The sequence below is a fragment of the Nycticebus coucang genome, chromosome 4 (genome assembly GCF_027406575.1).
Source record: "Nycticebus coucang isolate mNycCou1 chromosome 4, mNycCou1.pri, whole genome shotgun sequence".
Classification (NCBI taxonomy): Eukaryota; Metazoa; Chordata; class Mammalia; order Primates; family Lorisidae; genus Nycticebus; species Nycticebus coucang.
In genome coordinates, this window is record NC_069783.1 from 117,906,672 (window position 1) to 118,195,029 (window position 288,358).

A 288,358-nucleotide genomic window follows, 5' to 3' on the forward strand; every position below is an offset into this window, starting at 1 on the left:
GCTCTAGAGCTCACAATAGCATAACATTTTATTTTTAAGCTCATCCCTTCCTTGAAGCTTTTGAAGGCCCCTTCTCCTTCCGTGTGCCACTGTCCCCTCCTTTCTCAGCCTAAGGGTAGCCATCTACCTGGCTTAGGCCGACCACGACCACATAGAGACCAATACTCATCTCTCTTGCTTTCAGGTCAAATAAACCCACGTGGATACTCACTGGAATCATAGCATCCCTCTGTGTAGGCTGAGTCCAAAGAAACATCACTTGCCTAAGATTTTTGATTGTAAACTAGCTCAACAGCAGTTAATGCAATGACCAACCATTCCTCCCAGGCCTGCTCTGTGGCAAGTACTGGAGACAAAGGGGTGAGCAGAAAGTGACACGTCCCTGCCCTCTGGAACTCACATTCTGCTTGGGGAGAATGGACATTAACAACATATTCATGCCTAGAATGACACATTGAATCTGTGATGAAACAGCTCCAGAGGGTAGGACAATTTCATGGAGTAGCTGGTTTTGGCTAATGAGGTTAGAGGATGTAGCCCTGACAAAAGGACCTTTGAGCTGAGAATTTGAAAGATGAATAGATTGATAAGTCAGCAAAAATGGAAAGGAAGGGCATTCTGTGTGGAAGGAACAGCATATGCAAAGGATTAAGGTACATTTTCCTATGACATCTGCATGGTTAGCGGGTTATTAATAGCCACATTCTATAGATGAGACAACCAAGGCTTTGAGAGATGAAAGTCCTTGCCCAAGGGCCTTAGATAGGTAGGGCGAAGCAGGTCCACAATCCTAGCCAAGGGCAGTCTGATGCCACATTTGATGTCTCTCTGCTCTCCCACACTGGTGCTTAAAAACGGCATCACATCGTAATGGAAGGAAAGCTTCCTGTGGGAAAAAAGTAATTCAAATGGATCTAATGTTTGTGCCACACACAGCTTTTTAGGTTGCTGTGGTAGAAACCCAACTCACACTGACAAGCAAAAAAGGAAATGTATTGTCTCATGTAACAAAAATCCAGGAATGGATGGCTTCAGGCTCACTGCAACCAGAGGCTCAAACAATATCATCAGGACTTTGTGTCTTCCTTCCCTCCCCTGATCCTGCTTCCTGGGTGTTGGCTTTATTCTCAGGTTCCACATGATAGTCCCCGAAAGTTCCCTGTTCACCTCTATTAGAAGTTACAGAATAATGAGAGACTCCTCTTCCCAGTCACTCTAGAAAAACATTCCTGGGTTAGCTGCAATTGGATCAACTTGGTCATCTACCCATCCTGAAACCAGTCAGTGTAGTCAGTGTTCTGATTGGCCATCTCTAGGTCACATGCCTATCCTAGAACCAATCAATGGAGCCAGGGGATGAACTACTTTGGCTGCTCCTGGTCATGTGATCACTCATGTCTAAAAGTGGATCAGCCTCATCCAGGTGATATGGACTGAGAGTGGGGAGAAAAGATGATAAATTTATAGAAGAATGCTGGAAAGGCAAAAAGCCTATGGCTTGACCCCCCAAAAGCTCAAAATGACAAAGTTACTCTTCATTCTTTAAAAGCAAGCTGGGGCTTGGCACCCATAGCTCAGTGAGTAGTGCATCAGCCACATACAGTAAGGTTGGGGGATTTGAGCCCAGCCTGGGCCTGCTAAACAACAATGACAACTGTAACCAAAAAGTAGTGCCTGTAGTCCCAGCTACTTGGGAGGCTGAGGAAAGAGAATCACTTAAGCCCAAGAGTTTTAGGTTGCTGTGAGCTGTGACACCACGGCACTCTACCAAGAACAACATAGTGAGACTCTGTCTTAAAAAAAAAAAAAGCAAGCTGGGCTTTGCAGACCACAGAGGATGCCCGTGGAGATAATTTAATTTGCCCCTCATGACAGTTCTGCCAGGCAAGCATCACAGTCCCTCATAGCATCATTTCATTCCCAGGCTTTTATAGTCAAATCTTTCATTCTTTTTCTGCACCCCAGATTTAACCCTAGTTAAACCCCCAGTTTCAGCTTAGATTTAAGCTGCCTCCCTCTGGGTGGTTTCTGTACCTCCTCTGGAAACTGGAGCTCATTTAATACCAATTACAGACTTTGGGGGTCATTAATAACCTAATTTATTCCAGAGTAGAGGCACACTAATTCTACAACAGTGTTAGTGTTAGGACCCTTTATCATGCCCATTTTGCAGACACATACATGAGGCTGGGAAAGAAAACCAGTTTTTTTTGGGCTGCATATCAAGTGATGGAATCAGACATGGCCAGATGTGCTCTGTCATCACACCTCTGGAGGCGTAATTCTATGTCATTTGTTGTGGTCTTTTTAGTTGCTTGGGCCAATTTATGGAAAGAGATGCATTTATGCACATCTAATTTTATTATCGCAATTCTGATCAAAAGATCCTTTAGATGTAGGTTCATCCACCTGTGGGTAAGTAGAAGGTATGTAACCATCATAAGAAATTAACCATGTATTCTACTGTGCCTTACTGAGAATCGGGACCTTCAGGTCTTGCAGATAACACCAAGCAGACATGAGAGGGTGACATCTCACCTCTGGTACCTTCTAATTATTAGAATAAAATTATTCTAATTGCTTTCAAAGACGATCACAACGGCTACTCTTTCTTGAGTACCTGCTCTGTGTACATAAGTACAATTTCATCAAATCTTCCAACAGCCCTATGAGGGAGATACTGTTATGCACATTTTAGAGATGAGGAAATGAGGCTCAGAGAAGTGAGATGACTTGCCCAAAGTCTCAGTTATGTGGCAGAGCTAGGATTGGAACTCAGGTCTGTCTCCAACTGACTCAGGGATCTCAAGGTCTTAGCCACAGCCTCCACCCTCTCTCAGGACCTCCCGTGATTTACATGGCCTGATCTTGATTGCTTAGTGCTTAAATTGGTTTCCGATCGTTCAGCAGGGCCAGGCATTTGTGTAACTCTGCAAGTGAATGCTTCTTTAAACTTTGTACCTTAGACACCTCACTTGGCTTACCTGGTCCCTGTCCTGTTTTTCTTTTTGGAATAACAGATATATGTTGACCCAACAAGTATTTAGTGAACACTTATGATCTTACATCAGACCCCCTTCCTAGGCAGAGCCTCAGAGCCTTAGGATTCACACGAAGTCTTTTATTGAAGTGCCTTGTCGGAAGGACCTGTGAGAAGCCAGAGAAGCCAGGCAAAGCAGAAGGGTTTGGACAAATGTGATTGCAACTAGACTGTAGCCTCAGCTCTGCGTAGGAAGCTCTGGAGAGTTGCCCCCGACCCTGAGGCCAGGTGCTGGCCTGTTTCTACCAGGCATTGGCTGTAGGCTGCCTCGGAGTTGGCTGGCAAAACCTCCTACTTAGAGCAGCTCCCATTAGCAGAGCTCTGCTTCCTTCTCTGGAGATAGAGGATGCTGAGATCCAGCAGCATGTGGGGGATGGGGGATGAGCACATGGGTAAAAGCGTTGCGTGATCCCCAGCAGCATGGATTACACCTGTTACATGCTGGGCGCTATTTGTCCTTGTGGTGTTTACCTACTTTGTAGGGAAGAGCTTTTATGTGACTACTTTCTAGATATGTGACCAAATGGAATTCTCACTATAACCCTATGAGGTGGATACAACCCATTTAACAGATGAGAAAGATGAGTCTCAAAGAGATATTGCTTGGTACCAGAGCTGCAGAACAGGAAGCTCATCTTCTGTCCCCAAGTCAGGTCTCCAGGCCTGGGCAGCTCCCTGCTGTGCTGTCTTCGGCCTTCGAAAAGGTCAGCAGGGAGGCGGAGACCCAGCAAAGAGCAGGCAGGAGCTGTCACCAAGGCCAGCTTTAATGATCCTGGCATTGTCTGACATTTGGGTTTTACTCTCTGTGGGAAGTGCACTAATTACTCCTGTTCACTCAGAAGTCCAACTTAACTACCACTTGGGTTTAATGGAGTGCTTTGGGGTTGCCATTTCTTGAGACCATGGTGGCAGCAGGTAGATTCACCTCTTTGCGCACCTCCAGGGGCAGCTCCCACAGACTCAGGCCTGCTCACCAGCCACATCCTGGGGAAGCCTCCTCTGTCTCCTGTCTCTGCTCCAGGCACATCAGACACAGCTCTACCATCCTCCGAACCACCCCGGGGAGTAGATACCATGAATCATCCCCATTTGGCAGATGAGAAAACTGAGGTTCTGATAGGGTGAATCATTGACCTGCTTCCTGGGCTAAGTCTGATTCAGAGCCCAGGGGTCTTTTACCACTTTGTGTCATACATAGCTTAACCCACCCATCAACCCTCGGTACCCAGAAGAAGGGCTTCTCTCAGTATCCTTGCCATGTCTGCAAGGAAGGTTCTGAGAGCTCTACTTGGTAGATAGGGAAACTGAGGCAAGAAGCCATAGAGCAAAGAGGTTAAAAGCACAGGACACTGTGAAGTTGGGCTCTGTGAGTAATTGCCCAGCTGCCCATGCGCCAGCTGTGATGTTGTGTACCTCTCTGGACCCATTTCCTCAGCTGTTGGGAGGATGACCTTAAATTCTAAGTGCTTAGGCCAGCTGTTGGTAGTGGAACGCTCAGGGTGGCAATCATTACTGATGACTCCAGGGTCAGTTTAGGACACAATTGTATATCCTCACCTCCTGCTGCTCCATTTTCTATCCCACCCCCGCCCCAGCTCCTGGAGCTTTGCCCTAAACGGCAACTGCTCTTCAGAAACTCTCCTCCTTAAATCAGAAAAAACTAGCCAGACTACATAGGAGGCTGAGGTGAGAGGATTGCTTGAGTCCAGGAGTTTGAGGTTGCTGTGAGCTAGGCTGACGCCACAGCACTCTAGCCTGGGTGACAGAGTGAGACTCTGTCTCAAAAAAAAATAAAACAATAAAAAAAAGAAATAAAAGAAACTCTCTTACGTGGAGAACTGTCCTGAGTCCTCCTGACTGGGGACGGCCAAGATCTCTGCCCTAGTGCGAAGGAAGTAGCTGGCAGGAAACAGATCAAGGGGTTGCTTCTGGGCACAAGGGGAAGGGGCTTCAGTCAACACGTACATCTTAGAGCAAGAGGTTGTCTTTTCTGACAGTCCCCTCCCTGTGCCCCATTTTACAGACAGGAAACCGAAATGGCGTCAACAAACATTCCGTGAGAAATGAATGACTAAATCACGTGTGAAAGCCTGAGGCAACCCGTGCTAAGCCCCCACCGGGATTGGACAGTGAGCAGCTCAGCCTGCAGAGGTCGCTTAGCCTGTGCTCTGCACAGCTTGGGGGTGCTAGTCACAGGCCACATGGTGCTAGGTGCCCCCAGAGTGGCCTTATGTCTAGGACACATGCCTAGGATGGGTGGTGGGGGAGACAAGAGACAGTTGTTCCACGGGGAAGGAGAACACAGTTGGCCTTCATAGCCACAGTTCTGCAGCCTTGGAGTTAACCAACCATGATAGAGAATATATGGGGAAGAAAAACAATAAAAAGTAACAATATGACAATAAAAAATAATACGATAATAAAAAATAACACAAAAATATAGTATAATGACTATTTGCATAGCATTTCTATTGTATTAGGTGTTATAAGTAACATAGAGGTGATTTAAAGTAGATGGGAGAAATTTGTAGGTTATGTACAAATAACGTATCATTTTACGTCAAGGCCTTGAGCATCCCTGGATTTTGGCTCTGGATGAGGGAGGCCCTGGAACCAACCCTTGGAAGATACTGAGGGACGACTGTAATAACAGTACAGGCAGGGTGCAGCTTTCTGTATTTCATTGCATCTTGTCAGTAACTGGAAGATGGCCTGACTGCTCCTTTTGTGCAGATGAAGAGATGGAGGCTCAGAGAGGTTAGGTAAGGTGCCCGAAGTCACCCAGGAAGTGGTTGTTACAGAATCTGAGACTGAACTTGTGTGGAAGCACATGCCTAGACTAGGGAGTGTCCCCCTCTTCCTTCTGTCCTTGTGGCACAGTGAGTCTCCGAAGTGGGGGTCCTGTGAGCCGGCTGGAGGCTTCTCCTCTGGAATGTGGGGTCCCAGATAGGCAGCAGCCCAGGCAAAGTCCATCCTAGCCAGAAATTGCTTAGCAACTCCCTCCTCCTGTCTCCTCCTGGGATGGGACTGAAATTGAGCTAAGCCCCTTTGTGTTCAGTCTGGAAAGCGGATGTCCTGCCCCAACAGGGGATCTGGCTTCCGTTCCACCTCCTGCCTCTCCCCAAATTCCAGGGGCTTTCAGTGGCCCACCAGGCCCTCCAGAAAGCTGACATTTTACACCCGCCCCTGTGCTTTCCCCTGTGGTCAGCTCTGGGCAGTGATAACAGGATTAACCTTGTGGAGGCAGATCACTTAATTAAACTTTGGGAGGAAGAAGGCTCTCTTCTCTCCACCACTCCAGGGAAAGTGGAGGGGGCTCCTATGGGGCCAGGCTGAGGGGTTGTGCCCCGCCTCCTGCAGCTCAACCACCAGCTGAGGCCATCCACCCCTCATGCCTCCACCTCTCTGTCCCTCCAACAAGGTCATGGACAGCCTAAACTCTACCTGGCATATGTTATTCTGGGACAGATCAGTGATGGAGCAAACTGGCTTCTCTTTTTCCATTCTACCCACCCGCCGCCTACATAGCATTACCTATCCATTACCTACATAGCAGCTGGAGAGATCTTTATGAACTGTAGTGAGATGGTGTGACAGCCCTGCTTAAACCACCCATGGCTTCTGTAGCTCCAACTCTTACCCTCCCTGTGTCTTTCCTTTGGCATGTGAAACTCCTCCCGGTCAGAAGGTGGAGCCTTCCTCCAGCCTCCTCAACATGGATTGGTCTCATGACTTGGTTTGGCTAATAAAGTGTTGCAAAAATGACACTGTGTCAGGACCAAGACCTTGAAACTTCCATGTGTCCTCTCTCTAGCAGCCTGCTTCCACCTTGAGAATGAGCTTGCTGGAGGATGAGTGACCACATGGAGGATAGCCACATCCTCCCTGCACAGGCCGTTCCAGACCCACATGTAAGTGGGTAAGGCCAGCCTGGATCGGCTCTGCTGACTCACAGATAACCACAGAAATGTGAGACAGCCCAGAGAAAGCCAGAAGAACTATAGTGTCTAGCCTCCTGAAGAAATACTTAATGCTTATTGTTTGAAACCATTGAGTTTTGGGGTAATTTGTTTTGCGGGATTATTGTAGCACTAGCTGACTGGTATAGCCTTGCCTATCATATTAAATCTATCCACCCACTGGATCTCATCTCTTCCCATTCTTCCCCTCTCTCACTCTTGCCCCTCAGTCACAGTTGCCTTCTTGCACTTATTTCCTTATAAGAATCTCCATTTTTTTTGGCTTGGCACCTGTAGCTCAATGGCTAGGGCGCCAGCCATGTACACGGGAGCTGGCCGGTTCAAATCCAGCCCAGGCTTGCCAAAGAACAATGACAAGTATAACCAAAAAAAAAAATAGACTGGACATTGTGGCAGGTGCCTGTAATCCCAGCTACTTGGGAGGCTGAGGCAAGAGAATTGCTTAAGCCCAAGGGTTTAAGGTTGCTGTGAACTGTGACGCCACTGGACTCTACCCAGGGTGACAGCTTGAGACTCTGTCTCAAAAAAAAAAAAAAAAAATCTCCATTTTTCTTGCTTCCTGGTCTTCCTTGCCATCCAACAGTCTGGCACATGCTAGGTCCTTAAGAAATATTTATTGAGTGAATGAATGAATGCATTTATCAGTTGTCAAACACAATATCCCCTTGTTCTTGTGGGGTTTACCACCCCATGGAGGAGACCATGTTACCAGATCACAAACTGAACTTGGCATGAAGGAGAGTGTCTGAGGAGGGAACAAGCAGGGGTGGGAGACGCAGGCTGTCCAGAAGGGCTTCCCTGGGGAAGGAATGTCTGAGCTGAGAACGAAGGGTGAGTTGACAAGGGCAAGGATGAGCATTTCAGGCAAAGGGAACAGCCAGTGTAGAGGCCCTGAGATGGGAGGGAGCATCACAAGCTCAAAGAAATGAAGAGAAGCTGGAGAAAGGGATTTTTATTTTTACTTTTTTTGAGGCAGAGTCTCACTTTGTCACCTTTGGTAGGGTGCTGTGCTGTCATAGCTCACAGCAACCTCAAACTTTGGGGCTCAAGTGATCCTCTTGCCTCAGTTTCCCGAGTACCTGGGATTATAGGTGCCCGCCACAACACCTGGCTATTTTTAAGATGGGGTCTTGCTCTGGCTCAGGCTGGTCTCCACTCCTAAGCACAGGCAATCCATCCACCTCAGCCTCCCAGACTACTAGGATTGCAGGCATGAGCCACTGCGCCTGTCCTGATTTTGACTTTTTTAAAGCAGCAAGAGACCTTTAAAGCCCTGTGGGATGGTCACACGTGGAGACAGGCAAGAGAATTTGTTTTCTTGCATATACCCACCCTGAGAAGTTGGGGGGCTATATCATTAGCATTTCCCCACTCTTTCTCCTTGGACAAATAGGGGACCTGAATTTCTAGAAAGCAGAAGATCCTATGTTTTAGTTAACCATCCCTGAAGCTTCTTCCTTCCATCTGGGCTCAAATCTTCCAGAGGAGCCCACCAGAAGCCCAAGCTGGAGCTAGTACTCATGGGAGCTTGCACGTACAGGCCTCTTAGCAGGTGTGTGACATTGTGCTGAGGATTTTACAAACACTTTCATCTCAGACCTTAAGATTTCCCTGTCTACAGAAGAACCAAGCAGGAAAGAAGCTATTCTCTCCCTTCTTAGAGAGCCTGAGTGGCAATTAGCTTTTATTGAAAAAGCACCTCTGTTTGATTTAATGGCTGCCTAAGGCAAGAAAGATTGTCTTCATTGATTAGTAATGTCTGCCTTGATATGGGAAAGGAACTTGTATAACATGTGCTCTGTATCTGCCAGTTTGCTTTGAGGTAGTGCCATGGCAGTTCTTCAAAATTCTCAATGCAGTATTTGTGCCGACTCTTGAAGGTCAACTCCAAACTGACCAGCCAGGGGAAGAGTAAAAGCGTCCCAACCAGGGAAAACATCAAAGAAAAAAGCTTTGTAGGGCCACAGGGCCCAGCAAAGAGGCGGGGGTAGCAGGTAGTGACAGAGGCATGTTTTGGGAGAGCAGGTCCAGGACAGGGCATGGGGGACACCTAGTGCTGGCTTACGGAGACGGGTCAGGAAACAGATTCAGCTGTTGGTGTTGCTGAATCCTAATGCTCTAAACGTAACTGGGGGGATTTTAGCTTAACACAGTTCTGCTTGGGGTGGCCCATGCTCCATTAGAGCAGGGGTCAACAAACTGTGACCCAAGGTCAAACCTGGCCTGCAGCTTGTTTTCGTAGATAACTGTGATTGAAATACAGTCCCACCATTTGTTTACATATTGTTTATAGCAAAGTTGAGTAGTGGCAGCAAAGACCATCTGGCCTGTGAAATTGAAAATATTCACTCTCTAGCTCTTCACTGGAAGAGTTTGGAGAACCTGCGGTCATTGGTCTACCAGGCAGGTCGCATGCAGTATTTCTAATGCCCCCAGCAACCCTGTGAGGTATCACAGCCCACCCCTTCTCGATGGGGAAACTGAGGCCTGTGGGAGTAAAGTGATTTGCCTGGGGTCACACCGTACATGGCGAGAGCTAGGTCTCAGATCAGATTCGTTTGTTATAAATTCTGTGTTTTTCTACAATCGCTCACTTTAAAAGCTTAGGAGCCCCCCCCCCTTTTTTTACACATGAAAGAAACAGATTCTGAGGCCTTACCTCTTGTCAACTCGGGGTGGTAAGAGTATAGGTGACTGTCAGTAGTCCCTTTATCATCTCCTGTTATTTCTATTATTATTGCTACTGAGTGATTCCAGTATGCCAGACACTGCAGGCGTCATTCTCACTTGGTTCTCAGAGTAACTCTATATGATGGGTCATGTTAGGATCCCCTGTTTACAAATGGGGAAATTGAGGCCCAGATGGGTATTGGAATTTGTCCAAGCCCTCCAAAGACAGCGTTGGGATTTGCACTGTAGCTTTTTCTGACTCAATGCCTGCAGACTTCATCTGCCTTTGCTAAACATCAATCCTATACCGTCCCCTACCTTTGTTTTCATGGTCTAGATTCTCTAAAATGTTCCCATCTGTTATCTCCTGGGGTGGGGGCTGCAGGTGGTGAGTGGAGGAGGGAGTTATTATCCTTGTTTTCTCAGTCGGGAAACTGAGGCCCAAAGTGGGGACATGGGCCTGTCCAGCTGGGGCAGGGGGCCAGGCTCCATAAGCGGCTCCATCCCCCTTCTCCCCTTGGATCACAGCCAAACACCCTCCTCTCCCCACCCTCCTGCAGCCCCCTCCCCTGGACTCCTCCCCCCCAGGGAGAGCCGAGGAGGACAGTGATGGATTTGGGCCAGCCTTCATTTTCATTCTCCATCCCCACATCTTGGGCTCGCTCTCCCTCCCTCTCCACTTCTCCTCCTGCAGACGGATGACAAGTGAGAATGTCTGTGACCCAGAGAAATTATCTTCCCTTCTCTTTCACCGCATAATTTTCTGCCCTCTCGTCTGGACAAGCCTGGGTGATTTTTAGCTACAAAAAAAAGGGGGGGAAATTATCATTCAGAAAAAAAAAAATAGAAGGAGGCTCCCAGCCCATCCAACAGACAGGCTGTCTCCCAGGTGAAAATGAGACTCTCCTGTCTTGTGAATTTGAGGAGGGGGGAGACTCCACAGTGGGTGTACACACCCATGGGGTGATTGTGAGCACCCTGGAGGACCAGGCCCATAGCAGATTCCAGTGGCTTGAGGCACCCATAGATTTTGCTGAAGGCACCCTAATGTCCACCACATGTGGGTGCACACCTGTAGGACTTCAGGGGGAGTTGGCATGGTGGTGAGGCACCTGTGATTCTTCAGGCTCACCTAGCCCCCTAGCCTGTTGTGCCCAGGACTGGCAACCTTTCTCCCAGGCTGTGGCTTTCTGAAAGTTTCTTTCCCCCTCTGCACCACACATATACGCACGCTGCACACCCACACACTAGGTGACATGCTCGGGACCTGCTCCCCAGGTCAGCAAGCACACTATTATTGACTTACTGTTTTAAATTTCTACTTTATTTCATTGTTTTAAAATGTTTAACATAGGCCATCTGCAGTGACTCAAGTCTGTTATCCTAGCACTCTGGGAGGCTGAGGCAGGTGGATCACCTGAGGTCAGGAGTTCGAGACCAGCCTGAGCAAGTGTGAGACTCTATCTACTAAAAATAGAAAAACTAGCCAGACGTAGTGTAAGCTACCTGTTAGTCCCAGCTGCTAGGAAGGAGGAGGCAAGAGGATTGCTTAAGCCCAAGAGTTTAGGTTGCTGTGAGCAATGATGCCACAGCCCTTTCTTTACCCACAGTGACTGAGATTCTGTCTCAAATAAATAAATACATAATTAAACATAAAAAAATTTCAAACATTACAAGCAAAGGTTTAGCGAGTAAAGGTCTGTTTTCTCAACCCTGTGAGTAAACACTACTAATTGATTAGTGTCCATTTAGTCAGATTTTTCCACAGAAACACTGTGATTGCAAACATACATACACACTGTGCCTCCTGAGTTTCTTGTCTAGCACTGCCAATTACTGTGTGGCTTCAAGCAAGTTACTTAACCTCTCTGAAGCTGTTTCCCCATGTGGAAAACAGGCACTATTAAGGACAGTGGGTTTTAGGGAAAATTGAATGAATTAAAAAATGTAACGTACTTAGAACAGTGCTGTGTATTTAGAAAGTGTTCAATAAACATTAGCGATTAATTTAGAGTTTTCAAGTTATGTACTGTGGAGCCCCAAGACTCTATTGGGGCATCTCAGGTGGAGGAGGGAACACATTAGAATACACAGTCCCCACTGCAGCATGCTTGCACGCGCACGCGCGCGCGCACACACACACACACACACACACACACACAACTTCCCAATTGTAAAGCTGCTAGCTCTGGGGACTGAGCAATGTTCTTGGCAGCAGACTAAGCTGATCTAATCCTGCTATGGTAGGTTGTATGACTTACTTTCCCCTCTCTGGGTCCCAATTTCGTCATCTGTAAAATGGGAATAAAATCAGCATGGAGGGCTCTCATGAGGAGTAACTTAGAAAAAGTGTGTGTAATAAAGTATCCAATATGCCATAAACACTGCCCCCCAGGTAGTAGCTGTTGGTGTTATTAATTAGCTTTGGATGTGAGTTTGCATTGAGTGATTAGAGGAGCCATATTCTTGTTCAGGATGCAGAAGCAAGTGTGGGATGTTTCAGGCAAAGCAACTCTTCTGTACCCCCTCCCCCCCAAACCTCTCTCTTCTATCCACGGCTGTCACTTTGGGGTCAGAGATGGGCATCACAGGGTCGGTGAAACCCCTGAAGTTATGCATGTGCACACCTGTTTTGCATCCACTAAAGATGGCTTTCTTTCCAGGCAAAGATCTTAAGAGTTCATCAGATACTCAAGGTGGATATTAACCCCAGATAAGTAAGAACCTCCGGGGCTTAACACAAGCTCTCTGCTTCTTGCAAAGACCTGCTTTTGAAGCTAGGGTTTGAAACCTCTGCGGCAGTATTCTGAGGCTTCCTGATGTTCCAGAGACTCTTTAGGGGATCTGGACGGCTCTCCCTTTTCTACGTTATATTTTTGTGCAACCAGATTCTCTTCATATTCCTCAACTAAAACAACAAATTGCAGCACTGACTTGAGTACAGAAGCAGGTTTAAGAATCCAGGCATTTTCTATTACGTTGGCAAAAATGTAAAACAAAGCCATTCTTATCACTAAATGTGTATTTTCATGTTTAGAAAATATTAGTTGCTTTCCATGAAATGTTATGATAATACATGATGCATTTATTATTATTATTAAATCAATTAAGTGTTTTTAAATGTCTTAGTTTAAATTTCTAAAACTGAAAATATGGATAGATGTAACCTACATAAATCAGAGCTCTTTGAGATCCTGACTGTTTTTAGAGTGTAAAGGTGTCCTGAGACCCAGAAAGTCTGAGAACTTTTGTTCTTTGGAGACCTTCCTGGCTATGACAGAGAAGGCTGTCACGTCACATGATTTTGGCTATGGAGCATCCTGGGATAGATGTAGGCAAGTCAGGCTTGTTGCAGGAAAAAGAGGTGGATTGAGGCTTAGGCTGGCTGGCTGGTAGCTGCCCCTAAGGGTCATGTACTAATGTGGAGAAATCAATAATGGACATGTAAGAATATAGTGTTTTGCAGAACTCCTTTCTGGAGAGTCTTATATGAGACTGATCACTGGGATAGAGAGTGAAACCTTCCAAGGTGTTTTCTCAAGTAACAATGATAATTACTGAACTGCCTTGTAAGGACTGTATCCCTAGTAATTAACCACAAGTCCATTCTTTTGGCCGGGTGAGATGGCTCACGCCTGTAATCCTAGCACTGTGGGGGGCTGAGGCAGGTGGATTGCCTGAGCTCACAGGTTCAAGACCAGCCTGAGCAAGTGCAAGACACCGTCTCTAAAAGCAGCCAGGCATTGTGGCAGGCACTTGTAGTCCCAGCTATTCGGGAGGCTGAGACAAGAGAATCTCTTGAGCCCAAGAGTTGGAGATTGCTGTGAGCTGTGACACCACAGCACTCTACCAAGGGTAACAAAGTGAGACTCTGTCTCAAAAAAGAAAAGAAAAGAAGAAAACAAGTCCATTCTTTGCTGAAGATGATATGCAAGTTTGGGGCCAGAGTGGAATTGAGCAGTTCATAGTGGAGAGGCTGAGTTTTGACAGCAGGGGGGCATTCTTTCTTGTCATCTCTCCAAAAAGCTCCCTGCTGCTCCTTAAAACAATGCCAAGCATATATCTTTAGTGCCTTTTTTTATTGTTGTTGTTTGAAGCAGCACCGAATTATTAGCTATACTAGCTAGAAAATTTGGGCTGATTGCAAAGAGAGAACAAATAGAGAAGCAAGTGAGATCAGAAAAGAGGCAAATAAGGGCTCCCCAGCAGGAAAGAGCTCCCTTGTCCTCTGGAGTGAATCTGTGGCTCACTTTGCAAGAAAAGGAAAACACTAACTCTCCCTTTAGGAAAAAATGCCTGCTGAGAAATATCCTCCAGGCCACAAGGAAGCTGGTGATAGGACAGTAGTTTTCTTGGCCAACCAGCACAGATCATTTAATATATGAACCTGTTTCCTCCAAGGAATAGATGCAAAGCATTCAAACCCAAAGTTGAATGCAGCTGTCTCTGCAGGTTGGAGGCTGATAATCATCTGTCCTGTTACAAAGGTTAAAATTCTTCCTCTTCCCATCTGTCCTAGTTTTCTGTTAGAAAGGAGTACATTTTCTACCCAGCTGAGAAAATTCGAAATGCTCTTGAGAAACAACAAGTTTCTAAAATGCAGCTGTGAAGCCTTCACAGATAAGCTCCTGGGCTCCAGGGTAGTTGGCTGTGAGAAAGGCCAAGCCATGCCAGACTGCCAGTGGGAAAGGCAGAGGTTTGGGGATTAGGGGGACCTATGAATGACCCCCAGCTCACAAATCTTACTTCCAGAACATTCCTCTGGTGTGGTCTGGGCTCATTCACTGAATCTCCCTCAGGATGGGGGCAGGAAAGGAATGGTAACTTAGGTGGTCTTAATAAAGAAACGAACATGAGAGTGAAGTGGAAACATCAGAAAGGGGAGTGAAGCGCCTTTGAATTAGCAACTGTGAGGAGTTCATGCAACTTCTGTGGGAAGTAGGCAATGGGAGGGTACTGGGACCCAGAGAGCGCCTTCTTAAGAGGGGTTGATTTTACCCACAAAATGGTCAATTTGTGTTCTTGAGAGGTGAAACGAATCTTACTTTTTATGTATGAAGCACAAATACACACACAGCACAAACAGTTATGCAGTATATATGCAGTATTTTATTATTAGTATTGTTCTTTGGGACAGTCTCACTATGTTGCCCTTGGTAGCATGTTGTGGCGTCACAGCTCACAGCAACCTCAGACTCTTGGGCTTAAGCGATTCTCTTGCCTCAGCCTCCCAAGTAGCTGGGACTACAAGCACCCACCACAACATCTGCCCTATTTTTTGTAGTTGTCATCGTTGTTTGGCAGGCCCAGGCTGGGCTCGAACCCTCCAGCTCTGGTGTATGTGCCTGGCGCTCTAGCCACGGAGCTACAGGCTCTGAGCCTATCTGCAGTATTATAATTTCATGGGGGAAGGGAGTGATTTGGAAAAAAAAGGTCTAAAAAGTCTCCTTAGGCTCAGCGCCAGTAGCTAAGTGGTTAGGGAGCTGGCCACATGCACCGGGGTTGGTGGGTTCAAACCAGCCGGAGCCTGCTAAACAAACAAACAACAACAAAAACAAAAAATAGCTGGGCATTAGGGGGGCATCTGTAGTCCCAGCTATAAGGGAGGCTATATCAAGAGAATCCTTGAGCCCAAGAGTTTGAGATTGCTGTGAGCTGTGATGGTATAGCACTCTACTGAGGGCGACAGATAAAATAAATAAAAAATAAAATAAAAATAAATAAAAAGTCTCCTTAGGGGGATGATTACAAAAATAGAAAGACTGGGGCTGCTGGAGGGAATTGCTGGTCTGGAGCCATGGCTTCTGGTAAAGGAAATAATTCAAGGTGACTCCACAGCAGGGGTGGCAGGTGAATTAATACCCAACCTCTTTCTCCTCCTGCCCTCCCATCTTCTGTCAGCACCTCCTACTGGCCAAACACAACTGGCTGACTAAAAGGCAGTCTGAGATTCAGTCCACTGTGTCAGCCTCCTGGGCACAGAGCAAAGTGGAGAACAGTGGAGACTGGATTGAAACAGGTATAGATGACACCCAGCTCTGATCTTGAGTTAATCTCCAACACTTATGAGCTGAACAACTTTGGGCAAGATCTGTCTGACTCCATCCATGATCAGCCTGACTTCCCAGCTGCCCATTAGAAACTCTATCCAAGAAACTGGGTGGTTTGAAAGTAAATATGTTGATCCGGATATGCAGGAAGCTTATGGTTAAACAGGGAGATAGACTTGCAGAAGGGCAATTACCCTGCAAAGAGATAAGTTGAGAGATGTACAAAGGTCATGTGAGGTGAGCAGGAAGCAGTGAAGAATCCAGGGAGGGGAAGCCAGTGGCTACGCCCTAGACATGGGCAGTTCCCTTCATACTGCTGAGGATGATGCCTCTGTGCCTCCGTTCATGCTATTCCACCCTGGAATGCTTATTCTTCTTTCCACCTGCTTAGATTTGATCCATCCAACTTAAGATCCAGCATCTCAACAAAGTCTTTTCTTCCCTGACATAAGGTATATTTCACCTTCTTTTTGGAGATTTCTTAGCGCTAGAGACAATCTCAATGTTTACTTATTTCTATATCTTGCTTCCTCTAACAGACAACAGGGCCCAGAGCTAGATTAGAAGATGAAGGCTCCATGAATCATCATGAATTTGTACATTAGAACAGAAGTTCTTAATCTCGGTTGCCCATCAAAATTACCCAAGGAGCTTTAAAACATCAGCAATGTCCCAGAAAAGTTATTCTAAAATTTCTGAGCATTTTTTTTTTTTTTTTTTGTAGAGACAGAGTCTCACTTTACCGCCTTCAGTAGAGTGCCATGATGTCACAGGACTCACAGCAACCTCTAGCTCTTGGGCTTCCGCGATTCTCCTGCCTCAGCCTCCTGAGCAGCTGGGACTACAGGCGCCCACCACAACGCCTGGCTATTTTTTGGTTGCAGTTCAGCCGGGGTTGGGTTTGAACCCGCCACCCTCAGTACATGGAGCCGGCGCCCTACTCACTGAGCCACAGGCACCACCATTTCTGAGTATTTTTAAAAATCTCCCCAGGTGATCGTGTTGTGCAGCCAGGTACAATATTCATCACATGACATGCTTTATAGCTGGATCTCACACACACACACTTGTGTGTATATCTCTAGCCCTCCTGTGTGTGATTGAGATTTAAATTAGATAATGTGCACATTTTGATGAATTTTTACCAGTGTATGCATGGCGTAACCATCTCCCAGATTAAAATATAGACATCTCCCTTCCCCAAGGATCATCACTATTCTATATCATCTTCATTTTTGCCTGTTCTTGAACTTCACACCAATGCTGTTGTAGGTATCAGTAGCTCCTTTTTCATTGCTGAGCAGTAATCCATTGTGTGAAGATGCCGTTTATTCATTCTCTGCTGAGAGACTCTTCTGTTCTTAGCTGTTGCAAATATGCTGCTATGAACATTTGCATTCAGTTCTTTTGTTGTCTATATTCTTTTAATTTTTAATAATATCTTATTCCTTTCTCCTTGGAACTGTCACCCCAAATCCAATTTTCAATGGTACATGTGTCAATGCCAACACTTCCTTTGGTTAGGAAAAAGCTGTCAGAATACTATTGTTGAGAAGTAGCCAGAAGCCTATTCTCCAGAGGTCAATGTGGAAGTTAGTATATTCTAGATTATTCCTGGGGCAGCTACCCTGACATCCATCTTTGATGATAACAATCCTTTGGTCTTAGATGATTCCAGCACCCAGGGCAGGATGTACACAGTAGGTATTTATTCAACAAATGTTTGTTGATTGAATGTTAACATGTCACATGCTCAGGCAGAGAGTTGTGTGTTCAGCATTTACACTGCAGCCTCGGCACCTTCTTCATGGCCATGATGGTTTCTCTTGGCCCAAATGGACCTTGACCCCAGCTGGCATTGGATTAAGTGAGCGGGATTGGGGCTTGCCTGATGCCAGATTGTTGGAGTTTGGGCTCACATGCTCACCCCATCCTGTGTGATTTGGGCTTTGTCAACATCCACAATTCTGAGGCCTCAACTCTAGGACATCCGGAGTTTGGATGATTTATAGCACAGTGCAGGCCTTCACTGAACAAAAATTTATGTGTGCCTCTTAAGAGAACACAAAACTAACATATTGATCTTTTGGTGGGGGGCGGGGGGTTCCAACACTGTGGAATGAATTTGCACCTCTCTAACTTTTCTTTCCTGTTCCACAAAACGTTTATTGTCACAATATGCCTCAAACCCTGGAAATCTAGGGGGTAACAGGAAGGCTTCTTAGGAGCTCATGAAGGAAGGGTCCCTACTCTTGTGTCTCATTTTCTTTCCATCATGTTTGGACTTTCCCAGTCCAGGCTCAATGGATACAGAAATTAACCCCCAGAAAGCAGACCTCACATGCTAATGTCTGCACACCCAACTTCCTTTTGGGCAAAATAAGGATCAGATGTAAAATAAGGATCTGTGTCTATCTTAGCCCCTCCTCAAAAATATGGAACTTGGATAGAGATACTTAAGTATTTAACAGTAACTTCATTTTGCTATCAAAGATGATTTTCTAAGCACCGTGCTTTATTTTAGAATCTTAAGGCTGTTGCTTTTGAACTGAGACTCACCCACATTGTTACTCACCCATCCCAAGACCCAAATCATTACTCCATTTATCAGCCCAGGGATGCTCTTGAGAGCAATTGACAGAGAAGCCATCTAACTGTATCTTAAACAGATGGGATCCATTCTTCTGATGTGATGAAGAGTCTGGAGGGAGATGGCTGGTGTGGATTCAATACCTTGCTTGTCTTTGTGATTCTCTTGACCTTTTCCTTAAGGTTGCAAAATAGCTGCAGCAGTTCCAGTCATCACATCTGTTAAGGGAAGAAAGAAGGAAGGAAGGGAGAAGGCCTACGGTTCCACTATGTTTTTCTTTTTCTTTTTTTTTTTTTATGAGGATAACAAAAACTTTCCTGGAAAACTTCTAGTAGATATGTTTATGTCTGTTTGGCTAAAATTCTGTCTCAGACACCCTTAGCTGCCAGGGGAGCTGCAGAAGCAAGTGGAAGGCAGCAAAGGCAAAAGGATTGGAAACAACCAGTTGTCCCACAGTGTAGACGGGGCCCATGGCTCTGATAAGCACAGAGTTTGTTTTTTTAATTTTGGACTAATATGAGAGTACACATGTTGAGGTTACATTATTTTCATTTCTAAGGTGAAGATCAAGTTATGGTTGAGCCTTTCACCCAGGGGGCGTGCTGAACACCCTCACACTGTGCACATTAGATGAGATCCCACCAATCGCCTCCCTCCTCCCCCACCCCTCCCCCTCATCTCCCCTCCCCAAGCTGGACTATGCTTGTGTTTTTCTTTCATGTGGGCATGTCGTTTATATATTGGTTTCATATTAGTATTGAGTCCATTGGATACTTTTTTTTTCCATTCTTGCAATATGGTGCAGGATTTTAAATGGTCATAACGGCACACAAAACCCACGTGCATGCAAACACACACACTCACACACACATATTCCAAAATGAAACAATAAAAGAAGAAGAAGAAAGCAGAGGAATATTGAGGCATGAAAAAGAAGACACTCTTTACATCTTGCTGCCAGCCTTTTGCTTCACTCTTCTGTCTTGGGGAATACGGGGCTGAAGACAGGCAGCACCATCAGACAGATAACAGAATTAACCATTTGCTGTGGCCATGTTATTCTAGGGGCTAGATGCATTTCTTTCAACACGGGCCCAGCGTGGCTAGCTCCTTCTAATCTCAGGCCACATCGTGGAGGGACCAGGCTCTATTTTACACATAACGTACATGCACACCTTTGAAACAGGCAAACTGTCCAGTCCTGCCACCAGATGGAGTGTCTCAATGCACGGGTGAAGGCCACAGTGGCTGTTTTTCACCCTGGCAACATCACACTCTGATGCCCCCTTTCTAAGAGGTCATCTGTATGCAAAGGTCATTCCCACTGAACTTTAGCCTTTCAAGATCAGGAAATGTCTCTCATCTCTGCCACCCCAGTGCCTGGCACTTAGTAGGTGCTTAGTAGGTGCTTATTAAATACTTGTTGCATTCATATTGGAACCTCACCTTGTTCCGATCTTTCAGAAACCTCTGCATCTCTCACAGCCTCAAGTGCATTTAATTCATTCTCATCTTCTTAACCTCACATCTTATTTTAAGCTCTTTTAAGCACAGGATCTGCGGCTCTGCCCCTCAGTGTCAAGGCTAATGCCTGGTCCATCACAAACCTCTATAAATGTCGATTCTAGAGCCAATGTCCAGCTTTCAGAACACAAAGTCCCTGCTTCTAGGAATGCTGAGCAAAACCAGATGTTGCTTTTTGATAAAGGAAGTTATAAAAGTGTTTGGGGAACGATGTCTCTCTACCCTCAAGAACCTCCCTCTGCCCCATCTTCTGTTTCTGGAATATTCTGGATTTGGGGAACACCATTATGCAGGAAGGGAGACATGAAAGAACCAAGAGGTAAGGAGAGAAGCAGGAATCCTCCGAGTCACCTGAGCCTCTGGGTGAAACTCTCAGATCTCTCTTTATCTTGACCCTTCATGGACATCCTTACCTCCATGCACAATATCTGCCCCTTTTTCCCCAACTGCTGGGTTCCATCCAGCCAGCCATGCTTGCTTTTGTGGGAATCTCTCCCACCCCAATTTTGCTGTTGAGGGCATCCAGGCAGGGGGAACCCAGACAGACCTTGCCTAATTAGCAAGAGGGGTAGAACCCACCTCTTCTTTACGGACCTGGGTAGCCCCAGGTGAATTACATGAGAGGTGGCCATTGCCAGAAAGCAAATGTCCCAGATTGTGGTGGCATCCTCCCTCCCTCTCAAGGACAGGAGAGTGATCACCTGGGCCTTGGCCAGAGCCCACGGAGGAAGCGTGAGTCTTTCTCTCCAGCAATGAGATCTATGAGGCCATTATCAAAACCAGAAGAAGTAATTTGAATAAAGAGGAGCAGGGGAGACAGAGTCACTCCCCCACCCCACCATGTTTTCCAGGTGACACTTCCTCTGTTGTGGTCGCTGTCATACAAACCCTGTTTCTGCAAGACGGCAGGTCCCACGGGGGAGAAGGGGTGAAGAGGAATATTTTATCAGTGGTGTACACATGTAACCAGAAATGGGACTGAAGGGCAAAACCTCGTTTCCTTGAATAGGGGGAAAGACGGAGGGGGTGGAGACGGCTGGCAGAGGGGGTGGAAGGGACTTATCTCTGCGAGGTCAACAGCTAGAACACACAGAAACTGATCTGCACCTTCCATCTTGTCACTGAGGGAGGTGTCCACACAGGGGGCGGCTCAGGGTACAAAGTTTAAAAGGCATCTTGTTTTGCCTTTAGAAACAAGAATCCAATAAACATGTCATAGAGGAAAAATAAAGAATCAGAAATATTCAAAAACCACTCGGGAATGGGGATGGGGTTGATTCTTCAGAGAACGGGACCTGCATTTCATGTTCACAGACCACTTCTCATTTGTTGTTTGACAATAATTTTGCTAACTTGGGAAAGAAACCCTAAGTGCTGGCAGGCCTGGCTTCCTCTGTGTCAAAGATTCAAGTTCATTCTACAACACTGGGCAGGTGGCCCTTGGCCAGAGAAAGTTCAGCTTCCCCTGCTGGGTCTGAGGAGGCGTCTCAGAGTTAAACGTCCCCAGCACAGGGTGGAAGACACAATCTCATCTCTGCTCCACAAAAGGCAGCCATCTCTCCTCTGCCCCAGTGAACATCATCTTCTGAGGACCTAAAGAATGAGGTTAAAAGAAATTGTGATGAAACAGTTGTTTTGCCCAAGAGTTTAACGTGACTCTAACCAACTTTGCAGCGAGTCACCAACCCACTTGCTTAGGGAAAGGGACCACTCACAAGGTGCCTCAGTCATGAAGGAGGTTTGTCTATTTATGCTGCTTTGTTTCTTATGCTGGTGGGGGAAGAACAGAGGGAGGAGGCAGAGCCACACGTTATCTGGGAGGCAGGAGTGAGGTGCCCTGCTGGAGACCAATCCGTAAGCACATTTCCAAAGAATACTGTGTGGAAATGACCAGATGTGAAGACAGCTCCACCCAAACTCTCAAGGTCCAGCTCTGGCTGAAAGCTCATTCAAAACTCTGTGAGTTTTTTTTTTTTTTTTTTTTTTAAGTTAAGCAAAGAGGGATGGACATAGAATGAGAAAGAGAGAGAGAAGAGGAGAAAGAGAGAGAGGGGTGAGAAACACGAGAACCCATCTGGACCACGCATCACATTGAAATTGCCCCGCATTAAAAATTCACCAGCCAGTGAATTTTCAAGGGATTTGTAGTAATTAGATGACAAAATGCTGGCAAATCTCAGGCTTGCCAAAGATGTTACTCAGGGGTCAAAGACTCGACACTTTCGGCTGGGTAATTTGTAAGTGTCAATCACTCGCAGCCATCAGAGAGAAGGCAGTGATCTAACGGCTGCATTCTAACTAAGTCCAGGCCAGCCAGCCGGCTGCCAGCAAACCCCTAGACCCCATAGCCCGCCGCTCTCCCCGTTCCCAGCTCCCGCACAGACAGCGGCTGCAGCCTTGCTGGGGACTTGGAGCCAGGCAGATGAACCCAAGTTTCCAACTTCTTGTTTGATTTTATTTCCCTTTTTATTTTTAATTTATGTATTTCTTTTGAAAGCATCGGCTTGTCAAGCATCAAACTTGTCTTCTGTGTGGAGGACAAAGTTCCCTGTCATGCTGATGCCCCTGAAGGGTGACATGGGGGTTCTCTGCATGTGTGTGGAATGGCCACTTTGGTGTCAAGGAGACTTACTTGGTTTTCTGCCTTTGAACTGTGAGACACTCAGCCCCCAGAGCCTCAGTTTTCTGGTCTGTAAAGTGGGGATAAGAAGGGTTGTTGGTGACCAAGGAGGGAGGACGAGGTGCTCTCTGCCTACAGCACAGACTCCTTGCCTCCATAGCTGCATGCCTTTGCCCCATCACTGACATCATTCCAGGCACTGGGGACTCAGTAGTGACCAGATAACACGTCCTGCCCTCACGGAACATTCTAATTAGGGGAGACAGGAGAGATAGACAATGCGCAAATAAAATATGTCAGAGGGTGATAAGTGCTAGGAAGACAATGCAGTAAGTCAGGGGGTAGAGTGTGTTAGGGGACATGACTTTACGCAGGATGGAAGGGACGGCCTCCCCCATAAGGCCACAGATGAGCAGAGGCCTGGAGAAAACAAGGGGCCAGAGAGCATGGGAAGGACAGCAAGGTGGCTCTGGTGGCTGGACAAAGCCAGCAGGGTATGGTGGCTATTTGGCCCCCGGGAGCCTTTGACACTTTGACACGCTCCAAGAAGCTGGTATAGCCCAGCTCAGATGGCCCCTGGTCAACCTGGTTCCACAGCCCCAAGAGGGAAGAGGAAGCACCCATTGATGGCCACTCGTGGCACCTGCCCCTGCCTGTGAGCCTGGGCCCGCACTGGCCGGAGGATTTCATTACAGCTGCTGATGCTGATTGAAAGTGGGCTGCAGCGGGACCAGTAAGCCCAAAGGTAAATCCGTGCTGTTGCGGCTGTTGTGGCCAGGACTGCCTGGACCTTGGACCAGAAATCGTTTGCAAGATAATGAGCTCATTCTCCACACCCCCCACACCCACCTCCCACAGCTTCTGCCCATTATGGTATCTTCTGGAAAAAGCACTGACTTTAGGGTAAAACAGACCCAGGGGCCTTCTGAAGCCCAACTCTGCCAATTCTGGGCAAATTGCTATACCTGTCTGAGTCTCAGTTCCTGCTTCTGGTAAATGGGCATTGTAGCCTTGCACAATTAGTTATAGACAGGGTTTTTAATAAGCATCTGGTGCAGGAGAGGTTCCGAGGGTGTCACTTTCGGCTTTCATGCAACCCCTGCTATGGAAGATGGTCCTGCTCCGGCTGGTGGCCCAAGAGTATCCCAATCAACAAGAACATTTCTGCAGCTGAACCACTCTGCAGGGAAAGGAACTAGGGGGCAAATATCTGCTTTAAAAGATAAGGAGCAGGAACAGGGTGTTTTTGTGCAATCTGCCTCTCAGTTTGCAAAATAAATGCCCAGAGTAGGATCTACATGCTGTGTGTATTTGTGTATTTAGTGAATACTCATCTTGACTCCAGGGGAAGAGCCAAGGCTAGTAGTGTTTGTAAATCACTTTCTCCCTTGAACTCTTCCTGGTTAATGGTTTTTGTGGGGTGGGGGTATTATTTGATTCCCCCCTCGCAGCACCCCTCTCCAGGCTTGGGTCTCCATCCCAGACAGCCTTTGCTGCAGGTTTAACTAGTTTGTGAAACTACTCAAGGGGAAAATGAGAAACCACCCAGTGTTTCATGGGAGGCAGGAGCGGCTGGGCCTCCAGAGCTCTGATGGCAAACCCTCACCAGCCGCCAGCACCAGACACCCTCAGACCAGGGGCAGGTTCCTGCCCCACCCACAGGGTCTGCATTGCACTGTCTCCCATCTTGGAGGTGATGAGGCCCAGTTGAGATGCAAAGAAAAGTCAGCAGAGGTGGTGGCAAGCTGGCCCGTCTAGTCCCCATGGCCCCCCATGAATATCGCCCATCTTTGCAGTTAAGGCTGGGAAATTTCAAGCTGACCTGGCATCTGCTTAAGAATCGATAGGACTGAGAATAGGAATGCCAATAGCAACAATGATCAGCATTGCCATGGCAGCTGCTGTTTGCTGAGCACGTACTATGTGCAGGCCCTGGGCAGGAGGCTCTGTGGACACTCTTTTTTTTCTGGCTCATCCTCACAGACCCCCACGGAGGCCATCCCTGGTCCTGTGTGAAGAAGGGGCTTCCCTACCACCTTGGGAAGGTGTCTCTCTCTGACATCACATTGCATTTTTAGAATGTCTGTCTGCCCTGGTGGGATGTGTTTCAGGAGGGTGGGCCTTTGTGTCTGTTCTCTTCCCTGCTGTATCCCCAGTGCCTAGAACACAGATTGGCACTTGTATGGCTCTCAGTACACTTTTACCATATGAACAGATCCCCTCTTTGCAGAGACAGACTGGGGGAACGAGCACCCCAGAGGCAGGTGGTGGGGCTGCATCTCTGCCATGGAGCAGAGGGTGGGGAGTGCCCCTGGGTACACTGAATCTGGGCCCTGGCTGCCATCTGGACTAACATAGGTGTGGCTTGTGCTTTCTGAAGACCAAGGCTAAGCTTGGGATGACCACAGAACTGTGTGTCCGTGGGTTCCTGTCCCTTTCCACACATGTGTGCACGCACAGACACATTCGTGCCCATCAGAGCCCTGGCGGGACCCTGACCTCAGCATTCTCAGTCTCCACAATCGCTAGATCCACCTGCTCCCCCAGCTGTCTGTGGGCTCCATGAGCCAGGGGCTGTGTCCACTCTCTTCCCCATGGACTGCAAGGCCAGGCATTGCCCATGAAAAGTACGTGTCCAGCCTGCTGAAAGAACAAACGCACCAGCTCTCTCTCGCAGGAATTCAGCTGGGGGCCAATGTTGGGGTTAGAAGTCAGACGGACTTGATAGGAACACCACCCACACCCACCTCTTCTGAGCTGTGGAAAGTCCCCGGCACAGCCCTGAGCCTCAGTTTTCTTAATGGTAAAATGGGGAGAAAATAGCACTCCTTAGGACCTTGAACTCAGCTCTCAAAGAAACAGGGCTGCCGTCCTCAGGACTCAGACTCCAGCCTCAAGCTGCAGGGTCTTCTAAAGGGGGTCCCGAAAATCTCAAGTCCCTATTCTGGGTTAGCCATTGACCTTGAGGGAAGTGGCTCTGTGGCTGGAGGCAGAACACTGGGAGTTGAGCTGCTCCCACCCCGATGTGGGGACGAGATGAGTGGGAGGGTGAGTGCGTGTCTGATAACCCAGCAGTTAGGAACCATGGCACCAAGACAGTGCTGCACCAGGAAGGCAAAGGATTTGGCACAATTTATTCTGTGCAAATCCTCCTCCTAAGCGCTTGTTAAAAATCTAAATGCTCCTCTCAGTGTGTAAGCAGCCTGCATCTGGGGGCTGGAGGCAAATCTCCAGTTTCCAGAGTCTTGTTATCACTTTGTCCGGCAGGCAGGACAGGATGTGTGTGTGAAGATGACAGGCAGAGGGGACCCAGCAGGCTGAGGGCTACAGCAGCAGGCAGGAACACAGATCTGCCCCACCGCAGGCTGTGAGGTCTTGGGTGAGTCACCTGCCCCTGTGGGGTCCTGCTTCCTCACTGGAGGTAAGGATGGTAAGAATGGTGCCTGCCCATCACATTGGGCAGTGAGGGCCACAGGCATCAACCCCCATTGAGGGCAAGGATGCCGATCACACAGGTTCATGGATGAACCAAGTCTACAGTGGGGGAGGCAGCGGAAAGGGGGAAGTGACCCTCACCAAATGCCCACAACGTGCAGGGGGCTTTATAATGTTCATTTCATTGTTTCAGCCTCCTGGTCCTGCCCTGCCGACGAGGATGTGGCTCAGAGAGTTGCCGGGTCATGCCTGAGTCACACAGCTGGGTGGTCTCACACCCAGGCTTGCTCAGTTGTGAGATGAGTGAAAGCTCACATCCTCAGGAGAGGGTGTTCCTGCCATTTGCATTTTCCAGAAGAGGAAACTGAGGCATGTAATACCTAGGTAATTTTCCTACGGTCACAGAGCTGGTAAAACGGTAGAGCTGGGATTTTAATTGAACTGTCCACAATTTAGAATGCTGGCCCTACGTGCTCAAAACAGGGCTGGATGTCACCTTCCACTCTCAGGGCCCACGGTGGGGAGGGAGGGTCACGCCCTCCCGGAACACAGTGCCTACCCAGGCAACTCATCTCTCCCGGGATCATGGACCGGACCACACAACTAGAGAGCAGTGCCCAGCTCTCGGCTGGGATGGAGAGGAAATGGCAGGGCCCCCGCATGCCTGATCCCAGCCAGATGCCAGGCTGGGCATCAGATACTCCTTTTCCCCAGCCTTGCCTGGGGGGAGCAGCTGCCTCTTCCTGCTCTGGGGAGACCTGCAGCCCTCCCCTGGGCCTCACATGCGCTGTGGCAGGACATGTGAGCGACTGAGGGCCACCTTGCTGTCTGCAGTTCTGCTATATGGTTTTTTCAATTCTGGTCACATTGTGCCCACACCTGCCCGCCGCACGCCGCTGTCACTCTCCTTCCCCAGACCCAGTTTGGGGTGAAAGCCTTGCTTATTAGTCAATCTGGATCCCACTTACTGTGAATTACCAGGCCTGATTGATATTCATGAATGGACATGTCTGAAACCTCAGTCAGCTGCCATGTGACTCCCTGCCTGGGGAAGAGGCCAGCCCTGTGCTGTGACATTGGCCCCCCTCTGGGGATAGCACAGTATACTGGGAGGGGCCTCTGGCTGACAGCCTTCCATTCTGGGCTGTGGAGGTACTGGCCGAGTGAGCCCGAGGAGGAGCTGGGGGCTATGGGGTGGTGGTTGGGGGTGGCAGCCATAGATTCAGAACCTCACCTCCGCCTAGGCCATTCCTCGCTCCTAAACCTCCTCTGCCCTTTGCACAGCGGCATCCTGCTTGGCCCCCTCTGCACAAGCACCATCATGCTCTCATGCACATGGCACCACACACATTTCACAGGCACCACTGTTTGCCATTTTGGTTCTGAGTGTTTGGGGGGTGACTCCCATGGCGCCTGGACCTGCTCAGCATCCGCTGCCAGGCAAAACTCAGTGAAACAAATGGTGCAATTATCTCCCACAAACCAAGAACCCGGCTGGGGCCCAATACACATCTTCTGGCCCCTGGCACCCCTCCTGAAGGGAGAATAACCAGGCTTATTCTCCTGGTTTTCAGATGGTGGGAGCAAATGCCCAGGTTCAGGAACATGAAAAGAGAATCTTGAGCCTGCACTTCCAGGTTAAAGGAAGGAGCTTGACCCCACCCAAGGGCTGTTGGGCTTCTTGGAGGCCCTCTAATCTCATATTGAGGGGCCAGCAACTTTCTCTCCAGAAGCTGAGACTCTCAAACAAGATGCAATAAAAGTAAATACAGTCAACTCAGAAGACAGAAAAAGCCCACTGCACCTGCTTCCCATTCCCTGTCCCTTTTCATTTTGCAAATGGCTTCACTGAGCACAGCAGCTGGAGGGCGGAGGACAGATTTGCATACACTGAACTTCTAAGTAGATCACCTGCCTAACTGCACAGGAGAGAGAATGGGGGATTGGAGCTGCTTTTCACATGTGAGGGACTTGAAATCTGGGCTTCTCTGAGCGGGAACAAGGAGGAAGTGGCTTTCCATCTCCCCCAAGAAACAGGCCACACCAGCTGAGTGGTGGGGAAAGGTAGTACCACTCATTCCTGATTTAGGGCTCCAAGGCCAAGGCCAGGGGTAGGGGCATCCAGGGAATTGGAGAGGAGCCAATGTAGAGAAATGCAGCTAAATCCAAAACTCAGATTTCTGAATTCCAAGGTTGCCCAGGGACCAAGTCTGGGGAACCAGATTGAATTGGTTAGTGCTGTTAAAGGACTTTGGGGGCACCCATGAGCCTGGGATGAGCACCATTTGCAATCTGAGGGCATCCAAGTAGGAGGCAGAGGCTGCAGGGATTGGCTGAGCCTGAAAGGGCTGCAGGCTGTCCAGCCACAGGGAACCTGCCAGTGACCTCTGGGTGGTTCTGGGACCCACCTGGCTATGACGATCCAGCAGGATGGACTATAGTGAAGAGGAAAGTCAGAGCATAGACCCTTCCAGAAGGAGGGAATTAAATTTTGGGGCCACTCTCACCTGGGGCTCGAGGAGTGCCATCTGGGTCCCTTGGCATTGTGAAGGCTCCTGAGGTCAGATGACAACTGTGGGGGAGGGTGAGCACGTCTTCTGACCAGAACTTTCTTGGGTTGGGCAATGAAAAGTCTCTGAATGTTTCGTTTCTCACGGGCCAGCCTAGGGGCTATATGGACACTAGCAAATACACAGTGGGTGCCTCCTGCTGTGGATGCTGTTATGAGCAAGACACAGCCCCTCTCCTCCAAGAGCCAGCACCTGGGCGGCTCTACAGCGCAGTGTGGGAAGTGCCCTAGATACAAGATACATTTCAGAGGTGGGTGAGAGACTGACTGTGTTCACAGCCCCCATATTTCCCCAGTTGCTATTCCCATATTCATGCCTTCTGACAGACCCCTCTTTGCTGACTTTGGGCTCTACCACTTGCTTTGGCCAATGGGTAATAGAAAACTTGGCACTAGAGGCTTTGAACAGCTCTTCCTCACTTGCTCCTCTGCTTTCCCCATGAGAAGATGCCTGGGCTGGCTGGGTGGAGGATGACAGTACTAAGTCAGTCTAGCTAAGGCCAGGCCAGACAAGGAGACAGCTTTGAGATAAGGGAAAGCCCAGCTAAGATCTGCAAATCCACCTACTTAACTTGCAGCTGAAGGCAGAGACATAAATGACCAAGCTGAGACAAGGACTGCTCAACCCACCTCAGACTCCTGAGATAAATAAGCTTAAATGTTTTAAGCCACCAAGTCTTGTTATTGTTCATTAAACTGCATTATTGTGGCAAGGGATAACTACTACAAGAAGGAACTGGCAGAGCTTACTGCTTATGTATGTACACATAGTAGGTGTTTAAAGCTATGACTTTTCCTCTAGGCATAGCTTTAGCTGTTATCAGAACCCTGAGTATTTTTATTACTTTTTAAAAAATGATATTCTGCAATTTTAGTGTTTATTTTAATTATTTTTTTTTACAGATGTGGTCTTACTCTGTCATCCAGTCTGTAGTACAGTGGGGTGATCATAGTTTACTGTAGCCTTGAACTCTTGGGCTCAAGCAATCCTCCAATCTCAGCTTCCCAAGTAGTTAGTACACAGGTATGAACCACCATACTTAGCTAATTTTTTCCATTTTTAAAGATATGGAGTCTTGCTATGTTGCTAAGGTTGGTCTAGAATTCCTGGCCTCAGATGATTCTCTTGCCTCAGCCCCCAAGTACTGGGATTATAGATACCATGGCTTCAGTGTTCTTTTTTTTTTTTTTTTTGTAGAGACAGAGTCTTACTTTATCATCCTTGGTAGAGTGCTGTGGCGTCACAGCTCACAGCAACCTCTAACTCCTGGGCTTAGGCGATTCTCTTGTCTCAGCCTCCTGAGTAGCTGGGACTACAGGTGCCCACCACAACACCTGGCTATTTTTTTGTTGCAGTTTGGCCGGGGCTGGGTTCGAACCTCGGTATGTGGGGCCAGTGCCCTACTCACTGAGCCACAGGCACTGCCCTCAGTATTGTTTTTTGTGACAAAATATTTTAATTTATAAGAGCTTTTCTTTCTCCTACTTTTTGGGTACAAATTCCTACTTTTATTGCATGTGGTCACAAAATGTGATCAATATTATTTCCTCTTTTTGGAACTCATTGAAGTCTTCTTGGCAGCCTTATATATAGTACTCTTTTATAAATGTGTCCTTGATTATCTGATAAGATGTATATCCTATGTTTATAGCAAAGAATCTGATACACTAAGGCAGAAAATATACATGCATATTTCATAGCAAAGGATCCCAAACCAGGATACAGACAAATTGCAGGGGTTGGGGCAGGGAATAAGGTACTTGGTTTAGTGCAGAGTTTTAAACCTAAATCCCATTAATACCTGTGCACCAGCTACAAGAGGTATGGGAGGGGCTGGTAATCTGAATTTTAACAAGCTCCCCATCCCTCATAGCCAGATTCCTATGGAGATAGTCACTAACTATTCTTTGAATAATAATGTTCTTTTTTAATTTTTTTTTTTTTTTTGTGAGTGCTAAGGCGTCACAGCTTACAGCAACCTCAAATTCTTGGGCTTAAGTGATTCTCTTGCTTTAGCCTCCCAAGTAGCTAGGACTACAGGCACCTGCCACCAACACCTGGCTATTTATTTTTGGTAGTAGTTGTCATCCTTGTTTGGCAGGTCCGGGCTGGGTTTGAACCCACCAGCTCTGGTATATGTGGCTGGTGCCCTAGCCACTGAGATACAGGTGCTGAACCAATCAATGTTCTTTTTAAAATTTTTTTAAAATGTCAGATTAATAGAAAGATTAATATGATTGGGTTATATTGTTTACATTTGTTAGGCAGCATCTGAGTTGTGTTTTTCTCCCATGTGGGCCTACAGTTGTTCATCTACTAGTTTCAAATTTGTATTGAGTACATAGGGTGCTGGCTTTTCCATTCTTGAGATAATTAACTAAGGAGAATGTTCCTTAACTCAATCCAGAGAAATACAAAAAACGTAAAGTTTCCATCTTTTTTATGGCTGAATCATATTCCATGGTATATATATATATATATATATATATACCACAGCAAACAACTCCATTAATCACTGGCCAAGAGATATCAATAGAACCTTCTTCTAAGAAGACAGACCAATGGCCAACAAACATATAAAAAAATGCTCATTGTTGGCCCCATATACCAAGGGTGGCAAGTTGGAACACAGCCCCAGCCAAACCGCAACAAAAAATAGTCGGGCATTGTGGCAGGAGCCTATAGTCCCAGCTACTCGGGAGGTTGAGGCAAGAGAATCGCCTAAGCCCAGGAGTTGGAGGTTGCTGTGAGCTATAACGCCACGGCACTCTACCGAGGACAATAAAGTGAAAATCTGTCTCTAAAAAAAAAAAAATGCTCATTGTCCCTAATCATCAGAGACATGCAAATCAAAACCACTTTGAGATAGCACCATAGCACCTAATCCCAGTGAGAATAGCCTACATCACAAAGTCCCAAAGCTATAGATGCTGGCGGGGCTGCAGAGAGAAGGGAACATTACTGTGGGTGGGACTGCAAACTAATACCATTGTTCTTTATTTCTTTGCTTCACTGTGGGCAGAGTAAAGGACATTAAAAGTCTCCCAACTCCTACTAATATCCCTGCAACCTTCGGCAAGGCTTGTCTCCTCTCGAGCCTCAGTTTCATTTGTTAAATGGGGACAACAGTTTGTGTCTTCTGGTTGTTGTGGAGACTATCTGGTTTATGGTGTCTGGCCCAGAAAAAGGCTCAAGGATGGTGCCACTTTTGCTATGATGGCCTTAGGCTCCCACATTTGTTCTTTAGGTTAGATGCTGGGATGAGCTTTTAGGCCTTTGCTTGAAAGGCAGAGAAATAATGACCTCTGTCTCTTGCCATCTAACTAGCATTTATAGTTGCAGTGGGGCTCCGTGCTCACTGCAGTCCTCAGCAAGCCAGATGTATTTCCAATTGTGTAAGCTCACTCATCAAGCAAATATTCTAAGTGCCCTGTGCTGTGCTGCTGAAAAGTCCTGCCTGGAGGTGGTCTCACCCTGACTCTGGGCCTGCCTCTCTATCCTCCCACCCCCCACTCCCTCCGGGTCCCTGGAATAGCACGTGTCCTATGCTCAGCGACATACAGCAGCATGCTGCAACCACAGCTTCAGTCTTGTGGGGAGAGAACAGGTGGGGCTTCCTACGGTGAGTATGTTCTTTCTGCCAAGATGGTGAGTAACCACAGAGGGACAGAGCTGTGGGGGTGCATCCCTGAGTGTCAAGGTGTGGAGGGAGAGGAGGTGGCTTCACAGGCAGCTGGACATTGCTGCTGTCCTCCTCAGAGACCTTCAGGGGTTCCCCACTGTCCTCAGGGCAAGTCTGCACTGCAGGGTGGCCACCACTCACCCATTAGACACAGTTCAAAAGCCTCTTCTTCCAGGCAGCCCTCCTTGGTCTTCCTCTGGATTCCTTGCTTCCCCTGGCACCACAGCACCCCCTTGCTTGGCCACCTCCCCAGATGGACCATGAACCCTGTGAGGGGAGAAGCCACTTAAATGCTGTGCTGACTACTGGACTGCCAGCCACCAGTTCAGGGCTGGCAAGTAGAAGGCGCTTGCTAACTTCTTACTGAATAGGGGAAAGGAGCTCAGACTGCCTGTGGTGGGCTGAATGGCGATTTCCCCCCTGAAAATATTATGCCCACTTGGAACCTGTAAATATGACCTTATTGGGGGAAAAAGTGTCTTTGTAGATATAATTAAGAATCTTGAGATGAGATCAACATGGATTATTTGGTGATCCTTAAATCCGAGGACAACGGGAGAATTGAGACAGAGAAGCCATGTGAAGATGGAGGCAGAGGTTGGAGCGATGCAGCCATAAGCCAGGGGACACAGGTGCCACCAGACCTTGGGAGAGGCAGGGAAGGACCCTCCTCTAAAGCCTTTGGAAGGAGCACGGCCCTGTTGACACCTTGATTTCAGATGTGTGGGTCCCAGAGCTGGGAAAGCATAACTTTTTGTGATTTTAAACCACCCAGGTTGTGGTATTTTATTACAGCAGTAGTGGGACGTTGACATACTACTCTGTCAGTGAAGGTCCCTCTGTAGATCTGAGGAGAAAGGGCTTTAGGGAAAAGGTCGCCTCTGTGCAGCTAATACCCCAAGGGTAAACTTGTCCAGACACATGGGGAGAACTTGATGCTTTTATTCCCCAGCCCCCCACCCTGAAAACTGGCATTTTGTCTTTGTGTGTAAGCAACAAGATCCACACGTTACTTTGGGGCTTATCACGGACGTAAGTTAATGGGGCAGGAAAAGTGGGTTAACTTTTCTTGGGCTAAGAATCTGATGAACACATCAGATTTATGAATCTTTAAATGGTGCTAATGTGGGGTTAGGTTCTAAGATCAGCTCAAAAGGTGGAAATCAAGAACAGTCAATCAAGAACAGATGCTCAACTGCATCTGTGGTTGAGGCTGCTGGCCACCCTCAAGCATTTGTTTTCCTGCCTCCCGTGGAGGGGGCTGCATGTTTCAGTGGGGCCTACAGCTGCCCAGGAGCAAGACCATTTCCCACATCTCTTGCAGCTAGACTGGATCTTGCAAACATGCTCTGGACCAGGGGTCCTCAAACTACAGCCCGCGGGCCACATGAGGCAGTGTGATTGTATTTGTTCCCATTTTGTTTTTTTACTTCAAAATAAGATATGTGCAGTGTGCACAGGAATTTGTTCATAGTTTTTTTTTTTTTTAAACTATAGTCCGGCCCTCCAACGGTCTGAGGGACAGTGAACTGGCCCCCTGTTTAAAAAGTTTGAGGACCCCTGTGAGTCTGGACAAAGGGGTCTGAGCCAAGTCCAGGCTGTGTCCTTGAGGGGCAGGACAAGCCCTCCCTTTTCCTGTTCCTCCTCCTGCTGGTTGGGTGGCGGCACAGCGGGGCACCATCTGGACCGTGGAGACACCCCACTGTGATACCACCCAGCCAGAGGAGGGGGCGGTGTCCCTCCTGCAGTCAGACCAGCCTGCTTACCCCTTCTGACTGTCACGTGATAGAATCATCCTCTGTTTTATTTAGGCACACTGATATTTGGGTTTGTCACAGCAGTTGAAACATACCCTAACCACTACCCTGTTGCTCTGCAAGGTCAACACAGCCAGCTGTCCCCTAGCTTTGACACGGGCTGCTGTTCTTTGAGCACCAGGTGAAGAAGCGTCCACAAAGTATCCCACAGCCCACACCTATTGCTGCGAGATGCTTATACTACAAGAGTTGGGGTACTGAGACCTAGAATATGAATATGAGGTGGGGGAGGGGTTAAGGGGTCTGGACCCCTCCTCCTTCAGCCACACATCCCAGCACTTTTGGGGACTGCAGTCTGAGAACCACTAATGGGAAGCAGTTATTTCTGGCTATGCCTCAAATGGACCACCACCTACCCACCTCCTGCCCTTCTTCCTCGAAGCCAAAGAGGAAACAGAGGATGGTCTTTGACCATGGGAGAGAAGGGGGGCTGCCTTCTTCTGGCACCTTCCTGGAACACTAGCCATGAATGTGGCCTCCTCAAAGAGTGGTTCACTTCATTTCCTGGACCCTTGGTCTCGTCCCCTGTGCAATGGGAGTGATGGTCCCTGCCTGTGACTCAGCTGAGACTTAGCTGAACGCCCGACTGCAGAAGTGCTCTGTAAGCTGCAGGTGGACAAGGGAGCAAGAATAGCATTGCCTGGAATCTTTTTGTGGACTGGGACAAGGGAGGGCTCCTGACAGTTTCAGGGAAGGCAGGAGCAGCTGCTATCCGGAAATCTGTGTGACAACAAAATGTTTGCTGTTGGCCTCAGTCCAAGGATGGGGCACTGTGGCCCCAGTGGATCATTTTCATGAAAGCTGCAATTAAGGGGAAGTGGGGTTTATTAAGGAAGCTGGAGGGGAATGTGCCCTGGCTCCTGGCAATGCTATAATTAGATTGTAGGGCCCTGTTCACTTCCCTGCTGGTCCCTGGCCCAGGGCTTGCACTGGAATACTTCAGCCTCTTGGGTGGCAGGGGATGGGGAGAGCCTTCTGGGATGTGGGGAGACAAGTTGGGGGGATAGGTAACAACAGGAGGTTTGGGTGGCACTTACATGAGGCAGGCACCATTCTCAGCCCTCACTTAATCCTCCCATCCCTAACGAGTCCGTCCAGCAGCTGATCTTGGTTCACAGGTGAGAACACCAAGGCACAGAGAGGTCAAGGGGCTTGCTCAAGGCCACGCTGTGGGTAAATGGCAGGGCTGAGATTCAAATCCAGGGAGTCTGGTTCCAGTTCTTGCCGGTAACCAGGAAAAAGTGGCCCCACATGGCAGAGTAGGAAGAGCCTGAACAGGGAATTCTGCTGCAGTGTGACCTCAAAGAAGCTACGTGCCCCCTTCAGGGGTCTGGCTTTCTGATCTGTAAAATTAGAGGGGTCTGGTTTAGATCAGGGGTTGGTGCACTTGATGCAAAGAGGCAGATGGTAAATATATTAGGCTTTGCAGCCTACAAGATAAGATCCCTGTTCCAACTACTCAGCTCTGCCACATACAGCAACCGTAGACAGTATGTAAACCAAATGGGTATGGCTATGTTCTGATAAAATTAATTTACAAAACCAAGCCACAGTACCAGCAAACAAACAAACAAACAAAAAGGCTTAATATGCTGAACCCTGATTTCAATCATTTGTATCCCATCTTCACTATTTTGTTTCATTAAAATAATTATTTATTTTAGATATAGGGTTTTGCTCCATCACCTTCATCACTGAGGTACAGTGTCCCAATCATAGCTCACTGTAACCTTGAATTCCTCAGCTTAAGAGATTCTCTTGCCTCAGCCTCCCAAATAGCTGGGACTACAGGTGCCTGCCACCATGCCCAGCTAATTTTTCATTGTACAGACAAGGTCTCACTATGTTGCTCAGGCTTGTTTGAAGTCCTGGCCTCAAGTGATCTTCCTGCCTTGGCCTCCCCAAATGCTGGGATTACAGGTGTGAGCCATCATACCTGTATTTATGTTCTTAACAGTTTTCTTTATACCAATTCACTAGTATTCCTTAGAGCAGTGTTTCTCAACCCTTCTAATGCCGCGGCCCTTTAATATAGTTCCTGTGGGTTGCAACCCATAGGTTGAGAACTGCTACCTTACAGCCTGGCAAAACCATAGGTTTGATGAGCTAGTTATAGGTCTGTATTTCTGGTGTGCACATGAAAAACTCATAAATTAAAAACTAAAAAAGAAGTTTGTGGACTACCAAAATCATCTCCTGAATCAGAGGTCCATGCTCTGTGCTTTGGGAGACTAAGGTGCTGAGGGGAGGATGAGTCTGTGGGGTCCAGGCCCCGGACACTGACTTGGAACAAAGCAGTTCTTGCTTTAACTGCTTTCTAGGTTGGGGTTCCAAACTTTCGTTCTGAAAAGAGGTTTGCACAGCCAAAAGTTTGGGACCATCTAAAATTGGCTTTGAAATGAACTTGAAACTTCTGAGCTGTGAGCAGGATTTCCTAGGTCTGCCTACTCTGGGCGGTGAGTTCCCTGTTGTCTTAAGTTCCTTAACAAAAAACGGTCGATTTCCTATTATGCTTCTGTCCAACCCTCTCTGCTCAACCTGAGACATATATCCGGTATCTGGGGTGAGTTCTCAACCTCTGTCTGCCACCACCAGTCATTTCCAGCTTACTGCGTTGAAAACCCAGTTCCTGGTTCCGCACTGCCCCTGCCCTGGCTCCTGTGATGGCCTGGATGGACTCAGCACACGCTAGTGTCCTTTTGTCCGCTGCTTAGGCCTAGGCCAGGATGCACAGCCCACAGGCAAATCTTTAGTACATCCCACTGGCCGCACCTTCAACCTGTGTATAGGTCTGGGCTGCCTCTCACTCCTTCACTGCCACCTCTCCTGTCTGAGTCACTGTTGCCTCTCCCAGGTCCTGCAGTGACCTCTGCATGCCTGTCCTGGCTTTCTCTGGTCCCTGTCCAACCTACTGTCATTAACACAATACCAGATTAGGTCCACTCTGCTCCGCTCCGTGGGCCCAGGCTTAGTGCCCAAGCCTGAGGCAGTTTGGTGGCCTCCCTGTGCCGCCCCCACCCCCCCAGCTGACCTCCTTACTGTCCCTTGAGCACACAGAGCATGTCCTCTTTCGCCCAGGTCTGATTACAGGCCACCCCCTCATGGAGCCCTTCCTCAGCCCCCCAGATTCTCCTCAGAGAGAAAGGAGCCTGCTGGGGCTAGATAAACAGTCTGCCCGTCTGTGTCTGGGTCCCTCTACATTCCCTGTCAATTCCTCGAGGCTGGGAATGTATGTGGTATACAGTGGTCACTCTTTTGAGGGCAGCAGGCATAGCCACAGCCGCCGGGGGCTTCAGGTTGAAACTTCTCCCCTGAGGGATGAGACTGAGGGTTCAGTCTTCAGAAGCCAACTGTCCCCGAGTGAGTCTCAGGGCTGCCCCCCAACCCCTTGCTCTCTCCCCTGGAACCCCATTGGGCCTGGGCAGGGCAGTGCCTGGTGCCGTCCACAGCCATAGTGAGCAGATACGCTCACTCAGTTGGCCTGGGACTGACGATATTTAGAAACAAAACACTGGAAGTTCTGTGGCAGGCAGGAACCTTATTGGGGGTGAGAAAGGGGTCCCTCACCCATGACGCCCTGAGCTGGGAGCCTGAGAGGGGCACATGTGGGCCTTAGCTTCTGTGCCTGACTCCTCAGCTATAAAGTGGGGACAGAAGCATAGTCTACAGCACAGGGGAGAATACAGGGTGCACATCCACAGCCCTGCACAGGGCCCAGCCCCTACACCCAGGAGCTGCCCTCGCCTGCTCTGGAAAGGCAGGAGAGCACCAGGAGGCGGCCTGGGCTCCCACCAGATGCAGCTGGGTGTGAGGCCTGCTGCCAGCCCTCAGCACAGGGCTATCCTGGAGTGCCACCCACCTCTCTGAGCTCCATTTCTGTGTGTGCCATAAACTTAACAGTTGCTGGAAGAAGGGGAGGGGACTCGCTCCTTCGTCAAGTGTTTCCTAAGCACCTACTACATGATGAGGGGTGCTCCTAACAGGCAGGCACGGGACCTGCCCTGCGGGGGCCAGACATGACACAACGCAGACAACTGTTCCCAGCAGTGAAAGGAGTTAGGGCGGTGTTGGGTGTGATGAGTGCATCTAGTGGGGTGCCCGGGCTGGGGAGTCACCTACGGATGGTGCCTGTTTCAACAGCCCAAACAGTAGGGACGATCATGCTATTATTAAGCGAGTGTTCTATTAATCTTTTATTATTAATACTGCTGGAAGAAAATGATTACATACTATTAGTGAGGCTCAGCAAGAGAAGTGAGTGGAAGATGTAACCCAAGAGGCTTTTGTCCCAGGATGGGAGAATGTGTTCCATTTCTGTGAGGTGTACCAAAGGGTTAAAGTCATTTTCATTAAAATTTAAATTTCAGCAGGCGCTCACTCTCCCTTCCCCGTCCTTTGAACGTATGACTGGCAACCATTTCATATTTCAATCTCGGCAGAACAAATTGAATTAGATGTTGAAACCAAGCTCGGCTCTGTTCACCAAAGCCTGCATGCTCCGCTCACGATAATCCCTTCCCAGACGCTGCGAAGCACAGACGGCCGCTGTGAGAGACCAGTCCTGCCACAAAAGACAAAAAAGACCAAGGAAGCGGTAAAGGGAGAGGAAAAACATGTGGATAAAGGCCCCTGGAATTGTCTTCCACCTGACTCGTGGGTCTTAAACCCTGGGAGACAGAGCCTGTGTCCACTTAGGAGGAAATGTCCACAAGGAGTGCCCCGTTTCTGTTGATGTACCCAGAGCACCCAGCAGTGCCTGGCACTCACAAGCTGCTGGGCTGGTGTCTGATAAATTAGTAAGCACCTGTTCTGCAGCCTCTGCTTCCAGCCCTCCCTTTTCTCCTCTCTGCAGAGTGGCAGGGACTGTTCTTCTCACCCACGCACCTTTCTGAGAAGGAACATGCCTGGTGCCCTCCCAGAGCCAAGGAGCTTATGTTGGAGCCTGAGCTCACTAGTCTTATGGCCCTCCAGCCCTGTCCCAGCTCAAGTTTCCAGAGAGAAGGTACAGATGGCCAGGCCTTGCCTGGGATCCCACTGGCACCCTGGGGTTACCTTGTGCCCTCTGGCCCTGTCTTTAAACTGTGAACATCTGTGCACTGGCCTAGAGGCACTGAGCCATGGGCCCCTGCATCTAATTTCTGAAGAGACAGTTTTGCTCCTGTGGCCATGGAGTCCCCACCCACAGAGCTCCCAGTTGAAAAGGGTTAGGAACAGACACGGGAATGCCAGGAAAGCCACTCCCAGGAGAGGGCTTGCCAGCTTCCCAACCACCACTGGCCCATCTGGGGTTGGGCTTCGGCTCCATGCAGAAAATGGCCAGGTGTGCAGTGTGCCTGGTCTGCTGCTCTGGGGCTAGTGGGCAGAGGAACACCTGCACTCCATGCCCATTCCTGCATCCATGGGTCTCCAATGTGACACATCCCAAACGTCTGGCCTGGGTGTGGCCCCACAAACTTGTGTGGAGCAGTAATGTTCATTACAAAAATCACCAGTTCCTTAGCATTCACTAGGCATGACACAGCCTGCTACCTGCTTTCTATCCATGATTTTGTATTTATTCCTTAACAAATCCACTGTACCCACTCGAGGGATATGGAACACAAGGCTCAGAGATGCTGAGACCCTAGAGATTCCCACCCTGGCCTTCAGAATCCAGGCCTGTGCCCTTGCACCCCCCCCCCCACCCGCCACTGTCAAGTTACCTCTGTCTCCTTTTATGGCCCTGAGCACCTGTCTCTGTCCTGCAGGCTGTGAGCATCCTGCAGCAGAGAAGCCAGGACCCTCCTCACCCACCCAGGGTGGACCATGGAGATTCCACCTGGGACACAGGTGGGGAGGTGTGCCCTTGCTTTACTCTTCTGCCAGCCCCCTAGATGCTTTTTGGTGTCCATCACTGGCCACACCTGAATACAGGCGTGTTGGCAAGGGAGGGTGAACTAAGAATGCAGCCCACAGGGGGCGGGCCCCTGTGACCTGCAGCAGGAAGGAGTCCAGCCCCCAATGATGGAAACAGCCTGTCCCGGTTCTCCCCCTGCTAACCAAGCCCCACTTCTGAGCATCCCAACATGTCCCTGGCCTTCCAAGGCACGTGTCCCTGTTGGCCTCCTGCCATTGCTGTGGTCCCTTGGGCCTCTCCTCTCTCAGCACTTGTTCAAGTCCAGCCTCCATCACCTTTCTCCTCTTGGCTCTCTTCCAACCACGTGGGGGTCACAAGCCCCTCTAAGAAATGGATGAGCCTGTCTCCTGCTCCCACACCAGCCCCTGCACAGGTCAGGTAGGCTCCTGGCGGGACCCTGGGGACTCCTTCATTAGCTGCGATCCCCAGTTTGTCCGGAGCTTCTCTCCTTGATCATCTGGTGTCTGGGGCTATTGATGCCCCACTGCCCCTTCAAACTCTGCCAAAGCCCCCTTCCAGGAAGCACCTCTGTGCCCTACTTCCAGTGATAACACTGACTCGGCTCCCCTGGTGCAAAGGCACATGCCCAATTCACTCGGCACGTACTGGAAGGAGGTGTTCCTCAATGCTGCCACTGTCCCTCTCCTCCAAAGGAGGAAAAGAGGAAGCCCAGGGCCAGGCTAGCTACTCTCTACTTACCTAGCTGCCTTCGACTGCCTTCCAGAATAACCGTGGTAATTATGATAAAAATTCTAACAGCTTTTGTAGTTTCTGTTTAAAGTGATTATTTTCAAGGACTCTGGGTCACTGGGACCCTTGTTCAAACTCTGGGCTGTCCCCTGTATTGAGTGCCATGACTGGCAGACATAGTGCTAGGTGTGGGCATGGAACTGAGCCTGGCTACTGCAGGTGAACTGGTCATGGGACTGTCTCTTCTCAGTGAGGAAGTGAAATTTAAACTAAGGGGAAAAGGGGAGCCTAACAAAAGAAATGTACGGGAAAGACATCCTAGGCAGAGAAGCAGCAAATGGATGTGGCCTTGGATGTGGCCTGCTGGGGGTGTGGCCAGGGTGCAGCACAGGAGGGCAAGTGCAGGGGTGGGTAGGCAAGGCCCCGTGCACTGACACATCCAGCCCCTGGGTCTAGCCAGGTCACACTGTGCACATGGAAAGGGGATGCTTCAGGGGTGAGCAGGCAAGAGAGGGACAAGAGGGGACTCTATAGTGAGCAGGGCATGAAAGCAGATGACCAAGCACACCAAGATCTCTAAAGGAGTCAGAATGCTTGTCTTCCCCTTCCAGACAGTGAGCTAACGCCCAGGGCAGAGCAGGGAGGGAGGGAAGAGGGGACATGGCCGATTCAGGGTGGGCCTGGCGAGTGGCTGGAAGCCCACCCCCCCTCCCCGCCCCCAACCTCCCGCATGCCCCTGGTTCACCTGCTTTTCTTTTGGACACACAGAAGACAGTGAAGCACAAGGATAAAGACTAGGTCTCCGGAGTCAGACGGACATGACTCACATCACTCCCACTGTGACCTTGAGCAGGTGCCAGAAGCTCTCTGGGCCTCACTATACTTCTGCTATCTGTGTCACCCCATTTTAAAATGGGGAGACTGAACACTCAGCAGGCAAGTCACCTGCCCCTGCTCAGGAGGCTGCATGTGGTGGACCACTGTGGAGCCCAGGCTGGTCTGAGAGCAGAGCCTGAGCTCGGTGCTTTGGCACCAAGCTACGGATGCTGCCAAATCTTGCTCTGGGGGAAGCTCTAGTGGCATCATCCTGGTCAGTGAGGTTGGGGCCAGATGACACCTGCCATCTGTACTAGACCCACGATTTATTTTTGGTGATCGCCAGGCATGCCTTCGGCTCTGGTGGTGTTGAGATGGGAGCACTCGCTATCTAGACCAAAGGCTCAACCAGAGAAGCCACATGCCTCTAAACAGGATGAGCAGTGGGAAGGACCAGAGTGGGTCCTGGGCCCTGACATTCCCAGAGACACATGGCAACTTGGGAGCCTGGTCACTGGAGGGTCTGGCCCGGGTATGGTTTAACACTGACCTCAGCATACAGCCCCCACCCCTAGAAGGTTGTGGTCAATGTGACATCTCTAAGACATCCCATTATAAAAGTTGGGGCATGAGCCATTCTGTTTTTTTTTCTTTTATTTCCATTAATCCTCAGGGATGAGCCAGAGTTGTTAAGGGGGTGCCAGCCTTACAGGACACTGGGAGTCATGCTGAGCCCCAAGGGGCTGCCAGTACCTTGAAGCCCTCCTTGGGTTCCAGGCCACTGCAAAAACCAGATGAAGATTGGAACCTCATGCCTAGAAAAATGCACAGACCGGGGTTTGGTACAAAGTTAAGAGATTCTTGGACTCTGGCTCAGGGTCCCACCCTGCGATCCCAAATGAAGTAAACAGTGCTGGTGAGGATCTTCTAAGCTTTACTTGGATGGACTCACTTAATTCCAGCACCATCTATCTGAGGTAGGAACAATGAATAGCCCCATTTCACAGAAAGAAAAACTGAGGCCACAGAGCTGGGAACAGTTCACACCTGAACTCAGATTGAGGTCACATGTACTTTGGTTCTGCTCTTTCCTCCACATCTTGCCCCCTGGCTGGTCCTGGTGCAGCCCCTTCCACGGGAGGCTGCACCTCGGGGGCACTGCTTGCCAGAGCCCATTTCACCAGTGAGCTTGGTGCTTGATTTTTCTTCATGAGCTGTCGGATCGTTCCCTGGGAGGCTAAACCAGGGTTGGTAGTTCCGAGGGGCGAGGCCAACTCCAGGCTCTGAACAGTCCCTCGGACAGATGCAGATGGGAATTCTGGTGCAGCAGCCCTGGGGGAAGAGCAGGAACAGAGGCTTTATGCTCAACACCGTGCCTGGTGCTTGTCATGGATTATTGTGTTTATTTCTCACTAAAACCTTATGAGGTGGGAACCAGTTATCTAGGAGGAGGCTGGGCCCAGGGAGATTAGGTAACCTTAAGCGTGAGCTAAGTGGAACAGGGTTTCAAGCCTGGAAGCCAACTCCAGCGAGCTGACCCTCACCCCTGATGCTGCACTGCTCCCAGACAGGCAGGGGGTGCCAGGTTCCTCGAGTCTCTCTGGCCCCCAACCTTCTTATAAAGAGATGGAGGTCCTTGTGCAGCTCTCAGGGTCATTGGGAGGAGGAGCATATTAGGGACCTCGTGTAGGAGGAAACTGTCCTGATTCAAGCACCTCTCACCTGTTGTGAGAGGGACACACAGATGGGCTTGAGGTCAGCCAGTCGTCACTGCCCCCAGGGAATTTCCCACTGTGGCTGGACCCTGACCTACCTCCTGGGCCCTTCTGTGCCTGGCACAGAGCAAGAGGCCAGTCAGTGCCTATCAGGATGGTCCCTGGGAATCACTGCCTCTCTGACCTTGGACCATGGAGGGTATGACACCCGCTGCCCCCTCCCCCCATGGTGGGGAGTGCAGAAGCCAGAGCGGCTGCCCCAGTCCCCAGGGCCCTGGAGCCACGTACCCTGGCCGTGCCAGCTCACAGCTGAAGGGTTTGCTCCTCGCTGTCATTTTCACTGTCTTCCAGCTGCTCCAGGATCTCGTCCAACACCACAGACCGCTTTTTCTTCGGGGGCTCTGTGGGAGCCCAGATGGCAAAAGAGGAGAAAAGAACAGCCGAGAGGGTTGGGAGGCAGGAGAGAGGAGTGGCAGGGAGGGAGACAGGGTGGGGTGAGCAAAAGGGGGGACAGGGGCAGACAGAGGCAAGTGAAAATGGCAGAGAGGGACGTGCGGGAGGGGACAGAGAAGGGACAAGCGTGAGGAAAGAGAAGAAGGCAAGAGAGAGAAGAGGAGGAGAAGAGAGGAGCACTGGGATTAGGCTCCAGCCTCACCAGGGGCAGGTGCCTCTCTTGCAGCCTCAGAAACCTCCCTCCTTGCCCACACTCTTCCCCACACTCCCTTTAGAGGGAGGGACAGAGGCCTTGTGTTTGAGCTGCTTCCTCCCAGCAGGTCAGAGGTTGGCTTGTGTGTATGTGGGGAGAGCGAGACAGAGCTGAAAACCTTCTGCGAAGCTGAGCCATGCACTGGGGAACAGTGAGGGAAACAACTGGGAACAGGCCTTATTGGCTCAGAGGTCACAGACTCTCATGCTGTAGCAAGTGGCTGGCATACAGTAGGTGCTCAATAAACGGTGGCTCAAGGATCTAGAGGAGGCAAGGAAGGAATAGCACTTAAGAGTTGGCTTTGCAGAAGAGAGGCGATTTTGACTTGGGCTTTGAAGAATGCAGAAGAGTTTTCTGTGAAGAACGGGGATTCAGTGGTACAGCATGCAGAAAGTGTGGGAGTATGAAAGCCTACTATGTACTACAGCTCTGCTCTTCTCAATAACCTCACAGGGAAGTACTGCACTGTCCTTACAGGTGAGGAAACTGGGTCACACATAGGTAGGTCTAAGGACACTCAGCTAGAAAGTGGTAGAGCCCGGATTCAAACCCATGTCACATCTAAGCCTACGGTCTTTCTGCTTTTCGTGAAAGTCACCTGTGCTGGCCAGAGAATGCCAAGGAGACCAGTGCTGGCAAGAATATGTGCTGGTCTCCCTGGCCCTTCAGGAAGAGAATGGGGCTCTGGGGATAGGGAGTTGGGTTTTGGGCTGGTCTGCCCCAGCAGTCCCTCTCCTAGTCTAACTACTCATCAATATACAGTCCACTTACAGGTTAGACCTGATTTGTACAGAGATGATATAAAGAAAGCTGTCCTTTCCCCTTCTAGGGCTGAAACACCTTCTGGGTGGAATAGTCATCCCGTGGTCCTTGGCTTCCCTCTCTCCACAGGCCCGGGAGCTCCCTGTAGTTCATAGCAGCTGCTGTGTCTCTTCCCCGGGCCCTGCATAGTGCTTGCCCTAAAGATGAAAACCTTCAGTTTCCTTCTGGGTGGTCTTGGGCAAGTGATTTAACACCCTGGGCCTATCTCTTTATCTCATCCATCCCAAACCAATCTGGACACTGACCCTTTCTCATCTCCATGACCATGTCCTGATCCAAGCACCTCTCACCTCACTGGAGTCCCTGCTCCCTGAGGGCCTCCTTTAAAACATGTATCAGGTCCCATCACCCCCAAGTCCTCTGAGGCATCCCTGGAGTGGACCAATGCTCCCCTGTAAGACCCTCACACCTGCAACACCCAGATGCCTCTTCACATCCCAGCTCTGGTGCCCCCACCCCTGTTCCACCCCACAGTGCTTCTCACCGCCAACGACACAGATGGCATTTCTTTGTTTGGGACGTTGTCCTGCTCACTGCTGTGTCCCTGGCCTTAGCACACTGCCTGGCACCTAGAGGGTGGCTTGGGAAATGCGCCAGAATGGGGAATGAGCGAAGAGAGGTGACGGAACAGGGAGGGAGGTGTGGAGGCACCTGGGTGCCCGTGTGGGAGACTCAAGGCCTGGCAGCTGTGCCCATCATTGTTAATCATGAAAGAGAGATAGGGACGGGGCAGGCTGGGTCGGGGGCTGGCAGCCTGGGGCGCAGATGCTGCTTCCTTTCCCTCCACACTCCCTCCTTGAGGCTCTCGGTTTCCTTATAATCGCCAGGCTCCAGAGGTGCACAATGGCCTCCGGAAATTGAATTTGTGGGCAGGTAATAGGAGCTGGGAAATAGAAGTGCAGCAAAATAGGGCCTGTGGCCTGTCACTGATGCCCCCTCCCATCTATTCCCAGGGGGAAGCGTCCCTGTTTTCCCAGGCAGGGCTGGCCTGGTGTCCAAGGGGTGGCTGGCAGTGGCAGCAGCGTGAACGCAACTTTGAGATGCTGACAAGGGGGGAGTTTTATCCCCATCCATCATGTCGGCTCAACCTTTAAAGCAGACCCTGACTCAAAGCGCTTCTTTCCCCAGATGCTGCTCCCTGGCTGCCCCGCCATTCTCTCTGGCTTCCTCTGTCCCCACTCCCAAAGGCTGGTCTTGAGCAGCAGCCAGAGGTATCTTTGTGAAAACCTCCAGCAGAACAAGTGGCTCCTTTGCCCAAACCCTCCACTAGTGGGTGCCCTCTTACCTGGGGAAAAGCTAAATAAAGCCTGTTGCTTCTCCAAGTTTCCTTCCTCACCTCTGTTCCTGGCTGCCCACTCCCACCTCAGGTCCTTTGCTCAGGCTGGTCTTGAACTCCTGGTCTCAAGCCATCCTCCCTCCTTGGCCTCCCAAAATGCTAGGATTACAGGTAAGAGCCACTGTGCATAGCTCTGCGCAGGTATTCACTTTCTTATGTACCCTCTCACTGGAATGCCAGCTCTGGGACGGTAGGGGTTTTGGCCTGTTTTGTCCACTGCTCTATTCCCCATGCCCAGATTAGCACCTGGCACACAGCAGTTGCTCCGTAAACATGTGGACTGACAGAATGAATAATGGGGAAACAGGGTCAAGGAGAACAAACAGCTAAAGGACAAACAACAGAGGGGCCAAAGCAGCCCTTACAGCCTTCCTCGCATCCTCATTCTTGCACACGACAACAATGGGTGGAGTTCTGAGCTGGACACCGTGGGAATAAGACTGGCTCTGCCCCCTCCAAGGGCTTCTGGGCCAGCAAGTGGGAAACAGAAGGAAAAAGATAGCTGTGCCTCAGTTCACTTATCTGTAAAATGTGGATACAAGGGCTTAGGGTGAGGCTTTGTAAGTGAAGAGAGCAATGCCTGACCCCCGGTTATGGCTTAGCGGATGGTGCTGAGACTGACACTTGTATCAATATTACTGATATGAAAGGCAGTGATTTCATGTCTTTTTGCCACTAGGACAGTGAAGGCCAACAAGGTGGCACCTCTCATATATATGAAGGTTGATATATAACAGCTGACTAGTAAGTAGTTGTTAGGTAGGTAAATGAATGAAACAACTTGGTTCCTCAAGGCTACAGGGGGCATGATCTGCCTGCTTCCCTGGTAGATTGGAAAATGGAGGCACAGGGACACCCACTGACTCGCTGTGGGCAAGGGACCTGAAAGGCACGCTGGTAACAACTAACTGTGTGGTAGTAGGAAGTCACACGATCTGAGGTTCCAGCTTGGCCAAGGATGGCTGAGTGACCGTGGGCAAGTCACTTCAGCTCCCTGGGACAGTTTCCCGGTTGGTATAGTGAGGCTTAAAAACAGGACCCATCCCAGTGGGGCAGCTGTGAACATTAATTAGTTCATGGGTGGGGCCTGGCACCCGAAGGGCCCACGACCCAGGACCTAAAGCGTCTGGCTCAGGTCCACTGCCAGGGTTCAGGCTGGGCCCCCCACTGCTTCCCCTAAGGACACATAAGGCCCTGACTTCCCACCAAACGACACGTGGCACCCCCCGCAGGCCCGGTTTCCACACGGAGCACCCTGCTCGCAGGGAACAGCTGCTGAAATCCCACTTCCCCGACATCAAAAGCCTCAGTGGGTTTTCACCAAACAAACATAATGCAGAACCGGAGAAAGGTGTAAAATAAATAAACGAAACAAGCTGTGCATTTTCTTTCAGTATTACAGCTGCACCCGAAGATAAACAACAAGTGAATGTCACCAAACATCAATACCCGAGAAATTAACTTGACAAAAAGCTCAGCCGTCCCCCAACAACCCCCCAGTCCTGCCCCCTCCCCACCACCTCCAACCACCATTTTTGCATTTCTGGAGTTCCCACCTAATGATTTTATTTTTCAATTAATTCCTTGACAGAATGCCAGCCTGCGTCTCTCCCTTCCCTGGCTGGCGCTGTCGCCCTGCGTAAAAGGCACAGGCAGGCGGAGAGAAAGGTGCAGGCGGGGGCAGGGGGGCTGACATGAGGACAAGAGAAAGCTCTTCATGGGGTTTTGTTCCGGAGGCAGAACGTTGAGGAAAGGCAAGCTGGGGAGAAGAACGTGGCTGATCAGGGGAGAAGGGAGCTCTAAAAAGAGTCCTGAGAAGAGGCAGGCATGAGCAGGGAGGGGGGGTGGCAGGGAGAAGAGCGCTGGGCCAGGAAGCCCCAGGCTGGGCTCCAGGGACAGAGGTGCGAGGTGAGAGGCACAGAGTATTGGGTGCAGGGTGCAGCCCAGCTGCCAGGACCAATCCCTGCTGTTCCTGGCCAGGCAACCTCAGGTAAGTTGCGTCACCTCTCTGGGTCTGCTCCAGCAGTTGCTGAAATTTACATGCCCACTACCCAGGGTGCTTGGAAGAATGACTGTAGGCGAGGCCTTTACAACAGTGGCTGGCAGGCAGCAAGCACTTGGGGTAGGTCAGCTATTTTTACCACTATCACGGAACCTGTCCCTAAGAGCCCCAGGCAGGCTGCTTCCCTCGTCTACAACACAGGGACAGCAATACCAGCCCCAGAAGAACACAGTAGCTGCTGCTGGCACCCCCACCTCGAGCAGACAGGATTTCTCATGGCCCTGGCGTGAGGCAGGCCTGAAATGTAAGTGATGTAAGTACCTAGGAGCAGCCCTCCTCCAGCAAGGTGGGTGGGTGGGAAGCTGGTGGGTGCATGTCTCAGGTCCTAGCCCCGCCATGCCGGTAGCAGGATCTGCCCAGTCTGGCCCTTTGGACCGGCTCCCCTTCCTCCGTTGCCGCTTCCTGGATCACTGCCCAGGTAATCTGCTGGGTGCCGAAATCCACGACTCAGGGGCTGTGTCCTAGAGAACTAAGACACTGGAGACAAGAGCTGACCGAAGATCAAGACCTCCCACTGTGGACTTGCTGTAGAGCCTCTGAATTTGCCAACATGATTTACCATGAAGAAAATCCTCAGCTACTAATGTTTAAAAACAGGGAGATACCACAGGAGAATCTGCGTCTTAGTTTCCCTTGAAGTCTGTACCGAGTGTGGCAGACCTGGCTCAGTAAGGCCTGGTCCCTCCCCACCTGAAGGTAACTGACAAGGCTGTGTACCTGTTGCCCTGGGGATGGAGGCCTAGTGAGTGGGCTGCTTTCTGCCACTCTCCAAGGCCCCTGAGTTTGCTACTGCCTTTGAGGGTTTCCTCTGCTAACCCAGAGTAGACAGAAGTACCTACTACCTTCAGGCTCAGTGGCCTGCTGTCCTGGGCTGTTAAGGGACACCAATGCCACATGGACTGAGTATTGCAGGGAGTGGGCACCCTGAGCTGCTGGAGGCTCTGCCTAAATCTCTCCTTACCCGCTGTGCCCCCCAGCTTCAGATCTTGTAGCCCCCATGGGTAGAGCCTCAGATACTCCATGGGCCTGCATCCCAGGGCTGCCTGTTTATAGCACACGCATACTAGATGCCCACAGAATGAAGGGTATTCTGCAGAGAGGATCAACCTGGTCCATAAAACTGAGTGAGTGGCTCTTTATTGACACAGGAGCATGTTTTATGGATGCGCCTTTATAAAACACGGCCCGTCCTCCTAAGAATCAGGTATGAGCTGAGTCCTTGCTCAGATCTGGCAGGCAGGGACACCAGGTCCTATGCCTGCCTCTACTACACTGGGGACTCCTAGGGATTGCTAAACTCCACACATTAGTGCTCCTGTCTGTAAATTGCAGGGGGCCACAGGTTCCTGCTCTCAGTCCTTCATAGCAAGTACTGCTAAGCATACACCACATGCTAGGCATGGCAGTGGAAGACAGCAGTGAACAAAACCACAAAGGATAAACTAAACCACCAGCTGTGGGGGCCACGCCAGGGCTTGGGGAGGGACAGAGTGGGGCCTGAGTGCTGCCACTCAGTAGTCCTGGCCTTCTTGGAGTTACCCCAGTTACTCTTCTATAGACAGGACACAGGAGTAGTGCCCACCACAGAGGATGGATCAGATAGAGCATGAAAGCACTCAGCCTAGGGCCCAGCACGCAGAATGTCAAAAGCAACAATCAAAGTGTCCTGAGGGGCCACCCCAGAGGACGAGCAGTGCCCAGCAAATGGAGAATCCAGGTTAAGGCTGAGGGGTGAGTAGCAGGGAGCAAGCAGCGGGTTGGGTGTGGACTTTCTTACAAAAATCCCACCAGTGAGGTGACATCATTGTCCCATTTTTCAGATGAGGAATCAGCAGCTCTAGGGTTGTGGGAAGCCATGTGACCACAGACTCTCTGAGTGCGGCTGTGGGCTTGAAACGGGCTGGTCCCAGGGCCTTCCCTGCCACACAACGGCCAAGCCTCAGGTCACAGGGCTCAGCCGCTGGCCCTGTAATTGGAGACAATAGCCCAGCCCTCCTTAGGAAGGAGGGATTCAGAGGGAAAGATAGGCATAGTTGCACCCAGGTACCTGCATCAGCCAGTGGTTCTCAATCCAGTTGCCCAATAGAATCAGCTAGAAAATCACTGATGGCTGATCCCACCTCCAGAGCTTCTGATGCAAATGGCCTTGGGTGGGCACTAGACATTATGACTGCTATGATTATTGTCGCTATTAATCACAGCGTTAAGGATGCCGTCTCCCTGAGTGGCTGGAGATGGTGGGGTGGCCGGCGGGCTGACCTCACTCCGTGCTCTAGAAGCCCCGGCTGTTATGTATGTACAGCAGTTCCATAACTGGCCATGCACACACCACAGACAGGGGATGGTGAAGGCACTCCGACCTGGATTACCACTCATTTATCCTGAGGTGGGGCCATGGGTATAGGCCGAGTCAGGGGGGTTTCAGGCTTGGTCCTGCACATGTTTGTGTTAGTTACAGATGCTGGGAGTGTGGGTGAAGGTGACTCATTGCAGAAGAAAAAAGGCAAAAGAACCAGGAAAGGTGGGAAGGTGTCCCACCTTTGGTGGTGTCCCCCCACTCCCCTTCCTCAGGCCTGGAGCCATCTCTCAATTTTTAGGGCCTTGGTCAACATTAGCTACCTATCTCTTTTTTTCTTGACACAGGCCCTGGATTGGAAACAGGCTGGATGGGAGGAGTTGGTAGCATTTCCTCATGTGGCCAAGCAGGAATATAATGGAGTTGAACATTCCGGGGAGTTGGGGGTGACTGTAGGGAGGGCTGTGGACTGTGGCAATCAGGAAGCCCTCCCTCCATGTAGACAGGGAGCCACTCCTTGGATCCCACTGCTCTATAGGAATGTGGGACCAGGATATTCAGACCTGATTGCTCAAGAGAGGTCAGAATCTTGATTTCAGGTGGAATCTTCTCATAGCAAAATAGTGGCAATTAATTCAAAATCTGTTTTTCTCATTACCCTACAGGGAAAGTGAAGATCTGTGGCTGATCTCAGCTTTTCAGTATGGCCTCTGATCCATTCTCTCTCTCTTCTCTCTCTACAGAACCCTGCTAGTTTCATTTGTGGTTAGGAAACTAATAAAAATCTTGTCTATGTGTTTTCATTGGGTTTCTCTGGGCTGGGCCAGCCTACAATTCAGAAACAAACTGGCCACCCACTACGACCAGCCACAACCCTGGAGCAAAGCCCATCTTCCTCCTGTCCCTATTTCCAGCACTCTAGTCCCCAGATCCCCAAACCCCCATCTGATCCGGGCCTGGCCCCTGCCCCTCCCAAGTTGCTCTGAAATTCTCCTTCTGTCAGTTTAATTCCGTGATCGATGAGGAAGAGCAGGAGAAATGGCCTGGCACAGCTGGCTTCCCCGTTAGCCCTAGCAGGGATTCCTGGCCTCGTTGGCAACGGCTCAGTGAAATGTTTGCGAAACGCAGAGAACACAAGTCAATAACAATTTAGCTGGATTGGGAGCAAGTACCTTCCCCACACGGACAGCCACTCCCAGGGGAAGGGGAAGAGAATGTGCAGGATATTGCCGAAGTGCTTAGAAATATTTCCAAAACACCACCCAGTGAGGCTTGGGGCTGGGAACTGGAGGGGGGGCGGACCGGGTGGCACCTGCTCCAGCTTCCTTCCAGGCCCCCCAGTCTCTTCAGGCATCTCTGTTGGGAGAAACATCCAGCTCCCTCAATGTGGCCTCCACACAGCCAGCCACTGTCACCCTGGCTAGTAGCTGCCCTTGAGGAGCTGCCTAGACCAAAACAATTCCTGATCCCTGATTTTCCTTCTCTGAATTCTGCCTCCCCCAGCTGGGAGGGTATGAGAAAAAGGTGTCTCTCAGTCAATCTCAACCTCTCACCTGGTACCACTCACCAATGTGACTAAGAGCTGGCGAAAGAACAAAACACACCATCCTGAACAGAGAAAGTCATTGGTCTTCAAGAGGGCAGGGATAATATGCCTCCCGCACTTCCCCGTATCCACCCATGCTCTCAGCCAGGACCTTCTGTGGCAATGTGGGACAGTCTCCCTCTGGCTGCCTCTTGCCTTGGCCACCACAGCCAAGTCTCAAGGAGGGCAGGAGAGGGACCAGATAAAAGGAATAAAAATTGAAGCTTACAGAAAACCTCTCTCTTTGGGTCCATGCAAGGAACTATGACAAAGGGATATTCTGAATAATAAATTCTGTGACTTCACATACTTGCTTGAACTCTCCTGACTGTGATTTTTAAAGCCCAATGATTACGTTTTTATGGGCAAGATCAAGGAGGCATATTTGCAAGGGCTGACGTGAGGATAACGGTTGCTCTCGGTCTCCAGTCTTTTGAAATGTGCTGTCTTATGAATGATTAAGTTATGGAACGGGGTTGGGGGGGTGTTGCAGGCTTTAAATATCATGTGTCTACTGATGACTTCCAAATTTATATCTCAGCCCAGACTTTGCCCCTGAGCTCCAAACTCATAGATCTATCTGCCTGACATGGAGGGGAGTCCTTAACAGGTGTCTCACATCCAAAACGTCCAGATACCTCCGCACATCCACCTGTTCTGCCCAGCTTCTGGGTTGTTCCACCATCCTAAGCCACTCAGAGCAAAACCCTATATACTAGCTTTGATTTCTTCCTGCCCTCCAAAAGCAAGTATGGCTGGCTCTAACTTTTATTAAAAGTGTTCAATACACTGCTTCTCTCTGCCCCATGGTCCTTTTTGCCTGGACCACTACCATGGGACCCCTACCTCCACCCTTGCCCCTCTGTAATACGAGGATGAGGTCTGACAAGGTAAGTCCCAGCAGCATCAAAGCCAGGCTCCCTGCCAATTAAGACAAGGCCCCAGCTTCTCTGCCTACTTTGAACATACTCTGCCCCAGAGCCTTGTACCTGTAGCTCTTGCTACCTGGAATGTCCTCACCCCCTCCATTTTTGGCTGGCTTATCCCTTCCAATCACACAGAAATGCTGACGCCTCAGAATAAGTTTTTTCAAATACCATTATTTGAAATGTCTCCTTTCCTCGGTATGGAAGAGCTCATTATATTATCTTTTCTTTCTCCACAGGACTTGCTACCATCAGAACTTTGTTGATATTTACATTCTTTTGGCAATCACTTGTCTTTTCCACTCAAATATGAGCTCCAAGAGGAGGGACCTTTTGTTCATTGTTTTGCCCTCTCTGTGTCTAGAGCGTGGCTTGACGATTAGGCATCAGTGAAGAAAACTGTTGAATGAATGAATGAATGGATGGATGGACGAATGAGTAGACCAAGGAGAAGCGAAGCAATGGGGACTCCTTTCTGGGGAGCTATAGAGGTACAGGGGTAGTTATGATGCCTTTACAATTATCCGTTCTCTGAGAAAACGGGGTCATAATGGGAGAAATTAGCCACACCTGGCTTCTAGATAAAATAAGGGCAGCCTCTTCATGAACTTTTTCCATAAAGGACTGGACAGTAAATATTTCTGATTTCAAGGGCCAGAGGGGCCCTGTTACAACCATTCAAAACTTTGCCCCTGTGGAGCAAGAAAGTAGCTATAGATAATAATTGTTCCAATTGTTAGGTCCTAATATAAGCAAATGGGCATGGCTGTGTTTCAATAAAACTTTACTCATAAATGCAGACTACAGGCTGTAGTTTGTAATTACTGCCTTACCGGGATGAGGAGCATGGACAGAGAGCAACTGGCGTTTTAGAAAGTGCTGGAGAGATGGGTATGATGGAACAGGGTTATCTGTTCTGTAGTATCCAGGGATATGTGTCTTCCTGTCAGTAACTGAACCGCTCTGGGTCTCAGTTTACATATTGGTAAAATGAGAATAATACTTCTCTCCAGGGGGTTGTGAGGCTGAAATGAGACTATGTAAAATCACTTGACTTTACTCTCTGAACAGAGTAGGTCCTGAACAAAGCTCTCTTCTCCTTTCTTTCCTTTTTAACTGACTTGATCTTTAGTAAGTAAGAAGCCACATGACTGCCTCTTTTCAGACCAGTGGTACTTTGAGGCACACAGGAAGGAATATCTGACTTTAGGCCACACAGTGTCCAGTCATAGGCCCGGAGCCAGGAGCACATTCTCCATCCTCTCTGGGCTAGGCCTCCTTCCTGGGGGGTGGGAGGCACCTGAGAAGGTGAACAGAGCTGACACTTGCACAGTACTCAGCACGTATTAGATGCTCAAGCCACACCCTAATCACTGCTCTGATCGTTAGGGCCTTATTCATGTTCATGTTCTTATCCCACAAATAGGCACTGAGTACCCCTTGGTGCTAGATGGGCGCCCCGTAGGGAAGGCCTTGACCCCAGGGAGGTGAAGCTTCACAGGGAGAAGGATCCTATTGCACCTTTGTGCTCTGGATGTACTCTGTGGCACTGGAGGAGGATGAGGAAAGAAGGGATAACAAGGGAAATACAGAATAGGGGCGTGGGAGTAAAGTCACATTTCTGACACTCTGGCAGGCAATGGGGAGCCAGGGTCGGGCTGCTGGGACCAGAGCACCAGTAGCAGGCTCTTCACCTGCACCCCCCTCTCCTCCCCATCCCCCACCCCGTGTGGCTGGGTGACTTTGTTCTAGAGGCCAAGACTGATGGGGACTGATACGTGTCTGTGCCCAAAGAAAGTGTCTCTGGGTGCTCTGAGAGGCTCTCCCACCCCGGCCTGGCTCGGCGCAGGCAGGGGAAGGCACTGCTGCCAGCCACTTGCCATGCTGGTCATGTCTGCACTCCCAGCTCTGGAGGTGAAAGGTACAGACGCTAACCACAGCCCATCAGTCCTCCCCAGCTGGAATAAGACAACATGGAGAAGCAGAGCCACGCTCCCAGCCAAATAAAAGCTTGTTTGCCGGGCCTCCCTGGCTGTGAGTGCTCTGAAACAGAGGGTCCTGCAGGCGGATTTCTTCCATCCCATTATATTCTCTCGGCTGCGCTTGCAGGTACCGTGGCCTGCCAAGGCCCTGAAAGCTTCTCGATGCCATGACCCTGCTGGTTTGTAACACGCTCAGGAAGAAAAGGACACAGCCAGTGGCGGACTTTCCTCTTTCTCCCCTCCTTTCTCTCTCTTTTCAAACTCCTACATGCAAGGCACTGGAGAACAGCACTTCCTCTACCACGGGGCTGTTGAGTTAGAGATGAGAAATCTGAATCTTGGCTGGCAAGGAAGAGAGCGAACGAGGGGGGTGGTAGACGGGCAGAAAGAGGACGGGGAGAAGGGGAGGGCGGGTCTGTGGAAATTGTCTGTTTCCATATTCCCCTTTGAAAGCACCTCTGTCTGGTGTCGAGGTCTTTGTCTACTCAGGCCAACTTTTTAAAACGACTTTCAAAGACCTGCCCTTTGCTGTTCAATTTGACAGGTGTTCTGCAAGCATCAACTTGCAAGGGGAAATATAATGCCCTGCCATTATACGGTGGCAGTGGATGAAGTGAAGGGTTCCACTTGAAGGGAGGTGCTGGGGGGTTTAAAACATGCTTCTTTTGCCCACCAGTGATGAAGCTGGACAAGCAGAGAGCTCTAGACCCGGTGTGGGGCACCCCAGTTCCCATGACAGCCTCGGAAGGGAAGACATCATGGCTGCTGTTTTACCAGCAAGAAATCCCTCATCTCCTAGCCCTTGTGTCTTAACCTCCTACTATGTGCCAGGCTCTGAGTTATGCTCTAGAGCAGCGGTTCTCACCTGTGGGTTGTGACCCCTTTGGGGGTTGAACGACCCTTTCACAGGGGTTGTCTAAATACATCCTGTATATCAGATATTTATTTACATTACGATTCATAACAGTAGCAAAATTACAGTTATGAGGTAGCAATGAAAATAATTTTATGGTTGGGGGTCACCACTACATGAGGAACTGTATTAAAGGGTCACGGCATTAGGAAGGTTGAGAACCACTGCTCTAGAGGGACATGAGACCAAGTGGCATCTGCAGCCAGATGTAAAGACCTGTCCTGAGCAGTGCTATATGTCAGACATACATACATATACACATACATACGTCCTTCTCATTCCCCTTCCCTCTCTCTCACACACATACACACTTGCAGCTTTATAAACACCAGGGCTCTTCTCTGTCTTGTTCCTTTACCTGGAGAGCATCCTCCCTTAGCCAGTCTTGAACGCAAGGTAGGCGGGAAGTGTTAGTGGCAGGTCAAAAAAGGAAGGATTAGGGGCTTGAAGACGGTGTGAAAAAGAACAATGCTGATCTGTAATCACACTTCCTGACTGCACACCGTGTGCCAGGAGCACCACCTCTTTACGAGTCACCTGACAAGGTGTGCACCTTAGTCCCACTGTACCAACAACAAGGTGAGGCTGAGCAACCTGGCCAAAGTCACAGAATGGGTATGAGGACACACACTAGGGTACTGTAACGTAGGGACTTAGTACAGCAGGATGGCAAAAGTATAGGCTGGGATCCTGGCTCTGCCCCTGGTGGCTGGGTGCCCTCGGGCAAGTGTCTTGCTCTCTCTGTGCCTCAGTTTCCTCATCTCTAAAACAGAAGATAACAATAGCACAGTAAGGCCTAAATTGATGGCTGTGCAGGTTCTTGGAAACTGATTTGAAGAGAAACAAGGTATAATGAGACCAATTTTACCTGATGCTAATGAGTATAAATATGAGTTAAAATTCCTACGACATATTTCTAGTCACACAAACACTGCCAGACTTTTAAAGACCTAAACACTTGTAGTATTTAACACTAAAATAAATGTGAACTATATATACATTTAAGACAAATTAGTAAAAACAAGATAATTATTTACTCAATAATTGCAGTTCAGGGGATGAATGGCTGGAGTTTATTCTGGCAGCTCAGAGTACAAGGTGGGAACAGCCCTGGCGCACCCCACCCCTCCCCCCATGTACTGGGACAACACGGACACACCAGTTCACCTAACACACACTTCCCTGGGATGTGGGAAGAAACTCAGCCACCTGAAGAAAACCCGCACAGGTAGGAGGAGAACACGCCACACCCACGCCCCAGCCGGGAATCAGTTTCGTTTTCCTCATTAATGTTACAATGAAATGACATTATTTGAGGACCTGCTGTCCGTACGTTTCAGGATTCTGTGGGATTAATACCTAAAAAGCCCACATGGAGATAGTACCTGGCTTCCAAGTAAGGCTAGCAGATGAAGACTGTTACAGCAATAATAATAATTAGTATTAATTAGCTTGAACTACAAATTGAGCTCTCTACCCTGACTCGTGCCCTTCAGAGACTCGAGGGGCACAAGGCTGGCCCTGAAGGCTGGGAAGCCCTGACCTACACACATTCTGTTCCCCTGTCCCTCCCAGGTTAGTGGCTAGGATGTCTGAGAAGCTGAGGCCTCCAGGAGCAGGCAGGGGGACACCCAGGACAACTCATGCTGGCTGCACTGGCCACGATAACAGCTTTGGCTAGTTTCAAATCTCTACCCTCCCTGCTCTGGCTGCTGCCCACTGTCCCTGAGTGCTCCTAGGCCACAGCAGTGTCACCAGAGAGCTTCCCACCAGGCCGTGCCAAATGGTTAAGATGCCTGTCTTTCACCCGTGCCCCACATTCCACAGGGAGACCTTTGTTACAGCCTTGGTGCTCAGCGGCCTCCAACTGAGACCTGAGTGCCTTCCTGGCAGAGGTCAGAGCCAAGGCCTGAACTGGGGGAGGGAACTGAGCTTGGACAGCACCTGCCCTCAGAGTCTGCCAGTGCCCTGGAAGCTCCTAACAATGCTTTTGACACAAACGAGCTGGGCATTTTTCACCACAGGGGAAGGGCATGGGGTTGGGGAGGGGGCTGGGCAGGAGGCCAGGAGGCCAGGAGGCCAGCAGCCTGATTCTGAACAGTCAGGGCTGCTGTGGGCACCTCCCATTTCCCCGAAGAGATCAAATTGACAATGGGTGTGTCAGTGGGAAGAGGAGATGACATCTCCAACCTAGCATCGTACTTAGTAGGCAAGGATGGATGCCACCACCACCCCAAGTATGTGCACTATGGCCAGACTAAGTGTAAACCTTGGCTCTATCATTCACTGCCTGTGTGACCTTGGCAAATTACTTCATCTCTGAGTGCCTCAGTTCCTCACCTCAGCATGGGGAGGTGGATGGCTTCTGGCTCATCTGGGTTTGTGGCTGACAAGTGGCAGCGAGGATGGCCTCTCTTGCAGAAATGCCTCTGGCCTGGTCTCTTGACTAAGGCAGCAACAATGCTGTCACAGGAGCTCAATTTATTGAAGGGGGCTTCTCTCCAGTGCAGGGCAGAACTGCTGAGCCTGCATCCTCGGCGGGCCCTGGGGGTGGTGGGTGGTGGGGATGACTGGGAGGCGGCCCCCACCTGCGCACTGGGGAGAGTCCCTTACACAAACATTTGCCGATGGGTGCATTTGGGCCTGTCAATGGTTGTCAATAAGGACAGGTTCTCTTTCTGCATGTTAGATTTGGGGACGTATTGAGTTGTGAGATTGCCATTGTGTATTCAGCTTTCACTTCTCTGATTTCACATTTGCCTTGGCTCGAATGTTCTCCAGGCTAAGACTGAGGGTCCAGCAGGTGCCAGACGCTGGGCCAGGCACAGAGCACCTAGACAAGAACTGATCACTAACAAAGTGGAGGATGACACAGCCTCTATGTGGGGAGGCACAAGTCCAGTCAGGGTAAGGGAACTGGAAAGAAATTAGTTACAACGTGGCAAGAAAGTATAGAAACTGCAGAGGTGGAGAGCAGAGGAGGGAACAATTACTACTAGCTGGGGAGGGTATGGTAAGAGGGAAGGATTCCTGGAGGAGGTGTCATTTGAGCCAATCTTGAAGGCATCTACTAGGTTAAAAAAAAAATCCAGGGTAAGGCATTCTAAGCAGAGGGAACAGCATATGCAAAGACAGAGTCCTGCCTGCAGCTGGGGGAAGAATGAACTTTGTGTGTGGGGCTGTATGGTGGGTCTGGGAGACCACAGGCATGGGCAGTGGGATGTGACCCAAAGGTGTGGCAGGCTGGACTAGGTCAAAGGGTATCCATGCTGTCTGTGGCATTCTAAGTCCACTTGTGGCCTTGTACTGCTGAGATTCTTCTTGGAAGCTCTGTCTTTTAGCCCTAAGCAAGGCCAATGGGCCAGCTAGAAAACTCATATCTCCATAAAGGAAAACACTCTCACGAGTTCTTCTAAATCCTGAGAATGGTTTGGCAGCTGGGCCTCCCTGGCCAGGACAGTGAACAATCACTCCTGGTTCCAGTTCCATCTCTACACAGATTGAGTAGGGTGGGAGTGGGGTTTGCAGCAAACACCCCAGGTGACACCCTGGGCCCTGAGCCACCACCCCATAGGAATGGGGACAGACGGAAGGAACAGTGGCAGGTCCATCTAGGAAAGCACCTGATGTGGAGAACTCTGAGCACGGTGTGTGATGCCAGAGACAAGACTGTCGCCTGCCACAGAGGCCTGTTTTCCTGGGCAGGAGGGAAGAAGGGCAACGGCAGACTGACCCATTACCCAGCCAGTGGGATTCAAGGAGGGTAGGAAACCAACAGCCTTCCTTTTGCTGTTGGGCCCAGACCCCAATGGGGGCACTTTTGAGGTGCAGGGGGAAGGCGTGGAGAAGGGATTCAAGTTCAAGTACCCTATGACATCCCGAGTGTGGGGGGGTGCATGCTGGATGGCAAGAGGCACCTGCCATGCCTTCGTCTAGCACATGGTAAGTTCTCAACCAACTCTGGTTGTCATCAGTCAACTAGTCGTGAGCATCGTGTCTGGGGTGGGGTAGTTCTGGGGCTCTCCCCTCACCCTTACCTTCTGGAGAAGATCAGGCCCTGTGGCCCACTGTGGCCCTGTCCCACCCACCTCTCACCTCTCATGGTCCTCTGCTCCCTCCTCCTCACTCATGCCAGTCTCTCCATTTTCCAGACATGCCAAGCATGCTCTAATTTCAAGGTCTTCTCTGCCCTGACCCTCTGCTTGGGTAGCCCTCTCATGGGTATAAATGTCACCTATGCAGAGGAACCTCTCTAGATTGCCTGACAAAGCAATGTGTCCCAGCCTTGTTCACCTGAGCCCACAGCCCTGCATGGTCACTAGTGCCCCTAGTGACCACACCCTCCCCAGCTAGTAGTGCCCCTAGAACGAGGACACAGCTGTTGTTCTGTGTTCTAGTCATCAACTGAATGGCTGTCAAGGCCATGTGAAGCTAAGCGAGGCCTGGGAGCAAGGACTTGGCAGAGAGTGGACAACCCTCCAGCAGGGTCATGGAGGAAATGTCTATTAAGGGGTGTGTGTGTGTGTGGGAAATCAGTAAGATTGTGGTCCCTGGGAGGGACCTGCAGGGCAGAGTCTGGGGCCTGCACAGGGAGTGAGTGAAGGCTGGTAGTAGCAGACTGTGGCAGGAAGGGAGCAAGAGATAAGCATCCGAACCTCTCTCTTTTCCTGCCAGGACCTTCAGCGACCCAACCCAACTGTAAGCTGAAAGGGCATGGAGCTCCTGATGTATCCACACTGGTCAGCACTAGGCACAGAGTATGTAAGAAGGGGTGGGGGGTAGACCTGGTGGGGCTGGTGGAGGATGCCCAGCACAGGCCAGCAGGGTAGCCCTTCATGTCCCACTGGCCCGCCAAGTCCTAGGCAGTTCTTGTGGAAGTCCCCCTCACCTCTTGCTTTCCCAGGGGGCCGGCAATTCACCCGCAAGACAGCCCCCAGCCCTGCACCTACCGTGGAAGTGCTCCGCTGTCTTCCGCCGCAGGGTTTGCAGGGTCACCTCGGAGTCAGCCCACTCCAGCACCAACCTCCGGCCATACAAGTGGGTGCTGTGACACAGGGCATTGAAGGCTCTCTGCAAGGAACAAAACAGTGTATCATCTAAAACAGAACTGAAGCCCCTCCGTCCCAACCTTCCTCTGCCCTCATCTCAGATCTGTCAGACCCCAGGTCCTGGCCTTGTGACATCTGCTCTCCAGCGAGGGTTTGGGGAGCTGCTGGGTACATCTACTTAATTAGAGGGTTATGTTCCCAGGGAGAGAGCGGCAAGTGACTGAGCAGTCAATATATCTGCCTTCTGGGCTGTAATTGGTGCCTGGGCTGAGGCAGCCGTCTTATTTGCCATGTTACATCCTATCTGTGGAAGGTGACCCCATTAGTGGGGCTGGCCTCCCACTCGGCTGTCAGCAGCGGCAGCCACGTGAGAAAGCCAAGCCCTGTCTGCTGCTGGATGACAACTACGCAGGCCCCTGTCACTTGGTGCCACTGCCCTCTGTTGCCTGGTGATTCCATCCCCCATATTGCTCCAGAATCACCCCTTTTCCTGACCCTCTGACCCTGGTATCGGGTTCCATGCCCAGCTTGGCAGCCCTGGGGCTGGCAGATGCTGTTCCCTCTCATGCTCTGCTGTTCCTGACTTCTTTATGCTGCCCAGTTCTCTCTTTTTTATTTTTAACAGCTTTATTGAGATATAATTCATATGCTACACATGCCACAATTCAACAGTTTTTAGTATATTCTAAACTATACTAAAGTGTTGTGCAACTATCACCATATCAATTTTAGGACACTTTTTATCGCTCCCAAAGAAAACCCCACACCCTTTGGCTACCACTCCCTAAAGTCCCTACACCCCAACCCCCGTCAACCACCAGTTTGCTTTCTGCTTCTATGGATTTGCCTATTTGGGACATTTCATATGGATGGAATCGCATGATACTGACCAATAGCCTCTTAAACCTTTCTAGGTATAAAGTTCAATGGCACTGCACGGGGACACTCTCCGACCTGATCAGCTTGTCCCAAAACACTCCCATGGGACATAAAGACTGTGGAGCTCAGTACGCAAGAGCGTGGACTCTGGACCTGCTTCAAGATCTTGGGCAAGCTAAAGAAATCCTTCCAGCCTCAGTTTTCTCATCTATAAAATGGGAATGCTCACATATGCCCATCTATGGGCTCTAGGGACAGAAACAGTTACCACAGTGTCCAGAGCAGTGTGGAGCTCACAGTAGTCATTCAATAGATGCTAGTTCTTGGTGCAATTGTGTTTTTACTGCACACATGTCTCAGCAGAGACAGTGCCTGAGTAGGTGCTGGGTCTAGAGTCCCACGGCCAGGAGCTCACCTGTCAGCACTAGAGAGACCATGTAGGAAGAGCCTTTCTCCTGTGTCTGGGCCGTAGGCAGCACCAGTGGGTCCAAGGAATGGAGAGATCTGCCCCTTGTTTCTCTGATGCCTGAAGATGTCGCACTGCCACTCTGCCCCTCACCCACAGCGTGACTGTCACCATTGGATTGTGCCCCCCATAAGATGTGTGGAGTTCTAACCTCTGGACCTCCAAATGTGACCTTATTCGGAAACGGGCAGTTGCAGATGTGTTATAATTAGCTGAGATGAGGTCACACTGGAGAATGGCAGGCCCTACTCCAATGACTGGTGTCTCATTAGATAGCCATGTAAAGACAGAGATGTGGAGTGAGCACCTTGGGAAGATGGAGGTGGAGACTGGAGTGACACGTCTACAAATGGGCGACTGCCAAGGATCGCCAGCCATCACCAGGAGCCAGAAGAGAGGCATAGAACACATCGTCCCCCAGAAGCAACCAACCTTGCTGACACCTCGACTTTGGATGCCCACCTCCAGAGACCCAACGTTTTGTTGGTTTAGGCCGCTCCGTCTGTGATGCCTTATTGCAGCAGCCCAAGGGAGCTAATGCAGTGACCTTGGGTAAACTACCTGCCCCATGGCAAGCCTTGATTTCCTCAACTGTGACGGGGAACTATGGGTAAGTCTCACAACTTCTGTAAGCTGTGAGACTTATGCAAGGGCAGCAATGAAGTAGCATACAGTAAATATTCAATGAACAAATTAATCTGAAAGGACAGGAGGGAGGGGGGTGGGACAAGCATCTTTTAAAAACTAGACACATGGCCAAATTAAAGGAATGCTTTTTTCTCCTCCATACTGTTGTGAGAAGGGCCAGGTGCAGGAAAGTTTTTCTCCCCCCTGCTGTACCCCCCTTTTTAACTTTAATTTAAAAAACTCTCTGACTGCCAGCAGAGCCTCTGCATTTTTTCCATGCGGACATAAAAATACATCTGGACTCCAATCCAAAATGGCCCATCTAGAGCTTTAAAACACACACGTTCTCAGCTGGCGAGGCACAGAGAAATGGATTGATAGGGGGAGCTGGAGTTTTAAGATGGGGGAGAGGAACTGGCAGGGTGTCTGACATGGTGGGTATTCCATTCTGGTGCCAGGGTCCCCCAGGAGTTGTAGTCCCGGGGACACGGTGGGTGGGGTGGCTAGAGGCTGTATCTGGTGGATACTAGGCTGAAACTCAGAAGAGAATGACAGATCCCTGTTGAGAGGCCACAGGCCCTGCCTTTATGACTCCCACAGTCAGATTCGTTTCTTTCTTTTGGGGGAAGACCAGTTCTCCATTCTTATGCCACAGAAAGCCTGGGAGGTCTCCATTCCTCGGAGGAATTGCTAAGAATTCCCTCTCCAGGCCCTCCTCTGACATCACCTCTCACAAATTCTCATCTCCGTCTGCACTCTCCTGGCATTTGGAATGGCTCTTCATACTAAGAGGTGAGGTGGCATGGCAGAACACAGGGGGCTCTACGGCTGGGCTACTGTGGTTCAAATCCCTGTCCCACCACTTAGAGCTGTGTGATCTTGGGCAAGCTGGATAATCTCTGAGCCTCAGCTTCCTTGTGTGTAAAAGGAGCTGCAGCTAAGAATGGGCAGGATCCAGCCAACTGTGAAGTTTGACCCTCACAGCACTGTCTGGCACCAAGGAAGCCTCCCTTTAAGCTGGTTGTTATTATTATTGTGACATATGCCTCTATCTTTCATCACTGAACTAAAGAGCAGGGACAATATGAAGCAGGACACAAAGCTCTTTTGTATTTGAAGTTACAGCACAATCCAGTGGTTCTCCAAAAATTGGAGAAGTGCCCTGTCTAGCTCTAGTCCCTGCAGGTTAATACAAAATCAGTTTGCGTTCCCAAGTACCCACTGCCTTGGGGGCTGGAATGTGGTGGCCTCAAACTGTCGCAGGCAGTGTGAGGACAGTGATTTCAGGCTAAAATTGGCTTTGGATAATCCAGAGTAATTGTGTCTCATGAAGAGAGTATAAGGAGAGCGTGCTACATGTGAGGCATCCTAGGAGGCAGAGGGAGTGGAGGAAGAGAGGCAGCCCTTGCCTCTGGGGGCTGACCCTGAGGTGCTCAGAAGGTTCCAGCTACAGCAGAGGGAACAGTGCAGGCCTCTCTGGCCTGAGGTCCAACTGCAGTTTCTTCCCCGGTCTCTCCATCTATGTCTGACCCCACTGACACCCACTCCCACCTCCCTGGGGAGAAAGTGGGGTGGGTTTCAGTATGGTCAGCTCCAGGCACAGTGCTTCTCTGCTACAGCAGCCCGGGGCCTAGCACATTGCACGAGAGTTACAAAGTCCTGGACCTTTGCCCTTCTCCAAATGCTGCTACTGCTGTTTGTCCTTCCTTGGAGTCAAAGGCCTTCTCAGTGCAGATTATGGATCTCATAGTCCCACAGAACTCCAAGCACATGGCTTCAATCCACTCCCAAGAACAGACACTATTCTCCCATTTCAACGAACAGAATACGGAGGCACTGGCCAAGGTGTAAATGCAGGTCAATGCCCTCCTTCCTTTTCCCTTCAGCTCAGGGCCACCCAGGGAGGGCTCTGCCCCTCTTGAATAAGAGCAGCCATGTGTAATCCCTGTGCCCTGAGCATCTGGTCCCTGCCCCACATTGCCTACTGAGTTCCATCTCCCAGACTGACCTTGACCCACTGAGGCAAGGTGCCCCCTCCTTCTGAGCCTTGGCCTTGAGCTGGGACAGAGCACACTCAGTAAATATTCATGGGGCACACTGTGGGCATGGCTCCAGACTGGAGTGAAGGGCTAGATGTCGTGTCTCAGTTCCCTCCAAAGCCCTGCAATCTCGGTGGGGGCAGGAGTGTATCCCATTCCAAGCGTGTAGCCTCTGACCATGCACACGAGCAGAATACTTGGCCTTTTGGTCAGGACGAGACCACACTTATTTGTGGGGCTGGCATTGCTCCCAACATGCATGGCTTGGGGACCTTGTGGGATAGCAATAGTCACCCGTGCTACTAAGACTCAAGAGAACACACATCAGATCCCTGAGCTGGCTTGCTGGAGAGGCCTGAAGATTCAGAACAGAAGCCCAAGGATGCCTGAGTCTGGCAAAGGGAATGGCACAGAAGCACAGCCCCTTTGCTCTTAGAAGCATTTCCACCATCACCTGATGGCTGGCGCTGGAAACCCTTGGTCCCCCATCCTCAGCCTCTACACTTCAGGAACCCACTCTATGTGCCGTCTGACCAGGGCTCTTTTGGCCTGTTTTCTCCTGAGGGGAGGCTGCAGAGAGAAGGGAGGAGGGGGTAGGTGGGGTGCTCCTTGCCTGCTCCCCTCTAGGACCACTTGCTGCTCAGGGCCCTCCTCCATAGCCCCTCCAGCCCTCACTCCGCTGGTCCCTGGAGGCTTTGCCACTGTGGGCGAGTCCCTCAGCCCTACTTACCCCTCTGTAAACACCCCTTCACTGAGCGCTCTTCCTCTGAAGCACGTGCGAGTAAATTGTTTCCTGCTGGAACCTCAACGCTAATGGCTACCTGAAGTCTCTCCGCCTTGACTGGGGTCAGGTGGGCTTCCTATTTCAGACAGCATGTCTCGGTGCCTTGGCCCTGCTCAGAGAATTGCAGGCCCACCCAGGAGAGCTCTGAGCAGGTCTAGCTGGACCCCAGCCTGCCCCACAGTCCAATCCTATGGCTGTTTGACTTCCTCTGGCTCAAGCTGTGGACTACAGGCATGGAGAACCTGGGCCTCCTGCTGCCTTCTCCAATTCCCCTTGAAGGCAATCTGAAGGTGGCCTGGGGTTGATGGCTGCACACTAGACTGGCTGGGCCTGGCAGCCTCTTTCAAGAACTAGGAAGGCACTGGAAGGCTGCCAGTGCTGCGCTGGGCCTGACCTTTCTGCAGCATCCCTGGAGACAGACCTCTTCCTCATAGCAACAAAAGCCCACTCTGTGCCCTTGGCGGGACTCTTGTCCCATGGGACTGCAGAGGACAGCCCAGGGCCATGGCTTCTAGGCAGAGCTCTGGATGGGATTCCTGTCTTTGGAAGTCCAGGGCACTCATCTGCCCCACTGCTCCTTAGGGAACTGTCTCTGGCAGAGCCAAAGGGCTGCGTCTCTCAGCAGATGCTAAATCCAACTCAACAAAGACTTTGTCAACTCGTCCCAAACCCTCTGCCCTGAATATGCACAGTAAGTGGCTGATACTATTGGGGGCCTGTATCACTCTCTCTGCCAAGGTGGTCAAAAAACAGAGGTCAAGGACTTCCAGGAGGAGGATCTGGCTTCTCAGTATGTTTGAATGCCATCACCCTGAGTGACAGGCCCTGCTCCTCCCTGTCTTGGGAGCAAGCACACAGCAAATCTTGCCAGCTATTTCTGGCCTCCACAGAGGGGCCGCCTGGTAGGCAGGAGCTTGCCCTGGGATAAGTCCAGCTGCTTGTGTGTGATACTGGGTGACTCCTACCGTGGGCCTTTGATAAGCACTTCAGACCTGTCGAGATTATACCATGGGGTTGAACCCTGGGAGATGCACCCAGATGCCCATTTCCAGGCGGGGGTATCTGAACTCTTACAGACAAATGGATGCCTCTCCCTCTCCTTCATTCAGCTCAGTCTGACATGACTCAGCTTCCTTGGAGGACCCACTGGGGAGGCAAATATGAAATTAGGAGATTTGAAGGCAGGACGCTGCCTCTGACCATTGCAAGTTTATAGCATCCTGGGGTAGTTAAATGAGCCACTAGGGAAAGCGGGCCAATGACAGGCAGCCAAGGGCACAATGCCGCCAGGTAATCGGCCACGCTGGCTGGGGAGGCTCTGAGCTCTTGTTGGGCTCAAGGCCTGGCTCTGCCGTGTCCAGCCGCGCTGCTTTCTGGCTTGTGACTAGATCTGAAATTTCTCTTGAGTTTTTACTTTCTCAACTGCAGAACAGGGGTACTCCAGCCTCCCAGGGCTGCGGGGAAGACTAACTAAGACAGTGGCTATTTCTTTAAGCCAGTGCCTGCCACCTGATTCCTGGCACCTGTTGTCATTGCTGCCAGGGGTACTGCATTTTTGTTTAAGAATTATTTTAATGCTGTTAAGAGAGAAAAGTTATCCAAATTGGCTGGGATTTTTGTCTCCTTGGTAACTTTTACTGACGGCCTGATTAATGTGGAGAGAGGACGTCTGAACCTGAGCCCTTCTCATGCTGACCTCAGAGGCAGGCCTCACCCTACACAGGGGCTCAGAGGTACCCAGTTGGCAAAGGGCCAACTGCTTCTACCTTGGTGACAAGAGCCACTCACTTGCTCGTCTGAGGAGGGGGCTTGTCCTGATCCTGGGTTTTCGCCCAGAAATGTGTTGACCGAGCCTGCCTTAAAATGCAGGATTCAAACGAATTCTCTTTCACCCTTGGGCCCTGACAGTAAGAACAGGGCCAAACCCCTAGTTACAACACGGGCATGAATAACACGCATAACATGCATACCTGAGTAGGAAAACGGGGTCAAAATTCAATTCCTGAATTTGCTTCCACTTAGCATTTGGGGAAACACAGGACACTGACCAAGTTTTAGCACGCAGCACCTGTGACTTGTGGGGCCCTGACTCAGCTGCCCCACTTCTCTGGTGCCACGTGTCTGTCACACCTGTGTTAAGGGCTTTACACACATCATTTGTTCCATCTCCATGACACCTCGAGGGCAGCATTATTATTTCCCATGGTGGGGATGAGTCAGCAGGGGGTCAAGGATCTGAGGATACTTGTCCACATTCACACAGCTGGGAGAAGGCAGCTATGATGTCACAGGCCATGCTACCCACTGTGCGGCTCTGCCTGCCAGAAATATGGGTGGCTGGGGAAGATGCCCATAGTTTCCTCCTCATGGAGGGGCAACTCCCTTTCAGACACTGGCTGCATTCCCATGAGGACCCTGTGGAGACCGTATTCTGCTCCTCCTTGCACTTGATTAAGCAAACGTGTGCTGAGTGCACGCCACTGACAATCTGAGTGTGATCGTTTACGGCACATGCAACACGGCTTGGTACTGTGCCACATGAGGACGAAGCCTGTCCTTGTCTTAAGAAGCTCTGTCCGACTCACTCATTGCCAGCTGTTCCCACCACAGGCCTTGTTCGAAATCTGCAAGGAGCAGACCGCAGGTTCAGAGAACACTCCTTGAGAAGGCCCAATGTAAGCCCCTCTGCAACACTCAGCATCGCCCGAGCTGGGCAGGAAGGGGCCTGGGTCTTGCAGCCACGATTCCCTCTGCCCACACCTTTGGCAGAGCAGAAAAGTGAAGAGATGAGGAAGGTGACATTAACTGGTGAGACCCTACAATTAAAGCTGCGGCTGTTTACCACGGCGAGAACAGCTCTGCCTGCCAATGCCAACTACCATCGCATCTCCCTACTGCCGGCTCCCCCCGAGTGTTTATTTAAGCCAACACATTGCTCTGCTAATTGGATAACATTCCATGTGAAAATAGACCTTTTAAAACAACAGCAGCGGCGGCAAATAAAAACAGCTGCAACTGCAAAAGTACAAAGGCACGGCGGGCTTAGGGAAGGAAAAAATTAAAGGTTCATGGCATGAGAAAAAAATTAATATTCTGGTTTTTGGGATGTAAGTCTCTTCTTATGTATTCTGATCCTTCCAAGCTGCCCTTCCTTTCTTTCTCCACGACAGGCCTGGTCTTGGGGGTTAGAGTGGGAAGAGAGAGGGATAGGGAGAAGGAGAAGTAGGGGTTGGCTGGCAGCTTCTAACTGGGATCCCAGTGGCTACTGGTGGCCACTCAGCCAAGGGGGATGGGGACCCCTGGTTGGAAGTCCTCAGCACACCTGTCCAGGTAGAAGGCTGCTGCTTCTTTGGCAAGATTTCTCCATGGGGAGGATTGGAAGGTGGAACAGCAGCGTGAGCCTCAGTTTCCCCAACTGTCAAACAGCCCCCCTACCAGCCATATTTGAGAGTCCTGTGAGGATTAAAACATCTATATGCAAATACCCATCACCATCCTTGTCAAAGATGGGCTTTCAGAGGTTGAGAGCTTTGATGACCAAAGACACTGCCCTTTCAGAGACATCCCTGCAGCCCAGAGAACCTGCAGCACTGGTGACAGGACAGGCAGCTGTGCACACAGTGCAGACTCAGACTGCCTGGGGGGCCTCTGCATGCAGGCTGTGCTCCAGTGCCTGCCTTCCCAAGTCACCCCCATGCTCCTTTCCTTGTCGCTCTCTGTCCCCTGCTCCCCCCCACGATGTGGGGGAAGGTTCTTTGAGAAATGCCAGATCATCACACCTGAAGGTTTAGATAACACCAGCACTTTCTGAGGGACTGACATTTACCACCAGGACATCAAGGGCTGATAAAATGTCCTAGGTTGGGAGAATATGCCAGCTCATCGATCCTGCTTCCCTTGAGTGGGGCTCCGGTCACCACAGCCTGTGACGAAGGTAGATGGCCAGGACCAAGGTCTGGGCTACCCCTCAATCTGTGGCCCCAGAGCGGGGCTTGACACATGCGCAGAGAAATCTGGGAGGGAGACCTGGTGTGCGTCTCCCGCACATTCTGGGCTGCTGCGGTGTGGGATGAGGTGCTGCGCATGCGGTGAACTGTCACATATGAAGCCGGCACGCTCACAGGAGCCTCTTGCTATTATCATCAGTTGCCTGGTTACTCAGCTCTGCCCGCAACAGCCTTCGAGGAGCCTCTCCTTAGCATTCTCTCTCCATCTGGGGGTGTGTGCTTGACCCAGAAGGGGCCTGATGGACCTCAGAGTTCCCAAGGATGTGCAAGGCGGGATGTGAGGATCGTGGAGAGAAGACAGACCCAGGGTCTTCTGACCCAGGATCCCCTGGCTCAGGGGCAGTGGAGATGGACCCACACTGAGGGCCAACTCAGGGACTGTAGTGTGGAGGGGAGACCTCGGGGAATCCACGGGGCCGTCCCTCTCCTGTCCTCTGCTGGCAAGAGCAAAGACTAGAGGATGCCAGGAAAAAAGCACACTGTCTTGGAGGTTGAGATTCCTGGGTTCAAGTCCCAGCACAGGCTCCCCTCAGAAACCATGAGTTTCTCCATTGCTCTCTAGCCCTGAGCTCTACTATGACCTTTTCCTCTCTCCCTGGCTATCTGCCCAGACCCTGTCAGCCCTCTCTTCCCTTCTCCTTTTTGTCCCATTGGAGGATTGCTTGGGACAGATCTGGATCTAGAGGTTGCTGATGCCAAAGTGGGACTAATTGTTTGTCTTCATTGAGGGCATGATGATGGCATATGAGATCAAAGCCCTCGGTGAGGGATTGGAGGGGTCAGTGCTAAACTGAGCCCTGGGAGGGGTTTATAAAGGAGTCTCTATTCCCCAAGAGCTTGCAGGGGGAGGAGTGTGCACTTGATCTTGTTCTTACTAATTCCTTGCTTTGGGGTTTTTACTCAATGTTCCCAAAAGTATCACTCTCCCTCTTCAGACTCATGCCTGCCTTCCAGCTAACCAGATATTTACCATATTCAGAATTCTGTCTGCTAATACGCAGCCTGGGAGAGTCCACAGGTCAACAGAGAGTGCTAGCTGTTCCATTCAGAAGACAATCAAGTTCTCCAGACAGAGAAGGGGGAGGAGGGAGAAAGCAATGAAAGCTTCACCAGGAAGGAAAAAGAGCAAAGGCATCTTTGCAGGAGAGATACGCTTGGGGTGGGCATGGGCCTTCTGGGGGACCAGCGAGCTTGCTGCCTGGTGGTGGGCACAGAGGGCTGACAGGGAATGTGGTGAAACCAGTGTGGTGAGAGGGAAGAGCTGATCCCAGAGGGGCTGTGTGGAGCTGGACTGTCCTTGGCTGCCCTTTCTCCTCTTGGAGGGCAGAATGGAAGGCAGGGAAGGGATGGGAGGCAGGGGAGAGCTATCGCTCTGTAGGGCTGTGCTGGGCCAACTAGGCATCAGGTGAACTCTGTCAATGACAGGTGCTGCCCTCTCACCTGGGGATCCACCTTCTGTTTTAAACACCGAAGAGCAAATGAAGTGCTAAAGGGGCTTATGGAATGTCAGGCTGGTGCCCACCTCTAGTTTGACCTCCAGGCTCTGAGGGCTGTGCGGACTCTGACGTCAACCTCTCTGCGAGGGACAAACGATGCTGTGAGGAAGGAGGGCTTCTAGCTGCAGGGGCTCCAACACCTTTGCTCTCTGCTTCTACCTGGATCTTCCTATTTTCAGATCATCCCCATGGTTACCACCTATACCATCCTCTTCCTCTTCAGAGCCAACAACAGCCAGACCACATAGGGGCCAGGCCCTGTTCTGAGACTACCACCCCATCCAGGCCTCACAATAACTCTAGCAAAATCCCATGATTATTTCACAAGGGGGGAAACTGAGGCACGCAGGAGAAGAGTGGCAGCCCTGGGAACCCCAGTTAGGCAGTCTGGCTTCATAGTTTGTGCTCTCATGCCTGCCCTTAATAAGAGACCTTAGGGGCAGCGGGGGAGTCTCCCATCTCTCCATTTCTCCCTCGGACAGGAAAGTGGCTCCATAGGGACCTGGGCTGGTGACAAGGAGGAGGACACAGCTAACTTATGTGCTAGGACAGGATCAGTGTTTCTGTGGCAGCCTCTGCCTTATCCCTGTGAGGGTGGGCACTGTGTTGCTCCTGTTTCACAGAGAAGGAAACTGAGGCACAGGGACGGCTTAGTCAGGGCTGAGCTGCCACTGGTAAGAGAAGCTGCTCTGAACGCCTGCTCACCCCTGCTGCCCTGAGCCAGCATGGGGCCCCACGTGCCTGCCCCATGGTGAGGACAAAGGCCATGGGCCTGTTGCACGCTGTCCCTGGCGGGAAGCAAGTGAAAGACGGCTGAGTGAGAGGGGAGAAGAGCAGATGTCTGGACAAACACGGCCACGAGTCAACAAAACAGGCACTTGAGCTCAAGACGTGGAGACAAAGGTGTCTGGCAAAGCCCTCCGAGGGTCCCGGTGTGCCCTCGCTGCCTGCACTTGTTCCCAGGGCCCACAAAGGCTGCAGCTGTGTCCTGAGCTGCCACCTTCAGCTCTGCCCAGCTGACCCACCCGCTGGGCCTCCTGAAGCACCACTTGCCACAGGCTAATGGGTGCAATTCCCAGAAATGCTCGCTGCTTTCCCAAAGGGTTCCCCAGCCGAGAGGAGAGGGTCCTAGCTTGCCATAGTGGGTACCCCATACTTTATCTCATCCTTGAGGAAAGACCAGGCTGAGGGAGGGGAAATGCCGCCCGTGCAGCCCATGTGACAGCTCCCTGGCCACCTTCCTTCTGGGTTCTGAGCTGGATGTGGATGACAGAGCCTGCAGCATTAGCCTTAATAAGATCCTATTTTAATAAGAGGCACACAGCCTCTGCCCGCACTTCGGCTACTGTGTCAGCTGAGGACCCAGCATCTACTGCAGCAGTGAAACCCCTCATGGTGCCCTGAACCTATTTGGAGAAGCTGCCTCATCTCAAAAGTACAAGGTGATCTAGGTTTCAGAGGAGCCGGGAGGGGTCTGTACACCTGGGGTGCACGGCAGCGCCTGCCTGGGCTGCCTCACAGGTAAGCAGCACAAAATGCAAGTCCTGGTCCCTGGCCCCAGCAGCTCCTGGGTGCCCCATCACCCCTCTTCTGGGGGCTCTACCTTGGGTCCCCTCCCTACACACCTCCACATGGCTTTTCCTATGCTGCCCATCCGCGGGGGGCTGCCTGGACCAAGGAATTTTCTCACAGTCTTGGACAGGCCTGGGAAACCCACCTGCTTCCCCATTTGTCCCAGGCTCCTGCATACACGAAATGGGGCAGGGAAGGGGACACAGAAACTGTCCCTTCCTCTGAACACAAAACTCAGGGTCATCTCCCCTAGGGACATTGTGCAAATTAGCAGGGTTGAGGGGGAAAGGAAACTACGTGGGCTGGCAACGCTGGCGTTTGTGAAGAGGCCTTGCTGCTTCTCACGCGGGGCCAGGCAGGCCAGGGCCTCACCTTTGCGTCCTGCTTGGTGAGGAAGTCCACGAAGCCGAATCCTCTGTGTGTGCCTGTCCCGGTCATCTTCTTTGGCAAGCGAACCGTCTTCAGCTCCCCAAAGGTGCTACAAACAAAAGGCGTAACATGGGGGTTTAAAGACGGAGGCCTGCAAAGGCAGCAGGGGTGAGAAGTGCTTGCAGGCACGTGCACGCTTGCATCAGCTCTGGGGCATGGGTGGCCTTCTCCTCCCCGGCCCCGGCCATCAAACAAGGTAGGAACGAATAATCAGGCTGGAAATGCTGACAGAGAGTTTTGATTCCTCCCCAACAAGCTTGTGACTCTAGCACACCTATCCTCCCCTTCCTTGTGGGGTACCTATGTGCCAGCCTTGTCCATGGGAGGCTGGTTAGGAGGCCCTGGCAAGGGAAAGGGGCTGCCAGTGTCTGCAAAACAGGACTTGGGGCAGTGGAGTCTCCTAACCTTTCCATTCCCTCTCTATGTCTGAGCTGAGGACACAGAAACTCCATGTTGAGCAGGATGATGACCCTTCTCCAGACCTGGGACCCAGGGTGTTTCTGCAGTGGTTAGCCCTCAGAGGACACACAGATACCCCTCTAAACGCACATCCCGCCCTCCGAGCTTTCTGCTGAGCCCAAGTCAGCCAAAGCTCTGGAGAAGAAAATGACTTGGCCTCCCCTAACAGGGATCAAACCAGTACACACAGCCTTGGGCCACCTCCCAGGTTCTCTCCTCTCCTCCCCTTTGGTTAAATCTAAAAAAAATTCTAAAACAAAAGGATCAGGCTTTCTGAGGCCTCCCTTGCTTCCCTGTCTCACTACTTGCCCCCCAACCCCTTCCTAATGTCCATTTATCAAATACACAGGCACAAATTGCTGCCGATAAATATTTAATGTGCACGGAATCTGAAAAGAGGTATTATTTTATTTGAAAATCTACACATACTTGTGCCCGCCTGGGCACACACCCTCACTCATGACAGTCTAGGACGCTTCAGGGCCAAAGACCGATTAGGTAAAAAACACAGTAAAGGCCGTAAGCGCTCACGAAATGATATAAGCTAAATCCGAGGCGTTAACCTGCAGCCCTGCCAGCATGACCAGGCATCTGCCAGCCCAATTTCTGAAGGCAGGACGGTGTGTAAATGCAGCATTATGAATCCTCAAAATGAATCTGCACGTCTCCTCAGAGCTCCCCCAGCAGCTCCGCTCCCCCCCTCCTGGTGCCTTCTCTGTACAGGCTACGAGAAGCACTGCTGGTGACAAAGCCAGCTTCCCGGGGAGGAGGAGGAGCCCGGGAACATGGAGAGTAGAGCACGGTCAGGTTTCCCTGCTGGAGGGGGGCCAGGGCTGGGCACCAGAGGCTGGGCAGGTGGGGACTAGAGGTAAGGTTGGAGAGCCCAGAGGAGTCAGCTGCAAACCCTGCTTCATTCTGCCACCTAAAGGCCACTGCATCCCACGACACACACGCTGCCTCACTTCCCTCCACTGAAGCCTCCTTGCCTCTGCTGGGTTGGCTTTGGACCGTGAGGGCAGGGGAGGGCCAAGTTTTCTTGTGGACTTGTTCTGATAAATGGTTCTTTGGCTCCATGTTTTTCTAAGAGCCACTGGGATCTCAAGGATGGCATGGTTGGTGGCCACAAAGACTGGATCTGAGAAAATTCAGAGCTGGTTTGAGGAAGCTGAAGTGTACACGGGGAGCAGGCTGGGGGCTTTCTCCACGTGGTCGTAACACAGACAGCCTGGTTGGGGGACGGTGTTGCTGGTGCCTTCACCCCTGCCTGGGCCTCCAGGCATGCTCAGGCCTTAGCCTAAATGCCACTAGCCTTCAGAAGCCTTTCCTGGTCTCTCAGAAGATCCCTGTGCTCCCAGTTTGGGATGCTTAGGAGGGGGGATACCTGTCCTCTCTGCCCTCCCTGCCGGGGTTGGGGCTCAGCTCTGCAGGATTAAGGGCTGTATCTACTTCGTTTATCACTGGGTCTGCAGCAGCAAGCTCTGCACCTGGCTCAGTGTGGACGTCTGAAGATATTTTAGGAATGAATGAATATATAAGCAAACAGCAGCCCTGGAGGGTAGACACTGGTAAGTTATACCTACCCCTAGAGTGTGATGAGGAGGAAGAAATGAAATAGGCTGTGGGGTTTATTGTTAGTCTTATCATTCCTATGTTATGGATGAAGAAAACTGAGGCTCAGGGCGGCACGGTTGCTCATGACAGGCAGGATTATGGACCCTGGGCATGTGTGATGTTAAGCCTGAGCTGTCTCTTGCTGCCGCATAATGTCTCAAGCCGCCTCCATCATCCAGGTAGGGACTGATGGCTTTTAGGAGCTGGGGCCTCTTTCTTCCCAGGGCTTGGATAGGTCTGGGGTGAAGCAGGAAAGCCCTATGGAGACTTCCAGAGTTCCAGTGACCTCCCCAAGACCACAGAACAAGTTAGACTGAGTCCCAGTTCCTTCTGCCCACACGGAGTGCAAACCCCTTATTACTTCCGCCCTCAGAAGCTATAATCTCCTATCCCTTGATAGTCTCAACCAACTCTGCCCAGATTTCTTAGCTTTGCCTGATTTTTGGTGAGCCAGAGTATGTGCATGTATGAGAGAGAGAGAGAGGAAGAGAAAGAGAGAGAAAGCGAGAGAGAGACACAGAGACACTACTGGGTCCTCCCTCTCTGCAGCACATTGCTAGCTGTGGATGCTCTGTGCATGGTAAGCAGCTAAGGGTCCAGAGAAAGGCGAGCGAAATAATTAAAAGGCAGAGAAAAAAGCTGGTGAGGAGAGGCTTTAGGAGCTGTGCTTATAGCGGCCTTACAGACGTAGCATTTGAGAGCTCAGAAGGGGCAGTCAGGACAGAAGGGTACCCTGAATCTACCTGGGATTGTGGGCAGGAATTGGGGAGCTGGGTATCCTGCCCCAGGCAGCTGGAGGGCCATGGGGAGGTCACAGCCACAGTCTGGGGTTCCAGAAAGACATCTGCATGGCAAATGAAATGATGTCTCCGAAGACCCTAGTAGCTTTGAAAATCCCATTATTCTTCATGGAGTCAAGAGAAATGGTTATGATGAGATGATTTCTTCCTTTCTTCTAAGAATAGGAAAAGAGAGAGCTGAGGCTTGAGGACCAGGGTTAGAACTTCTGGTCGCCTGTGGACACTTCCCGAAATGTTCGGCACCATCATTGCTGCCATCATCAACCCAGCTACCAGTGAGTGCTGGCAGTGTGCTAGGTCTTTAAAACATATAATTTCCAGTTGTGACTACAACTGTGGGACCATAGTGTGACTGCCTTTATTTTATAGATGAGAAAATCAAGGGACAGAAAGAAAAAGTGATGTGGCTACATCTCATGGCCCCAGGACTCAAAATCTAGGTGCACCCTTTCTCATCTGGGCTGCTTCTCCCAGTCCAAGAACAAAGCTGGGCGGTGGATGGCTTCAGCTGCTCACATAACTGTGTGAGATGATCATATGAGGCCAATACTAATGATCCCAGAGAGATACTGAAAGAGAATTAAAAAGGAAAAAAAAAAAAAAAAGGTTGGGGGAGAAGAAATCGATGAAGTACCTCTAGTTTCTTGGAGATAAGCGATATATAAATACCAGCCATTATTAAGGCCCTTATCTGACAGCAAGGTCTATGGAGCCATTTTTAAGAGTGGCTTTTGAAGGAAGTTCTGCATGAACCCTCGTCTCCTGGGAGCAGAGGCCACTGTCTGGGTGAGGCTGGGCAGGGCCACCAGGAACCCGAGAGGGAGGAAAACCCTCAGGGCACCCAGGAACTTCTTCCTGAACCCAGACTCTGGCACTCAGGGAAGGAGATGCATACACTCCCCACTGTGTAGATAATAGAAACCACAAAGTAGCAATTACTGTATCAGAAGCTGTGAATAAAGAGGACAGACTGGGCTTTTAAACACAGCCCTCCTTCCCTCCCCCACCACGCTCACACTTCGGTAACAAACTCACACCTCACTTTTCCAATTATTTCATTCACCTTGGGTTCACCAATTATTCCCCCCCCACCGCAGTTCCACCCCCTCCGCCACGCCGGGAGCCCATGATTGGTGGTGGGGACGTGGGTTTATGACAACTGGAGTTTGTTGTCACGTTTCTAATTTCTTTCGAGGTGTGCGGGGGTGGGTGGGGGTCAGGGGGAGGCGGAGGTGGGAGGGGGTCACGGAGGTGTTGAGAGAGGCGAGCCAATTATGCCCAACCCTCATAAACAACTCGGGCTATGCAAATCATGTTTGCACACAGGCCTGATGGCAGACGGGATACACGCCTGTGTGGGCGCGCCCTTCATGAGGGTGGGTGGGGATCTCCTCCCTGGACAGCACCTACTACTGAGAAGGAATGAATCATCTTGTATCTCTCCTTCCCTCCCTGACTGAAGTGTTGGGCTCGGGGAAGGAAGTGAGAGGAAAGGTAAGAACCCTCTAGAGATGATGCCAAGCTTGACCGTTTTGCAGCTATTCTGGTGCCTGGGTTTTGGGGCTTAGTGGGTTGGCTGGGAGGCCAGCCCACATGCTGGCACCGAAGAGGTGGCCAGAAATGACCTGAACAGCTGGGCTCCTCTACTCCCAGGACTTGAGTCCTCATTATCACTCTCCACTAGGATCTGCTGGAAAAACCAACATCCCAGCACAAGTGCTGAGTCACATGGGTTAAGTTTGTTGGCCTGGCTTCTCCCCACCTGCACGCTCAAGGCATTGATGAGAAAAAAAAGTTTGCTGCTACCCAAGGGACCTAGAGTCGGAACAACGGTGTGGATTCCTTCCTCCGAACAAGAGGAAGGAATGGTTTTATAAGAATAGACTGCTTCTTTGGTTCCTTCCAGAGGTAAGAAAAAAACAGCTAAATCTCATGGCATTAAGGAGCCTTTTGAATGTACCACCCCCACCAGTTTCTAAGGCACATGAAGTGCACACACGCTTATCCGTTCATCCAGTACTTCAGTGCTTACATGCCCTGCAGCGTATACAGCACCTCGTGAGCGTGGGACTCACCAAATGAGCTTAGGCAATGTCATTCCCATTTCCTAGATGGAGAACACCGAGACTCAAAGAAGTGACATGATTTCTCCAAGGTCATGTAGCGAGTCCCTGCCTACCACAAGGTGTGAAGAGACTTGCTAAGGTCCTGCTCAAGGTAATAGGCTTAGTGAGGCTCAAAGTGAGTGGTTTGCCCCCTAAGCCTGTGATTTTGCTAAGAATTCACAGGAGTGGCTTATCTATGAAGAATCAGCCAGAGGCTTCCTCTGTGCAAGGTACAAAGAGAAAAATCAATGATGGGTCAAGCATTTACCTTATTCTCAGGGACCCTCCCCCTTGGTGGCGGAGGTGCTCCAGGGGAAGTCCCTTTGCTGGCAGGCAAGCAGTGAGCCCTCCTCTTCCTCAGATACACAAGAGGACTTTGAGATAAAACCACTTATCTCATCTGATTGGGGTCTAGGGCTGAGAGTGTCTGATCTTTGCTCACTGCTCCCCTGCCAACATCCTACAGAAGGACCCACCAGTGAACTTACAGACCCACAGAATAGTTCCCACTGGGCAGTGAATGTGGAAAGCTGGCTGCTGCCTTGCCCAGAGTCCTGTCCCCCTTACCTTACTGAGTCCTCATGAGGCTAAGGGTCCTAGCTGAGGTAAGGTGGAGAGACAGGGCCACTGGACAGGTAGGAGAAACCCATCCTTTTTGTCTATAATAGCTGATTTCTGCAGCAGAGGCAGGAACCATCATTCAAACCTCTACCTTTTCTTGGATATGTGTGACATCCAAGAAAGCCCAGGTGACAGCTAGTCCAGGCTGCTTCATCTAATCCTCTAACAGAGGCTAAACCAATCAACCCCATGGATTTCAGTGGGTGCTGCTGCCCTAGTGTCATGAGTACGTGCTAGTCATCACCACTCCCACAGCGGGTTTTAATGGCTACTACTGTCCTGAGTTTTTTGTGTATGTTCCAGGCATCATCACTCCCAAATTACTTAACTCTCTAATGGCATTTGCATCCTTAGAATAATTCCCACATTTTTTGGGACCCAAGCCTGTGCCCGATCAGGCTCTTGCCTTTCTTGCTCTCCAATCTTATCTCATGCCTTGCTCCCCGGCCCATTTACTATGGAGAATTCACATTGTTCTCCCCTGTTCCCTAAACCCATCAAATGTACGCCCACCAGGGCCTTTGCTCTTGCCATTCCCATTATCTGGAACTTGACTTACTTTGATATTACTGCAACTGACTCTTTCTTGTCATTCAATTCTCAGCTCACGCCTTCTACGGCTACCCTATTTAATGTTGCCTCCTCTATCACATCATCTGCCTCTGTCGTAGCTGAGCACTGTCTCAAATGGCTTGTTTACTTGCTCATCTTTCTTCACCATTTGCTAGAAGCAGAAAGCACACTCCAACATGGCATGGCCATATACTCTGCTGTGTCTACAGAACCCGGCACTGTGCCTAGTGCTGGGAAAACACTGTCTATTCATTCAATCATGGGTTCAGAATATACTGAGTTCTCCCTAAGTGTCAAGTCCTTACCCTTTACATGACTTACCTCATACAATCCATACGCTAATGTGGAGACACTATCACATTTGAGGGCAAAACATTAAGTTTGTCCCTTACAACAAATGCTCTTATGACCACAGTTTATTGCAAGGAAAGGCTGGCCCTTGAGGATCAATACTTTTCCCAAAGCACCCACTTTTATTCCTTCAAGTGCAATGAATAAATCACAGCAAGGAAAAGGGGTCTATCTGATTATCTACCAAGAGGGTGGTGCCTGGATAATGACTAGGATTGTGTCTAGTGTGGTGGGAAAGAAAACATGTGACTGGCCCACAGACAACCCTGGCCACAGTGCAGACAAGAGCCAGGAGTCCCGGAGTGGCCTGGCCTGCAGCGGGAGGCTGTCCCTCCCCCTGAGGGCTATGCTGATGAGTGTGCACAAGTTGCAGAATCAAGCCTACTCTGCTCAAGGGGCAACAGCTTTGGAAGCTAGTTAATGGAGGTATATTTAGGTTGGGAGTCTCTTCCTCTTTTGTTCTCCCTCTCTTTTTAGAGAGTGCCTTTTACACTGAACTTTTCCAATTACTCACCACTCATCATGGTGAGAGCCGGATGTAGAAAGGTTACCTTATCACCATCGACCCAATACTCCCTTTCATTTTTGCCTCCTGGAGGCTGAAAAATGGTCTGGTTTCCAAGAAGATGAAAAAAAAAAAAAAGAGGCACAGAGGACAGCATTTAGCTTTTCTCAATAGCCTTTCATGGGATCCTTTCCAGGCAAGCGCGACCCTCTCGTTTTCTGGATGAGAAATCCCAGGATGAGCAGTTAAATGCTATCTCTGAATCAGAGCTGGGGCTGTGTTCCAGGCAGTGGCCAAGGACTCTCCTGAGAGGCTCTGGGTAAGGGAAGTGGCTGGCACTGGAAGATGGAGACTCCTGGCCTGGTTCTGCACCTCACTAGCTCGGAGACCCTGGGTCACCAAGACTAAGTCCTCTGGGAGCATTTTAGACACATCCTATCTTTCTGAATCAGAAGCTCTTGGGCTGCACCGAGCCCTCCAGGTGAGTGTGAGCATGCTTGTGGTTGAGTCCATTCTAAGAAATGAGATTTTAAAAGATCAGTAATAAAGCTAGAACATTTTAAACATTGTTGTGAAGTATGACAAAGGCAGCCTGTGGGCTTCCATTCTGATTGGCTTTAAGACATCAATCAGAAGGGCTGATCTACTTTCAAAACGAAAATCCCCTCTCCTCTTTACTAGCTGAGACCATGTCTTGGGGCAGATGATGGGCCTTTCTCACCTCTCCCTCTTGGACCTTGCAGCCCACTGGCACTCTCAGTTTTGTTCACACAAAATGTCACCTCTGTGGGATATTAAGCTTCATGCAGACAGAGAGGGCCTTGGCACCGTGATCTGCTGCATAGAGGTCTCCATCAGGTGTGGCTGATCTTGCACTGAATAAATCCTTGCTCACCAATCCCCAGTACTCAGACCTCAATTGGAAAGTTGGTAGGAACTTTAACGTGACTTGTCACTCAGGTAGTCTGGATCTTGCATTCACCTGGCAAATACTTCCTGGCCACATCCTGGGTGCAAAGCACCAAGCTCTGGGCTGGGAAACAAAAGTGGACCAGCCAGGCTCTGGCTCCATGGGGCACTGATTTTAAGCTAGCAGTTTTCAGTGTCTCCCCATTTTGGTTGGTGCTTACCCTCCGTAAAATAGTTTTGAGCATAAACCCCCAAATATGTACACTTTTCAACTGCTGTTTCACTATGTATGTCTTTAAATATCTAAGAATTAGAAAATTTAAAAGGACTAAAAAAGCCTACAGAGAGGGAAATTCTAATATTTTCCTCTTTCTCTGCCAATTGACTGTCTCTGGCACTTTTTGGAGCCACACACTTTATAGGAGCGCACACATCAGACCAGGTGCTGTACTAAGTCTATTCCATGTATCCTGCATCCTCAGCAATCCTGGAAGGCAGGGATTATACACCCATTTCACATATGGAGAAACTGAGGCTCAGGTTGGTTAAGAAATTTGCCAAAATGTACAAAGTTATTCAGTGGTGAGCCAGGACTTAATCCTAGGCTTGGGGAAGCTGTAAAGTCCACGTTCCTACCTGTTGCCTTGCACTAAAAGGGACAGATCTGTGCATGGCTAATAGATTTAAGAAGCAACTGAAGGTTGAACACCATCTGCTGAACCTGCGTGCAGTTCTTAGAGAATACCGTAAAAATAGAGTTTTTAATATCTGAGGTAACTTTTTACAAAATTTTCTTAAACTTGTCCTGAAAGATTAGGTATTCTGTGTAAAAAAGCTTCTGGGATTAACTACGTCTGGAAGACATCTGGTTGAACAGAAGTTAGCAAGCTTCTCTGCTGTAGACCTTGTCAGTGCCTTTAAGATGTTAGGTGCATGGAGGATTTATCTGGGAAAGTGACAGAGAAGACATGGCATTTTTCAAATTCCCAAACAAGAACACCTATTAACATCTCTCAGGACACTGGTATTACCTGGGGCCCACCTGGGAAGAGCAATTTGGGCGATGAGAAAGAAAACAAGGCAGTCATTTCAAAAGGCCTGAGCACACACATTAAGGCAAAAGAATTCTGTCTTTGACTAGCATTCAGGTAACACCTCTAACTAGCCAGGGACTACATAAAGTGGGGAGTTTTGCAGAAGGACTCTAGTTCTGACAATAAGAGGCTGCTGTGTCAGAGCATCATTGAAAGAACCTAAGTGTGTAGTCAGACCTGGGTTTAGATCCCAGCCTTGCACCACCAGCCACCGCCTTTCTGAGGCTTAGTTTTGTTACCTGTAAAATGGAAATAATCATCTACCTCAGTGTTGCTGAAACCAGGGCTCTTGGCAAAAATTAGCAACAGAATAAATGGAAGCTAGTGCTAGTAATGCCTGTGTCCATTAAAAGTATCTGTATTGGTGCCATTAAGAGACACCTCCCAAGCTCTTGTGGTCCTTTGGGTCAAAGCTGAGAAGGAGCAGGCCAGGCCAGTCTGATGCTTCTGGTGAACCCCAGGGGGTTCTAACAAAGAGCTGAGGTAAGAAAGGGGCCTTAAGCAAAAGAGGGCCAGGTGTGATTATGTGATTCTTGGAGACCTGAGAAAAGTAGTTCTTGGCCAGGCATGGTAGCTTATGCCTGTCATCCTAGCACTCTGGGAGGTTGAGGTGGGAAGATCACTTGAGCTTAAGAGTTCAAGACCAGCCTGAGCAAGAGCGAGACCCCATCTTGACTAAAAATAGAAAAATTAGCCAGGTGTTGTGGCATGTGCCTGTAGACTCAGTTACTTGGGAGGTTGAGGCAGGAGGATCACTTGAGCCCAGGAATTTGAGGCTGCAGTGAGCTAGGTTGATACCACAGTACTCCAGCCTGAGCAACACAGGGACATTCTTTCCTCCCACACCCCAAAATAAATAACTAAAAAGCAGTTCTCGCTCATATCCCCAGGTCTTACTAGTTTTACAAGATAATTAGAAGAAACTGTCCCGAAGGAGGCATCCTTCAGCCAGACCAAGATACTTCTGCCTTCCCTTGGGCTGAATAAGCCCACTGAAACAGCTTGTGCTCCCTCTTCCTTTCAGGAGAGGATGGAGACAGGACTTCTGGCCTGGGGCACACGTTCTGGTCAGTCCCACTCCTCTGCCAGGGTGGGTTAATGAAACACACAGTGGACGCTTCCCTACTCTCGCCCCCTCTGGTCTTCGGCTGCCTCAAGTATAGCTAATCCCATTACCAGAAAATAAAGTGGATAATTCAGGCTAATGAAATCGTTACAAGAAAGTGGCCCGCCAGAGGTGGACATTCAGAGCCAGTTTAACACCCTTTGGTGTTGCTATCCTCAGGACAAGAAATGTTTAAAAAGAGCAAGGACAAAAATTAAAGAGAGAAAACAAAAACAACCAGCCCTTTCCTAGTTAGCTTAAACTGGGTAAAGATTGGGCATAGATTTTGCTATTTCCCTTGTGCCTGCTATCGTCACAGTGACTCCAGAAACTCCAAAAGGGGATGGAAAAAACCCAGGAAATCGCCAGCTGTGGCTGTCACTGTGTCTAACTGGTAGCCTTTGTTTTGCCTGTCTCTGCAGCTGCTCTAAGAAAGACCACTAAGGGGAACTCTTGGGCCCCTGACACTATATTTCTCTGTCGCCGGGGTGGGTCTCTAGGCAGCAGGAACCATGTCAGTGGACAGGCAGGACCTGCTGTCTCGGTGAGCGCAGGCTGCCATGCAGAGAGATACCCCACGTCCTTGGCTGTTACTGTCATGCCACCTGCTTCCTGGTCACGGCCAGGCCTCCTGAGCAGGCTGGACTCAGAGTGTCCACTCACCTCCTCAGCCCCCGCACACACTGAGAGGGTCCTATCAATTTCATTTCATTTGGATACATTTCAATGCTCAGAACAGAGGACTGCACAGCACAAATCCAGATTACCTCAAGTTGATCTGCATGAGCTCCACACAGCTCTCCTGAACTAGTCATGGTCTGTTTTAATTCCTTAAGTGAAAGGCACGAATCTTCCAATGACCTAGTTACTCCTAATTAGAGAATGTGGAGGGCAGGTGAACAGGAATGAGGAGGAGACGAAGGGAAAGTGGAGCAGTAAGATCTTGGAAATGTGGGGAGAACTTCTGCTGACCTCGCAGAAACTTGTAAGGATCTTAAGGGGCACATGTGGACAGGTAGAAAGTTCCAGTCACTGGCAGCTAAAACTCCCTATGGATGGTCTCTCCGTAGCGAGCGGCATCCCATAATCAGCAACGCCAGCTTTCACTTTCACTGATCAAGAGGACGGCATCCCAGAGAGACTTGAGATCTACGACAGACCTCTCTGAGAAGCACAAGGTGACCTCTCAACATCCAGACGCACCTCTGTGGTCTCCTGAGAGCATCTCTAGGAAAGGGCCCTCCGAGAGTGACAGGAGACCCCTGCATGGTTCAGGGAACCAGAGTCCACTTGAGGGGCACCGATGCAGTGTGAGTCAATGCCACCACGTAGAGGCTAGGACAGAGACTCAGGACTAAGGGGCTGAGTGCAACACAAGTCACATGCCGTCAAAGCCAGGTGCCTGCTATAGTCACCACAAGGAGAAGTTGTCATTGTTTACTCATCTAGAATCCAGAGGATGCGCATGAAGAAAAGAGGTCCCCTTGCAGACGAAATGATGCCTAAAGCCCCTGTACCAAGCTCTGCCTGTCTTCTACAGGAAGGCCCTTGCCCTGTCCCCTTGCCCACAAAATGTCTATTTACAAACCTGTTTATTTAATTTCTCATCCCAGAGCAGCTAAGAACAACATAGTGATTAACAGTGGCAGTTGCTCAAAACGCTTCAAGCAGTGACAGCCATGGATTAGACGAGAGATACTTTTCCTACAAAGGGTCAGATCATCAACAATTCTGGTTTTGCAACCCTGCTCTGCTGCTGTAGCAACAGCATGGTTAGGTGCCAATAAAACTTTATTTATAATAACAGATGGCTGGCACGTGAGCCTTACTTTGCTGACCTCTGGATTACACACACACAGACACCCCCCCCCCCAAAACATGATATTGAAATAGGTGGATAAGCAGCCTGAGGCTATCTGGTACAGAGGAAAACAGCAGACGCATCTCAATGGCTCTGACTAGCGCCCCATGTCTGTAGCCTGGGCTCAGGGGCCCTGTGCTGGCTGGAAAAGGCATCGCAAATTTTAGAAAGGCTCCCCTTGAATGGTCAACATTTCCTTGGGTGTGGGCCATTCCAAGGAGCCCAAGGTAGAAGGAGGAGAGTTACTTAAAGTTTTAAGGAGGGAAAGTCACTGACTGGGGAAACCCCTCACTTTTCAGTAGTGGGAGAAATGAGACACGTGAAGTGGGTGACAAGCTGCGTTCTGCAAGCTGAGGGGTGCTGGGTCCCAAAGAGCCAACAGCCGGACACCTTGCCATCAGCCTGGTGACCTACTAAGCACAGAGGTAAATAGACTGACTTATACACCCAGTCATTGTCCTGCTGAACAGTGAGAGAGGAACAAAGCACTGGCTGGAGGGTGTCACCTCAAAGGCTGCCCCATGCAGCCTGCCTATCTGCGCAAGACTTGTGTTTGCTGTCGCCCTGCTTCACTGCCCACCTGGATGCTGTCCGCCCTCACTGTCTACTGAACATCCCCATCTGTCTGTGATCTGTCTCTCTTGCTGGATGACTGAACAGACAGCACCCAGGAGGTCCCAATGGCACTGGCACAAGGTACGTGCCCGGTGAAAAACATCTGACTGCCGAGGGACTGAGTTATTCACAGATGTTTGTCTTTTCTTGGCTTTCTTGTTTTCTGGCCTCTTTCATGACCAGGTTCTCAATCCTGGAAATAGGACGCAGGGAGGGGAAGTACCCGCCATGTGGCACACGATGCCCTGAATGTTCGGCATTCAATGCCTTCCTTCATCCAGCACAGCCAAAACAGGCAGCAGCACTCCTGTGGGGTGTGTGTGTGTGACACTTAGACGTCTTGTCTGAAGTCACAGGACTCACATCCACGTCTGTGTTACTGCAGATGTCACTTCTGACTTGGCCACATTATTCTGGGCAGAGTAACCAACTTCTGCCCTTGAACTCAAGTCATTAGGTTCTAGCTGGAGCCTGGTGACCACTGGGCAACTACCAAACAAAGTAGGGAGGACGTGGAAAAAGAGATCGAGGAGATGATGACAGATTGGGAAGAGAGGTCCTGATGCCTGACATTAGAACACTCCAGAAAGCCCACCACAGACGCTCCGCACACCCTTGGCAAGAGTCCCAAGCATCCATCGGGCCCTACTCATGATTGGGAAGAGGGAGAGGACAGGGTCACTGTCTCCCTGGGATGTCCCAGACTGACAGGTCACAGCTGGGAAGTGACCACTTTTCCAGACCAGTGGGGTAGGAGCATATCTCAGATAACTGAGTAGCTTCAACATCTGAGCTTCTGAAGAGAGCCAGGCCTATTACCGGCCAGGAGATGACAGCCAATTGCCACTGCACGAGACGCGAGAAGCAAGTCCACAGTCAGCCTTAGAGGCCCTCCCAGGAGCATCCAGGGGACAGGGCACAGCACAGCTGGTGATTCACGCTGCCGGACCTGCCAGCTTGCAGAGGGAGGAGAACCACTTGCCCCGCTGGGACAAATGTTATTTTTGAAAGTCTGGAAAAGAAAACAACCATAAAACAACTTGAGCTCTGGATGGCTGGTGAGTTTTAAGATGCAGGGAAAGGCATGAATGGATTTTTGAGATGGGCCGTTTGTTTGGGGCCAAATAAACCAACACAGAACTCAATTTGATACAAAAGGAGACGAGGAAGTTTGAAATTGGATGGTCCATCAGAAGCTGAGAGCCAAAGGGGCCTAACTCAGGCTGGAGTCTGGGAAGGGGAAGAAAGCACTCGGGAGGACTGGTTTGTGGTGGCTATAGGAAAGGCAGAGAGGGCTTGAGTCAGCAAGGGCAGATGCAAAAGCCAGGGTGTGACTGCCCTTGCTATCGTGGTATGTGTAGGTGGGAGGCTATTTTCTTCATAAAAAGCCCATTTAGGACCAGATAGAATTTGGGATGTGGGCCATTCCAAGGAGCCCAAGGTAGAAGTAAAGAGAAAGAAGAGGAAAACCAGCAGTCAGGAGGCCCTTTCTGCAACCACCACTATTTATCTCGCAAGTGAGTTAAAGAGATTCATTTGCAAAATTCACGAGGAGGGAAAAGTAAATTATCGTGTCTCTGGCGACCCACAAAGCCCTAGATGTGCACTGCTTCCCACGCCCTCTCTGGGCACAGGGGAGGGATGTTTGTGTGAATCTCGGCCTCCCCATCCTTACCTCCCCTCTCCATTCCGTGTGGAGGATGGGCAAGTGTGGCTGCAGCTTTTGTGGAGGCGCAGCCACTATTCCAGCAGGCCTGCAGTGACGTGTGCCTGGGCGTGGGTGTAGGGAATTGTTAGAGAAGAATAATCAAAAGGTTTTCATGCCCTTGTGGGGGCAGGGTGGGAGATAATTAAAACCAGACTGGGTTTTTCTGGCTGGATTCAAGCCCCCATGAAACAAAAATTCCATCTGGATCAGATGTGATGTTTCTGACCCCCCAGTGGGGGAGCTGCTCCACCAACAGCCAGGAGGGTTTGCAACTCATGCAGGGAGTGGTGCCCACTCACCCTGGGGAGGAGGGAAGTCTGGGGGCCCAGGTGGATGTGGGAGTCATGAATGTGAACCTGGGAGTCCGGCTCCCTCGGATGCTCATATAGCTCTCTGTTCTACTGGGCCTCAGCTTGCCCATCTGGAACATGGGGCAAAACAGTCCCTGTGCTCAGCAGAGTTGTGCTAAGGCTTAAGACAGATGATAGGTCTGAGGCACTGAACACAGAGCTGGGCCCACAACAAGCACCTAGTAAGTTAAATGGACAAATAAATGGATGAATCCCACAATGAACATCAGGACTGCATGTGGGGCAGGTTAAGAATTACTCCTTGATGATGTATTCTGATGTCTGTGTTCCCTCCTGGTCCTCGGAGCCAGTGATGGGTCAGGACTGGATTCCCACTTTGCAGACGAGGAGAGGGAAGGTGCTTGCCCCTGCCTGCTTGTGAAATGTCAGGCCCCCGTGATGGGATTTAGAACCCACAGACCAATCAATGTTTCACTCACCCTATGGGCTGCCCCTGTGGCTGGGGGGATGCTTTGCTCCTCTCACCCTTCCCAATTCACTGCAGGGAAGCAAAGCTCCTCTTGGGTATAGTTTGTATGCTGGAGTTCTGGGAGCAATTTCACTTGAAACCAGGTTTTCGCTGGGGAGAGACAATTCTGGCTATCCTAGTGACCACTGGCGATCATGTGCCACCAAAGCCCACATGTGGGAACTGTGGTGTCCTGAGCACCTGCATCCACAGTATACTGGGGGTGGGAGCTGGTTACTGTGGAAGAGCCATTACTCAATCAACAAATATCCATGGTGCCGACACTCCAGCCCCATGCAGGTGGGTAGAGTTAGGAGGAGCCAAGTGACCAGATCTGGCCTATGAGGTGTGAGCAGAGGCCTGAGTGTGGCTCTGCAGGTCTCTCCTCTCCTGCCATGGTGGCACCTGGAGGCCCTGAGTGATCTGCAGTGGAGCCCACCATGAAGCCCAGGATGCAACAAGCACTGCAGCCCTGGGAAGCTGCTATGTCTGGGGCAGCATGTCTCATCTGCCCTGGACCCCACTACTGCAGAAAGGAAGCCTTCAGGGGAGGGATGGGGTTGCCGCTGAGCAGCAGGGACAGCAGCTGGAATGCAAAAGGACAGAAGCTCCAAGAACGGCGGTCTCTGTGATGGGAGCTCACAGAGGTCGGTCTTTGGAACCCAAGTCTGGTTTGGCTCTCCGGGCAGTTGTGAGGCACTTACTGTGTGCAGGCACTCTGGGAGGCCTGGCTGAGAGGCCCCTCCCCCCTGCTCTGTAATGTGCTACACAGGACAGTAATTCCCATTTTAAATGACCAAGAGGAAAAAGAAGGAAAAAGAGACTGCTTCTTTAGACCAGGAGCCAACTTTGGCCTACTAAGTATTTTGGGGAAATAAAATTTTTTGAGAGCCCAGCTACGCCCTTTCCCTTCTGGCTAGTTGAGGGCTGCTCCTAAGCCACAAGGGCAGAGTTGAGCATCTGACAGAGACTGTGGGGCCCAGAACACTGAACAGTTTCCTCTCTGGCCCTTGTTCTAGACCCATCTCATGCCCGCCCAAACCCACACCACCTCTGTCCTCCAGGCTCAGGGCCTCCTTCCTGCCACCAGGTCCTGACCACTTTGCTGAGAACCAGTTGTCTCTACCTCCCCGCTCCCTGAGTTATTTGTTTTCCTTAATCAGGTACTTATGGGGGCACTTACTAGAGGCCGTGAGAAGATCCAAGTCAAGTGGTAATTAGGGAGGTTTGCAGAAAGCCTCATTAGGCCTCTCCACCTCTGCTTCCCAATGTGTCATTTACCTGAGGGGGCCTTAATGAGGGACTTTTCCAGGGAGCTTATAGGTAGCTGAACCTGGTGTCAGCCACAGCGGCCCCCAAGCCAGCTTTTCTCTGCAGTGATCAGGAGAGGGAACACCGTATCTTCCCACCCTGCCCTGAAGAGTGAGTGACAAGACATGGTGCCCAGAAAGAACAGGATGCCCCCTTCTTCTGGCCACAGCAGCCAGACAGCACAGGGCCTGGGGGAAGCAGTCAAGGTCACCATATAGCAGCACTGTGTTAGGAGACTCCTCCCACCCCACTGGACCATCACCAAGATATGCCACTAAAAGAAAAAAAAGCTTGGTGCCAGAGTTTTTTTTTTTTTAAGGTGGGGGAGGAGGTGTAGGTGTGTGCACACCTCCTGTGTCCACTCCCTGCCATCACTGACTGTGGTGCAGCTAGGGTGGGAGGTTCTGTGAAAGACTGGCTTCCCTGTCCTGACTGCACTCCAGCCCTGTGCTCCAGGAGCCCCCTCAACCCCTAGGGCAGGGAAGTGACAGCCCAGGGGCTCAATCTTCAGCAGAGACCACCACTCTGTATGCTCACAGAGTGGCCATGACGACACACCTCCCCTGGACAGCTCTCCCTGCTCCTGGGGTCAGCGGCTAACACATTTGCTTGTACCTAATTTGCTTGTCTTCCTCTCAGACTGTGGTTTGGACAACTGAATTAAGACAGGTATTTAGCTTTTATTTTATACCCTCTTACTGCTTTCATCCTATGTGCATTTTTAAAATAAAAATCATATTTTTAAAAGGGGGAGAAAAGACCCATTGTCTCAAACCCTGGCCCCCCCAACCATGATTGGATGGCTAGTTTATTTCTTCCCCCTAAGAATTTAGTGCTAAGAAAATGTTCTGCCTTGATCCCTGTATCCATGGCAGCCTACAGAACCACTTGGTTCCCTTATTCCCTAGGCTGTCAGGGAGTTCAGGCTATATCCAGTATTCCATTGCAAAGTTCCTCCTTAGACTAAGTCTTCTGGCACAAATACCACCCTTTCCCAGCCTAACTTGCACAAGGCTCCATTTGTCCCTTTCTTTCTTTTTTTTCTTTTTTTTTGAGACAGAGCCTCAAGCTGTCACCCTGGGTAGAGTGCTATGACATCATAGCTCACAGCAACCTCCAACTCCTGGGCTCAAGTGATTCTCCTGCCTCTGCCTCCCAAGTAACTGGGACTATCGGGGCCCGCCACAACGCCTGGCTATTTTTTTGGTTGCAGCCGTCATTGATGTTTGGTGGGCCCAGGCTGGATTCGAAGCCGCCAACTCAGGTGTATGTGGCCTTAGCCACTTGAGCCACAGGTGCTGAGCCCATTTGTCACTTTCTTGGATGCCCTATAGGGGACACCACCACAACTCCCTCAGGGCCAGGGTGGAGGAGGGGGTGGGGTATTTCTCCCCAGTGGGCTCTTGCTTTGGAACTCCTTTTATGGCAGCAGCTCTGTCCTCTACAATGTCAGCTCAGTGGTGGGTCTGACTCACAGCCCCTCACTCTGGTCCCAGGAGTAGTAGCTGCCAGAGAAAATGCTGGAAGCTCAGTTAAGTTTGAATGTCAGATAAAGAATGAGAAAATATTGCATGTATGTCCAAATATTGCATGGGACATACTTATACTAAAGGAACTCATTTAATTAAAGTTTCTTTTAATCTGAAATTCAAATTAAACTTGGCATCCTATATTATTTGCTACCTCTGAAACCTCTGCTGATAACAGACTTCTGCCGTTACTGGTCTCTGGACACTGAGAACACGTCCCCTACAGTTTCCTGCCCCTGTTTGTAAGAGGTCCCTTCACTAAGTATTTAAAGCAGTGGGACGAATCATGTTTCTAGCTGAGATAGATACAACCTCTCTGGTTCTGTGAGCCTTGTCATAAACATTCTGCTGCATGAGGGTCAAGTGGCTTCAGATTCTCTGGGGGAGCAGGACAATGCCACAGCTGCAATGATTAGACTGTGGGCTAAAGCCACCAGGGCACCTGATGTTCCCCCACCCCCACCTTGGCCTTTGTAAGTCTCCTGGGAAGTCTTCTCCACCTACTGAGCCACTCTCCCAGGCACCATTAACCCAGCTGCCCACACTAAGTCTGTGACCACGCTCTGATGTCACCTGATTTATCGTCCACGTCCCCATCTGATGTCAGCTCTGTGACTGCAGAGGCCTTGTTGGTCTTGGCCAATAGTGCGTCCCTCACGGCCCTACCATGTATTCAAGAAATGAGTACATGAGGGTAAAAATCAGGAAGGCAGAAAGAAAGGGGCCCTCTGCCTTGCCCCCTCGCGAAACCACTGCTGCCATCACATGTTCCTCAGCCTGCAGATGCCGGGGGCTGCTGTCTGTCACTGTAAGCACCTACATCATATCCCCAAAGCCCCCATCCTCCCTCATTTGCTTCCTTACACGAGTGAGGTTTGCCCCCAAGTAGGGTGCTGCTCTAATAGGTTTGTGGCACCGAGAGGGAGTTCTGGAACACTTTCTGTCTGGATTCCCCACCCGGCCCCGATTATGACTTTTCTCAAGCAAGTTTCTCGGTGGCTGCAGCTACAGAAGAAAGTGATACAACCAGAGACTGGTATAGTTGCCATAATATGGCCGTCGTGGTAATGTAGCCTCGGAGCTCTGGCTCCCTTGCAATAATTTAATGATTTGTCATGGGAAGGGAAGAAGGAGGACAAGTGTCATGTGACATCCCCACCCCCCAAAATAATCTAAGTTCCAACAGCCAGAGGAGGCCCGTGGTTGGAGAGATGCAAGAGTGAGAACATGTTTTACCGGGACACAGGTGGGAATGCCTTCCTTATCTACTTCTAGGGCAGGGAAACAAGTGAGTGGGAAAAACTGCAGGGACATCTACTGCCAACTGTGTCTCCCTCTGGCCACCAGTCACATCTCTTTTGCATCCAGCTTCAAGTGTCTTTCTTTAAAGTGACGGCTTGTAGAAACCTTTGACTGGCTGCCTCTCTCCCTCCTTCAGGGGCCTCTTATGTGGAATAAGAAACCGGGACCATGACAGGAGGGCAAAACTCTATACTCTCTTTTAAATAACAGTTTGGAGGACAGGCCTGGACAATTAAGAAAGCCACTGTCCTGGCTCCATGACCCCTGATTTGAGAGGCAGTTTCTTCAACGGGCTCGAGAAAACCCTTCATTCTAAAAACCATATGTTGCTTCCTCATGCCCCCAACTCTTGGAAATAACTAGAGACTGGTAATGTCTTTTTCAGAGGCCAGTTACCCTGCTGAGTAGAAGCAAAGCCTGCAGGCACAGATGAGCACAGCCCCCACCAGCTGGGGCCAGCATGCAGCCTGCATGTCACTCAAGGTGCTGCCACAGCTGTGCGCGCCTGGGTCCTCTTACACCAAAGCTTTGCCGTCCCCTCACCAACTGAGCCCTCCTGAACCCCGCTGCCAGTCAGTGTCCTGGTAGCCTCCGTCCTTGGATCTGTTGGCAGCCGTGCTCCCCCGTGAAAGGCAGACGGTGCTCTGGAAGCTGGGGCTATGAGACAGCAGGTGGCTGTGCAGGAGGCGATCAGTGCTGGGGCCTCATGGCTTGAGGGGAAAAGAAAGAGACCCCTTTCCTCTTGTAGGGGACAAGCTGTCTTAAGTAATGCATGGTTCTCTCAGTGTCCAGTGGTCATCTGGAGCTGTCCAAAACTTTGCCTGTGGGGCTCTGTGAGCCTGGGCAAGTCAGTGACCCCGTGTGTAAAGAGAATGGTCCTGGCCACCTCTGCAGGGGATCATGGGCAGGCAGTTTGCCATAATTCTGTGTTCTAGCAACTAATCCCCCTTTAACAACTGGTATGTTTATTTAAAGGAGCTTTAGGCTCACACTAAACAGTCTCAAGACAAAGGATTGGCACAGCCTTTTAGCACTGAAAGCCAGGTGGATTCTAAGTAAGAACTGGAGATAGAGGGGAGGAGAGGTCTGAGTTATGGGCAGGGGAGCCTGGGCTGAGCTCCGGGGTGACCCTCAGGAGCACCTTGGTGTACCTTAACCCCACTGCATTTCCATCAGCCCCTCCCCCAAGGCACTCATAATCTAAATAAAAGCAGGTACTTACTGGGCAAGCACCCTCAGGGGCTCCTACCTCCACCCCACACCACTGCAGAAATTCTAGAACCTTCACTAAGAGTCCAGAGATGTAGGTTCAAGACCCAGCTCTTCCTCTGGGGTCTGTGAGCCCTGGATGGTCACACGTCAGTACTGAAGCTGCCCTCTCTTTCCCTGGAGAGGCAGTTGGGTGGCAATGAGAATCCCTGAGATGCTTTGAAAAAAATGCTAAAATTTAAACATTTTTGGAAATGGTGAAAGGAGGGAGAGGGAAGAGATGATTTTGAGTAACAGAAAATACAAAAATGGCCCCTAAAGACAACTCTTGCTCCGAGATTTCAAGGAGGCACTTGTAGCTGCCAAAGCAGCTGTGACAGTGGCAAATGGTGACAAGACTGAGGGCAGGTGGTGTTCTGGACAATGCAGCCCTAGGTTGGGATGGCCAGTTGGGGCGGGAAAGCTGGACAGAGGCTGCTGTCCAGCCCAGACTGTGCCCCCTTTGATAGCAAGCTGCACGTGGGCTGGGATTTGTGGGGACTAACTGGCTTGACAGTCACGCAGAGGGAAGGCAAGGGGCTCATGAAATATTGAGAAGAAACCATCTCTCTTGTAGTCCATCTGGTCTTTGTTTCTGCAAAGTTCCAGTGGAACACCACACACTAACAGGCTAGGCTGTCTGACTGGGCCATATAGCCAAAGATAGAGGGAGGCAGGCCTGGGGCCCAGGGAAGGAAAAATGAGTTCCCTGCCTTGGTGGCTGAAGGTTTCCCAAGGAAGCTTTGGGTCAAGGGGTCTATATTTCCATAAGTCTGCATCACCATTTATGAGCTGCCTGAGAAGTGAGGAGGCAACCAGGACCCCCTGGGAGGCACCTTGAAAACAGTCAGTCAGAGGGCAGGGCAAGTGCTTTGCTGGGCCTAGCCACTGTGTGGCTCCATGGTCACCTCTTGCTGAGAACTTGTGTGTGCTCAGCACTGTTTACTTAACTTTCACGGCAACTGCATGAGGTGGGCGACTGATCATTATCCCTATTCTGCAAATGAGGAAACTGAGGTGCAAAGAGGTTAAGTAATTTGCCCGTGGTCAAAACTCTGGACAGTGGCAGAGGCAGTGCTCGAATACCTGGTTGATCCTGCCCCTAAATCCTCAATCACAAACACATCCAATATGTGATTCCTTAGTGGTGCCTGCAGTTTATTATTTTCCCCATTAGATGGATGAGGAAATGAAGCCAGGTTAGGTAACTCGGCTATGGCCATGACTGATAAGCATCAAGCTGGGACTGAGCGCAGGTCTGTCTGGTTTCTGAGTCTTTGCTCTTCCTGTGATGCCATCCTGGTATATGTTCCTCTGTCACAGGGAACACGACCGCTTGTCTCCCAGCCCTGGGCAGCCTGAATCCTGAGCACGCTCGGCCAATACTCACAAAAATAGCTAATTTTATGGAACCTGTCTCTCTTCTTCCTTCCAGCAGAGAAATAAAATCAAGTCTATTTCTAAAACTGCATTCTAATGAGCTTGCCATTTTTATAAGCTACAATGATATGCAGCTATTAAAAATGAGTTTTATGAAGTTTTTCAGGACATGCATGAGTGTCTCTGATACAATGGGAAGTGAGTGAAAGTGGGTTTTGAATTGTAAATGTAGTGTGAACACACCACAATTTGAAAAGGACTTACAAAAATGACCAAGGAGCTAATGTTACAATAACTAAGAGTATCTCTGGGGTGTAGTGTTTTCTCTGGTTGTATCACTTAGTCACTGATTCATTTTTATTGAGCACCTACTATGTGTCAGACATGGTGCTGGGGAAATGGTGATGGAGGAGACAGACCCACTGCTTCCAGGGGAACTCACGGCTTAGTTTCTTGATATGTTTTAATGCTTTAGAGATACATGTATTTTTACAAGGAATACAGGTAGTGAGAAAAGAAGTTTAAAAATGAAAGGGAAAGTAGATATTAGTGAACTTTAAAAGTTTACCACCAATAGGTTAGCAACTCTGAAACTATAACATATGCATACTGGGATTGAACAAAGAAACGAAAAAAGGATAGAAAATGGAAAGTTTCTCCCTGCCCGAGCAGGATGTTCTAAGTATGAAAAGGGGGAAGGAGAGAATAAGCCCTATAACATAACCCTGGATAGAAATTGGAGGTGTTAGAGCAAACTCAGGGTTTTAATATAGATACAGAAATAGCATGTGTATGCTGTGACCCTGTGTTTACAAGTGTATATGCTCATAAACCTGCACGTGTGTATTTACGTTTCCTAGTATTGTCTGATAAGGGGGCCTAGTTCTTAATTAGGGGCAGTTATACCCCTGTCCCCTTCACCACACACCAGGACAGGCATTTTTGGTTATCCCAACTGGGTGATGGGTGCTACAGGCATGCGGTGCATAGAGGTCAGGGATGCCATTAAACATCCTATAATGCTCAGAACAGGCTCCAACCACTAAGAATTATTCAGCTCCCCCAAGATGTGCTGAGGTTGAGTAACTCTGACCTAGAGGCAATGAGACCCTGTCGCAACAAGCACGTTGGGCCCAGGATGTTGGCTTCTAAATACCATCACCTACTGAATGGAGCCAGGGCTCCTTGGAGAAATGGCTCACTCCAGGGATGGAAGTGGGAAAGTATAAGGTGAGCCTGGAATATCTTAGAAAAAGCTCAAGGAAGAATAACAGTGATCAAAAACCAAACAACCTTCCTCCCACCCCGCAACAAAATAAACACAAAACCCCAAGATGGGGGCATGTATCAAAAGACACAAGCCACCATGAAGGGGTTGTCACTGGCCAAATTGAGGACAATTCTAGAAACAAAATAAATGATGACAAAATAACCAACCTCTTAGCCCACACTGATGAAAATTAAAAAATAAATAATTATGGGGGCAGTGGAAAATGGAGAATACCAAGGAATAGACACAGGAGGAATGGAATTACAAAATCACTAGTTGCCTACCAGTTCAGTAACAAGTGATTCAGGCAAGAATAATCAGTGGGAGCTGAAGCTATTAAAGTGAGCCCAGATATTTCTAAGATATTTTCAGAGTCTCAAAGTATCCTCCACAGTATTAATTACAAAGAGAAAAACTTAACAACTGAGTAGAAAAACCTGGCGGAAACTACTTTAACCAAGTCCTCAGAGATACTAACCCTGGCAATGGGATGATTCGGTGGTATCTCTCAAAGAGTACCAGCCCAGTCACGATGAAACACCTGACAAACCCAACTGGGAACAACCTCACAGCACACAGCGGAGACTTTTCAAAGGTGCTGTGGTCACAGAAAACACAGACATCCTACATGACATCCCCCCAAATCGAAGGAAACTAAAGAGACAGGAAAACTAAAGGTCATGTGATTCTGGATTGGCTCTTGTATCAGACTGTTTTCTCTTCTATACAGGACATCATGAGGACAACTGTCAAAGCTCTGAATAAGGGCTAAAGATTAGATGATAATTCTGTATCTAGCTTAATTTCCTTGTTTTGATAACTGTATTTTAGTTATAAAAAGAATCTTGTTTTTTAAAAATATACTCTTAAATATTTAGGGATAAAGCATCATCATCTATCTATATTACTTTGAAAATGGTTCAGAAAAAACTGATGTGTGTGTGTGTGTGTATGTGAAGGAGGGAATATAAAGAATGATAAATGTTAATTTTGGGGAATGTGTGTAAAGGTCTGTGAAACTCTTGAAAAAATTCTTGTAACTTTTCGGTATGTTAGAATTCTTTTTAGAGTTAAAAAAAAGGTTACCACAACATGCTCTTATAACAGCTTTGCCATTTTAACCAGTGACAGATCCACAGGCATATTAAGTAAGATAGACAAAGGCTCCTAAAAGACTTTTTTGAATAAAGAATCAAATGAAGGCCGAGTGAGGTGGCTCATGCCTGTAATTCTAGCACTTTGAAAGGCTGAGGCAGGTGGATTGCTTGAGCTCAGGAGTTCGAGACCAGCCTGAGCAAGAGTGAGATACTGTCTCTACCAAAAATAGAAACATTAGCCAGGCATTGTGGTGGGCACCTACAGTCCCAGCTACTCATGAGGCGGAGGCAAACAGATCGCTTGAGCCTAGGAGTTTGAGGCTGCTGTGAGCTATGACACCACAGCACCCTACCCAGAGCAACAGAGTAAGACTTTGTCTCCAAAAAAAAAAAAAATTCAAATAAGTGACCTATGTTGAGCTGCGCTGGCTAAACACTGACAGGCAATGCATAGGCACCAGGGCCTCTCAGCGGTGGCCTTTCTTAGTAGTTTCCACGTAACAGGCACTTTTCATAATTTTTTTTTTTTTGCAAAGGTCTGTCCTTGTCTTACGTGAGAAACAAGCACCCACCTTCTTCTGATGGACATCCTTTGGGGTCCACCTCCGCCAGTTCCAACTTCCTCCAACAGCACATACAGAAAGCCGAGCAGTCAGGGCTCCTCTGTTTCTTCCTTCATGTACCCTTCACTGACTCAGCATTACTGACTGAGCGCCCACTGATGCCAGCAAACAGTGCCCACTGCTCTAGGCTCCGAGGAAACAGCGGTGGGAAGCAAGGTCTCTTGCTTCATGGAGCCCACATTCCACCAGGAAAGGCAGATTTAGGGTAAACAGCTTGACAAGTAGACATTTCATGCAAAACTGGCTGGAGACAAGAGTAGTAAGGAAAATCCAAATCTGAATGAGGAGCATGACAGTGAGAAGGTGACCATGCTGAGAGGGTGGCCACAGGGAAGCTCAAAGCCAGAGGCACTGAGTGGCCAGGAGGCTGGGGGTGACATTAATGATATGGGGAGAGGCCAGGCGTGGTGGCTTAAGCTTGTAATTCTAGCATTCTGGGAGGCCAAGGCGGACACCATCTGGGGTCAAACTGCTAGTTCCAACTTCCTCAAACAGCACATATATAAAGATGAGATAATAGGGTTCATTATTTGAGATGAAAAGTTTGAGAACAGCTTGAGCAAGAGTGACACACAATCTGTACTAATAACAGCAAAATTAGCTGGGCTTGGTGATGGTGGGCACCTGTAGTCCCAGCTACTTAGGAGGCTGAGGCAGGAGGATCACTTCAGCACAGCAGTCTGGGGTTGCTGTGATCTAGGCTGATACCATAGCACTGTAGCCTGGGTGACAGAGTCTTGAAAAAAAAAAAAAAGATACAAGGAGAAAACTGTAACTATGCAGGGCCAGGCAGCTCCAGAACAAAGAGGCTGCCGAGAAAACACACAGGATTTGCTCAGGGAAGCCTGGAAAGTCTACACTGAGAGAGAATTTCATCTTCCTCTAGACCAGGAGTTGGCAAACTACAGCCCAAACTGGCCCACCACCAACTTGTTATTGTACAGCCCTCGGAATAAGGATGCTTTTTACATTTTTAAATGTTTGAGGTGAGAATGATCACAAGGACAGTACTTTATCACAGAAGAAAATGATAGGAAATGCCTATTGCATTGTCCACAATACAAATTCATTGAAACAGTCACAACCTCTTGCTTACTCTTCATCCTCGCTCTACTGAGCCATAGGTGCAGAGTTGGGTAATCCTGAGTGACCCTTGGGCTGATGGAGCTGAAAAATGCTTACCATCTGACCCTTTTATGAGAAGTTTGCCAACTTCTCATCTATATTAGCCTGTCTCATCCCTGGCTATATATCTGAATCACCAGAGTGGGGAAGTGCTTAAAAATGTCCAACAACCAGTGGATCTGATTTAATTATTTAATTGGTCTGGGGTGGGGATGGTTTTCCTAACTTTAAAATTCTCTGAGGCCATATGGATGGAGAGCCAGACCTGTGGTCAGCTCCCTGGACTTGCTCCCAAATCCTTGGCCGTCATCACTAAGCTGGGGAGAGAGGGATAGGTATTACTTTTTCTAGGACAAGTTCTAGAACTAAATTGTCAGGCTCTTTGTAGGATAAAAGCTCTGATGGCTGCTCCAAAATTGCTTTGAAGGGTGGACTAGGCCCTGGTATTTGTGCACAGCTTCCCAAGGGGAGTACCTCGAAGGTGATTGCAGTGATAGTCAACAATGAGGTGTGTAGCACTTTTTCTAGGATGAGTTTGGGAACTTAATTGTCTGACCTTGTATATTCTTTCTTAAGGTTCTCAAGAAAAATACATGAGGTGAGAGGACAGGCATCAGTTCTCCCCATTCAACAGGTGAGGAAACTGAGGCTCCCAGGAATAGTGCTCAGCAGAGTGGTTATAAGCAGGGAATGACCTCTGCCAGGTCTGAGTTTTAACCTGTTTTCCCTGTAGGCAAGGACCATCCAGGACCTCTGTGAGCTTCTCTTTCCTTCCCTATCTCTAAAAGGGAGGCCAAAACTTTAACCTCATGGGACTGTTGTGAGACCCAAACATAAAAAGGGACAGAAGGAATTTTAGCGTATGGTTATCACTAAAAAGTAAATAGATAAAAATAAAAAAGAGGCAGGGCTTCTTCATAGACAGTACTGCCCCCCAGAGGGCTTTTGGGGATCTGGGGCGGGGGGGGGGTGTTGTGTGGGTTTTAGCAATGCTGGCTTCACTGGGTGGCAGCTGCACAGGTGAAATGCCCCACAGGTGTGGGACAGCCTTGCCCATGCCAACAGCACCCCACGCTCACAGACCTTCTGTTGCTTCCTCTACCAATTTTCTTCTGGTCCTTTCCGTATAGACTAAAGTGTCTCAACGCTGTCTGTCCTGCTCATTGTAGGATGTTGAGAAGCAACCCTGGCTTCTTCTACCTGCTAGATGCCCATATTATCTCCCAGTTGTACCAGCCCATAATGCCCCTAGACATTGCCAAATGTCCCCGGACAAACAAAAGTGCCCCCAGTGGGTCACTAGTGATACAGATGAACACATGCATCCTGACACTGCAGTACTTTTTGGCCCTCCAGTACCAACAGGACAGGAAAATGCACAGTAGAGTGGGGGGGGTGCCCACCCAAATCATCTCAGCCCTGAATCTGACCACAGTGACTGAAACCAGAGGTCAGGGGAATCCAGAGCCCATCGTGGGAGTCTCAATAGATTTGGGGAAATGTAGGTAGGAAACAAGAATGACACCTGGTCTCTCTTGTCGGGTACACAAAGAGTCCACCCTCTTGCAGCCGCTCTGCATTTCAGATCACCCCCATGGGTTCTCCGTGTAAGGCAGAGGTGTGCCTCCTTCCTGATCGCCACACACCTGCTTTCTGGTGTAGCTGACTTTTTTTTCTTTTTACCTAAAACACACACATACACCTCCAAACAAACAACGAATTTTAAGCTGCTTAGGTATAAGGCAGAGAATACAAAGCATTATTCATTCCCTTGCCTGGATGCACCACACTTGCTAAGAAACACACGTGGACAATTTATATTACGGCAAGAGAAGAGTCTTAAAGGAAGAGGGAAAAACACACACATCCCACTGCATTTCAATCAAGCAGAAGACGAAAAAGGAAAAGACAGGCTGTAACTGATCAGAGTGCCCCAGCTCTTCAACCTACTCCCCCTTCTCCAGCTTCCTGGTCTATGGCTACCCCTGGCTCTGTGGGTGGGAGCCCCGGCAGCTGGGAGCCCGGGAGAGGTAACCTCGCTAATTCAGCAAATGAACTCTGACAAGCCTAAATGGTTGTTTGGATGGATCCTCTCTCGTTCCCCCTCCTCTCACTGCCCAAAACCTCAAATAAAATAAATTAAATAAAACACGAGACACAATCTGAGTCTTTTACGGCTGTCTTCTCTAGCGGGAGTCAGAAAAATGCTAATGATAGTGCGGCTGCCGGAGCTGAGCCAGGCTGGCTTGGGGCCTCGAGTGGCTAGGGTGTTTTCTCTTCCCCTGCTCTGCTGTTTTCTTTTCCTCCCTCGGAACCCCTCCTCCCTGCCTTGCTCTCTGGTGGGGGCTAGGGTGGGCTGGAATATTATTCAGCACACTGCCATAGGTGTCTCCAGCCAATCGCAGGCGATGGCAGCCGCTTGCACCTTGCTGACAGCTGCTGTCAAAATACTCTCACAACTGGCGGCTCGATAATAACTCGAAAATGAGATCCAAATGAGTGACTCTTCACGAGTGGGACGTGCCACCATTCTCCCCAACCCCATCGGCTTTTGAGTGTGGTAGAAGCACTCAGGGGATGCTGTGGTCACCATGGAGACTGATCGAAAACCCAACCCCAACTCGTTCCATGTAGTAGATTCTTCCGTTCCATGTGCCTTAAAAGGAGGTCCCACAGGACTTTAGAACAGGTCCTAGATCCCTTCCCTAGGAATGCCTCACACTTGGCTGAACCTGAAGATGGAATCTCTGAGTGGAAACAACCCATGGGGGTATCTGCTGACCACCAGTCTGAGGAGGCCCCATCAGGACCCCCAGAAAGAGAGAGAACCACAGCCTCCTTCACAGGCACATCACATCTCACCATTGCTTGTCCCACCCCACAGACCACAGCCAGGCTGTAGGCTGTTTTTATTCACCCAGCCAACTTATTCCCTAAAACTCAGGCTGCTCCTCCCATGGGGATACCAACATTTGCACAACTTATTTGGAAAAGCACAAACAAGCCCTGGGGAGCACAAAGTGTGTGCTCAGCAATTCTCCAGCATGGCTTAGAGTTGGAGAATGCAAGGACTCAGGCTGATCCTGAACTTCCTTCTCCTGTGCCCGGGTTGGGCCCTGCCTGGGATCACTCTCTGCTTGTCAAGGCAGGGATAGGGTCGTCCAGGGAGGAAAGTGGGGCGGGGGGTGGGGGGGCTGTCACCTTCCTTTGCTTGAGGACACAACACACCTCTGTAAACTGCAGAGCACACACCATACCCATCCGGGAGATGTGCAGGCCCTTAAAAGTATCCACTTATTATTTTCAAAAATAAACCATTCTAAACTGAAGCTGCTGCTGCTCGGCTATGCTAAGAGAAGCCAAGGTGACAGAAAGCAGAGTATAATTGTCCCAGGAAGGGCAATCATGCTGATGGATTAAAACCTCTTCCACACGACTCCCTCTTTCTTCCCACTCGTTTCCCTACATTAAACCTTTATTCCTCCATCATGTGTCGGGTAAACACTTAGCTTGTTCTGCGTGTATGCGACAACGTGCATCCTGAAAACCCTGCCTTGTGTCACCCATGTCTACTTTCAATAGTAAACTCCTGTAAAGAAAGGATCAGCCCGGTGTAACTTACTCTTCGAGCTGAGCCATTATGGAAGGCTTTTAAGCACTGCACTTGGAAAGACAAGAGGCTCTCAGCATCCCATGAATAGGTGAGATGCCTATTTAGGGCTTATGTCAAACCTCACCTACAAAGCCGGAGAAAGAACACAGACTAGAACTCAGGCTCAGACCTCAGTTCTGCCACTTAACCAGCTATGGGACCTTGGGGGAGTCACTTAACCTTTCTGACCTGCTGTCTCCTCATCTGTGAAATAGTGATATTAATACCATCCGTGCTTACAGAGGCATATGAAAAAAAGATGGGGCGACGCAGATGGAAAAGGGATTGTTGTTGTTGCTGGTGAGATAATAGGTAGTTTTCTATTGCTTGTGCTCAATTTCCCATACTCTCTGGAATGAGATTAGCTTTAAAGTCAGGAGAGAGAATTTTAAAACAGTAAAACTTTGACTTGCTAATAGATTCATAAGAGTTTTGAAATTATACAAAGTACTGGGGCAAAACAAACAAACAAACAAACAAACTACCAGAGCAATATTGTCCTGGCTCCATTTAATGTGGTTAGATTTTTAAAAGGGCAGGCTTTGGAATTTAAAGAGCAATTTTTAACAGAGGTAGAGTAAAGAATGCAAAAGGCCACTCACAGGGTTTATTAAAAGTGAAACAGGGCTGGCTTGGGGGCTCACACCTGTAATCCTAGCACTCTGGGAGGCTTAAAGGTGGGAGAATTGCTTGAGCTCAGGAGTTAGAGACCATCCTGAGTGAAAGTGAGACCCACTTCTCTTAAAAAAAAAAAAATAGAAAAATTAGTACTGATAGTCTCAGTTAATTGGGAGGCAGAGGAAGGATGATTGCTTAAGCCCATGATTTTGAGGCTGTAGTGAACTATGATGACACCACAGCACTCTAGTCGGGGTGACAGAGTAAGACCTTGTCTCGAAAACAAACAAAACATGTAAAATGGATCTTGAGTTTGAACCAGAAGATTTCATGAGACACCCTTTACAACTTCCCCTGGCAACTCTGTCAGCTGCCTTATTCTAAAGAAATGTTTTTTTCTTCTGATTCTGAAGTGGTATCCATGCTCAGCGTAGGCAATTTGCCAAATGCACACTAATACAGAGGAGAAAATGAAAAGCGCCTAAAAATGTACCAGTAATGCTTATTATTTTGGGTGCATTTCCTTCTAGACTTTTTTTTCTCTGTGCACATGTCTACTCAGTGATCACACTGTATGTACTATTTTGATTCTTGTTCTTTTACTCGCTTGCTGGATGGAAAAGTGTTTCCTCTTTTCTTCTTTCATTAACACTATGGATGTCTATCTGGTATAATATCTAGAATTTATTTAGCCTACCCCTTCTCCTTGTGTGATTTTATTTATTTTTTTTTTAAGAGACAGGGTCTCCTTCTGTCACCTGGGCTGGAATGTAGTGGCATGATCCAAGCTTACTGGAATCTCAAACTCCTGGGCTCAAGTGATCCTCCTGCCTCAGCCTTCTGAATAGCTGGGACTATAGGACTACAGGTGTGCACTGCCATGCTCAGGTACGTTTTTAAATTTTATTATATAGAGATGTGGTCTTGGTATATTGCCCAGGCTGGTTATGGGCCCCTCTCACTGTTGAATATTTATACTGTTTCCAGTATTCTACTACCCTAAAAAGCCTTTTATTGAAGATCCATACATATATAAAAAAAATTGACCAAATTTCCAATTATTTCTTTAGGATAAAATCTAGAAGCAGAATTACCACATCAAAAAGGCTAGATCTGTGCTGTTCAACATAGTAGCCCTTGCCATATGTGACTATTTAAAATGAGAAAGGAATATGTTTTTGATTCTTTAAATTTAAAATAAAACGAAAATTCTCGGGTGGCGCCTGTGGCTCAATGAGTAGGGTGCCGGCCCCATATACCAGAGGTGGTGGGTTCAAACCTAGCCCCGGCCAAAAAAAAAAATGAAAATTCCGTTCCTTAGTCGTATCAACCAGATTTCAAGTGCTCAAGAGCCACATGGAGCTAGTGGCCACTGTACTGGACAGACTAGACAGTGACTATCCTTATCACTGCAGAAAGTTCTACAGGACAGTGTTGTTGTGGTGGACATGACAAGCTCAGAGGGTGGGATAGTACAGCGAGACAAGGTTGGCATTGATGATCAGCACTGGGCATTCCACCCAAGCCATGTTCCCTTTTTCATCCTCACTCTTTTTTGCTTTCTCTTCACTTAACAGTTTCAGCTGAGAAGTCTTGAAACTTCCCATTTATCCTGAATGGCAGGTGAAAGTAAACACACACTCCCAACGGGTTGGGGAGTGTAATTCAAAGTCATCTTAGGCTTATTTTAACACTGTAAGACGACTTTACATTCTACTCCACAATAGGACTGTATTTTTGTAGTAACATAAAAGAATACAGTTTTTTTTTTTTTTTTTGCTATATTACTAAGTAACACTGATGCTGAGGGATGATGGGCCTTGTAAATCTTGAAGATTTAGGTACCAACATGCAGACAGAGCCCACACTCTCCAGTGTAAGAAATATAGACTTAACCCGGCCTGCTAGATCCCCAGAGCACCCTCTGAAGGAGGGGCATCACTTTAGAGGGCAGGATGACAAATTAAGAATTGGCAGGTGCTGGTCTCTTCCCTTTCTTGCTTTGGTTACTAGGGAACTCAGATTTAAATTTTTGTTTCCTTTTACTAATGTACTTCTTAGTCTGGGCGTTATGATACAATTTTCTTCTAGCTGACATTCTTCTCAAATTCTGCATTCTTTATTTTGTATATATATATATATTTTTGAGAGGGTTTTGCTCTGTTGTTTAGGCTAGAGGGCAGTGGTGTAATTATAGCTCACTGTAACCTTGATCTCCAGGTCTTACGTCATCCACCTGCCTCAGCCTCCCGAGTAGCTGGAACCACAGACACATGTCACTGTGCCCCACTGATTTTTTGAACTTTTTGCAGAGACAGTATCTCACTATGTTGCCTGATGGGTTTTGAACTCCTGGGCTCAAGCATTCCTCCAGTCTTGGCCTCCCAGTGTGCTTGGATTACCAGGGTGAGCTGCTGCACCCAGCCTTAAAAAGTCTTAATCATTCTGTAAGTAGGTGAGGAATCTACCTACTTAAGGAGCTCCATCTTCCTGGAAAAGGAATAACTGTACATTTACTCCTCCAGATGAAAGAAGATCAAGGTCAGCGCTTAAAGCCAGTGCTGTCTATTGCAGAGCCCCAGGTCTGGCTGAAGAGCTTCTCAGGTGGTTAAGTGGGATATACCTTCGTGGAAAACACTAAAGCCATACTTGGGATGGTCATACATCCTGCCAGTGTCCTTGAACTTTCTGATGCTGGACAAAGGCTATCCCTTGCCCGAGCAAAGCTCTTCCCCAAGTCTGCTCTTCTGGCCAGGGGACAAGCCCCATCACAGGGGATGTGGCCCACAACGGCCTAAGTAGGCCAGCAGCCAGGAGGCTCCATTAACTGAGGCTTCTGCCCAGTGATAACTGATATTCATAATGATGAACTGGGGCTCAGCAGGTCCTGAATCGCCTTCTGGATTATCAAAGATTCAATTATACTCCATCGAGTTCCAATGTTAAGTATATTTTATTATATTCTAATTTCTTGGCAAGTGGCCATCCGTGTACGCTGGTAACTCTCCATTAACCTGAGTGAGTGGTGGGCCTGCCAGGAAGCCCCAGACCTCCCCTTGGCTGCGTTGGAGGGAGCACACGTCAGTCTGTGAGGGAGGAGGGGGCAGGGGCAGCTGGGCGGGAAATACAGTTGGAACCAGCTCTGCTGCCTCTCAGGCAAGGGAACTTCCCTGTTTAAACCTCACTTTCCTCATCTGTGAAATGGACTGGGCTGTATGCTCCCTGCAGAGTGCAAAGACACAGGGGCATTAACAAGAATGAGGTAGAGTTGTACGCATGAAGTCAGAGATTGCTGAGACTTAATTCGAAGAAAAAGCCTAACATGCAAGACTCAACACTATTTTTGTCTAAATGGACCCAACACTATCACATATATTGTCTACAGATTTGCATGTGTATGAAATACATAAAGAAAGATCTAGAGGGAAAGTCACCAAATGAATAACATCGATTTCCCTGGGGAGAAGGGAATTTTTCTTTCAAGAAGGAAAATAAATTCATATTTTGGTTGTGAAAACTAAATTTATTTTTAAATACAGAAAAAAATCCTATATATGTGGTATGTATATAAAAATTCGAGATGTAAAATTATTTCTCTCTCTCTCATATATACATAGGTATGCTTCTTTGTATACATGTCTATAGACATATATGTAGAAAGAGAAAAAGGAGAAAGTTTCAGATAGAGCTGTGTGTGTGCTAGGTGCATGGTAGGGTTCAGTAAAGGGTGAAGATTTATAATCAGGTTGAACTAAAAGTGCTGTCTTTACATGTCACAGATAAACACAGATGGACATTTCTATATATTTTAACTTACTATCTGTAGGCTAGAGTACCCTAAACCACAAGGATGAAGGAGGGAATGAAAACAAAACAAGGCAAACCAAACAGAAAAATCCAGGGTCTTGAGTTTACCTCTTTTCTCTGTAATATTCTTTGTGCACTTGCCTCAGCACAGGAAAAACCAAGAGAATCTTCCAGAATACAGCAGCCCCATCATTTACAACAGTTTCATTATTGCAATGCTTAGAGCTCCCAGGGATTCCTCCGCTGGGTGTGTGGGAGTCAGCCAGAAAGGAAGTAGCTAAGCCCACCCCATAGGCTCCACCTCCCATGGGAGGAGTCACACCCAGCCCCTCCCACAGAGTCCACCCCATGGGAGGAAGTGAGCTTCAGACCTTGAGGCCGGCACTGGGCCTTGCCAGAAACATCAGTAAACATGGAAACATTTTACTGATGAGAATTAATCTTCTGAAACTTTCAATGTTTTGGATGCTCTCATGACACCCCTTTGTGATGACTGCAGGAAGCATGGCATTTTCCCCAAATCCAAGCTGTGAAATCAATGTTCTGAATTGCATTTTACAAGAGAATAGAGGTGAAGAGAGGGGAGGAGGAAGGAACAGTGAATAACTCTTGATACCAATCCCAGCCCCACATAAATGAGGGTGAAATGTATGAAAAGCAGAAACAAAATGGAATCTCGAGGCCAGCACAGCCTGTCTGGCTATCTTATAACAAAGTAACCTCTACTATTTATTGAGCACTGATCTTGCACAATACCCCTGGCTGCAGATTCCCAAACCTTCTCAGATCATAGTACCCCTGCTGTCTCAGTAATTTTTTCACAGAACCCCAGGCCAAAAGAAACACCTAACAGTTTACGAAGTAGCTAGGGGTAATAAACTTGGAGGAGTAGTTCACATCACCTCTGACAAATGTGACCATTTCTCTCAACAATTTTGAAATATCCCATAGTACAGCTGTTAATTCACTGGGGCCCACCAAGGTGGGTGCCTCTGTACAGTTTGGGAACCATGGCCTTGTGCTGGCTGCTTTCCTTTCCTTACCTTATTGAATCCTCCCCATAGTCCTGGCAAGTGTTTACTATGGTCCCCATTTTACAGATGCAGACACTGAGTGTTAAAATGACTTGTCTAAGTGTGACAGCTAGAGGAAGCAAAGTTTAAACCTCAATCTGATGGACTTGGGGCTGCCATATTTGGTCTTATAGGTTTGATTCTAGAGGCTGCCACTCCCACCGATTATAATAGTGACGATCTGAGCCACTGTGCCAACATTTGGGGTCTGATTTGGCACAAAGTCTCCAGGTGCAATAGTCCCTCTCCTGTTGCTGAGCCACCTCTTGCTTTGATGTCTATGATCATCTTTTTGGAGCCTCTGGCCACATCCTACTCTCAGACAAATAGGCTGACAGGACATGCTAAAGAGCATCAGAAACTGCACTTCACCTTGGGGACCAAGTAGCAAAATGACTGACTCCAGTGGGTAAATTGCTTCACAATTGCCAGCATTTCAAGCACAGGCGGGGGCGGGCTTGACAGGGAAAAAGATCTACAGGTTTAAGTGAACCTGACATATATCCTGGACCTGAAACTTGGACTAAGGTAAGAATTAACTTACTGGAACAGTTTTTCTAACTAGGGTCTGCTGCCTCTCAGATGCATTCAGGCACATGTATGTGTGTGTATAGGTGGGGCGGGGAAGGGGCAGAGAACTTGCTATTTTTGTCATTAAAAGTTTTCTATTTTTATTTAGATAGTCTTTTTTTGTTTTGAGACAGAGTCTCGTTCTGTTGCCCAGGCTAGAGTGCTGTGGCATCAGCCTAGCTCACAGCAACCTCAAACTCCTGGGTTCAAGTGATGCTCTAAAGCAGTGGTTCTCAACCTTCCTAATGCTGCGGCCCTTTAATACGTTCCTGTGGATCACGACCCACAGGTTGAGAACTGCTGCTCTAAAGCTAATTTTTGTTTTTTTAAGAGATGGGATCTCGCTGTTGCTCAGGCTGGTCTTGAACTCTTGACCTAAAGCAATCCTCCTGCCTTGGCCTCCGAGAGTGCTAGGATTATAGGCATGAGCCACCACTCCCAGTGTAGACAGCTGAATTTTTAATATGTGCATATATATGTATATTATAAGAGTACTGTAAAGAGGTTTCAGTGTTTGTCTGAAGTGTTATCACGGTCTCCAGTGATAGGGTGAGATAAGCAACGTCTTACCACATGGGATTTTCACAGAGTTCTTAATATTCTGAATACAGACAAGTCCTAGGGCCATCAGAGGTACAGGTACGCTGACCTCAAAAGACCTGAGCTTTACTCACAGTGGGTGGGTGCAGTCACCATGGTGTCGGGAACCTGTCTCTACATATACCAACTGGTAATAAGAGATCAATTAGCTGGGATGAACAATGAAACATTTTTCTGTTCCCAGATCCAAGAGTAATTGGCTATCCATTCATCAATAATTTCGGTAACACTACAATGCTAACTTCTATTGCTCAGGGATCAAGATGGCCTTATAGAACTTCTATGCAACATTGCATTAAGTGGGACATTTGATGTCAGGTCAAGATTCAGATAAGCAAAGAAGTCTGATTATACTGAACTGGCAAATAAAGCCTCCCATTCGTTATTCCCATCCTGCACAAGCACTTACTTATGCAAACAGGCCTTCTTTGCATTAGTATTACTGATGTAAAAAGTACTGAAACATTATAGATCTGGACCTGAGGCTACATCTTTCTAATATTAAAACTCGCGTTCTGATTTTAGTTTCTGCAAAACAACATCATCCATCACACTAAAATAATGTTAATTTGAATTTTATTGATTTTAAATTTTGTTTGTATTTAACTTGAAAATGTGTTATGCTTTTATGGTCCTAAAAGAACCATAAGCATGAGTTGTCAGTTGCTTCTGAGTTTTACATTTGTACACGGTTAAGTAACATAATAATAAAAATATTCACGTTGTCACCGTGGGGAAGGACCAGGAGATTTTTGTTTTTCTTTAAAAGGGGCTCTTTAGACATTGTTCAAGTTTGAGCAACATTGCGAAGGGCCCCTGATTTCATGAAATGTTCCTTTAGAATATGAAACTCTTTGAGACAGGATCATGTAGTGAGCTTCCTCACGTCTGTGTTCCCTCAGGGAGGGTCAGAAAGGTAAGGTGACTTTCCTAAGAGCATGACAGCAAGTTAGTAGCAGGGCTGGGAGTAAAAGCTGTTTCCCCTGCTTCTCAGACAGTTCTAGTGAATTCTAGAAACCTGAGACAGAAGCCATAGTAGATATGGTAGCTACCCTGGCTGGGACTAATACCAAGTGCTTTACCAATCTCCTAACCTCGTACTTTGCAGCAAACCAGACATAGCTGTTAATCCTGCTATTAATCTATAATTTTACTGAGACAGACACCGAATCCCAGGGAAGTCTTCAGAATGAGAGCACTAAGTCAGGACAAAACGGCATTATCTGACCTGGTCTCTATCTACCCTGAGGGTTTTCATGCATTGAGCCTTGTATTCACCTGCCCCTAAACCCCTAAACCAAGATGGTTCCCTCTCTTTGTGGAGTTCACTGTTTTTGTAACCCAGCACCTGGCACAGTCTCTGCCTCATTAGAGAGCTTAGTAAATATTTGCTAAACCAACGAGTTATTTCTTAACTAAAAAGCAGTGTGTTGAGACCTCCCTTTTCTACGTAAAGCCCTGAGGCACGTGAGTAGACAGAGCTATTCCCCCAGAGAAGTCTCCAGAGGTGTCCTGGGGCTTCTGCCTCTTAGCACCCAGCATGCTGGGGAACCTGGAGCACAATGACCGCTCCAACAATGAGCTGAGGACAGCCCTCTGAGCAGCCGGGACAAAGCACAGAGACCTTGTAGCTGAAAAGGCAATGAATAGAGAGAGAAGGTGTGAAAGCACAGGTCAGAGCAGGCTGCGGGGCTGTCCGGGCAGCAGGAATCAGGGTGCACAAGGCCACCCTGCCCTTAGGGACCTACTCTCCCCAGGAGCCCTGTTCCACTGTCTAAGCTTTTGTCACCTCCTCTGGAGTGAGGGGAAAGGCCAGCTGTAGCTGAAGACTGAGTATGCGAATTCTCAGAGAAAAGAAGGAAACAACAGCAAAAACCCCTTCCCAACTCTCAGGATTAATTATTATTATGATGATGATTTTTTTCTTTTTAAGGAGGGACGTTAAGGAGGCTTCCACATCTGCTGTGGTGTGGGTTTGCTCCACCAGTTAGTCTGGCACTTGCAAACAGCTTCGTGGCAGACATATTGCAGATTCTTAGGCACATACCTGAAGCTGCTTACTTATCAAGGATGCTGCTCCTGCTGCTGTGACAGACATAACTAACCAATTACAATGCCATGTTCTGCAGGGACTGAACAGTCTCACAATCCTCCAATACAGGATTCTAGGTGGCCATGACCAAAGGCTTTGTGTTGGCTTGAAAATGGCTGGCCTAGCCAATCTTCTCATAGAGTCACTCAACAAACAGAGGCCAGAGAGGTCATCCAACTGCCTGAGGTCACACAGTGGGGGCCAGGCTGAGCTGGGCCACCATTCAAGTCTCCTGACACCCTGGGCTGGTGTTCTTTTCACTTGGAAAATCACAGTGGCTCCCTTCCAAGCTGACAGCCAACTCCTGATGACAGAGGGACAAGGGTAGCATGAAAAACGAGAACTCAGATAACCCGAGTATCTCCTCTGAGCTCATTCTGGCTTGAGCAGCAGTAACTTTTACAGCTTCTGCCTATCCCTGGTGGACATATTTGTAGGGAGAGAACAGGATAATTAAAAAGGAAAAGAGCCTAAAGTAGATTTTCTGAAAAGGAGGCCTCTCCAGTGAGAAAAGTATCACATAGTTCATGTCCCCATCAAACTCCTTGAGGCTGTGTTACCAGAGATCTCAAACTGGGAAAGGCATGCTCTTAAAAACATGGCTTTGTGCCTACCTGGAGGGGCAAAATCACACAGGAGGCTAAGGAAGTTACACCTGACTTCCTAGCTCTCTGGAAAGAGTCTAGAAAGAAACACTTTACCAAGCAGCTTCATGTTTCTACATTCTGTACAGTACTAGGTGTGTGCAAGAACCGACTAAATAAAAATAGATTCTAGGTAATATATACTTACTAGGCCAGCCTATCTATTTCCCTGGGTACAATTAGCCTAGATTTAAGTGACAAAGTGTATAAACCCTCTATTCAGAGTAAAAACGTTGGCATCATTTCTCTTCCCCTCTGGTGGCAGCCTGTGTGGCGGCTGGATATTGGTACCCTTCTGAGCAAAGAACCAGACTACCTGCAGTGAGCCCTAAGCCCAGCTTCTCTGACCCCACAGATTCCACTGCTGACGTACCTTGAGGTGGCAATTTCATCTGGGGAGTAATACTGGTCTCTCCATCAAGAATTCCTTCTTGAGCATCCTTAATAGACAATCGCCTGAGATTTCACTTATTTACTCCTGATGATGAACAACTCATTACTGCAGAAAATGGCCTTTTCTAATCTTTTATGGTTATTGGCATATTCATTTCTAAAATCTTTTTAATTTTGAGATAATTATGGATCTAATTACAGTTGAGAAAAAGAATCAGAGAGATTCCATATACCCTTCACTCAGTTTTTCCTGACGGTGACTACAGCACAGTATTATGATCAGAAAATCAACGTCAGTATACTCACTGACTTCAACCAGACTTCACCAGTCTCATGTGCATTCGTTCGTGTGTGTAATTATATCACTAGCAGATGTGCACGACTGCCACAAAGAGACGCAGAATGGCTTCATCGCAGTCCCTTGTGCTGCTGTTTGGTAGACAGAGCCCCCCTCCCTTCCGTCTCTTGAACCCCTGGTAACCACTCATCTGTTTGTCCCCTCTCTAATTTTGTCATTTTGGAAACACTACGTAAGTGGAATCACATGATACATAACCTCTTGAAATTAGCTTTTTCCATTCATCTCCCTGGAGAGTCATTCAGGCTGATTCACGAACCACGAGTTTGTTCCTTTTCGGTGCTGAGTAGCATTCCACGCTTTGGATGTACCACAAATTGTATAGCCATTTTCTCACTGACACACATGTGGGTTGTGTCCAATTTGGGACTATTATGAACAAAGCTGTTAGGAACATCCATGTATAGGTTTCTTTTTTGAGAATTCTTTCTTTGATAATAGCTTAACTGAGATATCCTTCATATCTTACATAATCTGCCCATTTAAAGCGAGTTGTGCAACCATCACCACAGTCAATTCAGACCATTTTCATCACCTCAAGAAGAAACCCGGCACCTTAGTTTTTCACTCCCCATCCCTGAGCACACACAGATCTACTTCCTGTCTCTGAGGATTTGCCTACAGCCAGTTGTCCCTCAGTATTTGTGGGGAATTGGTTCTAGGACACCTGTAGATACTAAAATCCAGAGACGCTCAAGTCCCTTCTGAATATTTCTGATCTATGTTTGGCTGACTCTATGGAAGTGGAATCTGTGGATATGGAACCCACGGATGTGAACTGTACTCAGAACATTTCCTGTAAATGGAGCCACACAATACACGGTCTTTTGCGGCTGACTTCTTTCACCTGGCATACTGTTGCAGCACGTCTTGGTGCTTTTTATCTACTTCTGCCCAAATAACATCCCATGTAGGACCCATCTTGTCCATCCAACTCATTGGCTGATGGACGTGTGAATTGCTTTTTGTGTGAACATAACTTCACATTTCTCTGGTATTGGTGCCCAAGAGTGCAGTTGCAGGGTTGTATGGTAGGTACACATTTTGTTTTATAAAACTGCCCAAATTCTGGAATTTTCCTGGGTGGCTGTACCACTTTACAGTCCCACCAGCAATGTGTGAACAATCCAGCTTCTCCACATCCTTGTCAGCATTGTGTGTCACCACTACTTTCAATTTTAGTCATTCTGCCAGGTACGTGTATATTCATTTGTTTTTACCCTCAGCAGAAATCTGATTCTTCTGGGGACTCCTTTTGTAGGCTGGCCAGCCCTGGACTTTCTAACTTGATGTAATATAATCCGGGAAGCTCATGTCCCTCCCCCCCTAAAACAAGGGCCAAGCATTAAAAGCTGGATTCAAGACTTGGTGCCCATAGCTCAGTGAGTAGGGCGCCAGCCACATACATGGAAGCTGGCAGGTTCGAGCTCGTCCTAGGCCTGCTAAACAACAATGACAACTGCAACCAAAAAATAGATGGGCGTTGTGTTGTGGTGGGTGCCTGTAGTCCCAGCTACTTGGGAGGCTGAGGCAAGAGAATTGCTTAAGCCCAAAGAGTTTTTAGATTGCTGTGAACTGTAATGCCATGGCACTCTACCAAGGGCGACACCGTGAGTCTCAAAAAAAAAAAAGCTAGATTCGAGATGTGGTCATGCTGTGGGGAGGTGAGACCTCTGGGGTCCCAACCACATGGTTCTGTTGAACTGCCATCCAAGAAGAACTCCAGATCACTTTTCCCTAACAGAAAGATACTAGGCACAAACACTCATATTCTGCCATTGGGCCATTCCCTCATTGGACTCGACTTGGCATCTTGTAGCAAATGTGGCATTTTTTAGTTTCTGCCTTGTAACTGTGTTCATCTTCCAGGTGGGCTGTCATGTCCCTGGACTGTGGTCATCCTGAGGGTAGGAGGCGGCTTTTGAAACTGGCACAGTGCTGCACTTCCAGCAAGCACATGGGTAAGTCCATGTGGGCTGGCATCATGAACCCGTAAAACCTCTGGGGTGATGGCTGCTGAAAACAGGCACATTGTGAGGACTGAACAGAAGGTACTAAATGAATGGGCACAGGAAAGGGCTAAAAAGCTCTTTCCCTTGAATTTGTACTGGAAAAGGTAGCACGGGAAACCCATCTGGGAGTGAGAATATGACTTTGCAACTTGCTTGGGGTTTTACAGCTGGGAAGCCATGTGATCTGTGAGCTCGGGTTCCCCAGGCTTCTCAGGGGAGGAACTAATGAAATCCTCAGCACACAAGCACTGCAGGCCCCAGTGGGGCCCTTAGATAAGGTGCTGAGCAAACGTCAGGGGCCATCATCAACAGCGCCCCGCTCACACAGGGACAGAACTCTGCAGTAAGAACTGTCAACATGGCAGATGCTGACGCCACTGCTGACATGCCCAGAGCCTGAGAGAACGCCCCAGAAGCCCCCGAGCATGCCCAGACACACAGGCACAACGATGGCACCACAACTGTGGCCAACGGTCAGCCGTGATGCGTTACATGTGGAGCAGAATTGTGAGGGACTCTTATGCCAGGCTGCTCAGGACCTAAATGAATCAGAGGTCATCTGAGATTCCTTTTTTTGCCACAGCCTTCACCAAGCCACACCAGCAAATATATCCCCAAGCTGACCTGGCACCCCATTTCCACAGCTGACACTTGGCCCAAGCCACAGTCATCTCTGGCCTGGGTGACTCATAAACCTCCTCACGGGTCCTCTCATAACATCATTCACACATGCAGGTCGATAAAGCCTGGAGACCTGAAGTGCAAAGGGCCAAACATAGCCAAGGCAATCCTGAGGAGGAACAAAGACTCCGCATCTCCATTACAAAGGCTCTGTAATTAAGACTGTGGTATTGGCACAGGGGCAGACAAATAGACCTGGGAACAGATTAGAGAGTCAGAAGCAGACCGTCACATACAGTCTCCTGATTTAAGACAAAATCAATGCAGTAGAGTGGAGGGGAAAGAATGGTCTTTGCAATAAATGATGTTGGGCCCAATGAACATCCACGTGGGAAGAAAACTCTCCTTGGTCTCTACCTCACGCCATACACAAAAATCAATCCCAGATGGATTACATAACTACAAGTGATGAGTCGAAGCTCTAGAGGAAAACACGGGAGACCACCTTCATGAACTCAGAGGAGGCAAAGATTTCTTAAACAGGACACGAGTTCTAACCATGATGAAGAAAATAATTTGACAATATCAAAATGAAGAGCTTCTGTTTATCAAAGGCAACAGTTGCCCAGAGAAGGGGAGAAAGAGAGTTGGCAATCACATATCCACCAAATCACATATTACCATCCCATTGGGCCCAGAATGTAAAAGTTAAATAAGAAAAATGAGTTTACTCTTATTTGACAATGTGAATGTTACTTCTTTGCATTATTATTATTATTGCCTAATATTTCGATGTAGCAATTGTCTGATTCCTTTTCTGAATGTATTTATGTTCGTTCGTCCTTTACAAGGTTTTTGTTTCTAATAAAAAAAATGAGTTTAAAAATGAGACAACTCGGGCGGCGCCTGTGGCTCAGTGAGTAGGGCGCCGGCCCCATATGCCGAGGGTGGCGGGTTCAAACCCGGCCCCGGCCAAACTGCAACAACAACAACAAAAAAAATAGCCGGGCGTTGTGGCGGGCGCCTGTAGTCCCAGCTACTCGGGAGGCTGAGGCAAGAGAATCGCCTAAGCCCAAGAGTTAGAGGTTGCTGTGAGCCGTGTGACGCCACGGCACTCTACCCGAGGGCGGTACAGTGAGACTCTGTCTCTAAAAAAAAAAAAATGAGACAACTCAATTTCTTTAAAATGGGCAAAAGACTTGAATGGGCATTCCATAAAAGAAGATATCCAAGTGGCTCATTAACATATGAAGAAAAGTTACTTCCCTTAGCTACCAGGAAAGCAGTTAGAACCACGATGTATAGTCAGTGTACGCCCACTGAGTATCATCACTGTAGTGTCTGTAAACACACTGTTCTCTTAGCCTGGCTAAGAGAATGACAGACAAAAACACCATGTGTAGGTGAAGATGAGAACACTTACACATACACTGATGGCGAAAGTGCAAACTGGTGCAACTTCTCTGGAAACCTGAGTGGTGAGGTTTACTAAAGCTGAAACATGCATACCCTGTGACTCAGCAATTCTGCTCTTGCATACGTAAGGATGCCAATCATTGCATTTCAGAACAGTATTTGAGATGGCCCAGAGACTGCAAATTCCCCAAATGCTCATCGGTGAAATGGGTACCTATGTTGTGATATATATCTACACAGTGGAATACTCAATGGCTAAAAGAATGAACAAGAAGCAGCTGCAACGTAACATGAGTGAATCTCAGAAATAAAATGTTGAGCAAAGTTCAGCACTGAAGGACATATGCGTCTTGTTCACATTTATACGAAGTATAATACAAAAACAGGCAACATTAATACAACACATGTTTTTGGAAGTCAGGAGAGTGGCTGCTCTCAGTGGGGGCAAGTAGTGACTTGGAAGGTGGCCTTGGGCAGGGGCCAGAGGGAATGTCCTGTTTCTCAAGCTGGGTATCAGGTTTACACGCTGTACACATACGATGTGTGCACTTTCTGCATCCTCCTTATCAGGCATCAATCAAAAGGAGCCAGCCAGCTTGGTGCCAGCCACATACACTGAGAGTGGTGGGTTTGAACATGGCGCAGGCCAACTAAACAACTGCAACAAAAAAATAGTCAGGCATTGTGGTGGGCACCTGTAGACCCAGCTACTTGGGAGGCTGAGGCAAGACGATCGCTTAAGCCCAAGAGTTGGAGGTTGCTGTGAGCTGTGACGCCACAGCACTCTACCCAGGGCGACATAGTGAGATGCTGTCTCAAACAAAACAAACAAAACAAAAACAAACAAACCAAAACAAAAGGAGCCAGCCATTTCTGCCTAGGGCCTTGTCTCTTGCCAAGAGATCCCCCAGATCCACACATAGTTCACCCTGCATACCTGTAGGTCTCCACTGGAATGTCTCTTACTTGGAGAAGCCTTTCCTGACCACCCAAACTAAGACGCCCTGCTCTGGGTGGATCATGTCCCCCACATTCACGTTCACCTGGAACCTATAAATGTGACCTTGGTCAGAAAAAGGGCCTTTGTAGATGTAATCAAGGTAAGATAAAGCCACACTGGCTTGGTGTGGGCCCAAAATGCAATGACTGGCGTCCTTAGAAGGAGAAGGCCCACAGAGGGAAGAACGCTATGAGATGACAGGGGCAGAGACTGGAGGGCTGCAGCTGCAAGCCAGGCAACACCACCAGGGGCTTGGAGAGGTGAGGAAGGCTCCCGCTCTGGAGCCTTCAAAACAGGCATGGCCCTGCAGACAGCTCGAGCTTGCACTCTGGCTTCTAACCTATAGAATAAACCCCGAGTTTGTGGCACACTGTCATGGGAACTGCAGGGAGATGCACATGCTCTCATTCCCACCACGCCTGGCTCTCACTTTATCCTTAGAGCCCTCTGCCTCCATATCATAGGGATTATCTGTCCTTTTTTTCACTGTCCCTCCCTTGGCTAGAATATAAATGCCACAAGGGCAGGGTCTTTGCATTATTCCCAGCTGCCTCTCCCATGCCCAGCAACATGCCTGGCACAGAGAGGCTCCATAAATACTGAGGAGGGGAGCGGCATCCACCCGTGTCTCCCTCGATGCCAGAAGCCACGCTGGTGGATGTACACTCAGTATATGTGGGGTTCTAATTGTGCTTTCCTGGTAGGATGGAAAGCAAATTTTTTTGTATGTTGATGAGCCACTTGGATATCTTCTTTTGTGGCTGGCTCTTGAGAACTATCCAGGCTTGTGTAGCGCTTCATATGAGAGAGCCTAGCAAAGGGGAAATCCGCCCCTGTCTTCACTGAGAGCAGATTAAAGGGCTCAAAGGGCTGGCAGCTTTTGGAAGGGGACCACTGACAACCAGGAGTTAATTGGCCAGTGACCCCATGCCTGGGCGAGGGGGATGAGGGCGGAATTCATGCAAGCCCTTTCCCCACAGTCACAGCCCCTGTAAGAGGAAATCAGGAGGCCAGGAGGCCAGGAGGCCAGGGATGGATGGGTGCTGTCCAGAAAGCAGGCAGAACAGGTGACTCCATGTAATTAAGGCCTCCAGACACCTGTTGTGAACTCCCCCATTCACACCCTAGCAGGTGGTTCACACCTCTGAGAAAGGAAATCCAAGGGAGGTGAAAAGATGCTGGGATGAAAGAAGAAAAGCAGCTCTCCATCTGTGGCCTGTAGCCACTGCCTGCCCTCACCAGACACCCCTGACCGCTGGGGATGGTTCCAGGGGCACAGGGTGGAGGTCTAGAGACAAAACTGGCTGTGCTGATGCTAAGCTGTGTGACCCTGGGGCAACTCCAGGACATCTCTGTGCCTCAGAAGCCTCATCTTTACCAGGACTCCATAGAGTAAGGCTGAGCTGAAGCAGCCTCATTTTAAACAGCAATCACTACAGTATACACTGAGTATGCTGACCTGGTGCCAGGCGCACTTCCCGAAGCTGATCCTTGCAACTACTCTGAGATTGTCACAAGGATGTCTATGCCCATTTCCACATGAGGAAATGAGACACAGAAAGGGTAAGTAGACTGCACAAGGTCACAGGTGGAGACCTGGGACAGCAGTGGTGGAGGTGGGACAGCAGGCTGGCCCCACGCAGTGTGCCCGTAATCTTACTGCAATGCAGATGTTGGCGCCACCACCAACACCACCACTGTGGTCATCTCTGTGACACAGTACATATGACATTCTCATTATACAGAGATGCCTGTACGTCTGTGAACCTTTCCTAATGCAGGCCAGCCTGTAAGGTGCAGCGTCCCTGACTGCTGCCATGTCATATTGGGGTACTTGTAAGTGAAGTTGCAAGGAAGGGAGCGAGAAGCCAGAGTGGGGCTGGTGGGTGAGGGGAGAGAGGGAAGTGGGACAGCGGGGAACGCAGAGCAAGTACTCTGTCGCAAAGGAGTAACAGCCAAGGCCATGCTGGCACAGACCTGAGAGAGTCACATCTTCTGCACAGCAAACTCCGTGCTCTGCAAATATGGGGCACCAATTTACTCCCACTTACCCCACCCCTAGCACTTCATGGTCTCAAACACACCATATTCAGGGGCACATCTGGCCTGCTAATTTGTAACTTCTGCTCTAGATGGGGGGCAAGCAGGGAGACAGTGAGGCAGGGAGGCACGATTCAGCTTCTCTGGAGTGATCAAAGGCCTCCAAGGCAGCAAGTCTGGGGTGGGGAAGATATGGCCCAGCAGAGCGACGCAGGGCCCCAGTCTCTGTGGAGCAGCCATTCATATCCTGAAAGCCTTGCTTCTTCTGGTACTTTGTGGGTTCTTCCCAGGAACTGGCCCATTTTATAGAAGAGGAAATTTACTAGTTTTGGGCCCACTGGGAGTCAATAAAGGGCTTTTTCCCACTCCTGGGAGGCCCCTAAAGAGCAGACCAGGGAGGTGGTCTCCCTGCTCTAGTTTGGCTATGACTAGCTGGTGACTGGGCTTCCACATCTGTAAAATGATATAGCCATCAAAGACTGAGTCTGAGGATTCTGTGGCTTGGGAGGTATTTAGCAGGGCAGCCCCTCTGAACAAAGGGGAATAAAGAGCTGATCACCCAGTCTTTCCAAGAAGAGCGAAGCAGCCTCATAGCATGTGCTATCCTGGTGGTGGCCTTGCAGGCAATTTTCTCTCAGGGGGATGCACTCAAGGATGAGGTAATCGCCTGAGACCCCAACTAAGAAGGACACCCTCTCGCAGATGTCCCCCCGACTCCTATGGCTCGGAAGGCAAAATAAACCTACTGTTAAAAAGCAAGGAAGAGAAGGAGGAAGGAAGAAAAATAAGGCCTTGGCTGTGGACCTGGCAGACTCCAGCTTTTCTGCTGTGGGGATGACAATGGGGTCTTCTCAGTGGAAAGTGACGAGAGGACTGCAGATCACCCCGTGGGTGCACACACTGAGTCCCTGCTCTGCCAGTCAAGGCTTCCTCTCTCCTGCAGACCCACCAGACTCCGTTTGCCTAAACCAAAGACCAGTGTCCCCAAAGTGATTGACTCCTGAGGGAAACACAGCAATAACAGCCACATCGGAGGGTATGTCTCGTGAGCTGGGCACTGTGCCAGGCATCTCACATGACATGATACTTTCATTATCACCTGGCAATAAAACAAGTTCTTCTTATTCCTATTTTACAGATGAGGAAAACTAAGGCCCTGAGAGCTGAAGGGACAGTGCATAGGAAAAGAGGGAACTATGCCAAACCCACAAGATCTACTGCCAGAACTGACTTGTCACCATGACTACCGGCCCTGACTTGAGAGCCACCTGGATGGTCCTCACCCCCTCAGAGCAGCAGGGCTGACACGTGCTCCTCAGTGATAACCCACAGGAGGCATCAGTGATGAACACGATCAGTGAGCATGAGAAACTTGTATCCTCCTGCGCAAGGATGACACGCAAATTTGTGAAGCGTTCCATATTTAAAAAAAAAAAAAAAAGAAACTTGTATCCTCCCATCAGCCTGCCCACCCATCCTGTCCCTGAGGTTTTCACTGCCTGGACTGAGGGGCAAGAGAAGCAGACACATTTCATTCCCATTCTGCAGATGAAGAAACTTGAGGCTGGCCAATGGGCAAACTACACTCTGGCTCCAAACTTCCCAATCTTTCTGTTGGTTTACAGGCAGAATTGGATACATAACTTGCAGGATGAGATGGAAAGTGAAAACTCAGGCTAGGTGAGACAGCTCACACCTGTAATCCTAGCACATCGGGAGGCTGCAGCAGGAGGATCATTTGAGGCCAAGAGTTCAAGCCCAGCCAGGGCACCATAGCTGGATGTGTTAACATAACGGTTGTTTCCTGATTCGTTTCTCCCAGTCTAAATTCCCAGTTGTCCAAAATCCAGTCTATTTTATTCTTTTTCCCCTCCTCATCTCTCAGCTGCCTATCATATCGAATCACTTAGCGCCTCTAACATCTTAACACATTGTTGACCGGCAATTTTTATGCATAAACCAGCCAGCAATGTGTTAAGGGGCTCACTGGAATGTGGTGTGGTAAGGCCAAGTGAAAGGCTGGTGGCTTCTGGGTAAGGTCCCAGGCACTGCTGCTGTCCCCCATCTCCTGTCCACGCTCTCCACAGCTGGGCACACCTGTCTCACTCGCTGCCACTGTCAGTTTCCTACCAGTCCTCTCCAGAGAGAAGGGCCTGCGTCTCTCCCGAAACAAGTGCAAGCCCAGTGCCTAGTATAAACAACACACTCACTGTGGGGCAGAGTTCCCACTGAAAGGATCTGGGGGACAATGGCCCCTTCTTGAGCCAGGAGGACTGGTGGTAGAGGGGAGTGGTTCCAAGTCGGGGCTCTGGGTCACGAGGACTTAAGAGTCAAAACCCGGCTCAGGCAGCAAACTTCATCTCCCCAAAGTCCAGTTTCTGTCTGGGTGCAAAAGGAACACCACCACCAGATTGGTTCCCCTAAACCCTGCAAACTTCCCCAGGCTGATGACCTTTGGTGACCAGCGGCTTTGTCTGAAATCCTGCCTGGGGCTTCCCTAACTGGACAAGCTCATGTCCCTGAGAAGGCTCACAGCGACCCCTGCTGTCCTCTGCTCAGTACTGCCTCAAATCCCCAGACGGAGTTAACAAAAGCGAGGTAGAGCCCTCCAAGAAGGGTTTACATTTCCAGGGGTTTGTGAAAACTCTCATCAGAACAATGGCAGGGAGAAGAGACACCACATGTAATTATGTTCAGTGGACACTAATTCCGTCTTCTAAAAATAAGTATAATACGTGAGATCAAACAAAGCGCTTTCCCTTCCCTTGCGGTCTTTTGTTTCCCCGACAAGTGTCATCCTAAATAGACTGCGGAACCAAGTGAAACTGTCATTTCGCTGGGATATTATTTCCTGATCAACATGCACTGTTTTAGCAAGCCCATTTTGATCTGGCAGTTCTTAAATTGGACTCTTTTTAAAGAGCGGAAGCATGGTAAAGCAAGCAGACACATCCAGGTCTCCGTATATGACAACCTCACACACCTGTCTTGACTAATCTACCTGGGTTCTGGGAAATGGAAAACATTCTCCCAGGTTGCAACCCCTTCTCACCAAGCTGTTCCTTCCACTCAGGGTTCCAGGGACTATAACTAAGATCCTGCTACTTAAGATACCGGTAGGGATGGCCTTGCACCAGCTCCTGGCGAACTGTGCCTATTTAATGAACAGAATACCAGTGGTAGGATTTTAGAACAGAAGGGAGGAGACGAACAAGGATTTTTAAAGCAAATTCCCCAAATAGCTTCCCATTCTTCAAATTGCAGAGTGAGAACAAACAGGGTAGATTTTACACAAAGATAATTCTTTTTGAAGTCTCTAAAACACGGGCCTCATTTTACTTCCAAGGCTTACCTCGAAAGATGCCAACTGGTAATTCTAACAGGGACCTCCCTCTCTGATCTTCAGGTTGGAACTCGATGAACAGGTTAAATGAACAAGACATGCTATGTGGAATTCTAAATGTTCCCCCGCGTGCAGGCCATGGTGCTACAGGTCAACACTGCATCAGATCCTAGCCAGGCCTCAAAGACCAGCTTGGTCAGGCTGGTTTCACCTGCCATTACACTCTTGAGGGCCACACGGTCTCTCTGTACGTGCCTGGCGAGTGCCTGGGCTTCACACATCTACCTCTTCTGTCATAGAATGTTTCTCTCATCCAGGGCCTGGGTGATACCTAACTAATCTGAAACGCCAAATACTCTAACATGCCATTGCAGGGATCCTAAGTTGGTGACCCTGGGGCAGGACGAATTTTGTCTCATGCAGTGTTTGTTGCAGATGCTGATCAATTTCCCCCCAAGAATCCAGATTGCTAGTTTCTCTTTCAAAACGTGGGAACTGGTCTCATTAAGGCCATGTGTCTGCATGGCCTCACAGCTGTGTGATCAGAGAGGCCCTCCAACTCCTCTGTACTCACCCAGCCTGGCCCCTGAGAGATGGATGGGTATTTGACCCCTGTGCTAACAGGTGCTGAGCATTGCATTGTGTGCAGGTAAAGGGGCTTTCCATAGGCAGCAATTTAGCTAGTGGTCCCAATCCTGGTGGGACATTAGGACCCCCTGCAATGCTTTTAGCAAAATACTAATATCTGGACCCACTGCTGACTAAAGGAATCTGAGTGTCTGAGGGTGGTGCCAGGTGACTGGAATCTAGTCCAAGCTAAGGTGGAGAACCACCTTAAAACACAGGGGATGTCCTGCATGGAGGCAATTCCAAGCAGACCAGGGATGGACCACTGGGGATCCTGCCCCTCCTGTACCTTGTGGATGGGGATGGAGAAGCTGGCCTGCCCTTCTCCTACCAAGAGGAGGCCTGGCTATTGTGACTTTTTCCTGTGCAATGCTCTGGGGAGCCACATCTGAGATTAAGGGAGATAAATCAAAGGCAACCAAAAGATGACCTTTGAAAGATCACTGTGCTGTCCTGGCAGTGGAACCAGCCAGGACCCCGAGACTCAGGCAGGCTTCTTCACCCAGCACCAGCCCTCTGGGCTAAAAGCACGCATCTTACCTGAAGAGCTCTCGGATCTCCCGGCTGTCAGCCTGGAAGGGGATGTTTCGCACAAGGATCTTGGAAGTTGTCTGCTTTTTGGAGACTTGTTTCTTCCGAGCAGATGTCAGGGCTGGCCTGGAGGTGAGTAGAAGGAAGGAAGGGGCCAGGTTACTTGGGGTATCAGCAGCGCCTGCTTGGCAACACTCTCCTACCAGAATCGAGGCTTCTATCTTATAGGGAGGCTGAGATAAAAGGGAAGACTGCCTCCCCTGGGGGGTTTGAGCCCCAACAGCCATGGATGCCTGGGGAACACACGCATCCTCGGGCTGCCACCGCCCTTCACTGAGAGACTTAGGAGCTACTTTAGGAGCCCTAATGAAGGTGGGGCTAGTTTTCACTAAACCCAAGCTCTGCTGGTTCTTTCTCTGCAGATGCATAGGAAGACCCTGGCTTATCTCCAGAAGTCTGTTGACACGCTACCACTAACCCAGGTAGGAGCATGCAGGGGCCTAACTCTCAGTGTTGAGAGAGGACACTCTTAGCCTGGAGGCTCAAGGCAATGCCTAACTCAATCCCACCTTCCCTGTCCCCCTGCTCTCCCAGGGAAATGTGCCACTCCAGTGAAACAGGGTAGGGTAGGGTAGTGAGCAAGGCTGGGAGTTAATGCACTGGGTCTGGATGCAAAATGGGCCACTTGGGATCTGTGGGATCTTGGGCAAATTACGTGGTCTCTCTGGGCCTCAGTTGCCTCAAATGTAGAATGGGCATAAAATAGCACCAACCTTATCAGATTGGGGATTTAATGAGGACTCAGCACTATACCCAACAAGTGATCAATTCAATAAGTGGCAGCTATTATATAATAATTGTCCTTATTATCTAAAAGGCTTCCTTCAATCTGCTCAGGGCCTTCCTCATCTCACTAAAATGGCAGCTTTCCTTCTCTGCCTGGCCTGCATTGCTGTCTGATGGTATGATAGTATATTACCAATTCAATCATGCTTCTCTTTATCATTTGTCTCGTCAGCCTGGGGCTGTGCTGTTCCATACAGTAGCCACCGGCCACATGTAGGTAATTAGATCCAAATTTAAATGAAACAAAATCAACCATTCATTTCCTCAGTTGCTGGGATAGTTAGCCTCCAGATAATCTCTGGCTCTCAGTATTCTTGCCTCGAGTAATCCCCTTCTGCACCACATCAGGGCAGGACTGTGTGGCCAGTTAGGGTACTGCTGAAGGGATGGTATGACCTCTGAGACTAGGGTGAACACACTGCCACCTCCTTGCCCTCTTCTGGATTACCTGCTCTGGGGAAAACCAGTGGCCATGCTATAAGGACACTTAGTCGTCCCATCAGGAGGCCCACGAGGTGAGGGAGATTTCTTGCCAACAGCCACGTGAGTGCACCATCTTAGCAGCAGATCCATCCACACCAGCTGAATGTTTGGATGACTGCAGCCCCAGCCAACATTCTCAGTGCAACCTCATGATACCAAGCCTGAGCCCCGGCTAGGCTGCTCCTGAATTCCTGACCCACAGAAACCGTGATATAATGTTTTGTAATAAGTTGTTAAGGTTGGGGATACTTTGATATAATGTTTTGTATTAAGTTGTTAAGTTTGGGGATACACAACAATGGATAACTAATACAGCTGTTCTTGCCACATTCCAAGTGCTAAATAGCCATGTGTGGCAAATGCCTACCATCCTAGACAATACAGATGCAAAAAGAGTATAAACTCCACAAGGAAATGCCATTCCCACTGCCCAAGAGGACTATCTGGTACACAGTGGGCTTTGCTGCAGTGTTTTGTTAGTAAGACAATGATTCCATGAACTTGCAAGGCTGAGTTCAGGCTAACTCTAGAGATAGGGCACTAAAAAGAAACCACTGGCTGAGTGCTCACGGTCATGGCAAGTGCTGCACACTTTACGTACCATTTCACTTTAGAGGCAGAGTGACCCCTACAAGGCCACAGGGCTCTTGGGTTAGAACCTAAAGGTGTGGGGCTCAAAATCTGGGCAGTTCCTCTTATGCTGATAGCTCAGGAACCCCATTAGTCTTCTGGGAGTCCCCGTACCACATTTTCTCACTGATTTTGCCCAACACAGCACAGATCACATTTGGTGGAAAATACCAGAGACAGTCTAAGCTGGATTCAAAAGGAGCATTAACAGAGAAGGAAGAAGAAAGGCCAAGTCCCAGGCAGCTAATTTGCTGAATGAGCACAACGAATGACCAACCTGTTGAAAACTACCAAAAAAATATCTTAAACCAGCTCTAGGGCTATTAGCATGGTCCTTTATCACCAGAGGCAAGTGGATGATAATGACAATAATGGCTTACACGGAGCACCTGTTACATGCAGGGCACTGCAGGAAGTTCACTTAGAAGCAAAAGCAGGTGGAAAGGAAGGAGCAAAAAACCAACCCTCCACACCCCAAGCACTTCAGTATACTGATTACTGGGTAAACTGGCTTGCCTCCATCTCTACCACCTACTGAATATCTTTCAAATCAACTGGAGGCCGTCTCTGGGCAATGCCCTCCAGCTCTAAGAATACTTAGGTTTACAGTTTCTTCTGGTTCAGCCAGAGCATCAGCAACTTGAGACTCCTCCTTGGCTTATATATACCATCATGGTGAGTGGGACCTGCTTGTTTCTCCTGCACTTATTCTTTTTATTACCAAAAAAAAAAAAAAAAAAAGTGTATTAAACATTCACCTAAAGGACTAGTGCTGTTTCAGCTCAGTAGGGAAACAGGGTCAGAGATGGCAAATGCCAACCTTAATCAGGTAGAGTCCTAAATGGCGAGGGGATTGAGCAGAAAGGACATGTAAAGGCTATGAGCCACACCTCCAGAGCTGCTGGCACCAAGAACAGAAAGCACCAACTCCCATCAAAGGAAACCAGGAACAGCAAGCACTCACTTGGTGGCACGTTCCGAGATCCTCACTTCCAGCTTGTGGTCGTCCACGACAAGACCCTAAGAAACAAGACAACACAGCCTGGAAACAGCCAAGTCTTTGGTCCCTGGCAGAGGAGTTGGCTGGAACTGAGGACAGAGGATGGCTTTTCCCTGAAACAGGTCATGCGGAGCCCAGACAACAGCTGGTGGTCACACAGACCCAGCCCTCGAACGCTTTCTTGAGCTATGAGGAGGCTTGAACTTTATGCCATTCAAGGGGTACAGGATTTTCCCTTGTTTATAAGCATTTGCAGGCAAAGTAAGTCCCTCAGGTCTGGCTTACAGTGAGAGTTTGGTTTGGTTTGTATGTTCTTTAAAAAAAATCTAAATCACAACCGAGTTGCATGTAAAGCTACCACCAGTCCCTTAAGGCAAAACTGGCATATTAGCAAAATTACCCTTGAAAATCCCTTGACTCTCCATAAAATACAGCCCACAAAGCGATGTATGAACAATTCTTTGAGGCAATATTCACATGTGCATGTACACATGATAGAGTACACTGAAAAGAAAAGTAGAATTTTATAGAATTTTGAATTAAGTGAGGGAGAAAGATAGACCATTGCATTTGTAGGACTGAATTTAAGTTGAATGAGTAGATAGCCCCTGATCCAGAAGAGCCAGGGACGTGTGACATTAGTGAAGGGAAACCTTCCTGAGGCCTAATGCAAATCTCAGGCTGGTCTGCTCTCTGTGGCCCCAGCTCTTCTCCTCCCAATCTGTCCCTGGTTCTTAGGGCCTAGCAGGCCATTTCTCCCTGTTCTGTCTGAGCAGGAGGTTGACTCTATGCCCAGGTGCCTCTCGGTTTGGCCCCCTTTTTCTCTACCGTTGGCCATCCTACCTCTACGCTGGCCAAGCCTGGAAGACTCAAGGGTCTCCTCCCTGTCCTTTCCACAGTAGCTGGGGAGATTGTTCTAAAGCAGGAACCAGATTTTTCACCAACACACTCACAGCCTACTGATAGTCTCTCATCACCCCCATGCTGACTCTCTACAAGTCCTTAAAATGGCCTGCAAGATCCTGCCCTAGACACCCCATCTCTCACCCTATGCTCTGACCTCCTGACCCTGCTCTGCCCTGGCCACAGGGGCCTCTTTTTGTTTCTCAAATATGTTAAGCTCATTTCCTCCAGGGACGCCCTGCCTCAGGCCTTTTGTACATGCTGTTCCCTCTTCAACTATACTCCTCACAGGTCTCTATGCAGCTGACTTATCAATCAGATACCGTCTTGATTGTCAGTCACCTCCTCAGAGGCCTTCCCTGCCCCCCACCCTCACCTCTGTATCGCCAAGTACTTTATTATGACTTGGCCTTGCCTATTTATTCAACAGCCTATTGCCTGTCTTCTCTGCCAGAAACAAAGGCCCACACAAGCACTCTCTCTCAGGCCTAACATAGTGCCTGGCACAAACCAGGCCCCCAATAACAGTGCTGTGCAGTGAATGAATGAACTATGATGATCACAAAGTGTTCAGAAAGGCTCTTCTTGACCACAGTCCCCAGGAGAACTGGCAAAAGCCATGTACTCGGGCGGTGCCTGTGGCTCAGTGAGTAGGGCGCCGGCCCCATATGCCGAGGGTGGCGGGTTCAAACCCAGCCCCGGCCAAATTGCAACAAAAAAATAGCCGGGCGTTGTGGCAGGCGCCTGTAGTCCCAGCTGCTTGGGAGGCTGAGGCAAGAGAATCGCGTAAGCTCAAGAGTTAGAGGTTGCTGTGAGCTGTGTGACGCCACGGCACTCTACCTGAGGGCGGTATGTGAGACTCTGTCTCTACAAAAAAAAAAAAAAAAAAAAAAAAAAAAAAAGCCATGTACTCATGAGAATATGGCTGCAGTACCTATTCCTGCTCAATTTCAGAGGGCTGAGGGGCCGCCCACCACCCGCTGAGTGCCTCTGTGGACCTCTGCTGGGAAACCTCACTTTACCTGGAGCTGCTTGAGGGCTTTCTGGGCTTGCTCAGGCTTCCTGTATTCCACAAACCCAAACCCCATGGAAAGCAGTGCTCCTGAAAGAGAGAGAAAGAGAAGGGGAAATCACACCAGTGGGTGGGGCAGAAGAGCAGAATGAATGCAGGGCCAAGGGCAAGGGGAAGGGCGTGTTTCCGGTGGGATCCGGTGGGATCCGCTGCCCGCCACACCTCAGTGTGTTTGTCTTCCTTCCCTAGCTGAGTGTGTTCTAGATTTTCCCCAAACTGTGAGAGATGGGCCCAGAGAACAAGGTTCTCAAACAGAGGCTCTTGAGAAAGATGGTGCACATCTTAAGAGCTGCCTACAACAGCAGTTGCTCAGATAATGATTTCTAACGCACGCTGAAGGGTACTCCCTGGAAAGAAAGGCAGGGCCACAGAGCAGCCACCTAAAGAGAGGCGCGGTGACCCACCTCTGCCCACTGGCCTAGGTCCACTCTGACCCACTTCTTGAGCTTCAGCAATGACCTTCTTTCTTGAAATCCTTGCAACTGACCCTTCTCAGGATTCCCAAACTCTATCTGAAGTCCTAAAGAATAGGGATGTGATGGGGTGAAGTGTGTCCTCCAAATCCACAGGCTGAAATCCTAACTCCCAGTATCTCAGATGTCACCTTATTTGAGACAAGCTCTTTACAGAGGCAACCAAGTTAAAATGAGGTCATAAGAGTGGGCCCTAATCCGATGTGGCTGATGTCCTTTAAAGGGGAGGGAGGAGTGAACATGGGATGGGTGTAAAGGAGGAGCTGCCCCTGAACACGCACAAGCCTGGGAGAAAGGCCTGGAGCAGCTCCTCCCTCACAGCCTCAGAAGGAACCCACCCTATGTATCCCTTGATCTCAGAATTCTAGATGCCACAACTGTGAGATTAGACACCTTTCTGTCGTATAAATCACCCAGTCTGTGGTACCTTGCTACGGCAGCCCAGCAAACGAAGGCAAAGGACACTCTATAACTTCTACATCACATCTGCTTAAAACCTTTCTAGACTTTCCTTGGCAAAATCCCCGGGCCCAGCCCCAGCAGCCTCTCCTGCCCTGTCTTTTCCTGCTCCCTGGCAAAGACCTGTGCTGATGTGGACACTCCCTGGGCTTCCCCCCCTTGGGGAACCCACCCCGCCCCTTGTCACACTGTGCTATAACCATCAGCTCCCTTGTCTCTGGCTAGACCTGAGTCCTCTGGGAGAAGGGACTGTATCTCCTTCATTGGTGTATCTAATGCTGTGCTCACCACCCAGCCAGCCCTGGGAACTGTTCAAGGAACAAATAAATAGAAGATATCCTGGCGCGCAGTACTGTGAACACAGCAGGTACTCAGAACATAGTTTAGGCATTCCTATAAATCCTGCCTAACTAAGGGGACTTGGGATGGGACTGGCGTGGCTGTGAAAAAGGAAAGACGTAGCCACTGCTCATCCTCTGCTATAAGCCGGGGCTGGAGGATAGCCAAGCAGAGGCCAAGGGACCAGGACAGCGTCTGAGTCTGGGTGGAGAGAAGAAGATGGTCTCTGTCTGTCCACGGACCCACTGGCCATGGAAATGCATGGTTAATGACTAGGTGGAAGATTCCAGAAATTCTATGACTGGGTTATTTCTTTTGGAAAGGAAAGATGAAAGCCCAAGATTGGTTGTTTCTTACTATTTTCTGAGAAATTTCCAGAGCACAGAGGTGCTGGGCTGAGGCAGTGGCTTCTGCCACCTGCTCATAATGCCACCACTCTATAGCCAGCTCTGACAGCCTAAAGTGGTGAGGGGTCTGGAAGATTCAGAGGATCCTGATGTGTGAGGCTCTTTCTACTGAAAAGGAGTCTCCAGGGAAACGGGAAGAGGAACCACTTTAGACAAGGCAGATGAGCGGGTTTGAGGGTGACTATGCTCCAGAACAGATGAGGTCTTTCAAAACGTACCAGTGAGAGTAACCCTTGATGCCTTGCCCAAAGCTACACCATTTCTTTGTGGTTATGACTTCATAAAAAAAAATACCTGCTTTGTTCTTCTTCTTGGAAATAGAGCAGCTTTTCACCGTCCCCACTTTGGAAAACACCTGGAAAAGAATGTTGACATGTATCATAGGCATTTCCGGGCTAATCCTGTGCCCCGTGCACCTCTAAGCTGAAAGCCAGAGGCCACAAGGCATAGGCACCAGGATGACAGTAAGAGCAGAGCTGACAGCTGCTCTGTGCTGTCAGTATTATACTCAGATGAAAAAGACTGGGCCTCGGAGGGGTTAGAGATGGCACCTGGGTCACAGAGCTAGGATGTGCTGGGCCTGAGATTTGGATCCAGGGATCCCGGCCTTGTACCACTCTGTAGGCAAGGGACCCTGTCAAAAACTGCACCCTCCTCAAATTGGCCAGACTGACATCTTGAGGTGACAAGAGATGACCTGCTCTAAGTACCCTGGACAATCCCTTTGGGTTCCCCACATGGTAGCTGGGTGTGTTTCTTGCTCCAGGAGGAGATTTAGAAGCCTGGAAATCTACCCACCCGAATCCCAGCCCCTCTCCCTGCTCCCTCACTGAATGCCAAAGTGATTTAAAAATAATTTTAAGCCATATCCTAGTCTATCTTCCCCTTTACTTTTTCTATCTCTTTTGCTAGAAGTTGAAACCCAGTCAGGACAAAACCCAAGTCCTCTGGTTCTCAGCTCTGTCTTCAGCACTGTACACAGGACCAGGGAGAGGCAGGTACCCAGAAAAGGATCACTAGTAAGCAGAGGGGACACAGCGGGGAGGAGCAGTCCTGACACACAAATACTACAAGAGACAGCCAGCCACTTACTGACTCTTCTGTGTCAAGTATCAAATGCTTTACCGGGACTATCTCATTCATACTACTCAAAACACCAAAAACACCCCATGAGAAGATCCTATTAGCACCTCCATGTTACAGAGGAAGAAAATGAGGCACAGAGGGCTGAAGAACTTGAGCAGGGCCACATTTTTAGTGAGGAGTGAAGCCAGGATCCGAGCCCAGGCGGGCTGGTCCCCGTAACCGCGGCTCTCCTCCCGAACACGGTGCTGATGGCAGTCCTGTGAGCGAGGGGCTCTTCTCCTAGTGCCTCTGATCGGCTGTGTGAAGGACAGTGAACTGACCTCTCTGAAGCTTAGTCTCCAAATGTACACTATGAAGAGACCGGATTAGATATCTTGGCTTCCAGCCCCAGAATCCTTAATACTTCTGAGGATGTTCTTGGGCTGAGGTTTGTGTGCATCTCCCAGAAAACACTGATCTCCGATCATGGTGCTCCCATACCAGACCCACACCAGATGTCAAAACACCACAAGCTGGTATGGCATACTCAAAGCTATCTACCTTTCGGATACTACTAGAGCGTGCCACTGTTTAAAAGCAAAACAAAACAAAAATGGACTCAGGAAGCAGCAAAAAAAAAAAAAAAAAAGAAAGAAAGAAAGAAAAGCGTAAGAGTGGATTTCTAATTGCTTAATAAAGTGAATCTTTATAAATGCTCCTGCTTCAGACAGGGCATCTCTGCAGCTGGGGTTGGTCTTAATAGACAAGGGGACAGTCAAATCACAGAGCCTGAGCTGGAGGAGCTCAGAGTGGTGGCTCTGACCTTCTGCCTCCCTTCCACACCCCAGGCTGTCCTCAGCTCACCTATCTGCCCACCAGGTTCCTGCCTCTGGGACTCAGGGGATGGGGTCTTCTCTCTTGACTCCACCCATAGAAATTTACAGCAAAGGGGAATTTTTGGAAATTAGTCAGTTCAATTCTTATAGCACCTTCATTTCTAGAACAAATTCACAGTCGTCATCCAGCTACTATTCATTCATTCATTCATTCACTCAAAGTAAGACTCCATTCAATGTCTATTCTGTGCCAAGCCCAGTTTCCAGAAATCAAGTATCTCCCCATAGAGAGCTCCCAGTCCACTGGGGGAGCAAACCCCAATCCTTCAGAACTAGAGACCCATTTTCTGATCTCAGGTTCAATTCCTTCTAGAAGTTCAGCCCCCACTTGGTACAGCACTCGTTTGGCATTTATCAAACACCTGTTTGGAGTTCTTTATCCTTTCACCTCATGCCCTCTTCCCATCAATGCAAAAATTTCACCCTATCCAGAGGCCCCAGGTGGGGCTAGACACTCATTTACATTCTTACCGGGCCCAGAGGATCGTGCTGACATTTACTCTGGTAGTTGACATCATAATAACAATTGGGGATGTGTTTTCTAAATATATAATCCCAACACTGATACCACCTTCACACTACACACACCCCCAAAGTGTATGTGGGAGTCCCTCCCAGACCCCCTTCGCTGGCCGTGCTACTAGTCAAGTCTTTGGCTGAGCTGTCTCCAGTCCCAGGACAGGGGTCGAGTAGGTGGTTGTCAGTTGTTGTCAAGTTACATATTACCAGGAGTTATGCTTAAAAGTGGAATAAACGCAGTAAGCACATCAGCAGACGTGGGGTTTCCCAGCCACATCCCTTCCTCCCGTTCTAGGAAACCACTCACGTTCTTCAGCGTCTCTTCTGTTGTGTTGAAGTTGAGATTCTTAATAAACAGAGTACACCCTGGGAGGCTCTCTTCTTCCTCTTCCTCCTCCTCCATCTTTGCTGAAGAGTTGTCCACTCCACCTTCTGTTGGCTTTCCACTTTCTGGGGTCTCACTGTCTGGTACTGGCTCCCCCATGAAAAAATAAAACCAACAAACAAAAACCATTAAATTATGCCTATCCCACCTAATCCCCAAGGTCTAACACACAGAAGCCACTAGATAAAAAAGGCTCTGCCTCTCTTGGCAGCATCAAGAAGGGACAGTGAGACTCCCAACTTGTGCCAAGTTTCAGCAAGTCTTGAGTGTTAAATGACACGGAGATGAACTCCTATGCCTCTGCCTGCTTTAAAGAGAAAGGAATATGAAACACAGACCAAAACTTACCAGCCTGAAATAGGACCAACCCACACTAATTTGAACTTTATAGTAAAAAACTACATGAATTGTTTGAAAGAACCATAAGCCTAAGCAAGATGTCATTTTCCCTCAATAAAAACAACAACAACAAAGTTAGTGAACTTTCAAACTAAAATGCAATTTAAACTTTTCAAAACTACAAAACATTCTAAATAGGAAACAAAACTCAGAACATTCTAAATAGCCCTTGAACTTCAAGGCCGCTACATGCAATTAAGATACCCCATACACATTACTTCAGGAATCATGCACATAAGAGGTTTCGTTTTGTCTATATATGACATATTAAATTCAGAGTTACAAATAATAGTGAAAAACTGAAAACACTATCTGTTCACAAACAGGACATTAGGTAAGTTACAGCACCACCAGGGACTGGATTAATTATATAGTCATTAAAAATGTTGTTTCTGAAGAATGTCTAAATGATATGGAACAATGCTCACAATACAGAAATTTAAAAGAAAAATTAAGATATTAAAAGTGTACAATGCCAGTTTAAAAAATGCTCAATGTCATTCCGATCATGACCTGTGCAGTTTCTGAGAAAACAGATGCGTACACACACCAGAGGAGGTAATAGGCACAGGCATAAAGCGCTCCCAGGTATTTCTGGAGGTGGTGTTACTGGGGCTGGTAGTCTCTACCAGCGGCTGCTGGCATTCCGTGCCACTCCCACTTTAAAGGAACGACACTTCAGGGAGAGGGGAGAGCAGATATGAAGCTGTAAGTAAGCAAGAGGGGCAGGTATGTGTTTGTGTCTGCAGCACAGGGAGCTGGGACCTCAGGTGACAGAAACCTCAGAAGGCTGAGAACAAGCCAGCCTCGTGACCTTCTGAGAAACCAAGCTGAGGGGCCATGTGTTCAAGTTGGTTCAACCTCCCAACTTCTCCAAATCACATGATCACGGTCTGGAGACAAATCTTCCCTTCACAGATAGGCTTCTAAGCTATTCCCACAAATCCCCTCCCCGCAAGCCAATCCTTGCCTTAGCAATTCTTCAAAGCAGTTATCAGACTGCACCCCGTACCCCTCACTCTCATGGTTTCAGCAGGTGGCCACCGCTTTGCCTGCAGATTTAAACTCTGCACCCCTGACCTCTGGCCAGCAGAAGATCTCAGAGGCCACCTGGGGGCCTGAAGCTGACAAACTCTGCCTCTTCCCACGAACACCACCTTCAGTCAAATAGTTCAAACTGCCGTGTGACTTGAGGAGCTGCACAGGGCGCAGATCCGTCCCCACACGTTCACCCCAATCAGCAGGGATGTATCCGGTCTCCTCTGCTCTTTCTGATGGAGCCTAATGCTTTCAAGTCCTAATTAAGCTTCAGCTATTTTGTCACTATATATGTCACTTTCCCTTTCAACCCCTCAGGGAAACAGCCACGGTGATAACGTGGTCTTTGTAACATTAGTTGAACATGCTGCCTTTGCCCCTCTGGGTGGGCCTAGAACTCAGACTCAATCCCCAGAACAAAAAAGCAGAAATCCACACAAAGTCTCCTATTCCAATTAAGAAACTAACACAACTTACTCAACAAGAGACTCCATGCTGTGGCCATCTGAACCCAACTTTCAACCAAAACAGGAGAAGAAAGTATCAGTAATGATGTGGAAACAAAGCTATGCAAAATAGCTACCACGTGGGCCCTGAAGGATAACTTCAATGGAAAAAAAAAAAAACCATGACCTTCAGCCAGGTTTCCACTGTACTGATCCTCCCTGGCATTTGACATCTCAGAAATTAAAGGAGAAAGGAAAGGACACGGATTAGATCTCCTGCCACACACCAGGTGCCTGGCTGAATGCCTTAAGTATACTATCTCATTCATGACCACAGAAAATAGGTGGCCCAAGGAAGATTCTGGAGGCTGCTACACCTGAACCCTAAATCTCAGGGACATTCAGGGAGGAGAGAGAGGATCATAGAAGACCAAAGAAAAAAAATTATAGATAGAAGAGTGGTGGGGTTACTGGTGACTGAGGATTCATGACCAGCTTAAGGAGACAGCCCCTTTTTGGTCCTGGTCAATCACTGTCATGTAGGGAGGTCAACCCAGTGAAGCCAGAATTCAGATCTATTAAAGGAAGCTGAAAATCCAGCTTTCTGGAGGAAACTCTGTGATTTTTAAATCGTAGCACTTTACCTCAATGGTAAGTGGCCTTGCCTGCACACAGACCCCTGGCAAAGACTGGTGACCCTTTCCTCTTTCCCTCTCAAGGGCCTGGACCCTAGTCAGTACCCAGTGTGGCATTCCAGGAGTTTGAAATCTCACAAGGACAACGCAGGGAGCCCAGCAGCTTCAGCATGGCCTCAGTTGACTCTACACTGCCTCCTTGTTCCAGGGGTGGTAGATGGTATGTCTCAAAGAGGGTGTTTAAGTGGTCACTGGCACCTCCCCAGGACAATGTGATATTTGGGTTTAGTGACAGATCAGATCTGAGCTGAGCTTAGCTTAATTAGGATCAATACTCTAGGAATGCATGGATCCCTTCCCCAGAAGGTTAGCCACCCTCAGCCCCAGTTGAGGAGAAACAAGAGGGGACTTTTGGGCCAGCAAGGACATATTACCTGGGGTGTACAGCTGGCCAGGCATAGAGGCTCAACCTTCAATTAGTCAACAAACACCACTTACTCCCAATATCGGAGAAATGTCTGGCTTGAAATCAAAGACATGTGCTCAAATGTGCCCTAGCCTTCCTCCCACAGCACAGGCCCAGGGTGATTCCCAAGATGTCCGCTCTTTCCCTAAACCTTGTGTCCATAGCAACAACCTTCTTGCACTTAAACTTCCTCCTGGATCCCAGAGGAACTAATGGGACAAGAGCATCATAGTCTTCAGAGATCTGCTGAAAACAGGGGTTCTGGAAGAAATGATGAGGGAGGCCCACAGACTGAAGCCAGGAGGTGCTACAGGGCCGTAGAAAGGAGAGTGACCTGGGTTAGTGCTCTCCCCCACTGCCTGGCCCTGGGCAAGTGACACAACTTCTGTGCTTCAGCATCCTTATTAGTAAAGTGGAGTTTAATAAAAACTACAACACACATACACAACTGCTCTTTGGTGGGTTGTTCTGAAATGCAAGTGTCTACTACATTCTCTATGTGCCTGGTCTAAGGCACTGCCACCTCTCACCTGCATGCATGACTGAGCAGCCTCCTCACTGATCTGACCCCTCATCTCTGGCCCTTCTCCCCTGCCCAACCCCTTCAGCCTCACTGACCTCTTTGCTGATAGCCAAGCCTGCCAGACCCATTCTGACCACAGGGCCTTTGCACATGCCCCCCCCCCCCGCCCCCCCCGCCCATTCTGCTGATCTCTCATCTTTCCACGCCAGCATCCTTCTGGTCAGGTCTCTGATCTTGTTCTGGTGGTCTCTACCCCAGGCCCTGCCTCACTGTCACTGCACCTGGGTTCCTCTTGTCAGTGCCCTCACCCTGTTCTGATATCACCACACTTACCAGTTTCCTTCTCTCTCTGTGCTCCCCATGGTAAGGGGAGCTTCTCAAGGACAGGACCCAGCCTGACTCAGCACTGCAGCCCCAGCACCAGCTCAGAGCAAATGCTCCAAAAATATTTGCGGATATTGACTATGGCAGGCCCTCAGCACGTGCCTGGAATGTGGTGCTGGGCAAACAGCCCTCCCTGCAACTGATAGGAACTGTAGGCTCTTAGCTATGAGCACAGACCTCAGAGCTGATGGCTCCGGATCACATCCCAGCTCTCCCCACACGTGCAACCTTGCCCAAGTCACACCACTTTTTCCATCTAAAACCTTGGATGGCAATAATGGTGCCTACTTGCAGGATGATTATGAGGTAAATGCACCATTAGAACAGTGCCTGGGCCTGCAGCATAATCATGTCATTGTCTTAACATCACCCCTGCTATCTGTGCTGCCCAGCCAGGCCTTGATGAAAATGTCAGACATTCCTAACCTGGTGAGTGGTAGGACAGCCCAGCAGGGAGCCCAGGCCCTCCTGCCTGGCTCCCTGCAGGGTAGGCTGTCTGCAGGCCTCTGTGAAGGCCAGCTAGTGCCATACCTCTGAGTTGGGGGTACTGTGTCCCTGCTGGCTACCTTCTGCTCCCGAGTTGCCAGGCCAGGCCATACTGTGTGGCCCACATCTGCCTCCAGAGAGAAAAGGTAGCCCAAGACCAAGGCCACAATGCCAAAGGTCATTTTTAAAAGCACTTGTGCTCTTGGCCCCAGTGGGGAAGTGGAAAGAAAGATGAGAGAGAGAAAAAAATAAGGTGTTGTGAAACTCAGACAGATGTTTGCCAACAAAATCACCAGAACCAGAAAAAGAGGGAAGAAGTGAGAAAGGAAGCAGGGCTGGGCTGGGGGCGGGGGTGAGTCAGGGAGGGTTTAAAAGCAAGGTGGGCTGGGGGGGGGGGTTGGGAGAGGCAGGGGAAAATGTGCTTCCATCTGTAGTTAGCACAATAAAATCCAGTCACGCATGGCCACATGGGGCTTTATTATAATCAGGCCGCAGAATTTGCTGCGGCCCCCTCCCCTTCCCAGGCTCTCCGCACCAAGGCTGACAGCAAAGACTGTTATCAGTTGCAAGCAGCTTTTCAGGACCTCCCCCCAGTCTGAGCCCTTTATCTGGAGGTGAGGGTCTTGGTTGTGGGGAGATAAAACATGCTGTCCCTCTCCCTTGAGAGGGTAGAGAGAACAGAAGAGCTTCCTGCAGTGGAAGGGGGCAAAATAAAAAAAAAAATCTCGGTCCACTCCCCTCCTGCTCTCCTTCCTAGGGAGCAAGAGAAAAATCAAAGCCTTGGGGGTTGCCTGAGTCCCCCCAGGCCTTGTCTTCCTGATAGAATGGGGAGTCAGGGACCCTGAGAAGCTTCTGGAACAATGTAAAGGTAGGGGTGGGGAGAAGCAGGTGAAAAGGACCTGCCCCAGAACCTGGAAGGGGCTGTGTGCTCAGAAAGTGGAAAGGGCAGTAGGCCCTGAGACCAGCTCTGTGAGGATTCATGGCAACGGGAGCCCTGGCAGGGCTTGGCTACAGCACAGACATGCACAACTTCCCGGAGCTAAGGCTGCTGGGCTCCGAGGCCTCTTTTGTGTGAGTCATGGTCTGGCCCTGGAAACCAGCCCCTTTGAGAGGAAGGGCTTGTCAGGGACACTGTCAACACCGACACACAGGCCTGGGGAGCGAGGGGAAGCCACCTCTGAGAAGCCCTCTTCCCTGTGCTCCAGGCCTTTCTATAACCAGGGCCATTGCTATTATTCCTTGTGACATCTGAGATGTCCCCCCACAAGCCTGAGAGCTCTTGGAGAAGACAGTCTGTGCTGTGCCCACCTCAGTCTCCCCTGCTCAGCCGCAGGCCCAGAGCTGGTGCTCGGGGTAGGTTAAAGACCATCCACTGACTTAGGCTCCCGGCTTCCCACAGCACCTGGGGAGTGGTAACGTCCACACAGCACTGAGGCCAGTGCGGTTGTCATCCCCATACCTCAGACACGGAACCTGAGCCTATGAGAAGGGTAGGCTGCTTGCCCAGTGACACAGTGAGGTGAGGACAAGGAAGGCTGCTTCCTGGAAACCACATGGCAATTTCCTCCAGGAGCTGGCCAGGATGCATATTAAACAAGTGAAACAAATAAATACAAATTGTGACAGAAGAACAGAGAGAAGGGCCAGACGCTCAGGACACAGGGAAAGGCGCGCGGCCACAGGGATATTGCCGCCACTTCACCAGGCACCTCCCACCTAAACAACCCTGTGGGACTGTTTCCGGGGCCCTTAGGTCCTGGCTCATCTTTTGTGCTTGAAAGGAGGGTACACTTTGGGCCCCCAAATCTTAGGTTCCAGCATAGTAACTGCAGTGAAAACCAGAAGCAGCTGATGACTTTAGGGAGATGGCACATCAAGAGCAAACCAGGACTATGGAAAGAGAATTACTTTGATGGGAGCATATGCAGGTGTTCATGGGAATCCTAGTGGAAACCATGTACAAAGCTACTTCATAGCTCCCGGGGGGTTTTGAAAGGTTTACACCAATAATCATTAACTCCAGGACTAGGGATGCGTTTGTAACCTCAAAGAGCAAAGGGACAGAAGCATGTCACTTCCTGACCAAACAGGCTTCCAGACAGCGCGTCCCAGATGCCTTGTCCTACAGGGCCAGACCTGAAGGGCAGACAGTGTAGGAGGCTCAGTGACATCTATTCAATTTAAATGAGGATTTAAATCTTAAATCGGATAATTATGCTCCTTCACTCAAGTCTACTCTTTTTTTGCTATATTTTTCTTTTTCCATTAATAAATATAAGAACAATGGAGAGAGTAGATGGGGACTTATTACCTTTTTAAAAACAACCCTTATTTTAATAAAATAAACAACTGGAAACCCTATTGTGTGTGTGTGTGTGTGGAGGGGGGGGGTAGGGTATTACTGAAGGGTAAAATCTTAACATCTCCGTAAATTGACCTCTGTGGCCTTTTCCAAAGCTTTTTTAAAGGTACTGGATTCTGAGATGTGGTCATGGTCCCTAGATTAAGTGGTTCTCATTTGGGGGGAGGGGGCTGGTACCACCTACAGGTGGGGACCTGGGAGTGTGTGGGGGTGTACCAGGTTGTCATAAAGACAGGGGGCACTCCTGACATTCAGGAAGGAGGGTCCTGGGATCTTAAGAGTTTGCAGAATGGTTCTAACAAGGAAAAATTGTCCTACCTCAAACACCAATGAAGTATTAGCCAGGGTGGGGACTGTCCTGTCTGGCCCACAGAGGCCACTGCTTCCCTCTCCTTTCCTGCCACTGGACAACAGAGGGCTCTGTGAAGTTCTGAGGACACTTGAGAATAAACATCTCCTCCTGGACCAGCCACCCTCACCTACAGGGCTGAAGAGTTCACTGGGAGACAAGAAGGTTGTTTGCATTGCTCTGTTCTGAGTCCTTACTAAGAGGCTGTTAATATTTTTTTCCCCTTACGACCTTTAATTGACAAACTACCTTATGTAGTGTAGTTGCACCCCAAATTTTAAGTGGTGCAACTATTTTTTAAGGCCGTGTCTGTAAAATTCAAGAGTCTGAGACCTACTGGTCTTCAGGAGGGACAAAGAACTCCAAAGCAGAGCCGATGACAAATCTGCCGCTCCAGCCCTCTTCCTCCCTGCACCTGCTGCTTCGGGGCGCTCTGACCTCTGAATTGGTGCTCACCAGTTTCTGGTTCTACTTTGTCCTTTTCTGCAGGTTCTGAAGTTGCATCTTCGGACTCTTTCTTTTGTGGGGCTGCGCTGGAGAAGACGCCAACTGGAGCCCACTCCAGATACAGGGGGACGTGGTGGAACTGCAGATACAGGGGTGGCAGTGTGTGAGTTCTCGTTACAACTCAGGGCTGACAGTGGGGGTAGCAGAGGAGGAGGCAGGGAGGGGACTCAGTCTCGTTCTCAGATGAAGAGTCCGAGGCTCAGAGGACAGGAGATTCACTTGGGGGAACGAAGCCAGGAGGAGTGCAGCCCAGAACTCCATGTGCTGCCTACTACTCGCTACAAAAACCACTTGGGTCGCACCCCCGTGCTGCATCCCAGGGCACAGGAGAGAGGTCTCAGTCTCTGCTGCCCCTGGACATGTGGGGGCTCCAAGGCTCCCTTCACATTTTCTCCAACCAGAGTATGAAAGGGGGAGTAAAAGGGGGAAGGCAGGATCACTGGTAAAAAGCAGTTCTTGGGAAGAAGTACACTCTTGGGAGGCCAAAGGGGAAGGAGCATTTGAGGCCAGGAGTTTAAGACTGGGTGGGGCAACGTTATAAGACCCCCACCTCCACAAAAATATAGAAAAGTCAGCCACGCATGGTGGCACATGCTGATAGTGCCAGTTACTTGAGAAGCTGAGGTAGAAGGATTGCTTGAGACCATGAGTTCAAGGCTGCAGTGTTATGATCAAGCCACTATATTCCAGAGAACACATCTCGTAAAAAATAAAAGCAAAACAAAAAGTAAACAGAAGGCCTCACCTACTCAGTACCCTTGAACTACTGCTCACACACAGAGAAAGCCTTTTTGGTGACGGACATGTCCTCTAAAAGCAGAAGGAACAAAAGAGGTTTCTGCATTCTGGGGGGTGCCAGTATTTCCGGGGAACCCCCTACAGAACTGCAGCTGAGGGTGAGGCCTGGCCTGAGACGAGAGCTTAGTGGGCAGAGCCCCAAAAGGAGACTGTTAAGAGGCTGGGGAAGCAGAGGATGAGAAGTCATTTCCCCCACCAAAATGAGAGGGGAAATGCTTACTTCCAATGATTATTGGGGGGGTCAGGGCTGTAAATGTTAAAAGTGCCTGATACATGCAGTGGGTTCAGTGGTGCCCCTCAAAGATATGTCCACGTCCTGGCCACCCAGAACCTTTGAATGTGAACTTGTTTGGAAAAAGGGTCTTTGCAAATGTTACTAAAGGGAAAGATTTTGGACACAAACCATCCTGTGTTATCCAGGCAGGCCCTAAATCCAACTACCAGTGTCCATATGAGAGAATACAGAGGAGGATCTGAGACAAAGAACAGAAGCCATTTGAAGATGGAGGGAGAGACTAGAAGGTGAAGCCCTGAGCCCAGGGACAGACACCTGGAGCCATCAGATGCTGGGACAGACACACAGATTCTTCCCTGGAGTCTTCAGAGGGAGCAGGCCCTGTGGACACCTCCCTTCAGACTCCCACCTTCAGAAAATGCCACCTGGATCCCCGTGCTGCATCCCAGGGCACAGAAGAGAGGCCCTGAGTCTCTGCTGCCACTAGATGGTAAGTCTACTGTTTCAAGCCACCAGGTGCGTGGTGACTTGTCATGGCAGCTACAAGAAAGGAAGCACTGCTGTTTTTTTTAACCAAGAAAAAAGAGGCAGCCCCACAGAACTGACTTTCATTCATCTCACTGCAGGTAGGAGGTAGCAGAACATCAAGATCAATGGTTTAAATTCATGTGGGGGAGGGAAAGCCGGGGGCGGGGGGTTGGGAGGGAGCAAGGGGCTGAGATGTGTTTCTGGAGGATGGTTCTGAGCTTTCCTCGCCCTTCCTTCCCACCCAGACACATTCTTGGGGTGGGGATGCTGTGGGGACAGAATTCAGACTCATGATCAAGACAGGTGGTTTTCGGCCCGAGCTCCCACAGGAAAGCTGTAAGCACAGCTGGCGGCACCACTCTTCTCCAGAGCCCCTCCAGGTCCTGGCAGCCCTACCTTAGAATAGGCCAGGTGTCGGAAGGCCTTGCGGGCCTCCAGGGGCTCCAGGAACTCCACAATGGCAGTGATGCCTCCCTCAGGCAGCAGCACCCGGCCCAGGCTGCCGAAGTGGCCAAAGGTCTCCTGAAGCTCAGCTGCCAGGGTGCCTGCTGGGAGGTTTTTCACCAGAATCACGGTCTTGCTTCGCTCTGCAGCAGCCTGCAGGGAGAAAATGAATATACATGGGACAGGAAAAGGGAGAGTCCCCAGTCAACGCCAATACCACACTGATCTGAGGTGGTCTCTGGACAAGGCACCCCCTTTGAGACCTCAGTAACCAGGCACTTAGGGCTCTAACCAGGAGGACCTACTATCCTCTCTGCATGGCACTGGCTGTAAGCTGAGGCAGCTCTGCCAGTGGGTTATGTCCAAGGCTCCAGAGCTGCAGCCCCTGGGTCACATCCTAGCCCACCCACTTCTGAGCCATGGTAGATCCTGACAGGGCCTGACTACAGCCTCTGGCTGCATCTCCCAAGGCTCCAAATGGCCAGGATCTGTTGGTGCTGAGAGCTTTTCCCTGGAACTATAGATGGCCCTTCCTGCTGCCAGCGGGAAGCTCCAAGGAGTTAACGCCCTAGAGAGAGGCCATGCCTCTCAGGAGTTGGCGCACCCTTCCTTCTTAGGGCCCCATGAGTCTGAGGTGTGAGCTACGCAGACCTCTCTGGACAGAGCTCTGGGCAGCTTGGGGGCTGTGTGCGGTATCAGCACACCCCGCGTTGGCTTCCGCCCTTTCTCATTAGTGTTCTGTTCTGCCCTAAAACTACTGCCCTGTCTTGGAGTCTGCTTTGGGGAGAAGCCAAACGAAGACACGAGATATGTTGCCTCGAGGCACATACTTAACTGTGTCTCTGCGCCCATGCGCCCACATCTACAGCAAAGACACAGCACCTATTCATGGGCTCCCCTCAGGAAAAGGTTTAATTAAATGGGTTAGTAAAAGTGCAGATGAGCACTCTGTAGATGTTAGCAATTATTCTATTAAAAAAGGAATGTTGGAGGGGCATAAAAGAGTCAATAAAATATAATGGAAAAATTCAGGCATCAGGAGCATCAGGGCATGAGTCTCAGATCCACCATTAATCTATTCTGAAACTTTGGGTCAACTGCTTTCCCTCTTTGGGCCTCAGTTTTCTCACCTGTAAGATGGGATAACCATAACGCCCACACTGTAGGGGCCTGAAGGGTTACTATGAAGACTGAGGGAGGTGAGCAGGAGGGAAGGGCTGGGCATTGGGGGGCATCTTAGGTGCAATGCAGGCCACAGAGAGTGACACTAGGGGGCTTAGACTCTGGGGCCAGGAGGCCTGTGCTCAAATCTAGTTCCAGCGTGACAAGCTGTGTAGTCTGGAACAAAGGACTTCACCTCTCTGTGACTGTGGTTCCTTCCGTGCAATGGGAGCACAGCAGTGCTGCTTTCATGGTGTTGTTACGTAAGCGAAATGAGCTAGTAACACACATAGACTATGAAGAGGCTTTGATCTTCTTAACAAAAGCTAGCTATTAGTACATTTGTTTATTTTATCCATCCAGCCAGCCACCTGTCTGTCCATCCATCATCCACCCATCCATCCATCCTGTTCATCTATATTGAGGTCAAAATTTAAGGCCTGGTAATGACCTTAACCCTGCCAAAAAGGCTATTTTAGGAGTCAGAAGCCCTAAAGTTCATGCTTCTGCCAGATGGACCGCCTGACCTTGTGAGTCACCTCTCCACTCTCTGAGATTGATTTTTTAGTCTGTAAAATGAAAGAGGCAGATATTACGAGGCCTTACAGGACCCTCTAAGCCAGAATCATCCATAAATCCAAGAACTGCTACTTAGTGGAGAATACAAAGGTGCTGAACCTCCTCCTGCCCGACCCTAGCAGGGTCCAAGTTTCTGAACAGACAGCAGGTACTCTGGTAAGATACTGGGTGTGGGACCAGGATATTGGGGCCCCCTGATCTGTGTGGAGAAACTGTAGGTTACAAGGTAACATTTTTTCCTTTCTTATTTAGACAACATAAAATTGGCAACAGCCTTAGAAGGTCAGATCCTCAAACTCCTCGGCATCCCCAGGGCTCTCCAGGGGCTGGCAGTGGAACCATGAGTGGCTTGCTGAGCCAGGCAAAGGGAACCCACCTGGCTGAAAGAATCCAGACAGACCCCATTGTCGATGAGGAAGCGCCGTACTTCCTGGACGAGCTGGGTCTCCCCCAGGGCCACACGCACAGCCACACTGCCCTTGGTCTCCTGTGGTAGAGAGGAAAGATGGCCCCTGTTGGCTGTGGGCCAGTGACAAGTCTGCCCGCCCATCTCCAGTAGTCTGGGAAGACGACTTGTGTGGACACAGATCCCATTAATGCCCTTCACCTTCCTACATGGACCTAACACCTATAGTTCTGGTTCCCATGTCTCTTATGTGGCTCTTATATGGATCCCACTCAGCCGTAGGGATCTTTGCTTCCCCCCACAGGCCAAGCTCACCCTCACCCCAGGGCTACAGTTTACCCCACATCCCCTGGAGCCACTCAGTTGCTGCTTAGAGCAAATGTTACTCTGCTGTCCAGCCCATCCTCCCAGTGACACCCTCTCCCCCCTCACTGACTTTATAGTTCTTTGTAGCCACGGGACCTGCCACCCTGAGTGTCTGCTGATGCGTCAGTGTCCTTCACCAGAAGGCCCTAGCAGAACAGGCCAGTGTCTGTGTCGGGCCCACTGCCTTCTCTGAGCACTCCTGGGACCCAGATCAGGGGTAGCACACAGCTTGCTCCGGTCTAGACCTGTGTCACCCAGTGTGGTGCCATGGGCCACATGGAGGCACTGAACACATGAAAGGTAGCACATGCAAAGTGCTTTCAGCGTAAAACACACGCTAAATTTAGTGAGAAAAAGAGAATATCAAGTAGCTTATGGTTTTGTATATCATGCATATATCAAGTTAATACTTTGGACATACTGAGCTGAAAGAAACATGTTGCTATTAACTTTGCTTGTTTCTTTTTGCTTTTTAAAGATCCAGCCACTAAGGTGTTTCCAATGATACCTGTGCCTCACATTCCACTTCTAAAGGACAGTGCTGACCTTGAGTGTCTGGGGAGAAGGGGTGAACAGTGATGGGTCAAAGGGCTTATGGGCCAAACCCACAGGGGTCGTTTCTGACTGGTGAAAACACTCCCAGGTTTTGCCTCAGATAAATTAAGCCACTGTCAAATTCCAGATACATTGTACAAGATATGAATGAAGAGAGTGTTTTTATACTTGATACTAAGTATACTTTGCACTTTATAGACAAATACTTCATACAGAGTATACTTTTAGAATGTATCCTTCTATAGAAGCACAAAGCCCACAAAGGATACAAAGCAACAGACATGCAGGACAGAAAAGTGTAGAGCTCTAACCTACAAAATAGGGCCTACAGCTAACGCTGTTTTGTATTTGAGATTTTTACTAAAGATAGATTTCATGTGTTCTCACTCCCAAAATAAGGGCAACTGTGAAGTGATAGGTATGTTAATCTGAGGAACTACAGTAACCATTTCACTATATATGTATTAAACATCTCATTGTACACCTTCAATACAATAAATATTTTAAAGGGTATGTGATGTGGAGGAGCTACAGGGATGGAGAAAAAGTCAGAAGGACTAAGGTTAGACCTGGGAGAGGAGGGGGGACAGAGCCCAGGGACCCCTCCCCTGACCTCAGATCTGGGCTGCCCAGGCTGAGTAAGCAGATGAGACACCTCCTGGAGAGGGTGTGATGTGGCTCAGGTGAGGGTTCTGGGAGCTGGGCAGACTTGGCACCCTCCCTCCTTTGCCTCTGGTCAGGTTTGTGATCCTGGGCAAGTTACTCTGTGCCCTTGAGCCTCAGTTTCTTCATCTAAATGGTAGGGACATAAGAGCTCCTACTCCACAGAGCTGGTGTGAGGACTGCCACCTATTAACGCTTGTGGTACAACTGCGTCAAGGAACATCCTATAGACATCACTGCCAATCACAACCTCTGGGGTGACTCTACATTGTGTACAAGAAGCCGGGACTGAAGTCTGGATGGGGATGGTTCCAGAGGAAGGCCGAAGGAGAGGCCACCCCATCCTAGAAGCCTCTAGGGGGCCCCAAGAGGATACCTCTAAATGCAGCCTCGGAGGCCCTGGCCCCACAGATGGCCCTCCCTTCACTCCTACTTTTCTCCTTTTTGGCTCAGAGCTAGGGGAGGGTGGTAGGGCCGTCCTCACTCACATGGTCAAACACTTGGCTCTTGGTGGCATTGTACTTCTGTGCAATGGCGTCAGCCACAGCATTCGGCCCCATGAACAGCGTGTTCCAGTTGTGAGAGCTGAGAAACAGAACAAAGAGATGAGCCAGCTGCTGAATGATGGAAATACTTCTTCACAGGCAAAACCTGTAAGAGTTTTTGGGCCTTCCTCTCTAACTTCCCCCTGAGCTGAGTCCCCAGGACTAATGACAGACAGTAAGAGAGATGATCCTAGAAATCCCTAACATTTGAGATGTGCTTCCTCTATGTCAGGAACCAAGCACTTTGCATACACATATTAACTCATTTAAACCTCACATCACCACAAAAGTAGGGTACTACTATTATTCTCCCCATTTCACAGATGGGAAAACTGAGGCCCAAGGAAGGTCATTGACTAAACTCATCAGAAAGAGTCAGAGAACTCAGACAGTTTGGAAAGGGCAGACAGAATCTTAGGGTTGGGGCTCTGAGGCACCAGAGGAGAGCAAGGACCTGGAGCTGCTGGCTTTGTCCTTGGCCTCTTTCTTCTTCTTGTAAGATGATCCCGGGGCACTGGCATCCTCACCGGCTTCCTTCTTGATGGTGGATGGCAGCACGTGGAGCATCCTGCCCTGGAGAGGGGATGACAGGAAGGCAGTAAACCAAAGCCCTGCCCTCAAGCGGGCAGAAGCAATTGCTTCCACATCCTGCCAAAGGATGTCAGTGTGACACCGGACCCAGTGCTGAAACCCTGGCAGGAGTACTGAGGTCAGGAAGATTGACCACATGGCCACTCTCTCCCCACCTGACACAGGGACCCAACACTGTGACAGGGCCATGTCACATGGCCGCACAAACAAAATTTCCATCAGTTTATAAATAGTGCCTATCAGACAACCCCTCAAACCTGCCACCCTGCCCCTGCACAGGTAAGTGAGAATGTAAGCTCTGCGGGCAGAAGTCACGTCCAGCCTGGCAGCCACCAGGGAATCCATAAATCATGAATTAATGAGAAAAAGGAAAAAAGGAGATGAGGTACCCAGAGGCTCAAGAATGTATGCTAAGCACATTACTTAGTGAGCCAGGAAAAAAAGACAAGAGTTTTCCACACTCTTTTGTAGCCATTTTTATATGTCCATGTCAAAATTCCTTTCTTGCTTATTCCTGTTCCAAGATAGTATTTCTGGGGGTAGGGAAGAAATGTATTAATCTAACAGTTTCTACTCCGTGCCAGGTACCATCTGAGGTGCCACTGACGAGTGACTGGGGCAGACCAGACCCCTGACCTCACCGAGTTCTGACTCTCTAGTAGCTCATGTGAGAAGGCAGCTTGGCATGCCAGCATGTGTTGTTTTAGACCCAAAATATGCATACCTGTATATACACATACGTGTGTGCGCGCACACACATGCACGCACGACCATTCTGCTCCCAACCACACTTGCCCAGCAGCCTCCCAGCCAGCCCATGGGCAACCCCACCTGGAACACCTGCCCGTCCACCTCTGCGTAGGCCTTCACAGCGTGCTCAGGGAACATGAAGGTGACAAAGGCAAAGCCCTTGGGTTTCTTGATCAGGCTGTCAATCGGGTAGTGGATCTCAGACAGAGGACCTGAGGACAGGAGATGCATCAATGACCTGTAGGCTGGGGCTGGGCCTGAGTTCTGGGTGAAAAAAGAGCTGAGCACTAACCAGGGACTAGTTCTCACTGGCCAGAACACTGAGCTGCTGCTGTGGGTCAGCTGTGGCCCCGCTCAGCATTAGGAAAGAACATGATGAACCCATCAACCCTAAACCAACCCCCGAAGGGGCAGGTGTCATTTCACAGCCCCTGTGTGGCCATTCCAAGGGCAGAGGCACCACTTGGCCTCTGTCTGCACCACCTACCATATGTGTTGTCTGCCTTGCAGAAGTTGCTAAGCCTCTGTGTGCCTCAGTCTTCTTGTCTATGAAATGGCACAGTAAGAGCACCTACCTCCCAGGCAGCTGTGAGGGAGGACTGTGTTAATGTGCACATACTGCATTCACAGTGCTTGCTACAGCTCGTGCCACACAAGTGTCCTCTCACAGTATTACCAATCTGCTCAAATGAAAGCATACCCGTTTTCCCCTGGTTTCAACACCAGGGTGTGATCACGTCCCCACTCTGGGTCTTTATCTTCCCAAAGGGATCCTTGCAGTCTACTTACAAATCGTCCCCCAGCCAGTCCAGCCCTGCTGTGTAAGCCGGGACACCAGCCTGCAGGGAAGGATGTGATGAGCAGGACAGCAGTGGACATGAGCTTGGCAGTCAGGCCAGTTTGCCTGATGGCAGGTCCCCTCAGAGCGTCCCTGCACTACAACAGGGCCCTCATTGGGGCTGAACCTCCTCGATCCTCTGACGCCCACAAGAGGTCTCCAAACAGATGTGGGGTGACGTGGAGATCTCAAAAGTATCAAGATCTCCCCATTCTAAACCGTACCTACTCTCCCTTCAGCAACCATGTCCCTGCAAACACATAGAGCTCTATGTGACCAAGGCGAACTACAGCCTTCAAGTTCTTGGCCTGAGAAATAACCACGGCAGCAGCCATAACCCTCCCACCATCAAGTCTGGCTGGACGCTCAGCCTGTGCGAGCAGACGTGTGGTAGAGACCACAGATACTGAGGGCTGCCCTGCAGACACTGTCATATCTGCACAGTCACTCGATTCCAAATATTGAGCAGCAAGAGTGTGGACAGCAAGGAATACCTCAGCAACACATATCCGAATCTTTTCTGAGTTTAGAGCAAGAATTAGGAGGGAGTTTGAGATTAGACGGCAAAAGATGTCTGCAAGGTTCCCTGTTAGTGCCTGCCCTGAGAATCCTCACAGTAGCTCTGGGACAGTTAGCTCCACTTTACAGATGAGAAAACTGAGGCAAGGTGGAGTGGTGTGCAGACTGAGACTTGAAGCCCGGGTGTTCTGAGCCAGAGCCCAGCTCTCATGGGCAGTCCCACAGGCCTCATCCTACCGAATTTGGAGAAGAGCTTTTCCAGGTCCTCCTCGGTGCTGGTGTAGGGCAGGTTTCTCACAAAGAGCCTCCCGGAGTCAGCCAGGTCTTCTTCTTCTTCATTGTCCCCGAGTGTCCGGCCTTGCCAGGGTGTGGTGCCACGCTTCAGGGGCCCCTTGGCTGTGGGGGCACTCTTTTCTCTGAACACCTCAATGTAGCGGCCACCTGCATGAGGAGAGGTCTCAGAGCTCTAGAGGGAGGTTGGGACTTGCCAGCGACTCCAAACTGTTTTCCACTACCTTCCAGATGCCATGGCCAAGGTGGCTGATGATAGCACCTGACACCAGGGTCTGTTACCCAGGGCAGCAGCCTAAGCCAATTGCTGGGCCTGAAATGGAAGGCCTTGATCTCACTCACCCTACCAGGTAACCTGGGAGCAGCTTGCCTGGGCCACCCCATACCACATGACACAGCCTCTAAATTCTGGGGCATGTTGTCTACCACTGTTTATCAAAGCAAAGTCTTGGGAAAGGACCTCCTGCTTTGCTAAGGTTCTGAGGTCTCTAATGTTCCCTAATACAGCCCATGTCTTCCCTAGGGGTCGAGGGCAGGATCTGAGTCACTGATACATGCCAGGGATTAGTGCGAGACTGCATCCCTAGGTACCAACCAGACCTCCCAGCTCAGGGGACTTGCACTGGCAGTTCCCTCTACTGAACGTCCGGCGCAGACAGACAGAGCTGGTGTCCTCGGCTCCGGGTCTCTGTCCCAGTATTGCCCCAGCAGACATGATGCTGTCTAAAGGCAGGCCTCCACTTGAAGACCAACTCAGTATCTTAAGCATTTTCCGCCCTATCCTGCCACAGGCATGACTACGGTTTTCTTTCACTGCACTCTGCATTTTGCTGTTGCTCTCATGAAATATTCTTAAGAATTAAAAAGAAAAAAAAAGGACAGGCCTCCTCTCCCCACCCCCCATCCCCTTCCTTGGCTACTCTGTGTTTGCCCACAGCATGGACCACACATTTGCTCACCTGTTTGATCATCATCTGTCTCCCCTATGTAAGTTTATTCAGGGTCAGGTCCAGGAATGCAGGGACTTTGGGCTGTCTGCTCACCACTGATTCCCAGTGCCTAGGACGGTGTCTGCAGAGAGCAGACACTCACCACGCACGGAGTGAGTAAAGGGAGGAAAGAGCCCTGTGTCGGCTCAGAGATGGCACTGGCCAGCACTCCTTACCCATGTATTCCCTGTTGCATTTCAGAGCTTTCTTCACTTCCTCTTCGCTGTTGAAATCCACGAAGATGTACCCTGCCAGAGGACAAAGGTATAATCTGCAGGCCCTGCAGAGACCACCGTGTGGTCACAGAGAGCACCCAGGCTGTGCTTGGTGCAGAAAGTAGGGGAGAACCTCTGTCTTCACCATATCTCCAAAATACAAGCAGACTCCCTCTCTCCTTCCCACCCACAACCAAATTTCCCTTTGTAGGGAGTGTTTAGATCCTGGCCTGACTTTGTGGGTGACAATGCTGGACCCCAGGAGTCAGAAGCACAGGAGGCCTCAATGCCCTGTGCACATCTCACCCCTGCCTCTGGCCTAAGCAGTGCCTGCTCCGAGGCATTCTCTGGAGGAGAAGTGCCCGTGGCAGCAGTGGGTAGCCCAGTTCAGCATAGGAGGAGCCATCGCCACCACCGCTCTGCCCCTGAGCACCCAAGGCCCTGACCTGCACAGAAACAAGCACACAGGGAGTCTCTCCTGGAATGCAGGGGCCTCCACATGCTGAGCTCACTGGGCCTCAACCTCATGAGGCAGCAGGACAGCGGCCAACCCTTGCTTTTCTGGAGCAGTAAGTAATGTGCCCAAGGACGCACAGCTAACAGGTGGCCCATCTATTACTTGGTCCAAAGTCCATGGGTTTTTCTGCCTCTAGTATAAAGTGGTTTAGATTCTTTCTCTGTGCTCTCCTTTCTTGCATCCAGGCACCTTATCTATCCTCAAAAACATCCTCCACCTCTTCCCACCTGCTTTTCCCCTCCAAAGCCACTCCGGTCTAGACTCCTGCTGATCCTCTCTGGAGGATGGCAAAAAAATACCCACTGCAGGACCCAGCCTGGGGCCACCCTAAGTCCCATTGCTACCCTCACCTAAAGCTAAGAGAACTGACAGGCTGCCCCATGCCACCTGGGGAGAGGGTGGACAGGGAAACACCACACATGCTTGGCAACTCAGAGTCCTGGCCACCAGCTGAGCTGCAGAGGGACCTGGCACAGCAGACCCCAGGACCTGTCAGCAGCTGTTTCAGCACAATAGCCGTGCCCACTGGAGTAAGTGAAGGGCGGGTGGAGGAGGGGAGAGAAGAGAAACACAGGTGAAAACTCCATCACTATGCACCGGGCTAACAAAGGCAAGGAGAAGAGACAGACCCTCGCCCTGACCACTTTAACCACATTCACAGAAATAAGTACCACAAACGGGAGAAAAACCACTGCCCTTAAAACTTCTCCCTAACCCTCATTCGAAGGCCCCACCTTCTGTCTTTCCCACCTAGAAAGGCTCCAGATCTTACCTGTTTTGTTCCCATGAGTATTTCTCACTATTCGAATGGCCACTGGTTTCAGGGGTGCCAAGAATTCTGTAACATTTTTCTGTAAGAAGAAAAGTTTTTTCCCCTTTATCAAACCAATAACAAAAGCACAACCTAATAAAGACAGACACAGCAAATCTCTGAATGAGAAAGGATTAGAGTATTTCATTCTTTACAGTTTTTCTCTTCCTCTAAATTACACAGATCTATTCTCCATCATAAAATAAAATTGCCTTGAAAAAACTTGAAAAAAATTAGAGGAAAAATGAGCAATATAAACATGAAATAGTAATAACACCCTCAGCATTTCAAGGCATTCTGATGTTTTTTCCCCTCAGTATCTTTTTTATATACTTGAAGTTAAATCTGGCTTTTTTCACTTGTCATTAAAGCATGAATATTTGATTTTTATGTATTAATTTTGTAAGTAGCCACTCAGTTTTTGTTTGTTTTTTAATTAAGGCATAAGATTTTCTACAAGGTTGGTACTAAGAGCATTCTGACTCAAAATTAGCAGACAACTTAGATAGTTTAATACAATCCAAAAGTCTACCACTCTGAAATTTGGTAAGTTTTATTTCAAAAATTTCTAACTACACAGCTACCAAAAAAGATGAACTGTTTAAGTGAGATAAGGGCACAAGATATGAGCAGGCCCTTTCCAAAACAGAAGGTCCACGTGATTCACAAATATAACAACAAGACTGATCTCACTAATAATTTAAAATATAAATTAAAATGAAATACAGTAGAAGCTCTGCTCATGCAACCAGAGTTGCATGCAACAACTGGTCAACACACAGAGGGGCCAACATAAGGAACTAGGCCTAATGTGCTGATATGTACAGGTGGTGTGTGTCTCATCTATGGAAATTAGGTCAACTATGGAGGTTCTACTGTACTATTTTTGCCTATCGTAATGATAAAGATTAAAACATTAAAATACCGAAGAGTTCAGGGAAATAGGCACTCTCATAGTCTGCTGGAGGGAGCATCAATTAGCAAAACTTCCAGAAAGCAACTGACACTCTGTGACTTAAAAATGTACACGCATGTGCTTACATAGACTATCAGGAGCAAAGATCAGCAAACTGACCCACAAACCGATTACTGCACGTAGCCTACAAGCTAAGACGGTTTTTTTTTCACTTTTAAAGCATTATTTAAAAAAAAAAAAAAAAAAGGAGGAGGAGGAAGAATGTATGACAGTGTTTATATGGTTTACAAAGCCTGAAATATTTACTATATGCCCTTTATAGAAAAAGTCTGCTAACCTCTGATTGCAAAGAACTGCATTACTGTTTATAACACCAAGAAATTAGAAATGACCCTCATGTCCCAATTTAGGGGCTTGGGTAGGTATATCAAAAGGGTATCCTGACTAAAGAAGAGCATGCAACATAAAAAATGATATTATAGCAGAGTATATTCGAAATTCAAAGAGATTTATGGCTAATTGTGATGAAAGAAAAAATGGTTTCCAAATAGCTCCTAGATTTTGAAAAAGAAAGATAAGAGGTCAACATTTACACATAAAAAATGTCAAAGGAGATATACCCCAAATGTATCAGTAGTTATCACTGGGTAAGATACAGGTATGTTGGGTCTAGGTCATGAGCTAGAAGGAAGTAGGGCCAAATAGGCTGATAGGTAAGACCCCAGGCATTACCAGGGTCAGGAGACAGACATGTGCCTGGGATGGTCAGTCCCTACATCTGTAGTAGTTAGACCTGCAGTCATCACTCTCACAGCCTGGCGCCACAGCTGGCTAGCACCCCCTCAGTCTCAACTTAGAATAATAATGCATATAGTCATCCCAGTGACAGGTAACTTTTATATATTTTTTATTTACCTACATTAAAAAAAATCAATACTGAATTTCTATTACTTTTACAGGAGGAAAATTAAAACAATGGTCTCTGCTGTTGTAGACCCAGTCAACAAATGACAGCTCATAGGCCAAATCCAACACCCTGCCTGTTTTTGTAAATAAAGTTTTATTGGAACATAGCCTCATCATTCATTTACCTACTGTTGAAGACTGCTTCCCTAATGTAACAGGGTGAATAGTTGCTAAAGAGAACGTAATTACAAGGTCTTAAATATTTACCAGCGGCCTCCCTCCTTTAGGCAGGAAGTTGACCCACCCTTGGTATAGATTATCAGTGGGTAAAATCAGTCTTCTGTCATGGTGCAGCTATGTCTGTCTCCTGACCCTGGTAATGCCTGGGGTCTTACCTATCAGCCTATTTGGCCCCACTTCCTTCTAGCTCATGACCTCAACTGCTCCCCATCCCCCCATGCAGCAAAGCCTCCTTTTAACACCCCTATCCTCATCCATTGCTCCCACAGGGGTTCCTGGCCCTTGTCTTCAGCTGGCACATACCTCTGTGACATTGAATGGGGCTCCCCGCAGCTTCACAGTGTGTGGGGTGGTGGGTTCCTTCTGGTTTGTTGGTTTCTCTGCCTGAGTGATCACAAGGAACAGAAATGATCACAGTGAGTGGCCAGCTGGCCAGTGGTGGATGTGGGAACTGTCACGCCTCTACCTGTACCCGTGATGAGCGCTGGAACCACAACTTAACAAGCCATGGACACATTAACAGGGGCCCTGGGGCCACAAGGAGGGACAGAGGGGATGGGACTACAGTAATATCTGCTACCACTGATTCACGGCCCACCTGTTCCGAACACTGTGCCAAGTACTTTGTAGATGCCACTGTCCTACCTATTGTCCCATCTTTAAAGTAATTCCATAGGGACAAGGGTTTAGGGTCTTTCCCCATATTTCAGAATCCAGATAGCTCTGAAAAACCTAAGTTTTTGATAACTCCTTTGGCAAAAAAAACCTGCCCTAATTTGAACTAATTTCCCAGCAAAACCTGCCCTGAGCTGACAAGAACCAACTCATAGCTTATGTAGAATAAGTGGTCCTTTTGGTTTCACCGCAGATATAGTAATAGGCTTCCCATGTCCTGCTGGGGTGCTGTGCTACCCAGGGCTATCTTCCTGAAATGAGAACTTCTGCATTCCAAACATATCCTTAGGCATAGAGGGTTCTGAAACCAGCGGCAGAAACCAGTGCCACATGAGTCTCATCTTATAGATGAGTAGAGGCTTGTGGGAAGTAAAATATCTTACTCAAGGTCCAAAGATTACTGAATGTCAGAGCTGGGATTTGAACCCTTAACTCTGACTTCACCACACTCTGCTACCTCTAAAATCCACATTTTTTTTTTTTTTTTTAAGAAAGGACAGTGTGTGGTAATTAGAAGGGGAAGAAAAAGAAAGAAGATGAAGGAAGAGGAAAGAGAAAAGAGGATGAATCCTCTCTCTCATTTGAAAATACAAGGCTGGGCAGGGGAAGAATTGATCCTTCAAAGAGGCCCTACAGGGAGATGAGGGAACAGGGATCTGGGCAATGTGTTAACCTGTCCTGTCTCTGAATCGAAGCAGACTCCCGGCTGGGAGACCAGATGGCTGTCCTCGAGGGTAGCACCTGTGTTTATAATCCAGACTCCAGAGCCCACAGACCTGGGTCTGAGTTCTGACATCACCCCTTCCCAGCTATGATCTTAGGCAAGTCACTTCCCTTCTCTAGAAGGCCTCAGTTTCCCCATTTGTAAAACGGAAGGAGATTCAATGACATGCTGGTATGGTACCTAGTGTGGAGTAAGTACTCAACTCAACTGAGCTTTTTTATTTTTTTTGGAGAGTGAGTCTTACTCTATTACCCAAGCTAGAGAGTAGTGGTGCCATCACAGCTCACTGCAACCTCAAACTTTCAAACTCCTGGGATCTAACAATCCTCCTGCTTCAGCTTCCTGAGTAGCTGGGACTATAGGTAGGCACATAGCCCCAGCCATGCCTGGCTAATTTGTAGACATGGTCTCTTGCCATGTTGCTCAGTCTGGCCTCAAACTCCTGGCCTTGAGACCCCACCTTGGCCTCTCAGAGTGCTAGGATTATAGGTGTCAGCCACTGTACCCAGCCTGGATATTCTCTATTCTTGTCAATGTCAGCTCACTTGACTCTGCCTACCCTGTCTCTAAACACAAAGGAAAAAGGCGACCAGCCATTGCTCAGCTTATTTCTGCCCCATGACTCCAGAAGGCAGGAAACCTCTCCAGGTTAGCAACAGGCAGTAAACTAAGACAGAACAAATGCAGGCAAGTGGCAGGGCTGAGAGCTGAAGCCAGCCGTACAGACTACAGAGCTGTGTCTCTTCTCTATGTCACACTCCCCTAACAAAAGAGCTGCAGGACCACAGGCAAGCATGAGCTGACCCCCTCCCTCTGTACCCCCTCCAGGCACACACACACCTCGGCTCTGGCCTCCTGTGCTCTCTTGTTCCCAGACAGCCCGCCTTGCACTTGGCCAGGTCCCCTGCTCTCTCTGTCCTGCAGTGCTGGGGTAGCAGAGGAATCTTCTTCCTCGGCCTCACTCCCTTCATCACAGTTCACGGCTTCATCTTCACTCTTTTCCTCTTCAGAGGAAGAGGACAACTCGGCCCTCACCATCTTGGATTTCAGGTAATCCATGTCCGACAGCTCCTTCTGCACAGCTGCCTTGGGTTCAAGGCCGACTTCCTCTGGAAGAACAGGGAGGCGGGGATCAGTGGCAGGTGTGAGCAAACCAGAGATGCCCTCTAGATAGTGGCGTGAGGCACCATGCCCACTATGACCAGGGCTTGTACCCAGCAGACCAGACAAGTCCTCTAATAATCAATACCCAATGGGGTGAGGCTACTGAAGTTCTGACATTCTATTTGCCACATGTGGAGAGCTGCTGGCTTCTTGCCACCAGTCTTGTCCTCCCAGTCCATTCTTTATCCTGCAGCCTCCATGTCTTGAGAGTATGCATGGGACTGTCACTCTCTGCTTAACACCCTCCAGTGGTTTCCAAAAGCTCGAGGTGAAATGCAAGCTCCTCCTGCTCAGGCTTAGCGGGCTGCCTGGCTTCTTCTTCCAGCTCTGTCTCTTCCTGCTATGCCCACCCTGACTCATATCCATCCCTACAAGCCCAGGGCTTCCCTTTCCTCTGTGCCTTTGCAATGCTGTTCCTTTGCCTGGAACCCCTTTTCTTTCCCGCCCCTTACAGTGTCCCATCAAGTCCATGAGTCCTTCGGATCTTAGCACAGAAGCTTTAGCAGGTGTAACACTTGTGTTAAGTGCACATCCTGTCACCTTTAGACCAAAATAGACTCCCAATCCTTGCCCCAGCTTGTACTTTCTGTGCTGCAACTGCTCACTTGCCCCTCAGTCTGCTCCACACTGGGAGTCCCGGAGGACAAAGGCTGCGCTTTCACCACCCCCTTTCCTGCCTCCTCTCTCTGCAGCGCTCACCATCACTGACACACCCAACAATCTGTGCTTATCTTATTGCCTCTCACCCCCACCAGAAACAGCTTGTGGGGGCAGAAGATTCCTGTGTTTTGCTCATTGCTCTGGCCTCAGTGCCTGAAGTGTAGGTGCTCACTGAATATCTGTTGAACAACTGACCAAGTGAATGAAAAAGTGACAAGGACCAGTCAAGGCAGACTGGGCTAGGATTATCACTCCCACCATCTGAGGTGCAGGGCAGTATCTGGCTTACCTACCTCCTGGGGTCTGGCATAGAGGGGCCCCAGTGCCCTTCAGCTTAATGGCAAGTACAGGCCCAGGCACACACGTCCTGCCCTCACCTTCCGGGTCCTTTCCAGTGCCCTCCTCCTCACTCTCCTGTCCTGAGTCAGAGTCGAAGTTCAGGTAGTCACTGGCTGGCTTGCCCCTCCCTTTTGAGAGTTCAGCATCCAGGGCATCGTTTGCCCAAGTGGCTGCCTGCGTCCGCTTCTGATGAACTGACAGGAACTCCTGGAACTCAGTATCTTCCTTCAGCTGGTGGCACCGGAGCCCATGCAGCAGGGACACAGGAAGAGGGAGAAGAGACAGAGAAGGCTCAGGTGGGGACAACTTTTTAACTCCTAAAAGGATAAAAGGATCCTCCATGCTCATTTCCCCCAATGCCTAGAGGACCCCAAGGGTTAGGGGTCAGTTCCAAGGAAGCCAGAGCAGATTCCTCATTAGACAAAACTAAGAAGCCATGGCCACAAGGCAAGAGAGACCAGCAGCATGGCTCTCTCCTGCCTGGGCCAACCGCCACCTTGTCCTCTTGGGCAGCAGGACAGACTCACCTTCTCTAGATCACTTGCCACCTTTTTCTTCTTGTTGCCCTGAAAGCAGAAAGCACAGATGGTGAGGGTCATGCAGATGACAAGAGGGAGATGGACCTGCAATGCCCCAAGAGGTCCCAACTTTAGGAACCAAGAGGGAGTCCCTGTTCTTCCTTCCCAGAAAGTGACCACATTGCTGACACTGGGGACGGGGGTTGAGTGACCTTGTACATACTTTCTTACTTTCTGGAACAAGGGAGTCTTTTGGAAGCTGCTGGGACTGGCTTGGTTTCTGGGCATGTTTGCTCCAGGCCCGGGGCTTTGTCGGGTCTCCAAATGACTTGCAGAACTCCACCTATGTGGGAAAGAGAGTGATTTGCATAGCAGCCCCAGTGCCTACACATGTCGGATTGCCTGTTGGCACCTAAGGGCTTGAGCTTTTTAAATAGGCACTAGCTACTGACCAGCTGAATTAGTTGGAGCAAATTACACATCATCTCTGAGGCCTGGCTATTGGCTCCTTCAAGTCTATAATGCAATGTCATCATAGCTTGAGTCAGTAACACTGCAGTTATCATAGCTGCAACTTACAGAGGAATTCCACATGCCAGACACTGTCTTAAGTGCTCCGTGAGTATTAATACATTGAGCTTCCCTCTCTCTACTTTTCACATCAAGAAATTGAAGCACAAAGAAGTCAAGTCATGTGCCTTGGGTTACCCAGGCAGTAAGTGACAGAGTGGAGACCTGAACTCAGGGAGTCTCTGGACTCTTAAATCTGAGTTTATAACCATCCACTATAGAGGGTGGCCATGAAGATAGCATGAGATGACCCAGGCCGAGTGCTAGCCAGGGTCTGCGCAGGGGGATGGGAGAGGAACTGTGGCTACCAAGATCATTTAATTATCATGACAAGAACGTGCCTGGCCCCAGAGAAGACCTCCAGGAAAAATGAGGCCACCACGGGGACACAGAAGAAAGCTGGAGAGCAAGCTTGGCTCAGACACCTCAACACAATCCTCTGAAATGACCCTGGGAGCGCTTGCCCTGCCCTCCCAGCCACAGTCAAGGCTGACACCAGTCAGCCAATCACTGACCGTAGGGGAAGGGCCGGCCATCTGCTTACACGCCTTTCGTGCGGACTTTCAAAATAGGTTTGTTGCTTCTGTTATAGTATGTGCTCATGGTATAAATTTCAAATAGAAAAAAATACAGTGAAAGTTAAAAAAAAAAGTACTTCAATTTCTATTACCCAGAGAGAAGAGCACTAATATTTTGGTAAAACTCCTGCCACATGGCCTTCTATGGATATTCTGCACACATACAGATGGAGGGATATCACATGTATGAATTGGATCCACATGACACATGTGTATGCTTGTCCATTGTCTGCTCTTTCCTCCTCAACTAAGTATTAGAGATGTTTTACATGGTTGTTAAATGCACATGAGTGATGTCAGTGGGACCTCCTCCTCCGGGACACTTTCCTGATTCCTTCTTGTGCCAGGGTAGAGGCCTCCTGTGTTCTCCCAAGTCTCTGGTGCTCAACCCTTCAAGGCATTGATGACACTGAACAAAAGCAGCCTGTTTAGCTGTGGATCCCCTGCCTGCCTGCAAGCCAAAGTGGCTGGCTTAATGAGGAAAGGGGCTGTGGTAGTGCATTTTTCTCTAAATTCTGAGCCTTGATGGGGGCCCAGTGAGTGCTTGCTAAATGCATGAGTGAATGGATGCTGCAGTGCTTCTCAAAGTGCAGTCCGTGGACCAGCAGTGCAGACATCACCTGAGGGCTTGTTAGATGTGTACATTCTTGGATCCCACTTCCACCTACTGAATCAGAAGCTCTGGGGACATGCTCAAGAAACTATTTAAACCAGCTCTCAGGTGACTGTCATGCACATGCCAGAGTGTGAACCAGAGGGGAGGAGTGTTGAGTGAGAGACTGAGCGGCATCACTTCCCACAGCAAGCTGGGGAGAGACTCCTGCTGACTCACTGTGATCCGGGATGTGTCGATAAAACTCTTGTTGAAATGGTTCAGAGCTGTCTGGGCCTCTTCCTCGGACTTGAAGCCAATGAAGCCAAACTTTCGGAACTTGCCCTCTTTGGTGAACTTCAGGCTGCAGTCTGTCAACGTCCCGAAGGCGGTGAACAGCTGCCTGAAACGCTCCTCCTTTATCTAGGACAGAGGGATGGATGTGAAATGAGGGAGGAGTGGGTAACCGAGCAAGATGGCAGCCGAGTAACAGCTTCCTTGCAACTGGGCACAGGAGTCAGCAAGAGACTTCTGTACTCCAAGAGGAGGACAAAAGCAGTGGAAAACTGGCAAATGGTTGCATGTGTTCGTTCTGTCTAATCCCGCCGGTAGCTGTAACTACAGCAGCAGTGAGACTGCAAACTGGAAAGGCCTCACCTGTGAGCTGTTTTGGTGTTTTTGGACTTGGCACTCAGTTGAACTGCCTTGGGAGAGCTTGGGCAGGAGTACGGAGAACTCTGGGCATTGTCTAGGGCCCCAGACTGAGTCGCTGATGCAGACGGAGCTAATAGTGTTCAGCTGTGGGCCGCGCGGAGGCATTGTGAGAGAACTGCCCCAGCAAGCTCCGCCCTCAGGGTAGCAGAGCAAGGATAGGGCAGGAGCTAGTAATCTAGTGACTGAGCAGCCTAAAGATGGGGACTGCCGCCTTACCCTCAGGGGCAGAGTGAGATGGGTTTTGGCACACTAGGTTAAGTGGATAGCCACTTCAGCAGTGATCCCAGCAACAAGTGCTTTCCTGGGAAAGCTTCTGCTTAACCAAGTTTAGAAGTTTAAAGTGCCTTTTAAGAAGGCTGAAGAGAGATTTAGGGTCTCCACCCTGTGGGGTTTGAGAAATCAGCAAAGGCCTCCAGTCGTATCAGCATTGTGATTAACATCTCATATCCCAGAAGACCACCTGTTGCCCAGACAATATTCAACAAGATATATATACTGCTTTGTTTTTGTTATTGATCATTTGTTTTTTAATTTCAACCTTTTCCCTACAAATTTTCTTTTTTTTCTCTTTTCTTTCTCCATTTTTCTAGTTTAAATACAATTTCCCATTATTGCCTTTTCCAATAATTAGAACATCATTTTTGCTAGTGTTTCTACCCCTATTATTTGCTTTTTCCCCCAATTTTATCCTGTAAAAGTTTTCCGTTTGCTTGTTTCGGTTTGATTTATAGCATTTTTGTCTTTCCTTTCTACTTGGTGGAGATGGGGTACTGTGTCTGAATAGGCTGGCAAAGAGCTGCTGACCTCAAGGGAACCACCCAACCCGGCACCCCCAGAGGTTGGGTTTTTTTTAAGGTTGTATCAAAGTACCCTACAGTACACCTATATTGCTCTGTCTCCCTCTTTCTGTGCCTCTCTTCTCTTTGTCAATATTCCCTTTAACCCACCCCTCTCCTTTCTCATTTTACTTTTCTTTCTTTCTTTCTTTATTTTTTTTCTTCCTTTTATCCCTTCTTGCTCTTCAACCTTCTCATCCTTCTGATCCTATACAAAAAGAACTCATTGAAACCCTAGTCCACAGGCACAGCAACTTAAAGAGCAAGAGGAAGTGAAAGGAAAATTAGGGCAAGGAAACTGATAAAAGAAATCACTCAAGAGGAAGAATCAGCAGAAAACTCCTGGTAACATGAAAAACCAGTCCAGAGCAACCCCTCCAAGGGACCATGAGGTAGCTACTGCAGAGGATTCCACCTATAAAGAAATGTTAGGAATGACAGAAAGGGAATTTAGAATACACATTACACATGATGAAAACAATGAAGGAAACTGCTCATAAAGTGGAAAATAACCAAAAGGAAATAAAAAAACGGAATTAAATAAGAGATGAACGATATGAAGAATATAGAAAGGATATAGCAGAGCTGAAGGAACTGAAGCAGTCAATAAGGGAACTTAAAGATGTAATAGAAAGTATCAGCAACAGGTCCAGGGGTCCTCAAACTTTTTAAACAGGGGGCCAGTTCACTGTCCCTCAGACTGTTGGAGGGCCGGACTATAGTTTAAAAAAAAAACTATGAACAAATTCCTATGCACACTGCACATACCTTATTTTGAAGTAAAAAAAATAAAATGAGAACAAATATAATCACACTGCCTCATGTGGTCTGTGGGCCACAGTTTGAGGACCTCTGGGTTAGACCATGCAGAAGAAAGAATTTTGGAGGTAGAACACAAAGTTCTTGAGATAACTCAGATAGTTAAAGAGGCAGAAAAGAAGAGAGAGAAAGTAGAACGTTCAATGACAGAATTATGGGACTTTATGAAGTGTTCCAACATACGAGTTATAGGAATCCCAGAAGGGGAAGAAGAATGCCCCAGGGTAATGGAAGCCATACTAGAGAATATGATAAATGAAAATTTCCCAAATATCCCCAAAGATACCGACAAACTCCTTGCGGAGGGATATTGGACCCTAGGTCGCCTCATCTCTAACCAAGCTTCTCCAAGACACATTGTGATGAACCTGTCCAAAATCAAGACAAAAGAAATGATTCTGCAAGCTGCCAGGAGTAAGAGCCAGTTGACCTACAGGGGCAAATTCATCAGAGGGACTGCAGACTTCTCTAACGAAACTTTCCAAGCAAGACGACAATGGTCATCTACCTTTAATCTACTTAAACAGAACAATTTCCAGCCCAGAATTCTATATCCTGCTAAGCTAAGCTTTAAATGGATATACAAACATTGAGGAAATTCGCCACAACAAGACCAGCTCTACAGGAAATACTTCAACCTGTTCTATACACTGACCATCACAATGGATCAGCAGCAAAGTAAGAACTCAGAAACTAAAGGATAGAACCTAACTTCCACACTGATGCAAAAGATAAAACTAAGCAATGGACTCTCACAAAACAAGATGACTAGAACACTACCACACTTATCGATTATCTCAATAAATGTTAATGGCTTGAATTCGCCACTGAAGAGGCATAGATTGGCTGACTGGATTAAAAAACACAAGCCATCCATTTGCTGTCTGCAAGAAACACACCTGGCTTCAAAAGACAAATTAAAACTCTGAGTCAAGGGTTGGAAGACAATTTTTCAGGCAAATGGAATTCAGAAGATAAGAAGGGTTGCAATCTTATTTTCAGATACATGTGGATTTAAGCAACTAAAGTCAAAAAAGACAAAGATGGTCACTTTATATTGGTCAAGGGAAAAACACAACAAGAAGATGCTTCAATTCTAAATATTTATGCACCCAATTTAAATGCACCCAGATTCTTGAAACAGACCTTACTCAGTCTGAGCAATATGATATCTGATAATACCATAATAACAGGGGGCTTTAACACTCCTCTTACAGAGCTGGACAGATCCTCAAAACAGAAATTAAACAAAGATATAAGGGACTTAAATGAGACCCTAGAACAACTGTGCTTGATGGATGCATATAGAACACTCCATCCCAAAGATAAAGAATATACATTCTTCTCATCACCCCATGGAACATTCTCCAAAATTGATCATATACTAGGCCACAAAACAAACCTCAACAGAATCCAAAGAATTGAAATTTTACCTTGTATCTTCTCAGACCATAAGGCACTAAAGGTGGAACTCAACTCTAACAAAAATGTTCAACCCCATACAAAGGTATGGAAATTAAACAACCTTTGTTGAATGATAGATGGGTGCAGGAAGAAATAAAACAGGAAATCATTAACTTCCTTGAGCATAACAACAATGAAGACACAAGCTACCAAAACCTGTGGGATACTGCAAAAGCAGTTTTGACAGGAAAATTTATCGCTTTAGATGCCTACATTCGAAAAACAGGAAGAGAGCTCATCAACAAACTCACAAGCCATCTTATGGAACTGGAAAAAGAAGAACAATCTAAGCCTAAACCCAGTAGAAGAAAAGAAATATCCAAAATCAAATCAGAGATCAATGAAATTGAAAACAAAGAATCATTCAGAAAATTAATGAAACAAGGAGTTGGTTTTTTGAAAAAATAAATAAAATAGATAAACCATTGGCCAGACTAACGAGGAATAGAAAAGTAAAATCTCTAGTAACCTCAATCAGAAATGATAAAGGGGAAATAACAACTGATGCCACAGAGATACAAGAGATCATCTCTGAATACTACCAGAAACTCTATGCTCAGAAATTTGACAATGTGAAGGAAATGGATCAATATTTGGAATCACACCCTCTCCCTAGACTTAGCCAGGAAGAAATAGAGCTCCTGAACAGACCAACTTCAAACACTGAGATTAAAGAAACAATAAAAAAAGCTTCCAAAAAACAAAAAAAATGGCCTGGTCCAGATGGTTTCACACCAAAATTCTATCAAACTTTCAAGAAAGACCTTATTCCTGTACTGCAAAACTATTCCAAAAAATTGAGGAGGAAGGAATCTTCCCCAACACGTTCTACGGACCCAACATCACCCTGACACCAAAACCAGGAAAAGATCCAACTAAAAAGGAGAATTTCAGACCAATTTCATTAATGAATATCGATGCAAAAATTCTCAACAAAATCCTAGCCAATAGATTACAGCTCATCATCAAAAAAGTCATATATCATGATCAAGTAGGTTTCATCCCAGGGATGCAAGGCTGGTTTAACATATGCAAGTCCATAAATGTTATCCACCATACTAACAGAGGGAAAAATAAAGACCATATGATCCTCTCAATAGATGCAGAAAAAGCATTTGATAAAATCCAGCATCCTTTTCTAATTAGAACACTGAAGAGTATAGGCATAGGTGGCACATTTCTAAAACTGATCGAAGCTATCTATGACAAACCCACAGCTAATATTTTATTGAATGGAGTAAAACTGAAAGCTTTTCCTCTTAGAACTGGAACACCAGACAAGGCTGTCCTCCTTCACCTTTACTATTCAACATAGTGCTGGAAGTTCTAGCCAATACAATTAGGCAAGACAAGCAAATAAAGGGAATCCAAATGGGAGCAGAGGAGGTCAAACTCTCCCTCTTTGCCGATGACATGATCTTATACTTAGAGAATCCCAAAGACTCAACCATCAGACTCCTGGAAGTCATCAAAAAATACAGTAATGTTTCAGGATATAAAATCAATGTCCACAAGTCAGTAGCCTTTGTATACACCTATAACAGTGAAGATGAGAAGCTAATTAAGAACACAACTCCCTTCACCATAGTTTCAAAGAAAATGAAATACCTAGGAATATACCTAACGAAGGAGGTGAAGGACCTCTATAAGAAAATTATAAAATCCTTCGAAAGGAAATAGCAGAGGACTTTGACAAATGGAAGAACATACCATGCTCGTGGCTGGGAAGAATCAACATTATTAAAATGTCTATACTTCCCAAAGCAATCTACCTATTCAATGCCATTCCTATTAAAATACCAACATTGTACTTTCAAGATTTGTAAAAAATGATTCTGTGTTTTGTATGGAACCAGAAAAAAACCCGTATAGCTAAGGCAGTTCTTAGCAATAAAAATAAAGCTGGGAGCATCAGCATACCAGATTTTAGGCTGTACTACAAAGCCATAGTGGTCAAGACAGCAGGGTACTGGCACAAAAATAGAGACATAGACACTTGGAATTGAATAGAAAACGAAGAAATGAAGCTAACATCTTACAACCACCTAATCTTTGATAAACCAAACAAGAACATACCTTGGGGGAAAGACTCCTTATTCAATAAATGGTATTGGGAGAACTGGATATCCACATGTAAAAGACTGAAACTGGACCCACACCTTTCTCCACTCACAAAAATTGATTCAAGATGGATAAAGGACTTAAATTTAAGGCATGAAACAATAAAAATCCTCAAAGAAAGCATAGGAAAAACACTGGAAGATATTGGCCTGGGGAAAGACTTCATGAAGAAGACTGCCATGGCAATTGCAACAACAACAAAAATAAACAAATGGGACTTCATTAAACTGAAAAGCTTCTGTACAGCTAAGGAGACAACAACCAAAGCAAATAGACAACCTACACAATGGGAAAGGATATTTGCATATTTTGAATCAGAGAAAAGCTTGATAACTAGGATCTATAGAGAACTCAAATTAATCCACATTAAAAAAGCCAACAATCCCATATATCAATGGGCAAGAGATATGAATAGAAACTTCTCTAAAGAAGACAGACGAATGGCTAACAAACATATGAAAATATGTTCATCATCCCTATCTATTAGAGAAATGCAAATCAAAACTACCCTGAGGTACCATCTAACCCCAGTGAGAAGAGCCCACATCACAAAATCTTAAAATTACAGATGATGGCGTGGATGTGGAGAGAAGGGAACACTTTTACACTGCTGGTGGGACTGCAAACTAGTACAACCTTTCTGGAAGGAAGTATGGAGAAACCTCAAAGAAGTCAGGCTAGACCTCCCATTTGATCCTGTAATCCCATTACTGGGCATCTACCCAGAAGGAAAAAAATCCTTTTATCACAAGGACACTTGCACTAGACTGTTTATTGCAGTTCAATTTACAATCGCCAAAATGTGGAAACAGCCTAAATGCCCACCAACCGAGGAATGGATTAATAAGCTGCGGTATATGTATACCACGGAATACTATTCAGTCATTTAAAAAATGGAGACTTTACATCCTTTGTATTAACTTGGATGGAAGTGGAAGACGTTACTCTTAGTAAAGCATCACAAGAATGGAGAAGCATGAATCCTATGTACTCAATTTTGATATGAGGACAATTAATGACAATTAAGGTCATGGTGGGGGTGGGGGAAGGGGAGAGCAGAGAGAGAGAGAGGAGAGAGGGGTGGAGAAAGGAATAGCAGAGAGAGGGAAGGAGGGAGGGGTGGAGAAAGGAAGAGCAGAGAGAGGGAAGGAGGGAGGGGGTGGGGCCTTGGTGTGTGCCACACCTTTTGGGGGCAAGACAGGATTGCAAGAGGGACTTTACCTAACAAATGCAATCAGAGTAACCTGGTTTATTGTACCCTCAAAGAATCTCCAACAATAAAAAAAAAAAAAAAGAAAAAAGAAATGAGGGAGGAGTTGGGGAGTCCCCAGAGCAAAGGGACAAAAGAAGCTGAAAACCTGAAACCACAGGATTCTCAGACGAGGAGGTGGTAGAGTGTGTATTTGTAGGTAGGCCAGGTTCCAGCTCTGGCTCTGACACCCACTAGCCAGGGCTTTGAGAAAGTCCCTTATGATATCACTGCTGCAGAAACCAAGAGTCGCAACAGTTGCAAATGCCACCTTCCTAGCCTATTGGGCTGTTAGGAGGATAAGACTGGTTATGGAAATGGTATTATGGCCGCTATATATTAGATACATTATAAGTGCTTGTCAGAAGAAACGAATGAAGAAACGTGATGTACTATATAAATGCTTGCTAACTGCAGTAGGAGAACAATGGAGTACCCCAAAAGTTTTTATGTCTACACCCTAATCCCTGGAACCTCTGGATATGTCACCTTATACAGCAAGAGACCTTTGCCCACAGGATTAAATTAAGGATCTTGAGATGGGATTATGTTGGATTATCCAGCCGGGCCCTCAGGGTCACCTCAAGCATCCTTATAAGAGGGAGGAATGGCAGGACAATTAGAGAACATGGAAGCAGAGAGAGATTAGAAAATGGGCTGTGAAGATGGACTATGTGGCTATGAAGCAAGCAGGGCAGGTGGTTTCTAGAAGGTGAGAAAGCCAAAGAGTCTCCCCTAGAACCTCCAGATGCATCACAGCCCTGCTAAAACTTTGATTTTAGAATTTCTGACCTCCAAAACTATAAAATAACTTATATTATTTAAACAACTAAGTTCGGGATACTTTGTTTTAGCAGCAGTAGGAAACAAACATGTTAGTATTATCATAAATTGGTCAAGAAGCCCACACTTCGTAAAGCTGGCTCATGGTTTCCCACCATCCTCACTCTGGCAAGGCTACGCTCACAACTCAGTGAGTTTTCTAAGCAGATGCTGGCAGATCTGTGTGTGTGGCTGTGAGGCTGAGGGAGGACTACATTTTCTGAGGCAGCTTGTTAATAACTGGTGCCATTAAAATCTCAATCACTCTATGGGTTGGGAACTTTAATCCATTTTAGAGAAGGAAAAATCAAGCTCATAGGGGTAAAGGATTTGTTCAAAGTCTACAGAATCAGGGTGTGTGACTCAGATGTATAAAAGACAGTGAATTCAAGTCCCTACTGCCTGGGAGGGGCATTTCCCTGCCAAACACCTTTTGGTGACTTTCTGGTACCAAAGGTTCAAGGACAGACACCTAAAGGGAAACACAAGATTTTCCATGTATTAATCCAGCCCTAACTCATCTCTTCAGCATCAGTACAAACTCCTCATGTGTCTTATCTCTGAGGTTTTACTTCGACTGTCCTCTCTGGGTGACATCTTCCCAGACAGGCCCTGGCTAACTCCTCTTCATTTTCAGTTCAATTATCTCCTCCCCTAGGAGGACTTTCCTAGACACCTCAGATGGGTATATAACCGACTCTGTGCTTCCAAAGCACTCAGTTTACACTTCAATTCCTTGACCTGGTGTCTATCTCTTTCATTAGACTGTAAACTCCATGAAAGAGGGGACCACTTATCCATCTGTCTACAACGTCAGCAACATTATCAGTACTCACTACTAAATGTGTATTTGCTGAAAAATAATTAAAACCAGTGTAAGCAATCATGCTAAGACAATCTATGGTACAGTGGTCAGGAAGGCAAATTCTAGAACCAGACTGCTCAATGCAATCCCTCCTCTGTAAATCACCATCTGTATGTAACCTCAAGCAAACACCATCTGTATGTAACCTGGGGCAAATCCCTTTACATTGCTGTACCTTAGTTTCTTTACCCTTAAAATGGGCACAATAATGTAACCTATCTCACAGGGTTGTGGTTACGATTAAGTGAGTTACTTTACTTAGAGCACCTGTAATAGTCCCCATAGTAAAGACTCAGAGTAACAATTATAATAATTATTTCATTCATCAGACAAGACAAACAATGATAACAGAATGACCCACATTGAGAAATACAATAAAGCAGGAGTTGAGAGGGAAAGGAAGGGCAGCCAAGATAAAATCCTCATCTGACAAAGTAAGTCTTCAAGAAACACCATCTAGGCTTGGGTGCCCATAGCTCAGGGGTTTGGGTGCCAGCTACATGCACGGGGCCTGGTGGGTTCCAACCCAGCTGGGCCTGTTAAACAAACAAACAAACAAACAAACAAAAAATAGCTGGCGTTGTGGCGGGCTCCTGTAGTCCCAGCTACCAGGGAGGCTGAGGCAAGACAACTATTTGAGCCCAAGAATTTGAGGTTGCTGTGAGCTGTGACGTCATAGCACTTTACAGAGGGCGACATAGTGAGAAAAAAAAGAGAGAAAGAAAAGAAAAAAAGATGATCACTTGGGTATACTGCATTCAATCAACCGACCAAATGATACAACATACATTCATTCACGTATTTCTTCATTCATTTATCCTTTTTTTCTTTTTAATACATGCTCACCATTAGCCATTTTCGTGCTGGGCTCCAGGGAACAGAAAAGTATGGCTGGGTCACCATTCCCCACTTACTGGATAAACGGTTTAAATACCCACTTAGTATTCCTACCTGCTTCAATGATAGGACCAAGAACTGGAACACAGATCCTCCGTCTAATATCCCCCATTGGTTTCCCCAACAGTCTCCCGCGTAGGGGAGGAACATAAATAGTGTCTGGGCCGGTCATGGGTCAACAACAACAAAAAGTGATTGGACAGGAGAGCTTGCCGGAGCAGGACTTTAGACACGAGGTGGGACTTGGCATCTCACTAGGAAAAGACTTGTGGAGGTGAGAGTCAGGCACTCGCTGGCCGGCTGTGAAACCTTAAGTGGTCACTTCTCCTCTTTCCCAGCACTTAACTGGGGTAAGCCCAACATCCTGCCCTTTTAGGTTCCTGAATCCGCCCGGAGTTCTGCTCCAGAGGGTAAAATCCCTCGGTCCGTCCCTCCAGCTACATCTTTCCTCAAACCCACCGCTCCCGGCTGGTCCGATTTCGTATTTCCAAGTCTTGGCTCTGCACTCACCCCATTCGGGAGGTTCTTCACGATCAGTCGCGACATGGCGCACGGTCTCTACTGTTTTGATACCGGCAAAACTGGACAGCGTCTCCCACCAACAACTTTCACGCTATAGTTCTGGGCGCCGCCATCTTTGGAGGACCGGAACAAAGTCACATGTCCCAGACCTCCACCGCCCCTTCCGGAAGTGGGCGTGACCGAACCGAGCTGCTCGAGGAAGTCACACCCTGCTAGGGGCGGGCCCGGTGGTAGCATTCTGCGCAGGCGCGGGACCTCCGGTTGCTCTAGCAGGGCCTTAGGCGGCGGCCAAGGCAAAAGAGGATGCAGGTTCCCGACACCTGTGGGGGGCGGCGCCGGGTCCGTCTGGTGTTAACGCCGTGCAGACCCTGCGATCATTTTCTCTCCCCTATTTTATTTTATGATTGAGTCTGAAGACAGCCCTGACAGTGGGGGCAAAATGAAGGGGCTCTTGCCTCCCTTTTGGAGAAGAAACCGAGGCTTAGGAAGAGAGGCTGCTGGGCCATCATAAGTCAATCAATCACTGAACATTTTGTGTAAATATTTGAATGTGCATACTGGATGTAAACATCTGTGTTTTGCAGACGCGGGTAAACCGGGAACCAGACAAGTAAAACAAACTTGCTTAAAGTGGTATAGCTATGAAATAGGTAGCCTGAGATTTGAAGTAGGGGCTGTCCATTTGTTATGTCTTTTAAGTAACATGTAGATGGTTGTTTCTTGCACGCTGTTATATTTAACAGATATTTACTGATATATGATATGAATTATGTCAACTCGGGGGGTGTTTTCTGTACGCTGTGACCATGGGTAGGACGGACTGGGGCAGGGTTTATGAGGCAGCTCTGAGATATTAGCCTTTTATAGGAGGGCCAATGTGGGCTGCCCAGCCAATCCTGGTTTGGTATACTTTTATTTTATTATTTCCATGAACTGCTTTTATTAAAACATACAACTCAATGTAGGTTCCCCTAAAGAAATTCACAAATCAGAAGGTCTTTCAAAGGTAGTAAAAGGAAATGGAATGCCCTTTATGAAGCCCCACGTCCCAAAATATGGTCGCCACATGTCGTAGGAAGGACCGTTCTGGGGCATTTAATAAGCAGCCACATTATAACATTGTTATTAGTGTTCCTGCTCTCTGGCCTTCCTGTATTTTTCTTATGCCTTCTTTTTTCTCCCAGCAAAAATGATCCGGGGCCACCTAGATGCCACCAGGTTGGACTCTCCAATTATGCCTGGAGATTAAAAAACAAATCAGGCAGTCAGCTCCACCATGGCTGCTTCTTATGAATTTCTTTAGGAGGAGCCTACATTGAGTTGTATGTATGGGGCTGTGAGAAGTCACGTCTGGCGCCTGAGGGATTTAACTTCTCATCCAGGGAAATGGCCAGTGGTGGGGAACGATTCTCAAAGGGAATGGACAGCGGAGAAGAGAGCAAATTCTTGGTTTCCTCCACATGTTAGTTGCTCTCTGATGAATGGGACCAGCTGCTCTGTCCAGAAACCTGGGAGTCCCTGGGTGGGTCCACCCCTCCACTCATCAGCCAATGTCTGTCTGACCCATTGACAAGTTCTGTCAACCCTGCCCCAAACTTCATTTTATAACCTTGGTCTTAGAGCCACACACATTTGTGATCTTCACTTCATGAGGGTGGAAATTCTAAAATCGCAGTGTTGATGGGCTGCTTCCTGCTGGAAGCCCTGAGGAAGGATCTGTTTCCTTGCTGTCTCTCAGCTTCTAGAGCAGTGGTTCTCAATGTTCCTAATGCCGCGACCTTTTAATACAGCTCCTCATGTTGTGGCGACCCCCCAACCATAAAATTATTTTCATTGCTACTTCATAACTGTAATTTTGCTACTGTTCTGAATCATAATGTAAATATCTGATATGCAGGATGTATTTAGGCGACCCCTGTGAACAGGTGGTTCGCGACCCACAGGTTGAGAACCACTGAGAGGCTGCCTGCATTCCTTAGCTCAGGGCCCCTCCCTCCATCTTCAAGAGGAAGTGCAGCTTCAAATCTTTCTCTTTGACCTTCTGCTTCTGTGTCTGATGGAATCAGGTGTACCTGCCCAAATAAACTTGCCCTGCCCAGGCAGGTTTAGACTCATATCCCTCCCAGGAAATAGGAATGCCACCCATTGCTGCCCTCCCTGACCCTATAAATCCCCATCCGCCATAACCCATGCGTGGAATTCCTTTCTTGATTTCACCCTACCTGCATCAAGGTGGAAATAAAGACCACATGATTGCTACAGAATGGGGATTCCATGTTCTTTTATTTCGCACCTTGGAATAATCTTTCTTCCTTGGGTCCAGAACCTTTCAGTGTCCACATCATCCTTCCTTCACTCTGACCTGAGTTGTACCTTTGTGACCTTGCTGGATTTGCCTAAATAATCTAGGATAATCTCCCCATTGCTAGATCTTTAACTTAATCACATAGAAAAGTCCCGTTTGCTATAGAAAGGAATGTATTTACATGTTCCAGGGATCAGGACGTATCTTTGGGGGCCATCACAGCCATCAACCCTGTCCATGTTATTCCAGCAGCTTCTTCATTGGGCTTCTTGTTCTATACTTTCCCCCTACAGTTCTGTTAAAACTATTCTGTAAATCTAAAGATATTCTAAAGTAAAGAGTTCATTAAATATTTTAGAAATATTTTGGAAAATGAAAAAAGAAGAAGGCAGCAGTTTTGTATTTATAAGTGTGTGTTAATTGCCAACATATAATTCACCAAGGTAGCATACATCTGCGTCTTGCCTTTTTGGCACTAATACCACTGGCATGGTGCTGTGTCCTTCAGACTGCACCACATCAGGAGGCACGTGGTGTTGACTTGTCCCCAAACTGGCAATGGTGACTTTGATCACTTGGTTCAGAGGGTGTCTGCAAGTTTCCTATTTTGCAAAGTTTTCCCTTTTGTCATTAATAAGTCAGCTGTAGGTTTTTAGAAACTTTGCCAAGCATATAGAAAGGCTGAGAGAGAGTACATTTTAGGGGTTTTTTAAAGTTTACACTGGTCTTGTGGCAACCTTCGTCCCATTCATTGACACCCTGGGAAACTGAGGCCCAGAAAGAAGGCTTGAGATCACTTTTTAAAAATTTTTTATTTATTTATTTTATTAAATCATAGCTGTGTACATTAATGTGATCACGGGGCACCATACCCTGGTTTCATAGACCATTTGACACATTTTCATCACACTGGTTAACATAGCCTTCCTGGCATTTTCTTAGTTATTGTGCTAAGACATTTACATTCCACATTTACTAAGTTTCACATATACCCTTGTAAGATGCACCGTTGAGATCACTTTTTAGAGACCAAGGCCAGGTTCAAGCTCAATTCTGTTTGCTCCTCCTTATCTGTGGCCAGCCCTGGGGAAGTAGAGGCAGGGGCCGTGCTGGAGATGGTTGCCTTGGGCATCACCACCTGACACCATTAGTGGAGCCCTAGCAGCTTACCATCCACCACTACAGAAGTCCTTTGGAAGAGCAGCTTCCTATTTCCAGGCACCTGCAGAGGAGCCACGAGGGATCCAGGTGGTCAGAGTAACTTGAGCCAGGACTCCAGGTGTGCACAAGCCCGAGGCTCACCTGAACAGAGATCAGGTGGCTCATCTTGGCAGGTGGCAGCTAAGCCTTGGACCCAATCGGCCGTGCTGAGGGCCAAACATTGGGGATGTGGGGTTCCCTCTTGCTCTTGACAGTTTGCATAAATGTTCACCTGTAAACAGCATAAATCACAAATCAATCATCAAACAGATCACAGTTAGGGCAAAGCTAAATAAACTCTGAGAAGACAAACAATGAGGGGCTAATCCTGGGTTCTGGAGGCTGCAGATTTAATGTCTCTATCATCTCGGCTGGCTGCTGTGCTCAACTGGGGCCCAAACAGGATGATCTGGGGATGGGTTGGGTGTAAAATCAGAATTATTGTCCTAGTTTACCCCCTAATTTTTAGCTGATCTGTGTAAAGATGCCTCCTTTGCACATATAGAGAACATCAAGGTCTAGTTTAAAAAAGACTTGGCTTTGGCCTCAAGGTCCAGCCTTTGCCCACACTCCCCATTAACCCCATTGCAGTAGTTTCCTAACCCTTGGCTTCAGCTTATTTCAGTGGCTCTAAGGCATCGTCATTCTTTGGTGCTCTGTGTTTTTTTTTTTTTTTTTTTAATCTCAAGTGATTATGAAAACACAGTGAGGACTAATTCTGATCTGTCCTCAGAGCCCTGCTCATCTAGTGGGTTTAAAAAGACATTTCCCAAGTTGTGTTTTGTGGAACAGCATCCAGTGAAATGTCTGCAATTCTTCTACAGAGGGAGGGAGGGAGTGGCTAAATAGATCCAGAGAATGCTGCACATCACAACCCACTCCCACAAACTCTCATCGCATCTCAGGACATTAAGGTCTGGGAAAAATCCTCGGTCAAGACTAATTCTTGACCCAGTGGGCCCCAAATTGACTTGAGCCTCCTTTTATCATGGAACATTCATTTGTGGAAAATATTGCCCTAAGACCATCACTAAATTTGGTTGTGTTTCAACTAGGCAAGTTGCTCTGCTGCAGGGAAGCAAACATGTTCATTCATTGATTTGTTCATTCATTCATTCATTCATTTAAGGAGCAGCTTGTCTGTGTCAGATACTGTTCCAGGCATTGAGGGCACAATAGCCGTCAGGACAGACATTTTCCTTGCCCTTAGGAGGCCTATAATCTAATGAGAGAGATTAACTTTAAAATGCATGCTCTTAGAACTCACCAGCATCCTCATTGTCACTGTGAATTATATGCTCATAGTAGTTCATAATAGGAACCGTCTTGGAGGGACGAGAAAGGGGCTGCACTTCTCCAAGGGCATGTCTAAGTTTAATTTCTGTGCTTTGAGATCCCCCAGTCAACTCCAAATCTGTGCCTGCCTATCTCTTTTGGCTTTTCTTTTGGAGTAAACAGTGCCACCATCTCCCCTGCTGTCACCTGTTATTGCTGAGGTGAGCTCTGGAGAGTCACAGCCATGAAGTAGCTCCTCTTGAGATGATGACATAAAGCTCTGGGTAGAGCAGGCTTATAGGAAGTGGAGAGACCCACGTTCAAATCTCAACCCTAACACTTCATGCTGTGTGACCTTGGGTAAGTCAGTCACCTTCTCTGAACATCATCTCTTACCTGCAAAGTGGGATCAGAAACGGCCACTTCCAGGTTGGTGCTGAAGACTAGGGCTAATATACTCTTGCTAGCTAGCACAATGCCAAAATCAGCAACAACAAAATCATATTTCAATGTGTCAGGCACTGGTTAATATGGACTAGCTTGTTTAAACTTCAGAATAACTCAGTGATGTAGGCACAATCATTACAGATGAAGAAACTGGAGCACAGAGAAGTGAGGTGACTCACCTGAGCTCACTCAGCTAGGAAGTAGTGAACAAAGACTTAGAGCCTACATTGTATCTGCTATTGCCATACATTGTAGCATCCACTCATTGATTGGACAGGGTCGGCTTGAAGCTCCTTTGCTGGTTTTAGATTTGCTCCTCCTGGAGTTCTTGCTAAATGCCAAGCCGTAATCTTCCATCCTGTTTTCCCTTTGGATTCAGCTCATCTTTGTGCTGCTGTTGTCAAGAGCTGCCTGCAATTCTACATATAAACCAGCAGAGGGAGCCAGAGGACCGCCGTAAGCCCGAGCAGAACCGCTCAAACCCGCGGGAAAATCTTTTGAGAGGCGGAATCCGGAGATGGACTTTCCATGAATACTTGGGTTGCGTTGACTTGTGATGAAAAAATCCTAGTTCCCAATATTTGTGACTAGACCTTATTTGGAAATGGGGTCTTTGCAGACGTAATCAAGGTCCTACCAGAGCAGGGTGGTATGCAACACTGGTGGCCTTAGAAAAGACACAGAGGACGCACGGACACGTGGGGGAGATGTCACGTGACAGCGGAGGCTCGGATTGGGGTGACGACTCTGTAGGACCGGACACTACAGACAAGAAGTGGGATGGGTTCTCTTCCAGGCCATCAGAGGGAGCTCGTCCCAGCTGACAGCCTCCAGAACTGAGAGAGGACACATTTTTGTTATTTTAGGCCACAGAGATTGTGATAATTTGTTACAGCAGCCCTAGAAAGCTAACACACTGTTTTCTCTAGTGACTAAGGCTGGATATCGAATTATCTCAAAACCTGTGGAATACAATATCCATATATTGTGCTCATAGAGGGTTAGAATTCAGACTGAACAAGGTGCTATAGCTCATCGAGGGCCTCAAAGGCCTTTCCATGTAGGTTCTTAGCACACGCTCATTGGGCTTCCTCGCAGCATGGCGGCTGGCCTCCAAGGTGAGTTTCCCTGAGAGAAAAAGAGACAAGCAGAAATCATATCAGTTTTGTTTGTTTGTTTAATCTAGCCTCTAAAGTCACAGAGCATCCCTCTGCCATCCCTTGTAGGTGGGAGGACTCACAGTCCCAGCCAGAATCAAGGGCAGGGACAAAGACCCTGGCCTCTAGGTGGGGTAGGGTGGAGGAAGTGCCAGCCACATTGTGGGATAAAAGCACACAGGACAGGAGCCACCAGTATATTTGGGATCCTACGGCACCTGTCTCCTAGGTGTGGGTGTGGGAATCCAAAGAGATCCTCTCCAGCAGCCTTCTGGAATCTCAGAAACACTAGACTTACCTGAATGTTAGTAAATGGAAATTGTGTTTGATGTGTTAGTTATAATAGGTAGGAGAGGAGGTAAAGTCAAGATAAGGGATGGATTGTTCTCTCAAAGAAGATGCACAGCCTGCAAATTTTTCTTATGGGTTCAGTAAGATTTTCCCTTTTAGCATGGTATTTTTTTTAAATGCCATTTTTCTTTGGAGAAGGAGGGTGTCCATTTATAAACATCAGTTTTTTTCCTCCCTTTGTTAGGCAGAAGGATTTATTTTGTGCTTCTATGAACTTGAAGGCAAATTCCATTCCATTCCATTGGGGAAGGGAACGCAAACGCTATCCCAGAGGCAGCAGCAGGAGCATATGGACTGATCTGTGTCTCCGCTCCCTCCTGCCCCCAATTCACATGTTGAGATCCTAACCTCCCAAGTAATTGTATTTGAGATAGGGCCTTGAAGGAGGTAATTAAGGCTAAATGAGGTTACAAGGTAACCAAATAAAAAGACCTTGGAACAACCCCAAAAGGGGATTTTGAATGATGTCTTGAGTTCAGAGGGCAAGGCCAGGTCAAGGTGCTGAGATTAAAGTATGAATGAGTGAGGCTGGGGTTGGGGAGCTGTAAGACCTGTCCTCCTCAAAGGGGAGTTGGCTTTCTCCTTGGTAGTGATGGCAGAAAATTCTCCCCACTCCCCCACCCTGTCCAATTCTGGGCACAGGGCTCCTTTGCTAAAGACTATACTTCCTAGGCTCCCGTGCAGGTGCGTGGGGCCATGTGACTGTGATAATGAAGAAGGTAGTATTTCCTGAGTGCATACTCTGCCAAGTACTGATTTAAGCACCTTAACAAACTTAGTTAATTCTCATCTTAACCTCCCTATTAGGGAGATACTATTCATATTTCCATTTTATAGATGAGGAGACTGAGGCTTAGAAGTGGAAAATAACTTACCTGACAAGTATTTGTTCATCCACACATTTAAGTTACTGCCTTATTCCAAAAGCACTTTACAATCCTGATCTTGTTTACTCCTATACAAATTCCTGGTTTTGAGAACCATCATTATACCTATTTTACAGATGAAGAAAGTGAATCTCAGAGAGGTTAAGTGGCCTGCCCAAGGTCACACAGCTGGAAAGTGGCAGATCCAGGGTTTGAATTCAGGACTGTCTGACTTTGGAGCTTCAGCTTTTGCTCTTAGTTCTGACTCCAAGTGCAGTATGCTGGCTGGAGTTTGGGGGACAAAGCGACAAGCCCAGAGGTCATGAGAGCTACAAGATCAACATGCCTCCTTTTCAGACGCGCTCTGCCCCTGGGACTCTGCCTTACTCACACGTACACAGCTGCCAGGGATCAAAGTCCTCTCCAAGATGTATTTGCTGTGAGTTCTAAACAAATGAGTGTTACCATGTAGCTAAGAGAAACATTGGGAGGACACAGTGTATGAAAGTCGACTGGCCTTTAAAGTCTTGTTGATTAATCCGCCTCCTCTTTGGTCTCATGCTGTTGGGGGGAGGACAGGCTGGAGGGGAGGAGAGACTCCAGCTCCAGGAGCATCCAGGCTGAGCTGCTTGGCTACCGGATGTCACCTCCAGACTCTCCCAATTCATTTCTCCTTCCGTCCTGGGGAGGACTCCCCTTTCTGTCTATAAATCTATGAAACCAACACACAAAAAATAATAATGAGCAACTATGGGACGCTCATGTTAACCACACTAAGCACTTTATTTGTATCATTGCTTTGAAGGCAAACCCCAAGGCAGGCATCTTGGTTAACCCATCTTAATAGCATTGAGAGCACGGAGCTGGGGCACAGGGAAGCCAGATTCTGTTTGGCACTCGGAAAGTTATCAAGTGATCACGATAGTGGGACACAGATCCTGCTCTCCATTTGTTCACATTCTTCAGGGGTGACAGATGGGAAATAGGCTTTTGTGATCCGGCGTGGTGTGGGTGAAGGCAGCGCAAAGCAGACAAAGGTCTCAGCATCCACAGGGTGGCCGGGCCAGTTGCAAATGTCCCTTCTGATTGGGTCAAAGTTGATGGCGATGGGTTATTACCCCAGCTGACTGGTGTTAGATACTTTGACGGTCACTTTTGGCCTGAAGGCCACAGAGGTGGCCGTTACCTGTCCAGGTTGGTCAGTGAAATAAGTTGAGAGGAAGTGGAAAGGGAGGAGGGGGCACAAGAGTGGATACTGGAAGGAGAAAGAGGCAGGGGATGAAGGAAGAGAGAAGATTCTAGAGCGTGGGGGGAGCCACCCGTGAGAGCAGGGCAGAGGGAGCCACGAGAACTAAGCTGGAGACATTTCCGTGGGTCGAACTGTGTTGGACCTGGACCTCGCTAAGTAGTTTGGACATTCACCAAAGAGCTTTGGGTTGCCACACCACGATTCTAGGGTAGGTGAATAAAGAGGTAGATCTAACTTCAAACTCCTTGATCATACAAAGTTCCCAAGATCGAAGTCAGCTGCTCACACCAGAATGTGGTTCTAACTATTTATATATACTGTGCCACTGCCTTTATGTCTTGGACAACTGAATGTTTGGGGACTGGAGACAGATACTGGGTCTAGTGTGAGAAGAACAATTAGGGCATCTATGAACTGCCCTTCTGTTTGTCCTTCTGTGCCCAAGGCTAAGGGTTCAAGTAATGTTTGGGCCTTGACTAGAGGAAATAGAAAAATTAAGTGGATGGGTTTTCCTGAGTATATTTGAATGCCCAAACATCAATTGGGAGAAATATATGAAGGAATTTCCTTAGGGTGCTCTGCACATCCTGGCATACATTAAGTGCTCAATAAAGGAAGCTACCATCGTCATCAACATTGTGTAGTTCTCAGTTACACGCCCAGTGGAGTCAGTTTCTGTCCCTCATTCTGGGTGAAATTGGGGGCTTCCTTTGAAGCTTCTATGTATTCTTTTCTTGTGGGACTGGAGAACACTGAGAATCCTCAAATTGCTAACAGTACACCTTCCATTTGATCTTGCAGTCCCATTTCTGCCATCTACCCAGAAGAAAAAAAATCATCTTACATAGGACATATGCCTAGAATGTTTACCACAGTTCAAATCATAGTCACCAAGATGCAAGATCAACCCAAGTGCCCATCAACACATGAATGGATTAACTGTGTTGCATGTATACCAGGGAATACTGTTCAGTCGTAAAAAGATGGAGACTTTACATCTTTTGTGTTAACCTGGATGGAAAATATTCTTCTTAGTAACTGATAAGAATAGAAAAGCAAGTATCCAATCTACTCAATATTAATATGAAACCAGTAGAAAATATCTGCATACCCATATGAGAGAAAAACACAAATTCAAGTGGGGGAAGGGGGAACAGGGAAAGGGGACGTGGAGGAGAGAGTGGGGGATTGGTAAGCTCTCACCTACTGGGCACAGCATAGGGGTATGTAGCACACCCGCTGGGTGAAGGGCTCAACTAACTTGACTTTATCTAACAAACAATGTAACCTAATCATTTGTGCCCCCATAGTGATCTGAAATCTAAAAAGCTTATGTGTATTTATTAGATTGTGGTAATCACTCCTCAGAGTATCAGTACATCAAATCCTCATGTTGTGCTCCTTAAATATATTCCATTTTTTGACAATTACAATATTTTGTTTTGTTTTGTTTTTTTACAAAGCTTGCAGCATCAATGGAACAGGACTCAATGCATGCGTTTTTTTGTTTCAAGTAGAATGGCCCATCTCTGCTCACATGAAATTTATATTTTATTTCTTTACCTACCTGGAAGACTTGGCACCATGTGCTTCTGAGACCAGGCGTAGACGACAGTGTGGAACTCTGGGGCTGGGCGACTCAGCTCAGTGCCAGCATCAAGAGCTTGGGTTCTGGAAGCAGAAAGATCTCCTAGATCTCACATCTGGACTCCACCACTAACTGTGGGAGCTTCTGGTAAATGTTCAACTGCGGCTTTCTGGAAAAACAGCTCTGCTGTGTAGCATGTGCCAGTCCCCACGATGTAGAGACCCTCAGCACAGTCCAGCTCTGTGAAGGCCATGTCCCTGAGTGCAAGGCTGGGAGAAGGCACACAGCAGCGTCACCACCAGCCAGGAGTAACCAAGCTGGAGCAAGACAATTAGGAAATGATGAGCTTGGGTTATTTCCTTTATTTTAATATTTATTTAATAGCCATTTATATCATGTAATTTTTAGTAGTGGCCACAGTTGACAACTGGTTCACAAAATTCCTGAACACTTACCACTCACCTCTCAAGAGCGGGAATGAGCTAAGGCCACCCAGCTCCGTGTCTGGCCCTCCTGTGTCTCCGTCTCTGTACCTGCTAAAGCCAAGATAATACCACTCACTACAGCAGTGGTCGTAGGAGTTAGAAATAGTGTATGCCATGTGCTTAGCACAGATTGCACTCTCAAAAAAGGTAGCTGCCAAGTCTCAGGTCTAGTTAGAGTTTGTCCTTGGGTGTTTTTTTTTTTTTTTGGCTGGGGCCGGGTTTGAACCCGCCACCTCCGGTATATGGGGCTGGCACCCTACTCTTGAGCCACAGGCGCCACCGGCCTGGGGGTTTTTGAGGCTGGGAATATGAAACCTTTCATCACACTGTAAAATTTTATTTTGCCCACAGGAAATAGAAACTGGGACAAGAGAGGGCGGATGAGATTTGCCACCTGCCTGTGGGTTGCAGGTGCTGGAGTTCCTTGTATATCCCAGCCCATTTTTCTATTTATAATCTCTCTTTCTCTGTGTTTAATAGTTTATGTGTAGATATGTGTGTGTGTGTATTGTGTCTTTCAGAAAACTGGTGTTCAAGTATATACATCATTTTATTTTTTGCTTAAATTTTAAGATTCTCTTTCACAAAATAGCACGTATTAATTGTGCAGAATAGAGATAAGATTAATTCAATATGTCCTAGACACAGGCTTAAGTGCTATTGTTTGATAATAAGCTCATAAATTTTATTGAATCAATGAATGAAGGAAAAACAAAGAAAAAGGAAATGCATTCTCCCTGCCCTGAAGTGACCATCGTAAATATTCTGGTGTGGGCCCGGACGCGGTTTCTTGTTTGTCTGTTTTTCTTTTGGTTTCTAACTTTTGGTTTTTATTTTTTAACTAAAAGAAAAACCTCTGCAGTTCTCTCCTGCATGCTGTTTCCAGCTCTGTTTTTTATTTAATTAATTGTAAACAGAAAATTCAGCCTTTGAGGACCTGCAAAAAAAGATAGATGGTGGCGACACCGGGAGTCTGGTAAACGGTGGGGATTATTGTCGTGGGGAGCTACTGGCAGCCTCTACCCTCATCTCAGATTTGGCTGCTTAGCTCATTTTGAGGCCAGGACCCCAGGATCTAGTGCCTGCTTTTAGAAAGTTAAGCATCCACTTCTCTACCTAGCATCAGCGGACCCTGCTCCTTCTGAGACCTGCAGTGACTGCGGGAGGGCCCCAGGCCCAGCCAGCTCCCCTTTGACCCAGTCCATCCCCGCCCGGTGGCCCATCTTCACCCACTGCCATTTTCCCGTCCCCTTGCCTTCCTGGCCATCCCACCTCTGTCCTGTGTGCATCCACAATTGCGTGCTCTGGGGAGAGTCTGGGTAACAGTTGCCTTTGATCAGCTCAACATCTGGGCTGACGGGTGATCAAAGATGAGAACGCCGTGACAGCTGAGACTTGGCAAGGACCCAGCCTGGTTAAATACATGGTGGGGGAGGGGAAGGACAGGCCAGGGGATGGGGGAGGGCGAGGAGGGGTATGGGAAGGGACAGAAGCAGCCCACCAAACCTCAGGGACCTGGCAGGAGGGCAGCAGGTGGGAGCACGAGCTTTGGTTCTGTGGCCTTGATTCTTTGTGCCTCAGTTTCCTTTTCTGTAAAACGGGAATGATACTGAGCTGACAAATGAGCTGTCGGAAGTGTAAAGTGCTCGGTATAGTGCCTGGTTCCAAGAGCCAGAGCTCGCGGATGCTGTCACTGCTGCTGTTTCCATTCCTGGGGCCGTCAGGAGAGAACGATGGAGCCTGATCTTTGCAAAAGCTTTGGTGCCTGTTGATGAGTAATGAACGGTTCCAGGCTTCGGTTTCTCCATAAGTAAAATGGAGAATGAGAACAAGACCTTGGAATTAGGCAGGGGTCATTTCTATTTTACTGATGGAGAAACCGAAGTCTCAAAATCAGCAGTCACACAAGGGACCAGCCCAGTATCTACCCACCTCAGAGTTGCCCCAAATTGGGGGCTTGGGAGTCCTGTTCAGGAATGTTGCAGTAAGAGCCCAGGGCAATGCCACTGGGTTTTTTCCATAAGGCAAAAATTTCTTCCCCTTCTCCTGTAGCATGCCGTGATTCTCAACCTTCTTAGTGTCGCAATGTGCTTTCATTGTTAAAAAGGGGTCATGACCCACAGCTCGAGAACTGCTGGCTTAGAGTATAATACCACCACCACTGGTGGTGCTTTGTTTTATTTTATGTTATTTGTTTTATTTTATTTTAGTTTTGGCTTTAAACTTCTTATTAAAGTATAAGATATATACGGAGAGTGCACATGTCAGACACATGAGTGATCCCAAACAAGACCCATCCATGGGAAACAGCAGCCAGAGGGAGAAGCTGAGCATTTCCTGTCCCCCCAGAAACTCCTTCTGTGCTCCCTCCACAGAAACTACAAGCTCATAGGAACTAGGTGATGCCGGTGTTGACAGCCTTGCAGGCACTGACCTTTCATTAACTCTGTAGCAACACTGTGAGGCCAGTGCTACTATTATGCCCATTTTGCAGACGAGAAAACTGAGCCACAAAGAATCTAACTTGCCCAAGGTCATGCACCAAGTGCAGAGCTGTGAGCACCTGCTGCTTGAGGGATGCTGCTCTTCCAGGGATATCTTACGGGAACAATGCCATTATAGGAACAAGGCGCTCACCTAGTTGGCACCCTTAGGCATGGGTTAGCAGGGAGAGAGAGTTTTAGTTTTTGGGAGAAAGGTGTGTTAGAAAGCAAGCTTACAAATAATAGCTCTGTGATGCCGTGGGGCTTCTTTTAGGAAATAGAGGTGTTTAGTGGTCTGAGTGGAGAGGCTTTCCCTGGCACCCAGGAGCCCCTGATGAGTAGCAGACAGTGGCTGATTCTCGGGAACTGAAAAAATGCTGCAGCCTCTGCGTCTGCCTACCCTCTCCTCTCACCCTCCCAGTTCTCCTCTCCGAAAGTGTTGTCTGTCCATATAGGAGACTTGTGCTGAGGGCCTCCGTGAGCGGGTGGATGGGTGGGCAGGGAGGCCCATGGGGGGAGGGGCAAGCCCACTCCTCTCTCCTCTGTGGTCTTGTATGCAGAAGGTCTTAGCCTGGTGCTGAAGGCAGAGCTTGTGGCAATGGTCACCTGCAGGCAGTTCACTTGAAAAGTGATGCCAGGGAGCAGGAAAACAGATAGTGCAAGAAGGACGTGGCCGCCTACAGGCACATGGTATGTGTTCCGCAGGACCTGAGAGGCCTTAGCAAAATGAAGCTCAGAAGTGTCTGCCTAGGGCAGAAAGGAGGGAAGCATGTATTGAGTGGCTCCTTATCCCCCATTGGTCAAGGTGGCCCAGTGGCTATTAATTCCCCCCTCCACTTTTGGGTTGTATGAAGGAGTGGGACTCGCTTTGCAATAAGCTGGCTGCAAGTGAGCTGGAACTGGTTACTGCACCCCTCAGTGATAGGCCTGAGAAAATAGGAAGGGGTGCTGAGAAGAGCCGGGAGACTGGATGTCACAGGAAGGCTGCTGAGAGCCCATGCTCTGAGGCTGGCTCACTCTCCCCTGTGAACTAGCACCCCCCCCCCACCTCCCGCCCTCCACCTTGGTGAATTCTCTTCTTCCATCGTTTGCTCCAGCACCGTCCTTAACAACACAAGAGCTTCCAAGCACCTGATATGAGTTGAATTGTGTTTTCCTAATATTTGTATGTTGACATCCTAATCCCCAGTACATCAGAACCTGACCTTATTTGGAAATAGCTAGTTGCAGATGTAATTTGTTGAGATAGGGTCATATTAAAGCAGGGTGAGCCCTAAATCCAGTTGGACTGGTGTTCTTATAAAGAGGGGAAATTCAGGTACAGATACATGTGCACAGGAAGAGCTTCATTTCAGGATGAAGGCAACGATCAGGGTGAAACATCTACAAGCTAAGGGATGACAAAGACATCCCACAAAGCCTCCGATGTGAGCGGGAAGCCGGCGCAGACTCTCCCTCACGGGCTGAGCCAGGCCAACCTTGATCTCAGACTTCTCTTCTTCCTGAATTGTGAGATGATAAATTTATGTTGCAGAAGCCACCCAGGTCATGGTGTTTTGTTAAAGTAGCCCTAGCAAACTAATAAACATCCCTATTTAGAAAATTTAATTCTGCCAAAGAGAGGAACTTTGTCTTTGGATTCGTTTTGGGCCATGATCTTACCTGGATAGTGAATGGAAAATGGCAGGTCCTCTTTGCAAAGAGCTCACACCCACACAGAATTTTTCTTTGTTTTCTATTTTTTTATTAACAAACTAATCAAAAACAAAAACACAACAACTTTAAAGTTGGAACAGCAATAAGTCCAACTGCTTCTGGAGTTCACGGATGTCCCTGGGGTACATGCACCACTATTGCAAGGCAAGACATAGGCATGTGATTGTGCATTTAGGTATATATGTGGCCAGGAAGAATCGGAGAGTTTGAAACCCCTGGAGAACAGACCACATCAAGAACTTTTCATCAGGCAAGGCTGGACGTGGTGCCTCACGCCTGTAATCCCGGCACTCTGGGAGGCCGAGGTGGGCGGATTGCCTGAGCTCACAGGTTCCAGACCAGCCTGAGCTGGTGTAAGCTCCCATCTCTAAAAATAGCCAGACATTGTGGCGGGCGCCTGTAGTCCCTGCTGCTCAGGAGGCTGAGGCACGAGAATCGCTTTAAGCCCAAGAGCTGGAGGTTGCTGTGAGCTGTGATGCCACGGCACTCTACCAAGTACAACAAAGTGAGACTCTGTCAAATAAATACATACATACATAAAAATTAAAGAAAGAATTTTTCTCCAGGTAATCCCAAAGCACTCTGTTCTTTTTCTCGTCTTTGCCTCTGCATCCTCTGTGGTTCCAGTTCCAGAGGAGTGCCACCCCCACCCCCCAGCACTCCTTCCCCTGTTTCAGTTTCTTATCATCCTCAGACTTTCTGGAGATTGAAGAGACACTCAAACCAAATCTTTGGGCTCTTTCCTTTAGCGTATCCAGGTTAACCGTATTGGTGACAGACCTTTTGTTGGAACTGAAAAATTCCCAAACCTAGCTATTCTCATAGCTTTTTTACTCTACATTGAACCATTCAGCCGTCTTCTGCATTCTCTTGTGTGTGGTATTTCAGATGTAATATTTATTGCTTTGTTCTCTGCTGCCACATTGACAGCCTTTTCAGGGGGTTCTTCCTCTTTGACAGGAGGTTCTGGGGGCTTGGGTTCTTCTTCCTCTGGTTCATCTCCCAGTACACCGTCTCCACTCACCTCCTGCTCAGCCTGGTCCTCCAGATATGCCTGGAGCTTGTTTTACTCCCTCCGTCTCCCAACCACAAACAAGACATTCTTGCTTTAGTTCATCTAGCTTCAGCTTATGGAGCTCCACCATCTCCATCACCATCGTGTGCCCCCTCCCTCCACTTTCAGAAGTTCTCAAATGTCCTCAAATGCACCTGTGGCTTAAGAGACACTCTGGAGATGGTTAACTGCTCAAAGAGGCAGTGTCTTCATTCCACAATGTTTAGTTGATTAAGTCAAGCAGATTCGATATACAAATAATTCTATTTATGATCAACCTTTGTAGAAGAATAAATCGTGGGTGGAGAGAGAAGTAACATTTGATGATGACAAGGGCAGGAGCCGCAAAAACTGTTGACAAGGAATTCAGTATAAATAAATGCCCGTCAAGGTGCTATCACAGCTTCCAACTTATGGTAGATGCTTGACGATGCTGTCTCTTTCTGCTGGATCCTGGGAAGCAGGACGTACCCAGGAACAAGAGCCAGCACTTTGCAGACCAAAAAAAGTCCCAAGGGTGCTATTCACTTTAACCCAATTGCCCAGGAGATACTGTAGCAGAAGGTGCACAGAAGGACGGGACTTGGCGACATGAAGGAGTGGGGGAAGGGCTGCGCCAAAGTGTGGTCTCAGGTGCAGCCTAGCCCTGCCCTGACACCTCAGTATCCTTGCAAAGATCAGGGGTGGGCTAGGGTCTGTGCATGTAGTTAGGATGGTGAAGCAACCAAATTGCTTTCCCTAGGACAGAGGGGTTTCCCATGCAGGACTTTCTGTGCTAAATCAGGAGAGTCCCAGGCAAACAGGGACTATTGATCACCCTATTAGTGGAAGGTGGCTCAAGCTACCTAATACAAAAGGACCCTAATGCAGAAACTTTACCTACAGCTTATTTCTAAGACTTGTATTGTAATAAACTGACCAGCAGACGCATTTTCCAGACTTTTACCTCCTTTTCCTCCTACCAAAGATGGTAGTTTGTTGAAGGCTGATCTAAACCCCAGCTTTGAAGATGGGAAGATCTTGATTGGTGCTTAGCTCGTTTATGCTGATGGGTCATACGTGGCCGTGAGTTGGAGTTTCTACCCTCCTGTTTCTGCTTCTCAACTGCTACCCGGATGCAGAGGAACTCTCACTGTCTACCTTTCTATCCTGTAATCAATTTCTCTCCTTTTCTCAAAAGGGAGAAAAATGAGAGGTGTAAATGCCCCTTCTTGTAAAATGATCACCTCCTGGATCATCCTCCCAGACCTTGCAAAGATGCCCAGAGTCTCCACCTTTCCTCCTGAGCCCAGGGCCTGGCTGTCTGAGGGAGAATAAGCCACTTGTGAGCCCTGCAGGGCAGCCCTGCCCAGGGTTGTCCACAGATGTCTCTGTGAATATGACCTCCTCTGCCCCAGGCTCAGCCCAGGGCCTCTTTCAGAACTGACCAGACTCTCCTGGGCACCTCATGCCCAGGAAAGGCAACACCACCTCCCACGCTGGTCAGAATTCTGAGTTTTCTTGGAAGCATTTGATGATGATTTTTCAAAAACCTTATTCTATTTCTTTTCCAAAAACAGCCCATAAAATAGTCTTTGCAGCCAAGGGAACTGCATCTTGTTTGGGCAGCGTCCAAACACAGGAAAGCTGATGAAGAGTTTTTTTTTTTTTTTTTTTCCTGTCTGCCTCATGCTTTAAGAAAAGTGCTTTAAGAATATGGCAACTTGGTCTTCTGTTCTCACCTTTTAGGGAAGTTATTTTGTTGTTGTTTTTTGTTTTGTTTTTCAAATGTGTCATTTAGTGATCTCCAAGTTTCTGAACCTTGGGAATATCCCAGTTTAACTTCCTCACCTTCTTTCCCCCAAGACTCCCTGCAGGAGTCATTCCCTTTTCAATGGAATTGGGCAAGGAATATGTCACACTAATTTTGGGGCATTGAGAGCCCAGAGCCTACGTGGGTCTCTGACCTGGGCCCCATTATGTCTACGACTGCAAGCCCTCTGCCTTTTTGAGGTGAGACAGGAGCCAGGGAGGCTGCCTTCTACTCCAGAGGAAAGTTGCAATACTAGGCAGCTCAGGAAGCAACTTGGGAAGCCATCCTCACCTAATATTAGCTGCACTAGCAGAGGTGAGCCTGGCCAAGCATATCACACATGAAAACAACCTCAGCCCAAATCAGCACAGGGATCAAAGGCTCACATCCCAGAGCTGTTGGGAGGTGTCCTGGGCTGGACTCCCCTAGAAGCCGACCCAGAGACAGTGAATCCAGTGAAAGTTTGTTTGGGAGGTGATTCCAGGAAGCACTGGGAAAGGTGCAGAGAAATGAGACAGGGAAGACACAGCCGAGACAGACTTAAGTCCAGAACCCTTGTCTTTGGATCTCCATTCTCCCAAGAGGAAAAGCTTCAGTGTGGTGGCTGGCAGCCCTGTGTTTTACGAAAGAAGATAAGGCTGGGCGTGGTGTCTCATGCTTATTATCCTAGCACTCTGGGAGGCCAAGGCTGGAGGATCCCTTGAGCTGAGGAGTTCAAGACCAGCCTGAGCAAGCGTGGGACCCTGTCTCTACTAAAAATAGAAAAATTAGCCAGACATTGTGGTGAGTGCCTGTAGTCCCCGCTACTCAGGAGGCTGAGGCAGAAAGATCACTTGAGCCTGGAAGTTTGAGGGTGCTGGACGCTAGGCTGATGCCACGGCATTTAGCCTGGGCAACAGGGCAAGACTCTGTCTCAAAAATTAAATAAATTACTTAATTAATTTAAGACAGCTTAGTTGTCTGAAAGGTAGCACTTTTAAAATCTGTATATGTTATTGGATCAATCTGCACCAGCTGTTATAACAAAGTACTGCAGACTGGGTAGCTTACACAGAAACGTGTTCTCATGTTTCTGGAGGCTGAAAGTCCAAGGTCAAGTTGCCATCAGGCTTGTTCCCTCCTTGGCTTGTTGGCGGCTGTCTTCTCCCTGTGATTCACCATCTTCCTCCTACCTGCCTGTCTGTGTCCTAATGTCTTCTTCTAAGGACACCAGTCTTATTGGATCAGGGCCTCCATCAGTGACTTCATTTTAGGGAATCACTTTTTTGAAGACCTTATCTCCAGTGCAGTCACATTCTGAGGCACTAAGGTTAGGCATTTAACATGAATTTGTGTGTGGGGGGGTGGGGGGGGGGGGTGGACGAGTTGTGCAATTAAGCCTATAACTGAATTTATCCCATAACAGAAAAGTGACACTGGAAATTGTCTTGCAAGCCACAGAACACTTTTGCCTTAATATTAGGAAGATTGAGCTTTTAGTTTGTTCTGGGGAGATCTTCATTCTCTAAAATGCAACTTCTTGCTTTATCCCATTAAATGATCCACCTTTGAGAAGCTTCTACACTGTGAGATCCAGCGCACAAGACAGCAAGGCTGTGCCCCAGGAATAATCACTAAATCCCAGTCTGAATTAGGGATTTAGGCAAATGAAGGGTGAGAAGTGTCAAGTGGCTTCTAGGAGCGTCATGGACTCAGGGATTGGGATGGTTACAGGTCGGGTGCTCAGGCTTTGCTGCACCTGGGTCTCATCTGGGGCGTGTTGGAAACTCCTGCTACATTAGGTTCTCTGGGACTGGGGGCTGGGCAGCAGGTGTCTCAATTTTTTCCTTTTTTTTTTTTTAATTAAATCATATATACATAGAGCATGAATACATTTATGCCTTTGTGGGATTCAATGTGTTGATTATTTGTACAAATTGGAGTGCTTACATCCTACTACTCCCCAGGTAATTCTAATGTGCAGACAAAGTGTGAGAAACACTCTTTTAGGCTCATGTATCTTCCCCAAGTAAAACTTTGTGCTTCAAAGTAAAATAATGGAGAAGGCTCCTCTAATGTAGAGACTTTATGATTTCAAATAATACAAATCTTTCTTCTCTAAGGGTATTTGTACATATTGTTCTCAGAAGGGGAGGGATTCCTTGTCTTCTGTTCAGGCACGTGAAATAATTTGGTTTGTCTGCCCATCTCTCCGTGTCTGCATGGAATCTCTTCTGCGTTCTCCCCACTCTCCACACCTCTAGATCACGCCCCATCCTATTCTGTGTCTTTCAAGGTTAACTTGTATGGACCATCCGGAGCTCCACTGCCCTTGACTTCTGGCTGGTTCTGACCAACACAAGAATTCTGGCAAGAGAAAAGAAACAGCAGAGTTGGGTCAGGGTGTTGACTTGTGGGGCCCTTTTCCCGCGAGGTGGTCTTGGGCTGATTGTGAAGATCACTGCTTCTCCTAAGGTGGCTCCCTTTGCTCACAAGTTCTGCTCACTTCTCCCCTTCATCCCTTCTGGTAACAGTTCTGTTGCTGCTACTCAGGATCCTGGTCCTCCCCTGCTAGATCCCTTCTTTCTTTCCACCCCCTCATAATCAGTCCCTTTGTATACCATTCTGACTGTGCCATCTAATCCTATCCGGACCCTGACTATTGCAAGTGGAAAATTGGTGTTATTTGCAAATAGCAGGGAGCCATAATGATAAAAGCTATAAAAATTATATTATTTTTGACTACTCTTCTGCTAAAGTCTTTAGGGTTGTCTATGTAATTGGAGATAAGTGAGTGACCTAGAGGTGGTTAAAACCACAACAGCGGGAGGGAGACAAGATGGCGGACTGAAGCCAGCTTTCAACAAAGGCTCCCGTCCAGAAGGAGAGTTAAGGGACAGGAATTTAGTAAGTATCCTGGTGGACTTGAGCCTCACCAAGAGAGAAGGCTGAAGAACGCACATCAACACCGCTGAGGCAAGTTGTGATCACAAGGACGCAAACAAAAGGTACAAAATCCACCACCAAGCGGACGGGAGTCCCCCTCCCCCATGAGACCGGCTCTGGAGCCCCACAATTGAACAAGTGGGCAGAAATTAAAGCCCCTCCCACTACACTCCACGGGAGAGACCTTCTAAAAACTGGACCTACCTCCCCTACTGGGGTGCCGTGGCGTTCTCCTGCCGGACATAGGGCTGAATAAAACTTTGGGAATCCTTTGCCGGCAACCCTGAATCCCCGGCGCTCCCCTCCCGCCCACTGAGGTCTGGAGGCCTGTCCCCCAGGACTTCGGATCCTTGGGTGATTTCTCAAGGGGAGTGGACAGTCCCCGAGTTGCGACTGGTAGCATTGACTCTGAGGCCCGCGAGTGAGGAGAGGGCACCGGGCTGAGGGGGAGTCACGCCTCGCGGCACTTCCCTGCGGTGCAGTGCACCAACTCTCCCCGGGCATACGGGGCCCAAGACTGAATAAGACTCTGGCCTCCCCGCTGAGAGCTGAGAACCCCTACTCTCACTCGGGGTCTGAGGGCCTATCCCCCAGGAGTTCGGCTCCTTGGGTGATTTCTCGAGGGGAGTGCACAGTGCCTGAGCTGCGTCAGGTCAGCGCTGACTCTGGGATACGTGAGCGAGGAGAGGGCACTCCGCTGAGGGGAAATCAAGCCTTGGCGGCACTTCCCTGCGGTGCAGTGCAGGAGCCCTCCCCGGGCACAAGACTGAATAAGACTCTGGCCTCCCCGCTGAGAGCTGAGAGCCCCTACTCTTACTCGGGGTCTGAGGGCCTATCCCTCCGGAGTTCGGCTCCTTGGGTGATTTCTCGAGGGGAGTGCACAGTGCCTGAGCTGCGTCAGGTCAGCGCTGACTCTGGGACACGTGAGCAAGGAGAGGGCACTCCGCTGAGGGGAAATCAAGCCTTGGCGGCACTTCCCTGCGGTGCAGTGCAGGAGCCCTCCCCGGACCGTAGTATTGCGTGAAACTGAATGAAACTCTAGCTTCCCCCCGCCCCACTCCCAATCCGGGTCTGGGGGCCCATCCCCCAAGAGTTCTGATTCTTGGGGGATCTCTTAAGGGGTGTGGACCCAGCACAAACTGCGGCCGCTCAGTGCTGACTCTGGGGCGCGGGACAGAGGAGAAAAGGGTCGCCTGAGTGCCCACACCAGAGCAGCAGTTCCCTGGAGGTAGATCAACAGCCGTTTTTTCTTTAACGGCAGAACGCTCACTTCTGGATATTCTGAGGCCACACCCCCTGTCTCCCTGGGCAACCAGAGGAGGCCACCGGTGTCACGGCTCACAAACCCAGAAGCCTCCAGGGCGGGGCCGACCCAGAGAGGTGTTCAGACGCAATTCTCCAGCAGCAAAGACGTTTGAACTCAAAACAGCCCGTCTCCTGTAGGCGATGACAGGAACAGAGACAGAACCTCACAAAGTTGTCTGTTCTGTTCTGTTCTGTTAGCAGCATCCATCAGGGACGGGGCTAAGCCTGAGTGAACACCTCCTTCCCATCACCTGCATCAAACACTCAAAGATGTCAGGCCCCATCTCCTCCTGCTAGATAGCGGCAGTCTGCGGGGGCCTGGCAGACTTCCTCGCGATTCAGGCAGGTGCAAACCCCTGGAGTGTCTGTTCACTGCAGGCAACTGGGTTAGCCATCTGCAGAGATACCAGTGACTGGGTCCGACGGAGGGGCAAAGTGGGGAAGGAGACGTCAACCTTCCCAGACTGCTCTGTTTGCGGGGTGGCTCCTCCTGATTCCACGCTGCACTGGGGTGAGCTGTCTCAGAGGAGTCACCAGGCCCCTGTGATCCAGTTCCCAGAGACCTCTTGAACCCTTCCACCTGAGACAAGTGCCGATTGAGACAGTTGATTCGGACCTTTTGAACTGGGCTAATAGACTGAGGACTTTTCAGGTGGTGCCCTGGGTGTGCGATTGTAGGAAGGTTTGATTCTCCTTTTCCAACTGGGGCCAGAGGTGGGCAGGCGGGGTGACTTAATTGCTGATTTTTTCACACAGCTGAGACTTCAAGCCAGAGTAGAAGTTGCAATAGGATCGAACAGAAACCAGCTGAAAACAAGACAGAACCACTTTGCTCCACCACACCAGACAGGGCCCCAGTTTCTCAGGCCACAACACTGTACGGGCCCTCGATAAAACCCCAGGGGAAAAACCAAAGGGAGTAAACCATGGGGCGGAATCAGCGGAAAAACTCTGGTAACATGAATAACCAGAATAGATCAACCCCCCCAAGAAAAGATGCGGCAGATGTGATTGAAGATCCCATTCATAAACAACTGGCTGAGATGTCAGAAGTCGAATTCAGAATTTGGTTTGTAGACAAGATTAATAAAATGGAATTAGGAATTCGAGGAGAAATTCAAAAGTTGTCTCAAGAATTTAACGAATTTAAAGACAAAACCACCAAAGACTTAGACACACTGAAACAAGAACTTACAGCCCTCAAAGATATGAAAAATACAGTAGAATCCCTCAGTAACAGAATGGAGCAAGCAGAAGAAAGGATTTCTGACATTGAAGATCAAGTCTTCGAACGCTCCCAATCTCTCAAAGAGGAAGAGAAATGGAGAGCAAAAACGGATCACTCACTCAGAGAGCTCTCAGATAATTCGAAAAAACATAACATAAGGGTTATAGGAATTTCGGAGGCTGATGATGTGGCAGCCAAGGGCACAGAGGCCCTTCTACATGAAATTATGAAAGAAAATTTTCCAGACATGCCTAGAGAATCTGAAATTCAGATAGCAGACAGCTTCAGAACCCCAGCACGATTCAACCCCAAAAAGCCATCTCCCAGACATATCATAATTAGCTTCACTAAAGTTAACATGAAAGAGAAGATTCTCAAAGCAGCCCGGCGAAAGAAAACTATAACGTACAAAGGTAAGAATATTAGAATAACTGCAGATCTCTCTGCTGAAACTTTTCAAGCAAGAAGAGGCTGGTCATCAACTTTTAATCTCCTAAAGCAAAAAAACTTTCAACCCAGGATCTTGTATCCAGCTAAACTGAGTTTCATCTATGATGGAGAAATTAAATACTTCAATGACATTCATATGTTGAAAAAATTTGCCATAAGTAAACCAGCTCTTCAGGATGTTCTCAGACCTATCCTCCACAATGACCAACCCAATCCTATACCACAAAAGTAAACTCACTCAGAAACTTCGGATCAAACTCCAACTTCCACACTGGCGAAAGGATTAAAAATGTCCACTGGACCTTTGAAAAACTCGATACCCAAAATTCCACCAGACTTATCCTTACTCTCCATCAATGTGAATGGCTTAAACTGTCCTCTAAAGAGGCATAGGTTAGCTGACTGGATACAAAAACTTAAGCCAGATATTTGTTGCATACAAGAGTCACATCTCAACTTAAAAGACAAATACAGACTCAGGGTGAAAGGATGGTCATCCATATTTCAGGCAAATGGTAATCAGAAAAAAGCAGGTGTTGCAATTTTATTTGCAGATACAGTAGGCTTTAAACCATCAAAAGTAAGGAAGGACAAGAATGGTCACTTCATATTTGTTAAGGGTAATACTCAATATGACGAGATCTCAATTATTAATATCTATGCACCCAACAAGAATGCACCTCAATTTATAAGAGAAACTCTAACAGACATGAGTAACTTGATTTCCTCCAGCTCCATAATCGTTGGAGATTTCAACACTCCCTTGGCAGTGTTGGATCGATCCTCCAGAAAGAAGCTGAGCAAAGAAATCTTAGATTTAAACCTAACCATCCAGTATTTAGATTTAGCAGACATCTACAGAACATTTCATCCCAACAAAACTGAATACACATACTTCTCATCAGCCCACGGAACTTACTCCAAAATTGATCACATTTTAGGTCACAAGTCTAACCTCAGTAAATTTAAAGGAATAGAAATTATTCCATGCATCTTCTCGGACCATCATGGAATAAAACTTGAATTGAGTAACAACAGGAATCTGCATACCCATACAAAAACATGGAAGTTAAATAACCTTATGCTGAATGATAGCTGGGTCAGAGATGAGATTAAGAAAGAAATCACCAATTTTTTGGAACAAAATGACAATGAAGACACAAGCTATCAGAACCTCTGGGACACTGCAAAGGCAGTTCTAAGAGGGAAATTTATAGCACTGCAAGCCTTCCTCAAGAGAACGGAAAGAGAGGAAGTTAACAACTTAATGGGACATCTCACGCAACTGGAAAAGGAAGAACATTCCAACCCCAAACCCAGTAGAAGAAAAGAAATAACCAAAATTAGAGCAGAATTAAATGAAATTGAAAACAAAAGAATAATACAACAGATCAATAAATCAAAAAGCTGGTTTTTTGAAAAGGTCAATAAAATAGATAAACCTCTGGCCAACCTAATCAGGAAAAAAAGAGTAAAATCTCTAATATCATCAATCAGAAACAACAAAGACAAAATAACCACAGACTCATCAGAAATCCAAAAAATCCTTAATGAATATTACAAGAAACTTTATTCTCAGAAATATGAAAATCTGAAGGAAATAGACCGGTACTTGGAAGCACGCCACCTTCCAAGACTTAACCAGAATCAAGTGGAAATGTTGAACAGACCCATAACAAGTTCAGAAATAGCATCAACTATACAAAACCTCCCTAAAAAGAAAAGCCCGGGACCAGATGGTTTCACGTCAGAATTCTACCAAACCTTTAAAGAGGAATTAGTACCTATATTACTCAACCTGTTCCAAAATGTAGAAAAAGAAGGAAGACTACCCAACACGTTCTATGAAGCAAATATCACCCTGATCCCCAAACCAGGAAAAGACCCAACAAGAAAAGAAAATTATAGACCAATATCACTAATGAATATAGATGCAAAAATATTCAACAAGATCCTAACAAACAGAATCCAGCAACACATCAAACAAATTATACATCATGACCAAGTTGGTTTTATCCCAGGGTCTCAAGGCTGGTTCAATATACGTAAATCTATAAATGTAATTCAGCACATAAACAAATTAAAAAACAAAGACCATATGATTCTCTCAATTGATGCAGAAAAAGCTTTTGATAATATCCAGCATCCCTTCATGATCAGAACACTCAAGAAAATTGGTCTAGAAGGGACTTTTCTTAAACTGATAGAGGCTATCTACAGCAAACCCACAGCCAATATCATATTGAATGGAGTTAAATTGGAATCATTTCCACTCAGATCAGGAACCAGACAAGGCTGCCCATTGTCTCCATTGCTTTTCAACATTGTAATGGAAGTTTTAGCCACCGCAATTAGGGAAGAAAAGGCGATCAAGGGTATCCATATAGGGTCAGAAGAGATCAAACTCTCGCTCTTCGCAGATGATATGATTGTGTATCTGGAAAACACTAGGGACTCTACTACAAAACTCCTAGAAGTGATCAAGGAATACAGCAGCGTCTCAGGTTACAAAATCAACATTCATAAATCGGTAGCCTTTATATACACCAACAACAGTCAAATTGAAAAAGCAGTTAAGGACTCTATCCCATTCACAGTAGTGCCAAAGAAGATGAAATATTTGGGAATTTACCTAACAAAAGACGTGAAAGATCTCTATAAAGAGAACTATGAAACTCTAAGAAAAGAAATAGCTGAAAATGTTAACAAATGGAAAAACATACCATGCTCATGGCTAGGAAGAATCAACATTATCAAAATGTCCATACTACCCAAAGCAATATATACTTTCAACGCACTCCCTATTAAAGCTCCACTGTCATATTTTAAAGATCTTGAAAAAACATTACTTCGTTTTATATGGAATCAGAAAAAACCTCGAATAGCCAAGACATTACTCAGAAATAAAAACAAAACAGGAGGAATCACACTACCAGACCTCAGACTTTACTACAAATCGATAGTGATCAAAACAGCATGGTATTGGCACAAAAACAGAGAAGTAGATATCTGGAATAGAATAGAGAACCAAGAGATGAATCCAGCTACTTACCGCTATTTGATTTTTGACAAGCCAATTAAAAACATTCAGTGGGGAAAAGATTCCCTATTTAACAAATGGTGCTGGGTGAACTGGCTGGCAACCTGCAGAAGACTGAAATTAGACCCACACCTTTCACCATTAACTAAGATAGACTCTCATTGGATTAAAGATTTAAACTTAAGACATGAAACTATAAAAATACTAGAGGAGAATGCAGGGAAAACCCTTGAAGAAATTGGTCTGGGTGAGTATTTCATGAGGAGAACCCCCTGGGCAATTGAAGCAGCTTCAAAAATACACTACTGGGACTTGATCAAACTAAAAAGCTTCTGCACAGCTAAGAACACAGTAAGCAGAGCAAGCAGACAGCCCTCAGAATGGGAGAAAATATTTGCAGGGTATAACTCTGACAAAGGTTTAATAACCAGAATCCACAGAGAACTCAAACGCATCAGCAAGAAAAAAACAAGGGATCCCATCGCAGGCTGGGCAAGGGATTTGAAGAGAAACTTCTCTGAAGAAGACAGGCGCACGGCCTTCAGACATATGAAAAAATGCTCATCATCTTTAATCATCAGAGAAATGCAAATCAAAACTACTTTGAGATATCATCTAACTCCAATGAGACTAGCCTATATCACAAAATCTCAAGACCAGAGATGTTGGCGTGGATGCGGAGAAAAGGGAACACTTCTGCACTGCTGGTGGGAATGCAAATTAATACATTCCTTTTGGAGGGATATATGGAGAACACTCAGAGATCTAAAAATAGATCTGCCATTCAATCCTGTAATTCCTCTGCTGGGCATATACCCAGAAGACCAAAAATCACAACATAACAAAGATATTTGTACCAGAATGTTTATTGCAGCCCAATTCATAATTGCTAAGTCATGGAAAAAGCCGAAGTGCCCATCGATACACGAATGGATTAATAAATTGTGGTATATGTATACCATGGAATACTATGCAGCCTTAAAGAAAGATGGAGACTTTACCTCTTTCATGTTTACATGGATGGAGCTGGAACATATTCTTCTTAGTAAAGTATCCCAAGAATGGAAGAAAAAATATCCAATGTACACAGCCCTACTATGAAACTAATTTGGGACTCTCACATGAAAGCTATAACCCAACTACAACTTAACAATAGGGGGAAGTGGGAAAGGGGGGGGTGGGTGGAGGGAGGGGAATCGGTGGGATCACACCTGTGGTGCATATTACAGGGGTATTTGCGAAACTTGGTAAATGTAGAATATAAATGTTTTGGCACAGTAACTGAGATAACGCCGGAAAGGCTATGTTAACCACTGGGATAAAAATGTGTCAAATGGTTTATGAAGTGAGTGTATGATGCCCCATAATCATATCATTGTATACACTTATGATTTAATAAAAAAATTAAAAAAAAAAAAAAAAAAAAAAAAAACCACAACAGCACCACACTGAGACTCTACCCCAGGTAATTTAAAGGGTTGAACAAGAAAAAAGAATGAGTGAGTGACAGCGTGAGAGATTGGCCTTTTCAAGGTAATTTAATACTATGTCCACATTCTATATTCCATCCTTGAACTCCAATGGAGGCAGTGCACCCTCCTGCTTTAAAACGTATTCAGGATTTGTTTTAAGACATACCAACATGGAAATGACTGCAGGACGATATTTTACTCACAGGTCCCTGAAAACAAGAGGTGCACCAAGGGTGGCGCCTGTGGCTCAGTTGGTAGGGCGCCGGCCCCATATACCGAGGGTGGCGGGTTCAAACCCGGCCCCGGCCAAACTGCAACCAAAAAATAGCCGGGCGTTGTGGCGGGCGCCTGTAGTCCCAGCTACTCGGGAGGCTGAGGCAAGAGAATCACTTAAGCCCAGGAGTTGGAGGTTGTTGTGAGCTGTGTGATGCCACGGCACTCTACCGAGGGCCATAAAGTGAGACTCTGTCTCTACAAAAAAATAGAGGTGTACCAAGCCAGGAGGCAGAGGCAAGGAGACGGAATGAGGGCAAGAATTTGTATTGTGGCTTGTGCAGGAAGCCATGGCAAGGCAGCATAGGCAGGCATGAGATTGGCAAGTCTGAATAATTTCAGCAGGCTCTGGAGGACAGGGGCGTCCCTAGTTGTCTGCTCCATGGCCCTGGGGTGATGACGGCAGGAGAGTACATTGTGAGAGGCCGGTAGAGGGGGTGGTTGGGGTGTGGGCTTCAGATTGGTTGTGGGTGAATCCTTTATTATCTTTAGCAGTTGGCTAGCCCTGAGAAAGACATTTCTTTCAGGATCAATAAGGCAAAACATAAGAAAATACAGAAAATAAAAAGGCACACCAACTTCTCAGCAACCAAAATGCAAGGGGAGGGGTCCCCCAGGCCAGGCTAGAGATCTATTGAGTTCCACTTATTTTAAAAGAGGTCATGAGGCTACTAACAGCCCTAAAGGCTCCCAGGTGACACTTGCTACCCAGAGTTCAGAACCAGCCAAGGGTTGGTGAAAGGGTAAGAGAGGAAATCAAGAGGTGGCAGGTAGAGACAAGGCAGAAAAAAACTGGACAGCATCTTGTCCAGTAAGATAGACAGGTGATCAAGACTAGGGAGCCAGGCGACGATCACCGATGGGCAAACCCTGCCGGGACCTGATGATCCTGAGGTTCCTGCTGTACGAGAACACCTGGGATCTGATGGCTTCCAGGGAAGAAGGAGAGAAAGGGGTAAGACAGAGACCCAGGGCTGATTTGCAGTTTACAGTCTCACTGTTCAAGTGGGAACACTAGAACCCAGAGAAGGTTGAGGACACAGCCAAGGTCACACAATGAGGGCGGGGCAGAGAATTCAGGGTCTAGAATTCAGGTTTTGTAATGACAGAGGCACCCTAGAGGGCCCCTCCATGCCTCCTTTGGTACACATAGTTGGACCCATCTGGTAGGGCCCTTCTGGATTTCTAGCTGCCCCTGGGGACATGAAATGAGAGGACACCCTCATCTCCATTTTGGCTTCCCTGATACACACCCCCTTATCCTTAGAGTCAATGTGGAGGCTTTCTCTGATCTTGGCCATTCTGGGCTCCACACAAACTCAGGTCCAGTCTATCTACCTCTGAAGCTGACCTTTACCATAGCTAACGTGGGGGTCAGGTATTAAAGTGTACACAATTTTGAATCCTCATGTCTGTCATTTATAATTTATTTCCATTTTACAGATATAGACATTGAGGCCCATTTTACAGACAGTTCCAGAAGGGAGAACAAGTGGAGTAGAGAACTCTTCCCAGACAATGGGATCCAATATGCATTTTGAGTTGTTTCCATATTAACAACTTCCTTTAATCAAACTCTCTGGGTCTTCTTTTATAGGGCACTAATGTCATTCATGAGGGCTCCATCCTCATAACTCTGTTATTTCCCAAAAGGCCCCATCTCCTAATACTATCACCTGGCAGTTTAGGATTTCCACATGTGAGTTTCAGGGGAACACAAATATTCAGACCACAGCAGAATCCCTCACCCTTCATGGACTTTTGCCATACTTTCAACTCTTAGATCTATTTTTTTTTTTTACATCCCAATAAAACTTTATTTACAAATACAGGTGGTGGACAGAACTTAGTTTGGGGGGACTAGATGATTAATGTTTGAACTTTTTTTTTTTTTTTTGGATAAATTTTTATTTTTATTTTTCCATTGTTAAATCATAGCTGTGTACATTAGTGCAATCAAGGGGTACAAAGTGCTGGTTTCATATACAATCTGAAATATTCTCATCAAACTGTTTAACTTAGCTCATGGCATTTTCTTAGTTATTGTTTATAGACATTTGTATTCTGCATTTAGTAGGTTTCGCCTGTACCCATTCTAAGATGCACCGTAGGTGTGGCCCCACCCATTACCGTCCCTCCACCCTAACCTCCCTCCTCCCTTGCCCTCCCTTGGCCCTTTCCCCATATTCTTGTGCTATAGTTGGGTTATATAGCCTTCATACGAAAGCTATAAATTAGCTTCATAGTAGGGCTGAGTACATTGGATATTTTTTCTTCCATTCTTGAGATACTTTGCTAAGAAGAATATGTTCCAGCTCCATCCATGTAATCATGAACGAGGTAAAGTCTCCATCTTTCTTTAAGGCTGCATAATATTCCATGGTATACATGTACCACAATTTGCTAGTCTATTCTTGGGTCAATAGGCACTTGAGCTTCTTCCATGACTTAGCAATTATGAATTGGGCTGCAATAAACATTCTGGTACAGATGTCTTTGTTATATTGTGATTTTTGGTCATCTGGGTATATACCTAGTAAAGGAATTATAGGATCGAATGGCAGGTCTATTTTTAGGTCTCTAAGTATTCTCCAAACATCCTTCCAGAAGGAATGTAATAGTGTGCATTCCCACCAGCAGTGTAGAAGTGTGCCCTTTTCTCCACATCCATGCCAACATCTCTGGTTTTGGGATTTTGTTATGTGGGCTACTCTTACTGGGGTTAGGTGATATCTCAAGTAGTTTTGATTTGCATTTCTCTGATGATTAAGGATGATGAGCTTTTTTTCATGTGTTTGTAGATCATGCGTCTGTCTTCTTTAAAGAAGTTTCTCTTCAAGTCTTTTGCCCACCCTGAGATGGGATCACTTGTTTTTTTCTTGCTAATATGTTTGAGTTCTCTGTAGATTCTGGTTGTTAAACCTTTATCAGAGGTGTGACCTACAAATATTTTCTCCCATTCTGAGGGCTGTCTGCTTGCTTTACTTACTATGTTCTTGGCTGTGCAGAAGCTTTTTAGTTTGACCAGGTCCCAGTAATGTATTTTTGATACTGCATCAATTGCCTGGGGAGTCCTCCTCATAAAATATTCACCCAGGCCAATTCCTTCAAGAGTTGTCCCTGCACTTTCTTCAAGTATTTTTATAGTTTCATGCCTTAAGTTTAAATCTTTTATCCAGTGAGAGTCTATCTTAGTTAATGGTGAAAGGTGTAGGTCCAGTTTCAGTCTTTTACAGATCGCCAGTCAGTTCACCCAGCACCATTTGTTAAATAGGGAATCTTTTCCCCACTGAATGTTTTTAATTGGCTTGTCAAAGATCAAATAATGGTAAGTAGCTGGATTCATCTCTTGGTTCTCTATTCTGTTCCAGACATCTACTTCTCTGTTTTTGTGCCAGTACCATGCTGTTTTGATCACTATCAATTTATAGAACAGTCTCAGGTCTGGTAGCATGATTCCTCCTGCTTTGTTTTTATTTCGGAGTAATGTTTTGGCTATTTGAGGTTTTTCTGATTCCATATAAAATGAAGTATTATTTTTTCAAGATTTTAAAAATATGACAATGGAGCTTTAATAGGAATTGCATTAAAATTATATATTGCTTTGGGTAGTATAGACATTTTAATAATGTTGATTCTTCCCAGCCATGAGCATGGGTATGTTTTTCCATTTGTTAACAACTTCAGCTATTTCTTTTCTTAAAGTTTCATAGTTGTCTTTGTAGAGATATTTCATGTCCTTTGTTAGGTATACTCCCAAATATTTCATCTTCTTTGGCACTACTGTGAAAGGAATAGAGTCCTTGACTGTTTTTTTGGCTCGGCTATTGTTGGTATATATAAAGGCTACAGATTTATGAGTGTTGATTTTGTAGCCTGAGACATTGCTGTATTCCTTGATCACTTCTAAGAGTTTTGTAGTAGAATCCCTAGTGTTTTCCAGATATACAATCATGTCATCTGTGAAGAGTGAAAGTTTGATCTCTTCTGACCCTGTGTGAATACCCTTGATTGCCTTTTCTTCCCTAATTGCAATGGCTAAAACTTCCATTACAATTTTAAAGAGCACATTGTACTCCTAGATTGCACTAATGTACACAGCTATGATTTAACGATAAAAAAAAAGAAAAAAGCAAATTAAAAGAAACCAACATCAATGTTAAAGAGCAATGGAGACAATGGGCAACGTTGCCTGGTTCCTGATTTAAGTGGAAATGATTTCAATTTAACTCCATTCAGTATGATATTGGCTGTGGGTTTGCTGTAGGTGGCCTCTATGAAATGTCCCTTCTAAACCAATTTTCTTAAATGTTCTGATCATTAAGGGATGCTGGATATTGTCTAAAGCCTTTTCTGCATCAATTGAGAGAATCATATGGTCTTTAGTTTTTAGTTTGTTTATGTGCTGAATTACATTTATAGATTTACGTATATTGAACCAGCCTTGAGACCCTGGAATAAATCCCACTTGGTCATGGTGTATAATTTTTTTATGTGTTGTTGGATTCTGGTTGTTAGGATCTTATTAAGTATTTTTGCATCAATATTAATTAGTGATATTGGTTTATAATTTTTTCTTGTTGTCTCTTTCCCTGGTTTAGGGATCAAGGTGATGTTTGCTTCATAGAATATGTTCAGTAGCATTCCTTCTTTTTCTACATTTTGGAACAGGTTGAGTAATATAGGTACTAGTTCTTCTTTAAAGGTTTGGTAGAATTCGGATGTAAAGCCATCTGGTCCTGGGCTTTTCTTTTTAGGGAGATTCTGTATAGTTGATGCTATTTCAGAACTTGATATAGGCCTGTTGAACATTTCCACTTTGTTCTGGCTAAGTCTTGGTAGGTGGTGTACTTTCAAGTATTGGTCGATTTCTTTCAGATTTTTATATTTCTGAGAGGGTAGAGTTTCTTGTAATATTCGTTAAGGATTTTTTGAATTTCTGAGGGGTCTGTTGTTATTTCATCTTTACCATTTCTGATTGATGAAATTAGAGATTTTACTCTTTTTTTTTTCCTGGTTAGGTTGGCCAAAGGTTTATCTATTTTATTGATCTTTTCAAAAAATCAACTTTGGGATTTATTGATCTATTGTATAATTCTTTTGTTTTCAATTTCATTTAATTCTGCTCTGACTTTGGTTATTTCTTTTCTTCTGCTGGGTTTGGGGTTGGAATGTTCTTCCTTCTCCAGTTGCTTGAGATGTCCCATTAAGTTATTAACTTCCTCTGTTTCCGTTTTCTTGAGGAAGGCTTGCAGTGCTATAAATTTCCCTCTTAGGACTGCCTTTGCAGTATCCCAGAGGTTCTGATAGTTCATGTCTTCATTGTTGTTTTGTTCCCAAAATTTGGTGATTTCCTTCTTAAACTCGTCTATAACCCATCTATCCTTCAGCATAAGGTTATTTAGCTTCCATGTTTTCGTATGGGTATGCAGATTCCTGTTGTTATTGAGTTCAACTTTTATTCCATGATGGTCTGAGAAGAAGCAAGGAATAACTTCTATTTTTTTAAATTTGCTGAGGATAGATTTTTGGCCTAGGATGTGGTTGATTTTGAAGTATGTTCCGTGGGCTGATGAGAAGAATGTGTATTCTGTTGGGATGAAATGTTCTGTAGATGTCTGTTATGCCCAGATGTTGAATGGTTAAGTTTAAATCTAAAATTTCTTTTCTTAGCTTCTTTTTGGAGGATCTATCCAGCACTGCTTAAGGTGTGTTAAAATCTCCAACTACTATGGAACTGGAGAAAATCAAGTTACTCATGTCTGTTAGAGTTTCTCTTATAAATTGAGGTGCATTCTGGTTGGGTGCATAAATATTAATAATTAAAATCTTATCATATTGAGTAATACCTTTAACAAATATGAGGTGTCCATCCTTATCCTTCCTTATTTTGGTTGGTTTAAAGCCTATTGCATGTGCAAATAGGATTGCAATGCCTGCTTTTTTCTGCTTTCCATTTGCCTGGAGTATAGATGACCATCCCTTCACCTTGAGTCTATATTTGTCTTTTAATGTAAGGTGAGATTCTTGTATGCAGCAGATATCTGGCTTGAGTTTTTGTATCCAGTCAGCCAACCTGTGCCTCTTTAGAGGACAATTTAAACCATTCACATTAATTGAGAATATTGATAAGCCTTTCAAGATTCCGGTGGACATTTTTAATCCTTTTGTGACTGTGGAAGTTGGAATTTGATCAAAAATTTTTTGGGTGGGTTTACTTTTGTGGTGGATGGTTACACTGGTCTTTATGAAGGATAGGTCTGAGAATATCCTGGAGAGCTGGTTTAGTTATGGCAAATTTCTTCAACATGTGAATGTCATTAAAGTGTTTAATTTCTCCATCATAAATGAAACTCAGTTTAGCTGGGTACAGGATCCTGGGTTGAAAGTTATTTTGTTTTAGGAGATTAAAAGTCAATGACCATCCTCTTCTAGCTTGAAAGCTTTCAGCAGAAGGATCTGTAGTTATTCTAATATTCTTCCTATTGTAGGTAATGTTTTTCTTTCGTCTGGCTGCTTTCAGAATTTTCTCCTTCATATTAAGTTTAGTGAAATTGATTATGATGTGTCTGGAGGATAACTTATTCAGGTTGAGTCATGCTGGAGTTCTGAAACTGTTAATCTGATTTCAGAATCTCTTGGCATGTCTGGAAAGTTCTCTTTCACAATCTCATGGAGAAGAGACTCTGTGCCTTGTGAAGCCACTTCATCCCTTTCAGGGATCCCTATAAGATGAATATTGGTTTTCTTCAAATTATCCGAGAGCTCTTTGAGATAGTGATCTGATTTTGCCCTCCATTTCTCTTCTTCTTTGAGAGTTTGGGAATGTTTGAAAGCTTTGTCTTCAATGTCAGAAATCCTTTCTTCTCTTGCTCCATTCTGTTACTGAGGGATTCTACTGTGTTTCTCAGATCTTTGAGGGATGCAACTTCTTGTCTCAATGTGTCAAAATCTTTGGTCATTTGGTCTTTGAATTCGTTGAATTCTTGAGACATCTTTTGGATTCCTGCTTGGAATTCTAATTTGATCTTATTTGCTATTCAGATTCTGAATTCAATTTCTGACATCTCAGCTATTTGTTTGTGCTGTGTCTGCCCCATTGTTTCTTGGGGGAGTTGATCTACTCTGATTATTCATATTGCCAGAGTATGTCTGTTGATTTCGCCTCATGATTGTTTTTCACCATTGCCTCTGGCTGTCCTCAGTGTTGGGGAGGTTTCTCTCCAAGATTAGACCCCAGCGGGATCACTCTATTGTTGCTGGATCTTTGTAGGGAGTGACCCTGTGTCGTTCCTCTGGGGCTGCCCCAGCCAGGGAGTTCTGGTTGTGGGAGCAGCTCCGGAGTGTGACACACCCTGATCCAGCAGCAGGGCGGGGGGTGGTGCACATGGTTCTGGGAGTGTCTGGCACCCAGTGACAGAGGGCCCAAGGCTCCAGCAGTCTCTGGCCAGGAGAAGGGCTCCATGCAGAGGCAGGGAGGGCTCTGGAGGGCACACGGTTACCAGAGTCCCTGGCCAGACGAGCAGGCCAGTGTGGAGGCAGGGAGGGTACAGGGGGGAGGACGTGGGGTTGCATGGCTCCCAGAGTTTTGGGTCAGGGCATCTGGGTGGTTGCCGATGGCAGGTCGTGGGTTGTGGTGCAGCTCTTACCGGGGTCTGGGTGGGTGCCGATGGCAGGTCGTGGGTCACGGCACAGCTCTTATGGAGGTCCGGTGGGCGCCGATTGAGTGTCGTGGTGCAGCTCCTGATTTTTTTTGTTTGATTGTAGTCTCCCAGAGTGACTTCCTTTGTCTCGGCCTTGGAGAAAAGGCAAACTCTCTCTCACATGGGGCTGCTGCAGACTTCGTTATGGACCAGTCAACTCTTAGTTCTTATCAGAACATCTATGTTGCCCTGGACCTGATCCCGCTAAACAAACACAGCGTTTCATGTTTACGCTGATGAAGCTGGAACACATTCTTCCTAGTAAAGTATCTCAAGAATGGAAGAAAAAGTATCCAGTGTACTTAGTACTATTATGAAACCAATATATAATCACCCACACTTTGATGCAAAAGATAAAACACAACTATAGCCTAGGATGAAAGAGGAAGAGGAGGGTGAAGGGAGGGTATGGGGGAGGCAAGGTGGAGGGAGGGTAATCAGTGGGAACTCACCTATGGTGCATGTCGCAAAGGTACATGTCAAATCTATTAAGAGTATAAATGTCTTAACATAATAATTAAGTGAGGTGAAAGCTATATTAACCACTTTGATGTAAGCATTCAAATTGTATATAAAATTAGCACATTGTGCCCCATAAATGCATTAATGTACACAGTTATGATTTAATAAAAAATTAAGAGAAAAAAACATAGCAAATAATTTCATACTAAAGTGTTACTGACTTGCATATTGAGGATTCCTCTCTTCTCTCCTTAAATTTAAAGTACAATTTTATCCCTTTATGTTAAGAGGCTATCCACTTCGTTTGATGCTAAAAATTCCCTGTGAATTGTAGAGACATTTAGGGCCAAGCGGTCTTTCTAAAGACCTTCTAAACCAGTTTGGATTGGTGGCCTGGGAGTCAGAAAGCCCTGGCTTTCATCCCAGCTCTACCAATAACATTCCTTATGGCTTTGACAGTGCCACTGCCTCTCTTGGGTCTCTATTCTAGTCCAGGGCCCTCATTTTGTAGATGAGAATATACAGTTTTTTTCAAAGTGTGGTATGCTGTAACACAGTATCACAAAAAATAGAAATTTATTTTCTCATGATTGTGGAGTATAGAAGTTTGAGATCAAGGTGTTGGTGAGGGTGATTCCTTCTGAACCCCTTCTCCATGGATTATAGATGATCCCATTTGATCACCTAATTATTCCATTTAATTTTATTACTTCTTTAAAGATCCCACCTCTGAATATAGTCACATTTTGAGATACTAAAGGTTAGAACTTCAAAATGTGATGTTTTAAGAAAACACAAATCAGCTCATAACACATGGTGTTAACATAAAGATAGATATTTGTTTAAAAAATAACATAAAAAGCCAATCAGAGGAGGAAAATCTTTAGTAAAGCATACTATGTAGGTATAGCAAAATTATGAAAATAGTAGACAAATTAGTGGGTTAAAGCAACCATTTTAGTTTAGTTTGTCCATGGTTTTATGGGATAGGAAATCAGGAAGGGCTCAGCTGGATGGTTTTCTTTGATTCACTTTGGAGTTCACTGGGCCAACAGGATTCACTTCCAAGGTGGCTTTTTCACTTACATATCTGGAATCTTGGCACACTTTTTGACCTTCATCACTCTCCACATGGTGCCTTATTTTCCAGGGCCTCTCCACACAGCATTGGCTTCCTCATAGCATGGCGGCATCAAATTGTAGGATTTCTTACGAAGAAGCTGTGTTGCAGCAAATGTTCAGGAGACTCAGATGGGAACATTCAAAGCCTTTATGACTGAGCTTGGCTGTTCCAGTTTATCATTTCTGCCATATATTCTACTGGTCAAATTAGGTACTATAGCCAGTTCAGATTCCAGGAGAAGAAAATAAGACTTCACATCCCAATGGGAGAACTAGCCATCTTGAAGCCAGTGCACTAGTTGGTTGCACACTCTCTGAAGTCCCTGCTAGAGCTCATGTGCTTGATTCTGTGGCTCTGTGTGCTATAAACCTTACCATCATTTACATTCAGACTTACACACTGATGCCTTTGGTGTAGCCCCAATATTTAGGTAGAACACCCCTGGTGGGTAGAGTTTAAGGCCTAAACTTCCACCCAGGCTTGGAAGAGTGGCTCTTTCGAAGTAGGGTCTCCTACCTATCCCCCACTAAGGAGAGTCTTCCAAGCCTTTGGTGAAACAGGGAAGTGAACCATCTCCTGTGAGATGCCTCCTTTTCCTCTTGCCCTTACTGTGACTCCTGAATTATTCTCAGAAGTGAAAGCTTTCCGTGCGTGCCTGCCTACTCTTCTCTCATGCAGCCAAGAGTGCAAATTAGATCTCTGAGCCACTCAGGCAGAAAAATGGCCCTAGAATCAGGGAAGCAGAAACATTCAGCTGCCATGAAAGGGCTGTAGAGTGAGGACTCAGAAGCTATAGTGTGCTGCAGCCTGAGGTGCGGGGGAGCATGGCCACCCTAGGGCTTCAAAGACCTCTGGGAACCTCTTTGTACCACCATCCCCTGCCCAAATTTTACTCACTTGCAGCCTACCCCTGAACCTAATGTTCTTCCATTAGAAAGATCTTAAAGAAGAAATGGAATGCAGTCACAGAGTAGTTGACTTGGAATCATAAGATTTGGGTTTGCACCCTTGCTCTGGTTTAGCCTTTCCGTGTCATTATTGGATCCTTATGGGGAACAACGATGATGCTGATACCTGGCAGGCAGGTGCTTATTAGAATTCACGTGTCCTAGGTGCCTTACACATATGCGTGTCCTCATAACACACCAGTTTGCCATTGAGGAATCTGAAGCTAAGTGTTGATTTGTATGTGTCTGTGTGTGAGAGAGAGAATGAGAGAGAGAGAGAGAGAGGAGATGGAAGAAGGGAAAAGGGAGAGAGACAGATTGAATATCTGGAAGGAACTTGTTTTCTGGCTAATTATGAACAAATGTCCTTCAATTTATTTCTCTTTCTAGGGAGCAGGAGGAGTATGGGGAGCAGGACGGGTCTGGGGGACAAGAGGGAGGAAGAGTGCTCTGGGGTCAGGTTTCTCAGGAGGTAATATAAAAAAAGTGTAGATTGAAAAACAGGGAGCTTGGGCCCCAGCTTTGGCCATTACCATGTGGATTTTGGATGAGCTCCTAAACTAACTGTGCCTCTATTTTATTACCAGGAAAATGGGGACCATAATAGCACTTTCCTTATAGGGCTGAGAATCTGATTTCAATTACATAGAGCCCTACACATAATGTCTTATAAGCAGGAAGTGCTGTAAATGTTCTTTTTTGAGGTATCTGGCTCAATCTATAACATGTAGATTACTTCTGGATGCCTCTTAACAACCCCACCCCTGGCTCCAAGACGTCAAAAGCTATCAGTCTACAACAAATGTCAGTGGGGTGGGGGAACACAGGGAATTACAGCTGTATGTCTTAGGGTGTCCGGGCCAGTGACCCGGAGTCCTCTGAGGGTCTCGTCGATACCACCCTTTACTTATGCAGAACTCAGAAGGCATCTCAAATCTGGGACTAGATGTCAGGGGACAAACTGTTGGGAGAGAGATTGGGAAGGGGGCAGGATCAGAACTCCCCAGAACTTCTCAGATTATGCCAGCTCCCCAATGGTCTAAGGGAATGCCTCCATTACAGATACCTCTTTTTACATTTAGGGCATGGTTCTAATATTAAGACACAGGGCAGTGGTGGCCTTGTGGGAGGGGCACAGGCTGAGGATGCAGAAGGATCTGTGGTCAAATCCCTATTTTGCCACTAGGAAGCTGTGTGACCTCAGGTACATTACTTCCCCCTCTGAGCCTCAGTTTCTTCCCCAATAAAATGGGGAAAGGAAGTGCCCAAGGTCCCACAAATAGTGTCTATTTGTAAACTAGGGCTAGGACCAGATTTCTAACACCAATGTACAATCTTCACGCACAGCTCACACGTGTCCTAGGAAATATTGATTTTAAATATTCCTGACAAAAGACATGGCAGGCTAGGGTAGCTGAAAGCTTATCTAAGATCTGAAGAAATGACTGGTCTTTTTTGATGGAGGAAGATGCTGGAATCAGTGAGACTTGTAGGCCCCTAGCCCAGGAAGGGCTGCATTTCCTTAAACACCTGCTGAGTACCTATCAAGTGTAAGGTAGTGGGACATGACACTTGCCCACTGGCGGGGGGGGGGACTGTAAAATTCATAGGAGTGTTCATATTAGGTATTTTTAAACTCCTTCAAATTTCACCTGACCACATTCTCTACAAACCATATTCCCTCCTGTCCCTAGGGACAGGCTTAGAGGAGGGACTAGTCCCTGGCTTAGCAACATACAGTGTAATTTTTCCAAGTCCCTCCCAACCTCATGGTAGGTAGGATTCAAGAAGCAAGATAGTGTCCCATTTAATGAAAAGCAAGATTGAGGCCTTTGTGCCTGTAAAATTAAAATCCTGGTCATTTTGGCAGCTACTGACCCAGAGCAGAGAACTGACCACAACCCTTGGAAGGTATCCTCAGACTGCCCTTCCCTTCCATGTCCAGTAGAGACTGCCAAGTCTTTACTTTCAGGTAGCTGAAGCTCAGGAAAAGATCTTGGGAACAGGAATCAGGCAGGGCCAGCACCTTGCTCATTACCACATGGGTAGTACCAGCAGCCCCACCTTCCTCAGTAGGGAAGGTTTGACTTAAGCTGTTTCAAGCACTCCTCCCCAACCCCCACTAGAAAAGCATTCTGAATGTACCCCAACTTCTAGAATATTTTATAAATGTGAAGGGTGTATCTAGTGATGGGACACAATTGAGTCATTTAGATGGGGAAACCGAGGATCTTCAGGGGGGAAGCTTTCTTTCACAACAGTTTGATAAAATAAATTTTAAATATCTTTCTTAATAATGATCTCCAGAGGAAAAATAAAGCATTTTTTAAAATCAAATTTGGAAAATACAAATAAGACCAAGAATATCAAATATTGCCTTTAACTGATCTAGCCAATCAAGTATAACCATGTGCTATTACTTCAAAACAGGACCCTGAAAGGATATAAAATGTAGATTTTTTAAAATAAAAAAATGGATCATATATTATGATTGTTTCTAGTCTGCTTTTTCCTGAGCTGAACATTTTCTTTCCAAATAACTCAATGTTCTGTGACATTGGTTTAAATGGCCTCTCGTGTATATATTAATTATATTATTACATAAATGAATCCATTTAACCAATCTCTTGTTGTTGGATATTTGTGTTTTAATATTTTAACCTTCTTAGTGATGCTGAGATGAAGTAAGTCAGTTTCTTTCTTGGGAGGCTTCCTTTCTCTTCCCACAGGAAGAGAACATCCTTCCTTCCAGTCTCCCCTCCCCTTTTCCTGACTAGTCCCATTTCTGTCTGAATTGTTTTCAGGTGAGACAAAGTTATACCACAAGGGGTCTCCCATGCTCTTTGAGCGGAGTAATCATTTACCAGCCTAGTGGGAGATTTGGAACTAGGAAAACTCTGCTTTTCACCCCCAGCTCTGCCATTTGCTCTTCCCACGACCTTAGGCAAGTGACTGGTTCTCTCTGTGCCTCAGCTTTCCCAGGTGAGAGTTGGGGAGAACCATCATTTATCCACATTAATTTTTGTAGTAATCTTACAAGAAAAGTGCTTAGCACCGTGCCTGGCACGTGGTGGGTACCTCTTCATTATATTGTCAATTCTATTCCAGCTCTCTTCCTTCCTAAAAAATGAGGTTTACAATAGTGCCCAGTTCATGGAGGTGTGGAGAGGACTAAATTAGATTGCACAGGTAAAGTAGCTCGCCAATAGTTTCAGTTGATTGAATTTTTACTTTTAAACAATAACCATTTGTTCCTTTTCTTACTGTAAGGTCTTGATCCACTGATGCCCCTATTTTAAAGAAAATGGTGGGAGATAAATTAGGCTAAACCTTTGACAGGAGGTCAGAAGGAATGGTGACTTTTATTTGGGCCTAGAAATTGATGTCTCCATCCTCACCCCAACCTCAGCACCCTGCCCAAAGTCATTAGCTGAGAAAGTCCTGAGTGGGGCTGCCCTGTTGCATAAGTCCAAGAGCAGCTATTCTTGTAGACTCCCTAGAGTGCATGGCACCTGTCATAGCTCTGCAGAAAGATGGCCCAGCCCTGTGCCCAGTCTCTGAAGACCAGGCACCAACCCCTGCAATATAGACTCCCCCCTTTCAACAGTGCCAGCCTCACCATCTTATTGGAGAAATTCATCTAAGTGGCTCCTAATTTTGCAGGGACACTTCTCATCTGATACCAACCTGAAGATTAGCAATAGGGTGAAATTTTTCCAGCCTTCTTGACAATCTTGGTAGCCATCATGGGAGACTTAATTATTATCTAAGGAGCTGGGATTTAAAACCAGATCTAGTCTGAGTTCATCCCCAGAGCTCTTATCTACTTCGAAAGACAAATTACTGACAAGAGTAAGTGCTTAAAAAATACTCTCTTCACATATATTTGCATATACACACACATTTCTATATGAGAGTATACATAGAAAAGAGAATGGATGTGAATAAGAACATAGGTAAGAGGCTAGATAAGGCAATATATGAATACATTCACATGCATACATGTGTAATCTTCTCATATTTCATTTGGTTTTTTTTATGAGAGGAAATTGAGAATTAAGTAAGGAGGGAAACCCCATCATGAATGGAACCCCAACCTCCTATGATCCACAAAATATGCTGTATGGCTTCAGCAATTAACAAAAAGGGAAATGAGAAAATACTGGAAAAGGCCCTGATTTCATAGTGAAAGAATAAAGCTGTAGAGGTCCTAACCAACCTAGGGCCAAAAAGGAAAATGAAAAATCTACACAGAGCAAGCAAGGTTTTTGTTTTTTGGGAGACAGAGTCTCAAGTGGTTGCCCTGGGTAGAGCGTCATGGCGTCACAGCTCACAGCAACCTCAAACTCTTGAGCTTAAGTGATTCTCTTGCCTCAGCCTCCCAAGTAACTGGAACTACAGGTGCCCGCCACAGTGCCCAGCTTTTTGTATTGCAATTGTCATTGTTGTTTTTTGGCCTGGGTTCGAACCCACCAGCCTCAGTGTATGTGGCTGGCACCCTACCCACCGAGCTATGGGCACTACCCTGCAAGCAAGCCTTTTAAGGCATTTTTTTTTTTTTGCTTTTATTTTTGCTAATCGACATAGAATTATATGTAACTATAGGGTACCATGTGATATTTCCACACATGTGTCATTGTATAATTAGCATACTTGTCTCAAACATTGTGTTGGAAACATTCTCTAGCTGTTTAAAAATGTACAATAAATTAATTATAGCCACTGTACAGTGCTAGAGAACTAGAACATATCTCTCTCATCTAGCTGTGTCTTTGTATCCATTAAACCACCTCTGGCTATGCCCACCCATCCCCTACTTCCCAGCTTCTAATAACCACTGTTCTATGACATCAACTTTGTTTTGTTTTAGCTTCTGCACATAAGCGAGTACATGCAGTCTTTGTCTTTCCATATGTGTAATCTTTTATCCTCTCAACAGCCCTGTGAGGAAGATGCTGTTAATATCACACACATTTCATAGATGAGCAAACTAAGGTCCAGAGATAAGAGGTGACTTACTTCTGAGTCCACACTGAGCGTAAGCTCTGCTGTGAGCCTGGTGCCTGGTAAGCTGTTATCACAGAGGGGGGACTCTAAAGGAACCCCAAATAGCCAAGTGGGGGTCCTCCACTTGGATACTTTTTAACTGCTCTTCTTCAGGGTAGGGGCGCAGAACTGGGTTATCTCACCATGGCCTTTCAACCTCTCCAAGAGCTGGGGTCAGGGCTAGGGCAGCAGGAGTGCTGAGAGCTAGTGTGCTGGGCAGCGTGGGCTGTGTCAATGTGAGATGTCCCAGGAGGACTCTGGCTGGGAAGGGCTTGGGGTGGAGCCTTGGGAGGGGAGTGATGGGGCAGGGGGCATGATGCCTTGTGATCCATAATGACTGCCCTGGAGGGCAGAGGGGAGGCTGGGGGCTGGGGCTAATGCTACCCTCACCCCCAGTTCAAACAGCAGCTTCTCCAGGTTTAATACTTAATGGTGTAACTTTGAATAGCTATAAAGTTATGTCTTTAAGGCAAAACAAAGGTATAGAGGGTTATACCATCCTAAGCTGACCAATAGTCACCATTTGATGTATCGTTTGATGTAACCATTTGATGTATGGTTAGAACCATTTTTTCCCAATACATCTGACAAGTTCCTGAACTCATCCTAGAAAAAAAAGTGTTACATACCTCCTTGGTGAATATCACTACAGTTATCTTTGAAGTTATCTATGCACCAATGCCAGTGCCTAGTCCACCCTTCAAAGCCATTTTAGAATTTTTCTGAATTGGCCATCAGAGCTGTTGTTGTATCACCCTTTATGTCCTGATTGTTATCAACATATTTTCCAATATTTCCTTCATCTCTGGGTAAAAAAAAAAAGTCATTGGGGACCAGATCAGGTGAACAGGAAGGATGTTCCAACACAGTTACTTGTTTACTGGCCAAAAACTCCATCACAGACTGTGCTGTGTGAGCTGGTGCATTGCTATAAAGCATGCAAGTGGCAGATCCCTCCTGGCTGCCTATTTAGGGTTCTTTCAGAATTCTCCATTATAACAGCTTACCATTACCACTTTTGCACACACCTTTCTCATGCCAAGATTGTCAGTGAAAGTTTTCCTGTTTCTATTTTGGTGTTTACTTGGTCTGCTGTGATTCTCACAGGCAGTGGCAACTTTTAATGAATTTTCTCAATGTTTACTCTGACCTCTCTTCATCCATGATGCTTTTTCTACCATCAGAAAAATGTTTAATCCATTTATACACTGCCTATTTATTCATGGAATTACCCCTATAAACTTGGACTAACATGTTTATGTTCTGAAGTCAACACCCTGATTTCACTTTCACTCTTGCCAAGTTTAACAAGAAATGTAATGTTTGTTTGCTGCTCTAATTCAAGCTCTGACATTCTTGTGATGGCGCAAAACACACAATAATAATGAATACAACTTGGCAAGACACCACCACACACCAACATGAACACAGCTGAGACACTGGTAGACCAAGGTTATGAGACCTTACCGAGTTGTTTGTATGGTGCTGACAGCATAAGCACAGGTGGCAAATTCACAAACTTGTCAGATCTCATAAATAAACACATGCAGGATTCTCCTCAGTTTGCAAATATGGGGTTGCACTACATAGCTAGTCTGCAATGTGCATGTTTCACTGTGACATCTTGGATATGGTTTCGAGGTGAAAGCCATGGGTCCATCCCATTCTCCTTAACAGCTGCCTGATACTCCACACATGGACGCAGCATCGTCACCATCACACAGCCACTTCCCTATGGAGGGACAGCAGATATTATATTAATAAGATGTGCTACAGGCAACACCCTTGTCTGTGTTCTTTGAGTATTTACTACTACTTCTATCAGAGCTAGAGCTCTGGAAATCCATGCAATTTTGGCACTTAAATAGATTTTGTAAGATTACTTCCCAAAATGGCTCTAGCAACTCATACTTCCTCCAACAGTCGATGGAGGTGCCTGTGTCTACACAGCTAGCGTAAGGGTTAGTGTGACAGAGAGAGAGGGAGAGAAGAGAGAGAAGAGACAGACAACGAAAGGGAGAGAGGGAAGGGATGAGGAGGCAAGAGTAACAAGGATCAGTGAATCTGGTAGATAAAAACTGCCAGCTCTTCTTTTTATGCTTAAGACTTCTACATAATATGCTGTTGGAAGAAAAGGTCCTTCTGCCATGTTTGAAAGGGAAAATGAAATAAAATTGTAGGCAGGTTGCTACCTCATTTTGCAATGGGGGAGATTGAGGACCCATAAGGACATGCCTGGCCCTGGGCATGACAGGTGGAACAGTTGTAATAAATGTGAGGTCACAAGGGACACATAAGGTGCCTGGGATGAAGGGACTGAAGCTACCCAGGTGATACTGGAGTTGCTCTGTCCTCATTCTCAGAGAGCTAGAAGTACCTGAGACTCTGTCTCCTCAGGCCTGAGTCATCTCCTCAGGCGATGACTGATTGGTGGGGATTGCATAAGTCCAGGTCCCTCACCTAGAGTGGAGACAAATTCAGAAGCACACCCTGCACCCCGCAGGGTCAGGTTGAGTGTGGGAGTCACCTGGAATTTGACCCTTGCTAGGCTGCTTCCCCTTCCCCAGTTCCTCCTGGGGACAACGCAATATTAAGTCCCTAGCACACAACTCACTTTAGATCTTCTTCTGGGAGAACTTGAGGGCTAATCGCACTGTCAGGAAGCACTTACCTGGGGGAGAGGTCTTTATTCAGCAGTCATCCAACAGAGAAGTCAAGGGAACATTGCACTCCCCCGTGCACTGCAGAGAAGGCAGAGTCAGCTTCCCGAGGGGTTTTCCAGTGCAATGCACTCCTGTCCTCCTAGGAGTAAGAATGCAACCTGGGAAAAGATTTACCCCTTACTAGCTGCATGATCTCGTACAACTTCCCTGTTCTCTGTAACTCCAATTCTCTCACTTACAAACTAGAACAGTACCTCTGTCCTAGGGTAACGAGGATGAAATCAGATAAAGCTTTTTGTGCCTGTGTGTACAGTGCTTGCTTTAATGGACAACATAGGGTCAGATCATTGTTCCCAGCTACTGCCCATAAGACCTTCAACCCTGAGTATCAGTTTTCCCCTCTATGAGTGGTACCAATTATTGTCACAAGATTATGTGGCGGGTCCTCAAGTGGAGTAGGTCCCCAGCATGTCACATCCCATAAACCAACTTATGATCACAACTGGGATGGCAGGACATCCTAGAGATGTACTAGCTGTTGGACCAGAACAACACACAATTCATGTACAAAAAATTCAGCAGGGACATCATTATACAATGTATTTCAATTATGTATTTACAGAGAAATACAAACAATGCAAAAGTCCACCCCTCCTACAAATTACCCTTGTACATAGTTTGGGTAACTCTCCAGTCTTTTTTTCAATGTGCTTTCACATTTTTCCAATTATGCTTATCTTAATTTTATTTAATTATTTATATCAATGCATTTTTATATTTCAAATATAAATGTACACTGAGATAGCCTCGGAGGTATGATTTTAGAAGAGAATCATTTTCCACATGTTTTAAAATTATTTTTTATGTAATGGACCTCAGAACAGGATGGAATGCTTTCAGCATCCATCTGGCTCAGTTTGCAGACTCAGCCTGAGGAGCCCCATTCGGTAGTCTTTTAACCCCTTCTTTCTTAATGGACACCTTGGAGATCACCAGCACTTCCTGTTACCAATCATTCTGCACATGAATGTCTTTATGCTCATCTTTATGCATCTGTAGAAGCATTTCTAGGCAATGCACCTGTTGGCTTCTCAAAAAGACAGGTGCACAAAACCTCACATGTATCTGACTTACTGCAGCAAAGAGTCATCCCTTTGACAGATTTAAAGTTGTCTCAAAATGAGGAATAGGGCAGGGTATTTGAGAATTTTAAGGCTTGGGCTAGTTGACTTTTAGGAATGGTCTTCAACTTGAACAAGTTTTTCGTCTTGATAAGTTGTTATAACTTCATCTTGTAAAGGCAAATATCCTATCTTGAAATAAGCAGCTAAGTTATTTTTGCTGGACTTCAGTATTTTACAGAGGGACAGAAATTGAGTTGAATTTTTAGGTCAAAAGTCATAACTTCATCATTTCAAGCATCTAGCAATAAAAAAAAGAAATCAACTTTTAATTTTGTTTTAAAATTCTTTAGACAACCACTCTTACCAATCGTACCTGGGCAGGCCAATCCCATAGTGCCACTCCATTTGGCTCCCAACCATACGCCATGGCTTACCAACTCAAGAGTTGGCAGAAGATTTATTTTTTTTCTTTTTAATTGCTAAATCATAGCTGTGTACATTAATGTGATCATGGGGCACCATACACTGGATTTATAGACCGTTTGACACATTTTCATCACACTGGTTAACATAGCTTTCCTGGCATTTACTTAGTTATTGTGTTAAGACATTTATATTCTACATTTACTAAGTTTCACATGTACCCTTGTAAGATGCACTGCAGGTGTAGTCCGCCAATCACCCTCCCTCCTCCCATCCCCCCCTTCCCCCTATTCTTAGGTTATAACTGGGTTATAGCTTTCATGTGAAAGCCATAAATTAGTTTTATAGTAGGGCTGAGTACACTGGATACTTTTTCTTCCATTCTTGAAATACTTTACTAAGAAGAATATGTTCCAGCTCTATCCATGTAAACATGAAAGAGGTAAAGTCTCCATCTTTCTTTAAGGCTGCATAATATTCCATGGTGTACATATACCACAATTTATTAATCCATTTGGGGATCGATGGGCACTTGGGCTTTTCCCATGACTTAGCAATTGTGAATTGGGCTGCAATAAACATTCTGGTACAAATATCTTTGTTATGATGTGATTTTTGGTCTTCTGGGTATATGCCTAGTAGAGGAATTATAGGATTGAATGGCAGATCTATTTTTAGATCTCTAAGTGTTCTCCAAACATCTTTCCAAAAGGAATGTATTAATTTGCATTCCCACCAGCAGTGTAGAAGTGTTCCCTTTTCTCCACATCCACGCCAACATCACTGGTCTTGGGATTTTGTGATATAGGCTAATCTTACTGGAGTTCGATGATATCTCAAAGTAGTTTTGATTTGCATTTCTCTGATGATTAAAGATGATGAGCATTTTTTCATATGTCTGTAGGCCATGCGCCTGTCTTCTTCAGAGAAGTTTCTCTTCAAGTCCCTTGCCCACCCTGAGATGGGATCACTTGTTCTTTTCTTGCTTATACGTTTGAATTCTCTGTGGATTCTGGTTATTAAACCTTTGTCAGAGACATAACCTGCAAATATCTTCTCCCATTCTGAGGGCTGTTTGCTTGTTTTACTTCCTGTGTTCTTGGCTATGCAGAAGGTTTTTAGTTTGATCAGGTCCCAGTATTGTATTTTTGAAGGTGCTTCAATTGCCTGCAGGGTCCTCCTTATAAAATACTTGCCTAGACCGATTTCTTCAAGGGTTTTCCCTGCACTCTCTTCTAGTATTTTTATAGTTTCATGTCTTAAGTTTAAATCTTTTATCCAGTGAGAGTCTATCTTAGTTAATAGTGAAAGGTGTGGATCCAGTTTCAGTCTTCTGCAGGTTGCCAGCCAGTTCACACAGCACCATTTGTTAAATAGGGAATCTTTTCCACACTGAATGTTTTTAATTGGCTTGTCAAAGATCAAATAATGGTAAGTAGCTGGATTCATCTCTTTCTTCTTTATTCTGTTCCAGACATCTACTTCTCTGTTTTTGTGCCAGTACCATGCTGTTTTGATCACTATCGATTTATAGTATAATCTGAAGTCTGGTAGAATAATTCCTCTTGCTTCATTTTTATTTCTGAGTAATGTCTTGTTTATTCAAGGTTCTTTCTGATTCCATATTAAACAAAGTATTATTTTTTCAAGATCTTTAAAGTATGACAGTGGAGCTTTAATAGGGATTGCATTAAAATTGTATATTGCCTTGGGTAGTATGGACATTTTAACAATGTTGATTCTTCCCAGTCATGAGCATGGTATGTTTTTCATTTGTTAATATTTTTGGCTATTTCTTTACTTAGAGTTTCATAGTTCTCTTTATAGAGATCTTTCACGTCTTTTGTTAGATAAACTCCCAAATATTTCATCTTCTTTGGCACTACTGTGAATGGAATAGAGTCCTTAACTGTTTTTTCAGCTTGACTATTGTTGGTATATATAAAGGCTACTGATTTATGAATGTTGATTTTGTAACCTGAGATGCTGCTGTATTCCTTGATCACTTCTAAGAGTTTTGTAGTAGAATCCCTGGTGTTTTCCAGATATACAATCATATCATCTGCGAAGAGTGAAAGTTTGATCTCTTCTGACCCTATATGGATACCCTTGATCGTCTTTTCTTCCCTAATTGCGATGGCTAAAACTTCCATTACAATGTTAAAGAGCAGTGGGGACAATAGGCAGCCTTGTCTGTTTCCCGATCTGAGTGGAAATGATTTCAATTTAACTCCATTTAATATATTGGCTGTGGGTTTGCTGTAGATGGCCTCTATCAGTTTGAGAAATGTCCCTTCTATACCAATTTTCTTAAGTGTTCTGATCATGAAGGGATGCTGGATATTATCAAAAGCTTTTTCTGCATCAACTGAGAGAATCACATATGGTCTTTGTTTTTTAGTTTGTTTATGTGCTGGATTATACTTATAGATTTACGTATATTAAACCAGCCTTGAGACTATGGGATAAAACTGACATGGTCATGATGTATAATTTGTTTGATGTGTTGCTGGATTCTGTTTGTTAGGATCTTGTTGAATATTTTTGCATCTATATTCATTAGTGATATTGGTCTATAATTTTCTTTTCTTGTTGGGTCTTTTCCTGGTTTGCGGATCAGGGTGATGTTTGCTTCATAGAACGTGTTGGGTAGTCTTCCTTTTTTTTCTACATTTTGGAACAGGTTGAGTAATATAGGTACTAGTTCCTCTTTAAAGGTTTGGTAGAATTCTGACGTGAAGCTATCTGGTCCCGAGCTTTTCTTTTTAGGGAGATTTTGTATGGTTGATGCTATTTCAGAACTTGATATTGGCCTGTTCAACATTTCGATTTGATTGTGGCTAAGTCTTGGAAGGTGATGTGCTTCCAAGTATTGGTCAATTTCCTTCAGATTTTCATATTTCTGAAAATAAAGTTTCTTGTAATATTCATTAAGGATTTTTTGAATTTCTGAGGAGTCTGTTGTTATTTCGTCTTTGTCATTTCTGATTGATGAGACTAGAGATTTTACTCTTTTTTTCCTGGTTCGGTTAGCCAAAGGTTTATCTATTTTATTGACCTTTTCAAAAAACCAACTTTTGTATTTATTGATCTGTTGTATAATTATTTTGTTTTCAATTTCATTTAATTCTGCTCTAATTTTGGTTATTTCTTTTCTTCTACTGAGATTGGGGTTGGAATGTTCTTCCTTTTGCAGTTGCCTGAGATGTCCCATTAAGTTGTTAACTTCCTCTCCTTTCGTTCTCTTAAGAAAGGCTTGCAGTGCTATAAATTTCCCTCATAGGACAGCCTTTGCGGTATCCCAGAGGTTCTGATAATTTGTGCCTTCATTGTTGTTTTGTTCCAAAAATTTGGCAATTTCCTTCTTAATCTCATCTCTGACCCAGCTATCATTCAGCATAAGGTTATTTAACTTCCATGTTTTTGTATGCTTATGTAGATTCCTGTTATTACTGAGTTCAACTTCTATTCCATGGTGGTCCGAGAAGATGCAAGGAATAATTTCTATTCCTTTAAATTTACTGAGGTTAGACTTGTGACCTAAGATGTGATCGATTTTGGAGTATGTTCCATGGGCTGATGAGAAGTATGTGTATTCAGTTTTGTTGGGATGAAACGTTCTGTAGATGTCTGCTAAATGCAAATGTTGGATGGTTAGGTTTAAATCTAAAATTTCTTTGCTCAGCTTCTTATTGGAGGATCGATCCAACATTGCTAAAGGAGTGTTGAAATCTCCGACTATTATGGAGCTGGAGGAAATCAAGTTGCTCATGTCTGTTAGAGTTTCTCTTATAAATTGAGGTGCATTCTGGTTGGGTGCATAAATATTAATAATTGAAATCTCATCACATTGAGTATTACCCTTAACAAATATGAAGTGACCATTCTTGTCCTTCCTTACTTTTGTTGGTTTAAAGCCTACTGTGTCTGCAAATAGAATTGCAACACCTGCTTTTTTCTGATTACCATTTGCCTGAAATATGGACCACCATCCTTTCACCCTGTGTCTATATTTATCTTTTAAGGTAAGATTTGACTCTTGTATGCAAATATCTGGCCTGAGTTTTGTATCCAGTCAGCTAACCTGTGCCTCTTTAGAGGACAGTTTAAGCCATTCACATTAATGGAGAATATTGATAAGTCTGGTAATATTGATAAGCAGTGGACATTTTTAATGCTTTCACCACTGTGGAAGTTGGAGTTTGATCAAAAGTTTCTGAGTGAGTTTACTTTTGTGGTAGAGGATTGGGCTGGTCATTATGGAGGATAGGTCTGAGAATATCCTGAAGAGCTGGTTTGGTTAAGGAAAATTTCTTCAACATATGAATGTCATTAACGTATTTAATTTCTCCATCATAATTGAAACTCAGTTTAGCTGGATACAGGATCCAGGGTTGAAAGTTATTTTGCTTTAGGAGATTAAAAGTCGATGACCACACTCTTCTGGCTTGAAAAGTTTCAGCAGAGAGATCTGCAGTCATTCTTATATTCTTCCCTTTGTGGGTAATGGATTTCTTACATGTGGCTGCTTTCAGAATTTTCTTCTTCATATTAACTTTAGTGAAGTTAATTATGATATGCCTGGCAGATGTCTTATTGGGATTGAGTCATGCTGGAGTTCTGAAAGGACTGAATTTCAGAATCTCTGAGGATGTCTAGAAAATTCTCTTTCATAATTTCATGGAGAAAGGCCATTGTGCCTTGCGAGGCCACTTCATCACTTTCAGGGATTCCAATAAGGTGGATATTAGGTTTCTTCGAATTATCCCAGAGCTCTCTGAGAGAATGTTCCATCTCTGCTCTCCATTTCTCTTCCTCTTTGAGAGTTTGGGAACGTTCAAAGTCTTTGTCTTCAATGTCAGAAATCCTTTCTTCTGCTTGCTACACTCTATTACTGAAGGATTCTACTGTATTTTTCAGATCTCTGAGGGCTGCAAATTCTTGCTTCAGTGCATCAAAATCTTTGGTGGTTTTGTCTTTAAATTCGTTAAATTCTTGAGACAACTTTTGAATTTCTCCTCGAATTTCTAATTCCAAATTTTCCTCCATTCTATTAATCTTGTTTGCCATCCAATTTCTGAATTTGATTTCTGACATCTCGGCCAGCTGTTTATGAATGGGATCTTCAGTTACATCTGCCATATCTTTCCTTGGGTGTGTGTGTGGGTGATCTATTCTGGTTATTCATGTTACCAGATTTTTTCTGCTGATTCCACCCCATGATTGTTTACACTGTTTGATTTTTCCCCTGGAGCTTCATTGAGGACCCGTACAGTGATATGGCCTGAGAAAGTGGGGACCTGTTTGGTGTGGTGGGGCTAAGTGGTTCTGTCTTGTTTTCAGCTGGTCTCTGTTCGACCCTAGTGAAACAGTTACTATGGGTTGAAGTCTCAGCTGTGGAGAAATACCAGCAATTAAGTCACCCCGCCCCCTACAGGCAACAATTGGAAAAGGAAAATCAAACCTTCCTACAACCACACACCCAGGTCACCACTTGAATAGTCCTCGGGCGATTGGCTCAGTTCAAAAGGTCCAAATCAATTGTCTCAGTCAGCACCTGTCTCAGGTGGGAGAGTTTAAAAGGTCTCTGGCAACTGGATCACAGAGGTCTGGTGACAACTCAGATGTGGCTTGCTCCGGTGCTCCGTGGAGTCAGGAGGACCCACTCAGCAAATATATTAGTCTGGGAAGGTCGATGCCTCCTTCCCCACCTTGTACCTTTGTCACACCCAGTCACTGATAGCCCCGCAGGGCTGTGACCCAGTTGCCTGTAGTAAACAGATACTGCAGGTGTTTGCACCTGCCTGAATCACAAGGAAATCTATTTCTGCTCAGCCAGGCCACTATGCTCTGCTTCTATCCAGCAGGGGGAGGTGAGGCCTGACAACCTCAGGTGCTTGATGGAGGCTGGGGGGGTGTTCGCTCAGTTCCAGCCCTGCCCTTGATTGATGTTACTGACAGAACAGAACAGAACAACTTTGTGGGAATTTGTTTCTGAACTTGCTAAATTCTCGTGCAGAAGAGAAGCTGTTTTGAGTTCACAGAGCCTGCGCCTCAGGCCCTGTCTTTGCTCCTGCAAGTTTGTATTTGGTTAGCTGTCAGTTCTAGCTTGCTGCCTTCTTTTGTCTATAGGCTGATGATCCCCTGAGGGCCAGGTGTGTCTTAGGCTCAGTAAAGCGGTCCTCTGGGTCAGCCCCGCCCTGGGAACTTCTTGGTTCTGCGCATGCGTTTCTAGACCCCACACTCGTTTCTAGTCCCCACACTCCACCCAGGCTGGTACCGCCTCAGGCAAACCCTTTACTCATGGGGCCTGCGTTTCCGTCCCAGATCTGTTCCGCGGTTGTTACCACCTGATAAGATGCTGGGCCTCCTCTGGTTGTGCAGGGAGACAGGGGGTGTGGCTTCAGAATATCCAGGAGTGAGCCCTATTGTTGCCAAAATGGCTGCTGCTCTGCACCTCGGGGCACCACCGCTCTGGTGTGGTTCCCTCTCAGCTGACCATCCCCTCCTCACTTCCGTGCCACAGAATCAGCACTGACCAGCTGCATTCTAGGCCCTGTCCACACTCCTTGAGAAATCACTCAAGAATCTGGACTTCTGGGGGACAGGCCTCCAGACCTCAGAGTGAGAGTGTAGGGGAATGCTGGGAGCTCAGAATTGCAGGTAGAGAATATATACAGTTCTATACAGTTTTATGCCTGGCAGGAGAACGCCGTGGCACCCTAGTAGGAGAGGTAGGTCCAGTTTTTAGAGGGTCTTTCCCGTGGAGTGTAGTGGGAGGACCTTTGAACTCTGCTCATTTGTTTGTGGGGCACGCCCAGCCATTCTCATGGGGAGGGGACTCTCATCCACTTGGTGATGGATTTTGTACCTTTTGTTTGTATCCCTGGGGTCACAGCTTGCCTCAGCAGGGTTGATGTGCGTTCTTCAACCTTCTCTTGGTACAGCCCTAATACACCAGGTTACTTGCTAAATTTCTGTCCTTTAACTCTCCTTCTGCATGGGAGCCTCTGTGGAAAGCTGGCTTCAGTCAGCCATCTTGTCTTTGCCTTGGCAGAAGATTTAAAACAATGTTGGTGATAAAAAAAATTCCTTCCCATTATTGCAGATGCTCCACTAATGTGCCCCCATGATATAATAGTGCTTCCCAGTTAGACTTTCACCCACAGGATAAGAGGCTATTTTTTAAAAAAGCTTTTACAATTTTAAAATAATTTTATCTATCACAATGACAGCAAAGAGTTTCCATAATGTTAACATCTTCCAAGATCTAAACTCAGAGGAATGAATGATTGTAGCTTCCAAATACCCCGAGCACCTGCCTTGGTACCTATCACAAGATGCTCAGCTGTTTGTTGACTGAATTAACTGGACTATTTTCTTCTGAATTTCAGCTGTTGATGAGTTTAAGGCAAGAAGGAGAATTCATTAAAGGAAAGTTTGTAATAGAAATTTGCCTTCTGAGTTCGCAGTGAACATTCTGCTATGGAAGACACCATTTTTGGACATTTCTGGGTTTCCCAATCGTGCTGTTGAGCTTCCATGGTGCTGTATGTGCATGCACAAAATAGGTAACAGTTAAATGTGCCTTGTCTGTCCATATTTACCTTTTTAAATAAAACCTCTAAAATGTACCTCCTAAAAGACACTGTAACTTGGGGGCTTTCATGCTGTGTTCTGATCAAGATACAGGACGCTTATTAACTGCCAATCACATACTTTAAAAAAAAAAATCACATTCCTTGCTACTCCTGTCCTCCAAAAAGCTTATTTTACTAACAATGTTTTCCCACTAGACCAAGATTTGGCAATTTTTTCCTGGGAAGGGCTAGATGGTGAATGCATGGCTCCCAAGGCCTAAAATAGTGTCTACTGAAAATCCCTCTGACACTGCAGTGTGAAAACAACCACAGCCAATATGCAAGTAAATGAGCATGACTGGGTTCTAATAAATCTTCATACAAACAGGTGGTGGGCCACATGCCTCCTTGTCTAGTCTAGTTCATTAGCTGTGCTATACTAGTTTTTGGGTCTCCAGGGCTTAGAATCAAGTAAGGTTTCCAGTCTTTGGAAGCATGAAACATTCTACTTTTGTTAACTGGTTGTCTAAAACTTCTTGGTATGAATAGTAATTCATACAGGATTTTCTGTTTGTCCTTGGATCTATTCTCCATGTCTTTGGGAAATGATCAAATGGGTTCCTCTGGACTTCCAGGAGAGCTGTGCTAGTGGAAGGCCCAGCAAGATGCCAGAGGTAGGAGGTGAGAGGAGAGAGCTCAGGGTATTTAGCCCTGGCCCCCTTCTGCTGGCCAGTGGTTGGCCAGTGGCTGCTCCCCTACTGTCAAACAGCTCTCTCCATACAGATCTCTTTTCCAGGTTCCAGTAACTGTGCCCTTCCCCTGCCCCTTTAGGAGCAGAGTTTGATAGCCCCACGGCACTTCACTTCCATTTTGGGTTTCCCTGCTTGCTTCCTTTCCACACCTTTAAGGACAGTTTAATGAAGGGGCTTCATTTAAATGTGCCCTGGTTTCCTGCTAGGAGCCTGAATGCTGGGAGAATTAAGTAGAAAACCCAGGCTTGGCACTAAGGCCTTTTCTTATACATCAGCTCCTCATTCCCACCTATGAGTTAATGGAGAGTCTCAACAATAAGGTGGTCCCAGAGGCCCCTGGCTCCTGGTGTTCCTGCCCTTATAAACCCTCCTTCCCTCCCCGAGTAAGAGCAGGACTTGTGACTAGCTTCTAGCCAATCAAACATGGCAAAAAGATGGGATGTCACTCCTGTGATTATGTTACAGAAAGACTGTCACATCCATCTTACTGGAAGACTCTCCCCCTTGCTGGGTTTGATGCAGCAAGTTACCGTGTTGAGGTGGCCCACATGGCAAAGAACCAGCGAGGAGTCGAGGTCCTCAGTCTTACAACCTGTAGGAAACAGAGTCCTTCCAATGATCACAGGAGCATGGAAGTGGATCCTTCCACAGTTGAGCCTTCAGATGAGACCTCAGCCCTAGCAGATACCTTGACTGAAACCACATGAGACCCTGTGCCAGAGGTGACCTCTGACCCACAAAGGCTATTAAAAACAAAAGTGTATTATGAGTTTGTGGTAATTTGTTAAGCAGTAACATATAGTATGGTAATTGCCTCTATTTCACAGGTGAGGAAAATGCAGGTCCAAGAGATATATATCTAGGGGACTGGCTAAGTGGAGGTTAGGGGAGGTTTTGAGCTGAGGGAGGGCTCAAGGGAGGGAGGTTAGGGGAGGTTTTGAGCCAAGGACTAACTGAGCTCACTGCCCTTCCTGTGTGTGAAGATTTCCCACTGTGCCTCATCAGGTCTCCCTGTCCTCAGTAAGTTACTTGTCTAAACTCATTCCTGGGGAGCAGCAGGGGCCAGTGTCCTGCTGTCAGCACTGGCATTTGTCAGAGGAAGTGGCTGCTCTTGGGGCCCTCTACCCTCCCTACAGTGGGCACTGCTTTTGAAAAGTGCTAATGTACAAGCTTGTCAGGCCCAACCTGGGGGATGGGGAGGACTGCACCAGAGCTCCAATGCTGGGAGACAGACAATGGGTGCTATCCTAACTACCACTCTTCAGATCTTCTGTTCTTAAGACCCAGAGCTGTACTAGTGAGTTTGGGATGTGGGGCAAAGGGTGAAGATGCAGATAAAAATCCTCTCTAGAGTGGAGAGTACAATTGCCCAGTGCTGAGTGGAAGCCATAGCATAGGCTATGGGATAGGGATGCAGTCTACTAACTGAAAGAGAATTAGAACAAGACTTCAGTAAGAAGCATGTCCATTGGAAATGGAGGCATGTAAGCTATCTGGTTGAGTATGGGGACATTTCAACATCATGCCTCAAAATTCTGATTTATATCACTATTATTTATCTACCCTTATTACACAAGACTAGGTAACTTCAGATAAAGAATGTGCACAAATAGTCTCTAAACAAGAGGGCAGAAGTTTTGTGGTCTGGAAACCAGATAAAAGGGTGAATAAGGCACTATGTGCCTGCTTGAATGAGGGGCTTTAACCATCTATTAAGATAGCTAAGCAGTTACCAAGTGCCTGGCACCATGTTAAGCTCATGGATACAGCAGAAACAAGGCAAATAAAAATTTTGCATTATTGAGCTTATATCCTACTGAAGAGAATTGAATGATTACTGCATAGCAAAGCACACCAGAACTTAGTAATGTAAGACAGTAATGATTACATGTTTCTCATTATGTTGGTTAGGGATTTGGGCAAGGCTCAGCTGGGTGGTTCTTCTGCCATATGTAATATCAGCCGGAGTCATTTGTGTACTGACATTTAGCTGGTGATTGAGTTAGAACACCAAGCTGGTCTCTCATCTTCCTTGTTCTTTCTTGACCTCTCATCACTACATAGTTCAGCCTAGACTCCTTTATGGCATGATGGCTAGGCTTCAAGAAGGGGATAAAAGCAGTTACAGGTCTTCAAGGGTTTAGAAGTCCTATAACATCACTTTTACCATAATCTATTGGTTAAAGAAAGTCTCAGGGCCAGCCCAGACTACAGAGAAGGGAAAATGATTTCAACTACGAAGAGTGACGGACATTTTCAGGGAAGGGAGGAATTGTTAGCAGTCGTTTTTTGAAGACTCTTTCCCAACACACAATTGCAGGTAGTGATACACTCAGCAGTGAATACATGTATTAGACATAACAAAGAGCTTGAAAATAATCTGTGAGTGAAAACGTTCAGAATTGAAGTGCATGGGTATGTTTTCATATGTTTTAAAATGATATATTTAAAATGATATCCTTACATTTAATCAAGGATTAAATGAAGTGTTCCACCCATTTTAAGCATAGGTGGGAATTTTTAAGAACTTGAAAGGGAGAGAGATAACTTGATTAAGATGACTCAGCTAGTTACTAGTGGGGATGGGGTTTGGAACCAGGGCATGACTTTACATGTTTTTGCAATAATATTTCAGAAGAAAATATGACTTGACTGACTGAGGTCTTTTTCCATGAATTGAACCAAGTAGCTAAAGGGATAGACTTGTCACCACCTTCATATGATTCCCAAGCTAATTTACAGGCAAAAGTTGATTCCTATCAGATGACGGAATGAGTATTTAGAGTTACGCTCAGAACATCCTTTAAGTACTAGAGAAGAGATCCCTTAGAGGTAAATTAAACTTCACATATTTCCCTCTGGGTGAAAATTATCCCATCTTGGCCTTATCTGCAATAGGAAGCAAATAATAGTTATAGCTTTAACATAACCACTATACCTTGAACACGTATTATCAAGAAGACATGAGATTCCTGGCTCAGAGGTGATGGACTTTTACTCAAGGCACAGCAGGCAGCATGATCACGGTTTTGAGGTTTCCCCTTTGTATCTAAGCTATACAGAAGTGACATGCTGACTATATGGCAGGTTTGCATCACATCTTGGAAATCTTGAGCTTAGGGAACCTGACAAAGAGCTACAAGTAAAACTTTATGAGCTTTGCCAGAGAAGCAACATTGTCTATTACACGGGACACAAAACAAAATTGCCCTCTGCTCTGGAGGGAGACACTACATCTTCCAAGGCAGTTTGCTATACAAACAGCCTTAAAAAGGTAGTCCAGAACAAAAAGGCAGTTAGTACCTCAGCTCTCAAGACATGCAGGAACATGAGACACCTATAGAAAATAGTCTTCCAACACTATGTGCCAGCCACTATTCTATAAACATTAAGTGCTTGACTAATTTAACTTTCACAAAAGTCCTGTAAGGTAGGCACTATTATTTCCACTTTCTAGTTAAACAAACTGACTTCATGTAGGTCCCTTAACCTGTCTTTCCCAGTTAACAAGTGGAAGAATCAGGTTGGTACCCACTCCATCTGGTTCTCATAGTAACGTTCTTCACCACTACACCACATGGTGGATAACACGTAACATCTGCTATTGATAATCGACCTGCTAAGTACATTATCTTAAAACTTCATGACAATACTGTGAGGTGGTCATTATCACCATGACCCTTTTCTAGAAGTTTATGGAAAAGTAACTCATCCACGGCTGAGCTGGGATTCAAACCTGGGGCTGACTCAGGCCCTTTCTGTCAAATGATGTTCTGTTCTCCTTGGTCTCGTAAATTCACTGTAATAGAACAGGTGATACTGTATCATTTACTTGTCCCCTTTCCTTTTAAACCCAAATACAAAAATATGATGGTTCTTGGAATATGAAATACTTGTAACAATTGTCTCTCCAGCTAGGCTGCACATTTCCTGATGGTAAAGTTATATCTCAGGTCTTTTGCATGTACACAGTACTATTATACTAAGCCCAGAACCACTGGAAGATACAGGATTTTGTGGCATTTCATTTGATTAAGGCAATCCATATCCATACTCAAGAGTGTGCGTGCGTATACACACTCTGTATTACGCAGAGTGTAATAGGCCAGGGAGTTGACCCTGGTTTAGCCGTTTTCAATTCCAGAAGGCCTTCAGGAAGCCACATCTCTTGTGGCTCTCTGACCCACTGGCTAGAGGCTACACAGAAGAGGCTTGAGCATCCTTACAAAAGCAGCACAGATAACTCCGTGATTGGGGTGTGGTGTGCTGGCACCAGGGTTACACCACCTTATAAGTCCATGAAAGGACCTCCTTCTCTAAGATCTTGGGGTGGGAGGTAGGTGGTGGTGGTGAAGAAATGGAGAACCTTAAGCATTCTATATAATGTGCTTTGGGAAAATTGAGTTACACAGCTAAAAAGTAGAGTCAGGATACAATGTCTGTTTTATCATGTCAATTGGGATGAATAAAAGTATCTGTTATTAACATACAGTTGGGGACTAGATGAAAAAGACATATACTGCTTGGTGGCTGCAGATACAATCACAGGATTACGCTGTAGCCAAAAACTCGTCTTCCTTGTCTGAGCTCTCCTTATGTGGTGCTGTTCTTCCTCTGGCTTCCTGGGTACTACAGAGGCCACAGAGCAGACCATCCTGCCACACACAAAGACAAGGCTGCTAGAAAACATACCTCAATCCCAACTGCCTTGTCCAGTGCTGGGGAAGCACGTACATATCTGGAAGTGGAGGTTGTGCAGCTCATGCACGACCAAAAGCAGTAGCCCCACCAGGTCAGAACCCCAGAACCATTCTTCTCTGCATTGCTGTTGAGAAATCAGAAGTCTACCTCTGGAGATAACACTTCCTTCCAGCCCAGGAAAAGACAAGAATTCTAATATCCCATTAGAAAGATTCACCTGTGGCTCAAAGGGGTAGGGCGCCGGCCCTATATTGCCAGAGGTGGCGGGTTCAGACCCAGCACTGGCCAAAACTGCAAAAAAAAAAAAAAAAAAAAAAGTGAGTTCTTCCAGGAAGGGACAGAATTCCTCAAATCTTGGTGCTTGCACATAGCAGGTACTTAAAAGGTAATTGTGAATGGCCAGCTTCACAGAAGCTCCTTCATTATCTCGTGGGCCACTTACCTACTGGAAGTGACATCCTGGGGCTTTCCTCCCTCCAGCTGCCCTGGACCTTGGTTTCATCTATTCCCCAGGCTCCCTTCTTCCGCCTGGCCAGTCCTGTATTCCGTCACCAACAGGACAGCCAACCTCAGAGCTGGGTGACCTTTCAAAGACACCAGGATTTGTTTAATTTTCAGAATTCACCTCTCTTCATCCTTATCAGAGGCAACTAGGCTCCAGCTGGGGAGGCTGTTTGGCATCTTTCCCTGAATTTTGCAACAGATGGGCTGGGACCTTCTCAAGTGGAATCTTTTCTCCTCAATTGAGCGAACAATAGAGAAAGGAAAGACAATGATAAAATGAGGTGGGGGTGTAGAAGAGTTAGCTAGGGACAGGAAGAGAAAACACATTGAGTTATTACAATGCTTGACTCATTTTCTCATAAAAACCTTATTCTTTGTTACTATACCTTCTATGTTGAAAAGATTTTTCATGCATGTAATTACAACTTCTGTCTACAAAGTATTGCACATCAAGTACTTCCCTTGGGTTGGTTCATGTAACCTGCACAGAAGTGCCTTAAAGTCCTGTATCTTCATTTTATAGGAGAGAAAACCGAGGTGTACCCCTAAGCCATGCATGGTGAGGAGGGGTCCAGGGTTTAGACCCAGCTTTGTGGACTTGGTAGTCTGCATGAAGCAGAACTAGGTCTGTGTAAACATCACTGGATCCTCAACAAGAGTCTTGGGAGAGAAATGTTTCTTTCTAGTGTGAGCTGAGTTTGAGATCTCAAGTTGCACAGCCAGCAAAGGTTGCGGACAGGAGGAATAATGACATAGTTACAGCATCTGATACTAAATAGCGTCTGGCATATAGGGTCAAAGCCCTTTATCTTATATGAATCTAATTAATTCCATGATATAGGTACCATCATCATTTTATAGGAGAGGGGAAAAAAAATAAGGCTCAAGGATAGAAAGGACTGTATCAAGATCAAATTACTGGTGATGGTGGAAACCAGTTTATATCTCAGCCACCTGACCCCACAGCCTAAGTTCTTGGCTGTCACACCATCTCCCCTTGCTATGGTGATCATGGCTGGACTCCAACACAGAGGTCTTTTGCCAGTGGGTCACCTGGTGCTCATAGATAAACTCTGGATGCTCTATTGCAGCAGACCCTACGGAACCACACACGGCTCACCTTGCTTCCTTTCCCCTTCTGCCTTGACTTGGCTAGATAAACAGATTTGTCTAGAAACTGCAGGGGCATTTTGAGGCTGATCCAAACTGGGTCCAGTGGAAAACATCCCTGCAATTAGTGAAATAGTAGGCTACCTCCACCTAAGCCAGGGAGGGAAGAAGGAGAGATCTCTAAAAGGGAAGCCACAACAAGGAAACCAGGCTTGAGAATGATGGACACAGTCCTGTCTGCCTTTGTGATGGAGGGGACTTTGTCAAGAGATGCCTGAAAACTTGTCACCAAGGCCACTCATGAAGTGGACATGGTATAGGGCCTTAGTTGGTTGGAAGTTGGAGGAAAGGCTGTTAAGTGGCCTCTTGCTACAAACTCCTAATTTGGCAGAGCACAGATGAGCCAATGTTTCTTCCTTCTGAAGTCTGGCTGCCTGAGCCTAAGGATGTCCAAACCTCTGAACCTAGAGCATCACATACAACTTAAAAAAAAAAAAAAAAAAAAAAACACAAGGAATAAGACCAAGAGAGATAAGATTAACTAAGATGAAATGTGGCAAGTCTCTAGTTTCTCAGCTTTATAATTATTCTGCCCATTTTCTCTTGATTTCACACCTAGTGTTTGCCATTTGGTTTATATCTTATATGAGTTTAAGCTTTACCTTGTGATTTGGTGATTTTTACTTGTAGGGGTCTCAGTGAATTAAATTGAAAACAGGAAAAGGAAAAATGCCTGGTGAGCCTATGCCACATGCCGGGCAATAAGCTAGGTTCTGGGAAAACCTTACCCTTCCGCCTCTCCCATATGCCCTGGGAGGGTCATCAAACAAGTGTCAGTTACCACGGTGAGCAGCTCTAGCAAGGGAGTAGAGGCCTTTTCCAAAGCATGTATCTAGGGTTCTCAACCTGGTCAGGGAAGTTGTTTTACACTAATTCTGTTATTTTAACCTTCGGTTTTACCCATCTCTTTGAGTTTCTTTTATCTTTTGGAACATTATCCATTTAGAATTTTGTTCTTGGTTGATGGACTAGCAGGCGGGATATGAGGGCGGCTGCTGCCAGGACCGTCCTCACGCTAACCAAATGTCCTTTTAGCTTCCCCTTGCAACAACCCTTAGCAACACCCTCCCCCACTCCGTAGCTCACATGCCCTCAAAACCCTGGCTGTGGATTTCTAAGTTATACAGAATGAGACCACCTCAACATTTACACCTTAACTGATGCAACTAGATTTTCCAAACATACTTTTTATTTGCATGAAGTGTCTCACGGGGGTGCACTGTATGTGAAAATGTGTGGCATTTGAGTGCTTACTGTGGGTCATGATTTTATCCAATCTTCTTCATATCCTGGCAGGAAGGTGTTTATTATTCCCATTTTTCTGCTGGAGGAAACTGAGGCTTGGCAAGGTTGAGAAGCTTGTCAGGGTCACATGGCTCACATGAACTGAGGCAGCACTTGACTCATGCAGGCCAATCCCACTGCATGAGGGAGCTCTTCACAGCCTGCCTATAGGCCTAAGGCTGGGACTAGCCTTGTAATGGTCTAGAATTATGGAAGCCACAAACCTTCCCCACCACACTGAGTCGAACTCCTACAGGAAGAGTTATTTCCTACCTGGGGAGATACCATTGTGTTGTACACTCTGGGAGGTAGAGGTCAGTCTCATCAACAATTGAGGAAACTGATCCTTCAAGGTAATGACTTGTTGAGCCCAAGACAGAAACAAGATCTAAATCTGTTCCTTCCCATCAACATGACTTGAGTAAGCCTCGGTTTATCCATTAAATGATGGATAAACTACTGCTTCTCTGAGGAACAGTTCAAGGATCAAACAAACATGAAAAGGAGGAAGGATGAGGGTGCCTGGGAGAAACAGCAGAAGCAGAGAGAATGCTGGACCATGGCAAGCAGCCACTTTGAGGTAGACAAATGTCAGCGGGGTGAGTCAGCAGGAATTTTCACACACTCTTGCTGGGAGTGTCTAGACCACTCCGAAAACCAGGTTGACATCATTCACTAACATCGAGGTAAAGACCTTGAACCTCTGTGGGCCCAGTAATTCCTTTCCTAGCCTTGGGAGAGATGTGCAAAGATGCCATAGCAGCATTGCTTGTGATGACCCCAGACTAGAAACCATCAAAGTCCTGGAGGAAAAGGGATAAATTGTGGCCTATTCATATAATACTTTAAAAATTCAATTAGAAGCATCACACCAGTGTGGTAGATCTTGGAGCAGGGAAGGGCAACATGTAGCCAACATTTAAAGGTTGGCCTGGCAAGAATGCGGTCACCAAGACAGGTCGGGATGCCTTGGTCTTTTTTGAAAACAGTCTGGTCTGTGACCTCCTTGGTACCAAGCCACAGAATCAAGGTTATAAATACTGATACATATTTAGATAAAAATCCACACCAGGGGATTCCCAGCACCTAGAGCCTGAGTCCAGTTTCTCTCCTTGGATACCACCAACCAAGTATTTTGCACTCTTTACCAACCTGGGCAGTCCATATGAGATTGAGTAAGGAGAAACCCAGACTTCGTCCCAGCTCTGATGGCAGAAAACTCCTACCCATGCCCACTCTCATGCCGGGTCCTCCGCAGTCGCAGTTGAGGGAAGATTGGGGTCAGCCCGCTCTCATCCCAGGGGCTGAGCGGGATGGCGAGTGTGGGCGGCTCGAACAGGAACACACGGAGCGGGGAGTCTGTCTAAGCAGGATCTCAACTTTATTGTGTCAAGGAGCCGCTTATATAGGGCGCGGGGAAGGGGCGGGGAAAGGAGGCGGGGGATGAAGTACGTGAAATGGTGTGATGGGTGGTAAAACAGGGTTGGGCCAATGGCATGGTACTAGTTGGCTGTATCTGGGTAGAGGCAGTTTCAGGCCGGGCCTTGCTGAGTCATTGCTACCCGGAAGTAGCTGGATGGATCTACTTCTAGTCAAGCTCGGGAAGTTGCACTAGGCCTCAGGCACATGGCAGGGCCCAACACTCTCAGTTCTGCTTCCAGGAGCCATTTGGGAAACTTTGGAGGAACTTCCAAGATGGCGGTCTCCAAGTCTACAATGAGCTTTTATCATCTCAGCTTTTCCCTTGCCTAATCCCTGAGTGAAAAGGCAGGATAGCATTATGGTTATGAGCCCCACGTCTGGATTCAAATAGCTCAAGTTCACACATAATCCAAATATCTTATGGCCTTTTGACAAGTTACTTAATTTTGTGAAGCAGTTACTCCCAGCTCCCCTGTACAGAGGAGAAACACCTCCAGAGAAGTTGTCAGAGATTAAAGCTAGGGTATGTAATCTATTTGGCACAACGCCTGACACAAAACTAAGATGTGAATTTTACTCCAGTGGTTCCCAAGTTATGTTGTACATTAGAATCACCTGAGGAACTTACCTCTTACAAATCAAATCAATGTCTGGGGTTGGAAGCCAAGCATCAGTACATTTTAAATATCCCATGCAGGGCAAGGTTTGGGAGCCACTGATTTCTCATTATCATTTCCTAAAACCAGGTTTTAGGTGCTTTGGAATTTTCCTGACTCAGGGAGCCTAACCACCTGCTTTAACAAACTCCTACCTCTTTCATTAGCTCTGGCTTCAAATCTTTCCTGCTTTCGTGTGTGAGATGAACTCACACTAGCTGCTCCTAGGGTCTTTGTTGCTACTTGGCAAATCAAATAGAAAACACCTTCAGCCTTTCCCATTATTTGAAGGTAACAGCAACCACCAGAGGCTCAAACACAGGAGGCGACCTTAACTTTTCCAAGTGCTCTATTCAAATCAATGAATAGATTGATTCATCTATGTGTACAATTGTGCCTTGATCATTGATCATTTAAGGAGAGTGAAAAGCCAACCCACCATAACCCACCATAACCACTGTCTTCTTGCATCTGAGCAACTGCAATAATCTGCTATTTGCTTTCCTTGCCTCCAAGCCCAGCATAGGGGTCTGTTACATGCACATTTCTTCACCCCTGTGCTGTAGGTTCTCAAGGACTCCCATTGCCATCTGGATAAAGATCAATCTTCCAATTCTGTCCTATACAACCCTACCACTTACTCCTCTAGTCATTGTTCTGCCTATCCTTGATTTCTAGGTTTGAATGGGAGTAACTTTTAATTCCTAGAATGCTTTCACCCCAGGACATTTGCACATGCTGTTGTAGCCACTTTTATCCCTAAACAGTTCTTCTCTGAAAGCTTTAGCTAATTTATGTACTTGTCAACTTCTTCTAAAACTTAGTTTTATTGCCTGTATTCTCCACTAATATCTGACAGAAATGTGCTTGGCACCCTATAGCTGCTACGTGCTTTCTGTATTAGCTCATTTAATGCTGTGGCATGAATCCTACTACCCCTATATGTGAGGAAACGGGCACAGAGAGGTCGAGCTGCTTTCTAAGATTAAGGTCCCACAACTAGTGAACTGCAGAGCTAAGACCTTGCCCTGAGCAGTTGGGGCCTAGAGCCTGAGATATTGGTGTGATCTTGCCCTGATAATTGGATGTCAACTATACACTGCTTCTAAGTTACGACTGCACATATCCCTCAATTCCTAGAGCCTTGACTGTAGTAAAGACTTCATGGTTTTGGATAAACAACCCTCCAATAAGGAAGGGAGTTCAGCGCCTCCCCCCAACCCCCAATATTGGCGCAAACACAGTCAAGTGGGAGGAGAAGCAGCCTAAATTCTGGGTGGTATGGGTGTGCCAACAGGAACACGCATCCACACATGTGCTCACACGTGTCCACATAGCATCCCCCTCCACTGGAGCCAGGTCTTTCTGTTTGGAAGGAACCATCCTCACCCTGCCCCCTTCCTAGCCGTCTGCTCAGGGTCTCTGAACAGAACAGCCTCTCCAATTCATCAGGGGACGTCAGCTTCTCAAAGCTGTTTGGGGCATAAATCAAATGGTAAGGAGGAAGGGTTTAAAAAAAAGAGGTAGTGAGGAGAGGAAAATCAGGGAAGGGGGTGGGGAAAGAGCGATGGAAGGAGAGAGGGGGAAATGAGATCAAAGGCAAAAATTCATCAGAGATAACGGAATTATTTATTTTTCCTGCTCTCAGACTGGGCCTTTGAGGCCTCCATGCTGATGTATTTGGACGTCTTGGGGCTGTCTGTTACCAGAGGCCACCCCAGCCCCTCTCTCCAGCCCCCATGCTCTGGCCCAGCCCCCCAAAGGCACGTTGGTTCCATCAGCAGCAGCTGCCCCCTCCACGGCTGCCCTTGGAGCCTTTTGAAGTGGGTCCTGGTGGTGTTTATTCGCCTGCGTGTAAGAAACGTGTGCACAGTGTTGGCGGCTGCAGCTGCCCCAGGGTGGGGTGGGAGAGAAGGGGTCCCCTCATCACTCACGAGGCTGTTTATTTGGGAACCAGAGCGGCCCTTTCTCTGGTTATTACTCAATGTCCTCTACAGACCATGCCACCAACCCCCCCATCAGAAGATGGGGTGGGAACAACAAATACACTGCCACCACTGCCAGAGGCTCCCCTCTTGCCTGGGCCCCGTGGTGCACTTGGCTTTCTGAGAACAGATGGAGATGAAGGGCCCTGAGGATGGTCATTTGGTCTCAAGAGGGCTTCGAATAAGGTGATTAGAGCCATGGACCCGTGAGCCAGAAAGCCAGAGCTCAAGGTCCAGTTCTCTCCTCCTCACTATGAGAGTCACAGCTAAGTGAACTCACCAAGTCCTTGAACCAGCTGCCCTAAGGGAAACTGAGGCCCAGAGAAATCTCAACATAGTACGTCCAATACAACATCAGTTATTCCAAAACTGGCCAGTGTCCAGAGCAGTGATTTTCAATTGGTGTGCCATGAGAGGATCTTAGGGGTGCTGCAAAACTTTTTAAAGATTACATTTTTGAAAGATGTTCAAAGTACAGTATGTATATTCTTTTACTCTTTTCATCAACATAGTGTAAGTGTGCCACGGAAGTTTAACTAAAGGTTCAAGTGTGCCAGGAGGTAAAAAAGGTTGAAAAAACATTGGTCTAGCGTGTAACATGGCTCATCTTCCTAAAGAAGCTGTTCTCTATCAATTTTTTATTTAGCTGGCTGAAAGCTAAAAATATTGATTTATAGTCTGTTAATAGACTGGCTAAATTTTGCACTAAAAACATTCTAAATGGACAGTATCAGGGATAATGGATGGTGTTGCTGTAGATTGCAAAATTGCGTTCAAAGAGGAAAACCATCTTGCCTGAAGTCACCACCATCAAGTCAGTTAACCACAATATGAAACCTGGTATTTGAGCAAAGACTAGAATTGAATGGCCTAGGCTGGAAAGTGAGGCTGGTGCTTGCTGGTTTTGTGACCTGTGACAGGTAACAGCTCTTCTTCCTTCACCAGTGAGGGAGAGAGTAATTCCTTCCTCCGTGAAGTTTTCATGAGGCTCTAGTGAGGCTTTACGAAATAACGCATGCCTGGCACAGTTCAGTGCTTGACATTAGAATATTTGATACTCAGAACAGCCCTGGGAGGTGGGTACTTCTATTCCCATTTTACAGATGAGTAAGGTTACACAGCATAACATGTCTGGGGGCACACAGTAGGTCTTCAGAGATTAACTACTGTTGAGTTCATCTCACATTCGTAAGTTTATAGATGTAATTCATGGGCCGCTCTCGCGATAGCCCCGGGGGAGGGCACTCTGGAATGTAAACAAATAGAAGAGACAATTCTCCTGGGAGCCATACAGGAGAAGGGGGACATGTTCTGCCTACTTACCATTCCGAAGTCTTTTCGGAGGGGCAGTGAGCCTGCCAGATCCTGACTGCTGGACCACAGACACTCACAGGAGTCAGGAGAAAGTAGACTTTTCTGGGCACGAGGACAGGCTGCTCCTCAGGAGAGAGGGAGGCCTGTGCTGGAGGAAATGCTGCAGACCCCAGGGACCCTGCAGGCCCTCCCAGGGAGCAGGTGAGGAGCCAGTGGGCTTGCTGGGACTTTAATTTGAGTAAAAAAGGCTGGGCCTGTTTCAGGTGCTCCTAGAGGGCCTGCCAAGCCCTGCCACCAAATACCAGGACAACAGGACCAGTTGGCGTTAAGCAAGCCAGTTGGGTTAACTTTTTCTTCTTCATAAACGGAATGGGATTGCTACTCTCCTCTGCCATCAAGGCCATTCCAGAAAGCGTGGCAGCCCACATGCTCGTCTCCTTACACCCTTCTTCACCTAATCTTTAGCCTTGGAATGATCCTGCTGGAGATTACAGTAGCTGGTTTGTGATAGATACAAGACAGGCAGGTAAGACTCAGCCACTTGCCCTCCCTCTCTGGCCCTCAGAGGGTCTGGCTGGCTTGTACCAAGAAGGAAACTTGAGAGGAGGGCTGGACATAGTGGCTCACACCTGTAATCCCAGCACTCTGGGAGGCTGAGGTAGGTGGATTGCCTGAGTTCATGAGTTTGAGACCGGCCTGAGCCAAAGTGAGACCTTGTCTCTAAAAATAGCCGGGCATTGTGGCAGGCACCTGTCGTCCCAGCTACTCGGGAGGTTGAAGCAAGAGAATTGCTTAAGCCCAAGAGTTTGAGGTTGCTGTGAGCTGTGACGCCACAGTATTCTACCAAGGGTGACAAAATGAAATTCTGTCCAAAAAAAAAAGAAACTTGAGAAAAGCATTCTGATTGTGCACATGGAGACCCAAGACGCCTACACAAAAGCTCTGGGGCAGAGGGGAGGTGCTCGCTGGGTGAGAGGTGTGGTCTGGCTTTGATTTAGGAATCATTATTCATGTCAGGAACAGTGCTCAGGGAGGCAGATGTCATGAGGCCCTCTGGCCAGCATGGGAGCCATCAGCCCTGCCAACCTGGACAGTCACACTGTAGTCTCATACACATCAACTACGCACGATGCTCCCAACACAGAGGACCTCACATTCATGGGATGCTTCAATTGAAACAGACATGTATTTATCACAGTTTACTTGTACTGTCAGGGAAATGCTGAGCTCCAGTCTTGCAGACCAGGCAGACTACTCCAACCACTTATGAATCTCTTCCTAGTGACAGAACTGGGAACTCAAGCAGAAGATTCTACACTTTTTTCAAGGTTTGCATTTACTGCTGTTGCATTATTGCGGCTCCAGCTAGAAACTAAGTCGTCAAGAATCACAACTTTTCCTCCCTTAACTGGGGAACTTTCCAGAAGAATGTAGTTTAAGAGTTGTTTCTACTTAGGTACCATTTCCTGACATCATTGATTGTTACCCCATTAGGATGAATCAGGTTTTTGATGCTTTAAGATCACTTAATTCTTACCCAATTCTGAGAGACATCGTAGAGATGAGAAAACAGGCTCAGAAAACCCCATGAGCTAGGCTGTCCCCAGACCTGTAGAGCCAGGATGTGGAGAAAGTGGGGTGCTGAGGTTTGCACACTCAGCATTACTCTGCATGTAAGTTCATGGAGGCAGAGACCTCACCTGTCTTCCCCACTTCAGGACGGTGCCTGGCTCATACACACTCAAGCATTTTAGGTGGATTTGAAACAAAATCCTGGACTCAGGCTGTGATCCTGAAGCAGAGAAGTAAAGGGAGTCCACGAACTCCATATTAACCAGGAAGAAATTGAGAAGTGTTTTTGTTCTACCACTGGGAGGTGCTATAGAGAACACAGTAGATGGTGGGTGGAATGTGGGAGCCTTTCTTCACAGCTTCTTTATAATTCAGAGCCACCAGCTTTGGTGGGACCCTTTCATAGGGCCAATAGGATAAACATCTCATATCCTCAACCATGTACTGGGGCCAGTCTCTGTAGATACCCAAAGGCTTGAGGTGGGGCCATGACACACCAGCTCCATGCAAAGCCTCAGTGGCTGCCTCCCAGCTGCTGAATGTGTGGATACTTCCTCTGGGTTGAGGTTCCCGAACATGCTGAGCCCAGAACCGACGAGCACTTGTGTTTCTGGTTAAAGACAACACAAACTCAAATGCCTACAAATCTAGGGAAAAATTTAGCACATTTATAAGTCTTAATCTTTGAGTATACTTTCTATTTTGGAATGGTTTTAGATTTACACAAAAGTCACAAAGACAAGTATGGAGTTTGTGTACTCTTCACCGTCTCCCCTAATGTCAATGTTTTGACAAATGTACCATGGTAATGTAAAACTAGTATGCACAGTATCAACTCCAGACTTTGAATTTTAGCAGTTTCTCTACTATTGCCCTCTTTCTGTTCCAGGATCCAGGCCAGCATGCCGCATTGCACCTGAATGTGGAAATGATGCCTCTAAACAAGCTATGTCTCTCACACACGAAAAGGTCCCCTTTTACCTGCGTTCCAGTGTCATTAAGTTTGATCTTCAGCCTTCAACTACAGATTGTCATCTGTGCTGTCCAATATGGTACCCAGTAGCCAATGAGGTGATTCCAATTGAAGTTAATCGAGACCAAATAAAACTAACATTCAGCTCCTCAGATACACTGACCACGTTCCAATGCTCCATGGTCATTTGCTAGTGGCAATGACACTGGGCAAGTTACAGAACATTTTCATATACCACATGAACAGTACTCTTTTAGACCTTTGTCTATGTGTTTTCTTATATATTTGTGCACTCACATACTGAAATACATAAGACCTAATTTCACATTTTTTAACCAGTGGAGATTACTATATACCACACAGAAATTTCATCTAGTACATTCTGGAGATCATTCCACACCACTCCACTGAGCTGCTGATGCAGAGTGGCCCAGAGTACAGGTGTCCCTTGTATGTCATTCCCTAGATGGGCACTTAGGTTATTTCCAATTTCTTTCTATTACAATAGAAGCTACAAGGAACAACCTTGTCCATTCTGAGAGCCCTGGATTCATTTAGCCAAGGCTGAGTGCTTAGGCCAGGAGAAATATTGTCCTGAAAGCTCTCTCTGTACCATCAGAACTGTGCTTCAGGTTAATGACCTGGCCCCAGAAAAAGAAATATGCAAGGCTGCCACGTGGGCAGGACACTAGGGTCCACCCACACATGTTTGGGCCACTTTGGAGTAGAGCTGGCTAATGACATGATTTAGCCACCCACAGAAAAAGTAGCATGACAACCAGACCAGAAAATTGCATCCAGCTGGTCTAAGGGTCTGAATTGTGTGGTTTGATTGACAAATGCTGACTGTATGATAGAAGCTAAAGGCAATCGTGTGGCAGCATTGTGCTGACACATTGGGTGATGCCATTTAACCCTTAGTAACTCCCCTAGGCAAGTTGTTAGATGGGGAAATTGAAGGGTGAGGAACTTCCCCCACCCATCCTGTTTCCTCAGAAAATTTCAGCTAGTGAGAAGCAGAACTTGGACATGAACTCTCCATAAGCCCCTGATTGTAACAAGCACCATGGCCCATCCCTCACATGGGCCGGCATTCAAGGAGCATGCAGATGCTTTCCAGCTACTCTTCACCTGGCTTCCCCTAGCACCCACCTCTTACATCACCATGGAACATTTGTCAGAACTAACGTGAATCCTTGTGTGTAAACTCAAGACTATTTGGATCTCTAATATTTCTAACCCATGTCCTCCTACCCTTGCTATTGTCCACACTGGAAGGCAAGGCTCATTTCTGCAGGTGCTAGCTCTGTTTTATAAGGTATGGGGCAGGCACTCGGGACCTGAGTTCTCAAAAACCACGTGCTGTCTTTGCTGGGTGATGTCAGATAGGTTGCTCTTGATTTATGTTCTTATTTGTGGTTGTAATTAAGTGCTCAGGGCTGTAGGAGTCAGCCAAGGATTCTCAGTAGAGATTAGAATTGGGCCTTAACAAGTGGGCAGGATTTGGGGGTAGGGTACAAGTCACCACTGGCTTTGAGCAGATTAAGGTTCTGTGAAGTGTATCAAGTAGAGAAATGTGTACAATATTGTCTTAAGTTTCAAAGATACATCCTGCACAAAAACTCAAGGACTCCAAACATACCTTCCGGGGGAGGACAATTTGCAGAGCAAAACTCCATCAAAAGACTTTAAATGCGGGTTTGAATTTTAAACACCTGACTTTGTTTATGGAAACTACATTTGGTTTTTAAGTGAAGGTATCCAGACTGTCACCTTGTAGAGGCAGCTACCTCTGCAAAGCAGTAAGTGAATGTAGACAAAACAAATTAGTAAGATCTCCCGTTCATTCCTGTTCTCTGTGTATACTACCCAGAACTCACTCTTGGTATTTCTAGTGTGTTTATTTGCAGATCAGTGGTTCTTAACTCAGTGGTTTTGCCCCAGGGACAGTTGGCAATGCTTAGAGGGATTTTTGTTTTGATTGTCATACCTGGATGTGACAACCAAATTGGCATAGGTGAGTAGAAACCAGGGATTTTTTAAATGTGCAGAACAGCATCCCCACAGAGAATTATTTCAGCCCCCAACCAGTGTTGGAGCGGAGAAACCCTGTCATAGATCTATTCCATGCATATGCAGATACGCACAGGCTTGCATGTTGTAACAACTGTTCTGAATTTTGCTATTTTGCACTTAACACCACCGACATCTGTGTATCCTTCTGTTATGTGCATGTACAATAGGGCATTTAGGGGAAAAAAAATCAGAAACCTAAGGCTTATTACAAAAATGGATCCATCTACATCTTTGCACATTTCCCTGATGAATTCTCAATTCAAGTTCTCTGAGCTCTTGCAGATGTGTTTTTTTGTATCTAAGTGCAATGGCTCTTGATCAGCAATAACAGACTGTCAGCTCTGGTTTGCAGGACTGTGCTGCTACGGTTGTGTCAGAGCATGCATGTGTACACACCAAGTCCTGTGAATCATTTAGCCCATGGAGCCTTGGAAGGACCCTCTTAAAGCCAGACCTGCTCCGAGAGCTCAGGGTCTTGTAGACGGTTGCTCTCTGGGTCGTAAGCCTAGGAGCACACATGAGTCATGGCTTTGAAATCCACCTCAGATGCCAGCAGAAAACAGAGGCTTTGCATAATCAAGTTGACAGATGAAGCTGGGCTTGCCCTGCTCGGGACAGGCTCATTCATATCCCGGTTTAAAAGAAATATTGCATTTTTAAAGAGGAAAGAAACATATTTAAGAGATAAAGAGAGGGGGAAAAAAAGAAGAGTTTTCTGGTCATTAATTATAATAAAACACAGGGGGAAAAATTCACTTTAAAGGCATGCTAAAGCCCTGTAATCTTCAAAGAGACAGAGGAGGCTCAGCTGGCTGGGAAGAGAAACTTCACCAGGAGACCACCAATTTCAGTCGATTGCAAACAGCAAGGTAAGGGCAGCAGTTGTGGATAGAGCATGTTGGCTTGGAAACAAATTGTTTTCCTGCTTAGCTAAGATCAGCTCTTTCATTTTAGGTGCCGCTTAAGTCAAACTTTGTACAGTGAGAAGGATGTGGCTTTTCAAGTCTACCCTAGGACCGTAATGCCAAAGTGCTCAGCGTTGTTCTTTTGGGGGAGTTGCAAACTCTTGCAGCCTGTTGGGACTCTGGCTTAGCAGCACAATTCCATTTAACTCCAACAGATCATTGCCATGTGGGTTCAGCATTGCCAGACTTTGGTTAATCACAAGCAGCACAAACTCTGGATTATTATGTCAAATGTACCTGTTGGTACAAGCCAAGTGGTGTGCTCACAGCTGAAGTGGGCCCTGTGGAGCCAGTTGGCCAATATGAAACACTGAAATCCTTATCCATCATGATTATGTGATATCAATTAACATTGATGGCTGAATGTGGCTTTGGTTACCTGGTGAATGTCCAGCTTGACCACATAACCCATGGTATAATAACCCAAGTTTCATAGGGTATGGGGGTTAGATCAGGGGCAGACCTATCTTCTCTTGGTATAAGTCCCCTCTGACCCTCCCAGAAAGTTGGTTCTTGGATAATCTAATTCTCCTTCATTTAATAAAAAACCACTTTTCAGGAAAAATTTTTATTAATTTTTACAAGAATTAGATGAAGTACACTTAGGAGCTAGATCTGCAAAGAGGCAGATTGTAATCTTTCCAGTTTTAACAAAAACATTACTTTCTGTTCATCTTCCTCTTGCCCCAGTTGAAAAAACCTTGGGATACCCCTAGAGCAGGGGTTCTCAACCTTCCCAATGCTGCGACCCTTTAATACAGTTCCTCATGTTGTGGTGACCCCCAACCATAAAATTATGTTCATTGTTATGAATCGTAATGTAAATATCTGATATGCAGGATGTATTTTTAGGGCAGGTTGAGAACTGCTGCCCTAGAGGATCAAGGAGAGCTGTGACGCCACAGCACTCTACTGAGGGTGATAAAGTGAGACTCTGTCTCTAAAAAAAAAAAAAAATAATAATAAAGAACATTTGAGCTCTTAAGTTTTTAAAACACTTTATATAGTATTGTCTACAATATAATGCCTAGGGCTTCATATCTCTAGAACTTACATAAACTTTATACCAGTTGAACAGTAACACCCCCTCCCCCAGTAACAATAACATTTCTTCCTACCCTGAAGCCCTTGGAAATAACCATACTGTTTCTATGGGCTTGACTATTTTAGAGACCTTGTAAGAGGAAGCGTGAAGCATTGTCCTGTGACTAGCTTATCATACTTAGCATAATGGGTAGGACTTCATTAATTGGGAAATGAAAATTATAACCATAATGAGGTATCAGCTCACAACTGCCAGGATGGCTGTTATGAAATGTTGGTAAGGATGTGGAGAATTTGGAACCCTTGTACACCACTGGTGAGAATGTAATTTTCACCATAGAAAACTGGGTGGAGTTTCATTAAACCAGAACTAAAATTACCATATGACCCAGCAGTCCCACTTTGGGATATATATTCAGAAGAATTGAGATTAGGATCTTGTAGAGTTTTCTATGCCCCCTTGTTCATTGAAGTATTATTCAAAGTAGCCAGAATTTACAAATAGCCTAAATATCTAGTGATGGATATTTAGAGATGAATAAAGGAAATGTGGTATATGCATGTAATGAAATACGCTGTCTTAACAAGGTAATGAAACCACTGAATTTTCAAGTTTTACACAGCAACAGATAACACAAGATCTGAGGAGATTATCCTGTTTCTACCCCTAGTAGAAGTGGAAGTAGGATGTAAGTGTCGGGTTAAACCTCTATCCTGTATTTGAAGCCTTTCAGGTAATGAACTTGATTATTCTAAAGATGATAGGAAGCTACAGAAGGTTATTGAGCAATAGTGTCTCTCCTCCAGGAACTGCCTTTCTGGAATCAGACTGTTCTAATCAAGACTCTCAGCTGCAAGAAACAGATGCACTCAAGTCAGTTCACATTAAAAAGTCAAGTCGTTATCTTAAGGGTGCAGATCTTAAGAAAATCCATGGATAGGAAATGAAATGTCTGGGCCTGCCAGGAGCCAGAAGGCTGTTAGTGGCAGACTATTATCTCATCTCCCTGTGCCCAAATTGTCTCTTTCCTACATCCTACAACTCCACCCCACCCTGTTTGAATCTGAGAACAGAAGGGACTATAGATACCTACTGTGTGCAAGGCCAGAACTGCTTTGCTGATCATTTTCCTACTTGCTTTGACAGAATTACTCACCCTTCCCTGATGTGCTTTGCATATAGACCCTGGAAGGTTATGTTTTCTAGGCTCCCTGGCTAGTTGAATTTGGTTGGATACAACCAATATGGACAAGAACGAACATAACCAAGGTATTTCCTTTCTCTTCCTCAGATGTGTCTTAGTTTCTGTTGCCAGCTCCTTCCCTGGTGAAGATGATGGCTCCAACTTCTGGGCTATGCTACTGCTACTGCCAATCTTCTTTCCCCTCCAATGTCAGTGTCCTAGTGGCTGCCAGTTGTTGCTATTTTCTGGGTGATCTCACCTTTCCCTATTTGCTCTAGTGATGGTCTAAGTCTGGAGGGACGTTCAACCTTTTTTCTGTGGCATATTGGAGGAAATGTCTTGGGCGACACTTAAAAATACAAACACTAATGAAAGCTGATAAGATCCATGCATAATTTTTGCTGTATCTGACACCAGAGAAGCAAAACAGGCTTCAAATAATTTACATGCAGGCCACAGGTTGGATGCCCCTACTTGAAACTGACTCCATGTTCAATTTCTATTGGGTTTCCTGGCATTTTTACCCTGGATGAGGCCTTTACTGATATGGCCACCCTGTTGGGCCATACAGGTGTGCACTGCATAAATTCAGGGATGCCTTTTCCAGAGTGTCCCCCTGATGCAGAAGCCTTGTGTAGTATAATTCATTTGCTGGGGTGAAAACAATGAAATCTCAGATCTCGTAGAACTGAATTCCAATTGGCGAAGACAAGTAAACTAAACCTAATTTAGTTGGTGTAAGCGCTATGGATAAAAATAGGGCAGGAAAGAGGTGAAGGTACGGGGAGGGCAGAGTTACACTTTTGAATAGAAAAATCTGAAGAAGGGAGCATGTGAGGCGGCACTGGGAACAGGGGAGGCATCAGTGTAGGCAGGAAACACACACAAAGGTCCTGCTGTTGGAGAACATACGCAGCCCAGCCTCTCCTACACCCTAATCTCCTGCCATTGCTGCATTCAACAGGATGCCAGTAAGCAAAAAGGGGGAATAGCTTGCACAGGTAGGAAGTAAAGCAGGTCTGGTTCAGTTTGGATGCAGAGATGGGGATTGAAGCACATGTGTCTTGGAGGCCAGTGATTTTCAACCAGTGTGTCACGATATGCTGGTGTGCTGTGAGAGGATCTTAGGTGTGCTGCAAAAAGTTTTAAAGGTAATTATTTTCAAAAGAAGTTTAAAGCAAACTGTATATACCAAAACTAAAACCTCTTTAAATTATACAAGCATGTCACTGTTATATTTTATTGTTATAACGCCAGCTTATTTCTAAAGTGAGTGGGGTGTAGTCTTGAAAAATAAGGCTTCCCTTATGTCCAGAGATGGAGTAATTTAACAAGGATTTGCTGAACACTGATGTTGAAATCATCCAAAGTGAATGAAGCCGTATGACTCAGCAATCCCTCATTGTGCCTTGTAATCAAGAGGTGTGGCTCGTACTAACTGTTGTACAGTTCTGTCTAGATTTGAAATAGGGAAGTAGTTGGACACAATTACCTTGCAAATTCTAGTTTTGAAATTTTTCCAGCTGTGCTTAGTATCTGTATTTCTTTTTAAAAAGTATGAGTTGTTCATTTTTATTATTTTGATTAGGCATTTTTTTAACATGTGTTCAATTAAAATGGACACATTTTTAATAAAAATGAGGTGTTAGTGTTGAATACTGCTTTATCCAGTACATGGGCAACTAAATTATAAACAATTACTCAATGTAACAAGATCATTTGGTTTCGTATGTAGTAAAGGAATATACCACATCTCATATGCATGATTTGTGGTGAAACAGCAAATGCTGTGACAAATTAAAGAGACATTTACAATCCAGATATTGCAACTTGTCTGAAAAGCTGGTGGGATGTTAAATGACTTACACTGAGTAATAAGCAAAAATATGGACCAAGTATGCAACAATAAAGTACAAGAAGTTATAGTTGCAGAAATCACAGCTAGGAAAATGAAATCTCATACAATTGCACAATCTGATATGTCACCTGCCTACTGTATGATTGTAGAAACAATGTTTAGAGAATATGGAAAGGAAATTTTACACTTCCAGGTAATATCATTTCTTGGCATGTGAAAGATTTATCTGAAAATATAGAATTTCACGTAATACCTCAAAGAAGTAAACATGTTTGCGATTCAGTTGGATGAATTTACTGGTGTCAGTGGTAAACTCCAACTTTTAGCACTTGTCTATAAAGAAATCATAGGATGCTTTTTGTCAACCACTCTAAAGAGCTGAGATATCTTCAATTTGATAATTACTTTAATTCCAGTAACTTTTGTCCTGGGATTCCTGAATAAGTATGTATTTGGATGGAGCCCCATCTATGTCTAGAGGTGTAAAAAGATTTGTTACACTTGTGCAAAAAAAATCCAAAATTTTACATACTTTTCTAGAGTAGTGCTAGTGTCAAAATCATTAGTGTCTGAATTACAAAAAGTCCTGCGTAACACTATTATGCAAAAAGTGGGCCATTGCAATCAAGATTTAAAGAATTGTGTTCCTCAATGGATGCTTCTCACATGCAGCTCTTACTGCATATGGAAGTGAGATGGCCCACTCGAGGAAGAGTTCTACTAAGATTTTTAAAAATGCAACATTCTAAATTAGGCAATTTACTTTGATGAGGCTTGCTGTAAAAGTTGCATTTCTTGCAGATTTCACCATTTGAATACTCTTATTAAGAGTATGCAGGGAAGTCATGAAAATATTCTCCTATCTTCAGATAAAATAAATGCTATCAGAAGAATTACTAGAGGTGGAGCATGATGGTGGATGGGATGGACGTGTAACCCACTTCTCCCAAGTCATCAGGTGAGAGGAAGAGGAGTCTGGACCCTTAGCCTGTGTGGATTATTGGTGTGCACAGACAGCTGGAGACGCGCAGCGAATTGGCAGATTGCTGTATATGAGGTGTAATTTAAAACCATGCACTCTGTGGTAGATATTTTCCCTGCTTGGCCATGCTGGCCGACGGGCCCCTCCCTCACGGAGGACAGCAACCTGCAACTCCTAGAAAACCCAATTGAAAAAATTTATTCCTGAGCTGAGTGTGGCACCCAAAAGGGGAGCCAGTCAGAACCACAAGGTGCTAAGCAACCCGATAGAAAATTGAAGGGAAGGGACCCCACCTGGGAAACAGACATTTTGAATTATCCGAAATGGCGGACACCTTCCCCCTGAACAATAAGAGTGATTAAATAGACCAGACCATTCCTGGTGGGGAATATGGAAGTGGGCTAGCAGTTCAGGCTGTGCAGTGAACTGGCAGGTGGCTGGACTCAAAAGTCCATATTCAAGTGAGACTCTGAGCCACAAAAACTGAGGATAAGGTTTCTGGGGGCGGGGGCGGGGGGACGTTAGCAGCCGCAGGAGCTGGCAGCAGCTAAAACAGCGGCAGCCAGCACCCTCCCCCACAGCCGATTGCAGTCTCCAGTCTGCAGGAGAACGTGGGAGCAGAGTGGAAAGATTTGTGCAGCGTGGACTCTTGCACTGAGTTGGGAGGTCAGATAGGAGTGCTGTCTAGAACAGAGCAGCTGAGATTACACAACAATTAGATAATAAACTTTTACAGAAACTCCAAAATGGCTACTGGCCAGGTAGGGTGGTTACCGTGGTAACAGTATAAACTGTGAATCAGTTATAAGCCTGGGAACCACTTACAGAGCCACCTGGTGTCCAGAAAGTATATTGCATTATAAATATATTCCTACGAAAGTCGATCCCTACATTGTACATATAGATGCATATTCCTACATATATACAAGAATAATATTTCGTGGTTGCTGCCTTGTTTTTTTTTTCATTCCTCACTATTTTCTTGGAGGAGCTATTGTTAATTTTTATTATTTTTTATATATATAGTTTTTTATTTTTATTTTTTCTATTTTCAATTTTTTCTTTCTTCCTTTTTAACATTTTTATGAACACCACTTTTTTTTCCTATTTCTTCTCTCTTCCTGTTCTTCCCTCCTTATGGTTTCTGAGAGTGCTTACATCAGATTTTTAGAGGTTTTTTTGTTTGTTCATTTCGTTTGTATGATTTTTACCATTTTTTTCAATTATTTTTCATTATTTTTATTGTAGTTGTTTTTTGTTGTTGTCGTTGTTGTTCTCTGTATGTCTATGTGTTTCTGATTGTTTCTGCATCTATGGGCTTGTGTGTCTGGTAGCCTTTTTCTCTGTTTATTTGCTCATTTGGTCTCAATGAGTTTGGTGTTTTGACCTGCAATTCTGAGCCCCCAGCACTCCCCTCCACTCTCATTCTGAGGTCTGGAGGCCTGTCCCCCAGGAGTCCAGATTCCTGGGTGATTTCTCTAGGGGCGTGGACAGGGCCTGGACTGCAGCTGGTCAGTGCTGATTCTGAGGCACAGGAGTGAGGAGATGACGGTCGGCTGAGAGGGAATCATACGGGAATGGCAGTGCTCTGAGGCGCAAAGCAGCAGCCATTTTTGACAACAATAAGGCCCACCTCAGGATATCCTGAAGCAACACCCCCTGTCTCCCTGGGCAACCCAGAGGAGGCCAGGCATCTTCTCAAATGGCAACCACCATGGAACAGACCTGGGACTGAAACACAGGCTCCGTGAGTAAAGGGTTTGCGTGAGGTGGTATCGGCCTGGGTAGAGTGCGGGGACTAGAAAACGCAGGCACAGAGCCAGGAAGTTCCCAGGGTGGGAACTGCTTTACCGAGCCTAAGATGCACTCGGCCCTCAGGGAATCATCAGCCTATAGACAAAGGAAGGCAGGAGGCTAGAGCTGACAGCTAACCGTGCTGCAAATACAAACCTGCAGGAGCAAAGACAGGGCCTGAGGCACAGGTCTGGGAACTCAAATCAGCTCCTCTTCTACAGAGGAATTTAGAAGGGACAGAAACAAACTCCCACAAAGTTGTTCTGCCACTAACATCAATCAGAGGTGGGGCTGGAACTGAGTGAACACCCCCAGCCTCCATCAAGCACCTGAGGTTGTCAGGCCTCACCACCCCCTACTGGATAGAGGCAGAGAGCAGCGGCCTGGCTGAGCAGATACATATTTTCTTGTGATTCAGGCAGGTGCAAACTTCTGGAGTATCTGCTCACTGGAGACAACTGGGTCACAGCCCTGCGGGGCTATCAGTGACTGGGTGTGACAGTGGTGGAAGGTGAGGAAGGAGGCATCATCCTTCCCAGACTAATCTATTTGCTGGGTGGGTCCTCCTGACTTCACAGAGCACCAGAGCAAGTCATATCTGAGTTGTCACCAGACCCCTGCGATCCAGTTGCCAGAGACCTTTGAAACTCTCCCACCTGAGACAGGTGCTGACTGAAACAATTGATTTAGACCTTTTGAACTGAGCCAATCGCCTAAGGACTATTCAAGTGGTGCCCTGGGTGTGTGGCTGTAGGAAGGTTTGACTTTCCTCTTCCAATTGTTGCCTGTTGGGGGTGGGGTGACTTAAATGCTGGTATTTCTCCAAAGCTGAGACTTCAACCCAGAGTAACTGTTTCACTAGGGTTAAACAGAGACCAGCTGAAATCAAGACAGAACCACTTAGCCCCACCACACCAAATAGGTCCCCAGTTTCTCAGGCTGTAACACTGTATGGGTCCTCAACAAAGCTCCAGGGGAAAAGTCAAATGGTGTAAAGTAATCATAGGGTGGAATCAGCAGAAAACCTCTGGTAACATGAATAAGCAGAATAGATCAACCCCCCCAAGGAAAGATATGGCAGATGTACTGAGGATCCCATCCATAAACAGCTGGCCAAGATGTCAGAAATTGAATTCCGAATTTGGATTGCAAACAAGATTAATACAATGGAGGAAAATTTGGAATTAGAAATTTGAAGAGCAATTCAAAAGTCAGAATTAGAAATTCGAGGAGAAATTCAAAAGTTGTTTCAAGAATTTAATGAATTTAAAGACAAAACCACCAAAGATTTTGATGCACTGAAGCAAGAATTTGCAGCCCACAAAGGTCTGAAAAATACAGTAGAATCCTTCAGTAACAGAGTGGAGCAGGCAGAGAAAGGATTTCTGACATTGAAGACAAAACGTTTGAACTCTCGCAAATTCTCAAAGAGGAAGAGAAATGGAGGGCAAAAATGGATCATTCTCTCAGAGACCTCTGGGATAATTCGAAGAAGGCTAATATCCACCTCATTGGAATCCCCGAAAGTGATGAAGTGGCCTTGCAAGGCGCAGAGGCCCTTCTCCATGAAATTAGGAAAGAGAATTTTCCAGACATGCTGAGAGATTTTGAAATTCACACAGCAGACAGTTTCAGAACCCCAGCATGACTCAATCCGAAAAAGACATCCCCCAGGCATATCATAATTAACTTCACTAGTGTTAATATGAAGGTGAAAATTCTGAAAGTGGCCAGACACAAGAAATCCATTACCCATAAAGGGAAGAATATTAGAATGACTGCAGATCTCTCTGCTGAAACTTTTCAAGCCAGAAGAGGATGGCCATTGACTTTTAATCTCCTACAACAAAATAACTTTCAACCCGGGATTCTTTATCCAGCTAAACTGAGTTTCATTTATGATGGAGAAATTAAATACTTTAATGACATTTATATGTTGAGGAAATTTGCATAACCAAACCAGCTCTTCAGGATATTCTCAGACCTATCCTCCATAATGACCGGCCCAATCCTCTACCACAAAAGTAAACTCACTCAGAAACTTTTGATCAAACTCCAAATTCCACAGTGGCAAAAGGATCAAAAATGTCCACTGGTCTTTCTAAAAACTAGATACCCAAAATTTTACCAGACTTATCAATATTCTCCATTAATGTGAACAGCTTAAACTGTCCTCTAAAGAGGCATAGGTTAGCTGACTGGATACAAAAACTTAGGCCAGATATTTGCTGCATACAAGAGTCACATCTTACCTTAAAAGATAAATATAGACTCAGGGTGAAAAGATGGTCTTCCATATTTCAGGCAAATGGTAATCAGAAAAAAGCAGGCATTGCAATTCTATTTGCAGACACAATAGGCTTTAAACCAACAAAAGTAAAGAAGAATAAGAATGGTCACTTCATATTTGTTAAGGGTAATATTCAATATGATGAGATTTCAATTATTAATATTTATGCACCCAACCAGAATGCACATCAATTTGTAAGATAAACTCTAACAGACATGAGCAACTTGCTTTCCTCCAGCTCCATAATACTTGGACATTTCAACACTCCTTTGTCAGTGTTGGATCGATCCTCTAATAAGAAGCTAAGCAAAGAAATTTTAGATTTAAACCTAACCATCCAACATTTGCATTTAGCAGACATCTACAGAATATTTCATCCCAACAAAACGGAATACACATACTTCTCATCAGCCCACAGAACATTCTCCAAAATTGATCACATCTTAGGTCACAAGTCTAACCTCAGTAAATTTAAAGGAATGGAAATTATTCCCTGCATCCTCTCAGACCTCCATGGAATAAAAGTTGAACTCAGTAACAAGAAGAATCTGCGTACTCATACAAAAATATACAAGTTAAATAACCTTATGCTTAATGAAAGCTGGGTCAGAGATGAGATTAAGAAGGAAATCGCCAAATTTTTGGAACAAAATGACAATGAAGACACGAATTATCAGAACCTCTGGGATGCTGCAAAGGCAGTCCTAAGAGGGAAATTTATGACACAAGCCTTCCTCAAGAGAATGGAAACGGAGGAAATTAACAACTTAATGGGACATCTCAAGCAACTGGAAAAGGAAGAACATTCCAACCCCAAACCCAGTAGAAGTAACCAAAGAAGTTGGTTAGAAGTAGAAGTTGGTTGAAAAGAAGTAACCAAAATTAGAGCAGAATTAAATGAAATTGAAAACAAAAGAATTATACAACAGATCAATAAATCAAAAGTTGGTTTTTTGAAAAGGTCAATAAAGTAGATAAACCTTTGGCTAACCTAACCAGGAAAAAAAGAGTAAAATCTCTAATATCATCAATCAGAAACAACAAAGACGAAATAACAATAGACTGCTCAGAAATTCAAAAAATCCTTAATGAATATTATAAGAAACTTTATTCTCAGAAACATGAAAATCTGAAGGAAATTGACCAATACTTGGAAGGAGGTCGCCTTCCAAGACTTAACCAGAATCAAGTGGAAATGTTGAACAGGCCAATATCGAGTTCTGAAATAGCATCAACCATACAAAATCTCCCTAAAAAGAAAAGCCCGAGACCAGATGGCTTCATGTCAGAATTCTACCAAACTTTTAAAGAGGAATTAGCACCTATATTACTCAACCTGTTCCAAAATGTAGAAAAAGAAGGAAGACTACCCAACACGTTCTATGAAGCAAACATCACCCTGATCCGCAAACCAGGAAAAGACCCAACAAGAAAAGAAAATTACAGACCAATAATGAATATAGATACAAAAATATTCAACAAGATCCTAACAAACAGAATTCAGCAACACATCAAACAAATTATACATCATGACCAAGTCGGTTTTATCCCAGGGTCTCAAGGCTGGTTTAATATATGTAAATCTATAAGTATAATCCAGCACATAAACAAACTAAAAAACAAAGACCATATGATTCTCTCAATTGATGCAGAAAAAGCTTTTTATAATATTCAGCATCCCTTCATGATCAGAACACTTAAGAAAATTGGTATAGAAGGGACATTTCTCAAACTGATAGAGGCCATCTACAGGAAACCCACAGCCAATATTGAATTGAATGGAGTGAAATTGAAATTATTTCCACTCAGATCAGGAACCAGACAAGGCTGCCCATCATCTCCACTGCTCTTTAACATTGTAATGGAAGTTTTATCCATTGCAATTAGGGAAGAAAAGGCAATCAAGGTTATCCACATAGGGTCAGGAGAGATCAAATTTTCGCTCTTTGCAGATGATATGATTGTATATCTGGAAAACACCAGGGATTCCACTACAAAACTCTTAGAAGTGATCAAGGAATACAGCAGCATCTCTACAAAATCAACATTCATAAATCAGTAGCCTTTATATATACCAACAATAGTCAAGCTGAAAAAACAGTTAAGGACTCTATTCCGTTCACAGTAGTGCCAAAGAAGATGAAATATTTGGGAATTTGTCTAACAAAAGACATGAAAGATCTCTATAAAGAGAACTCTGAAACTCTAAGAAAAGAAATAGCTGAAAACATTAACAAATGGAAAAACATACCATGCTCATGGCTGGGAAGAATCAACATTGTTAATATGCCCATACTACCCAAAGCAATATACAATTTTAATGCAACCCCTATTAAAGCTCCACTATCATACTTTAAAGATCTTGAAAAATAATACTTCATTTTATATGGAATCAGAAAAAACCTTGAATAGCCAAGACATTACTTAGAAATAAAAACAAAGCAGGAGGAATCACGCTACCAGACCTCAGACTATACTATAAATTGATAGTGATCAAAACAGCATGGTACTTGCACAAAAACAGAGAAGTAGATGTCTGGAACAGAATAGAGAACCAAGAGATGAATCCAGCTACTTACCGTTATTTAATCTTTGAAAAGCCAATTAAAAACGTTCAGTGGGGAAAAGATTCCCTATTTAACAAATGTACACCATGGAATATTATGCAGCCTTAAAGAAAGAAAGATGTTTCATGTTTTCATGGATGGAGCTGGAACATATTCTTAGTAAAGTATCTCAAAATACTTTAGATACCAAGTATCTTAAGATACTTAGTAAAGTATCTCAAGAATGGAAGAAAAAGTATCCAATGTACTCAGCCCTGCTATGAAACTAATTTATGGCTTTCACATGAAAGCTATAACCCAGTTATAACCTAAGAATATGGGGAAGGGGGAGAGGGAGGGGAGGGAGGGGGGAGGATGGGTGGAGGGAGGGTCATTGGTGGGATTACACCTGCAGTGAATCTTACAAGGATACATGTGAAACTCAGTAAATGTAGAATATAATTGTCTTAACACAATAACCAAGAAAATGCCAGGAAGGCTTTGTCAACCTGTGTGATGAAAATGTGTCAAACTGTGTATAAAACCAGTGTATATGCCCCATGATCGCATTAATGCACACAGCTATGATTTAATAATAAAAAAAAAGAAAAAAGAAAAATTTCTGCTCTGGAAAGGATTAAAGAGAAGATGCAGTAGAAATGTTGAACTAGTGAAAAGGTATAAACAGAATAAAAATTTTATTGAGCAAGTTTTACAAACTTTAGATTGTACACAAATTTTGAAAAATATTTCCTGTGCTTACATTTGGCGGAATGTGTCCAGATTGGGTGAGAAATTCCTTTATGTGTGTGTATGTCAGCAAGTTTAAATATTACAGAAGAGCAAGAGTTAATTGGAATAAGAAATGATAGGATTGGGTGGTGTCTGTGGCTCAGTGGGTAGGGCGCCAGCTCCACATACTGAGGGTGGTGGGTTCAAACCTGGCCCTGGCTGGACTGCAAGAACAACAAAAAGACAGGATTGTAATTAAAATATTCAGCAGATATAACATTTTGTTATCTCAAGGGTGAATTTCCAAATATTACCAAAAAAGCAATAGAAATACTTCCATTCTCATATTTGTGTGAACCAAGCTTTTCTGCAATGCATATTAACAAAATCACAGCTAGAGTCCCTGGGAGATTTAAGAGTATGCCTGTCCAAACTTCACCCCTTGCAAAGATATTCTAAAAAACTTCAAGCTCAGATCTCATTAAATGTTAAATTATAATAAAATTTAAGAATTTTAATTATCTTTGTTACAAATCATAAATTGTTTTATTATGTGGCTGTAGTGCATTTTGTTTAATAAGTCAAAAATATTTTTGTTTTTTAATCAAGTAAGTGTGCCATAGAAGTTTGTAAGGGCAAGTGTGCCTTCAGATGAAAAAGGTTGAAAAACACTGTTATTGGTGGACCAGTGTTTGCCTGTGTGTGTGTTTCCCTTGAAGAAAACTGATTCCCCTGTGAGGCCTGAGGGGCAATCATTGAGGTGTATTTCTTAGATCTCTCCAAGAATGATCTCACGTATGTGGGTTCTAACTGTTGAACTCAGAAGTAGAGAGTAGACTCATGAGGAATGAGGGTGGGGACATATTGGTCAAAGAACACGAGATTTCGGTTAGCTAGGGATAAGTTCAAGACATCATCAGTTACAGAACATGGTGACTGGAGTTAGTGAATTCTTAAAACCTGCTGAGTGGTATTTTTGTATTCTCACTTCAGAAAATTCATGAATTATGTGTAAGTTGATCCGTTTAGTTTTAGCCATTCCACAATGTAGAACTTATTTCAAGACATGTTGTACACCATGGATCCAAGTTTTGTCACTTAGAAGGACTTAGGAATGACCATTCACCTGCAGGGATGTGTTTAGCTGACAGACTCAGGATCAGTCTCAGCTCAAGTCAAATTTGTGTTCTTCCCAGGCAGCCCCTGAGCATGGCAGGGCACAAGGGCCTGGCCAATTCTGCCCAGTGCAGGACTCTTCTCACAGGCACTTTTGTACTTTAGCTTCCCAGCAACTGATACTTCATCAGGTGTATTTTCTGGACTGTGGCTCTTGCTCAATTCTGCTTCACAGACATTCTCAGTGGTGTGCTGGTAAATGTTTCAGGAATGGCTGATTTATATAGCTTTGCCAATTTCAAGCTCTCCAAGGAATCTCACAGAACACTTTCCCTTTTGCTAATAATTCCATCTCCACAGATACTTTCTGGAGGGCTCAACAGATCTGACAGTCCTAGAGTATCAAGTCTCCTTCTTTCCACATCCCACCTGTCAGCATTGTCCCATGAACTCTATCTCAAGTATTCTGGATCTGTCCACGTCCTTTCTACTCTGTTCTAGAGAGAAGGGAAGGGGACCAGCTGGTTTCATTTGTGGTGATAGGATGTTTCAAATCTTGACTAGCTTCCCATTGGCCAAAGAATAGAAACTCACTTCTGACCTACAGAGCCCTATCCAACCATCCTTCTGTTCTCTCCAAAAGCTTTTCCTACCAGCCATACTTGGTCAACCTTAGTTTCTTGACACCAAACGCAGTCACATCTTTTTGCCTATTTGTTCCCTCAATCTGGATGCTGTTCCCTCCTGTAGGCATCGGTGGCTTCTCAGAGTTCAGTCCAATGTTCAGCTATGAGAGCATCTTTGAGGTGGGAATTTGGGCAGTAATATAGGGGTTGCATACAACTATTGGGTCAGAAGAGTTACAGATGAGCTTTCTTGCCTCCAAGAAGTGGCCATATTTCTGTGGCCTCAGCACTTACAACAGTGCCACCCCGGAGTAGGTTCTTCAGTATTTGACCCCATTTGTGAAGTCTGCTAAGCTCATCTGAGCACCAGCAGGTGTGCATGGCTGGAGCTATTGTAAGCCCTCGTCAATGTGAGGCTTCCACAGCCTCTTGGCCCACCCAGAAGTTCACCTGCAACCTCAGAGGACAGTTGTCATATGACGTTTATGCAGGTGGCCTCCCACCTCAAGTGCACCAGGGTCTCTCTACCTGAGGGCTTTCTCAGCACAGGAGCCTCCTACAGTCCCACACAATCTAGAAGAGCTTAGAGGTTAATGCGCAGAGGGAATCCTATATACACACAAGATAGATCGGAGTCAATGATTAAACACCCCCTATGGCATCTTCACATCTCAGAACCCTCGGATTTTTTCTCAGTGGTCTTCCCCAAGTTGTCCCTGCATTGGTACATAGATTAGATGGCTCATAGGTTTCTCACAGTACTTGGAAGTTCAAGATGAAGGCACTGGCAAGGTCTGTGCCTGACGAGGGCCTGTTTCCTGTCTCATAGATGGCGCCTTCTTGCTGTGTCCTTAGAGGGTTGAAGGGGCAAGGCAGCTCCCCCAGGGACCTCTTATGAGAACACTAATCTCACAAAGGCTGGGCCTTCCTGGCCTAATCACCATTCAAAGTCTCTTTTCCAGTATCATCTCACTGGAAGTTAGGATTTCAATGTAGGAATGGGGTGGGGGGGCACATTTATACCACAGAAGTCTTCTGTAGGATGGAACCCAGTTGCTCACTGTGGCCCCCTCATTAACAGCCCAGGAATTGGGAGGCCCCCTCATTAACAGCCCAGGAATTGAGAGGTCAGCCCAGGAAACATGACAGGATGAGGAAAAGGGAAGAGAGGACAGCTAACAAGCTTAATCATACCCATATTCTTATCTCAGTTTGGGATCTTTCAAAACAGACCTTGAACCAGTAAAAGTTGGGTCAACTGGTCCCAGGATGAAACCCCAATATAAAGTTTTAATATCTGTCTTGAAAGTTAATCAGTCCCAGGATTGGTCGCTAGACAGAAACTCAGCTGCATGGATTGACCATTTCACACACAGAAGCAGGTTCACTCAGGAGCTCTCAAAGACAGAGGGCCACCTTGATCCATTTAGCCCCAGTATTGCAGGCAGAGATTGCAGGGCTCGCCTCCCACACGTGGAAGCCTTCAGAGGAGGATCTGGTCCCACAGATTTAGAGGTTGCAATCTCCTGCCTCGATCCCGGGCCTTGCCTTTCCCGAACCCTCCCATTTTGCATTCATTACCTGCTCTGAAGTTATTGGGGCCTGGTGTGAATTTAGGGACAATAAAACCTTCAAAGGGCTTGGTCCTGAGATCAGTTGGGAATTTGCAATAAAGAAACATCTTGCCCAGGAAGGTGTGACTTCAAGGCAAGCTTTGATGAGACACTTTGGAAGGGGCCTTCTTTGGGGAGTCAGGAAGAGTCCATACCTGGGACAGTTTAAGGTGCCTTCTTCCTGGGTACAAGGTATATCTGCTCATTAATTGGGGCACAGATCCTTGTCTCTCTCCAGGGAGCTGGATTAAGGCCACTCCGTCCTCTCCAGGAGGTCTGCTATGGCTGTCAACCTATCTAATGATGCATTAGAATCCACTTCTGATAATTCATAGACATTCAGATTTTTTTCCCCTGCCATGTACTTACCAGGTCAAAATTGCCACCCCTAGAGCCTGGGAACTCGACATCTTCCAAATAAGCCCCCCTGCTCCAAGACACCCTGGCTATTCTATCACCAACACCATCGTACATTTTTACCACTTGGCCCTTCTCTCTAGATTCTTGGGCAGAATTCTTTGACTTGCAGGGCCAAGTCCTAAACTCTTCCAATGTCCATCTTGCTCAGGGTTCTGCGGATGTTGAGCAACATGAAGTAGGTGCTCAGAGTCACTGTCCTGGACATCACCGACCACCTTCTTGTCCATTTTCTAGTGTGAACTCAGGGAGGGAGGAGAGCTGGGAAGCCAAGGAAGAGAAGGGTGGAGAATAGCGGGGACTACTGTATTAAACAGTGCCCTCAGCTCAGCACCACCTTCCCAGGATGGCTTTCATGAAACCGGAATGAGAGTAAGCCATGGAGTCATGTGGAAAGTGTGTTCCAAGAACAAAAGCCTGAAACAGAAACATGCTTAATGGATCCAGTGTTTGCTGTTTCCTTCTACTTCTCTCCACCTCCGCCACCTGTGAGATTCCTCGTCTGCACATTTCTCCCTTCATGTTCCCATCTTTTACCTAGCCAAATCCTACTCATGTGACCCTGAGAACTTGGCTCAGATGCCCACCTCCTCCAGGAAGCCCTCCTATACACCTCCCCCTCCCCATTCTCTGCACTGTCTCACGCTGCACCACCCAGACTCTCCCCTTGAAGCTGCTGGCTTTGGGTGTTGGACCCTCACAGCCTGCCTCAGCTGCAGAGTTGCCGAGCCCAAGGTCACATTTCTGTGTAGCCCATGGTCAATGACACTCCCAATACAAGGGTATAAAGGCCTGGCCAGACTCCCATCAGGACACCTCTGAGGGGCCATCCCAGCCTCCAGGCTCCCCACAGAATTGACCTAAGCTATTGTTGGAACCACACCACTTTTCCCTATGCTCCTTCCCCTCCTCCCACAGAGGTTGAGCCCAAGGACATCCCCTAATTAACATCTCAGTCTCTTTGGAAAACTTGTGAGACTGGCCAAGGATTTGAATTAGTAGCAGCTACAGAGTTGCAAATCTCAGTTAAGAGTTTATCCACAGCATTCAACATGCTGGGCATGCTAATGAGACTTGGCATGATCACACAGGTTCTCATGAAAGGCTCAAGTAACCTTCCCACCTTACAGGTCAGGAAAAGTCTTACTGCAGTGGTTCTCAAGCTTCCTAATGCCTCCTAACACCGTGACCCTTTAATACAGTTCCTCATGTTGTGGTGACCCCCAACCATAAAATTATTTTTGTTGCTACTTCATGAAAGTAATTTTGCTACTGCTTTGAATCATAATGTAAATTTCTGATATGCAGGATGTATTTTCTTTTTTTTTTTTTTATTGTTGGGGATTCATTGAGGGTACAATAAGCTCTTGTTATCAGGGGTCCTCCAAATCTAGTTCCCGTACACCTGTTTTTCCAGATTCTTAGGGGAAAGAATCCAGGCCTCTGACAAGGTCCTAAAATGACACCCACCTCAAAACCCTCCAAACTCCTTATTCTTTTGGTTTAAAAAGTCCTATTCTCTGAGCAGTTCTTATCTATGGCTCTGAACTTTATCTAGAAGGGAGGAGACTCAAGAGATTCAAGCAGGCTGGTTAGTAGGATGGTTGCCATTTATAAAGATTTGTTATCAAGTGTCTCTTTTAGGCTTTAATTCTGAAGGTGGAAGGGATAGAATACTCAGTCAAAGCAAGCCACTACAACATTGCCTTTGAGCCCAACACTTTATGGTGAAGTTACTGGTCACAGAAGGTTACTCTAGGCTTTTTAGACAGTACTTTATACTGAATCAGCTTCCCAGACATCTATTTAGACTTGTGCCTGATCACAAGAGCAATACCTTTTTCTTAAGAAAAATAGCTGTATGTAAACATTCTCATGCAAAGGTCTTAGGAAACAAAATCTCCAAGGCAAAAAATCAGTTGTAAGTTTCTGTTTCTGCAATCCCTTAGGACAATGAATAATTTCAGAAATTAACAGACCATGGAAAGAAGTGGGGTGAAAATTAGTGACAAACTAGGGGCTATAGCATACAACCAGGACCAGGATCACAGATATGATAATCTGGGAAATCCTCTAGATTTGAGGAAACTGACCTGAATCCAAACTAGGAGTCCTGGTGGTTCATCTATAGGTAAAAGATCTTTTATGGGCTTGTCACTAAAGATGTTGTCATTTCTAGTCATAAAGAATGCACTCAATGAAATAGTCTTATGACAGCGTACTGTCAATGGCACTGTCTACTAGTCCCAGCTACTCAGGAGGCTGAGGCAGAAGGATCACTTGAGCCCAGGACTTTGAGGTTGCTATTAGCTGAGACCAAGCACTCTAGACCAAGCAACAGAGGGTGACTCAAAGAAAAAAAAAAAGCTGCCCCAAGATTCTGCCAGCTGACCAGCAAGCCCAGGCTCCATTTTAGGAGTGGGGATGCTGGTAGTCAACAAGGAGACCAGGGCTCCAAACGGGTTGGAGAGAAGCAGCTGAACAAGTTGAGACTCAGCAGAGCAAACTTAGTTCTAGCACTCTGAATTCTAACAGTTCCTTCGGACCCTTTGCATCTTACACCTTGTTCTTCAGCCAACTCCATTCCATTTTCAGTCTAAGTAAGAGGCTGCCTGTTGTAGATACTCAGAGTGGATGTTCTTTGACACAAACTGATTCACGTAAAGCTCCTTGATGTTTTCAAAGTACATAAATGGGCCATATTATAATTTAATCTGTTCAGAATTTAATATATTCTGGAGAAGAAATGTTCACCTAAGTCCTTGAACATGTATCAGAGACCAGCTTTATTGCCGTATTTTTGTAATGAGTTGTGCAGCAACATAAGACATTGTGGACCATCATATAACCCACATCAAGTGGCACAGGGGTTTCTCTTGTGGGACCTGTCATTCTGAGCAGAGAGACAGTACACAACCATGGGCCCAATTTTGTACAAAGTCAGCCATAATGCATATTTGACTTTTGACTTTGCAGTTTACATGGTGGCCAATGAGTACTTCAAGGGTATTTCCAAAGTTGTAAGTCACTCTTGAGAAAGGATCAAGTAGCCAGTTTGACAGAGTTATTGCAGAGTGGCAAGAAACAAACTCAGTGAACCAGAAACCATAATTAACAAATGAAATTAAATTGATTCACTTATACTTCAAAACAACTATGCAATTTCATCTGGAATAACCAGTGAAGTTTAAGTTACTTTTGGTTGAACTGGATTCTGGAGAAGTTACATGGATACCAAATGTGACTGGGTTCACTGTTTCCCTGATCTCTGCCCTGGCTAAATGTGACCAGTGCCAGGGTCCTTCCCTTGGGGCAGGGTCCTTTAAGACTTGTGGAGCTTTCTTTTTACTGAAGAAAAGTAAAGTTAGAAGTGGTGAGAGATAGAGACAGAACAGAGTGTTCAAAGGTGGTAACACAGGGGACCACTGCTAGCTTGTGGGGTTCACAGCTGTGGCACCCAAATGTTTGTTTCACTCAGCTTTTATTGAAAGCTATTTGCTCATTTAGCCCAGAAGGTAAGCTGAGGAAAGGAACAAAGATGGGAGCAGTTTCTCTGAGCAAGCACATCAGCTCCATTGTTTCTATAATCCTTAAGGATCTGAGCAGCCTTGAGAAATCTGAAACCTGAGCCTTGTATGGGGACAGCCTCCTGTCTGTGGTCAAACACAGATTCCTGTGGGGGTGTTAATTCCCACTAGTTCACTGTGGAGTAAAATGCCACCCATGTCAATAGCTTCTGAAGAATTTGTGGGACAGAGGAATTTCTTCTGATCACCAAGAGGGTCTTTCCTCTGCAATAAGGGATATAAGCTCTCCTATCCACATTTCAGGGCTCAAGCTTTTCCCTTGATCTCTGCCCTGGCCAAATGCAAATCTCCACAATGGGCATTTGCTTTGGCTATTGACTGGGCAGGAGGCGGCCTGGTTAATGTTTCTTGCCAGGCCTTGCACATAGCTTCCTCTGTGGCCATTGTTCCTCCAGAGTGTTCAGAGCCCTAGCAGGGTGATTGCAAGCTGTATCCCTAACAGGCGAGGCTTCTAGGAAAAGTAGGAAACTTGCTCAGATAAGAAATTTAGCTGTGGCTGGTTTAAAGGTAAACTAGCTGACTTTTTATTCTCTCTTGCTCAGCTTATTTCTGTTTTTTCCTTTTTCTGGTGGTATTTTCCATTGCCAAGAATGAGGTTTTTTGGTTCCCATCCTGCCTGCAGACCAGAATTGAATCATTCTGAAAAGCAGCCCAACTGGTAGTTTCCAGCTAGTAGACATTGAACAACCCACTCTTCTGTTCCTTCTTAGAATTTGTTTCTCAGTCTTCCCCAGAGTTAATTTAACATGTGCTGCTAAATCAGCCCTTCCTGGATCCATACTTAAGAATATTAAGGATTTCTAGGCTTCCTGTAGATGACAATGTGGTACCTGAGTCAACAGTTTAAGAACTATTTTCAATCTTGATTCAGTAACAGAGGAATCCGCTAAAGTACCAGGTAAACCATTTAAGGATCAATCTACCTATTTATCTTGGATAAATCTTTAATGCACATATGTTCACCCCCACTAGATGATCTGCTCTGCCTCACTAACAAATCTCTCTGGCATGAATCTTCAGGTATAATGCCTTAAATATGCACCCATGTGAGCATTTCACCAGGTAGTATTGAACCTGACCAAGGCAAGCCAATGACTTTGGGGAATCCAGGTGAGTTGTGCATGTTATTCCATGTTCTCCTGGATTTGTTTGTCATAAAAACTTGATAATCATGGTGGGAGGGGCCGGTGTATATCTTCTTTAAGGTCGTTCCTCCAGTAGAAGTGTTTGGAGGTGAGGACAGTAATCCCATTTGAGGGAAAAGTTCTGTTTATACCACCACCTTTCTGTGGAATTGAGACTTAGAACATATGAAGAAAGGCAGGTTCACAGGTGGTATATAATAATACCTCCAGTGATGGAACAGTTTTGATGTGGACCTCTACAGGGAGGCCACCAAAATTCCATCACACAAAGTTGGGCATCATGAAGTAAGAAACTGGACCTTTCTGACCAGTTACTATACACCTGGTGTTAGCTACAAAGCCTCAGACTATCTTCAGGAAGGAGTCTCCTAGTTATTAGTGTAGGGTATTTTGGAGTAGAATAAAAAGGTACATTAAGAAACAGACCACTTTGATTCAGATTAAGTCAAGAACTCAGAAGCCATAGAGTAGCAGAGGCCAGTGCTGTAGGGTAGAGTAGCAGAAGGGGAAAGTTGTTTTCACCATTCATCTTACCTTCCAAGCTTGCCACTGCAATCACTTCTGGATTAGTAAATGGAGAAGCCTATTAAGTATTTTCAGTTTTACTGTAAGTTTTCTAACTCAGATCAGGAAGTTAGCCTACATTATTGTCAGCTTCTCATTCTCTTATTATGCTTTGTCCTCCCAACCACACAGAAGCTTTGATAGCCACTGTGTGGTCACGAACTCAGAAGTACTGCAAGAGACTCAGTGGGGCTCAGGCTGGATGTTCCATGAGAATGAGATCTTTCATCCTCAGAAAAATGGACATTCTAGAATCTCCCCACTTTCCCCCTACAGAGTAATCCCTTAACTGGTCTCCAGGGACCTACGGGTTGGTAATCAGGACAGTTAGGCTTAAGATACTCAAGCTAACAGAATAAAACAGGATAAAGAATTCTCAGTTTAATGCTAGGTATGTCTAAGACCAGAAAAAAGCTGTTCTTCATTAACGTCAAGTTTCTCTAATTCCCAAATCTTCATGACCAGTCTGAATCCCTATGGAGAAACATTTTAAAGGTGGATGCTCTTTGCGAACCAATGGATAGAAATTGATTTAATGGAGACTAGAACAGTTATATTCTAAAATGTTACCATCCTTGTTCTCTTGCTCATCTGATATGAGTTTAACACCTGGAGAAAGCTCAAGACAGTAACCAAAGCTCAGGGTCCCCACCTCCTGGCTCCCAGGGGTTGAGGCAAACCCTTCACACCAAAGGCTTGTCAAGCATAGCTTTAAGCAAAACTCAGAAACCTTATAGCAGTGGCCTCGACTATTTAATCTGAGTTCCTGATTTAATATCCAGATGTTATGTAGTAGATGTGTCCTTGAGGTTCTGTCTGGTTGAGTTTAGCTCAGTTATCAGGTACTCAAACCCTACCCTGCCTCTAGGGAGGCTGATTCCCTCTTATTATCTACAGGGCAGTTAGTTCTGAACATGAGATCAGGTCTGACCCCAAGAGCCTCCTTTCCCACATACCTTATTTTTCTCCGAGCTGGTCAGCCTACAATTGCGCCTGTATCTCCCAGAAGACTATTAACTTCCTAACACCCTTCTCCATAACCTCCAGTACCTGAGAATGCCTTTTGGCTTGAACTTGACACTGAAGTGACGAGAGGGAGGATTTGGAACTATTTTATTCTCTTCTCAATATTAAGGAAAGGTTTTTAGCCATGATTCAGTCCCAGGAATAGGACAATAGCAAGCTTTCCTCACTTGAGAAGCATCTCACCTGGGAGCTGGGTAAGGGGAGAGGGGAGTCCCTTGTTCTTAGCTGTTACATGTGCAGAAGTTCTCTCCTAAGAGGGGGAGGGCAGGTGCAGATCTTAGTTCTTACTATGTTCTAAATTTTCTTGACTAAATGTTTGCTGTCTGACTTTAGGGCCATTTTCAGTGACTCTCAATAGTTCACTTTAACAGTTCCACTGGGGTGTCTGCCACAGAGCTGCTCAGGTTGCTCCTGCAGAAAAATCTGCCAAGCACCTTTGTTCCTTTAATAATATGTATAAGGTAGCATAAGCATATAAGCTGATATTTACTTCAAAATGATATGGAATAGGGAATTTTTCCTTGCATAAGCCAATGAAAAGGAGAGGTTCAGAGACTTTGGGCAGAAAGGGGGCAGGGAGCTTATGTAAAGTGATGTGGAACATGGTGGGCATTTGTGTTCCCAAGGAGTGGTCCATAGTTTTTGAGTCATACCTGGAGGTACATGCACTTGTTAAATATAGCTGAAATAATTACTAGGTATCACAAATGTGAGTTTCCTTTCTATATGAAAATAGAAAAAACAGTCATAAAACCCAAATGATTTAAGAACAGTTCTAACAAGTTTCCACTAGGTCAATACAAAGCTCTTACTCATCAAGAGTAGGTTTACATCAGGGAAGTTGAAACAAGGATGGTCACTTCATTCACTATCAGGTTTCTTTCTGACATAAGTGACCCAGTGGCAGTGACAAAGGACCCCTCATACACCTGAGGTGGCATCTGCAATCCAGGTACAGTGCTGATATCAGCAAGGGCCTGCACAGAGAGGAGGCTGTCACATCTCAAGATGGGGACCTAATCAGGTCTGGTGTCCTGGTGCTCACAGAGACACCTGAGGAAGTACACATTGGAATACTGCATTCCCAAGATGGGTTTCCTATGTGTGCCCCAGTTTTCAAATTGCTTTCATCTGAGAAATGAGTTCAGGCTTTCCCAGGAGCAGCTAGCAGAAATGGTCTAGGGGGGACTAGTCAGGTGAGCCCACAATGGCTCTTTTCCTCTGCACTGTGGGGCATGAGGTTCAGTTTCCCACATCAGGGCCCCTGACAAATGCTACCCACTACCCCCTACCCTCCTGAACATTGGCCTCACTTTGCTCCAGAGGTCCTGTGGGTTGTGACCCCTTTGGACTGTACTAAAGGTTCACAGCATTAGGAAGGTTGAGAACCACTGCTTTGCTCAGATACCAAGTCCAGTCCCTCACTGGCTTCTGCGCTGAGAATATAGCTGCATTTCTAATAAGGCAGTCAGGATCTAGTAAGCAGGAAGAAAATGAGCACAGGAAATTTTTTTGTTTATCCTTGGATTAACCAGAAAGCATCAGTCATGACCCCTACTCAGAATACAGCTTGGATCGGCCTGAGAAAGTTTTATTGGCCTTCCCCCGGAGATTCCCAGAATTCTGTGACCCAACCAGGAGAACCAAGGAAGAGAAGTTACTGTTTTCTTTTCTTTCTGGCTTAACAGCTTTTAAATCCCAACTGAGATCATAACACATGTGGTTCCTTCCACCTGGAACCAACTCTGGTCACAAGTCCCTCTCAAGTGTCCCTCTCATTGTGTCTCCCAGATCACATCTTCAGAGCCAAAGAAAAGCCACAGCTACCTGAGTGGCCAAGGGTGGTGGCTGAGAATAGACGACCCACAGCTGCCACAAATCACAGGTAATGACAAGTTTATGAAAAACCTGCTTATGACCTTGGAGGTCTGACTAGAGATCAAGAGGAGAGGGAGGCAGATTCTCAGTAGGGACAGGGGACTCTACCTTTAGGCACTGGAGATATTCCTAGGCTTTCTTCACTTGAAATTCAGTATGGAAAAATAGTCCTCCCAAACCTCTGTCCTGTTTGGGCTGATTTTATTTATTTATTTATTTATTTATTTATTTATTTATTTATTTATTTATTTTTATTGTTGGGGATTCATTGAGGGTACAATAAGCCAGGTTACACTGATTGCAATTCTTAGGCAAAGTCCCTCTTGCAATCATGTCTTACCCCCATAAAGTGTGACACACACCAAGGCCCCACCCCACTCCCTCCATCCCTCTTTCTGCTTTTCCTCCCCCCCATAACCTTAATTGTCATTAATTGTCCTCATATCAAAATTGAGTACATAGGATTCATGCTTCTCCATTCTTGTGATACTTTACTAAGAATAATGTCTTCCACTTCCATCCAGGTTAATATGAAGGATGTAAAGTCTCCATTTTTTTTAATGGCTGAATAGTATTCCATGGTATACATATACCACAGCTTGTTAATCCATTCCTGGGTTGGTGGGCATTTAGGCTGTTTCCACATTTTGGCGATTGTAAATTGAGCTGCAATAAACAGTCTAGTACAAGTGTCCTTATGATAAAAGGATTTTTTTCCTTCTGGGTAGATGCCCAGTAATGGGATTGCAGGATCAAACGGGAGGTCTAGCTTGAGTGCTTTGAAGTTTCTCCATACTTCCTTCCAGAAAGGTTGCACTAGTTTGCAGTCCCACCAGCAGTGTAAAAGTGTTCCCTTCTCTCCACATCCACGCCAGCATCTGCAGTTTTGAGATTTTTGTGATGTGGGCCATTCTCACTGGGGTTAGATGATATCTCAGGGTTGTTTTGATTTGCATTTCTCTAATATATAGAGATGATGAACATTTTTTCATGTATTTGTTAGCTATTCATCTGTCATCTTTAGAGATGATTCTATTCATGTCTCTTGCCCATTGATATATGGGATTGCTGGCTTTTTTCATGTGGATTAATTTGAGTTCTCTATAGATCCTAGTTATCAAGCTTTTGTCTGATTGAAAATATGCAAATATAATTTCCCATTGTGTAGGTTTTCTCTTTGCTTTGGTAATTGTCTCCTTAGCTGTACAGAAGCTTTTCAGTTTAATGAAGTCCCATTTGTTTATTTTTGTTGTTGTTGCAATTGCCATGGCAGTCTTCTTCATGAAGTCTTTCCCCAGGCCAATATCTTCCAGTGTTTTTCCTATGCTTTCTTTGATGACTTTTATTGTTTCATGCCTTAAATTTTAGTCCTTTATCCATTTTGAATCAATTTTTATGAGTGGGGAAAGGTGTGGGTCCAATTTCAGTCTTTTACATGTAGACATCCAGTTCTCCCAACACCATTTATTGAATAGGGAGTCTTTCCCCCAAGGTACATTCTTGTTTGGTTTATCGAAGATTAGGTGGTTGTAAGATGTTAGTTTCATTTCTTGGTTTTCAATTCGATTCCAAGTGTCTATGTCTCTGTTTTTGTGCCAGTACCATGCTGTCTTGACCACTATGGCTTTGTAGTACAGCCTAAAATCTGGTATGCTGATGCCCCCAGCTTTATTTTTATTACTAAGAACTGCCTTAGCTATACGAGTTTTTTTCCGGTTCCATACAAAATGCAGAATCATTTTCTCCAAATCTTGAAAGTACAATGTTGGTATTTTGATAGGAATGGCATTGAATAGGTAGACTGCTTTGGGAAGTATAGACATTTTAACAATGTTGATTCTTCCCATCCATGAGCATGGTATGTTCTTCCATTTGTTAATATCCTCTGCTATTTCCTTTCTGAGGATTTCATAATTTTCTTTATAGAGGTCCTTCACCTCCTTCGTTAGGTATATTCCTAGGTATTTCATTTTCTTTGAGACTATGGTGAAGGGAGTTGTGTCCTTAATTAGCTTCTCATCTTGACTGTTATTGGTGTACACAAAGGCTACTGACTTGTGGACATTGATTTTATATCCTGAAACATTACTGTATTTTTTGATGACTTCTAGGAGTCTTGTGGTTGAGTCTTTGGGGTTCTCTAAGTATAAGATCATGTCATCAGCAAAGAGGGAGAGTTTGACCTCCTCTGCTCTCATTTGGATTCCCTTTATTTCCTTGTCTTGCCTAATTGTATTGGCTAGAACTTCCAGCACTATGTTGAATAGTAAAGGTGACAAAGGACAACCTTGTCTGGTTCCAGTTCTAAGAGGAAAAGCTTTCAGTTTAGCTCCATTCAGTAAAATATTGGCTGTGAGTTTGTCATAGATAGCTTCAATCAGTTTTAGAAATGTGCCACCTATGCCTATACTCTCCAGTGTTCTAAATAGAAAAGGATGCTGGATTTTATCAAATGCTTTTTCTACATCTATTGAGAGGATTATGTGATCTTTATTTTTGCCTCTGTTAATATGGTGTATAACGTTTATGGACTTGCGTATGTTAAACCAGCCTTGCATCCCTGGGATGAAGCCTACTTGATCATGATGAATTACTTTTTTGATGATAAGCTGTAATCTATTGGCTAGGATTTTGTTGAGAATTTTTGCATCTATATTCATGAGTGAGATTGATCTGAAATTCTCCTTTTTGTTTGGGTCTTTTCCTGGTTTTGGTATCAGGGTGATGTTTGCTTCATAGAAAGTGTTGGGGAAGATTCCTTCTTCCTCAATTTTTTGGAATAATTTCTGCAGTACAGGAATAAGCTCTTCTTTGACGGTTTGATAGAATTCTGGTGTGAAGCCATCTGGACCAGGGTATTTTTTGGTTGGAAGATTTTTTATTGTTTCTTTGATCTCAGTGCTTGAAATTGGTCTGTTCAGGAGCTCTATTTCTTCCTGGCTGAGTCTAGGGAGAGGGTGTGATTCCAAATATTGATCCATTTCCTTCACATTGTCAAATTTCTGGGCATAGAGTTTCTGGTAGTATTCAGAGATGATCTCTTGTATCTCTGTGGGATCAGTTGTTATTTCCCCTTTATCATTTCTGATTGAGTTTACTAGAGATTTTACTTTTCTATTCCTCGTTAGTCTGGCCAATGGTTTATCTATTTTATTTAGTTTTTCAGAAAACCAACTCCTTGTTTCATTAATTTTCTGAATGATTCTTTTGTTTTCAATTTCATTGATCTCCGATTTGATTTTGGATATTTCTTTTCTTCTACTGAGTTTAGGCTTCGATTGTTCTCCTTTTTCCAATTCCATAAGATGGCTTGTGAGATTGTTGATTCGCTCTCTTTCTGTTTTTCGAATGTAGGCATCTAGAGCAATGAATTTTCCTCTCAAAACTGCTTTTGCAGTATCCCACAGGTTTTGGTAGCTTGTGTCTTCATTGTTGTTATGCTCAAGGAAGTTAATGATTTCCTGTTTTATTTCATCCTGCACCCATCTGTTATTCAACAGAAGATTGTTTAATTTCAATGCCTTTGTGTGGGGTTGAGTATTTTTGTTAGAGTTGAGTTTCACCTTTAGTGCCTTATGGTCTGAGAAGATTCAAGGTAAAATTTCAATTCCTTTGATTCTGTTGATATTTGTTTTGTGTCCCAGGATATGATCAATTTTGGAGAATGTTCCATGGAGTGATGAGAAGACTGTATATTCTTTATCTTTGGGATGGAGTGTTCTGTATGCGCCTATCAAGCACAGTTGTTGTAGGGTCTCATTTAAATCTCTTATATCTTTGTTTAATTTCTGCTTAGAGGATCTGTGCAGCTCTGTAAGAGGAGTGTTAAAGTCCCCTGTTATTATGGTATTATCAGATATCATATTGCTCAGACTGAGTAAGGTCTGTTTCAAGAATCTGGGAGCATTTAAATTGGGTGCATAAATATTTAGAATTAAAACATCTTCTTGTTGTGTTTTTCCCTTGACCAATATAAAGTGACCATCTTTGTCTTTTTTGACTTTAGTTGCTTTAAATCCACATGAATCTGAAAATAAGTTTGCAACTCGTCTTTTCTTCTGAATTCCATTTGCCTGAAAAATTGTCTTCCAACCCTTGACTCGGAGCTTTAATTTGTCTTTTGAAGCCAGGTGTGTTTCTTGCAGACAGCCAATGGATGGCTTATGTTTTTTAATCCAGTCAGTCAATCTATGTCTCTTCTGTGGGGAATTCAAGCCTTTCACATTTATTGAGATAATTGATAAGTGTGGTAGTATTCTATTCGTCTTATTTGGTGAGAGTCCATTGCTTAGTTTTATCTTTTGCATCAGTGTGGAGGTTAGGTTCTGTCCTTTAATTTCTGAGTTCTTACTTTACTGCTGATCCATTGTGGCGGTCAGTGTGCAGAACAGGTTGAAGTATTTCTTGTGGAGCTGGTCTTGTTGTGGCGAATTTCCTCGATGTTTGTATATCCGTAAATGATTTGATTTCTCCATCAGTTTTAAAGCTTAGATTAGCAGGGTACAGAATTCTGGGCTAGAAATTGTTCTGTTTAAGTAGATTAAAGGTAGATGACCATTGTCTTCTTGCTTGGAAAGTTTCGTTAGAGAAATCTGCAGTCACTGTGTTGGATTTGCCCCTGTAGGTCAACTGGCGCTTAGTCCTGGCAGCTTGCAGAATCTTTTCTTTTGTCTTGACTTTGGACAAGTTCATCACAATGTGTCTTGGAGAAGCTCGGTTAGAGTTGAGGCGACCTGGGGTCAGATATCCCTCTGAAGGCAGTGTGTCAGAATCTTTTGTGATATTTGGGAAATTTTCTTTTATAATATTCTCTAGTATGGCTTCCATTCCTCTGGGGCATTCTTCTTCCCCTTCTGGAATTCCTATAACTCTTATGTTGGAATGCTTCATAAAGTCCCGTAATTCTGACAATGAGCGTTCTGCTTTCTTTTCTGCCTCTTTTACTATCTGAGTTATCTCAAGAACTTTGTCTTCTACCTCTGAAATTCTTTCTTCTGCATGGTCTAACCTGTTGCTGATACTTTCCATTGCATCTTTAAGTTCCCTAATTGACTGTTTCAGTTCCTTCAGCTTTGCTATACCCTTTTTATATTCTTCATATCATTCATCTCTGACTTGATTCTGTTTCTGGATTTCCTTTTGGTTATTTTCCACTTTATTAACAGTTCCCTTCATTGTTTCCATCATTTCTTTCATTGTTTTCAACATGTGTATTCTAAATTCCCTTTCTGTAATTCCTAACATTTCTTTATAGGTGGAATCATCTGCAGTAGCTACCTCATGGTTCCTTGGCAGGGTTGTTCTGGACTGGTTCTTCATGTTGCCTGGAGTTTTCTGCTGATTCTTCCTCATGAGTGATTTCTTTTATGTGTTTCCTTGCCCTAATTTTTCTTTCACTTCCTGTTGCTCTTTAAGTTCTCGTGCCTGTGGACTAAGGGTTACAGGACCAGAAGGGTGAGAAGGTTGAAGAGCAAAAAAGGGATGAAAGAAAGGAGGACCGAGTGATAAGAAAGAAAAAGAAAAATAGAGAAAGGAGAGGGGTGGGTAAAAGGAATATTGACAAAAAGAAGAGAGGCACAGAAAGAGGGAGACAGAGCAATATAGGTGTACAGTAGGGTGCTTTGACACAACCTTAAAAAAAAAACCCACCTTCTGGGGGTGCCCAGTTCTGTGGTTCCCTTGAGGTCAGCAGCTCTTTGCCAACCTGATCAGACATAGTACCCCATCTCCACCAAGTAGAGAGGAAAGACAAAAATGGTATAAATCAAACCCAAACAAGCAAACAGAAAACTTTACGGAATAAAATTGGGTGAAAAACCAAACAATAGCAGTAGAAACACTAGCAAAAATGAAGTTCTAGTTATTGAAAAAGGGAGCAATGGGAAATTATAATTAAACTAGAAAAACTGCGAAAGAAAAAGGATCTGTATGGAAAAGGTTGAAATTAAAAAACAAAACAACATCAACAACATCAAAATAAACAAAAAAAAAAAACCCAACCAAACCAAAAAACAAACAAACAAAAAAAAACAACAACACACAACCAAAAACAAAGCAGTATGTATATGTTATTGAATATTGTCTGGGCAACACGTGGTCTTCTGGGGTATGAGATGTTAATCACAGTTCTGACAGGACTGGAGGCTGCTGATTTCTCAAACCCCAGCAGGTAGACACCCTAAATCTCTCTTCAGCCCACTTAAAAGGCACTTTGAACTTGTAAACTTGCTGAGCAGAAGCTTTCCCAGGAAAGTGCTTGTCGTTGGAATCACTGCTGAAGTGGCTATCCACTTACCCAGTGTGCCAAAACTGGTCTCACTCTGCCCCTGAGGGTTAGGTCTGCACGGCGGCTCAGACCCCACCCTTAGGCTACTTGGTCGCTGGGTTACCAGCTCCCACCCGATTCTAGCTCTGCGACCTTGAGGGTGGAGCTTGCCAGGGCAGATGGCTCACAATGGCTCCCTGTGGCCCACAGCCAAACACTATTAGCTCCGTCTGGCTCAGTGGCTCAGACTGGGGCCCTAGACAATGGCCAAATTCTCCTCACTCCCGCTCAGGCTCTCCCCAAGGCAGTTCAACTGAGTGCCAAGTCCAAAGACACCAAAACAGTTCACAGGTAAGGCATTTCTGGTTTGCAGTCTCGCTGCTACTGAACTTACAGTTGTGGACGGGTTTAGATGGATTGAACACACGCGACCACTTGCCGTTTTTCCACTGTTTAGTCCTCCTCTTGGGGTGCAGAAGTCTCTCGCTGACTCCCTGTATCCTCACAGGGGTGATAATGGGCAGATCCCACCAGCCAGAGATGCCTGGAATCTTATCTCCCCAGACTCACGGTGCCCAGATGCAAGGAAGCTGTTACTCGGCCGCCATCTTGCTCTGCCTCCACCCTGTTTAGGCTAATTCTTTCAGGCCTTTGGGTGCACACAGAGCTTCAGGCCCAATAGCCAAAGCCTCCCAGGATGAACACTGAGGATTGGTGGGGTGGGTCAGTGAAGCCCAGCAAGAGCACAGCTGTGTAGTTCACACAGAAAACACTTTCTCAGCTTTCTCATTTCTTTCCTTGGGGAGCAATTTCTCCCAACATTCCAGAGAAGGGCTTAAGCAAAACCAGCAGGTCTATGAAGCCATGCCAGATGGTTATATACAAAGACCTATCTATTAGACATATCCTAGAGATTCGCATGAAGGTTGGATTTCTCAGTTTACCCAGATGAATGAGGTTGCAAGACTAGACTGATACGGAATGCCTGATGTCACCAATTGGTTCTGAGTCAGGCAAGGGATACCTGGCCTCACCCTGGGTAGCCTTATAGCTAAGGAACACTATCACACTCTTTAAGAGATTCCCAGATACTATAGGGGAGTAATGTTGAGGTCAGGATTTTTGCTAATGCAAAGCCTGGTCCTGTGCACATGAACATCAGGTTGTAGCATCACCAGCTGGGCAGACTGGGAAGAGAAGGCCATGCCCCTTCGAAACCCTGCCTGCAGAATGTATAGCCAGAGAGTTGTGGCTGGGATTTGAGCAGTAGTCCCCAGGAGTCCTGTCTCAGAATGGATGCTCATCAGCTCCTTCTGCGTTGACTCTGGTTAAATACATTCTGACAAGGCCACCACCTTGATGAGCCCTTGAGAATCTAGAACAGAACAATAATGCTGACAGAGCCTGGTTAAGGTTGGCTCACCTCTGTAAATCTAGGCTGGCCAAGTTGAGCTCAGCCAGGAGGTAATGGGGAGAACACTAGATTATTTCACTAGAAGCCCTCATCTTGCTACAGTCCCTTTGAGCACATTTGGCAGTTGCTGTTGTCTGGTTTGAAACTCATTACAATTGAGGTTATAGGAAACTGGATTCTTCCTCCATTAGTACCTGAGCTACCCTGAACCTGTGATACCATCAAAAACAGGAGAAAGTTTCCACTTAGATTGAAATATGTAGAATTACTGTGTGAAAAAAGCTGATGTCAGGTCAAAAAACTTTTCATGGGTCTAAAACATGTCAGCCTCAGAGCAGAAAAAACACCATTACACAGTAAAGTTGTAAGATAGCTTCATGCCTGGAAACCCTAGCAAGTGTCTTTAGGCAGGGATACCTGTTGAACAACCAGTCACCTTCTAAGAATCTCGGCAAGATATATTAAACCAGAGTCAACGCAAAAGGAGCAGATGAAGAGTACAATCATGGGTGTCACAGCTTATCCTGCATTCTGGACTAGCTGGTCAGGTTAACCTAAGACGCATTATGGACAGGGCTGGTGTAAGCCTTCTCTAAGATTCCATCTTCCCGCTAAGTGGCAGACATGCTTGGAGATGACCAAGGTGAGGACCCTACTAGAAGTCAGACATCTCTTCACACCATTTTATGTTCATACTACCAACTTCACATGAAAGTCAGAAGTCTAAGAAATACCAGGAAATTCTTAGTGGGACCTATGGACAGAAAACAAGGGACCTCTGTAGGGACTTGAGATACCTGCAGGACATTAGCCATCATTTTTCCTAGGGGAAAAGTTGACAACTACCACTATTTAAAGGACACTTGTGATAATAACCCCAGATGTGTCAACAATAGATCTTGACTTTAGTCTGTAAGAAAAATGATGCTTATTGAATCTGACATTTTACTACTTACAGACTGATACCACAAATATTAGCTTTTTGTTAAAGGTGTCAAGAATATGGTCGGGAAGTTAAGAGTCACATACCACAGTATTTAAGTATGAAAGGAGCTGAGGTTTGCTGTTTGCTTCAAACTGATACAGGGATTTGGAGACATAATAAGACTTACCAGGAGTCACAGTCATGGAACATTGGCTATGCTCACTTGGAAGAGCTATTCTGTTAAACTACTACAGAAAACTTCCAAGACAGATCAAGACATAAGACCAAGAAACCTTCCAGGTCACCCAGTGGATTGGTGCATGCTGTAACCCACTTAGTTTGGCAAAACCCTACTGAAGTATTTTTACCTTTCCTGTGGTCCTGACCTATCCATTATGCCGCTTAGTTCTAGGACAGGAGAACGTCTTGGAAGGTATGAGAATTCCACACTGACATTCTAAATACAAATGTTTCTTGGAACTGAATGCTTTGTGGTTCATTTCTACTAATAGGGAAGTCTCCAAAGGGTCAAAGACTCCCACTGTGACTATGGTCTTTGTCTATATTTACAAAGACAAACCTAAGATGGTCACTTAAAGAACATTCACCAAGTGACACAGGGGACCCAGTGCAATGGAGAGGTGTCCTCTACAATAGAGGTAGGAATCTGCTAATCAGAATAGTGCTGATAGTGTTGACAAAGGGTCTGCCCAACACAGACAGGGGGCTTCAACCAAGTCCACACCCCAGAGTCAACTGGAGACCTAACCAAAGAATTTGGCACCTACATAGCTGCCCAAGGAGGTGTATGATATAGCCCTACACATGAAGACAGGTTTTTATATTAATACCCTCAGTTGCTAACTTGCTTCACCTGAGAAACAAATTCATGATTTCTAAGAACTGGAAGGGGACCCTAAGACACTGCTCAGGTGAGCTTGCAGTAATTTTCTCACCTCTGCAATGTGGGGTCTGAGGGTCATCTCATGTTGAGGTCTCTGGAAGATGTTAACCACCCCCAACATTCTGAGCTCAGATGCCAAGTACAGGCCCTCACTGCTCTTTACAATAAGGATACAGTTGTACTTTTCTCTAGATATGTAGCCAGGATTTAATAGGCAGGCATAGCATGAAGGCAGGGGATTGATGTAAAAAATGATACATTGCTTACATTTCTAATAACTTGAATCAGCCGGAAAAACCACCTTGTTGGTCCTTCCTATGAGGTTTCCAAGTTCTCCAAGGATCCAGAAGGTCTGGAAAAAACAGGCTTGCAAAGGCTAGCATAGCCTTAACTGTTTTTCCAAGTCACATATATAAAACACAGATGCTGTTCCTTCCACCTGAAATGAACTCATTGTTAGACCTTGAGGCATCATGTCTGAGCCTTTTCCCTCATGTACCCGAGAAAACACCATCTGCCTGGTCAAAGGTGGTGGCTGAGTTTCATAGGTCTTGCAATGAATAAAGCCCATATGTACTTTGTGACTTTGTGTCATTACCTGTCATTGAGGAGCTTCAACTCCAAACCTAGTACGTGCTCCTAGACTGCTTATGATCTTGGAGATTCCATAAGAAAATTCAGAGGGGAAAAGGCAGAGGTCACTCTCTAGGGTCAAGGAAACTGAGGATTGAAGATATTTCCAGTCCATCATCCATCATGAAATTCTTCATTGTCCCATACACCTCCTGTCCTATTGCTTGCCTAGAATGTTTTGGTTATTTGAGTGCTCACAAGGCTTGATCTCACAAGAAGCTGGCCTCTAGAAATGGAGGGCATAGCTCAAGCCCAGTAAAAACAGAAAACCCTGAAAGTGTTCTTAGCTCTATCCTAGGTCTCCCCTTGAATAGGTTCTCTCTGTGTTCAGGAAGAGAATACAATGGTCCAATAATCCAGCAGATCCAAAGTCTCCATACCTAACTGGCAGGTATTTGTTAAGTCATCTCCATAAATCTAGGGTCATATTCAAGAAAGGGTGTGTTCTATTGATATGAGTTTATGTAGAAAACTGAGGTTTTAACATCAGAACATAAAGGATGAAGGAACCATGACTACTCTGTTTACATGTCCATAGTCTTGAGCTTGAGTCAGTAAAGGAACATTAAGATTTATACTTGGCTACTACAAAGTGACAAGGCTACACCCTATCTGGTTGTCACTAAGGAGAGCCATGACATTTTAGGGGAAGATTTCTTGAGAAGGAAGTTATCATTAGAGTTTGCTTATTTGAAACTTATTTCTATTGACACATCAAGAATGATACCATGGCTTCAGATTAGGGAGAATAGATTTCTCAGATCCAGCTTCAGATACACAGGAGAGATAGGGATTCTCAAATTCCAACTGAACTGAGTGTGCACACTTTCCCGGATGGACATGCATTGCACCTCTTCAGCTTGGTCATTGGCTTACCTAATCCATACAAGTTAACCCTGGGGGCTAGAATTGATGACCAATGCCAGAAGATGTGGTTTATGCAAGTAGGTGGCTGGAAGCATAATTGATTTCATTAGACATCTTCCATATTTGCCATGGTAATTCAATTTGTAGCCAGACAGCACCAGTGACTGGAATAAAATGGGATTCATCATTGACAGAAGCTTCCCTGCAGAGAAGTGGCAGAGAATTTCTGGGTTGAGTTCTTGCTTATTAAGGACTATTTCTGATTTAACCATGCAAGTAACATGGTTTATTGAAGTACAGTGTTACCATCCAATAATGGATTTGGGGGAGAGTCAGTTAACAGCAAAAGAATTGCATAAGACATTAGGTGAACATTTAAAGGTGTTGCATACTCATCCCATAAGAGTCAGAGGAATGTTTATTCATTGGAAACATGCCTCATCTCCAGATGAACCTCTGCCACATCAATAATGACCACTCTTGCCCTGCATTTGTCTCTAAACATGCTATAAGCAGCACCCACCAGCTAAGTGTGTTTAATCTGAACACAGTTAGGAGGAATCTGACTTTTGGTAAGTCCAAGCTAGTTTCTCAGAGTTTTTCTACATTCTGCAATTAGCCTCATCATAAACTTTGGAAAAAGCATGGGAATTCTGGCCCCTCCTATGGTTTTTCCTGCCATACATCCTTGAGGTACAGAGGCAGCCAAAATGAAGAACTCACTAGTAGACAAACATTGCCTTTTCCCACATGTTCTAAGCATCAGATCCACATGGAGGAGGTGAGACAGGGCCCATATAGGTGACGTGTAGTTCCTTACCTAGGACACGAGGATAGTTTGGATCTAGCTTCCATAGGACAGATGGAGCATACTCATTAATCCAATTGCCTCCCAGGTGAGAGGATGGGGAAAACCTGAGTTTCATCCTGCTGGCTGGAGGTCAGATGCCCTCTACACCCATCAATTGTGCTATATACAGAAATAAGCCCAGGTATGACCTCGGTCAAAGACCAGAACATTCCCTTAAATGAGCAGAAGCATGAAGTAGAATCCAAGCTTCTGCTTCAGTCATGTCCCTTCTCAAAGCAGCTTTGGCTTTAATATGCACATTCACAGAATGCCCGTATGTCAGATGTGGGAAAAAGGCATCTGAGTGTCAGTAAAACCCCAAGAGAAGAAGGCCAGCTCCTAGGGCAGATGGCATCCCAAGGGAGGGAAGAATAGCAAAGACATGAGAGATGGAGAGATCACTTCATCTCAGTGCTGGTACTCTGTGGGGACAATCTGGTTACAGGTGCCCTGGGATACCAGCCAACTATCACTGGGGATACCAGGTTTCAAAACAATCTCATTCACTCTAAGGAAGGGAGTATTCAGGGTGGTTTTCTTGGCCAATATGAGCACCACATTGAACAGCATCTAGCCTTTCAGAGCATGAAGAATGCCATTGCACAGGTCCTGGGGACTGCTGCAAGGGCACGGGTAGAAAGAAACTCAGGTACAGCTATTTCAGCACTATGACCACATCTATTCATGCACCTGTCTTGGTTCATCCCCTACTTAACCATATGATGACTCAAAGTAGATGTCCTTTGTAGGCCCCATCTCCTCCATGCAGGGCTACCACAACCAGAGCAATTACTGTTTGGAATTCAGAGCAGATGCCCCATAAAACTGTGCCCCATCCAATGGTCCCTTTCTACATGAATCATCCTCTATGGTAAGATGCATAGATACTCCATCATTTCCTTGTCTAGAGATCCCATAGTCTTCTCCAGGAATCTATAGATAGAAGCCTGACTGCTGTCATGCTCCAAGACTTAAATTGCCCCAGCCTTGTCATTCACAGCTGCTCAGAGGTAATGAAAAAATGATGTCTTATTTCTGTTGGAGAGAAAAAGACATCTTTTGTGTTGATTATCATCCCCAAAACATCCTTTGCTAACCAGTCCTGATCAGCCAGTTTTATACAGATGTTCCTAGGTCTAACTTGATCACTCAGCATGAGTGGTGACTAACTACTCATCTTAAGAGGAATACCCCATGATTCAATACCTGATTGCTCAGAGATGGTTGAGCAGCATCACTTTTCACTCCAAGAGCCCTACAGGTAAGCAGATCAGCAATTTCTCTGGAAAGACTTAGGGCAGCAATAAAGTCAATGATGTCAGCAGTGGCTGCCCTCTCACCTCCAGATTGAGGGAAACCCTATTTTGAGGGTCATTCAGACATCACCTTCAAGCAGAGGAAAAAATTCAGAAATCTAACAGTACCCTTAACTGTTCTTACTATGTTTAACTCAATTATTTGGGCCAACATGGGGTATATGGCAGCCGGGTCATGGGAAGGGCTCACCTGAAACTCACCTGTCCACAGGTATCAGCTAGTACATAAATATGCCATAGTGACACATCTCATCCCAGGCCCTTAAGCAGGTGTTATTCAATCCCTCCTAAACTGTAGTGGAAGGGAAGTTACATATCTATATCCAAGCTCTGATTCTAAATTAGGCATGTCTTCCAGTCATGCCTCTGACACCTTTCATTATTAGTTAACCAAGACCATCCACAGCATGGTCCTATCTTCCCTCCTACTGTGATTGGAGGGAATCCCTTCCCTGTGCTTTATAGTCCATTCTGAATTTTTACTTCGTGTGAGTGCCCTTGCCAATACAGACAACTCTGGGGAAAACAGACTAGCTATGTTAAAGAGCATATGTTTATGGGGTGCCAATCACGTTGCTGGAAATATTTAAAGGCAAAGTCTTCAAGAGTTACCAAATCATTCATTGGGAAATCATGTCAGAAACAGTTGTAATATACTAAATGCCACCCAATCAGTTATATGCAAAGCAATATTTGAAGTGCTATCCATTCCTGCCTGGTAGGCCCAAGCTGCCAGGCCTAATGGCTTCCTAAGACAACTAGTACTGCTTTCTGATTACTGGAGGAAAATTGAGAGGTTGACCTTGAAGGCATGATGAAGCATTTATAGCCTTGTCAGAGCCTTAGCTATACAGATGTTTTTATAGAAATACCTGGATAGATCCTATCACTTAGGGTAACAACTCACGAGGGCAGGTATAAGATGCTTCAACTTGAGGTCTTCTATTTCACAAAGGGATCTTGGATCAATGTTAAGACCCCCAACTTCATGATGGGATCATCTTTACCCCCAAGTACAGGAAGATTAACTATCTAGAAGTCAAGTAGTTCAGGTCTGATGGTGTTGTGACACTTATGACTTTTGAACCTCCCTGAGAAGTTCTCCAGGAATTTCCATGGGACCAGAGAAAGTGAAACTCCTTGAAGTCAACTTGGACCAGTTATAAGGGTTAGTTACAAGAACACAGAAGAAGATCATGAGGTCGACATGATCCTAGCCTTTATGTCCTCAAAGCAGAGGGGAGGCCCTTCAGGTCAGAGGCCCTTTTTCCAAGGCATTTCCTGGGATGTCTTCCCTGTTGATTACAGGCTATTTTTTCACCAAGTACATCCTGCTTTAGGTTTGCAGGGTGGGTGCCCACTACACATCCTGCTCCTTCCTTTTGGCCTCAGTGACGGTAATGTTATTTTTCACCTCCCATCAGTAACTAGAATTGGTCAAGTACTCTATTAATGCTTTATTCCCTACACTCTATTAATGCTTTATTCCCTACACGCACACTCAGCTTCCCCCAGGACACTCTAGAGAAGTTTCCACCAGCAATGGCAGGTTAGAACCACCCTGTTTTGGAAATTTCCCCTTCAAAGGGTTCCTCATGCTCTCAAATTGCCCCAAATGAAATTTTTTTTTCCCAGTTCAATGAAGTGGGTCCGTAAAATACAGCTGGTCCAAGGATTCTCTTCATTGTAGCCACCAACCTAGGGGCTGGGCTCTTTATAGTCTTGTTTGAAAACTAGAGGAACTTAAAGCCCCTGGTGTGAAAACTGACTCCGCGTCTGGTGTAGAGTTTTGGAAACAAGATTTAGGAGGAAAGAAATGACTGCTGGCTTCAGTCAAGATCAGCACAAATTGTTGAAAAGACTCTTCATGACTTCGTGCTGAGTCAGCATGGATGGGTGCCTTTTGGTCTACTTGGGTCCTTATGTTGAGCAGGGTCCAGTGCATTCAAATCTGAAAGTGGCTCTGGCGTTGAAGTTACCACTCTTGGAGAGAGAGAAGCCATAAGCTACTTGCACCTGGCTGTAGAAGACAATCTGAAAGGGACTGCAGGACTTCATGACCAGGTGAAAGATGGGGAAACAAACATCTTACTGGCAGAAAAACCAGTCTAGAAGCTACTGTGCAAGGATATAGTCCCCTTCCTGGTGACTTGGCATAGAACATGGAGAATGAGTCAGGACAGGAGCACACAAATGTAGAATATTAGTATCTTCAACATTCAGATTCTTTGGCCACACATTGTACAAAGGAATCTTTGATCAAAAACCTGGCCTTGGATGGATATGGGGGGAAATGATCACTGTGCATACATTCTGGCTTATCCCAGGATATGTTTTTCTTAATTTTACAGAAATTGTTCTGCCTCAAAGTTAGGAGCTATAAAATTCTTAAGTTGCGATTGGTATCTGTAGGTCAAGAAGGGAAGATAGCAGGATGCCATTCCCATTCTGGCCCTTCTGATGGGAACACAAGATGGGAAGAGTGGGTCTCTAGAAAGGTCAGTACATGTTCACCTGCCCTTATCCCATGCATCTGTTTAAGGTGGGCAAGAGGTGAGAAACAAGTATGTATTGTATAAAGATAAATACATATGCACTCCTACTTAGGTATTCATGAACAGATGAAACTTCAGATGACTGAGATAGACTTGTGTTAATAGATTCAGAAAAAGATTGTGAATTTTCCCCCAAATACAAAGATAAGTTCACAAAGCTTGTATTCAGCTTCAGAAATAGAAATCTAGAGGTAAATATGAATAGAAGAGGTAAAAAGCCAAGTGGAAGATGGAAAGTTTCAGAGTACAAGGAAAGAAATAGTTCTAGTCTCCACCTCCAATCTCCCAATGGATGAGCAGGGAGAGGAAATGCCTAGAAGGCCAGGTACTGCTCATTCAGGGAGGCCAGGCATTTCGGTAGCTCTGGGTACCCTTGCTGGGGAAGGATGTTAAACATGAAGGGCTGGCAGAGACCCCCTCATCTGACTTACCCGTGTCCACTCCAAGTGGACAGTCTGAGTCCAGGGAACAGGTTTGGAGTCTGGGAGACAATACATCCTTTCAGATCAGCTTCAGAGGGAATGCTCCCCTGATCTCTGTGTCTCCCGTGTCTGATTGCTTTGGCATGTGAGTTTAATCCTTCCTTTCTAAGTGGAAGCAAAACAAACACCACACTCCCTTTCTTCTTTAGAGATAAGGATCCCATCTGTGCCCCCCTAGCAGGAGGGAAACAGACTTTTGTTCTTCTGGGTCAGGAAGGAGACACTTGAAGTGGCCTGCTCCCAAGCCCCTGTTCACCTTTCAGTCCTGAAGCCAAAGCCTGGAGCCACTGTCAAGTCTCATTAGAGGAGCTGAGCATCCTTACTTCCATTCTTAAGATGGCAGACACTGGATAATCACCTCCACAGAGAGGGAAAGAGGAGGGTGGGTGCCCTGGACCAAATGTTCAGGCTCATTAAGGCCAAATCCAGGAGATGTTATTTGTTCCCCCACTTTGCACTGAGCAGTCATGACTGGCTTTGTTCTGGGCCTTCACTGTGGCTTGGGAGATAATTGATCTTGGTGTGGAGGCTCCATCTTGATGAATTGAATGGAGAGGCACCATAGGAGAAAGACAGTCTCAGAGTTCCCTGCAAAGTTATCCCTTAACACTCATTGTTTGGGCTTTATTCCATGTAGGGAATAAGCCTGGTCAGCCTAATTGTGACAGGCTCAGAAGAGTTTGAGTGTCCATGCAGTTTGTTCATTCAGGTATGATGAGCCCTTTCAAGGTCAAGAGTTAAGGTTGGCAAAGAATAAGCTGGACTGTGAAGGGCAGAGTCAGCTATATGTATCGTGAACATCTCGTATTCCCCATATCAGTAACCAAGTGGGGCTCAGCCAGGGAAGATACCCAGAAGTCAGAAGCAGCCAAGACTATTTCAGAGAGAAGATTCTAGAAAGTTTCACAAGGAGCCAAGTACGCCAGCCATACCAGCTGAGCAGTTCTAATTAAAAAAAAAAAAAAAATGAAGACTTAGGCTTTCTGACTATAAAGAAGCCTCTAATTTTTGTCTCCAGGTTATAAGAGACTTTGGGTGGGGGGAGAAGAGAGGTAGAAGTTTCATGGAACATTCCAATAGGATTATG

The 288,358-nt window shown here is 46.5% G+C and overlaps 1 protein-coding gene, 1 long non-coding RNA gene and 1 pseudogene across 6 annotated transcripts; 1 reads left to right on the plus strand and 2 right to left on the minus strand.

The window, feature by feature from the left end:
• Window positions 1-17,534: 17,534 nt before the first annotated feature.
• RBM19 (RNA binding motif protein 19) lies at window positions 17,535-171,722 on the minus strand. Of its 4 annotated transcripts, none has more exons than XR_008379590.1 (26): window positions 171,541-171,690; window positions 161,484-161,666; window positions 159,727-159,846; window positions 159,513-159,551; window positions 159,024-159,216; window positions 157,663-157,931; window positions 155,727-155,807; window positions 153,323-153,401; window positions 151,995-152,066; window positions 150,776-150,979; window positions 149,263-149,393; window positions 148,295-148,413; window positions 147,784-147,880; window positions 145,682-145,792; window positions 143,518-143,718; window positions 141,510-141,639; window positions 133,888-134,051; window positions 131,395-131,455; window positions 129,373-129,452; window positions 127,412-127,467; window positions 124,498-124,614; window positions 73,014-73,119; window positions 60,673-60,793; window positions 43,384-43,496; window positions 42,428-42,712; window positions 38,159-38,539 (listed from the first exon to the last, which is right to left on the minus strand). XR_008379590.1 is itself a non-coding variant. In XM_053588593.1 (25 exons), exons 1-24 carry the CDS (start codon window positions 171,574-171,576, stop codon window positions 43,399-43,401), a joined length of 2,868 nt encoding a protein of 955 aa, XP_053444568.1. In that variant the 5' UTR covers window positions 171,577-171,722; the 3' UTR covers window positions 41,413-42,712; window positions 43,384-43,398. The 4 variants fall into 4 exon arrangements, 2 of the variants coding, with proteins under 2 accessions (XP_053444569.1, XP_053444568.1); XR_008379589.1 differs by lacking the exon at window positions 38,159-38,539 and adding an exon at window positions 41,413-42,195; XM_053588593.1 differs by lacking the exon at window positions 38,159-38,539 and having other exon boundaries at window positions 41,413-42,712; window positions 171,541-171,722.
• On the plus strand, window positions 47,661-52,149 carry LOC128583933 (uncharacterized). 2 transcript variants are annotated; one of them, XR_008379591.1, is made up of 4 exons: window positions 47,661-48,274; window positions 48,371-48,717; window positions 49,580-49,752; window positions 50,983-52,149. It is a non-coding gene; the product is annotated as an uncharacterized LOC128583933 (long non-coding RNA). The 2 variants fall into 2 exon arrangements; XR_008379592.1 differs by having other exon boundaries at window positions 47,664-48,274; window positions 48,440-48,717.
• A 6,048-nt stretch (window positions 171,723-177,770) lies between the features above and the next one.
• Window positions 177,771-187,831, minus strand: LOC128584397 (SAP domain-containing ribonucleoprotein-like; annotated as a pseudogene).
• Between the last annotated feature and the right edge of the window lie 100,527 nt (window positions 187,832-288,358).

Excerpts from the sequence above, each read along its gene's own strand:
- RBM19 (XM_053588593.1), bottom strand. The coding sequence starts at position 171,576 with ATGTCGCGACTGATCGTGAAGAACCTCCCGAATGGG. Across the intron at positions 161,667-171,540 it reads TGAAGAACCTCCCGAATGGG|ATAAAGGAGGAGCGTTTCAG; the intron begins GTGAGTGCAGAG and ends CCTCTGTCCTAG. Across the intron at positions 157,932-159,023 it reads CACTGGAAAGGACCCGGAAG|AGGAAGTCGGCCTTGAACCC; the intron begins GTGAGGGCAGGA and ends CTGTTCTTCCAG.